Raw genomic sequence first — 219146 nt, 5'->3', positions numbered from 1 at the left:
CCCCCAGCCCCCCAATTGCCCCCCCAGAGGCCCCCAATCCCCCCCAATTCTGACCCAGACCCCCCCCCAATTCATCCCTGGGCCCCCCCCCAGTGCCCCCCCAGTGCCCCCCAGCCCCTATTACCCCCCATTTACCCCCAGACCCCCCCATTTCCCCCCCATTTCCCCCCCATTTCCCCCCAGACCCCCCCCATTTCCCCCCCCATTTCCCCCCCATTTCCCCCATTCCCCCCCCCCCCATTTCCCCCCTATTGCCCCCCCACACACCCCCCTCCCCTCTCCTCCCGCCCCCTCCCTCCCATTGGCCGACCTCCCGTTCCCCCTCACCCCCATTGGCCACCCCCTTCCCTCCCTCCCTCCCTCCCCTCTCCCCATTGGCTCTCCCAGCCGCCCATCTCCCCCCAACCACCGCGGGGGCTGCTGGGACTTGTAGTCCTTTCCCGTACTCCGCCAGCCCCGGCTATTGGGGGGGGGGGGGAACGGAACCGGGGGGGGGGGCGGAACCGGAGGGGGGGGGCGGGGCGGGGGGGGGCGTTGCCAAGGTTACAAAGGCCGTGGCGGCGGGGGGGGGGGCCCCTACGGTGGCCGGGAGGCGGCGGGGGCCCGGCCATGGGCGAGCGCGGAGCGGCGGCGGCGGGGGGGGGGGGGGGGGAAGGAGGAGGAAAGGGGGGGGCGGGGGGGGTGGGGGGGGGGGCGGCGACCACCAAGGGACCCCCCCCACAAAGCCATGGAGACCCCCCCGCGGCGGCGACGACGGGGGGGGGGAGGAGGAGGAGGAGGAGGAGGAGACGGGGGGGGCCATGAGCACAGCGGGGACTTCAGGTAACGGGGGGGGGGCACCGGGTATGGGGGGGGCACGGGGGGGGCACCGGGGGGGCACGGGGGGGGGGCACCGGGCACCGGGGGGGGGGTCCGGGGACCGGGGGGGGGCACCGAGTATGGGGGGGGGTCACCGGGTACCGGAGGGGGGGGGTAACGGGCACGGGGGGGGGCACTGGGCATGGGGGGGGGGGGCACCGGGTATTGGGGGGGGCACCGGGTATGGGGGAGGGCACGGGGCACCGTGGGGGGGGGCACTGGGCATGGGGGGGGGGTAATGGGTGTGTGGGGGGGGGGCACCGTGTCCGGGAGGGGGGGTCCTGGGACCGGGGGGGGGCACCGGGCACGGGGGGGGGGCACGGGCATGGGGGGGGGCACTGGGCATGGGGGGCGGGGGCACCGGGGGGGGCACTGGGCATGGGGGGGGGGGTAAAGGGTATGGGGGGGGGGCACCGTGTCCGGGAGGGGGGGTCCTGGGACTGGGGGGGGGGGGGGGCATCGGGCACCGGAGGGGGGGGGTAAAGGGTACGGGGGGGGGGGGGGTAAAGGGCATGGGGGGGGGCTCCGGGCACCGCGGGGGGGCACCGGGAACTGACAGCCCCAGGACCCCCTCCAAAGCCCCTTGAGTCCCCCTTGGGACCCCCCCAGACCCGTTGGGACCCCCCCCGGGACCCCTTCCCGACCCCCCCGGGACCCCCCCGTGCCCATTCTGTGGGTGCTGAGCCTGACCCCTGCCCCCCCCAAAAAAAAAATCTGCCCCCCCCCCCCCCCCCAAATCTCCCAGCGGTTTGGGTCCTATCCTGTCCTGGGGGGTTCCGGGGGGGGTCCCTGGTAGTCCATGGGGGGGGGGTCCCGGTGTTCTGGGGGGGTCTCCTGTTTTTTTTTGGGGGGGGGGGTCCCGGTGTTTTGGGGGTGGTCCTGGTGTTCCAGGGGGTTTCCTGTTTTTTTTGGGGGGGGGTCCCGGTGTTTTGGGGGGGGGTTGGTCCCGGTGTGTGTGTGGGGGGGGGGGGGGGGTACATCTGACCCCCCCCCCCGCTCGTGTGCCCCCCCCCAGGTGCCACCGGCTGCAGGAGTCCCTGCTCAGCTCCGCCAGCGGCTACAGCAACTACCGGGGGGTCCTCAACTGGTGCGTGGTGATGCTGGTGAGTGGCCCTAATTAGCGCCCCCCCCCCCAATTAACACCCCAACCCGCTAATTAGCGCCCCGTAATGAGCCCTCGGTGCCCCCCCGGCTGCCCGCTGCTGGGACAGAGACTGGTGACCCCCCCAGTTGGGGACCCCAGTGGGCCCCAGTTTGGGGTCCCCGGTGACCCCCCCCAGTTGGGGTCCCCAGTTGGGGTCCCCACTGGTCCCAGTTGGGGACTGGTGACCCCCCCAGTTGGGGTCCCCAGTGGCCCCAGTTTGGGGTCCCCATTGGGCCTCGGTTGGGCACCCCGGTGACCCCCCCCGGTTGGGGGTCCCCAGTTGGGGTCCCCACTGGTCCCAGTTTGGGACCTGGTGGCCCCAGTTGGGGTCCCCAGGGACACTCTTGGGGTCCCAGTTGGCCCCAGTTGGGGTCCCCAGTGGCCCCAGTTGGGGACTTGGTGCTCCCAGTTGGGGTCCTCAATGCCCCACCCAGTTGGGGACCTGGTGGCCCCAGTTTGGGTCCCCAGTGGGGACCTGGTGGCCCCAGTTTGGGTCCCCAGTGGCCCCAGTTGGGGACCTGGTGGCCCTGCTTGGGGTCCCCAGGGACGTTCTTGGGGTCCCAGTGTCCCCAGTTGGGGTCCCCAGGGATATGCTCTGGGTCCCCAGTGCCCCCAGTCAGGATCCCAGTGGCCCCAGTTGGGGACCTGGTGTCCCCAGTCGGGGTCCCTGTTGTCCCCAGTGGGGTCCGCAGGGATATGCTCGGGGTCCCCAGTGCCCCCAGTTGGGGTCCCCAGTGTCCTCCAGTGTCCCCCAGTGCTCCCAGTTGGGTCCCCAGTGCCCCCCAGTGCTCCCAGTTGGGTCCCAAGTGTCCTCCAGTACCCCCCAGTGCCCCCAGTTGGGGTCCCCAGTGTCCTCCAGTGGTCCCCAGTGTCCCCCAGTGCTCCCAGTTGGTGTCCCCAGTGCCCCCCAGTGCTCCCAGTTGGGTCCCAGTGCCCCCAGTTGGGCCCTTCCCCGTGCCACCCGCCTGAACCCTGGCCCAGAGGCGCGGCCGCGTGGCACGGGTGGCTCCGCGGGGGGGCAAGGGGCAGGCTCCCCGTCACCCCCCCACCATGTGAACCCCAAAGCGGGGGGTCACGACTTTGGGGCAACCCCGGGGGGGGGATTTGGGCCAGGCCTGAGGCTGTGGGGGGGTTTTGGGGGGGGAATTTGGGGGGGTTTTTTGGGGTCCCCCCCCCTCTCCGTGCGCAACGCCCGCCTCGCTCTTGCAGGTATTGAGCAACGCGCGGCTCTTCCTGGAAAACCTCATCAAGTAAGCGGGGGGGGGGGGACACGGACAGACAGACGGCGACCTCTGACCCCCTCCCTGAGGTTGTGCCCCCCCCCCACCCCACAATTTTTTTTTTTTTTGGGGGGGACACCCAAAATATTTAGGGTCCCCCCCCTCCCCGGCGCAGGTACGGCATCCTGGTGGACCCCATCCAGGTGGTGTCCCTGTTCCTCAAAGACCCCTACAGCTGGCCCTCGCTCTGCCTCATCATCGGTGGGTGTTTTCGGGGTGGGGGGGGGTCGTGCTGCGTGCCCCCCCCCCTCGCTGACTTCCTCCTCCTCTTCCTCCTCTTCTTCCTCCCCCCCCCCCAAAAAAAACCAGTGGCCAACGTCTTCGCCCTGGCGGCGCTCGCCTTGGAGAGGCGGCTGGCGGCGGTGAGCGAAATAGGGTGGGGGGCTCCTTGGGTTGGGTGGGGGGGCTCTGTACGTGAGGGGGGGGCTCGGTGGGTTGTGGGGGGGGCATCCTTTTGGGGAGAAAAACCCCGTTTTCCTCCCCAAAACCCCCCCAGGGCTCGCTGTCGGAGCGGGTGGGGGCCGCGCTGCACGGTGCCAACCTGCTGGCCATCCTCTGCTTCCCCGCCGCCGTGGTGCTCGCCGTGCCCTCCATCACACCCGGTGAGGACCCCAAATTTTTTTTTGGGGGGGGGTTGGGGGTTCTGGACCCCCCCCACACCCTGAGACCCCCCCCCCAAAACCTCCTGACCCCCCCCCGTGTCTCTGCCCGCAGTGGGGGCCGTGCTCACCCTGGCCATTTACACCGTCCTCTTCCTCAAGCTCTTCTCCTTCAGGGACCTCAACAAGTGGTGCCGCGAGGCCAAGGCGGCCCCCCCAGGTATGTTTTGTTTTTTTTTTTGGGGGGGGGGGGCGTTGGGACCCCCCCCCGGGCTGGCCCAGACCCCCTCACCCCCCCCATCTCATTAAACCCCCCCCCAGGAGCCGCCAAAGCCAACGGGGATGTGGGCAAGAGCGGGGTCGCCTACCCCGATAACCTCACCTACAGCAGTAAGTACACCCCAAAAAAAAGGGGGGGTGTAATATTTTTTTTTTGGGGGGGGTCTTGAGGTGCCCCCCCCTCACGGTTATCATCCCATAGACCTCTATTATTTCCTGCTGGCCCCCACCCTGTGCTACGAGCTCAACTTCCCCCGCTCCCCCCGCATCCGCAAGCGCTTCCTGCTGCGGCGCCTCTTCGAGATGGTAAATTTTGGGGGGGGGGGGGGGCTTTAAATTGGGGGGGGGAAGGGGGGCTTAAAAAATGCCCCCCCCCCACTCTGGGGGTGTCCCCCCTGAGGTCACCCCCCCTCCGTCCCCTTTGCAGCTCTTCTTCATCCAGCTGATGGTGGGGCTGATCCAGCAGGTATTTTGGGGGGGGGGGAATTTGGGGGGGTCCTGGCTGTGCGTCCCCCCCCCCCAAAAATGGGGGGGTGTTTTTTTTTTTGGGGGGGGGGGGGGGGGCTCATTCAGCAGCTTCTCCCTTGCAGTGGATGGTGCCCACGATCCAGAACTCCATGAAGCCGTTCCGGGTGAGTGAGGGGGGGGCTTTTTTTTTGCCTCCCCCCCCCCCCAAAAAATATTTTATTTTTTTTTTGGGGGGGGGCTGGGGCTGACGGCGCTTTGTGCCTCCCCCCCGTAGGACATGGATTACTCCCGCATCATCGAGCGGCTCCTCAAGCTGGCCGTGAGTCCCCCGCACCCCTCACCCCCCAAAACACCCCAAAAATTATTATGGGGGGGGGGCAGGACCCCCCTGTGACCCCCCCCCCCAAAATGTGCCCCCCCCCCCCAGGTCCCCAACCACCTCATCTGGCTCATTTTCTTCTATTGGTTCTTCCACTCCTGCCTCAACGCCGTGGCCGAGCTGCTGCAATTTGGGGACCGGGAATTTTACCGGGACTGGTGGTGAGTTGGGGGGGTCCAGGGGGGGGGGCACAAAATCCCCTTTTTCCCAAAAAAAAAACCAATTTGTGCCCCCCCCCCCCCATAGGAACTCAGAATCGGTGACCTACTTCTGGCAGAACTGGAACATCCCCGTGCACAAGTGGTGCCTCAGGTTTTTTTGGGGGGGGGTTTAAGAGGGTCCCGCGTCCCCCCCCCCCTTTTATTTTGTCCCCCCCCCACCCCAATTTTTTCACCCCCCCCCCCCCAGACATTTCTACAAGCCATGCTGAAGCGGGGGGTCAGCAAGTGGACGGCGCAGACGGCCGTCTTCCTCGCCTCCGCCTTCTTCCACGAGGTCGGTGCCCCCCCCGGGACCCCCCCCGAGGGTCTGCACCCCCCCCTTTTTTTTATGTGACCCCCCCCATGTTCCCTGTGCCCCCCCCCAGTACCTGGTGAGCGTCCCCTGAAGATGTTTCGCCTCTGGGCTTTCATGGGGATGGCGGCGCAGGTAAGAGGGGGGACCTGGAGAGGTGGGGGGGGGGGACACCCCAAAACCCTGTGCCCCCCCCATTCTGAGAGGGGGGGGGTCTGAGTTTTTTTTTGCCCCCCCCCCCAGATCCCTTTGGCCTGGTTCGTGTCCAAATTCCTGCGGGGAATTACGGGAACGCGGCCGTGTGGATGTCGCTGATCATCGGCAGCCCATCGCCGTGCTCATGTACCGTGCACGACTACTACGTGCTCAACTACGAGGGGGGGGCGCGCTGAGGACCCCCCCCACACACAACCTCCATTACCGTGGGGGTCTTGGGAGGCCCCCCCATGTTCGTACGGGGGCCCCCCCCCTCCTCGTCCAGAAGTGAATGTCGGATCGCTGCAATAGCCCCCCTATGGGGGGGGGGGGGCACCTGCTCGGACCCCCCTCCCCAGCCCCCCCCCCCCCAAAATGCCACGGTGGGGGGGGGGCACGGAGCTGGGACCCCCCCCCCCCCCCAGCCTCTTCTGTGAACTTTTTGAGCCCTCTCGGGCCGCCGAGGGATTAAAGGCTCCGGTTTTCCAACGCCCTGCGCCCTCCTTGTGTCTCTGCACCCCCCCCTTGGGACCCCCCCTCGGACCCCAGGAACTGCCGTGTCCCCCCCCATGGCAACGGGGGGCTGGTTGTGGGGCTCGGCATTGCCCATGGGGTCGCTTGTGGGGTTTGACCTTGACCCTGGGGTCACTTGTGGGGCTCAGCTTTGCCCTTGGGGTCACTTGTGGGGTTTGACCTTGACCCTGGGGTCACTTGTGGGGCTGGCTGTGGGGCTTGGCCTTGCCCCCAAGGCTGGTTGTGGGGCTGAGCTCTGACCATGGGGTCACTTGTGGGGCTTGGCCTTGATCCTGGGGTCACTTGTGGGGCTGAGCTTTGCCCATGGGGCTGCTTCTGGGGTTTGACCTTGACACTGGGGCCACTTGTGGGGCTGCTTGTGGGATTGGGCTTTGCCCCAGGGCCGCTTGTGGGGCTGCTTATGGGGCTCAGCCATGTCCCCAGGGCCACTTGTGGGGCTCACCTTTGCTCCTGGGGTCACTTGTGGGGTTTGACCTTGATACTGGGGCTACTTGTGGGGCTTGGCCTTGCCCCCAAGGCTGGTTGTGGGGCTAAGCTCTGCCCATGGGGTCGCTCGTGGGGTTTGGTTGTGTCCCCAGGGCCACTTGTGGGGCTCAGCTTTGCCCTTGGGGTCACTCGTGGGGTTTGACCTTGACCCTGGGGTCACTTGTGGGGCTGGCTGTGGGGCTTGGCATTGCCCCTGGGGTCACTTGTGGGGCTTGGCCTTGCCCCCAGGGCTGCTTGTGGGGCTCAATTTTGCCCCTGGGGTCACTTGTGGGGTTTGACCTTGACACTGGGGCCGCTTGTGGGGCTGGGCCTTGACCCCAGGGCTGCTTGTGGGGCTGGTTGTGGGGTTGGGCTTTGCCCCAGGGCCACTTGTGGGGCTCCTCCTTACCCCCCAGGCCTGGTTGTGGGGCTGGGCCTTGCCCCAGGGCCATGTGTGGGGTTTGGCCTTGACCCTAGAGCCACTTGTGGGGCTCAACCTTGCCCCCCAGGCCTGGTTGTGGGGCTGGGCCTTGCCCCAGGGCCATGTGTGGGGCTGGGCCTTGACCCTAGAGCCACTTGTGGGGCTGGGCCTTGCCCCAGGGCCACTTGTGGGGCTCGACTTTACCCCCTGGGCCTGTCCTTGGGGCATTTTCTGTCCTGGATTCCTCCCTGGGGGGAGCTCCAGACCTCATTGAGGACCCCCCCGGGGGCCCTCCCCACCTTCCCCCTCTCTGGGCACAAGCTGTCGCTTTTTTGGGGGGGGGGTCACAGCCCCCAAACTGGGGACACCGGGATATGGGGGCACCACCTCGTGCCCCCCCCTCAAGAACCCGCTGCCCTCGGTTTAGGGCCATAGAAAATAAAATTTATTCTCCATTTTCGGTTCCTCCACCGCAGCCGTGTCCTCCTCACCCCGGGGGGGTGGGGTGGGGGGGGGCGGAAAAAGGACCCCTCCGGCTTTGCTCTTCTGCGCTTCGCACCCGACAGAAAGAAAAATAAAAATTCCAGAGCGCCCCCACCACCACCCCAAACCACCCCACTCCACCCCCAACCCATTTCGGATGGTTTGGGGGGGGCGGCACGAGGTCAGGGCTGGGCGCCCGCTGCAGTGGGCACCGGTGACCCCAAAGCGTTTTGGGGGGGGGCGATGCCGGGCGAGGCGGCCAGGCTGCCCAGGGGCTGCGCCACCGACATCGAGGTGATGCCTGCGGTGGGGAGAAAATGTGGGGGGGGGGGCATCAGGAGGCCAAGAGCCCCCCCGGTGCGCCCCCCCCGTGCCGGCACCCACCTGCCAACATGCTGGAGGAGCTGACGGGCGTGGTGCTGGCCGCGGGGCCGATCCTCGCCGGGTCTTTCGCTATGGGGTCTGTGGGGCACAGGGGATGGTGTCAGGGGGTGGTGGACCCCCCCCCTCTGAGACCCCCCCCCCCCAGGACGTACAGAAATAGGGGTGCTCCATGGCATCGCGCGCCGTCAGCCGCGCCTGGTGGTCGTAGCGCAGGAGCTTGTCCAGGAAATCCAGCGCCTCGCTGCTCACCAGGTGCTGGTTCTCGCTGTGCACGAAGCGCTCCCACCGCTTCCGAGAGTGTCTGCGGGGGGCAAAAGGGTGAGGAAGAGGAGGAGGAGGGTGGCGGGGGGCTGGGGGGGGCACCCACCTGCCCAGGATGTCGTTGAAGCGGGGGTCCAGCTCGATGTTGTATTTGTCGATGTAGTCGTACAAATCCTCCGTCCCCAGCACCTTGGCGATGCGCACCAGCTGGCACGGGGGGGGGAACGTGGTGGGGTTATGGTGGGGGTGGTGACCACAGGGACCAGTTCCCTGCCTGGCTGGTCCCAGTTCTGGACACTGCCACCCTCGTTTTCCCGCTGGGATTGGGACAATTTGGGGGGGAAATGACAAAAATCAGCCACAGTGGTGTGGGTAGGGGGGGCCCTACAGCTTGCCGGGCTGGCACCACGTATGGGGCTGATACGGCCGGGGTCTCCTGCCGGACCCCCCCAAATCCGTGCCCCACAGCTGGTGCCAGCACCAGGGATGTGGGGTGCGTTATGGGGTGCCCCATAGCAGCCCCAGTTGTGCCTCCCAGTATAACCAGTGCCTTGCGCCCTGCCCTGGAGCTGGACGTAGCCACCACCATCCGGGGGGACGCAGCGAGAGGAGACCCCCCCATGGGGAGGGGACCCCAATATGGGGAGGGGACCCCAGCATGGGGAGGAGGGGACCCCAGGAGTCGGGGGGGTGGCACAGGGGGGGTGGCAGGGGGGGGTTAGTGCCGGGGGGGGGGGTCGGGGGGGCTCACTTGGTCGTAGTTGTCGTGGCCGTGGAAGAAGGGCTCTTTGCGGAAGATCATGCTGGCCAGCATGCAGCCCAAACTCCACATGTCCAGGCTGTAGTCGTACATCTGGGAAGGACACGGGATGGGGGTGGGAGCTGTGGGCCCCCCCCCCGGGCGTGCCCCCCCCCGGAGGAGCCGTACCTGGTAATCCACCAGCAGCTCCGGGCCCTTGAAGTAGCGCGAGGCCACCCGCACGTTGTACTCCTGCCCGGGGTGGTAGAACTCCGCCAGCCCCCAGTCGATCAGGCGCAGCTGGGGGGGGTAGAAAAAGGGAGAAAAGGGAGAAAAAAGGAGAAAAAAAGGGGGGGCGCTGGCACCGACCCCCCCAAACCCCCCCGGGGGCTCCCAGCACCAGCACCGGTGCGCGCGGTGCCGAGCCCCGCGGTGGGCGCAGCGGGAGGAGCGCAGCACAGCGGTGCCCTGATGACCACAGCCACCTCGTCACCCCCCCCCCTAAAAATTTTCAGATTAATTAGGATCACCCCCCCGGCCCCACTAATTAGGGCAGCAGCTGAGGGAGGCCCCGGTCCATCAGGCAGGTCGTTAACGCCGCGCAGCGCCCGGCTGCGCCCCGCGCTCCCTGACCACGGCCCTCCGGCTCCTATAGGAAACCCCCCCCCCGCCTCCCCAAACCCCAAACCCTTATTAACTTTGGGACCTCTGCTGCCCATAACGAGCCTCCCAGCCCCCCCCCCATTTTGGGGTTGGCACGAATTTAGGGGAAAGGACGGCCGGGCTCGGCGCAGGGCGCGGGCTGGGTGCGCCGGGTGCGCCGGGTGCCGGGTGCCAGGCCACCGCGGCAGCGGTGACGGGGCAGTTTCAAAGGGCAGCGTGCCCACGGGGCGCACGGGGCCGGCCCCGTTGCACCCCGATAAGGGGGTGATTACCACCTGCCCCCCCCCCCCAAAACGCCGTTTGAAGTCCGATTTATGCGGGGAGCGCAGGTGGCCGGGCGCCGCCGTGCGCCGGAAGGGATCTGCGGGCAGGTTTACAAGCCCGAGCTGCCGCCAAGCAGCTGGCACATAAAGCGGGTTTACGGGGCGCAGCTGCGGGGTTTTATGGCCCCCCCTTTTTGCCAAACCAGCAGCTGCGAGGCCAGCCCCCCCCGCGAGGTCTCAAGAGCGAGGATGGGCAGCACCAGAACCGCACCGCACCGGGGACGTTTCGGTGCCGGGGCTGAGCGCACGGCGCTGGGAGAGGAACCGGAGCCGTGCCGGACAGCCACGGCCACCCAAGGGACCTGGGGGGGGGGCACGGGGGGGGCACAGGGGGGTACCTTTCTGTGCTCGTGGTCAATCATAACGTTGTGTGGTTTGACGTCGCGGTGCATCACGCCCATGCTGTGGCAGTAATCCAGCGCCTGCGGACGCAACGGCGGCGTCACCGGGGGGGTTCGGGGCGGGGGGGGCACCACCAAGGACAGACCCCAAGGCTGCAGCACGGTGACGCCAGGCTCGGGGCCCCGGGGGGGGCTCCGGGCCCTGTCCCGGTGACGGTGATGGATGGGGCAGGCACACGGCGCCCTGGGGACCCCGGGGGGGACGCAGGTGGCAGCGGGGGGCTGCCCAAGGGCGCGGTGCCGCCGCCGGGATTCGGGGCCAAGCGGAGCTCCCCCGGGGGGTGTTGGTGGTGGCTTTCAGCTTGGGGGGGGGGGGTTCCTGGGGGCTCACCTTTAGGATCTCGTACATGTAGAACCGAATGTCGAAGTCGGACAGCGTCTGGTAGAGTTGCTGCGGGAACAGGGAGAGGCGGTGAGCGCGGCGCAGCCCCCGAGGGACCCCCGAGCAGCTCCGGGGCAGCTCAGGACCCCCCCAAAAAAACCTCCCCAAATTTCACAGCAGCACACCCCAGGGAGAAGCAGGGTGGCCCACACCCGGCCCAGTCCCAACGGGGGCAACCAGGGAGCTCCCAACCCGTGCAGCGGGGTGGGGGGCTCAGCTCCCACCGGGGTGGGGGGGTGAGGGTGGAATTTGTGCGCCCTCGGGAGCTGCAGCAGCCCCAAAGCCAAACCCCGGGGACGGGAGCCAGGGAGGCGAAAGGGCAGCAGCGGCGCTGCCAACGCGCTTGTGACTCGTGGAGCAGCCCCAGCCCGGGCAGCAGCTTCGCCAAAATCGCCACCTCCCACCTAAATTCACCTCCCAGCTCCCCAAAATCCACCCCGCAGCCCCCTCATGCCCCCAGGGGCTGTGATTTTGGGGCAGTGCCCGGTGGCACCGCCGGGATCGGATGGCACAAGCGCCGGCACCGGCTCGGTGCCACGGCTCAGCCCCACGTCTGTGACACCACGGGGGGGCTGGGGGGCGCTGCTGGCTCTGCAGGGGGGGTTCGGGACCCCCCCAGTTTCCCCCAGTCCCCCCCAGGTCTCCGAGGCAGCGTGCGCTCACCTTGAAGTCCGTGTTGTTGACATGCTCGAAGACCAGGGCGGGCGTCCGGGACTGCAGGGGAGAAAACAGGGAAAAGAGGGAAAAAAGGGGAAAAAGAGGGAAAAAAGGGGAAAAAGAGGGAAAAAAAGGGGAAAAAGAAGGAAAAAAAGGGGAAAAAAGAGGGAAAAAAAGGGGAAAAAGAAGGAAAAAGGGGGAAAAAGAGGGAAAAAAGGGGAAAAAAGAGGGAAAAAAGAGGGAAAAAAAGGGGAAAAAGAGGGAAAAAAAGGGGAAAAAAGAGGGAAAAAAGGGGAAAAAAGAGGTTTGGGGGGGGCCAGGCAGGCACCGTGCCCAACCCCGCTGCTGCCTCCCCATCCCCACCCTCTCGGGGCCGCCGTGGGTGGCTGCCCCCCTGCCCCCCCTGTCCCCCCTCACCACGGGGTCCTTCACGATGTCCAGCAGGCTGATGATATTGGGGCCCCCCCGCAGGTTCTCCAGGATCTTGATCTCGCGCTTGATCTTCTTCTTCTTCACGGGCTGGCGAGCACAAAGCGGGCTGCGCTCAGAGCCCCGCGCACCGCGGCGAGGGGGCGCGTCCCCCCCCCAGGACAGCAGCCCCCCACCACTTTAGGAACCCCGTGCCCTGCTTTGGGGGGGCCTCGGGGAATTTTTTCCCTAGGAAAAGCAGCCCAGGAGCGAGCTTGGGCTCTCCAAACCCACGCCCCGTAACTCATGCGTCCTACAAACCATCACTGCGCCTGGTCAGCCCCACCATGGAAATGATCTCACCCCCCCAGAGAGCCAAACGTGGCCCCAAATGTCACCAGGGGCAGCGCACGGAGCCCCCCCCCAGGGCCGAGGAGCCCTGGCGCGCGCCCACCTTGAGGATTTTCACCACCACCTTCTCGTTGTTGGTGATGTTGATGGCTTCGAAGACCTCGCTGTATTTGCCGCGGCCGAGCTTCCGCACGAGCTGGTAATCGTCCTGGTTGCTGCCGGGGGGGGGACAGAGGAAGAGGTGATGAGGGGGGGGCAACCGAGCCGTGGGTGGGAAGGGTGGGAAGGGTCTCGGCCACCCGAGGGGGTGCAGGAAAAAATGCTCCGTGCGGGGGGCCAGGAGAAACCGTGCCAACGGCCACGGGGAGGACGCACGGAGGGGGTCACCCGAGGGGGGGGGGGGGCTGAAGGGGAGCGTACCCCCCACTCCACCACGTGCGACTCGTAGTCCCAGTACTCGCGGGGTCTCTGCGTGTTGACGTCCGCGTAGACCCTGGCCCGGCTGGGCACCGGCCCCGCCATGCTCCCAGGGGGCAGCGCCTCGCGCACCCTAAAACCACAAAAAGGCGGCATTTGGGGTGAGAACCCGGCAGAAATTGGAGGCTGGGGGGCGCCGGGTGGGTGCGAGGGGCTCCGTGACCCCCCCCCTGGCCACCCCGGCACCACTGGAGGAACCGGGCTGGGACATGGGGACGGGGACAAGGACAGGGAGCGGGCACCAGCTCGGTGCCCCCAGGCGGACGCGGCACCAGCGGGGCTGGGGGGCAGGAGGTGACCCCGGGGCGCAGCCGCAGAGCCAGGACCCCCCCCCCCCCGAAAACGGCCCCGAAACGCGCAGCGCTCGGTGCTCAGCCAAGAGCCACCACGGGTCAGGGAGACGCGGAGCCAAGGGCGGCCGCGGGACGCGGTGTCCCCGCAGCAGCCGGCACCGGGGGGGGGCCATGGCACGGGGGGGGCCATCGCCAAGGCCGCGGCTGCACCGCTCGCACCGGGGGACGGAGCGGGAGCAGCACCAGCCCTGCCGTGGGCACCGGGCACCGCGTGGCTGTGCCACAGGCTGAGCCCCGGCACCACCAGGATTTGGGGGATGCGGCCCCCGGTCAGGTCCTGGCTGGGTCCCAGCTCCAGGTCTGGTTTGGCACCGCCAGGACCCGGGACAGTTTGGGGAGGTGGCACCACGGGGGTGCCCCCAGGCTGCTGGGAGCTGGCTCCGGAAAAGCCATGAAATTGCCCCAAACCAGGTGGCACAGGGTGGGACTGCATGGCACGGTGTGGCGTGGCGTGGCGTGGCGCTGCGTGGCACAGCGTGGTGCTACATGGCACGGCATGGTACGGCACGGTACCACATGGCACAGCGTGGCACAACACGGTACTGCGTGGCACAGCATGGCACAGCATGGCACAGCACGGCATGGCATGGTACTGCATGGCACGGTGTGGTACGTGTGGCACAGCACAGCACAACACGGTACCACGTGGCACAGCACGGCATGGCACGGTAGTGCATGGCACGGTGTGGTACCGCATGGCACAACACAGCACAACGTGGTACCACGTGGCACAGCATGGCATGGCGTGGTACTGCATGGCACAGCACAGTACCGCGTGGCACAGTGCGGTACCCCATGGCACTGCGTGGCACAGCATGGCACAGCACAGCATGGCACCATACAGGATGGCACAGTGTGGTGCTGCGTGGCACGGTGCGGTACCCCATGGCACAGCGTGGCACAGCATGGCACAGCATGGCACCACACAGCATGGCACAGTGCAGTGCCGCATGGGACGGCACACCATGGCACGGCACGGTACCGCATGGCACACCATGGTACACCATGGCACAGCATGGCACAGCACGGCATGGCACACCATGGCACGGTACCGCATGGCACGGCATGGCACAGCATGGCACAGCATGGCACGGCGCAGTACCACACGGTACCACATGGCACACCATGGCACACCATGGCACGGCACGGTACCACATGGAACGGCACAGCACGGCTGGCACAGCATGGCACGGCACGGTACCGCATGGCACAGCGTGGCACACCATGGCACGGTACTGCCTGGCACAGCACAGCATGGCACCGCAGCCCCCGCACCCCCAGAGCCCCCACCCCACGGCCATGCCCACACTGACCCCACCACTCCCACTCCCACCCCCGCTCCCACCCCCGCACCCACTGGCACCCCCCCATGTTAAGCCCTACGCCCACCCCCACTGCCCCTCCCTGGCACCCTCCCCTGCCACTCCCCCCCCCCCCCCCACTCACACCCACTCCCACTCCCACTCCCACCTCCCACCTCCCACTCCCACCCCCTCCTAATCCCACCCCCCACCCCCTCTCCCCCCCCACACCCACTCGTGCCCACTCCCACTCCCAGTCCCAATCCCACCCCCCCTCCCACCCCCTCCTAATCCCAATCCCAATCCCACCCCCCCTCCCACCCACCCACTCCCACTCCCAATCCCACCCCCTCCCACCCCCTCCCCCCCTCCCCACCCCCTCCCCACCCCCCCTCCCCACCCCCCACCCCCACCCCTCCCCCTCCCCTCCCTCCCCTCCCCCCAGACCTTTGCTGCTGGCTGCAGGGGGGGGGGGGGAGCTCGGGGGGGGGGGGAGCTCCCCGGGGCCGGGGGGGGCGCCGCAAACTGCTGCGGGCGGCGGCTCCGGGGGGGGCTCCGGGGGCTCCCGGCGCCTCCCGGCGGCTCCCGGCGGCTCCCGGCGGCGCCCTCGGCCGGGCCCAGCCCCCGCCGGGCCGCGGGGGGGCGCCCCCGAACCGGAGCCGACGCCGGGGACGGCGCCGCCCCCACCCCCCCCCCCCCCCAACCCCCCCCCCCCTCCTCCTCCACCGTCACCGCCACCCCCCCCCCCCTGCGGCTGCGCGGAGGAAGCGGGGGGGGCACGGGAAGGGGCACGGGGGGGCAGCGGGGGGGGCAGCAGTGACTCGGTACCAGTGCTCCCAGTGCTCCCGTCCCAGTGCTCCCAGTTTCCCCAGGGCCTCTGTCCAGTGCCCCCAGTGCTCCCAGTGCCACGAGTGCCTCTATTCCAGTGCCACAGTGCTCACAGTACTCCCATCCCCGTGCCCCCAGTGCTCCCAGTGCTCCCAGTGCCCCCAGTGGCACCAGTGCCTCTGTCCCAGTGCTCCCAGTGCTCCCATCCCAGTGCTCCCAGTGCTCCCAGTTTCCCCAGTGTCTCTATCCCAGTGGTCTCAGTGTCACCAGTGCTCCCAGTGCTCCATCTCAGTGCTCCCAGTGCTCCCAGTACCTCTATCCAATGCCCCAGTGCTCACAGTGCTCCTAGTGCTCCCATCCCAGTACTCCCAGTGCTCCCAGTGCCTCTATCCCAGTGTTCCCAGTGCTCCCATCCCAGTGCTCCCAGTGCCTCTGTTCCAGTGCTCACAGTGCTACCATCCCAGTGCTCCGAGTGCCACCAGTACTCACAGTTCCTCTATCCCAGTGCCCCCAGTGCTCCATCCCAGAGCTCCCAGTGCTCCCAGTGCCACCAGTGCCTCTATCCAGTGGTCTCGGTGTCAGCAGTGCTCCTAGTGCTCCCCTCCCAGTGCCCCCAGTGTTCCCAGTGCTCCTGTCCCAGTGCTCCCAGTGCTCCCAATGCCCCCAGTTTTCCCCAGTGCCTCTATCCCAGGGCTCCCAGTGCTCCCAGTTTCCCAGTGCTTCTATCCCAGTGCTCCCAGTGACACCAGTGCTCCCATCTCAGTGCTCCCAGTTTCCCCAGTGCCTCGATCCCAGTGCTCCCAGTGCCTCTGTCCCAGGGCTCCCAGTGCTCCCAGTGCCTCTATCCCAGTGCTCCCAGTGCCTCTATCCCAGTACTCACAGTGCCCACAGTGCCTCTATCTCAGAGCTCCCATCCCAGTGCTACCAGTGCTCCAGTCCCAGTGCTCCCAGTGTTCCCAGTGTCACCAGTGCCTCTATCCCAGTGCGCCCAGTGCTCACAGTGCTCCCATCCCAGTGCTCCTAGTGTTCCCAGGGCTCCCAGTGCCCCCATCCCACTGCTCTCAGTGCCACCAGTGCTCCCAGTGCCTCTGTCCCAGTGCCCCCAGTGCTCCTAGTGCTCCCATCCCAGGCCTTCCAGTGCTCCCAGTATCACCAGTGCCTCTATCCCAGTGCTCCTGGTGACACCAGTGCTCACAGTGCTCCTGTCCCAGTGCTGCCATCCCACAGCTCCCAGTGCTCCCAGTGCCCCCAGTGCCTCTATCCCAGTGCTCTCAGTATCACCAGTGCTCCCAGTGCCCCCATCCCACTGCTCCCAGTGCCCCCCAGGGCTCCTAGTGCTCCCGTCCCAGTGCACCCAGTGCCCCCAGTGCCCCCAGTGTCACCATCCCAGTGCTCCCAGTGCACTCAGTGCCTCTATCTCAGTGCTCCCATCCCAGTGTTCCCATTGCTCCAATCCCAATGCTCCCAGTGCCCCCAGTGCTCCCATTGCTCCAATCCCAGTGCTCCCAGTGCTCCTGTCCCAGTGCCCCCACTGCTCCCAGTGCTCCCATCCTAGTGCTCCCAATGTTCCCAGTGCTCTCAGTGTCCTCATCCCAGTGCCCCCAGTGCTCCCATCCTAGTGCTCCCAATTCTCCCAGTGCCCCCATCCCAGTGTTCCCAGTTCTCCCATCCCAGTGCTCCCAGTGCCCCTGGTGCCCCCCGCATGGTCAGGGCAGTCACCAGTGCTCCCAGTGCTCTCAGTATTCCCAGTACAAGGCACACGCCCCCAGGGCTCCCAGTACCCCCAGTACAGTCTGTCCCAGGACCACTGCCTCCAGTATTGTCTGGGACACCAGCTCCCAGTGCTCCCAGTACTCCCAGTCCTCATCCCCAGTTTCACTTCCTTACTCCCATCCCTGTGGCCCTATAACCCCATAACCCCATAACCCCATAACCCCATGTACTGGGCGTTACTGGGGCGGTGCCGGTAAACGGGGCCACAGTGCTTACTGGGGCTATACTGGTCACCAGGGCCGCACTGGTTACTGGGGCTGTACCAGTCACTGGGGCCGTACCAGTTACTGGGCCCGTGCCAGGCACCGGACCCACACTGGCTTACTGGGGCTTACTGGGGCCATCTCAGCTTAATGGGGCCATGGCAGTGACTGGGACCACAGTGCTTACTGGAACTGTACCAGTTACTGGGGCCATACCAGTTACTGGGGCCATACCAGTTACTGAAGCTGTACTAGTTACTGGGGTCGTACCAGTTACCAGAGCCATACCAGTTACTGGGGCCGTACCAGTCACTGGAGCTCTACCAGTCACTGGGGCTGTACTGATTACTGAGGCCATCCCAGTAATCCCAGATTACTGGGGTCATACCTGTTACTGGAGCTGTACAAGTTACTGGGGTCATACCAGTTACCAGAGCACCAGTCACTGGGGCTGTACCAGTTACCAGAGCCGTACCAGTCACTGGGGCCACACCTGTTACTGGAGCCATACAAGTTACTGGGGTCATACCAGTTACCAGAGCCATACCAGTTACTGGGGCTGTACCAGTCACTGGAGCTGTACCAGTTACTGGGGCTGTACCAGTTACTGGAGCCGCACCAGTTACCAGAGCCATACCAGTCACTGGGGCCGTACCAGTTACCAGAGCCGCACCAGTTACTGGGGCCGTACCAGTTCCCCATCACCTCCCCAGCTCACCATCACCGTGCCATTTCCCTGGTGCTGTGTGGCCCCAATGACCCCCAGTGCCCCCCAGTGCCCCCCAGTGCCCCCCAGTGCCCCCAGTAACCCCCATTGACCCCAGCACCCCCCAGCCCGGCCCTTTCCCACCCCACCCGGTGCCGTCCCCCCCCGGTGCCGGTGCCAGGACCGGGTGACGCCGGACGGGGCCACGAGGCCGGAGGGTGCCGGGGTGGTGACAGCGGCGCCTTGTCCCCACGGGGACAGGGACAGGGACGGGGACGGGGCCACCTGCGGCCACCGCGTGCCCTGGGGGTGCTGACCCCAACCCCGCACCGCCACCGACCCCCCCCCCGGCCCCGCTGCCCCCCCTGCAACTGGAGCCAGGCGTGCGCCCCCCGGCCCCCAGCCCCAGAACCCAGGGGAACAAAGGGGGCTTTGAGCGCTGCCATAAAGGGCCCTTGTTGGGATGTGCGGGGGGAGTGGGGTGGGATTGGGGCCCCGCAGCACCTGGGCGGGGGGGGGAGATTGGGCGGGGGGAGATGGGGTCCCCAACGCCCCCAGCCACAGACTTGGGGGGGGTCTCCAAGTGGTGCTGGGTTTCCTGATGTGGTTTTGGGGTTCCCAAAGTGGTGCTGGGGGTGCCGGTCATGGTTCTGGGGTTTTGGGGACCCCAAAGTGATGCTGGGGGTGTCAGTCATGGTGCTTGGGTTTTGGTGCTGGGGTTCCTGGTCATGATTTGGGGGTTTTGGGGTCCCCAAAGAGGTGCTGGGAGTCCCAGCGGTGATTCAGGGGTTTTTGGGTTCCTGGGTGGTACTGGGTGTCCTGGTCATGGTTTTGGAGTTTTGGGGTCCTCAAAGTGATGCAGGGAGTCCCAGCGGTGGTTCAGGGGTTTTGGGGTCCCCAAAGTGGTGCTGGGGGTCCTGGTCATGCCTCTGGGTTTTGGGATCTCCAAAGCGATGCTGCGGGTGTCAGTCATGGTGCTTGGGTTTTGGGATCCCCAAGGAGGTGCTGGGGGTCCTGTTCATAGTTTTGGCGTTTCGGGGACCCCAAAGTGGTGCTGGGGGTCCTGGTCAGGGGTCCCCAAAGAGGTGCTGGGGATTCTGCTCATGCCTCTGGGTTTTGGGATTTCCAAAGTGATGCTGCGGGCGTCAGTCATGGTGCTTGGGTTTGGGGTCCCCGAGGAGGTGCTGGGGGTCCTGTCCATGATTTTGGAGTCTTGGGGACCCCAAAGTGCTGCTTGTGGGTCCTGGTCATGGTTCTGTGTTTTTGGGGACCCCAAAGTGGTGCTGGGGGTCCTGGTCATGGTTCTGGGGTCCCCAAAGAGGTGCTGGGGGCTCTGGTCATGTCTCTGCATTTTGGGCTCTCCAAAGCGATGCTGTGGGCGTCAGCCGCAGTGCTTGGGTTTGGGGTCCCCAAGGGGGTTCTGGGGGTCCTGGTCATGGCTCTGTGTTTTTGGGGACCCCAAAGTGGTGATGGGGGTTCTGGTCATGTCTCTGCATTTTGGGCTCTCCAAAGCGATGCTGCGGGCATCAGCCGCGGCGCTTGTGTTTTGGGGTCCCCGAGGGGGTTCTGGGGATCCTTCTTCTTGCCTTTTGGGGTCCCCAAGAAGGTGCTGTGTTCCCAGTCACGGTTTGGGGGGGTCCGGGCTGTCTCAGCCCCCCCCCCGGTGCCGGCGGCGGCGCCGCAGTGCCGCGCCGCGCCGTGCCGCACCGAGACGCACCAAGGCGCACCAAGGCGCACCGGGGCGCACCGGGGCGCACCAAGACGCACCAAGGCGCACCAAGGCGCACCAAGGCGCACCAAGGCGCACCGAGGCGCACCGTGCCGAACCGGGCCGTGCCGTGCCGCACCGACCGGAGCCGTGCCGAGCCGTGCGGGATTGGCTGGCCCGCGGCCACCTGGCTCCTCCCCAGCCCCCTGCGGCTATAACGGGCCGGGCGGCGCCGGTCCCGGTCCCGCAGCGCCGCGCCCCGAGCCGCAGGCATGGCCCAGCCCCGAGGGTGAGCCGGGGGGTGCCGGGGGGGGGCTGCGGACGGCGTGGGGGGGGCTGGGGGTAGTGCTATGGGGTCGGGCGGCAGTGCTATGGGGTCTGGGGGCAGCGCTGGGAACATCGCTATGGGGTCTGGGGGCAGCGCTATGGGGTCATCACTGGGGACATCACTGCGGGGTCTGGAAGCATCGCTATGGGGTCTTGGAGCATCGCTGGGGGGACTGGGAACATCGCTATGGGACTGGGGGCAGCGCTATGGGGTCGGGGGCATTACTGGGAGCATCACTACGGGGTCTGGGGACATTGCTATGGGGTCTGGAGGTAGCGCTAAGGGGACTGGGAGCATTGCTGGGGGAACTGGGGGGACTGGGGGCAGCGCTATGGGGTCTGGGGACATCATTACGAGGTCTGGGGACATTGCTATGGGGTCTGGAGGCAGTGCTATGGGGACTGGGAGCATTGCTGCAGCACTGGGGGGACTGGGGGCAGCTCTATGGGGTCTGGGGACATCGCTATGGGGTCTGGGGGCAGCACTGTGGGGACCGGGGGCAGAACTGGGATTCTGGAAGCATCACTGTGGGGTCTGGGTGCACTGCTACGGGTCTGGGGGCATCGGGGCTGGCCTTGACGGGTCTCTGCACAGCACCAGCCCTGCTGCCCCCCCCCCACCCCAGTGCCGCCCCCCGCCCCATTTCCAGGCTCCCCCTGGCTGGTTGTGGGGTGCCCCCTGCGTTATGGGGGTGGCACCAGCCCTGGGATGGGGACTGCAGCCCCTGCTGCGCCCTGGGGGCTGTGCAGCCCCATCCGGGGACCCCCAGTCAGTGGGGTAGGGGTGGGGGGGTACTGGGGGTCTGGGGGGGTTGCGGGGGGGCATCCCCAACCCGTCCCCGCTCCGCAGGGCCCCGGCGCTGGCTGCGGCCGCCGTCCTCCTGCTCCTGACCACCGCCACCGCTGATGGTAAGGGGCTGGGGGCGCGGGGGGGGTGCTGGTGGGGGGCTCGGGTGGTGTTCCCCCCCCGGGGGGGGGGGGGTCCCAGGGCAGCGCAGCCCAGCCGGGGTCTGCCCCGCTGTGTCCCCGCAGAGCCCGCGAGCCCCCTGGATGTGGCCCTGTCTGCGGAAGGACAGACGTCAGGTAGGGCCGGCCCCCCCCCCCCCGGGCCTCAATTTCCCTCCTGGAAAAAAAAAAATAAAATTGGGGGGGGGGGGGTCAGGGTATGGTGCTGACCCCCCCCCCCCCATCCCCGTCTCTTGCAGAGCCCGTCAGCCCCGCCAAGCTGGAGGCCTCCGGAGAGAGTGAGGGACCCGCGAGGGGCGGCGGTGGGGGGGGGACAAATGGGGGTGTGCGCCCCCAACCCCCCCCCACCCTGACGCCCCTCTCCTCCTCCCCGCAGGCGACCTCACCACCTCCGCACAGCGCCTGGGACAAGGTCGGGGGGGGGGTCTCGGGGTTGGGGGGGGGTCACGGGGTTGGGGGGGGGTCACAGGGGGGGTGGGTGTCATGGGGGGGGGTCACGGTGCTGATGATGCTCTCCTCTCTCTCAGGCCTGACCCCCGACAGCTTCGAGGGTGCCGGGGGGGCGCAGGCGGCGGTGGTGGCGCTGGGCAGCGACTCGTCCTCGTCCTCCTCCAGCCTCGACGCCCTCAACAGCGGCTCCTTCAGCGCCGACGCCCTCACCGGGGAGGCTCGGGGCGGTGGGTGCTGGGGGGGTGACATGGGGACCCCCCCCCCCTTACCCGGTGACCCCAGCCCGGCGCTGACCCCCCCCGTGCTCTCTGCCCTCCCGCAGCCCCCGTCGCCGATCTCCCGGCACAGTCCAACGAGTCGGAGGAGGGTGAGGCTGTGTCCGTGCTGGGGGGTCCCCGGCTGGAGGAGGGACCCCCTGATCCCCCATAGCGCCCGAGTGGTCTGGGGGGGCAGGGGGTGGAGGGAGGGGAAGGGGAATGGGGAGGGGAAGGGGAAAGGGGAAAAGAAAAGGGGAAAGGGGAAGGGCAAGGGCAGTGGGGAGGGGAAGGGAGAATGGGAAAGAAAAAAGGGGAAGGGGAAGGGCAGAGGGAAGGGGAAAAAGAAAAGGAAAAATTAATGAAAAATGGGAAAAGGGAGTGGGAAGGGGAAGGGGAAGGGGGAGGGACTGTCCTTGTCCCCTGTGGGTTGGGGCAATCCCTGGGCACCCCTTGAGCTGGGGGTGCCCCCGTTATCCAAGGGTGCCCCCATTATCCAGGGGGGCCCCCATTATCCAGGGGTGCCCCATTAAGCTGGGGGGGGGATGCCCACACAAGCGGGGAGGCAGCGAGGCCGCCCCACTGCCTGGGGTGGGCACAACGCAGCCGGGGGGGGGCTGTGCCGGTGCCTGCCCCCAGCCCCGGCGTCTGCCCCTGCCCGCAGGAATGGACCGAGACCTGGACTCGGAGGAGGCCCTGGCCTCCCAAGGTGACTTTTGGCAGGGGGGGGGCACTGGGGGTGCCACCCACCCTTGGCGGGGGGGGGGGCTGACGCAGCCGCTGCCTCCCCCCAGGGGTCTGAGAAGGCCGAGCCTCGACGGAGCTGCCCCCCCGGGACGCCGTCCTCTGCTGCGCTTCCCCACTGCCTCCCTCCGCGCCCCCCCGGCCTCGCTGCAGCCCCCTCCCCAGCCCCCCCAGCCCACCCCGCTCCCTGCAGGACCCCGGTGTCTCTGGGCACTTGCTGGGGGCGAGGAGCTGGGCCGGGGGTGCCTGGGGAAAAGGGGGTGGGCGGCGGGGTGGGGGCCGTGGAGGTGGCCGGACCCCTCCACGTGCCCTGGGGGGGGGCAGCGCCCGTGCCCCCTCTTCTCATGTGCTGTGCTCCTCTGCCAATAAAGGTCCCTGCAGCAGCCACCGAGCCCTTCTGTCGGCGCCTTCAATGCCCCCCTCCCCGGCAGCCCCCCCTCAATGCGCGCCCCCAGCCCTGCCCCACGCTGCCTCTGATGCCAAGAGTTGGGTGTGGGTTCAGAGCACGGTTTGGGGGGAAATTTGGGAAAAGGAGGTGATGCAGAGCACCAGGGTTTTCCTTGCCCTTGCCCTGGGCCAGACCCGGCTGCACCGGGGCCCCCCCATGGCACAGTGTCCCCACGGTGCCCCCCGCACCGCCACGCTGCCTGGCTCTGCTGCCAGCCCCGGTTCTTTTGGGGGCCAGGAGCAGTTTGCTCCTCCCCAGCTCCCACACCCCAAAAAACCTTTTGCACCCTGGCTCCATCCAGGCTGATTTTCGGTGCCCTTCGTGCTGCGCTCACAGCGCCGGGGCTCGGCGTGGACACGGCAGGGACCCCGATATCGTCGCGGACCCTGGGGGGGGGGCAGGATGGAGGCGGGTGAGGGGCACCCCAGGTGCTTGGTGCTCCCCACGGGGGTCCGCTCCTGTCACCGGGACTGATGTGATTCCCCTGGGGGGCTGCGCACCCCCCGCACCCCCGGGCCCCTCACCACGGTGCCGCTGACCCCACGGGCACAGCGCAGCCCCTCCGCTGTGGATCCAGCAGCGGTGGGCGCGAGGGGACGGGGGCGTCCCCCGGGGTGGGTGATGAATGATGGGGGAAGTTCCCCGTGCTCGGCCCCGCTGGACGTGGCCCTCGTTAGCCGGGATGAGCTCATGGATCCGCCCGCGTCACGCTAAATTAATTCGATCATTACGGAGCGAGGGGCTCCCACAGCCCTCGGACCCCGGCGTGCCCCCGGCCAGCCCCTGCTCCATGCAGTGGGGGCAGCTCCAGCACAGCCCCCTCCTGGGGGGGTTAGGGTTGGGGACAGCGTGGTGGCACCGCTGGGAGCTGCCAGAAGTGGCTGACCCCCAGCAGCACCCCGAGCCTGTGCTCTGCCCTGAGCCTGCCCGTGTGTCCTGGTGAGCTGCGGTGCTGAGCCCCCCCCCCAGCTCCCCACCACGTCTGGAAATGGCCACGGCTTTGTTGGCACGGCCACGGGTGATCCGGCTGCGTGGCACGGCCGAGCCCTGGTCCTGCAGGGAGCAGTCGGTCACCGGATGGCTTTTGGTTCATGAGGCCCTTGGTGCATTCATGCCGCTGGAGACCGAGGGATAACGAGAGTTTGTGGGACGTTCTCACACGGGTCCTGCCGTGAACCCAAAATCCTCTCCTTGTCCCAAAACTCCCGCTTCCCGGCATGCTGCTGGGTTCGGAAGGCGAGCGTGGCTTCGAGTTTGTGGTGGTGCCGAGTTTGGAGGCGTGGGGGTGGGCAGCCCTGGGGACAACAACCAGCAACGCCCTGAATGAAAAGTGAAGGCTTTGTTGTTGTTCTCATAAAAATGAGACCTGAAAGGCGTGCGCAGCACCCAAAACTCCTCCGGCACGTTGGTGTGGGTCCCGCAGCGCCCTCATCCTCCACGGGCTCAGCTACGGAAACGTCCTGGAAAACTCAGCCCGGGCTCAGCGGGATTCAGGCAAGAAGCCACGGCACGGAGTTTGAACACAGGCACGTGCGCTCCCTCCTCTGCTGCCGTGGGACAGGGGCGGTGACACCGGTGACACCGGGCACCGGGAGCTCCCGGCACAGCTCGGCATCTCCGGGCCACGCAGGGGAACTGGGGGGGCTTCATCCCATCTGCTTCCCAGAGAGAGGACAAAAACGAAGCTTCCGACCATAGAAAAGCCACCAGGTGACAGAGCATTTGTTTTATATATATTTGTATGTATATATATAGAGAGATATTTATATATATATAGATAGAAGTGGGTTCTTCTTCTCTCATGTAAAAATTCAAAATACAGTTTTTACTATTAACAATCTGAAGTGTAAATGTACAAATTTTTTTACTGCTAAGCGAAAGGAAAACAAAAACCAAAGAAACAAACAAAAAGAAACACACAGAGCAAGAGGAAATAAAAAGAGAAGGTAAAGCCGGGCCCGGGGGGGGAGCCCGGGGCGCCCGGGGTGTGCGCACGCACGCGGAGACCCTCGGGGACCAGACCGCGAGGCAGAGACCACAAAGGGATCCAACCCACCGGCGCCAGATTGGCAAACTTTTATTTCTCTTTAAAAACCATCGCGTCCGCCTCTCCGGGGCGAGGAGGGAAGGGGGACACGGGGGTGGAGGAGGAATTCCCTGCCCCTGAGAAGCTGACCCCATCCGCACGCCCGGCGAGCGCCGCGCTCCGGGGCGAGGGGCGCCCGCGGCCGTGCCCCCGCGGCTGCCGGACCCTCGGTGCCCGGCGCGGGGCTCGGCTGCCGCCCGCGGTCACCCGGTGGCTGCTGCCGGGGCCGTCCGGGCTCTCCCGCTCGCTCAGCGCCGCGCGGGGGCCGGGCACGGCACCGCCGCCGGGGTCTCTGGCACCGCTCGGCCCCCAACGACTGCCGAACTGGAGGAGCGCTGGGTGGCTAGAATCTAAAGCGGGTTTCAAAACACCTCATTAAGCACACACACAAATGAAATCCTCACAGTGCCGGGGGAAGCAAACATGAACCAGAGGGTGTTGAGAGCTGTCAATGTCTGTGCAAAGCAAGGAGGCTGGCGGCTGGATTTCCCTTTCGTGCGCATCCTTTCTCTTCCTCTCTTTTCGCCCTGCCCTCGGCCTTAGGATACCGCAGGGTCCTTGGGTTTGGCCTGCTCAGTCCCGGACAAGAGCGAGATGGTGGGGTCCTCCGCGTACTCGTCTCCGTCGGTGAAGTACGGCCCTTCTCCCAGCTCGAAGAAGATGGGCAGGTCTCCGCTCCCCATGTCCACGGCGCTCGAGTCCACCAGGAAGAGGGGCTGGGCCGTGTAGTGCACCAGCTGCTTTCCTGCAAAGAGAGAGGGAGTGCTGGGGGGGGGAATTCTGCGGGGAGATGGAGCACTGGGACGAGCTGGGGCACCGCGAGGAGCCGGGGCACTGCGTGGAGCAGGTGCCATGAGCCTGCACCCCCCAAACTCCGTTGTCATTGAGCGAGGAAGAGCTCAACGACGCAGCAGATGCTGCTAGGAAGAGCCTGCCCCCCCTCCCAATTCCTTACATCGCCAGCTTCCCCTTCCAACCCTTCTCCTTCCCAGTCCAAGCACTCCCACCTCTCTCAGCCAAACACGCTTTTGGGAGCCGAAATGGTTTTGCCACAGCCCCAGGTGTTGTGAGCGAGTCACCACAAGCCATAACGAGCGCCCCGTACCTGTGTCTGCTGTGCTGGCCTCTGTCTCGGTGGGTTTCTGCTGTTCCTGGGACGAAAGGAGATCCTGAATCTGCAGGGAGAGAAATTGGGCTGGTCAGCACCCGGCACAGGGTGGGTCCACACCAACAGAGAGCGCGGTGCTCTCGGCACAGCCACACAAGGAAAGCAGTGGGTCACAATCCTGAAACCCCACTAATTCACCCCGACGTGCCCGGCACCCGTCACTGCTACCAGAGCGCACCAGGGTCCCGGTAAGCTGCGGGTGGAGGTCACGTCCCTGCTCCATCTGGTCCCACGGGCACCCCTGGGCTGGGACGGCCGAGGAGGGAGCGCTGGAGGCACAAAAGGGCTGGGAGGGAGCAAAGCTGCCTGCCCCGTACAAAATCCCAGCACCAGGAGCCGACAGGCTGGGACCTGTGCCTGCGCTCCTGCAGTGACGGAGACGTGCTGGGGACAGGGACATCAGAGGGGTGCTGCCCGTGCTCCCCTGTCCCATGCCACCACCACCGCCACCTTCCTGCCCAGGAGCACGCCTGCAGGCCCCCAAAAGAGACCCTAGATTTTGGCTTTCCTGTTTGGAAAACCCTTTGAGATGTTTCCTGTTCTACTCTAAGGAAATAAATATTTTTTTTTTCTTTTTCAAGTTAATAAAAAAGGAAGAGGAGGGGGGCAGGAGCCTCGTGCTCATGGCACCACCTGCACAAGGAGAGCCCTCCTGCATCTGACCTGGAGCAGACTCACTCCCTGCCTCCCTGTGCTCCCGGCAGCACCCAAGCTCCACTTTATTTTGGGTTCCCTCTGGTCATGGAGCTGCTCCACGTCACGGCACTGCCCGGCCACGTCCCAGCCCGCAGCCCTGTGTGGTGCTCGGTGCTGAAGACACCCGAGCAGATAAAACGAGTAACGCAGCACGTGATGGGGCTGGCCTGGAGAAAACCTCCCGAGGATGTCAGGAAGGCAGCAGGAGGGCTGATGGAAACCACATGCGGCTCTCCACGGGCCTCCGCGCACCCCCACGTTCAGGGGGCAGGGCTCGGAGGAGAGGCGGCCGTCTCAGCACCTAATTAACCCAGCGTGAGTGATGAAGTAGCCCCGCTCGCTGTGCAGAGCTGGCCGCAGCACTAATTGAATGATTTCCCCCTGGAGGCCCCCAGCCCCACGCAGGGCTCTGCGCTCCCCCTCCCCGCCTCCCTCCTGCGGGCTGGGGATGGCCCCGATGCTTGGAGCTGTCAGAGCCCCCAGGAGCTATCCAAGCCCCCCAGGAGCTATCTGAGCCCCCCAGGAGCTATCCAAGCCTCCCAGAGGCTGTCAGAGCCCCCCAGGAGCTGTCAGAGCCCCCAGGAGCTGTCCGAGGCCCCCAGGACCTATCCGAGCCCCCCAAGAGCTGTCAGAGCCCCCCAGGAGCTCTCAGAGCCCCCTGGAGCTGTCCAAGCCCCCCAGGAGCTGTCAGAGCCCCCCTGGGTGCGGAGGGGCTGCTGGCACAGCCACACGGGGGGACCTACTCACACTGGCAAGGCTGCTGTCCAGGTCGGGGAGGTTCATGTCTGTAACCGTCATGGAGGGGCTGAAGAGCTGCCAGAGGAAAGAAGGGTGAGGGCAGGGCAGGGGGGCACGGCCGGGAGCCCCCCCGCGCCCCCCGTGCCCCCCACGCACGGTACTCACATCCAGCAGCGCGCTCGTGTCGACGCTGAAGCCGTGCGTGGTCAGCATCGTCTGAAGGTTGTCCAGGTTGGAGTCGATGGTGTCCAGGTGGTCGTTGAGCTCATTCCTGGGCAGGAGAGAGGCGAGCACGGGGGTGGTCAGCGCTGAGGGAGCCCCCCCTGCCCGTGGGGGTGGGCTCGGGGTGGGTGCAGTGCCAGGGAGCAGCACCGCAGCCGTGCCCTCGCCCTCTGCTGTCCCCATGGCTCACCCCAAAACCCTGCATGGAGAGGGCCGAGGGGAGCAACCCAAAGCTCTGGGCAGCACTGGGACGAGCAGCGAGCCCCCCACGCACTCTCCTGCTCCTGGTTTTTATGCTCAGGCTGTTTCAGGGCCGCAGAGCAGCGGGTGGCACCCCCCTCCCGGTGCTACGAGCCCACCAGGCTCCCTGCAGGGATCTGTAACTTTTTCTGCCCTAAAATCCACGAACACTCAGCAAATAAATGCCTTATCCACCTGCGCGCTTTTAAACGATTTCCAAAGTCACTCGAATGACTTCCAAAGTCATTTAAAAGCACCCGAGATGTTTTGGCTGCCCCCCCCAGCCCCATCCCCAGCCGCTGGCTGCCCCCAGGAGCCCGTGGGCAGTGCCCAGCGCTGCAGGCAGAGCACTGCAGAGGCACAGAGCTGCTTTTGTTCCCCCCCGCGCTGCTTTTCCTCCCAAACGTCCCCGTTTCTGACGGCGCGGCCTTGCACCGATTATCTCATTTCTGCAGGAAAAAAAAAAGCAATTCCGGCCCCTGAGCTCTGCCCAGGTCACACGCCGCCTTGTGATGTGTCTGCACCTGGGAGATGGGCCCGGGGGGAGCACAGCAGGGCCCCCGCGGGCAAATAACGACCGGAGGGCGACAGCTCCAGCAGGGACCCCCCCCGGCAGCCCGCAGGGAGGCAGGACACGTGCTCGGGAACGCTTTGTAGCTGGAGCCAGCTTACGTTTCCCCTTTGAATCGCTCTCCACCTTAACTGGAAGCAGTCACGGGCAATACTTCAGACAATTTCTCCGAGGTTTCTGCTCGCAGCCACCGTGGGAGGCAGGAGCGGGGCTGGATGGAGGTGCCCTGCTGCTGGCTGCTCCGGGCAGCCCTCCCCGGGACAGCGCCAGCCAGGTTTAACCGTGGGAAGTTTCCTCGTTCTGGCCTTATCACAAAACCAGAGGAGGCCCCAGGAAAATCATTTAAACCCTGGGCTCGCCCCAGCTCTGAAGGTGGGAGCAGTTTTTGGGTAGCGCCCCGTGCTTGGAGCAGCCCGGTCTGTGCTGCCCCACGGCCGTGCTGCTGCACTGCTTTCAAAGCAGGCAGAATTAACAAAAAAATGGGGCAGAATGGGGATTAACAACAAAAACATGAAACCGAACCGCCCTGCAAAAGCCCGTGGAGACAGCTCGGTCCCACCCAGGCTCCGTGAGACGTCTCCCCAAATATCTCCAATATGGACCCAGCCCCACGACCTGGCGCACGGCAGCACGGCTCGTGGGGTGCAGCCCCGGTGCCGTGGGGTGTCCGTGCTGTGAGCACACAGAGGGATTTGGCCCCCGAAATGCAGCGGGGGGAGTGGAGGACAACGCCTGGGCTGTGCCACCGAGCACTGAGAGGCAAATCCCTTCCCTGCACAGCCTGAGCCTCGGCGCTGTCACCTGCAGCGCCGCTGGTCACGGGGAGGTGACCGGGCGCGGATGAAATTCCCCCGAACAAAGGGTGTCTTGTGGCTGAAATAACAGCCTGTGGGGCGCACAAAGAGGCTCTGCACGCCGTGACCTGCGGCCTCACGGGCGGCTCCTCTCCAAGGAATTTGGGAACAAGAGGAACAGGCTGGATGTGATGAAAGGCAGGTATTGCTGAGCCGTCCTGGCAGGCTGTCAGTGCACGGGTCACGGCACGGCGCTCGGGCACCGCTGTCATCCCGCAGAGTCCCCGCCATCAGGGAACACTTCCCTTATTGCCTGCGTCCCAAAGCAGTGAGCAAACTCCTCGGAATTTAAGCGCTGCTGCCCCGCCAGGGCGCCGTGCTGCTGCCTCACCCCGGGGCGTGGGGCTGCTCCAGAAAAATGGGGAAGGGGCTGAGGGCACGGCAGTGCCACCCTCCTCCCGATGCTGCCACCACCGTGGTGCCACCACCCCGAGGATCAAAGCTGCAGGCAGGGTGCTGAGGCACCAGGATGACAAAAAGCACACAGAGGGGAGCAGTGTGGTGCTGCTGGCACGGTGCTGGGGTAGGAGAGCACCCCAAAAAGGGGAAGAGCACCCAAAGAAGGGGAAGCACAGCCCCTTTCTTTTAACCAGCCCTCGGAAGCTCTCCAGGACGAAGCGTGGAGCTCGCTCTCTGCAGGAGCAAGGGGCAAACGCCTTCTGTGTCCTTTGCCCGCCTCTGCGTAGTCTGCAGGAGTCCTCAATAATTCAGGACCACTCGGCAGCACTTTTATTTCATTTTTATTACCCTTTAAACGGCGAGTTTCGGCTTCTGAAGCTGCATAATAAAGCCTGCCTCTTTTTAAGGACAGTTGGTATTGCCGAGACGGATCGCCGTGCCCTCGGTGGCTCTATAAATAGGAGAAGCTATAGACAAAAAAACCTCCCACGAGGCTGGGAGGAAGGAGCGAGCGGGCGTTTCCTGACTCCGAGGTGTGATGCAGCAAACGCAGCTCCCTGCGTGCTGCCAGCAGGCTCCAGGCAGCCCCCAGCTGCCTTCTAGGTCCCCCAAACTACCTGCGCCTTCCCCAGGCTGCTTTTATGCCTTCGGGATGGACAGTCTGCCCCGGCGTGCAGAGGGAAAACCTTAATTCCAGCTCTCCTTTTCCCCCAGCACAGCGGCTGAGTGGGAAGGGGCTGAGATCTGAGCAGCAGCAAGATCCCAGCGTGGTGTTGGACGGGGATCCTGGTGGTCTGACAGCTCCCAGCTCTCCACCCCGATGCTTGCAGCTCCCACGAGAGCGCTGTGTGGTAATGAAGATGTCAGACCACGAGCTGACCCCTAGGACAAAGCCCCCACCGCCCCCCAGCCCAGCCAGGCTCTGCTGCAAGCTGTGAGCAGAGCCCAGGTGGGAGGATGCGACTAGGGCTGGGTGGCTGCAGGTCGGGGCAAAGCTTCCCCTACTGGCCCTGGGGGCAGCGGGGCTGGGGGTTCTGAGCCTCCCCTGCAGAAAAAGCCCCGGGGAGAAGCTTCCAAAAAGCGTTGGGGGAAGGCGCCTGTGTCTGCGTGCCCGTCAGCTGCCTTGGGGCTGCGAGCACAAAGCTTCCACGCCGGGAGGGTGTGCGGGGCCCGAGACAAAACACAGCTGATCCCACAGTGACTCATTTCTGCGCCGCAGGAGCGGAGTTTGAACGAGCCCATATTTAGCACAGGCATTTTTATCCATTCTTATTTTGGCAGCCACGTGGCTGGCCCCTTGCAGCAGCGGCGGGTCCCTGCGTTGGGGGTGTAAAGCCCTGCACGGGGTCAGGAGGTGGGCTACGCTCACTGCCCCCAACACCACGGGGAGAGAACAAAATATCTGCCCTGCACAAACGCCCACGTCTGCCCCCAGAGCTGCGGGCTGCTGGCATCTTTGAAGCCCAGCAGCCCAGAGCAGTGGGATTGGAGGTGAAACGGGAGTGTTTCAGGAGTGAAACGGGCTTACTTGTCGAGGCAGGCAACGCTGAGGCACTTTTCCTGGGGCTGAGGCTGTGTGGTGCTGTTGCCAGCGGCAGCGGTCGTGGTGCTGGGTTCGTTCTCCTGCAGGATGGAGTCGATGAACGTGGAGGGAGACAGAGGAGTTTCGACAGCAGGAGGGTTCCCTGGGCTGGCCTCCTCTATCTTGGGGCTGCGGGAGGGACTGGGGGGCTCTTCTTTGATCCGGACCACGGGGCTACTCCTGGGGGGAGGAAAGAGAGAGGGTGAGGATCCGGTGCTAACGCAGGCTCGGTTCCTGAGATCTGCTCCCACACAACAGGACACAAATCTCACGCCTGCTGCTGCCTTCCCCACGTACAAAGCCTCCGGAGCCAGCTACAAAGATGAGGTTGGGAGAGCACCCAAATATTTCGTCTCTACTTGTGACCCTCATGAGCTCCCCTGATGGGAGCCTCGCGCCCTGACCTGGGCGCACTCCTCGCGGGCAGCTCTGGGAGGAGGCCGTGGCTCTTTTCATTTTGACACTGTGGTTAAAACAAGACAGCTTTTGACAAGGAGCTGCTCTGAACAATGCCTGTGCCCTTCCTTAAGTCCTGCTGAGACACCCAGGACGCTGTCACCACCGCCCCAGAGCCTTCTGATGGCAGTGACCCCTTTGTGCCAGCCCAGCCTTAGCAAAAGCACCCGGGGGGCGTTTGCAGAGGTTGTATTTTTGTGGGAAGGGAAGGTGGCTGCTTTGGTCAGCCCTAATCTTGCAGATGGGAGCCCTTCCCCACCCCAGCTCGCTGATTTGGGGCGGAAGAGGCTCAATTAGCCCTCCTGGAAAGGACAGCAGCCACAAAAGAACGGAGAAAGGGCCCATTAAGCCAACATATGGTCTATATTTAAGAGCGAGCGCTCCTGGCAGAGGGTGTTCAGGCAATAAATGGCATTTGTGGGTGATTCAGCACCTCAGGGGAAGCGCCGATGCCAGGAATAACCTATTAAAGAGGAAGCAAAAAGGCGACCACAAGGTGCTGAAGAAAGATGGGCCCGGGGGGGCTCAGATCAAGAGCCTCCGAGCGGGGCGTGAGGGCTGAACAGACCTCGGGGGGCTTCCAGCGGCGGTGACAGAGGCACACGAGGCTGACTGTGAGCCACGGGACCTGCAGCACTCCCCTCCCAGGGCTTGTGGACCTGAAGCAGGTGAAGGGCACAAGGAGAAGGGCTGCCGACTGCTGGCTGCCCTCTACGTGCTGCAGATCCTCAGCTGCTGCACCTGAGCTGCTGGGGATGGAGCTGGCATCGTTACTCCCAATTATTTTTTGTTCTCTGCGTCTCCTCCTCTGCGCAGCAGTCTGTAAGGGCAGGGCAAAGCCACGCCAGCTCCCAGGAGGCTGGTAATTCCACCTGACGGGGCTGACGCACCACTGAAGGGCTGTTCCTTGGGGACTGGGACCCCTCCGGGGCTTGCTGACGCTGGGCAGGGAGGCAAAGGAGCAAACGTTGGCTGAGTGCAGGATTAGAGCTGATCTGAAGAAATAAAATCTGCTGAGCCAGCAGTGTCCCGAAGCAGGCTGTGCTGCGGGGACAGGTCAGCTTGCTGTGCCCAGGGCTGCAGCAGTGAGCTCAGGCACCGCAGCGTGCCCTGCCCCAAGGGCTGCTCCGTTTCTGGCTGTCACCCCCGGGGGATTGCAGCCTCTGCCACGAGATATCAGCTGTGCTGATATCCTACAGCTCAGCCCACCAGGTAATGCTCCCCAAAAAGCCAACTCGAGGCTGCAGGAGAGCAGCAGCAGCGTTACCTTTCGTCAAGGCTGCCGCTGGGAGATGCTGAAGGGCTGGACTGGGCGAGCTCCGTCACGTCGGAGATGATGGGGCCAGAGTTGGCTGAAGAATCCGGGGAATAGAGGTTGGAGCCGCTATACGCTGGGGAAGAAGCCTGAAAGGACAAACACAGAGTTTGTGGGGTGGAGCACGAGGCACAAAGCAGACAGAGACCCACGGGGGCAGACGCGCCGGATCGCTCCCACCCCGACCCACCCGTGGAGGAATAAGAGTTTAGTTTAAGAGGGGGCTCAACACAAAACGCATCGCCCACCCCACGCACTGCTAAAGGCACACATCGGGCCTCTGTCCCCTAAACTCCATCTTCTTGGAACGGTGAAATTTCCAAAGTAACAATATTGGATGCTTTTCCTGGATGATTCAACACTTGGACGCGGAGCAGCTCCGCGTCTCACCCTTCCCCTCCCACTCTGAGCCTTTCTTTTATGCTCAAAGGAAAGCCGAAGTTCTCAGGACCCAGAGATGAACGAAATTCAAGGTGTGAGGAACACAAGGTTCCCCGCTGGCCGGGGACCCGGGGTCGGGTCCCACAAGTGGCACAGCACCAGGCCACCCACGCCAGCTGTCTTGGTGCAAAACCACCCTGCAATTTCCAGCCAAATCGGGGCCGTGGCATGTTCAGCATCCAGTGCTCGTGCTGGCAGACGGCTCTGACAAACCGCCCAGCGATCGCTCCTCGCCCCGGAGCTGGAAGCTGGGAACACTTGGGGCTGCGAGGAGCCGGCCACCTGGGTTTCTCATAACGAGCAGAGCCCTGCGATACCTGGAGGAGCTCCCAGAGGCTCTGCGCAACGCTCGGCACGCAGGGGGATGAAGGCGCTTCTAAAGCTGAGCTCACAGCGCTGGACGGGAGCTGGAAGGGGAACAGAGCCCTCGCACGGGGTGGTCTGGCAGCAGGAGAGCTCTTTAACGGGGCTGAGATATTTTGGGTTTCGGCTAAAAAGCTGATCAGATCAGCGGGGCACAGCAGGGCGCTGCGTGTCGGGAGCTGGTGGCCTCAGTGCACGGCCCCGCAGCAGCACTGCCACTGCCAGCAGGGACAGCCTTTATTTTGCTGCAAGCAGCCCATGAGGGCACCCGGCTGCTCTCCCAGCTGTAAAACCTCGCTCCTGAACCGCAGCCCTGCCAGAAATTCGGTGTGAAGAACCTCGGTGCACCGCCTTGGCCAAGGAACGGCAGCTGCTTCCCATGCGGGGGGCAGATGGGGAGAGAGCCCCGAATCTGGGTGGCGCTAGGAGATGAGCAACGTGAAAACACCCACGTTGAGACGGGATGGAAGGGACCAGCACAGGCCAGAGGTGCTGAAAAGCAAACAGTGAGCAAACACCAGCAAGAGGCAGGGCAGCTCCTGCATCCGTGGCACGGTGTGGCATCAAAGCAGGGTGCACACCGTGTCGTGGCAGCGCTCCTGGGGCAGTGCAGCGGGGGCTGTGGGGTGCCGGGGTCTGTAAGGTGTCACGGCAGGGTCTGTGGGGTGCCAGGGTTTGTGCAGTGACACGGCGGGTTTTGTGCAGTGTCATAGCAGGGTTTGTGCGGTGCCAGGCTTTGTGCAGTGTCACAGCAGGGTTTGTGCGGTGCCAGGGTTTGTGCAGTGACACAGCAGGGTTTGTGTAATGTCACGGCAGGTTTTGTGCAGTGTCAGGGTTTGTGCAGCATCATGGCAGGGTTTGTGCAGTGTCATAGCAGGGTCTGTGTGGTGCCAGGGTCTGCACAGCATCACGGCAGGGTTTGTGCAGTGTCACGGCAGGGTTTGTGCAGTGTCACGGCAGGGTTTGTGCAGTGTCACGGCAAGGTTTGTGCAGTGTCACAGCAAGGTTTGTGCAGTGTCACAGCAAGGTTTGTGCAGTGTCAGGCTTTGTGCAGCGTCACGGCAGGGTTTGCTGCAGGCACACTGCAGCTGCCAGCTCCGAGGGAAACGCCAGCCCCGTTGACCCACCTCCCTCCAGCACAGGAGCCAGAAGCCCGCAGCTCGTCCCAGCTCGGAGGGGTGTGGGAGAGGCTCCCGGCGATCTCCAGCCACTGAACAATCACGGGGAGCAGCACCCCGAAAGGTGCACGGGTGATGGGAGAGCAAAGACAACACCTCGGGGCTCAGCGGGATCCAGCAGCGGTTTGTAGGGCAGCGCAGAGCACGCACAGACCCCTCCTGCCTGGCTCCCACCCGCAGCGCCCTCCCTGTCTGGCAGCAGGCTGCTTGCAGGGAGTATTGCTTAATTGCACACAGCCACGTTAATTAGCCAAGAGCAGCAATTGCTCAGCAAGGGCCGGCTGACATCGGGTGCATTTTGTGACAAAGCAAAGCTCGAGCCAGCAGACGTCAGCTGAGCGACGCTGCCCTGAAACCCCCCCCTCGGCTGCTGGTCGAATTCAGACAACCCTCGCTGGGTCTGCGATCGAACGCGTGGCCCCTCACGAGGGGCAGCAGGTTCTGAGCACGGGGATTGATGCCCCGTGCCCCTTGGCATTTGGGTAAAACCCTTACCAAAATGCTCCAACCCCTGCTGAGCCCTGAGGGGTCAGGCAGTGGGACTGGCAGATCTGGGGGGGGCTTCCCAACCGAGCTGGCAGCTCGCTCCCTGCTAGCTGGGGCAGATCAGAGCCCCGTGGAGGTGCCGTGCTGCAGATGTGGGGCACGGGTGAGACCTCCCCGGGAAGCCGTGGCCCCAAATCCCCGTCCCGGGCGCGCGGTGCACTTACTGCGTACGGGGACGAGCCGTGGACGTGCTCCAGGGAGTACTGGCGACTGTATTTCGGCATGGAATGTGCTGAACTGCTGTCGTTCAACATCAGGGGGCTGCAAAAGAATCCCAAACACCACAGGGGTCACCGCGCTGCCAGCCCCAGCCTCCAGCACCACCCAACCCCAGCCCACCCCCAGCCTCACGATGTGCGCAGCCCGCGGGGCCAGGGCACCCTGGGGTGGCCACGTCTGGGCAGGAGGCCCCCACGTGCAGCCCCTCGGCTGGCTTTGCAAGCCCGTGGAGCAGAAATGCAAAGCCCCAGGCCTCGGAGAGCCCCCATAAAGCCCTCGGTCCCCTCCTCTGCGGGGCTGCACTGCCCCACGCACGGGTTTCTGGTGCTCAGCTGCGGCACGAGCACCGCTGCGGCCCCGTTCTGTACCCGAGCGCTGCGGGGAGATGCTCCCCGTACGGGATAAATCATTGGGGCATGTCTCGGACAGGATGGCAGAACGAGGAGCTACCTTCATTAATAACAATCGAGCCTGCTGTGGCGGTGCCTGCCATATGGCGCGGCTGGGCACCGCTCGCACACAAAGGGGCAGCCCCGCAGCCAGCCGGGCAGCTCAGGGCCAGGGGCAGGGGCAGCACGGGGGGCTTGCCCCTTCCTATGGGACACCAGGTGGGTGAGGAGGTGGGTGAGGAGCCCGTCCACACAGGACGGGACCAAACGGGGCTGTTGTGGCGGTGTCGGAGGAGAGCCAACGGGAGAAGCATCTCTACAAGCTCTTAGGACGAAGCTGTGCTGCTGGGGTGAAATTTGTGATCCTGGGACAAAACCAGTAGCGACTGCCTGGCCCAGAGCAACCAACCCAGCAATGTTCCCAACCTCTTAAGTGCTGGACAGGCCTCCAGTGCAACTAGCGAGGGGCAGAATAACCCACGGCACGTCCGAGGACGGGCTTGGTTAGTTTGTGGAGCTGTCAGCAGCCTCTGACAGCAGGAGGCTGGCCCGAATTTTCCCTGTGGGGTAAGGACCAGAACGCCGTGGCAGTGCCAAGGCACCGCTGTGCGTGCTGCCCTTTGACAGAGCGCAGGGGTTGGGGACAAAGTGTGTTCTGCATGGGCTGATGTGGCCTGGCAAACCCTTCCTGGCGTCAGTCGCACGGCAGTGTTAGCTGGTTCTGGCCGGAGCAAGAACTTGAGGCTCACATGATGCCAATGACCGCTGTCCAGTCCTACCCCACTGGCAAGGCTGCTACAGAAGGCAGAGATCTGGGGGACCCACTCTGCTGATCCTCTCTTTATTCTCAGACAGGGAATCTTTATCTGGAGGTAGAAATGCAGACTTACATCTTCCTCTTCACCCCAAGAATACGGTTGGATTGCACCAATGAAATCAAAAACTGGATAAGCTGGGAGGAGAAAAAAAGGAAAAAACCCGTTAGGGTGCGTGCTGGGAGATGGATGAACCCACGGACGGCAGCGGCTCCCGGGACCCCTCGGCTCAGAGCACGGAGGGGAAAGAAGGCTGGGGGGGCACAGGACGTGGCCGCCAGTGGCCTTCCAGAATCTCAGCAGCCAAAATTGTCCTGAAGCAGAACGAACGCCGCTGCCCTGCAGCGAGCCGTGAGCTGGGGCTTACCTTATTGACAACTTTCTGCTGCTGCGCGTGCTTCTGCCTCAAGCTGGCCACCTCCCTCCACAGCGCCTCGTTCTCGCTGCAAGAGAAGAAAAAAAAAAGGCCAGCTGAGAACAAACGCGGCCTCGCAGGCAGAGCGAAGAAAGCCCCGGGGTGAGTCGGGAACCTGCAGCAGGGGATTTGCTGCCGCCTCCAGCCGCGGGGCTCAGCCGCGATCCCAGCCCGGGAGCAGCCTCGCACACACGGGCAGGGACGTGGGGGCCCTGCGGGGAGGGCTGGGGGGCAGCTCCGCGCCCCGATGTGGCCCAGGGGTGTGGGGTGGGCACGATTTGGATCCAGCTCCTCCAGAGGTGCAAAGGGGAAGGCACCGAGGCCCCGGACAGCACCGGGGTGCCCGGCGGAGCTGCGCCCCTCCGGATCCCACCACCAATCCCCAGCTCCAAATGGTTTTTTTGAGCTTTCTAGGCAGGGAAATGAGGACAGCGAGGACTGGTTTTGTGTATGATGTGAGCACAAAAAGTAGTGCAGAACTCAGCAATAAACCTGCGTTATTTCCTCGTGTTCCTGAAGCTCCTCCCAACCCACAGAGCCGGGCACCAGCACAGGGTGGCACCGGCACAAACCCACCTGGGAACGGGTCAGGCCCCATTTGCCCAACAACGGGGTGGGCAAAACTCAGAATGGGGAAACTCTTCCGAGGTCAGGGGTGGCCACAAAGATGCCCAGGGCTGGAGCAGCTCCGCCGTGGGGCCGGCTGGGGGCTGGGGGTGCTGGGCATGGGCTGGAGAAGGCTCCGGGGGCACCTCCCGGTGGGCTGCGAGTGCCCAAGGGGGCTGCAGGAGAGCCGGGGGGGGGCATTTTGTGGGGCTATGGGGACAGGACGGGGGGATGACAAACTCACAGGGGGAAGGGGGAGGTGAGAAATAAGGCAGAAATTCTGCTCCCAGGGGCGGTGATGCCCAGAGGGGCGCCTGGGCCAGGGCCTCGGCCCCTTTTGGGGTGCTCAGAGCTTTTGGGGCACTTGGTGCTTTTGGGGTGCTTGGTGCTTTTGGGGCACTTGGTGCTCTTGGGGTGCTTGGTGCTCTTGGGGTGCTTGGTGCTTTTGGGGCACTTGGTGCTCTTGGGGCGCTTGGTGCTCTTGGGGCACTCGGTGCTCTTGGGGTGCTCGGGGCAGCACGGTGACAGCCTGGGTGCGCGCGGGGGCCGCGGGCCGGGGAGCAGCCGCCGTGCCGAGGGCGCAGCTGCCGCTCAGCTCAGCTGCAGCCCCACTCCCCGTGCGCCGGCCGCCAATTACGGCCGGGGAGGAAGGGCTGCTGCTCCGTGCCCCGCGGGGCCTCGCGCCGTAAATTAGCCCGGCTCGCCCCGGCGCAGGCCACCTGAACACCCCGAGCCGCCTGGGGACTTAGGGGGGCACCCAGCGGGGAGGAGATGCGGCCCCGCGGAGAGAGCAGGCGGCAGGAAGGGTTAAGCAGCAGCGAAGGCTTTAATACTTTCTTTAGCACGCTGTTTTACGAGGCAATTAAAGGCCGGGCGAGGAGTTTACAAGGGCCGGTTTCAAACGTTTCATTTTGGGAGTTATTAAAGCCCCGCGCAGCGCCGGGTCTCTGCAATATTTCACGGCCCCGCTCCGCACCTGCCGCTCTTAAACCGCTGCTCCCAGGGGACACACAGCCCCCCTAAAACCCCCCAAAACCTCCCAGCTCCCCCAAGGGACCCTCGGCCAGCCCCGGCGGCCGGGCTGCAGCCGGAGCAGCGCCGTTATCGCGGCATCGCAGGAGGGTGCGGGCGGGGGGCACCTCGTGCATCAGCTGCTCGCGGCCCCCCCCGTGCCGCCCCCGTTATCTCCCCCGGCCAGGAGAGCCGCTCGTTTATCACCACACCGAGCAGGGCCCTCAGGAGCAGCCTTCAGAGCAGCGTTAATTAGCAGGCTGAGGAGCGGGGCTGTCAGCCGCCCTCCAGATAAAATACACCCCGGTGGAGCCGCGCCGGCGTGCCCAGCGAGGCCGCCTGAAATAAAGGATGGTTTGCTACCTGCTGGTTTGTGATTTCAAGGCGATGCCGTCCTGCAGCTTCCCACGTGCTGCTCTACCTGGCCTTTCTCTCAAAAGCCAGCTCCTGGGAGCAGGTCATTACAGAGGAATTCATCCGCCCTCCTCTGCCCCAGGGCGAGCTCCAGCGCCCGGCTCCAGCGTGGCCACCAGTGCACTCACCGACAGCGGGCATGGAAAAAACTTTGTTCCAGTTCGTACCTCTCCTGTTTGGGAGGTCTGAACCCAAGGAACTCACCCTAACACACAGCTTTCAACCTCAGCACGTGCCCGTGACCGCACATGAACACACTCGGTGGGCACGGAGCTCGTAGTGGAGCTGTTCCCAGTTTCCATCTCACGCCACGGGGTTTAGAGCAGTGCGTCCCCGTTCCAGCGTTTCAGACAGCGGTGCACAGAAAACAGCTGGACGGGGACTGAGCAAAAAGCAGGATCTGAAGGGCCCGGTGATGCCGGGAGCATGCGACAGGTCCAGAGCAAAGATCAGGGTCACGGGTGCCACGGCCTCACCCAAATTTCAGATTTTGCCAACCCAAACATACCCCGACGCCCTCTCACAGACAGACACAACCCTCCTTTTCTCCTCCCTCCTCCAGCAGCACGGTGCCAGCCCCACATCCTCGCGGTCCCACACGCTGTTGAGCCCTGCCCCGGGGCTGCTACAGCTCCCGTGTGGGGATGGATGGAGGGCAGCAAGCCCAGAACTCGCGGTGGGGCTGGAGCAGGGGGGTTGCAGCGGTCCCTGCCAACCCCAGCCCCAATTTTGGGCTAGCTGTGGTGGTGGAAACGAGGGAGAGCAAAGCCTTGCACCGAGAGGGCAGCCCCGAGCTGCTGGTGCCGCAGCGAAGCCAACACACAAAGCAAAGAGGCAGCGACTGCTCCTCTCCCTGCTGCCTCCAGGCTGGGGCTATCAGCTGAAGTCAGCAGCTGGCAGATTCAGCGCGAACAAAAGGCCGCGGCTCTCCCCAGGCACCCTGTAATTGAGATGCAGAACTCCACCGCCGCCTGGATCCCGGGGGTCGCGGGACAAAGTCACACAAGAAAAATAAATCCAGCGGGGAGCCTTACGGGGGCAGCGCTGCCACCTCGGGCTGCCCCGAACCCCCTTCCTTGCTCCTCTCCGCTCCTGCCCTGTGCCCGCAGCCTCAGCAGGAGCAGGCAGCATTTTAGTTCCACACCCGGCTGATTTTGAGTCCTTGCTCCATCCCCAGAAAACTTCTGCTTGCAGCTGAGTCCCAGCTCGAGCCCTTCCCATCTTGGCACCCTCTTTGCCCAAACCAATGCACTGGGACCAACACGTGAGCCACCAGTCCCCGCCGTTCATGGCACAGCAGTCCCGATGCCTCACGGTGCTGTAGCACACGGGGAAGGGGCTCTGGGGCTTGGGGCAGGGGCTCGGGGCAGGGTCAGCATCGCACCAGGGACCCGGCTGCGCGGGGAGGAGGCGCTGAGCGGAGCCGCGGTGCTCCCGGTGCCAGCTGTCCGGGGGCAGGAAGCAGCTGGTTCTCAGCTCACACTAAATCAGCTACGGGGCTAAAAAGCTATTTCCAGCCCCGGCCGTGGTACGATCAATCTTCGTCTCCAGCAGGTACCACCTCTGCGCCTGCAAATGGCTCGCGCGCCCGTCTGGAAGCAGCTGAGAGAGGCGCGCTGTTAATGACCGCCCCGACCAGCGGAGATCATCTGCATTCTGCTGACTAAACAAGGATGCAAAGCGCACGCATCTATCAAAAGCCTCTCAGCACCGCTGCTCCTGCTGCTCCTGCCCTTTTATCATCGCAGCCAGCTTCCAGGAGCAGGCAGCACTTTGCCTCCGCAGGCTGCGGGCGCCGACGGAGCGCAGCAGACGCAGGCAGCGCCAGCAGCCCCGGTGTGCCCAAGCCCACGGTACCCAGGCAGCGAGGAGAGGTGATAGCAGTGCCCAAAAAACATCCAGCTTCTGGGCTGCAGAAAGCACCGTGCCCAAGATGCAGGAGTGGGCTCTGAGATGTGGCCGGTTCCCAGCCCCGAGCACCGCGAGGTCCTGGCTGAGGTCAGCGCCCTGGCACCAAGCACAAAGCAGATTTTTGTCATTTCTCAGCATAAGGAGAGAGCGTGACCCAAAGAAAGGCAGCCTGACCTGCCCCAAAAACCAATATCACTGGTTTTGATCCTTACTTGTTCGCCCTCTCTCACTCTGCTGATACCCACAGCGCCTGCAGCAAGCCACGATGCCCTGGGCTGCACCACCAGGGGGGTGACAGTGGGGCAGGGAGGGGATCGTCCCCCTCTGCTCTGCCCTCCCTGTGTCCAGGTTTGGGGTCCCAGCACAAGGATGTGGGGCTGTTAGAGCAGGTCCAGAGGGTCACAGAGATGATCAGAGGCTGGAGCAGCTCTCTAGGAAGAAAGGCTGAGAGAGCTGGGGGTGGTCAGCCTGGAGAAGGCTCCGTGGAGACTTCCTTGAGACCTTTCGGTACTTAAAGGGGGCTTCTAAAAAGGATGGAGAAGGACTCTTTACTCACGTAGACACTGATAGGAAAAGGGGAATGGATTTGAGCTAAAAGAGAGATTTAGATTAGATGTTAGGAGCAAATTCTTCACTGTAAGGTAGTGAGGGATGGGCACAGGATGCCCAGAGGAGCTGTGGATGCCCCAATCCTGGAGGTGTTCGAGGCCAGGCTGGATGGGGCTTTGGGCAGTCTGATGCACGAGGCAGGAATTCTCCTTGGTGCTAACGCCTTCCCTCTGCGTCTGTTGCTGTCAAAGTCCCAGCAGCTGAATACCAGCAGGCAGATCTCTTTTCTCCTACCTACTTCACACTCAGAATTCATTCATCCATGCTGTAGAGCCACCAGAACAGGCAGCCCTGGTTTCAGCCAGGACAGAGTTAATTCTCCTCCTAGGAGCTGGTAGGGTGCTGGGTTTGGGATTTAGGATGAGCAGAGTGCTGAGAACACGCTGATATTTACTCGTTGCAGAGCAGTGCTCACACCAAGCCAAGGACGTCTCAGCTTCACCCTGTCCTGCCAGCGGGCAGGCTGGGGGTGCAGCAGGAGCTGGGGGGGGACAGACCCAGGGCAGGTGACCCAAAGTGCCCAAAGGGGTATTCCATAACTTATGGGGTCATCCTGAGCAATTATAGGGGTGGCTGCTCAGGGTTAGAGCACAGAGGAGGCACACCAAATCCGTGAGGTCCTGGAGAACTCCAGCAGAAAGCTCCGACGCCTCCAGCCGCAGAACAAGGCTCTTCATCACCATCCAGCGAGGATTTCATCTCAGTTTTCAAGGAAAATGTCTCGAAAGGACTCTGGGGCATGCTGCAAACTGTTTGGGGGAAGCTCTGAACTGCAAGGTGCCCTCCTCCTCCTCCTCCTCCTGGCCTCCTGGCACGGCCAGAAGCACCACAAGTCTCCAAACAGCCCCATGGGCGCTCCAGAAAAGCAAACCGGTGAGGACGAGGCATGGAGGATGGGACAAGCAGCAAGAAGGACACGGAGGACGCCGGGTCTCCGCGGCCAGGAGGTGCCTGCAGGTGCCGAGCAGGCACCGGAGCCCACGGCGAGGAGGCTGCGCACCAGGACCTGCCTGAGGCTGCCTGCACCACAGGCAGGGTTAGGAGATGCTTGGGCCGTGTTATTTCACCATCAGCATCCCAGCCCGTGCTGGTAATTAATTTCAGATTTAGATCACCGTGCTGAAAAACGAGTCCTCCACAGGTCTTTAAGCCGCGGTTTGGAATGACCAATAAAATTGACTTCAGATGAGCTCAAGCAGTGACTAAGCTCGTAAAAAGCAGCAGCGTAGATAAAACACACAGATCCCACGTTGTGCTCGGCATTACGGGCCATCAAAGCAGCTTTCAGATCAAGCTGATGGTTGACTCGGAGCCAGCGCAGGTCCCCCGGGAGCAGCAGCTGCAGCCTGAGCCACCGCTGCACGGGGAGCCCATAAAGCACCCCGCTCCCTGTCCCATTTAGAGGTCATAAAAGCACGGCCACAGCCCCGCACAGGGCTGGGAGAGCCAACAAAATCCACGCTGTTAGGCAAAAAAAGGAGAAAAGCACGCTTGCAATTAGCGCAGGGGAAAGCTGCCGCAGGATCCAGCCCCTTTTCCCTGCAGCGAAGGTGGGAAGTGGCCAGGTCCGTGCACACAGGTCCCCTTTTTGGCTCTGGGGAAAATCTGATTTATGCCCACGCAGCTCTCCTTCCCTAAAATGGGGCTGAGGGGTAACTCAGTTCCAGGGACTTGTTTCACTGCTGCTACAAAAGCTCCAGCCCCTCCGTTTTGAACGCTTCGAGCCCAAGCATCCCCCAGTGCCAGCTCCTTCAGCACGGGGAGCCCCTGCGGCACAAAATGCCCCAAACCCAGGCAGCGCCAGGCTTCCAGGGTCCCCGCAGCTCTTCCAGGAGCCGGCGCCTTGACAGTGACGTCTCACTTCCAAACCTGAACCAGGAGGGTGCCATGACTCGACTCCGTGCTGCATCCTCACGGATTTTTAAAAGGGAATTCAGCAGCAAAGTAAAATTGTGAATTGTTATTTCGGGACGGGTACCACTGGGCTGAGAAGTGGAGCCCCCACGAAGCTGCCCCATGCAGATGCTCAGTCAGAGCGCTGCAACCATCCTAAAACCACTTCTCCCCAAAAAAGAAAAGAGGAGAGCAAAGCTCCTTCCTCCCCCAGGGACAAGGAGCTCCTTTATCCCCTCCTGACCCCAGATGCAGCACGGACACCCCAGCTCCCCTCGCACCGACCGCGCGCGGCGCACGAGGTCTTGTGGGGGTGTAAAACACCGAAAATATCTGGCTAGTGATTTCACAAAAGATCTCCTTACGGGTTTCACGTCCTCGCCGTGCAGCCTGGGCCCCACGTTTTCCGCGCCAGTTGCAGCAGAGAGGCGGAACAACGCCGCCGCGCTCCCGGAGCTGCCGAGGGGAGGTGAAGAGAGAAGAGGGGGCTGCAAGGCCGGGGCCCGAGCGCCACGCACTTACTCATCTCCCAGACGATTTCCAAGCAGCTTTTAACCGGAGCGCCTCGGTCCCCGAAGGTGGGAGGGCTCCCATTAATGAGGCACGGTGACTAAACTTGGCTATCACCTCGTTGGCTTCGTTATGTCCTAGCTCAGCTTTTCTCTCACCTAGCACCGATGGATTCAATCTTTTCAACAAATGTTCTAATGCAAACTCTATCCCCTCAGGTCAGTGTCAGACGATAATATATATGTTGCTTTTGGAACCCTGAAACCATCAAGAAAGTTACACGGGTCAAAATTATTTGCGATGATTTACGGGGCGCTTGCATACGGTAAACTAATTCTGCCGAAGAGGAATTACACCGCGAAAGGCCAAGTCCTTGTGTCTGTTCAGATTTATTTTCACCCAGAGAAATTTCAACTTTTAAATTCTGTTAGCGACTGGGGCCTTGTAAAAGCGGCGGGGCCTTGTAAGCAGAGCCCGGCCGGGAGGAAGTGCGCTCAGCGTCCCGCGGCACCGCTCCGCGCGCCGAGCCAACGCCAACGCCGTCCCGGAGGGAGCCGTGGAGAGAAGCGATAAAAACAGGTGCAGACACCACGGCTCGCTCGCTGCTCTCAATAATCTGGTTAAGATTAAACTCACGGATACGCTCCGGCTCCCCCGGGACTCGAGCAGAGCCGAGGAACCCACAGGAAGGGGCGCGCTGCCCTGCCCGCCTCGCCGTCCTGCCCGCCAGGGGTGGGTGCTGCGCCCCGCAGGGCTCTGCTCCTTCCTCCCATCAAAGCAGAGTCTGGGAATGGGAATTTTGGGGGACGGTGACATTGTCCCTGCTCGGGACGCTGCCTTGGCCTCGCCACCCTCCCCGTGCAGTGCGCCATCAGGCTCGCTTCGCTCTGCATCACCGCTGGCGATCGCTGCGGCACTTCAGGGCAGCACCGCGGTGGCACCGCTCACCCTAGAGCAGCCACACACCTATAAAATGATGCCCGAGGGTCTTTCCACGCTGGAAACCCCCAGCAGAGCTGCAGGAGATGAGGAGCTCCGGCAGGAGCTGGGCACAGCACGTTGCTGCACGCCGCTCAGAGCCTGGCAGCGCGCGTGGCACGGCGAGAGCCACCCCCAGCTGCAGCCGTCAGTACGGAACCTCCACGGCTCTGCCTTTAAAAGCCCAGAAGGAAACATTTGGCTTCCACGAGTCGCAGCTTCAGAAGCTAAGAAAGCAGAACAGAAGCCAAAAGCAACTGCAGAAATTCCAGGTCAGTAACCTGCTCAAATTGGAGGGTAATTAATAACCACCGCTCGCCTGCCGACGCCTCGGGACGACAACTGCCTCCCCGACCAAGGGCAGAGCTCGAGCGGACGCCTTCCCCCGCGCCTCCGGGCATTTCTCCCGAGCTGGCCCCCCACGGCTCTCCAAACTTTGAAATGCTGAAAGGTAAAAGCACTGAGAAACAGGAAAAGACGCCGAGAGTAACGCTTTCCCCATCAGAAATTCTCACGTGAGAAAAAGCTGCTGGTAAACGAAGCGTGAGAGCTAACGCAGCGCCGCTTCGCAGCGGGACCGTTCACCGGAGGCAGCCCGCTCACAACCACCCCGGCCAAGCTGTGCCACTGCTACGGGACTGCCAGGGGTGCTGCAAAGGGAAACCAGCCCTGCCTGAGGCACGAATAGCTCAGGGAAGATGTTAAGGAACCCGGTACCAGGAAATCCTCGTGCTGGCCCGAGGTGTCCCTGTGATGTCGCGTGGCAGCAGCGCCAGGCTGCGCGGTGGCACCTTGGAAAAATCCCTCCTGTGCCACGCTTGCATGAGACGCCAGGATTTAGGGAGCAGGGAAATGGAGAGGATGTTTGAGAACAAACAAAAAGGATGTTTTACAACAAGCTGCGTGACGGAGACCTCACCGTGCCTTATTCCATGCACCCAGAAATGCCCGGAGGGGACGTCTTCATACGCTCCAATAAATTTCACTTCGTAACACACGGGAGAAAGGCATCAGGAAAGCAGCATTCAGATGGCTGACCCTCTGAAAAATGGTTAACCCTCTGGAAGAGCCGGGGAGGACAGCAGAGGAGCGTGACCACACCATGTTCCTGCAGCCCTGACCCCGACTCCACGCTCGCTGAGCGCAGGGGACAGAGGCGCAGCACGGGGCAGCGCAGTGGCATGAAAAATCCTAAACCCTTCCCCAAAGCTCACAGCCACCTCAGACATTTGTGTCACCTGTAGCTTGCCTTTCTCGTACGTTTTGCACAGCTCTGTGGTTGTTGTTTTAAATCTCCGGAGGCCCATAAAAGACCTGGAAGAAGACAAAGGACTTGCATCCACCAGGACAGAGCCAAAAAAACCACCACATCGCCCCCAAACCCATTTCCAACCAAGGGCACGGAACCAGGTGAGACCCCAGGGAAGTGATATCCTGGCTGGAAAACCCTCAGCTGCCCGGGAGCACAACCCAGTCCTGCTTACACACAAAAAAAACAGTCTCACTGCCCAAGTTCAGCTTATCTACTTTCCATCTCTTGCTGCCAGCGCTAGAGACTCACCCAAATTATTCGTGTTTGACAGCAGAGATGTGCTCAGCCTCTCAGGCAGCCTTTGTGAGCTAAGCCCGTCAACGTGGGAAGATTTGGGAAGGTCTGTTCACAGCCGGGCAATAAAACGGCCTTCTCCGTGAGTACTGGATCGGGTGTGCCAAGGACGATATCCAATTTAAACCAAAGCCCCTCAAAACAGCTTTCCCTTTGCTAGCCCCAGCCCATGTGCGTTTTCAATATGCTGCAAAGATCTTAACTTGGACAAGCTGCGATCGTAAACTTTCCTTCTGCCGACAAAGCAGCTTGATATAAAGGACACCTGGTGCTCGCTGGAGCAGACCCCCCACTCAAAACGTGCCCTTAGATAGGAAAAAAGAAAGAGATTAGGAACGGGGTGGCTCAGGCACTACGCACAGCTTGATGCTCGAGGTATCCTCAGCCCTCTGGGGACCGCTGGGGCTGCCTGGGATAACACAAAGCAGTTGCAGCTCCTCTGTGCCACGGAGAGGAGCTGCAACTCTCGGGCTGCGGAGAGGCAACACGATGTGAACCATCAGACCCTCGAGAACACTTAAAAAAATCAAGAAAATAAGCAGCAGCCATGAGCTGACAAGAAGCAGCTGATGCTCCGAAGCACGCTGCAGATCCAAAAGGGGTGACCCGAAATGAAGGGGGTGGATTATTGCCCAGGAAGCAAATTTTTAATCACAAACTCCTGAGGAAATGGGAGCAGCATCACGCCGGCGTGCTGGGTATCAGCCCAGGGACCAACAATTCACAGGTTCCCCCCTTCTGATCATCCTGCAGGAGCCCAGCCACCTGAGAAGCTTTCGAACAAGCACAAAATATTTCTAGGACCTGGTGGGTGAGCACCCCCCTGCCAGGAGCGGGGAAGCCGCGCTGCTCAGAGAGGGGCTGGCAGCTCCCTGCGAGCAGCAGAGCTCCAAGCCCTGCTGTGTGCACTCCACCTAGCGGTTTGCAGGCCGTTTGTAATTAATAATGTTAATGTTTGCTCTGCCCTGAGCCAGCAGAGCAGCTGGAACGCAGCCTGGAGACCTACAGCGCGTTAGGAAGGCGCTCATCCTCACACAGGGTTACAGGCACCATCCCAAAACGTGCTGAATGTCCTGGTTTCAGCCAGGACAGAGTTAATTCTCCTCCTAGGAGCTGGTAGGGTGCTGCGTTTGGGATTTAGGATGAGCAGAGTGCTGAGAACACCCCAATGTTTTAATTATTGCAGAGCAGTGCTTACACCAAGCCAAGGACGTCTCAGCTTCACCCTGTCCTGCCAGCGGGCAGGCTGGAGGTGCAGCAGGAGCTGGGGGGGGACAGACCCAGGGCAGGTGACCCAAAGTGCCCAAAGGGGTATTCCATAGCTTATGGGGTCATGCTGAGCAATTATAGGGGGGGCTGGCTGCGGTTACTATTATTTTCCTGTCTTTATCTTGACTCACAGGCTTCACTTTCCCGTTTCTCTCCCCATCCCAGAGAGGCAGGGGGAGGCTGAGCGAAGGGCTGTGCGGTGCTGAGCTGCCGGCCGGGTTGCAGCACAGCCCTGACAACCCTTCTGACAGAAGCTGTAGGGCTGCTGGGTGGCTAACGAAGATTTACTTGTTGTTTTTAGGAAAGGAGCGCAGCTACAAGCCCGCTGAGTTTGCTCTATGAAGGTGGAGTTTTGGTTATCCGGGGTTGGCTGCGTACGGGATTTTCACTCAACGCCATGCTAGGAAAGGCTGGATCTCCTTGCTCGAGAAACATTTACAACAATTAACAAGGCATTTGTGTCTAACAAGACATTTTCCCTTTCATTTGAAAAGGAAAATGGAAGCAGCCACCTCTGCTGTCCGTAGACCCCCAAAACTGCAGTATCAACAATGGTGCACAAATGTTTTACCTGCTGCTATTTGGGAACACGTTCGGAGGACAAGCTACTTTTCTCTCTGCCCTTGCAGAGAGCCTGAAGAGAAGCCCAGCCTAGAGGTACGGCTGGGTGCTCGTACCTGGGGCAAACAGAAGATGAAAGGAATCATCTAGAACGACCCCGGAGACGAAGCAGGTTCCATCCCCTCCCGTGAACACCAGAGGTGCCAGGGAAGTGATCTGCAAGCACAAGGTACGGTAATCAAATCCAGCCAAAGGGAGGCTTTGGAACACGGCGTGTTCCAAAAACCACAGTCCATGCTTTTTGCAGTGAAACCGTCCCTCTGAAATCCCCACCGTGCCCTCCTGCTTCACCCAGCACAGGATTCCTCGGAAACAACGGCAGGGATGGAGCAGCTGGGCATAAACCAAACTCACTGATGAATGATTCACTTTGTAGACAGGCAAATTATAAAAAAAAAAAAAAGCTTGAAACCAGGATTTAAGGGTACACGAGGGAGTCGGACACCCACATCCCCGTGCTCGTTAGCTTCACCGAGTGCCTAAACCTGAAGTCTCAGCGCGAGCCCCCCGCCTGGGGGATCACAGCCAGAGCCTGCTCCAGGAGGGCAGGCAGCTCCTGGGGGGCACCTGGGAGATTTTGGGGAGACGACAAAGCTCAGGGAGGTAACGAAACCGCTGCAGCACCACAGGAACAGCCACAGCACTGCCCCGACACCACCTGCTGTGCCCCCAGCCCGACAGCAAGCACCGGGGAGCCGCATCCAGCCCCAAATGAATGGGGTGGGGGCAGAGCTCAAGAGCCTGGAGGAGGAATGGGACACGAGACATCACCCCAAAGGACTCCAGCACCACGGTGCAGCAGAAGGTAAGGCAGAAAACCAGAGCACGAGGGAACAATCCAGCACTGAGCACTGCCTGAAATTCCCCTGGCAGGGACGGATGCTCTGGGGTCTCCACGGCCGTTCCCGCTGACAGCTCAGAGCAGAGCAGGACAGCACGGAATGTTTCTTTACACTGCGTTTGGGATCACAGGTCTGCAATCCCTAACGGGTTCTGGTGTCCAAAAAATCCTTCCCATCCACCCCACATCCTGCTGCTTCCTAAGCAGGAAGCCTTTTAACGCCCAGGCTGCACCCCAGACAACCAAGGCTAGGAACAGAGCACAAGCAGTGGCAGCGAGCCTGCCAGCAGATGAGGGATTAAAAATAACGTGTTCAGGGCAGAAATCACCGAGAGAATTCCCCTGCATCTCCTGCCATCCCCTCCCCACATACATACTGCTTCATGGCTATCAGCTTGGAGTCCATGCTCTCCTGCTTCCCCTTCATCACCTGGATGTCGGTCAGCAGCTTGGTTACATTGTCCTGCCGAACCTTTATGTCCTCGTTCTTTATGCTGGATACCTGGGGATGGAAAGGAAGACGTCAGTGGGGTTTTCTTCCTGCAAAACGGTTGTTTAAGCATCCAGGTTGGTCCTGATCCCATCTCCCCACCCATTAAACACCTCCCCTCGCCAGAGCTATGGCTGGCATACATTGTGGTGAGGGATGAGAAGTGGTCATCTGCAGTGAAAACTTTCTGCACACAAATCGTTATTTGCAAAATCAAATTCTGTTGCAGCCTAAAAACATCACCCTTTTGGATCAGACAAGCCATGCTCAGGTAAAACCGAAGGCTTTTGAGGAGGAGCTGTTTGCTCAGAACAAACCTTCGGAGAGCTGATGGACCAAGACTTATCTACAACAAAACCTTAAAAGATGGGTGTGTTTGCGCTGCAGACGGGCAGTGGACATCCTTCTCGCACACTTCCAGAAGTCTGCTGTGTGCAGTGAGCTGAACGCTGCCCTCAGCAATTAAGGAAGTCATTAGCTGGCTTGTGAAAGCAAAGCAGGAGCAGAAGGCAGAGGAGCTGGCTGCAGCAGGGGCCTGCAGGCAGAGCGGCGAGCCTCCTCCCGCGGCCGGTCGCTCGCCATCCTCATCATTTCCACTACAAGCACTAAAGCAGCCGAGGAGATTCCAAGCAGACGGTTTTCTTGTTGATAAAACACTCCCGAGGCGTGACACCCGGGTGTGTTTCACGAGAGCTGCGCCCCGTGAGAGGCTGGTGAATCTGCCAGCCCTTCCTGCGGCTAACACAGCTCCCCTGCTCACCAGCAGCTCCCCTGCACCCCGCTCACCAGCAGGTCATTTATCTCCAAATCTCCTCACGTCCTCCCAAACGTGCTTGCCCGCTGTGCCAACGTCTAGAGGAGCCGAAAAGGCTCAGCGTGAACGGCATCCAGTTATTTGGGAGCACCCCGGGAGAGGCAGGCAGCGAGCTGCTCTCCAGGCGCTGCTGTGATTAAGACTTGGCTAAGAGTGACTAAACCACGTCTCCCAGCCCGTGCTCAGGACCAGCAGGTTACCCTGGGGCATCCCCAAGCATTTTTGGAACCCCAGTACCACCCATCACCACCCCGTGCCTCCAGCAGCTTGAATTTCAAGAACTGGGGGATTTGTAAAACACGTCTGTGAGTTTAAAGGGAGAAGGCAGAGGTCTGGGCTTGGGAGACACCAGAGGTTAGCACATTTTTCGTAGCTCAGGCACCTTGCCTTTCCTTTTCCTCCCTCCACTACCACATCTAACACTTCTCCACGTGTCTGGGCGTTACACTGCACGGACACGTTTTACATTCCCTGGAGCATTTCAGCAGGGATTGCAGCTTAACTAGCAATCAGTCTCCCTCTTCCTGAAAGCTGCAATTGTTCTTCCATCCCTCCAGGGGACACAGCAAACCTGCCTCTGCCCAGCCAAACCCAAGCAGATGCTACTTGTCCATAAAAAAAAGGGAAAATAAGGCAATATTTGTTCTGACTCCAGAGACAGGCTGGTTTGTAAGGCCCGAAAGCTGCCCCCAGAGCACCCCGATGCTGTCCCAACCAAGGCTTTGTTTTCAAACAGTTTGTCAAAACCTTTCCCGAAAGATGCGTTGTGGAAACTTACGCTGGTTACTTTCCTCTTGATGTTTTCCAGGAGATGCTCCTGGCCTCGGATGAAGTACGGGTGCTGGAATTCGGTGTCGTCTTTCTCCGGCTTCACCAATCCTCCCTGCTCGATGTGCACCACCTTTCGGAAGCCATCTGAAAATTAAACAGTAAATGGTTGGAGAAAAACTCGACGGGCTAAATATGAACGTCAGAGAGCAGAAACAAGCACGAGCTCCCCTTGGTTGCCTAAGCCCTCGGTCACTGTGCCATTCCCAACACATCTCCCCCTAAAAATGCTTCGTGGAACGAGGAACTCCTTAACCTGATGGAGGTTACGCCAGGCCTCCTCGACAAGTGGCACGAGTCCTCCACTGCCCCTGGTCCTCTCCAGGAGGGCAGAGCCACGCAGCCGCTGCCCTGAACCATGGAGCAGAGCAAGATCTGAGCAGGATCCACTTCTACGTCCCAGAACCCTTCTGAAAAACACCTTTTGCTGCTCTCACAAAGCCAACGTTTGTTTATTTGGCACGAGGCAGCAAGAAGAAAGGCTGAAATTATAGGAATTGAAGCAAAAGTCTCCAATTAACCTTCCTATTTCCCGATTCCAGTCCCTCAGCCCCAGGACGCTGTGGTTACATGAGCACACAGCATCTCTCCTCGCCTCCTCAGCGCAGATGGAGGCAAGAGAAGATGCATTGCCACAGAGCTTCTTTTCAGGAGCACCACCAAAAGCAGACTGCAACACTTAGCACAGGCTCCGTGCAATCCCAGAGGTCTTATATTTCATTTATTTGGGGAATAAAGTGGCTTCTGAAAGCAGCTGGCCACATGCCACAAATAATAATAAAATTATTTGAACTTTGGAGATAAACCTGTGCGAGTGTTACCGGTGTGCAAGGGGGGGTGACCACTGTGGCATCTGACTGAAGTAAGAAAAATAACAAACTGCGCTGGAATTCACCCTACTCTCACTCATGTTCCTATCAATTTACTCAAAACAGCACTCGGAAATCTGATTTATATTTCCTGGAAGGAGACAGAAGCTCGGTTTTGGTTACACACTGAGGATCACTCCAGAATAGTGACCAGCCTTTGGGGCAACGTGCTGACCCCAGCGCTCGCTCCAACTCCCAGAGCAGCTCCGGGTTTCGTGCCGCACACTGCGGCCATCCCATAGCTGCTCGTGTGGGTTCCTCATCACAGCTGCTGCCCCCAAAACTTGGGATCAAAGAATTGTAAGGCTGGAAAAGGGCGATACGATCACCGATTTAGTGAAATCACCCGATGTTGTGGTGCCAGGAGCCAGCTTCCAGCCACTGGGGGGATCCCTGGAAGGCCAGGACGTGGCCCACTGCTCCTCCGAGCCGGGCTGAGGGGCAATGAAAACCCCGGTGTGCGTGTGGCCGAGGGGGTGCCACAAAAAGCCCTGGGCCCCCACATGCCCCTTCTGGAGGATTTCTGAGCCCTGGCTCTGGTTTTGCATAGAGCAGGGTAAGCAGAATCAGCCCGAGCACCAGCCCGGAGGCTGCCCCATGGAAATCCAGCTAAATTCTGCTGCGAGCAGGCATCAGAAGGGCAGAGCTCGGCACGAAGCAGTGATAACCACACAGCTGGGGGGGAGCAGAACAAGCAAACCCCAATAAACCACGCACAGAAACTCAGGATCTGTTCCAGGCATTCCCCTTTGGTAGAATCCCTTTTATAACGCACGCAAATCAAGAGGTGTGGGCGTGGGGATGGGGTTTGGCGGTGGATTTGTGTTAGGTGCTGGCTGACCCTGGTGATCTTTTGGGTTTTTTCCAGCCTGGTGATTCCATCCCTGCTTCAAAGAGGAATAAATCGCTCCGTAATGCCCCCGGCAGGGAGGGGCTGAACGGCAGAAGGAGGGTTTGGGTTAGGCATCCAGCAGCCAGCCCCACTGCTCCACCATCCCCACACTAAAAGCATTTCCCAAAGTAGCATCCTGGCTGTTGGAGGCTCGTGAAACCACTCCCAAAGCCACCGGGATGAGACAGAGGGAGCTGAGCCTGCCTCCAAGCAGAGGATCGGGCTTGATGATGGCGAGAGCTCTGCCGTGGCTCTAGGGGGAAAAAAAAAATAACTGCTGCTGAGACGAGCAAGTTCAGTCAGCGCCTGCTTTCCGTGACTCCGGCGGCAACATCCCCTGGAGAAAGCGGTTAGAAAATTACCGAGCTGTCACTCGTGGCTTCTCTGTCCAGCTGGAGGCCTTCCAGGAGCTCCTGCTTCATTAGGAGGTGGCAAGGAGCGCAGCAAGGAGCACAGCAAGGAGTGCCACCGCCAGCACTAACGACGGGCGAGCTCCCGGGCTCACACCCAGGGAAGGGCAAGATAAAAAGCCGAGAGCTCGAGGTTCTTCACCTCGAGGGTTGTTGGCGTTAGCAGTGGCTTTGCCTGGCAGCACAGCCAACCTTAAACCTCCCCCTGGGTCCCCCCGGATCACTGCAAGGGCAGAAAACGCCCCTAGGTCAAACACAACGCCCCCCAGAGCGGGCTGGGACGGCGGCAAGGAGCCCCCCCGGGGGGATACTCACACATATTGAGCTGCCGCACGAAGCTGGCCATGTTGTTGTGCTTGAAGTACTTCGGGAGCACCTCCTTGGCAAACTGTCCTTGGTCAAACACATGGAAGCTGTTTCCACTCTGCCAAAAAAATAAAAAAACCAAGACAAAACGAGACGTTATCGGCCACCATCACCCCGCTCCACCAGGCAGGTTACGCACAAAGCCCCAGCCCCATTTTGCAGATGTGTTAATTGCCCACCCCGTGCCAATTAGCTTGATTTCGTACCGACAGTGTGGCGAGCCCGCCTCGAAATGTCAACATCTGGCAGCAAATTAACCCAATTCCACCTCCTGCCAGTCTCGGCGCGCCCGGGGCCGCGCAGGTGGGCGAGGACCCCCGGGATGCGGCACCCGGGGGGGGCCGTGAGGATTTTAAGCAGCGGGGGGTGGTGAGAGGTGAAGGGTGCGCCACGAGCACATCACCCACCCCAACAAACAGCCCCGTTTCAGCCCCATTTCAGCCGTGCCTCGTCTCTGTTATCCCCCTCCCACGGTTGCCTGTTTCCCCCCCCCCCCAGCATCCCAAATCCTGCTCTTCCCCGCCCCAGCATCCCAAATCCTGCTCTCCCCGCCCCCCAGCATCCCAAATCCTGCTTTCAGCAGCTCCCTGAGGTTCTTTTTCCCCCATCACCTCCTGCACCAAAGCCGTTTCCAAGACCCGACCCCGGCACAGCGCTGCAGGGACCCCGGGGCTCTTCCCAGCCCCCCAGTTCTTATTGAGCCCCCCCACCCTCCCCTTGCACGCACGATTTTCCACGGGGCAGAGCCCCGAATGCTTCGCAGAGCCCTGCCCCGATTCCTTCACCCCAAAAGGACTGCGTGTGGAGGAGAGGTGAGGAAGCCCAGGCAGTTTTACTCCGTGCCATTTCTCACGTCGGTCACAGCTGCAGGATCCCTTCCAAACCCTCCAAAATCGAGGTGAGAGCACCACCGACACCCCTCTCCCCAACAAAAACCTTCTGGGTGCCCCGGGGGCACCAGATTCCCCTGAACCAGCCCCTGGTGCCACCAAAAGCTGTGGCTGAGAGGCCAAAAACTGCTCAGCTGGGAGCCCAGCTCCCATCCGGGGCGCTACGGAGCTGGCCCCAAACACCCCCAGCCCGACACAGCGCTGCGATGGGGGGGGGCTCACACCCCCAATTTTGCCCTGCAGCTCCTGCTCCTTCCCTCTGAGCGCCCCGTGCTGTCCCTCTGCCTCCTCCAGCTCCAGGGATAATCAGCGAGGAGAAAATTTAGGAGCGGGATCCTCAGCCCTTACACGTGTTTGGGTTCTCAGTCTGTGAAATAAGCAGGGAAATCCCGGAAAATATTGACTTCAGAGCAATAAAAAAAAACAGTTTGATGCCCAAAATGGGAAGGGCGATCCCGGCAGGGTCACGGCACCCTGAGGTGCCCCGGGTGGGAGGGACAGCAGAAAAGCCAGGATTTACCCCAAAAAGCCAAGCGATGTTCCTACAACACGGCACCGGAGTGGCCCCCCCCTGGAAGGGGGGATTCAGCAATGGGTGGAAAAACCTGAGGGGTGGGGGCAAAGGGGTTTGGCCAACCTCTTCTCGGGGTTTTTTGGGGACAGGACAAGGGGCAACGGGCACAAAATTGAGCCCGGGAAGCTCTGAACCAATATGGGAACGAAATTCTTCCCGGTGAGGGTGGCGGAGCACTGAACAGGGAGGCTGGGGGGGCTCCTTCTCTGGGGATATTCAAGCCCCCCCTGGGCAGCCTGCTGTAGGGAAATGCTTTGGGAGGGGGTTGGTGATCCCAGGGGGTCCCTTCCAGCCCCTACGGGTCTGTGAGCCTGTGGGTTTTATTCACAAAACCCCTCAACAGCCAGAGAAACCACGGGGCAAACGGGGAGAGCCCAGCCCGAGGAGGAGCTGCTGCGAGCAGAGGGGTTCAGGGCAGCTCCTGCACCCCAAAACCAGAGGGGAAAGCTCACAGAGCTGCCCCCAAATCCTCCCGGGCTGGGCCCGCCGTTATCTCTGCCTCCCAGTCAAACCAGCAGCTCCCAGCTGGTTCTGATAGCGGGCTCGGGGCCTCCCGTAGCCTCCCAGTAAAGGCACTGGGCAGGAGGTGGAGCGAGGGGTGCGGGGACGGATCCAGCAGGGTCTCCTTGGGGACCCCAAACCTTTGGCTGTGGGGTTTTTTGCTTGGTTTTAAAGCCCCCCAGGTCTCTGAGCCCCCATCCCACAGCCGAGGACCCCCAGCCCTCCACCAGCTCCATCCTCAGGGCCTGGAGCCCGGCCCCACCGACCCCAAAAGCTGCAGGGACAAGGGGGGGACATCCGAGGGGTGCACTTTCACCTCCTCCACTGCTTCTTTTCCCGTTTTCTTCACAGATTTCCCCTCTCACACACAAAATTTGTGCCTTTTCTTGCAGAAAGCACCTCGGGACCACGCTCCTGAGCCCCCGAAGCCCAACCAGGAGCTCACCCACCCCCGCCCCGTGCAGTTTTACCCCCCCTCACACTCATTTCCCTGCTTTTTTCACCAATTTCCCCTCACACCCCCCCAATTTGTGCCTTTCCCTGTGGAAATCCCTTCAAGACTCGCACTCCTGAGCCCCAAAACCCAACTTTAAATTCACACCCTGTGCAGTTTTACCCCCTCTAACACTCAATTCCCTGTTTTTTTCACCAATTCCCCCTCACACACCCCATATTTATGCCTTTCCCTATGGAAATCCCCTCAGGACCCACACCCCCAACCCCCCAAACCCCAAATATAACCCCACAAACACACACCCTGTGCAATTTTACCCCCTCTGACACTTATTTCCCTGCAATTTTCATTAATTTCATTAACTCCATTAACCAATTTCATTAATTTCTCATTAAATCGCCCCCCACCCCCAATTTCTGCCTTTTCTCCCTGAAACCCCTTCACACCCCCAAGCCCCCCAAACCCACCTCTACCTCCACCCACCCCCACCCCGTGCAGTTCCCCCCCTTTTTCACCCATTTTTACTTTTTTACCCCCTTTTTCACACGTTTTTACTTTTTTTACCCCCATTTTCACCCCCCCTTTTTCCCTCTTTTACTTTTTCACCCCCTTTTCCACCCATTTTTACCCCTTTTCACCCCCTTTTCCACCCATTTTTACCCCTTTTCAACCCCTTTTCCACCCATTTTTACCCCTTTTCACCCCCTTTTTCACCCATTTTACTTTTTACCTCCCTTTTTCCCCCCCTTTTTCCTCACTTTTCCCCCTTTTCTCCCCCTTTTTCCCTCACTTTTCCCCCTTTTCCCCCCTTTTTCCCTCACTTTTCCCCCTTTTCCCCCCTTTTTCCCTCACTTTTCCCCCTTTCCACCCCCTTTTCCCCTCATTTTTCCCCTTTCCACCCCCTTTTCCCCTCACTTTTCCCCCTTTCCACCCCCTTTTCCCCTCATTTTTCCCCCTTTCCACCCCCTTTTCCCCTCATTTTTCCCCCTTTCCACCCCCTTTTCCCCTCATTTTTCCCCCTTTCCACCCCCTTTTCCCCTCATTTTTCCCCCCTTTTCACCCCTTTTTCCCCCATTTTTACCCCTTTTCACCCCCTTTTTCCCCCATTTTTACCCCTTTTCACCCCCTTTTTCTCCCATTTTTACCCCTTTTCACCCCCTTTTTCTCCCATTTTTACCCCTTTTCACCCCATTTTTCCCCCTTTTCACCCCATTTTTACCCCTTTTCCCCCCCTTTTTCCCTCATTTTTCCCCCTTTTCCCCCCCTTTTTCCCTCATTTTTCCCCCTTTCCACCCCCTTTTCCCCTCATTTTTCCCCCTTTTCACCCCCTTTTTCCCTCATTTTTCCCCCTTTCCACCCCCTTTTCCCCTCATTTTTCCCCCTTTTCACCCCCTTTTTCCCTCATTTTTACCCCTTTTCACCCCCCTTTTCCACTCATTTTTCCCCCTTTTCACCCCCTTTTTCCCCCCTTTTCACCCCCTTTTCCCCTCATTTCTACCCCTTTTCACCCCATTTTCCCCCTCTTTATACTTTTTTCACCCCCTTTCCCCCCTATTTCCCCCTTCTCCTCACCACCTCCCCCTCACACCCTCATTCCCCCCTCTCCCCCCTCAAACCCCCGTCAGGCCCCCCTGACACCAAAAAACCATGAAAACGACCCAAAAAAGTCGTATTTTTTCGCATTAAAACGCCAGGGCCTCGGCCGCGGGGTCGGGTCCCGGCAGCGGGCGTTCGCCCGCTGCCGGGACCCGAGCCCCGCGGCCTCGGCCTGGCCCCCTCCGGTGCTCACCGGGCTCCAGCAGATGAGGGGGTCGGTGTCGGGGTCCTCCACCAGCGTCCAGAGCTTGGTGAGGAAGGCCGGCACGTTACTACCGGGCCCGGTGCCCACCGCCGCCGCCGCAGCAGCACCAGCGGGGCCCTCCATAGCCGTTAAAGGCCTCAGGGCCGGGGGTTCCGTGGAGCTTCAGCGCCGCCGCCGCCCGCCCCCGCCTCGGGGCCCGGCCGCCGCCTGCGCAGCGCCGCCCGCGGGGCCCTGCATGGCCGCCGCCATCTTGGGACGAGCCCCCCTGCGCGCGGGGGGCCCGTGCGCATGCGCGGCACCGCCCCCCCTCACCCCCAAACCACGCCCCCTCCCCAAAACCACGCCCCCTCCCTCCCAAACCACGCCCCCTCCTCCTTCGCCACGCCCCCTCCCCTTAAGCCACGCCCCCACCACCGAAACCACGCCCCCTCCTCGGAGAGAGGCGGCGGGACCGCTGGGTTCTGCGCATGCGCACTCGCCCCTCGCTCGCTTCCCCCCCCTCCCTCCTCAGTTGGGCGGGTGGCGGCGGCGCATGCGCACGGGGCCTCGCGCCCTCTGCCCTCTGACCCCTCCGTTATTCCCCCCCCCCCCCTCCTCCGTTATTTTTGTCCCCCCCTCCCTTCCGGGGGTGGAGACGGACCCGGAAGGCGGAAGGAGGCGGCAGGGGGCGGGGCCGTGACCTCTGACCCCGGCGCACGAGGAGCGCGGCGGCGCACGCGGCACCGGCATGGCGGAGGTGGGGAGGGGGGGGGACCGGGAGGGGGTTACCATGGTTACCGGGGGGTTACCGGGGGTTATCAGGGGGTTACCATGGTTACCGGGGGTTACCGTGGTTATTTGGGGGGTTACCGGGGGGGCACTGTGGTTACCGGGGGGTTTCCGGGGGGGTTACCATGGTAACCGGGGGGTTACCGGGGCGTTACCATGGTTACCGGGGGTTATCAGGGGGTTACCATGGTTACCGGGGGTTACCGCGGTTATTTGGGGGGGTTACCGGGGGGGCACCGTGGTTACCGGGGGGTTTCCGGGGGGGGTTACCATGGTTACCGGGGGGCTACCGGGGCGTTACCATGGTTACCGGGGGGCTACCGTGGTTACCGGGGGGTATCAGAGGGTTACCATGGTTACCGGGGGGCTACCGGGGGGCCTTCGTGGTTACCGGGGGGGTTACCGGGGGTTGCCGTGGTTACCGGGGGGTTACCGGGAGGTTACCATGGTTACTGGGGGTTGCTATGGTTACCGGGGGGGTTATCATAGGGTTACCATGGTTACCGGGGGGTTACCGGGGGGGTCACCGTGGTTACCTGGGGGTTCCAGGTTGCCCCGGTCCCGGTGCCCGGCCCTGACCCCCTCCCGTTTTTTCCTTCCCCCCCCCCAGGAGGCGCCGAGCCCCGGAGCCGAGGAGCCGGAGCCCAGCGGGGGCTGGGGGCTGGGGGGCAGCGACAGCGAGAGCTGGGGGGGCAGCGAGGAGGAGGAGGAGGAGGAGAGCGGAGAGGAAGACGAGGAGGAGGAGGAGGAGGAGGAAGACGACGAGGATGAAGATGAGGAGGATGAGGATGAGGAGGAAGAGCCCGGCAGCACCACAGCCCCCCCCAGCACGGGTGAGGAATGGGGCTGGGATGGGGCTTTTTGGGGTGGGATGGGGCTTTTTGGGGTGGGGGGGCTGCGAGCCCCATGCCCTGTGCCCCATTATTTGGGGGCAGCCCCACAGGTGCTCACCTGGGGGCAGGAGGGGCCCCCCCCTGCCCGTTTGTTCCTGGAGCCCGCGTTCCTGGCACTTCCCTCGTGGGCACCTTCCTTGGTTTTCATTATTTTTACTATTTTTAATTATTTTTACTATTTTTAATTATTTTTACTATTTTTAATTATTTTAGGGGTGTCCAGGCCACCTGGGCACAAAGGTTGGTAAAAAATTCACGCTGGAGCTCGCCCTAATGCGCAGCTCCTGCCGTGCCCCCGCTCAGCACCGGTCCCCCTCGGGGTGTCCCCGTCCCCCTCGGGGTGTCCCCAACCCCCTCGGGGTGTCCCCGTCCCCCTCGGGGTGTCCCCGTCCCCCTCGGGGTGTCCCCAACCCCCTCGGGGTGTCCCCGTCCCCGTGCCCCCTCCAGCAGCCGCTGGGGACCCCCAGCTCGGCTCCTCAGAGCACCCAATTCCCTCCACCACGCGAGTTTCCTGGCTCCTGATGCTCATTTTTTTTGGCGCTGGCTCCCAGCCCAGGATTTTGGGGGCTGGGTGCAGAGCGGGGTCGGGCATTTTTTGGGACCCAGAGCAGAGGTGAGTTTGTAGGGAAAAACCCCCCAGAAACAGGATTTTTGGCCCAGAAACCGGCACCCAACTGCAGCGCTGGTTCCTCTGCCTTTGCTAAATTCCTTCTCAAAACTCAGATTATTTTTTTAGCCCCGTTTGGAGGCTTAAAACCCGTTGGGGGCGACACAAACCCCCTGTGGCATGGCGTCGCACTGGGGGCTGGGGGCAGTGCCCCGAGCACCAGAACTCGGTGCCGCTTCACCAAAAAAGGGCTCGTGGAGTCATTTGGGATGGAGAAGACCTCACCAAAAAAGGGCTCGTGGAGTCATTTGGGATGGAGAAGACCTCACCAAAAAAGGGCTCGTGGAGTCATTTGGGATGGCCAAGACCTCACCAAAAAAGGGCTCGTGGAGTCATTTGGGATGGCCAAGACCTCACCAAAAAAGGGCTCGTGGAGTCATTTGGGATGGCCAAGACCTCACCAAAAAAGGGCTCGTGGAGTCATTTGGGATGGAGAAGACCTCACCAAAAAAGGGCTCGTGGAGTCATTTGGGATGGCCAAGACCTCACCAAAAAAGGGCTCGTGGAGTCGTTTGGGATGGAGAAGACCTCACCAAAAAAGGGCTCGTGGAGTCGTTTGGGATGGCCAAGACCTCACCAAAAAAGGGCTCGTGGAGTCATTTGGGATGGAGAAGACCTCACCAAAAAAGGGCTCGTGGAGTCATTTGGGATGGAGAAGACCTCACCAAAAAAGGGCTCGTGGAGTCATTTGGGATGGAGACCTCACCAAAAAAGGGCTCGTGGAGTCATTTGGGATGGCCAAGACCTCACCAAAAAAGGGCTCGTGGAGTCATTTGGGATGGCCAAGACCTCACCAAAAAAGGGCTCGTGGAGTCATTTGGGATGGCGAAGGCCTCACCAAAAAAGGGCTCGTGGAGTCATTTGGGATGGCCAAGACCTCACCAAAAAAGGGCTCGTGGAGTCATTTGGGATGGAGACCTCACCAAAAAGGGGCTCGTGGAGTCATTTGGGATGGCCAAGACCTCACCAAAAAAGGGCTCGTGGAGTCATTTGGGATGGCGAAGGCCTCACCAAAAAAGGGCTCGTGGAGTCATTTGGGATGGCCAAGACCTCACCAAAAAAGGGCTCGTGGAGTCATTTGGGATGGCCAAGACCTCACCAAAAAAGGGCTCGTGGAGTCATTTGGGATGGCGAAGGCCTCACCAAAAAAGGGCTCGTGGAGTCATTTGGGATGGCCAAGACCTCACCAAAAAAGGGCTCGTGGAGTCATTTGGGATGGCCAAGACCTCACCAAAAAAGGGCTCGTGGAGTCGTTTGGGATGGCCAAGACCTCACCAAAAAAGGGCTCGTGGAGTCATTTGGGATGGAGAAGACCTCACCAAAAAAGGGCTCGTGGAGTCATTTGGGATGGCCAAGACCTCCAAGGGCACCGGGTCCGGCTGGAAGCAGGCAGCAGGAAGGCGCTGCCAGCCCCAGCCGTGGACAGACACAGATTTTGGGGACGGCTCCTCAGTTTTCCCAAATCTTCCTCCCAGCATGAGGGACCCCCGCTGGTGCCGAATTCACCGGCTCTGGCTCCAGGGATCCTCGGGTCCAGGATTGCTGCTGTGCACATATGGGTGTGCTCCTGCAGGAGGATGCTTTTAGGGAGCTGTGATGCCACAAATCTCATTAATTCCACTCATCTCATTAATTCCACTCATCTCATTAATTCCACACCTCTCATCAGTGCAGGGGGCTTTAAAACCCCTCAGGGTACCGGGGGCAGCCTGGTGGGGACGGAGCAGAGCCGCGCACGGAGCCGCGTGCCGGCACGGCGCCCATCCGCCTCCTGCGGGGTCCCGGAGCACTCGGGGCCGCTGCCTGCCCGCCCTGGCTCGCGGGGGCTGTGTAAATTTTGGGCTGTCCTTGTCGGTTTGGATTTCATCCTGATGTCTTCAAGCACCGTGACAGTTCGGCCTCTTTTCCTCGGTAGCCCCGGCGCCCTGGGGAGGGGTCCTGGGGCTGAGGTGGTGCCTTGCGACCCCAGGAAACCCCCCCTGCACTGCTTCCCTACCCCTTTGTCACTGCCCCTGCTCTCCCCAGGTACAAATCTCCCCAAATTTGTGCTCGTAGAGGCTGTGCCGGCTCAAAGCAGGCTTCATCTGTCCATGGTTTTAGCGGTGAAATGGAACAAACGGATGTTTGCCCTCGGGGTGAAAAACTTCATGAAATCCCCCAAGGCACGAACCCCGTCCTTGCTCTTCTCCTGGAAGCGCCCATTTGGATCCTCCGACGTCTGAGCTCCAAGCGGAGGCGTCCCCATGTTCACCTGCAGGCTCTGCGACCGTTTGGGACCCCCTTTGTCCCCCGCAAGAGGTTGTTGGAGGATGGAAACCCCCGAAAACAAAACAGCAGCGAGGGAAACACAAGTTTGGGGCTGCCGCAGCTCCCGAACCCGCCTGGCACCCCTCTTTTGGGCACTCGCCACCATCCTCGTCCCCCTGCCGCGGTGCCGGGGGGGCTCCCCCCCCACGGCTGCCGGGACCTCTCCCCTCCCGCTGGAGGATCTCAGGCCAGGAGCTGCTGATCTCTTCTCCAGAACCTGGGGGGAACTGCGTGGGAGCGCGCCGAGGGCTGTGCGGGGGGAGGCGGGCAGGTTCTGCGCGGGGGGAGCGGAGCCAGCGCGGCTCCTGCTGCTTTCAGCCCCCTTCCAGCCCTTTTCTTCCACCTCTTGGCAGCTGGGAGCGGGGTGAGCTCGTTGTGGGGTTTGTTCCCCCTGTTTTGGGTGGCTGCGATCTGCCCCGAGCGGTGCCGTGGGGCTCCGGGGGCAGCCGGGGCGCGTGCCCCCTGCTCCGCCTGCATCCAGCTGCCCTAAAGCTCAGCTTTGATGGCGTGGGGGTGCCATGGGCAGCACCCCCCCCTCTCCTTGCCCCTCTGCGTGTGGTTCAGCGCAGGGGGGGCAACTTTTGGGAATCCCACTTTTGGGTTTCTCCAAGCTCTTCTTGAGCTCATCTGGGGCAGCACGCACGGGGAGCGCTCGGGCAGGAGGAGGCCGCGGGTCTCGGTGTGCAGCCCCTGCCCCTGAGCCCTGGCCGTGGTGTGGGGTGCCAGGGGAGCGTTTTGGGGGGATTTTGCTGGATTTTGGCAGCCTGTCCGGCACGGCTTGCCGCCCTCTGGTGGAACGAGCCCGCTGCAGGGCTGGGGAGAGGAGCGGTCGCTGCGCTCCCGTGCCCAAAACGCGGCCCCCTCGGTGCTGAGCTGCAGCGCGGGGCAGAGCAGAGCAGAGGGGTGCTGGGGGGGTGCTGGGCACGCCTGCAGGAGGAGCTGGATGGCAGATCCTGGTGCCTGAACCCCCCCTTTTAGGAATCCTGCCTGGTTTGGGGTAAAATACCCTTTTTGGAGGGCTCGGTGCGTCCCAGGCTGGGTGTGTGAGCGGTGTCCTCGCTGGGCTCTTCCCTGCTCTCCTGGCGAAGCTTTTCTGAAAGGTTTCCTGGGGGGGGGTTTTTTTGGCCTGCCCGTGGATGCCCTCAATGCACAGACACGGCCTCGGGGGGGCTTTGCTGGCTGGGGGGAGCCCCCCGTGGGGGTCCTGGCTCCTCGGTGCCCCAGGGCCCTGCAGCGCTCGTCGCGGTGGCGGGAGAGGGGGAGACGAGAGGGAGAGCTGGAAACTCAAGTCCAGAGCCCTCGTAGCGCCAAAAGCCTGGAAAAAAACTTATCTCCAATCTCCCTTTTTTAAAAATTTTTTAATAAAGCCCTTTGTTTTTGCAGTAATCTCATCCTCTTGCCGGCCCAGGATTTTCCAGGCTCTCTCCCACCCCGCTCCCTGCGGCTCGGGGGAGCTGCGCGGGGCCGCGCGTCCAGCAGAAGGTGATCACACACTGCGCGGGCTTTACTGCTCCCGGGGGGGACGTTTTTCTGGGGCTGTTTTTCCGATTATTTCTCCGAATCCTCCCGTAAACCCGATCTAGCCAGGGTCCCCCCTTCTCCCCCTACCCCCACCCCGAGTGGCGAAGCGAATCTGTTTTGCAGGGCAGGATCTGCCGCTCGCTCGGCACCCACACGGCTCGGCGAGTGGGCGAAGCCTGGCAGCCGGCGCTGTCTGACCGCGGCTGCGGGGGGCAGCGGCTCTGCCACGTGGCCCCGTGGTGTCCGAGCCCCCGTCCTGGCACAGGGCAGGCGTGGGGATCCCCCGGGGACCGAGGCTGCTCGTGGTGCCCCATGGATGGAGGTGCCTGGCCCGGCGTGCCACACGTGGCCATCTCCATCCCGCTGGCATTGCCACCCCTGGCCTCTCTGCCAAAGGAATTTGGGTTTCAGAGTGGCTCCAACGGCACTCATGACTTTTAAACCTGTTGGTAACTTCAGGTGGTGCTGCTGGGGTCGTGGGTGCTTCCCCCCACCTCGCACGCTGCGTCCAGCAGCTCCGCAGTCCTGAGCGCAAACGTGGTGGAGCCCAGCTGGGGGAACGGAGCCCTGCGTGGGGCACACCACGGAGCCCTCAAAGTGCCGGGGGTCTGCCAGCAGAGACCTCCACGGGCTGCAGGAGGGGGCTGGCGGGCACCTTGTGGGGTTCAGGGACCCTAAATCCTGTGCCGGGCTCAGAATGACCCCGGGTGGGCAGGGGCTGTGCGCACAGGGAGCACGCGGGAGAAGCGGAGCTGGGGCTCTGCGGGTGGCACTGCCCACACCGACCCCACCTGGGGCTGGTGGCGAGGACGGGGCCACCACCGCCTGGTGCTCCTGAGACCTGTCCCTGCTCTGGGTCTGCTCTGGGGGTCCCCGTTTGGAAGGGGGCTGGGGTGTGGAGGCCGTGGAGTGGAGAGGTTTGGAGCCCAGGGAGCGGGGATGAGATTTTGCACATTAATAGCTGTCGGAGCTGCTCCGGCAACCTGTCCTCAGGAGGAGGTGATGACTTTGTCCCTGCAGTCCCCAACGAGCAGAATTGCCCGTTGCTTAACGAGCCTTTTCCTTCCTCCCTTCCTTCCTCCCTTCCTTCCTCCCTTCCTTCCTCCCTTCCTTCCTTGTGTCCCCAAGGAGCTGGGAGCGGCACCGAGCGCTCGTGGTGGCCTCGGACCCGGCACCCGCCGGGCACTGGGGGCAGCTCCCGGCCTCGTGGCCCAGCCGAGGCTGCTGCAGGGAGCACAGCAGCTCAGGGCTTCATTTGGAGGGATTTACTGAGCTTTTTGTTTCCCCTTCAGGTCAAAGGGGCTCCCAGGAAGCTGGAGGCCGGGCCCTTCCTGACCGAAGAGGAGCGTCGGCTTGCCCAGGATGAATACGTGGAGGACAGCTCGGATGAGGAGGTAGGACCCCCCCACAAAGCTTTTTGTCGTGCTGGTGGTGGTTTTAATACGGATGTGAGATGGCAGGATGGATTTCTCTCTCCTCGTTGGCTTTGGTGCAAACTCAGGGGAGGGAGCGTGGTCAAACCCCCAGCCTCTGCGCAGGGATTGCCCTGAGCTGCTCTTTTTGCTGCTCATTTTGGTGGTTTGGTGCTCGGGGCACCCAAAGGGGGTGTCGGGTCTGCCTCCCATGAGGGCAGAGCCCCCGTTTGCCCTGCCCGAGGGTCGCAGCCCCTTTGCCCACCCAGGGCTGTGGCTTTTTTTTCGGGAAGGTTTGGAGGCTGCCCGTGCGGACGGCAGCGGGATCTCGGTGAGAAAACGCTCCCTGGGTCTGGTTGTCCCCGACAGCTCACCGCCTCTCTTAATCGTCTGCTAAACCAATTAATGAAACTGGCGCCCATCGGCTGTTCCAGCAGGGCCCCGGGGTCGGCACGGATCCGAGCACCAAGGGCTGCGGGGGCGTTCGGATCCGGCCCTTGTTTTCGGGCCGGGGGCTCACCTGAAAGGTGCCGGGGCAGCCCCAGAGCTTACCGGGACGGGGCCAAAACCAGGAGCTTGCTCGCGCCGGGAGCAGCCGCGGGGACGGGGACGGGGATTTGTGGGGCGCAGACATGAGCGGGGCTCCTGGCCGAGCACCCAGCCCCAGGATGGTGCCCCTCGGGCATTTGGGGTGGGTAAAGGGACTCGGCTTGTGCTCGTCAGAGCCCTGAGGGATGCGCCAGCCCCAGGGGACAGGCGGGGAGGAGCGGGAGCCAGCCCCTGCGGGCTGGGTGTTGGAGATGTTGGAGGCCCACCTGGGCTGGCGCTGGAGCCGCCGGCAGCCCCTGCCCCCGGGTCTGGAATAGAGATTTAGAGAGAGGGGAAATATATGACTATAGAAAACATACACTTGTGTAATGTCTCCAGCATAACCCAGGAAAAAAAAAAACCCTTTCATGCAGGAATTCGAGGTCTCTCTCTCCCCAGCTGGTCCTGTTTCAGGGCCCCCGTGGGGGGAGCGCTGATTCAGAACCTGTTGACATCAGAGCAGCTTCCAGTGGCTTTGTTCCTTGTTCCCCGCTCCCAGCCCCCTGCCCTCTCTGTGATTGTAGTTATCTCTCCTGCAGAAGATCCCTGATGCTTCTGCTTCCTGCGGCCGCCACGCGCACACTGGGGGCTTTGTGCTCGCGCGGGATGGGGGGCACGGGGAGCAGGAGGGCTGCGAGGGGAGCTGCGGGTTTTATTTTCCTCTTATTATTTTTTTTTGTTGAGAGCTGGCTCGCGTCGTACCTTTGTCCTCATTAATTTGTGGCCTCCTAATTAAAGGCTCGCTGAGCCACGCTGCTCTCCAGGGCACCCAGGACGCGTGCGTCCGCCCTCGAGCCCTCGGTGCGCAGCCTGTCCCCGGTGTGCCTTTGAGATGTGCCCAGGGGCTGGGGCTGGAGCTCATCCCGAGCTCATCCCGAGCACATCCCGCACCTGCAGTCGCTGCTGCTGGGGGGCTCGGGACCACCCCTCTGCAAACAGCCCTGGGGTTTGCGGTGGGCTCTGAGCTGCGTCTCGCGGCACCCAGGGCTGGTGTGACCGTGGTGTGACCGTGGTGTGACCGTGGTGTCTTGGGGGTGGCATTTTGGGGTATCCTGTGGAGCTGTGGGAGTGGGTTATCCCCGTGGGTTATCCCCGTGGGTTATCCCCGTGGGTTATTCCCTGCTGCTGAGGCTGCCCAGGAGCCCCTGCTGTGTGCCTGCCCCCGGGCGCTATTTCCCTGCGGAGCAGGTGGGTGCCGGGGGTGCCGTAGGGGTCCCCCAGCTCCGTGCCACCCCCCTGCTCCTCTCCACTCTTCACCAACCTCCGACCATGTTCCCGTGGCCCCGGCCGACCTCCCAGCCAGCCCCAGCTCCCAGCGCCCGCAGGACGGCTCCCGAAAGCAGCAGCAGTTGGGAAAACATCCGGTGGCACCGCCGTGCCCCGGGGCGCACCGCTGCCGCTGCGCCGGCTGTCACTCAGCGCTCCCGCTCCCCTCTCTGCCTGTGCGTGGGCTCGGGAGCTCTTTAATAAAGAATAATGGCTCAGACCTGCTATGCCCCTGTGTTTAGCGCAGACTAAATTTCTTCTAGCTGTGCTCCTGCTCACTTGGCAGCTGCCGGAGCTCAGCCTGGCCGGGAGCCCGGCCGGTCTCTGCCGTGCGCTCCGAGAAGAGACACAACAAAATAAATCGGTTTCCTGGCCGGGCCGGGCGGGTGGGGAGCCCCATGTCGCACACGGAGCCTCCCCGTGCCCGCTGCTGGAGCCCCGGGGTCCGTGCCCGCCGGGGAGGTGCTGCCGGGGCCGTCCCCACCGCCCGGCCCCCGGCGCTCCCCCGGCGTCGCCGCGCTCGGGCGCGCGGAGATGAATGGCCGCGAGCTGCAGAGGCTGTCAGGGCCTCGCTGGGAGGAAGCAGTTTTGGGGCTTTTGTTTGGTTCTGTTTCCTCCCACAATGACTATTCCATATGTCAGTGGATAATGAATGAAGGCGCGTTGAGTGCTCCTCGGTGAGCCGGCGGCTGTTCCAAGCCCACTTCCCTCCTCCGCAGCGCAGCTGAGCCGGGCGGGGGGCGCAGCGCTGGCCGGGCTGAGGGAGCTCTTCTTTCAGTAGCTGATTAGCCAAGAGAGGGAAAAAAAAAAAACCCTGCAGAATGTGCTGCTGGCAGACAGCTCCTTAAACTCATCGCTCCGTGTGTGTGTGCGCGGCCGTGCGTGCGCTTCCTGACCTGCCTGGCTCCAGCAGATGCTCCGGGCTCCCCGCTCCCCCCCGCGAGCGTGCCTGGCCGGGCGGCCGCGCGTGCTCGGCCCCGCCGAGGTGCGAGAGGAGGTGGCGAGGAGGATGGGGCACGGGGGTTAGGGAGGGCCTGGCACCCCCGGGCTGCGGCCACCCTGGGGGAGCTGCTTCCCAAAGTGCCCCCGCTGCCCTGTGTGGAGTGGTTCTGCTGTGGGGGTCCACGATTTTTTTAAGTCCCTTCCCCTTTTTGCAGAGGGAAGGTGCGTCCTAGCGCTGCTGTTCGCCCTGCAGGACGTGCCTGCGCCCGTCCCTGCGCCCTGGGCTGGTTGTGGGTGCAGGGCAGGGAGCTTTGGAGGAGAGCTCGCGCTCAGCCCCGTTACCTGCCCTAAAGGAGGTGGCTCCGGGGGTGGTGGGGGCTCCTTCGTGCCTCCCAAACAGCCTCTCGCTCACAGGAACCGAGTTCTTGGAAAGTGCTCGCCGAAAGTGTCTGCTGCTCGGCACCGGGAAGGGGTTGGGAACGGGCTGCGGGGAGGCGAGCGCTGAGAGCGCCGTTCCAGCCCGGCCGTGAGGTCCTCCAGCTGCAGTGCCATGCCCCATTTCCATTATTCCGTTTGGAGAAGACGGAGGGAAGAGAGAAAAAAAAAAAAGAGCTCCAGAGATGGATAGCGGGGCTAATTGGAGGCCTGGGGGGAATCGGGAGCTGAAGAGATGCGAAAAGACAAGATTTGTGTGGTTTGGAGCCCGCGCGGAGCCCGGGAGGACGCGGGAACAGGATGCAGGAGGTAGCACGGGCGAGATGAAAAGGCGTCGGGTTTAACGCCGCAGCGGCAGGAGGGGAGCTGTGAGATTCCCTTACACAGCCCCGGCCGCGTGGTGCCAGGGGTTTTGAGGCACCGAGGTGTGCAGGTACCGGCAGGAGGAACGAGGACAGCTGGAGCCGGGGCATCTCCAAAAAAACCCGGTGCTCTCGGGACCCTACAGACCGAGGGGCTCCGCTCCGTACCGGGGCGATGGGGCTCAGGGACCCCCCTCATCCCTTTTGGTCCGGGGTCTGGGGGGTTCTGGCGTCTTCCCTCCCCCTTCATCCACGCGGTGGCCACCCGAGGTGCTCATCCCACAGCCCCGTGGCTTTCCCGGTGACATCCAGCGCAGGGGCTCCCGTCGGGGCCTCAGCTGCTGCACGTCCGTGCGCTACGTGCAGGGTGGGCAGAGCCCGAGGGGCCCGAGCCTCGCTCCGTGCCCCGTGCCCCTGCTCCTGCTCTGGAGGAAGAGGAGGGAGGGATTCGGGGGGGCCGGCTCCGCGCCTGCTGGGACGCTCGGGGCCCCCGCAGGAAGGCAGGGCTGGACCTGGGGGGGGGGGGGAAGCTCGGGCACTCGCTCGGGTTTCTGGCGCACGCAGCCAGGACGGAAAATTTCCGTGAGGAGCCCGGGGATTGGGGCTGGAGCTGCCAGGCCCGGGGCAGCCCCTTCCCCACGCTGCTGCCAGCGGGGGCTCGGCACCGCCGCGCGTCCCCGTGCCGTGGGGAAGGGGCCGGTGGCACGGGAACCCCCGGTGCTGGGGGTCTCAGGGGGGGGGATGAGGAGGGCTCGAGGTCCCGGCAGGGCTGGTGCAGCACCGAGGGAAAGGCAGCGATGAAGCGGTGCTGATCCAGGCATGAAAAAACGAGGTGAATTGCTCTGTCTTTTGGCTGCCCCAGGCTTGATATTTAAAGCGTTTGTAAAGCGGCTCAGTTGGGGCAGGAAAGGCTTTTTCCTTCTGGAAGGAATGACATCACCGAATGCATTTAAACGATCAGGTCCCTGACCCAAGGAGAGCGAGAAACCCACAACAACTTTCGGCTGATGAGTGGAAACTTTTTCTTTCTTTTCTTTTTTTCTTTCTTTTTCTTTTTTTTTTTTTTTTTCCATTTACTTTCCCCCTCTGCGTGCTGGGTCCACGCCGCTCGGCTGCGTCTCAGCTTACGGCCCCGTCCTTCTGCGGGGGCTGCTCCCAGCTCCAACATCCCGCTGCCTCTGCCCCCCGGGCACCCAAAGGCTGCTGCCCCCTCGGTGGGGTGACCACAGGAGGCTCTGTCCGTGGCACCGGTGCCACCGAGCCCCCCCACCAGCTCCAGGAGGCAGTGCTCAGCCTGCAGGTGCAGGACAGGTGATGCCAAGCACCAAATTCCCCCAGTTCTCAGCTCGGGCACGGTCCCACAGCAGCTGAGGGTGCTGCTGGCACCCCCTGCCCCCTTCACCCCGGCACCCAGCTCTGTGCCCGCTCCCCTTCCCGGCGAGGCTCAGCCTGCTCTCACCGCCCCCACCGCTGGAGCTGCTCCCCCCTCTCCGCTGCCGGAGCTGGCAGCGCCTCCCCTGCCGGGAGCCAGGGCTCCTGTTAGCATCCAGCCTTCATCTCACCTCCTGGCACCGCTCCAGCCACGCTGGCACTGCCACGGCACAGCCACCGGCACCGCGCGGGCAGGTGCTGCCTGGCGCAGGCGTTGGGCTGGGGCATGGGGACCCCCAAGCATCCCCCCCCCAGCACTGAATGGCTGGCCGCTGTTCCAATGTCCCACCTCATTAGGCTCGGCTCCTCTCCGGGTACGGAGGACGTGCGGAGGAAGCAGGAGGCTGCTCGGGGACCGGAGGAGGGGGTTGGCGGGCGAGCCCCGGGGCTGACGCTGCGCCACCACCACCACCGGTGCCCCCCATGCGTTCGCTGCCCCCCGGGAGCTGCCCCTGCTGATGGCTGCCACCAGGCACCCCGCACCTCTCCGGGCTCTGCAAAGCTCTTAAAAGCTTTTTTCTGCTCCTGGTGGATGCCTCCAGTGCTCCTCGCCCCGTGCCCGTGCGCGACCGTGCGCCTCCTGCCCACCCGGTGCTCACCGCTGGCTGAACCGTGCCGGAGGAGGCGGTGTGGATGGGCAGCTGTGAGCTCGGTGGCATTTTTCTCACCCTGACTGTGCCAGTGGTGACAGGGGGACATTTGGGAGGATTCTTGAAGCGAAGGGCAGCACCAGCACCCTGCCGTCCCCGAGGCACGCTGCTGAGCGCGGACAGGCAGCCAGGGGTGAGCAGGGCACGGAAACTGCAATTTGGGCTCTGCCTTCAGCGAGTTGTGCGTTCAGGAGGCTTTGAGTGACTTAAAAAAAAAAAAAAGGCACGGTGAACTCCCAAGCAGAAAGCAGCCGGCCCCAAACAGCCAGAAATTCGGAGGAAGGCAGGGAAACCAAACCAAACTGAAACCCAGGCGCTGCGCAGCCTTGCGCCCTGGCGGGGATTCCTTCCTCGAGCTGCCTGAAGGGGCTGTGGGGGCACCGGGGGCAGCACCTGAGCGAAATTTGGCCAGGATGATTTTGTGGGGTCAGGGATTTGGCCACAAGGCTGGCAGGGGGCAGGGTGTGAAGTCACCCGGGGCACTGCTCAGGGCACTGTGGCTGCAGCAGATCCACGGGCACCGCGCACCCAGCCACGGCGAGGGCAATTTGGGGGTCCCCGTTGAGTTAAAATCCCCCCCTTCCAGAACAGCCAAGACAATTTGGAAATTCCTAACCCCTCCTGGGGGCAGGCAGGAGATGCTCTGGCTCGGCTGCCTGGAAGCGAGCCCCAGGGGCTGTGGATGGATCGGCCGTGCCCTGTGCCAGCCCAAAACGCTGGCCCCTCGCCCCCCTCCCGTGGCTCCCGGCTCTCTCGCAGGCTGGCCCCGCTGGTAGATTTTATTTTTTTTCATCCCTCCCTATCCAGTAGCGCAGCTCGTCCAAAACAACACCGCTCGGCTTCGCTGCAATTCCTGGAAAAACTCTGGAACAAAATAATCAGCCCCTTCCCAAAAGCCCTGGAAGATAGCGGCCGGGCTGCTGCCTGCCAGCGGCGCCGGGGCTGGCGAAGCAAATCGAGCTTCCTCCCGTGGCACAGAGCAGAGGGGGCCCGGTGGCCGGCTCCACGCTCATCCTGCACCTGCAGCCCGGCTCCTTCCCGACCCACGTGGCAGGTGGAGGCGTGATAATTTAATTAAATTCAATTAAATGGTGCCTTGGTAATTGGGTAGGGGGCACGGATGCGGTGCCACCTAAGGTGGTTTGCTGCCCGGGGGGACACGGGCTGGAGGTGAGAGAAAACCTCCAAGGAGGCTCCTCTGCCTCTGCTCCGCTCACCCCACAGCTGGAAGGGGGCTCCTGTGCCCCTTTTGGAGCAGCCTGGATTTTGGGGAGCCTTCAGGGGAAATCTGGGGGCAGCCACAGCCCTGGGGACGCAGGGGGACGCCCAGGCGAGGCAGGTGCCTGATTTTGGCGGTGCCGGCTCCACGCACGGTGCAGGAGCTGCCTGGGGAGCGAGCTCGGGGTCTCCACCCCCCTCGGGGACCCCCTTCCCGTGGCGCAGACGCGGATCCCGGTGGGCTCGGGTCCCCCCTGCCCCTCTCAGGAGCTGCGCCACGGGGCCGGGGAGCGATCGGAAGCCGCGGCCGGTGCCGGCGCTCGCCCCCGGGGCCGGGCTGTAACCGGAGAGCGCCGGAGCCGCCGCCGAGCGCCTGGTGGTGCGGCCGGGAACCACGCGGCGCTTTGCTCCGCGGCCAAGCGCCGCTGACGGCTTCTGCTGGCTACCGAAGAGCCGGCTGCCAAAAGGCTTGGCCGCAGCCCCCGCTCCCCTCCACGTCCCACCCCAGCTGCACGCCGCGCTCTGGCAAGGGGGGGGGCTCGTGCTCGCGAGCCCCTCTTTATCCACAAAAGCACCTCGCCCCGCTCCGGTCCTATCCCAAAACCCCACGGCGTCCTCCTGGTTTGGGCTCAGCCCCCCAGAAGTGGCCTCGTGAAGGTCGGGATGCTGCAAAGAGCTGGAGATGCCCCCCCGGGGGGCAGGGAGCTGGGTAAAGGTGGGGGGAGCAGGGTGCAGGAGGCTGTGGGGCTCGTGCTGAGAGGCAGCCAGGCACGAGGCCACCCCGGCTCCGTGCTCAGGACCTGTGGGGTTTGGTTCTTCACCAAAAGGGAATCGCCAAGGGAAAGCCTCCACTCAGCAGCCAGAGGTGGGGTGGGCAGTTTTGGGGGGGCATCAGGGCAGAGCTGCCACCTCCTGCAGCGAGGAGAGCAGGAAAAAGGCATCTTGTGCCCCCTGGGGTGCTTCACCTGTGTTAATGCAGCCCCCAGGGCGGATTTTCTGGGTTTGTGCCACCAAGAAGGAGCCGGAGCCGGTGCCGGAGCTGGTGCCGGTGCCGGAGCCGTGTCTCCGTGCAGAGCACCCCTCGAGGTGCAGAGCTCCCCGGCAGGGCTCGCCCGGGGCACCCGAGCAGGAAATCTGCCTTTAATGGGCTCTCGAGGGGAAGGGGCCGTGTTTTCCTTAGCAGGAGGAATGCTGACAGGGACGGCTCTGCTTTTCCTTCCATCAGGTCGCGGGGAGCAGCGGGGCCGCAGCGCGTGCCCTAATCCTTCCCTGGGCAAGGGGGGGGCCGGGGGGGTGCAGGTGCCAGACCCCCCGCCCGGCACATGGGCAGGGCTGGTGCAGATTTCCCTTTTTCCCTTTTATCCAGGCCGAGCTCTGCTCCCAGATGGCCGGGAAAGGAGGTCCCGGGGGGGTCCCGGGCACGATGAGAAGCAGCTGGGGGACGGAGCCCACGAGCGCCTGGCTCCTTCCCAGCACTGTAAGGGGTGGGGGGACCCCTCAGCTCACCAGGGAGGGGGGATCCATCGATCCCAGTGGGAAATGCACACTGTGCAGGTGGGGAGCACTGGGAGGGGGCCGCACATCCCAGGGGGCCGCTGCCTGGACCCCGTCCCCCCCCCTCGCCACCTCCCCCTTCGCCCTGCTTGGGAAGGCGCCGAGGCAGGGGGCCGGTGCTCTGCCTTTACATCTCGTAATCTTTAACGAGCTGGGCCTGCTCTGCACAGAAGCGAGAGCTGGGCGGCTCCTTCACAAGGCAGACCCTGGCCGTGGGGAGGGGGGGGCCGGCCAGCGCCAGAATTTGGCACCCACCGGGGGGCCGAGGTGGCCCCTCCAGGACACCGGCCCCAATTGGGCACCTCCATGGCCACAGCCCCTGGCCCTGTGCCTTCAGCCGGTGCCGGACACGTTCACGGGGCAGCTCCTGAGCCCCCGTAACCACGGCCCCCCCCTGCAGCAGGTTTCCCCTCCCTGGCACTGCTGCAGGATCTCCGTGGACCCACGGCGCGGGGACCCCCCCGGCAGCGTCCCCGCGGGCACCACGCCGGGCACCGGTGGCTCCGGGGGTCCCCTGGCTGTGCAGGGTCAGCCCCGTGTCCCCCCGGTCTGCAGAGTGCCCATGGAGAGGGGGGGAATGCCTGTGTGCCCCCCCACCCCCCCCCCACCCCGGAGCAGCCCCCAAGGTGTTGAGAATGGAAAAGTCCAAGCGTGGTCAGAGCGCGGAGCGGGGGCTTGCCAAAATTAACAGTTGATTCGGGTTTGCGGGAGCAGGAGCCAAAACGCAAGGAATCTTGGATGCGGAGAGGGAAACTTTTTCTGTGGGCAGTAAATCAGCACGGAAAGATCGGAGGTGGGGAGTTTTGGGGGGGGGTGGGGGGAGAGAGCCCGGCCCCCGCACGGCCGCTGGCAGAGGCGTGAGCGCGGCCGGACCCGGGGCTGCCCCGGGGTGTTGACTCTGAAGCCTAATGCTCACCCTCTGCGCTGCTTTTGGCAACTCAGAGCCAAAATTTTTGGTGCTCAGGGGGTGTCTGGGGGGGCTGTGGGTCCGTACTGACCACGCTGACCCCCGGGGGGGGGGATCGGGGCTGGCAGGGGGCACACACTCCCCGCGTCCCGTTGGGTTCTGAACCTCTCCAGCCATGGAGACCCCGCGACCTCCCTGAGCAACCCGCACCAGGATGGGGTCACCCCCGCAGTGAGAAAGCGTTCCCAGGTTTTGGGGTGGAATTCACCTCTTTTCGGCCTCCCTCATCCTTCCCCTTTGTGCCTGCTCCTCCCCACGTCCCCTCTGCCTCCCCTCCCTAACTGCACCCTGGTTCCTGTGCGCAATGTGGGGATTCCCATCCCCGCGCCCCCCAACCCCGCCGTGCCCCTCGCCATGGGGAGGGGGCTGCCTCGGCCCCGTGTTGCACAGGGGGGGGGTCCTGCTGGCCCCATCCTCCGCTCCGTGCCTCCTCCCTCGCTCCTTCACCATCCTCTGTCCTGGGGAGGCCGGGGCTGGGCGCTGCTGGTTCCCCCCCAGCACCAGCAGCGCCCCAAGGCACGGGCACGTGCCCGGTGGCCGGATGGGTCCCCAGGCTGGGGGGGGGGGGCTCAGCACCTCTGCGTCCTGGGGAAGGACACCACGGGGGTCTTGGTGCCACTGCCTTTGGGGGCAGGAGGTGCTAGGAGCAGAGACTCGGGTCTGTCTGTCCCATCAAGGAGCTCTGTCAGTCCGTACATCCCATTTCTGGCCCGGTGCTGGGCAGGACCAAAATTTGGCACAAAGCCGACCGTGTGCGCTAACGGGGAAACTGAGGCAGGGGCTGGTGGCTCGCATGGGGGGTCCCAGCTGCTTCAGGTGGCCTCCGAGCCCAGCGCCCAGCTCCGGGACACCTCCTCGGGGCACTGGAAGCGACTGGGATTTGGCCGATGGAGCCGGGCACCCCCAGGTCTCCGCCATCCGGCACTGCTGGCGCGAGCTGTGCCGGCCCTGCCCCGGCCGGGGGCTCCCTCCCGGAGCTGCTCCCAGGGCCCCGTCCCCGTCCCGCTCGCCCCAATTGGAGCTGACGTGCTCTATTTGTCAGAGATAAAAAATAGCGGAGGAGGAATGGAAAGACAGGAGGCACAGGAAAGCAGTTTGGTAGTTAGAGACAGAGGAACAGAATTAACGTGCAGTGGGGGATTTGGAGCGAACACTGCACGCATTGTAATCCGATAGGGGCAGGGGAAAAAAGAGAGACCGAGAGAGAGCGGCTGACCCTGAATCCCCGGGGGAGACGCGGGGAGAGCAGCAACGAGGAGAGAGTGAAGGATTCCAGAGGTGGACTGGCTTCCTCTTTCACCAGACAGACACAGGGGAGACGGGCAGGGCGCCAGCGCCGTACCTGCACTTCCAATCTGAGCCATTGACAGCTGGAGCTGCCTGGGGAGGGGGCGGGGGGCGGCCGAGGGGGCTCGAGCCGGGGACGCACGGGGGCCAGCGGCCGACCCCACTCGGGGCGCACGGCTGCGCCCGAGCCCCCCAACAAGGGAAACCGGGGGGTCCCCAGGGTGCCGGCACCGGAGGGGTCCCTGCCCGCCACCAGGCTATGGGGGGGGGGCTCGGGCGGCACCTGCCCTGCTGGGGGAGCGGGGATCCCAGCTGGCAAGCATCGGGAGCGAGGGGGAGGGCGGCTCGCAGCTCGCAGCAACTAAATCAGAGGAAGAAAGGGGGCTGCCGAGCCCGCCCGCCGGGGTCACACGTGTTTCCTGGCAGCCGCGCAGGTGCTAAGCAGGGCTGCAGGCGGGGAGCACCTTGTGATGGATCATGTGGGGGGCGCAGCAGCTCATTGCCCCCCCCCCCCCCGGGGACAGGTAGTTGAGAGCAGGGGGCTCGCCCGGGGCTGGATTTCAGCCGTGGTGGCCGCGGGACCCTCGTGGGGCGGGCAGCGTGGTGCCCAGCTCCGTGCCCCCCAGGGCCGTCCCCATGTCCCCAGCCGGACACGCGGCTCTCCCAGCAGGGCACGGTGACCAGGGACGCAGTGCCGGGGTTGTGGCACCGTCCCCAAATCCTAGGGCACCCCCGTGACACCAAGCACGTCCCGCAGCGAGGTGGTCGCACCGAGCGCTCCTGGTGTGCTGCGCCCCCCTCCTTCATCCCCGTTCCACCTCCAAAAGGCTTCGTCCAGGTCCTGGGGCACCCGTGGGGGGTTTGGGAAGGGGCTCCGGAGGCGCAGCCCCCCTCACTCGTGCCAGGGGACCCCAGCACGGTGACACTGACTGGCAGAGGTGTGCCGGTGAGCGCAGAGCTTGGGTCAGGGCAGGCGCACGGTGCTGTGCCCCCTCCCCGTGCCTTCTCCTCCCCGGGTCCTGGGGGTGTGTGGGGGGCACCAGGGGGTGTGGGGGGCACGAGCACGGCGGCAGCGCGGCCCCCTTCCCCCCCGCCATCTGCGGGTTGCTGCAGGATTAAGAGGAGGAAATCTGGAATTGGGTTACTCCCGATATTGAACCTGCCCTGACGATGGTTTTTATTTTGCTCCGTTCCGATCGAATTGGATGCAGCCCCCTCCTTAGCCCTTAATGGCTTGGCTTTGAGAATTTCCTTCGAAATTACGCCGCTGGCTTCCTGTTCGCAGAGCTCCCCGGAGCCCCGCAGCCGTGCGGAGGGGCCGGGGAAAGCGAACCCCCCCCCCCCCGGAGCCGGAGCCGAGCTGGGACGTGCGCGTCCTGCCGTGTCCGGGGGTGACCGCGGCATCTCTGGGCTCCCTTCGCTGCCTTTCCTGCCCCCCCTGTGGCCAGGGCTGAGCCTGGTGAGCACTCAGTGCCGTGGCTGTGTGAGGAGATATCCCTGCGGTGGAGCTCTCCCATCCCACTGGGGTGTGGAGGAACTGGGACGCACTGGGATGGGTGGGCAGCCTGTAAATCCACGCGTGCCAACGGGCTGCGGTCCCACCTGGCACCCCAAATCCCCAATCCCTGCTCCCCTGTGGGTGCCCAGGATGGGTCTGGGCGCAGCGTGCAGCATCCCCCTGATTTCCCAGAGCCGTTTTTCTGGTGGGTGCAGGAGACAAATGGGTGGGAGCTGGAGCCAAACTGGCCTGGGGGCGTGCGGGGATGGCGAGGTTTTGGTTTCTCCCCACAGGGCGGGTTTCTGGGGGTGCCCGAGCCCCCTGCAGCTGGGCAGCCCGGCTGCTCGGGGGGTGCCGCCCGCTTCCCCGGGGAGGTGTGTTTAAAGACCCCTTCCCTTTCTTCTCCGGGACCTCTTTCAGGCTTTACTAGCTAACCTATAATTTTCACCTGCGTTATTTTAATGGCCCGCCAGCTGCACGCCTCGCCGCGGGGCGGGGGCCAGGGGGGGTGGATGGAAGCGATTGGGGGCAGCAGCCACGTGCAGGCTCCCATCCCGGGCACAGCAGCGTGCGGGGGCACCGGGGGCCGTGCGTCCTGCCTCGGGGACCCCAAAAACCCCGAGGTTTTTGCTGGTGTTTGGTGTCCCCGGGCCCCCTCCGGAGCAGACACGCAGGGGCGATGCAGCGTGCGGCACCAGGAGGGGTCTGGGGGCTGTTGTACCCCCGTCTGCACCCCCCCAGGAGAAGCTCGCCTCGCCGGGACCGTGTTGGAGGCAGCGTTTGCTGCCGGGTGCCCGAGGCAGAGCGGCCGTGGATTGAATTTGTGCTGGGGTGCAGAGCGCTGCGGGGTCTGCGGGCTGGCAGCGGGCACAGGTAGCGCGGAGCCGCCTTCAGCAGAGCTTCGTTTGTGCTAAATTAAACACAAACGCGTTTAAATCCTCGTGCCTCGTTAGCTCCTGTCTCCGGCAGGGTGTCGATGAGCATTTCTGCCTCGAGGTGAGGAGGGTGCCGGGCTCTGGGTGCTCCCAGCCTCCGCTCGGGCGCTCTCAGAGCTCAGGCCAGCACCACCATGGGATGCCCACGAGGATGAGGATGAGGATGAAATGTGCTCCTGTGTCGAGCCCACAGCCTCTGGGCATTACAAACAGAGCTCTGAGGGTCCCTTCGCCTCCTTGCACCTCGTCCTTTCATTTCCTTTCCCCCAGCTCTGCCTCCAGGCTGGTGGCCGTGCCCGTGGCCATGGGTTGGTCTCACACCGGGCTTTTCTCTCCAAAAAAAGCCGGTGCCAGGGCTGAAGGCAGGGGCTGGGCTGCAGCAGGGACGGGGAGTGGAGCCACAGGGATAGCTCCAGGAGGAGCTGCTCCCTGTAACCGTGTCCCCCGAGCCAGCAGGCGTGCACATCCCGCAGCTACCTGTGACTTCACGGAGCAAAAATGCGCTGGAAAATTGCTCGGCACCCGGGCAGGGCCCATCGCACAGCTGAGAGCCATCGCCCCACGGCTCTGCGTGGAAATCCGCCCGTCCCCTGGCTCCAGCCAGGGAGCACAAACATTCCCCAGAGCCGTGAGGGCTCCTGCTGACCCCGGGAGGTTTCCCCATCACGGGGGGTGCGTGCGTCGGAGCCGGGCAGGGAGCTGAGCGGCCGCACCGGGGGGCACCCGGCACCATCCTGCCAGGCGCACACCCTGCTGTGCCCGGGGTTGGGGTGCTCGGGGACCCTGTCCCCGTGCCACCGCCGCAGCCTCGGTGTGTGTGGGGACAGGTTGGCCGCGTCCCCTGCGATCGGTGAAGCTTCATCTCCGTGCTGAGCGCCGCGACCCCAGCGGCAGGGCTCGAAAGGGCCCCCCCGCAGCTCTCCTCCCTCCCCAGCGCCTCCGGAGTGCGCTCTCGAAGTGTCCGTCAGTGCTCCTGCTGAGAGGCAGGGCGGCTTTCCAAACCCCTTTCTCCAGCTCTCAGACCACTAACACCGAAATTAAAAACACAAAACTTGCCTCTGCGCAGAGCAGAGCGCTCCCAAATCCTCACTCCGAGCCCCCTCACGGCCCGGGCTGCGTTTCCTTTAGGATTCGCTCCACACATGAAAGGAGGACCCCGGTGACGGCCGTGCTCTTTCTGCTGGGTATCCAGCACCCCCAAATCCCTGGGGCTCCTCCACGCACCCCCTCCTCCGTCCCCCAACATCCCCATCCCAGTCTCAGGGCTTCGCCCTCGCCTCCGGCGTTGCTCCGCGCCTCGTCCCGCGGGTCCCCGCGCCCCAGCCCCGCAGGCACCGGGCTCAGCCCCCAGCAGGGGCTCAGCCTGGCTCCATCCCGCACGCTTTATAGCCTCGAGCCGCCGTTTTGGTGAGGTTAGGAGGGAAATTCAGGGCATTTCATTGCCCTGCAGCCAGGGGCCCAGCAAATCTCCGAGCAAGCCCTGCCTGGGGGAGCGCAGCCCGGCGCTGAGCTCGCTGCGCCGCCTGTAATTTATTTCCCCAGGAAGCCCGGCTCAGCTGCAGCATCTGGTTTGCAGAGCCCCTGCCTTTTACCTGCTCCTCCAGCTGGGCTCCGGCGTGGCACAGGGGGTCGGTGCTCGCCCCGGGCCCCCCTGCGGGAATCGGGGGGACGGAGCTCGAGCGCGGCTCCGTCGCTTGCAGCGGGCGAGCGCGGTGAGGGCGAAATTGGGGTCTGGAAGGAAGGAGGCTGCTGCCCGCGGGCTGAACCGTACTCACTTTTAATTATACGAGCTGCTCAGGCTTTATATTATCATATCAATGACATGAAACACCAGCATGTATTGATTAAACTCAACAAACGCAGCCCCCCAGCACTCAGAGTTCAGGGGATGGCGTGGCTCAAAGCTGGAGGGGACGAGGGGAGCGGGACGGGCCCGGCGGCGCCTTCCCCCGGCGCTGCTCCGTCCGAGCGGGGGGGGCACGTCCAGGCACCGGCTCCCCCGGGCACCCGCGGGGGGCTGGGGCCGGGACCCCCCGGTCCAGGGAGCGCCAGGGGGGTCCCCGCGGCTGGCGCTGCTCCGAGTCCTGCCGCGTCCTGGCCACCTCCCGTCGGTGGCCCCCCCTCCGGCAGCGTGCGCTCGGGGCGAGGTCCCTTGGGTGACCCCCGGCAGCAGGGCGAAGGCGGGAGTAGTGTCCGTGGCTCCGTGGCTGTGGTTTGGTGTGTGTGGCTTTTCCATCCTTCCTCCTTCTGCTCCTCCGTGTCGTCCTTCCTGAAGAGGTTTTGGGGGGGCGGGGGGGGGATCATCTAGCTCCGAATCGCCGTCTTCCTGTCTCGGTCTTTACTCTGCAGAGAGAGGGGGGGCGAAGGCCGAGTTAAGAAAACACACCTGGGGCCGGGAGCTTTGCCAGCGCTGGCGGCGGCCGGGAGCCTCTCGCTCCCCCCCCCCCGTGCCGGTGCCTGGCAGCAGCTCCGCACCGGCTCTTCCGAATTTTTGCCCCCCACGTGTCCCAGGAGCCGGGGGGGGTCCTGTTCCCGCAGGTGCCCCCACTGCTGCTGGCACCCCGGGGACACCGGGCTGTGCCACCCTGCTCCTGCTCTCCCCTGAAGCCCCCCCAGGACAGAAGCCCCCACCCTCACCAAGGGCTCCGGTCCCAATCCCTGCACCCGGGACCAGGAGCGGCGCTGCCGAGGTGCCAAAAGCACCGACCTGTCCCTGTCCCCATCCCCGTGTCACCGTCCACAGCCCGCAGCAAATTTGCTGTTAGCAGCAGCCCCCCCGGGCAGCCCCGCGGTGGTGGCCGGGCCGTGAGCCTCCCCAGCACCAGAGCAGCCCCACACCACCACCAGTTCCACCAGTACAACCACTGGTACCAGTACCACCGGTACCACCAGCATCATCACTGCCACCACAGCACAAACCAGCACCACCTGTACCACCACCACCAGCACCACCACCAGTATCACCACTTCCACCACCAGCACCACCACCACCAGCACCACCACTATCACCACCACCACCACCACCAGTATCACCACCACCAGCACCACCAGTATCACCACTGCCACCACCAGCACCACCACCACCAGCACCACCACCACCAGCACCACCACTATCACCACCACCAGCACCACCACTATCACCACTGCCACCACCAGCACCACCAACCACACCACAAACCAGCACCAGCACCACCAGTATCACCACCACCAGTACCACCAGCACCACCAACCCCACCACAAACCGCCCCCAGCACCACCACTGCCCCCACGCACAGTGCCACCGGCACCCCCCGGGCAGGTGGGCGCAGGCAGGGCTGGTGCTTCCCGTCCCCAGTTTGCCGGGACTCGTGGCCACCGGGGTCTGGGGGCCCGGGAGCTGTGGCCGTGCCCCTCTCGGTGCCGTGGGTGTCTCGGTGCCGCGGCGTGTCGGCGGTGCAGCCTCCCCCCCCCCCTGGCTGCACGTGCGGCCCCTGCTCTGACTCTTCCTTTGTTACCGGGGGTGGGGAGGGGAGGGGAAGGGGAGTTCAGCTCAGAAATGGTAAAATTAAATTTCCCAGATGTTCAGGCCCCAGGAGTTCTTGTGCTGTCTGGAGAGGAAATGGGGATTCGGAAAATCCCGCCTCATATTTTTTCCCCTATCACCTTGCCTTTCCGCTGCCATTAAGTGCAGCAGGAACAGTAAATTACAGGGCTGCGGAGCCGGCACATCTCGGAGATACCGCGGGGGGAGCAGGGCACGGGGCTGGGCTCTGCCCCAGGCTCTGGAAGCGCTGCCCTGAGTGTTTTGGGTGCTGGGTACGGCACAGCCGGGTTGGTGTCCCGGTGGCACCCGGTGCGTCTTGGCTCTGTCCATCCTCACTGCCCCAAATCCTCGCTCAGCACAGAGCAGGGAGCTGCAGGAGGGGTTTTACTGCAGCAGCGATGTCAGGCGGGGGCTGTGGGGTCAGCAGGCTCTGCCCAGAGCCATCGCCTCGCTCCTTCCATCCCCATCCCAGCCCTGACTCAGGCTGCGGATCCCTCACCGGGAGCTGAGTCACGAACCCGTGGCTCAGGGGCCGGAGCGGTGCAGCCCCCGGTGACCTGGGTCTCAGCATTTTGGCAGCTCACCCACGCTCTGCTTAGCAACCCCCCTGGGATGTGTCCTGGTCCCCTGGTGTCCTCGCCCCCCCTGGTGCCGCCGAGCTCCTGCGCTGCCTCCCCGGGGCTTGGCCTCCGGCCTCTGCTGGCCTCAGCTGTGCCGCTGGGCACGGTGACACCAGCCACGCTGGCAGGGCCCCCCGCCAGTCCCCAGGGTCCCCGCAGGCAGCCCCCCAACCTCGTGCTTCCCAAGGTCCCATCCTGGGACAGAGGAAGACCCCCGGTCCTCCCGTTCCCGGTGCTCCGGACACCCCCGGCGCAGGGCGGCCGTCCTGGGGACGAGGGACAGCCCTGCAGGCTGGCAGGGCAGTGCCACCAGCACCACCATGTCCCCACCCCAGCGGGATCGGGGAGGCTCAGCTGTCCTGGGTCAGGCTCATCCTGAGCCCCGTGGCCCCTTTGGAGTGCTTGGGGCCAGTCCCAGTCACTGCTCTCAGTGCCCCCTCCCCAATTTGCTCCCTTGCCAGCACGTGCTCCCTCTCCAGGAGTCAGCGTGGCCGATGCTGGGGACGTGTCCCTTGTTCCTTTACCAGCCTGCGGTGCTGGCACTGAGCTGGGGGAGCCGTGCAGCTCTGCCCCGTGCCCCCTCCCCACATTTTCCTGCCCCTCGGTCCCCGCGGTGACAGCTCCGCGCCACGCAGGCAGCGGCGCCGTGCGCTTGCGAGGGCTGCGGGCATGCAGAGCACCACGAGGGGCCTCGTCCCTCAACTTTTTTGAGCAGGAGGCCGTGCTTGGACGTGGGTTTTTTGTGCTGGACTGGCTCCGGTCCTCCCCCCAGCCCGGGCTGCCCCACACCGTGGCTGTGTCCAGCAGCCCCTCCACCCGAGGCGCTCCCTGGAGGAGACGCAGCCACGGTTCCCCCCCAGCGCCGCGTGTCCCGGAGGGGACAGCACCCCCAGAAGAACCCCGGGGGAAGCCCAGGGGCTGGGTGGTGAGGAGCCAGCTCTCACGCAGCACCCCGTCCTCCTGAGGGGAGCCAGGACCCCCTGCTCGCAGGGTCACAGGTCCCTGGCGATGAGGGACCGTCCCCTCACGTCCCTGCCACCTGCCTGCAGCACCACGCACACGTGGCAGACGCGCTGCCCCTACCCAAATGGCTTCGCCTCTCTCCTGCTCACACCCTGACCTTCACAGCCCCAACCCCACACAGTTTTTGGCCTTTTGGTTAGGGCCGGGACTGGCCCAAAACCCAGCAGCCGCCCTCCTGGGCAGCCCCTCAGCAGAGCCCGGCCATTCTCCGGCCAGCAGTGGAGCCCTGTGTATTTTTGGGGAGGCTCTCTCCAGGGAGATGGCGGTGGTTTCGGCCAGGCAGGGAAAAATCCCTGAGGGAAGGCGTCAGGATGGCAGGGCAGGAGGCTGGGCTGAGTCACGCAGCGTCAATCCAGGCGAGCCCCGTGCCCGCCGTGGCGCCGCGCTGCCGGCAAGACTGGGACGAGGCAAAGACCCAGCGCAGAGGAGCCTGCAGAAAGCGTCCTGCCACGGAAAGCGTCCTGTCCCCATGTCCCTTGGGGTGCCCCAACAGCCCACCCGAGCCCCTGTCCTGGCACCCCTCACCACGGGGCTCCTGCAGGCTCGGGATGGGGATGGCACAGGGCAGCGGGGAGGGCTGGGAGCCGGGCAGGCGCGGGGCCTTTTGGGGAGGAGGACGCGGTGGTGAGTCAGATGCAGGAGCACAATGCGTGCCAAGGTGTCTGCCACTGCTGGCTGGCTTGGGGAGGGCAGCATGGCACGGCATGGCACGGCATGGCACGGCACGGCACGGCACGGCACGGCACGGCACGGTGGTCTCCAAGCATTTCGGGACAACTGGTGGCAGAGGGGCTCCACAGGGTGGTATCATGGCAGGACTTGTTTTGGAGCCCCATGAAGGGGCCCTAAAAATGAAGGTTGCCCTAAAAAGCCCTTTCTGTGGCAAACTGGAGAGCCAGAGCCAGGCAGGCTCCGTGGCGTGCGGTCGCGCTGGTTGAGGCGGCACCCGGACACGTAAGCACAAGGGAGGGTGGAAAAGGGAGCGCTGCTGGGGGGGGACGGACAGGGAGCTCGGACCTGGGCACCCGGCCCCAAACGGGCAGGGGGCTCGGAGCTGCGGGTGCCGGAGCCCCCTCGCACCAAGGTGCGGGTGCTGGATGAAAGGCTGGAGCTGGCACCCATGGGTGCTGGCACGGTTTTGGGTGCGAGTGGTGCCACGGGGGGCCAGCGGCTGCCGAGAGCCGGGGCGAGGGGCTGGGAGGTGCGGCTGCGCCGTGTTCGCAGCTCCAGAGGAGATGGCTTTCATTTCCTCGCCGCTTGTCAGAATGCCTTCCTGATAACAGGCGGTTTGGTTTTATTCCTTTAGCACGCAATAAAACCCACCGGGTCGTTACCTGCCTGCAACACCTCAAGCGCAGGCTGAATGCGTAGGCAGGGCCCGTGCAGACCCCAAACCTGCCCGATTCGTACCCAAACCCAAGGATCTCATCCCCTGGGTGCCTGCTCTCGGGGAGGGTTACCCAGAAGGGAGGCGGCCGCCTGGGCCTGGGGCTCCTGCACCGTTTTGTCCTTCCCCTGCACCTTGGCACGGAGCAGCCCCGGGGTTTGCCCCCGTGCAGGAGCCTGTGCCAGGAGCGGGTGCAGAAGCGGCAGCTTTGGGGATTTACCGGAGCTGGTGCCAAAGTGGCAACGGCAGCGAGAGAAACGGAGGGCGCTCGGTCTTTGGAGCTGGTACCGGAGGTTTCCGAGCAGGATTGGAGCTGGCGGTGGGGAATTTTGGCATTTTGGCCCTGCAGGAGCTTCCCCACCTGCAGCTCCTGCTGCTCATCGAGGGCACCGCGCAGCCCGCGGGTTGCGTCCTCCCCATGGGAAGAGGTGGATGCTCGGGAAAACCAAGGGCAGGGGAAGCGCGAGGTGCCCGCGGCCCAAGAGGGAAGAGCTCATCTGCTCCTCTGGGATGGCCCAGGGGTTGTCGGTGTAAATCCTGGCAGAGATCAGGGCTCCTCGTGGCCTTCCTCCTGCCTGCGGGTCCCGGGTCAATCTCCCGCGCGGGTGAGTTGGAAAGGACGCGCGAGGAGGATTAACGGGGTTTGGGGTTTTCCTGCTCTGAAACACTCGAGCTGCTGGAGCCTGCTCGTGGCTGGTTCCGCCGCCACTGCTTCGCGCTTAATGAGCCTTGAATCCTCCGCAAAGACGGCTCCCTGCTCGGGACGTTACTCACCGGGGTTAAGCGGGTTCAGACGGGAGCGTGCACGCACGGCTCGGGCCGCCGGGCCCCCGCCTCTGCCTCGGCTCCCCCCGCTCACCTCTGCCCTGCCAGAGACCGTCTGCGACGTGCTGGGTGCTGAGAGGTTTTTAAATCCCAGCAGCGAGGGCTCAGCGCAGGCTCTGCCCCCTCCCCTGCTTCCCGAGACCCTCTCCCCGTGGGCTTTGTGAGCTCGGAGAGCCCCGAGCTGAGCAGGGCTGCGCCCACCCCTCGCTCCCTGCCCACCGCAGCCCCCGTGGCCACGCTGGTGCCAGGCTGGCAGCCTGTGCTTGGGGTCGGTCCTGGCACGAGGCCGCGCTGCCCGCAGGGGCACCGGGGGCACAATGCGCCCCTAGGGCCACGGGGAAGTGGAGGAGCCCCTGGGGAACGGGGCTGGCCGGGGCCCTACGGCTCCCACTCACCCGGAGACACCCCCCGGTGCCCGTGGCGAGCTGGTTCCGGAGTGCTCGTCCCTCTGGGGTGCTCGGTGGGGCTCCCCACATCCCTGCGGCCCCCCTGGGCACCCGGCACAGCCCCCAGGACCCAGGCCCTGCTCTGGCAGTGGACGCAGGGCTCTGGCCACCGGCACCGAGGGGCCGAGAGCCGTGGCCAGCCCCACCACCACCTCGCTTCGCCTCTGCGCCTGCTGCCTGCGCTCTGCTGGAGCAGAGGTGCCGAGAGGGAAAGGGGTGCCTTTCCCTGTGCCTCTGATTTCCAGCTCCTAAAATCTCACCTGCAGAGGCTTTCCCCATCTCCTGTCCCTTCACCTTTTGGCACGCAGCATTTGGAGGCAGCTGCTGGTGCTCGGGTGCCAACCTGGAGGTGCCAGAGGGAGGCACCGTGTTTGCCGTGCCTGGCTTTTGGGCTCCGGCGCGCTCTCCGACGCAGCTCCCGGAGCCGTCCCGTCCCCCTCTCCCTCACGGCTCCCCCGGCGTTCCCCAAAACCCCCCCTCCGGCCAAACGCCACTCACCAGCTTCCTCTGGTTGCTGAGGCAGAAAGTGCAGATCTGTTTGGGCTGGGAGTTCTCGGTGTCGCGCGCGGGGGGGCTGCCGCCGCCGTGGTGGTAGAAGGCCGGGGTGGTGTGGCACGGCTGCCCGTCCCCGCACGCCTCCCCCACCAGCAGCACGTTGCCCAGGTGGGAGATGTAGCTGGAGGCCAGTCTCAAGGTCTCGATCTTGGAGAGCTTCCTGTCGGCCGGCTCGGTGGGGATGAGCGTGCGGAGGGCGGTGAAGGCGGTGTTGACGCTGTTGGTGCGGTCACGCTCCCGCGCGTTGGCCGTGTGCCGCTGCCGGGGCTCCCTGCTGAGCCGCCCGGGCTTCTTGCCGCTCCTCCGCTTGCCGGCCTTCAGCCCGTAGCCGTCGGCGTCCAGGTGGTGGTAGGGCTTCTCGTCCGAGCCCGAGCTCTCGCTGCCGTTCTCCTCGTCCTCCGACAGCATGCTGATCTCGGGGTACAGGTAGCGGCTGGGGGCCGAGCGCAGCATGGCAAAGGACATGGTGCGCCGCGCGCGCCGCGAGGGGCACCGGGGAGCCTCCTGGGGACCGCCGCCGACCTCCTCCTGCTGCGGGCGGCCTCAGCTCCGCTGGCGCATGCTGCGGCCCCGGCTCTCGGCTCGGGGGGCCCCGGGAGGGCTCGGGCTGGGAGGCGCCGCGGCAAAGAAAGGGGGGGGGGGGGCCCCGAATCCCGGCTCCCCGCCAGCGCTCGCCGTGCGCCACGGGGCTGGGGGCTGCTCAGAGGCAGCGCTGCCGCTCCCCCCGCCGACACATGTGCATCTTAAGGCGCCGAGCGTGGCAGGAGCGGGGAGTTTTATAGCAGCAGCAGTGGTCAGCCAGGCCCCTCCTCCGTGCAGCAGCCCCGCTCGCTCCCAGCCGCAGGCTCACGCCTACCTGAGCTCACCCCCAGCCCATCTCGACCCGTCCCGGGGGGGGGGCTCAACCTTTCCGGGCTCCATGGGGTCCTGCCCGCAGATGGGGGTGGCTGCAGCCCCCCCCGGCAGCCGGCTCGAAGCACTTGTTGCCGTTCACCTGCTGGCCCAGCACGGGGGGGCTGTGGGTGGGCACGGTGCTGCTGGGTGCGGGTCCCCCCCCGGGGGGTCCTGGGGACCCTGCCCGCTGCGGTGCGTGGGGGGTGCTGAGCCCCACATCGGTGGGGTGCAGGAGCTGCCGTGCCCGGGAGGTGGCCGGATTTGGGGGGCTGCGGGTCAGGATCAGTCCCTGCAGGTAGAGCCCACCCCAGGGCTCGCCCCCCCCCCGTTCCCCACAGCCTGGCTAAATCCATCCTACCGCTGCTAATGGGGCTGGGGGGGGGGGATTAACCCTGCAGGGGCTGCCAGCACCGCCCCGGCCGGGGCAGCAGCTCCCTCCTGGCACAGCCGGGGGCTCTCATTGCCCCCCCAGCCATCTCCAGCCCCCTATGGGCTGGGCAGACACATCCAGGCGTGGTGCCCGGTCCTGTCCCCGTAACCTCACGGGCCCTGCTGATCCTATAACACCAGCACCTGCTTCCCCTGGACCTTGCACCCTGCCCCTGCTCCCCTCCTGCACTCGTCCCGTACACACCAACAGCTCCACCAGCCCCTGGGGGCACGCAGCGGGGCATCGAGCAGGGCCAGGCATCGCCTGCCACCCCCGTGGGGCAGCCCGGGCTCCCCAAACCGTGACCAAAGGAACCCAGGGCTCTGCGGTGCGTAACGGTGAGCGTGGGGGCTTGGGGGACCCCCAGCCTCCGGTTTGTGCTCCGCGGGGCTCTTGGCTCAGTGATGGTTTTGGGCAGGTTTGGTGCAGCCCCGGAGCCGCCTGATTTTATGGCACAGATCGCGGGTTTGGAGACACGGAGGTGCCCCAAGGCTGCTGGGATCCCACACCCAGGGTCCTGGGGGCTGGGGCAGGCAGTGCTGTGCCCGTGGGTTGGCAGGGGGCTCCGTAACCTCGTAAAATGGACTGGGAGAGTGGGGGGCACGGTGTTTGTGGCTGGCAGACCTCCCTGTCCCCATGTGGCACCGCTGTCCCCGCATGGCACCGCTGTCCCCATGTGGCACCGCTGTCCTGGTCCCGTGTGGGGCCGTGCCGGGCAGCCTGGAGCTGCGCTGCTCGGCCCCGGCCCCTTTCAGGTGCTGCCAGGGACCCGTGGTCACAGCAGGGACCTGGGGACAGCTCCGCCACCCATCCCTGCTGGGGGGGGGACACAGGGGGACTGCAGCAGGACGGGTGCCCCTGGGCGCTGTCACCTTGCGGCGCTGCGCAGCGGGGACACCTGCGGTGAGCGAGGAGGGGACGGGAAATCCCAAACAGCTCCACAGACCCCGGGGACAGCAGGGACGGGGGGAGACCCTGCAGTGCTCAGCCCCCAGCACACCTCGTGTGCGAGCCCCCAGCACACCTCGTGTGCGAGCCCCCAGCACCCCTCGTGTGTGAGCTGTGCTGCTGCTAAAAGCGGCTCCGAGCCGCCTGCTGTGGAGTCCCCTCCGTGGCGGCGGTGGGCAGCGCGCCCCCCACCCGGGGGTGCTCCCCAGCAGCAGCCCCCCACGGGGTCTCGTCTCTCCGAGCAATTTTGCACCTTTGCAGCTCATCAGCGGCCCCAGCAGCTCCTGGAATCCCAGCCACTGTCATCCCCTTCCACGGCGCCGCGCGCTCCCCGTGTGTGTGCTTTGGAAGCCCGGGCTCCTGGAGGCATCTGCTTTCGTTTAGCTCCGCTAACGAGCCCGTTTTTCTCCAGCACCTTCCATCCAAGCGCGGTCCCCCGGCTCTCTCCCTGCGCTGTCCTTCCTGGTGAGAAGCACGTCCGGATCCCCGCGGCCCAGCTCCGGGCAGGAGGAGGGGAAGGAGGAGGAGGAAGGAGGGGAGGAGAAGAAGGGGGAGGAGAGGCTGCAGCCCTCCAGCCCACGCAGGGCAGGGCGGCAGCAGCCCTGGCTGCAGGTGACGCTCGGTGCTGGGCTGTGGCCAGGGCACCAGCCCCGAGGCTGGCCCAAGGTCCCGGCTTTAAATATTCGGAGGTTTTTGGTGCTGTTGCCTCCTGGCTTCCCGCAGCTCCCATCACGTCCCGCTTTGGGCACCGTGTCCCCGCGCTGGCCGGGGGGCAGAGCGAGGTGCAGGCGCCTTCTCCCAGGGAATCCGCGGCTGCACGGCACAGCCAAGGGGCCTGAACCCCCCCCCCCGCTGCCCCCCAGCCCCTGCCACAATTTGGTCACCGGGGAGTTTGGCTCATCCACCCCATGACGCCCCCAGCACCCGCAGCCTCCCCTCTGCTCCCCGGACCCTGGCGCTGGGCTGGGGGCAGCCGGGTTTTTTCTAAGCCCTCCCCAGTCTGCCAGCCCCCAGGACGCTGCCCAGCTCCCCTGAGCAGCCCCACAGCCCGTACAGGAGGGGGTCCTTGGGGTGCCCCTGTCCTGCAGCCCCCTGAGCCTGCAGAGGGGCCCTGTGCCCGTGCTGGACCCCCGAGGACCCCGTGGGCAGCCTGTTTGGGTGCAGAGCGGCCTCCAGCCCCTCTGGGTGCTGCATCATGGCCACCTGTGGGTCACGGGGGCTCCTCCTGTGCCCCCCACAGCCCCCAGCCCACCAGCACCTGCCCACCACTGCAGGGCACGGAGGGCGCACCGGGGCTGATGGCTGCGCTTGCCCCGTCCCCTTTCTCCTCCACGTGGACCGGATATTTTCAAGAAAAGAATCTTTCCTACGCCGCTCTCCAGCTGCCAGGAATGTGCGTCTAGGAATGCCCAGGGCCCATCCAAGAACAACTTCCAGACGTGAGGCTGAGTGACGGCAGTCCCTCGCGCCGGGGCTCCAGACTCCCCCGCGCTCGCTCGCGGGACGCGGCTCGCCGGAGGCGATGTGTTAACGACACGGGGGGCAGCGGGTGGGTGGGAGGGGAGCGAGGGGGAGGGACGGGGCCGCGGCTACCGGGCTGCTCCGCACCGCTGGAAGCTCTGGCTGCGAGGAATTTTCGCCTTCCTCCCCGCCGCAGGGCTGGGGGGACGTGGAGCAAGCTGCCCCGTGGGGCAGCCCGGGCGCTGTGCGTCCCTGCGGGGTTTTGTGGCACCGTCAGCACTCGGGGTCTGCTCCTCTCGGGGGTTTTGTGGGATTTGGGGGTCCTGCTGGAGGACAGCCAGAGCTGGGGGCACCGCGCTGGGCCTCCCCACGGTCCTTGGGGTGTCTGTGCCAGGCACATAGCTCGGGGTGAGCCCGTGGGGTGTCCTGGAGGTGCTGAGCCCCTCCTGTCCCAGCCGTGCCGGAGGCGCAGCCCGGGGCAGTGCCAGGTTGGGCACCGCGCGCCCTGGCAGCCGTCGGGGCCAGCTCTGCCTGCGCACACACGGGACCCTGGGGCTCGTGTTGGAGGGGAAAATGTTCCAGGCCTGATGTGATCCTGTTTGTCCTCCTGGCAAGAGCTTCGCCCAGGGATTCCTGCGTCAAGTCCGCAGCTCCTGGCGGAGCTGGAGCTGGCCTTCGGGAAGAGACGCCCAGTCTGGGCTTCCAGGCTCCAGGCACGGCAGCAGCCCGGCTAAAAACCCACCCCTGCCCCTACGCCCACTGCGTGGCTGCAGCTGCTCCCCTGCACGGCGTTCCCGGGGCAGGTGGAGCTGGAGAGGGTGTGCGTGGAGGAGAGGAGGAGCCCGCGGGGGGATTCTGCATCCCTGCCCCTGCACCCGGCTACCTGTTGGTGCTTGTGGGGCGCAGATCCTTTAGTGCCCCCCCTCACTCTGCTGCCAAATGCACCTCGAGCTGCGCAGCCCCAGCAGAGCCCCCACGGCTCCGGGATCAGTGACTGCAGGCGGCATCACCGGGGCTGCTGCGTCCCCTGCCCAGTTTGTCCCGTCCTGGGGAGCCCCTGCCCGGCTCAGTGCCACGTGTGTGGCGCTGCGGGAACGTCCCCAACCTTCCTGCTGCCAGTTTGGGACTTCTGCACCCAACTGAGCCGTGACTGAGCGTGGGGACACCCACGGGCAGGTGGCTGCAGAGCCTGGAGCACCCTGAGGACTCTTGGAGAGCACCTTTCCTTAAACTGACCGTGCCTTGAGGCTCCCAGAGGTGTCCCAGTGTCCGTGTGTCCGCACCAGCAGCGAGCGGTGCCCCAGGGGAGCCCAGACACCGGGGGTCTGTGGGGTTGGTCCGGGAAGCCCCACGGTCCCAGCCGTGTCCCCGATGTGGATGGGGAAGTTCCTGGCCTGTTCCCCACGGGGGCTGTGCACATCCTGCGCTGACGTGAGCTCGGAGAGTGATGGATGGGTCCCGCTGTGGCCCGGGGGGCTCCCCCCGGCTCTGCCTTCTCGGGGCTCCTGGCGCCTTTCCGTGGAGGCTCCGTGCAGCTTTGCAAGTGTTTATGGGGACCAGATGGTGCCGCGGGGTGAGGGTGACCCCTGACTGCGGGGTGTGGGGGGGCACAGGTCACGTTCACACCTCCTCCCTGTGTGTCTGTAATTGGGGACGGGGTCTCTGCGTTTTGTAACGCGAGGGCTGCCGGGGAGAGGCCGGGGGACCTCGCTCCGCGCCCGACCCCACGAGCCCCGAAGGGGAGGACGTGGCTGGGGCAGGTGAGGAGCGGGTCTGGTGCCGGGGGGGCCTCATCCTGCCCTCGTATGGCTGCACGGAGCCCTCCCAGGGTCTGCTGTGGGTGCTCGGTGCCAGCTCATCCTTGTGGCCATGTCCCCATGGGGGCTGGCGATGGGGACCGGTGCAGCTCATCCCTGCCAGCTCTGGGGACAGATGCGGGGCTCAGCGGCCCCCCAAAACGTGCCCACGGTTCCAGATTATCCACGGGGCTCCGGGGGCTGCTCCTGCCCCAGAGCTGGGACCCACGGCCACGTGCGGACCCCGGAGGCCGGAGAGGGGCCGGGAGGAGCGAAGCCCCCGGTGCGCGGGGGGCAGCCTCCTGCTCCCGCTGCAGGCAGCCAGGAACGGCAGCGGCCGGGTGCGTGCGTGTGCAGGGGGAGCCGGCCTGGCCCCGGCCGTCGGAAAATGTGAGGCGTGAGGCGTGCTGCTGTCTGCGGGATCGGACGCAGGAATGCGCTCAGCCGCGCCGCTGACCGCCCGCAGCCCCTGCCCCGCGCGCCCGGCAGCCTGAGGCCGGGCTGCAGCCCCCGCAGCACCCCGAGGCAGCTTTTTAAACCCCGCTGCAGTAAACGAGCACGGGAGGTGCTGGTCTCGACGCCTGCATCCCTCATCCCAAGTGCTGCACATCCCATAACCAGGCGCAGCTCCGGGCACGGCACCGGGGTCTCTCCGGCTGGTGCCCCTCGTCCCGCTGCAGTTTTGGGGCTCGGTCACTGCCCTCCCGGCCTCCCCCAGCCCTGGTTCCCAGTTCCTTCTACCCCCAGCCCCGCTCCCGTGCTGCTGTGGTCACCAGCAGCGTGTGGGGACATGGTGCGAGGTGGGGTTTTCCTTGGGATGGAGGAAGGAAGCCCAAGCTCCATCCTGGCACAGCTCTGGGCACTGCTTGGGTGGGAGATGCTCGGGGGGGGTGTTTGGGAGCAGAGCACTCACCCGACCCCCACTGCTGCTCGTCGGTGCCCTCACACGGACCGGGAGGCCGAGGGGGAGGCAAGGAGCTCATCCTGCCCTCCCTCATTGCCCCCCCTGGCACACCTTGAGGCCGTGCCCCCTGCCCTGCCCTCACGCTGCCTCCGTGCCCCCCTCCCCAGGACATCCGCAACACGGTGGGCAACATCCCCATGGAGTGGTACGAGGACTTCCCGCACATCGGCTACGACCTGGAGGGCAGGAAGATCTACAAGCCCATCCGCAACAAGGACGAGCTGGACAAGTTCCTGGAGAAGATGGAGAACCCCGACTACTGGTGAGCGGGCACGGGGTGCTCGGGCTCGTAGCCCCCCCGGGGGACGGGCGCTGTCACCCTGTCCCTTTCCCCGCAGGCGCACGGTGCAGGACAAGATGACGGGCGCAGACATCAAGCTGACGGACGAGCAGGTGGAGCTGGTGCAGCGGCTGCAGAAGGGGCAGTTTGGGGACGTCCACTTCGACCCCTACGAGGTGAGGTGGCCGCGCGCGCTCCGTGCTCGTGGTGCCCGGCGCGGGGCCCGTCCCGCACGCTGCAGCCACGCGTCCCCGTGTGTCCCCAGCCGGCCGTCGATTTCTTCAGCCACGAGGTGATGATCCACCCGGTGACCAACCGCCCGGCGGACAAGAGGAGCTTCATCCCCTCCCTCATCGAGAAGGAGAAGGTGAGAGGTCTGGCGGCTCCGTGGCCGAGCTCTGCGTGCTCTGAGCAGCGCTGGGGGTGGTGGCTGCGGCCACTCTCCTGTCCCAGACGTGTCCTGTCCCCACCGTATCCACCCACACCGTATCCTCCCACACCATATCCACCCCTGCCAAGTGCTCGGGGGCACTGGTTCCCATTCCACACCCCCTTCCTGAAGCATGCGGGGTCCCGGGGCTCCTGGAGCTGACCCCATGCCCGCCCCACAGGTCTCCAAGCTGGTCCACGCCATCAAAATGGGCTGGATCAAGCCCCGCAAGCCCAAGGAGGACACACCTACGTACTACGACCTCTGGGCGCACGAGGATCCCAACTCCATCCTGGGCCGGCACAAGATGCACGTGCCAGCCCCCAAGATGAAGCTGCCGGGGCACGAGGAGTCCTACAACCCCCCGCCCGAGTACCTGCTCAGCGAGGAGGAGGTAAGGGGGGGCCGGGAGCTGTGGAGGAAGGGGCTGGGGGCACATGGGGATGCGTTGGGACCCCACAGGGATGTGCTGAGGGAGGGCAGCCGGGAGTGCTGGGGCACCGGGATGAAAATTGGGCATGGTCAGGCCAGAGGGGGACGCTGGGGGTCCCGGTGCAGGGTGCGTCCTGGCACACGCTCAGCCCAGAAAAAAAAAACAGGAAAACCAGGCAGCAAAACCCAACTGGGAACAGGGGGGGCTCTGCTGGAGATGGAAAGAGAGGTGCTGGGGCGGCGGGGAGCGTCGTGGTGTCTCACGGGGCACCAGCCAGGGGACGCTTGGTGCTCGGCTGGGGACGGGATAGCGCCGGGGCTGGGGCAGCATCGGGGGCCGTGGAGCGCCCGTCACCGCGCTGCTGACCCGGCCTCGCCTCCCCCCTGGCAGAAACTGGCCTGGGAGCAGCAGGAGCCGGCCGAGAGGAAGCTGAACTTCGTGCCGCAGCAGTACCGCTGCCTGCGGGCAGTGCCTGCCTACCCACGCTTCATCCAGGAGCGCTTCGAGCGCTGCCTCGACCTCTACCTCTGCCCGCGCCAGAGGAAAATGCGGGTGAGAGCCTCTCAGACCCCTGCACCCCCTCCCCAAGGTGTCCCAGAGTGGCCTCGGCACACTCCTGTGCCTGTCCCATTGCCACCCAGCCAGGAGCAGGAGCTGCAGTGCTGTGGGGCTGCCCCTAAAGCCCCTCACCTACCCACAGCAGGCGCTGCAGGAGCAGAGCCGGGTCACAGCAGGGCTTGTAGGGTGCTGGGCTGATCCCCTGCTGGCCCCAAGCCCTCAGCCTGTGCTTCCCGGCCTCCTCCTGCCCCTCAGCAGCCCCCGTGTGCTGTCCCCGGTGCCGTGGGGCCGTGTCTCACGGGGTGCCTCTCCCTCAGGTCAACGTGGACCCGGAGGACCTGATCCCCAAGCTGCCGAAGCCACGGGACCTGCAGCCCTTCCCCACCACCCAGGCGCTGGTAAATCAGTCTGCAGCTGGGGAGGGGTCTCCTGGGTGCCCGGGAGGTCCCTCAGAGGTGCCGTGTGGCTGCGTGGGACCCTCACCCACCTCCTGTCTCCCTCCCCAGGTCTACCGTGGGCACACCAGCCTGGTGCGCTGCCTCAGCATCTCTCCCAGCGGGCAGTGGCTGGCATCAGGTGAGGATTCCCTGCCCGGGCTGGGGCATCCCACACAAACCAGGCACCGGTACCCAGCCCCGGTGCAGGAGCAGGTCCCAGCTTTGCCCCATAACAGTGCAGGGCTTGGGGTATGCAAAGGCTGGGGCTCCCCAGAGCTGCCAGCCACAGGGAGCCAGCCCACCCCTCTCTGCTGGTGCTGGATTGGGGTGGGGACCCTGGGCACGAGGCCGGAGCATCCCTGAGCTTCCCGGGCCAGCAGCGCGCGTCCCGAAGGCTCCGTGGGTTTTTCCAGCCGCTCTCGGGGACCCCACCCTGGAGCCCGCGTCCCTCCCGCTCCGCAGTGGAGAAAGTGAGGCTGGAGGGAGAGGAGTGAACGGCGGAGCCCTGCGCGGCCGGCCGGAGGCTGGAGATTGAGAGCAGATGGCAGTTTAACAGCCCACAAAGGCACATGTGCTTTTTATAGCGCTGGAGTTTCCAGGCTGCCAGCTCCCGGTGGCCGCGGTGTCGGTCGGTTGCACAACGTGGAATTCCTGGCCCCGGGCTGGGAAAGTGGCTGAGATCAGGCGTTAAAAATAACCCGACCTGCGGGGACACGGCACGGCACGGCACGGCACGGCACGCTGCTACCTGCTCCTGCCACGGCTGCCCACGGAACAGCCTGCCCGGGGGCTGCGCCGCGCCGTGCCGAGCCGTGCCGAGCCGTGCCGAGCCCAGCCAGGCGTGCTGCCAGCACAGCAGCTGCGCCGGGAGCTGCGCGCGTCAGGAGGGGACCACGGGCAGAGCCGCGGTGCTGGGGGAGCGGGGAGGGGGCCTGTTCTCTCCGCAGCAGCCCCCGGTCACGTCCTGCCTTCGTGGTGCTGGAGCTGCCGGGGAATCGCGGGGGCACTGCAGCCTCCCTCCTGCCGCTGCCAGCGCTCCTCCCCGAAGGAGCTCGATGGTTTGGGGATGTGTCCCGGCCCCCCGAGCCAAGCCGTGGCACTGTGGGGTCCCCTGGGGGAGCCGTGCCTGACCCAGCCCCCCCTCCCCGTGGTGTCCCGCAGGCTCCGATGACGGCACGGTGCGGTTCTGGGAGGTGTGCACGGCTCGCTGCATGAAGACCCTCCCCGTGGGCGGCGTGGTGAAGAGCATCGCCTGGAACCCCAACCCCACCGTCTGCCTGGTGGCCGTCTGCGTGTGAGTGCCCCAGCTGGAGCCGGGGGGGGGTTGGGGTCCTGTCCCGGAGCTCCTTGCTGCCCTGCAGCAGGGTCTGGGGGCTTACAGCCTCCTCCACCACCCTCCCCACGGCCCTGACCCTGTGCCGGGGCCGTGCCGTGACCGTGCAGGGCTTGCAGAGGGTTTTCCTCCCCTCGGCAGTGCCCTGACCCCTCCTGCCCTCTTCCCACCCCACAGGGAGCAGTCGGTGCTGCTGGTGAACCCCTGCCTCGGGGACAAGCTGCTCTACGGGGCCACCGACCAGGTGCTGGAGTCCTACACGCCCCCCGAGGAGGAGCGGGTGCAGCCCGTGCAGTGGCGCACGGCCACCGTCGAGGAGCACAGCAAAGGCATCCGGCTGGCCATGCAGCACAGCAAGGCAGGGCCGGGGGGGTTTGGGGGGGTGGGCAGGGGCTGTGGGGAGGTGGGCAGCAGCCCACATGAGCCTGATCCGTGAGCATCTCCCACCCTGCTCCCCGCAGGCCCTCAAGCAGGTGACGTGGCACGGCAAGGGCGACTACTTCGCCACCGTGGTGTCCGACAACAGCAGCATGCAGGTGCTGATCCACCAGACCAGCAAACGTTGGAGCCAAAACCCCTTCCGCAAGAGCAAGGGGCTGGTGCAGTGCGTGCTCTTCCACCCCATCCGGCCCTACTTCTTCGTGGCCACGCAGCGCTACGTCCGCGTCTACAACCTGCTCAAGCAGGAGCTCACCAAGAAGCTGATGGCCAACTGCAAGTGGGTGTCCAGCATGGCCATCCACCCCGGAGGTACGGGGGAGTGGGGTGGGATGGAGCACCCCCAGGCTGATCGGGGTGCGGGGCAGGGCTCTGGGTGCTGGTGGGGCTCGCTGGTGACCCCCACAATGTCCCCTCTCTCTCTCACAGGTGACAACATCATCTGCGGCAGCTATGACAGCAAACTGGCCTGGTTCGACCTGGACCTCTCCACCAGGCCCTACCAGCTGCTGCGGTGAGCCCCAGCCCCGCGGGGGGCTGCCCACGGGGGGGGGGGGGTCTGTGAAGCTTGGCCATGCACAGGGCTGCAGCCCGCACCCCCCCCTCGCCCTGACAGCACCCCCCCCCTCTCTGCAGGCACCACAAGAAAGCGCTGAGGAGCGTGGCCTTCCACAAGCACTACCCGCTCTTCGCCTCGGGCTCGGACGACGGGACGGTCATCGTGTGCCACGGCATGGTCTACAAGTACGTGGGGGGGTCCCGGGGCTTTGGGGTCTGCTTTGGGGTCCCCTGTCCTCCCACAGCCCCGGGGCAGCGCAGGGCTGCGGGGCAGGGGGTGCTGGGCTGTCCCACACCTCGGGTTTGGGGACGGGGAGGGGGCGTGCAGCATTTGTGGGGTGACTCCGGGGGGTACCCCGGGGTGGGGTGGCGGGGGGGAGGCAGAGCCCCGCGCTGACCCCGCTCCCCCCACAGCGACCTGCTGCAGAACCCGCTGCTGGTGCCTGTCAAGGTGCTGAAGGGCCACGCGCTGACCTTGGACCTGGGCGTCCTGGATGTGCTCTTCCACCCCACCCAGCCTTGGGTCTTCTCCTCCGGCGCCGACGGCACCGTCCGGCTTTACACGTAGCTGCTGGGTGCTGCCAGCGTGCCCCCACCCCGTGCCCCCCACCCCGTGCCCCCCACCCCGTGCCCCAACACCCCGTGGCTGTGGACACTGCGCTCTGCTGGGAACGGCAGCCCTGCTCCTGCACACAGACTCCTGGGGGGTGGGGGGAGCTTTATTATTAAACATTTTTGGGTACAGACCCGTGTCACGTTGTCCTGCGTCCCTGCCCGTCCTGGCACTGCCCCCAGGGACCCAAAAGCACCAGGGCCGCGTGCACCAGCGGTGCCACCGTGCCCCCAACCCTTCACCCCCCAGCGTAGCCCCAGACCCCCAGCACAGGGACACGGCGAGCAGCCAGCCCCCGTGGGGTCCCCCCACACCTCACCCCATCCTGGGGGCTGCCCCCCCCCCCCCCAGCAGTCCCGGCGGAGGAGCCCCCACGTGCTGCCCTCTGCACCCTGCGGTCCCGCAGCCACCGTGAGCTCATCCCCAGCATGAGCTCAGCGCTGGGACCGTGCCAGGACGGCCACGTGCGGGGCCGGGGAAACCGGACGGGAACCTCCATGGCCCACGCTGATGGGGGGGGGGGCTGCCTGCACGGCCCCCGGGACCCCCCCCCGCAGCAGGGACCCACAGCACCAGGGATTGTCCCAGAGAGGGGCCCTGGGCTGGAGCTGAGCCTGATGCAAGGATCCCAATTTGGGGATGTCACCGTGTCCCAGCCCGGGGGCTGCAGCCACCACCCACCCGTGTCTGGGGGGAGGGCAGAGCCCCACAGCCCCTGCAGGGGGATACCCCCCCTCCCCAATTTCTCTCCTGCCACAGCCAGAGCCAGGCAAGGGAGGGCTGGGACTGGAGCAGGAACAAGTGGAAAAAGGTCAAATCCCTGTTCTGTCCCCAAAAAAGGCTGGCACAGCCCCTCCATGCACACAAAGCCCAAGAGGAAGAGGAGGAGAAAAGGGGACGGGGGGGGGGAAGGCCAGGGAAATGTGCAATTACACACACACAGCAAGCACCTGAGCCCCAAAGTGCAGAGTAAGGAAGGGCCCCCCCAAACAAGCCCCCCCAAACAAGAGGACAGGGCTCGAGCACACCCCACAAGGCATTACCACGGGGCTCCTACCCCTCGGATCTCATTAATGTCCCCAATTAACGAGCCAGGCAGCAGTGTGTGTGTGGGGGGGGGGCAGCCGGACCACCCTTCACCCCGCAATGACTCCCAGAGCACCGGGCCTTGAGGAGCGAGGAGCTTTATTTAAAAATAAGTTTATGTACACGAGTGGTGAGGGGACAGTGACATTCATCGAATGGGGCCCTGGGGGGGGGGCAGGGCCCTGCCTACAGCATCGGGGGGGGGGCAGCAGGGAGGGACGGGGAGGGGGGGGAGGCAGCGGAGGGCTCGGGCTCCATCCTGGCTGCGCAGAAAAGGGGAGCTGCCCCCCAGGACCCCCTCCCCGGAGCCTCGTCCCGTCCCTGGTGTCCTTTGGGTGCTGGGGGGGCCACGGCTGAGCCAGGCCCTGAGGGGGAGCAGTGGAGGCACTGGGCCAGGGGGGCTCCCGTGGGCTGCGGGGAGCGGAGGAAGACGATGGAGCTGCCGCGGAGGAGGGCGAGGGGGGCCCCGGGGGGGGGTGCCCGATGGGGGAAGACGTGGGGGCAGTGCCCACCCCCCAAAATATTGCTGCGGTGGAGCCGGGGCTCACAGGATCCTGACGAGGCGGCCCAGGGTCTCTGCCACCTTCATGCGGACGGCGGGGACGGGGTCCTTCAGGAGCAGGTTGAGGGCTGCGAGGAGCAGAGCAGGGACATGTGGGGGGGCTGGGGGGGCACGGCCGCTCCCCCCGGCCCCAGGCTGGGACCGTGCCCGGGGTGAAGCCACAGCCTGGCTTTCCTCCAGGGCACAAAGGTGAAATCCCTTTGCCCCCCCTGGGGCTCCCCACCAGCCCCTTCCCCAGCTCGCACATCCCCGGGGAGGCAGCGGCACCCTAAATCCTCTTGGGACCCCCCCCAGGAGCTGAGACCTGGCCCTGCCCCGGGGCTCGGGGTCAGGGCTCGACCCGGGGGGCCCCTCCTGCAGCCCCCCCCGGGGAGGGGAAGGGCCCCAGCACGGGGGTCTGGGGCTGGAGCCAGGTGCCGAGCCTCCGCGGGTCCGCGCGCGGCTGTGCAGCCGCCGGCCGGGCCAAGCCTCCCCCTATCAGCACCATTTCCTAATGCCTGGAACAGCTCCCGGTAGTAAGAAAACAATCCAGGTAGTTTTTCCTAGCAGTAAAAGTACAATAATATTTTTCCAGTAGCTTGTTTACCCGGCGCAGGAGAAGCCCTCGCCTCCCTCCAAATCCCCCCCCCAGCTCCCGCGGCTCCCCTGATTTATGTGCCAGCTCCCTTCCTGCTCGCGGCATCCTCCTGCCTCGGCCGCGGGGGTGCCCCGGGGCGGGGGCTGTAAATCTGAGAGCCCGAAGCCCCCCCCCGGACCCCCGCTCGCTTAATCCACTCAATACGGGAAGCTCGCGCAGCCCCAGCCAGGCCTGCTCCCTCCAGCTATTACTCACACACACGCAGATTATCTTTCACTTGTTTCAAACAGACAGGCCTCTTTCTTCTGGAAGGGCTCGGGGAGCCAACGGAAAGATAGTTTTTCCTTTTTTAGTGTTTTTTAAGCTCCCTTGGAACGATCCAAAAGTTTCCATGCATTACTATATACTATGAGGTCACTAGTGACAGGGAAAAAATCCCTGAAATCCAGGAAAATTACTTAACTCTGCTCCAAAATGCCACCAGCTTCAATTTGACTTTTTATTAGCCCTTCGTAACGAGCCTCAGCTCTGCCTTTTAACAGTTAACACATTGCAAACAAACGCTGCAAGTCCCCTCCTGCTTACGCTAAGCCGCTGCAAACGCCACGCGAGCCGCAGGCGGTGCCCAGGGCGGGTGCCCCCGGCCAGCACCGGGGCCGTGCCGCGGGGTCGGGGCTCGGGGGCTGCAGCCTCGGCTCCCCGGGACCCCCTCACCCCGCTGCAGCATCCCCGTGCCAACAGCTTGGTTCGTGGCTGTGCCTTCACCTGCCAGCCCCGGTCCCCTGTGCCTGCAGGTGCTGGGCTCATCCTGGCCCCGTTACCCGAGAGCGGAGCAGGAGCCCGGGGAGCCCAAAATCACGGGGCTGGGCTCCGGCTCCAACCCCCAGCCCCTGCTCCCCGGCAGCGCGAGCTGTGGGCACCGACTCACCCGAGATAAGCTGGTCCAGGTCCACTTGCTGGCAGTGGTCTTCGTCCACGTGCAGCACGAGGAAGCCTGAGGAAGGAGCTCAGCGTCAGGGTTTTTTTTCCACTGGGACCCCCCAAATCTGACAGAGAAGGTCACAGAGGCTCGCAGGGTGCCGGGTCTCTCCTCCCTGCTGTCCACGTGTTGTGTGCAGTCACGCAGAGCCAGCAACAAGGGCGCACAGGGGACCCAAATATGTGATGTATACACGCTGCCCTGGCTAACGTGTGCCCTAAGGAGGCTCCCACCAGCACCTCTGCCTCCAGCAGCTCGCTTAAATCATTTCTGGGCACTCCACTGAAAGCAGCACAACCTCACGCCACGTGCAGAATTACATGGGTAAGAGCAAGGCTGGCTGCTACCCCCATCCCCAAAAAGGAGCTGGGAGCTCCAAAGAGAGATGTGAAGCCTCGGGAGCAGCCCAGGCGTCCCTTGGTGCATCCGCAGCTCCCACTTTACCAGGGGCAGCCACAGCAGGGGTTGGGGAGCAGCGCTGCTGGATGACTCCTGCTCGAATCCCCTGCCCCGTTACACGGCTCAGCCACAACCTCAGAGCTGCTCCGAGCTGACAGCACGGGGCTGAGGCAGCACCTCTGGCTGATAAAGCAGTGACACGCGCTGCTCCCCGCACCGTAACCGCATCCGCGCGCTGCAAGCTGAGGCTGGAAACCTTTACAGCGATGGGACGAGCTGGGCTGGGTCCAGCAAAGGTCTGTGCAGCCCTCAGGAAGGCTGCTGGAACTGCTGCAGGACGGGGTCTGTGCAGGAGCTGCCTCTGGTGGGTGCCCCCCAGACCCACGGTGTGCCCTGGCCATGGGCTGTCACAGCAGACGCTGCACCCCCTGCGGAGCGGGCACCAAACGCCTCCCCGGGACACCCCCAACATCCAGCCTTTAGGAAGAGACCCACGCTGCACCCACGAGGCTTGGGAGCAGGACTTACCAATGAACATCGGCGCAGCCGCCCTGATGTCCACCCAGTTGCTCTTGAAGTAGAAGAGGTTGGTTGAAATCAGGCGATTCAGCATCTCCGGGTAGCTCTGCATCTGGGGGAGAGGCGGCAGGAGAGGAGTCAGGCAGGGCACTGCCACCATCTCCTGGAAGCCCAGAGGTGCTGGGCAGGCTGAGCATCCCCCAGGACACTGGGCTGGGAGGGGGAACGTCCCCATAAGGACACAGGGGCACTGGGCAGGACCCCGAGGATCCCATTTGGCAGCCCCAGCGCCGGCACCGCGTGCTCTGGCTGCGCTCACCAGGTGCTTGCAGACGTTGTTCATGAACTCCCCGTAGTGCAGGCTCCTGTCCTCCCGCAGGTGGTTCAGGAACATGTCGCAGAGCCCCTCGCAGCCCATGTTGGGGCCACACATGCGCAGAGCAAACTTGCAGGCCTGTGGCACAGAGAGGGGGAGGCTGCGGCGTGTGCCAGGGGGCTCAGCGCCTCGTGGCCACCCCAGGCCGGTACCCCAAGCTGGGGGGGGCTCCCTGGTGCCCGTGGTGGGCAGCGGGGTACTCACCTTGACCACCTCAGGCTTGGGGTCCTGGAGGTGCAGCAGCAGCGTTACCAGCCCGTTCAGGATCTGCTCGAAGAAAGCCTCGCAGTCTTCCTCGCTGAACTTGGTCAGGTTGCCAAAGAGCACGATGGATGACTGGCGGAGGTCGGGCTGCTCCTGCAGGCGGGGGGCGAGCAGGATTTGGGGTGAATTCAGCCCTTCCCCTGGTGACTCCCCAGCAGCACAACATCCTGCCTCTACATCCCCAATTCCAGCCACTGCCTGCACCAGAGTCCCAAAGAAAGGAGACCCAGGGGGCACTGAGGGCTCAGGGATGGGGGTCTCCGTGCCAGGTCCAGCTCTGCCTGCCTGGGGGGTGCACGGCTGGGACAGGGGCTGGGTAACACCTGGCTGTGGTTTGGTTCAGGCTGGGGAGAGCCACGGGAGCCCCCACAGACAGCACGGTGCTGCAGGGGCTGGGGTGCTCCCCGCAGGTGGCACCGGAGCAGCTGGGGGCAGGATCCTGCGCTCGGATCGCTCCGTGCACTGGTGGAACTGGAGGTGATGCTGGAGGGGTTTGGGGAATGCACAGACCACTGAGGGCAGCGAAATATTGCGGGGCAGAGCCATGCAGAGACCTGGACCCCTCCTGTCCCCCAGCACCCACGGAGCACAGCCTGGACCCTGCTGCCCTCCCCAGAGACACCCATCTGCCACGCGTGCCCTGGCTCATCGGACGAGCCGCTTTAGACAGGACCAAGGCACAAGCTCTGTCCCCAGGCTCCCTTACGCTGTCGAAGAAGGGTCGGATCCTGATGGCGATGTGGAGGAGCATGGACTGGATGTCTCTCTCCTCCAAGTGATCCAGGAGCTTGGAGAGACTGGACATGGCCTCGAGCGCAACCAGGTTGTGGGGGTCGTCTTTGTCGTCCATGCCATTGACCATGGATGCCAGCAGCTTGGCCCCGTGCTTCCGTACCTGCAAGGGCAGCAGGAGAGGAGCGCTGCTGTGGGGCAGCCTGGCAGGGACACGGCCCTGCTCGGCCACCCCCAGGGGTCAGGACGGGCTCTGTTGTGCCCACGTTGTGGCACGGCACCAGCACCAGGCGGGGGACCCGGCCCGCTAACCCAGGGTGATTCCTTAAAGCAGGACGAGCCAAGTGCAGCATTCCCAAAGTCAGTGACCTGATCACCGAGCAGTGCCCTGCAGCGAGCTCCTGCCTCAACCTCGCTTCCAGCGAGGAGGAGCTGGAATTAAATTAAATTACAGCTGCCGAGCGCAGTGCGTCGTCGGCACAGGCACGTGGCAACTGCTCACCGCAGGCACCACGTCCCCTCCCGGCGCAGCATTTCGCTGAGCAATTAGAGCTGCACACGCAGCAAAGGGGGAAATTAAGTTTGCCTAAGCCACACCGAGTCTGCCATCGCTTAATTCTGAGCACTCAGCTTTGTAAATCAGGCTGTGCTGCCCGGTGCAGCTCATGGAGCACGGCTGGGGACGAACAACGCGTCACGACCCTGCGCCACGGGGACGTGCAGGAAGGGACTGCCCTGAGCCTGCCCAGCTGCACCGGTCTGCATTGCTCCAGGATGCAGCAGGGAAGGCAGCAACAGATCATCACTGCTCCTGCCTGCGTTGTAGGAGGCTCACCGCAGCCCTCCTCATCCTCCTGCTCACCTCCTGCTTCCCAACCGCTGCCCACAGCAGCGCTGCGGCTCCCGCAGACCGGAGCATCAGGCGCTATCAGCAGCTCTGCCCAGGCTGCAGCAGCAGGACGGTATTTTTAGCAGCTGCTTTTATTTTCGTGGCAGCTCACAGTGGGGTATTTGCCTGCCCGTGACCCCTTCCCAGGGTTTGGCACAGCACGGAGCAGACGCCCGCCAAGCCCCACGCTGCTGCTCCTGGGGACCAGGTAGGCAGAGCGCAGGCAGCCCGGTGCAGGATGCACTGCAGCAATCCCACACCTGATGGGCAGGAACGGGGCCGAGCAGCCACGTCCCAGCCACAGCTGAGCCTGGAACCTCATGGGATGGAGCTGTGACTGCAGGTCCCCAGCAAAAAGCAGTGGACACGGAGCATCCCGTCCCTGCACCCCAGCGGACGCGCCTCCGGAGTGAGCTGCCCCGACCACAGCACTTTGGAGATCTGGAAAACTAATTCTGGGCTGCCTGAATCCCACCGTCGGGACAGGAGATAACTGCATTTAAGGATCCATTCATCAGCTGGTAAAGACACCGGAGCAGCAGGAAGCAGAAAGGGCAGCGGGCCGACACGGCTCCCGCAGGCGCGCTGCTGCTGCTGCTGCTGGGGGTGGCCCCACAGCTCGACCCCTGCTTGGGCCAGCAGACCCCCGACGGCTGCCACACTCTCCTCCAAACCAGGTTTTTTTTTTTTACAGACACATCCCAGAGCAGCTGGGGGTCTGCACCAGTCCCACCGTGCCTGCCTACGACAGCGACAGGACAGGGAGGTGCACAGCGCGGTCCCCTCCTTGGTTTTGGAGGTGCCACCAGCAGGGCAAGGACAGGGCTGAAAAATCCAAAATCCCTGATGGTATCAGAGGGGGCTGCGCACCCCCTTCTCCCCCCGCATCGCACCCCAGCCCCAAAAGGGCTCAGGCAGCGTGCCACGGGGTTTGCTCTCACCTTTTCTGGTGACCCCGAGGAGATGTTGCCCAGCCCCCGGAGAGCCAGCATGCGCACCAGCAGGCAGGGGTCCTTCTGCCTCCCCGTCATGTTGTCCATCACGGTCTCCAGCAGCATCAGGTCATTCACCACGTTGCTATTAAGGAGCTGAAGCAGGAGAGAACATCAGCGGTGACAGGACACTAACCCCGCAAACCACAAGGGAGCTGATGCCTCTGATTCAGGTGCTCTTATCCCATTACACCGGGAAAGAGCCCAGGGCAGCCTTGGTTTGTCCCCAGTTCTCTCAGACCCCAAACTCCACGCTCAGGTCATCCAGACGTGATGAGGGACAGCCCTCATACCCCACAGGGTGCTCAGATCTGGGGATCCTGCCGTGATTTGTAACACGTGAGCCAAGGACCCCCAGGGATGGATGACGCAGCACAGCCAGGAGGGACCCAAATGCGCCCCTCCGGAGCAGGACCGAGGTGCGAGACCACCTCTGGGGTGAGCTGAGGGCAGTGAGGAAGAGCTCGGGCTCCCTGCAGGGCTGAAGCACATCCCTCCAGGCTGTGTGGTGGCCGAGCAGCACGGCACTGGGAGCATCCTCAGCGCCAGAGCTCCTGGAGAGCCGTGCTGAGCCCTGGGGGCGCTCGGAGGCACTGAGCTGGGGGGGTGATTCGGGACCCCCGGCTGGATGGAGCCGATGGGGCTCCTCTCCTCCTGACCCCATCACTGGGGATGAGGGGAGAGCCACGCGTGGACGTGGACAGGATCCAGGGAGCAGCACGGGGCTCGTCCCCAGCGAGCTGGGGGGGCCGTTAACTGGGGAGGCCATTAATTGGGGAGGCCGTTAATTGCCTGCAGCGGCAGGGTCGGCGCCAGCCCCGCGCAGGAGGGGCACGCTGGGGTTAACGACCTGCGAGGGCCACACTGGGGCTCCCCGGGGCTGCTCCAGGCTCCTGGATGCTGGGACCCCCGGGGACCCCCCGGCACCAGGCACAGCACCCACAGCCCGACGTGGGGGAGCTGCTGGCTGCAAGCGAGGGGCTGCCAGCACCCCCCAGAGCTGCCCTCGGGGCTGGCACCGAGCCCCTTATCCAGCCCCTTAACCCGGGGCATCCCAGGGCAGCGCTCAGCGCCTCTGCCCAGCGCCTGCGGAGCTGGTGAGGAGGCTGAAGGCACAGAGGATGAAGGCACGGAGGCTGCAGCACCCAGACCCTGCCTGGTGCCGCAGGTCCCCGCTGCCACAGCCCCGTGGCCGTTCCCCTCCTGGCTTCCACTCTGTCATCTCCGTCACTGGCACGGCTGCGAGAAAAGGGACTGAGCTCTCACCTCATCAGTTTTGAGAGAGGGAGACACAGGCATTTGCTTCCTTCCCCTCCAGCTCCATGGTGAGGCAAAACTGCTATTTTAAACCCTTTAAGGATTCAGAGAGCCAACCACACTCCAAAACTAAAGCAGATTCTGGGACGGGATCCAAGAGCAGGGCCGTCAGCTCCCCCAGCCAAACAGAAAATAAAAACAGTGCCTTAATCCCAGGCTGCTTAAGCAGCTGAGAATTTAAAAGGTGGTTTATAAGCGGGGATATAGCCCTGCATTGTTGGCATGAGGTGCTCCTTTATGTAACAAACACTCCTCGAGTGGCCCAGGGCTGTAAGGTGGTATGTGCGCGCAGCTAGGGTTACCGTCTGCTTGGCCGCGCTGCCCCGCGCCGGAGGAAAGGACTTGAGTCACCTCATTCCTTAAGGTGCTACGTAAGGAGGGAGTTATGGCTTGCTGGCTCACTGCGGGGATGCGTTCAGAGTTGGCCTCCTGCACGCGCTTCTCTGCCATCCCCTCTGCCAGAGAGGGTCGGGAAGCCGGGGAGGACAGCTCGCGGCTGCGCCGTGCCGCGTGCGCCGTGCCGCGTGCGGAGGCACGGACAGACAGACAGGCAGACAGACGGACGGACAGGCAGACGGGAGCAGCCACCTCCCCTGCTCACCTCGGCGAAGAAGGCCGTGGTGGTGATCCTCTGGCTGTCGAACACGCTGCTCAGCGTCGGGACGAGGTTCTTGACGATCAGGGGCAGCCTGGGCCCGGCGTGGCGTGCCATGGCGCTGCGGGCAGAAGGGGCCGCGTCACCCACACTGGGACGGGCTTGGCACCCACAGACAGGGCAAAATTCGGCAGCAAGAGGAAGGGAACCCAGCACTGGGAACAAACCAGCTCCCAGACCTACAGCACTGGGGTCACTGGTGGCCAGGAACCACGGGACTCCTGCTCGCGGGTCCCTGGGGCTGCGGGCACAGAGCGCGGTGAGGCGCTGGCACCGAGCCCCGCACCATGGGGGTGTCAGCGGGTGGGTGCCCACCGTGTGCCTCTGCCAACAGCTCCTGTGGGGCCAGCAGGACGGGCAGACAAAACACAGGCAGCTCCGAGCCCTGTGGGCAGCTCCCCTCACCCCAGCAGTGCCACACAGGCACTGGGGGCCCTGGCAGCCCCCACCCTCTGTCTGTATCCCCGTGCCCTGCAGCAGCCGCAGCCTGGACGAACCCCTAACAGTTCCACATCCTCCCAACACACATCCATCCTCGTGTCCATGCCCAGGGGCTGCTGGCAGGGTGACCCACGCTGCCCCGACTCAAACCCGGCCCTGCACCCAACCCCAGCTCCGTCCCGTCCCCATGGGGCTGCTGACGAGGTGACAAACATGGAACCCGTCCTGCACCGTGCAGCGAGGCATCTCCTGCCCGCAGCTTTGCTTGCTTGGATGGGCACAGCACAGCCCCTCACCACCACCTCCCCCCTGCCACCGCCTGGGGACAAGCCATGGGGGGGACCCAGCTCCGAGCCCCCGCCGGGCACCGTGGCCGCAGCGGCCGCTCCAGCAAAGCTTGGCCGGGAGGGCCGGGTTTTGTTTGGGATGAGACACACGAGCGTTCGGGAGGCTCAATAAAGCATTTTTGTGAACGCTGGAAAATCCCAAACCGGTCGTCTCCTCCTCAGCCGTCCAAGAGCTATTAACCACGCTGGGTGGAGGGACAGCGGAGTCCCGAGCTGAACCAGGGACCGGGGCCGGGGCCGTCCCTGCGGGTGCTGCAGCGCCAGCACGGCCCCAGCGCCCTCGGCACGCGCAGCAGCACCAAAAAAAAGAAAATCCATCCCAAACCGTTCAGTATCCCTCACACCTTCGTTTGCAGCCTCCACAAGCTCAGCCAAGCAGCTGAGACCCGCAGAGGTTTTACTGATGAGCCCCAGCCTCCTGGCGAGCCGTGGCGATGGGCACCAGGCGCGGGGGGTGCTCGGCCCCCCGGGAGCTGAGCCATGGGCTGCATCCAGCCCGACCGCGCTCCCGGCACCGCCGCTCAGCCCTTGGCGCCCGTCCACGCTCCCGCCCCCCCGGCGGTGAGTGCCGGGGTTAATCACAGCACTAACGAGCACTTTCCCCCTGCTCTGACCTCCAGGCGTGGGGCGGGACAGAGCTGACAGTGAGTCACCCCCAGCGCACGGGGCCTGGGCCCGGCCACCCCACCACAGTCCCACCCTGACCCCCGGGAACCCCTGGGGACCCTCCGTGGGCTGCGAAGCGTCGCGGCTGCCCCGGGACGCAGAGCACCCGGTCCCCCCATGGCCACGCCGCCACCGGTGCCGGAGCAGAAGCATCGGGAGCAGCGCGTCTCACCCGGCCAGCACGGCGATGCCGTCGTGGTGCCTCTCCGGACTCGCCATCAGGTCCCAGCCGCCGGCGCTGCCCACGGCCTTGGTGACCGCCTCGCTGCCGCCCCGGGCCAGCATCACCTTCAGCGTCTCCACGGCGCAGCTGGGGAGAGAAACACTGTGCCATCACACCATGGCACGAGCTGCCTGTGGCCCAAGGGGCGAGCCCGGCACGCGGCAGCACCGGGACAGGGGCCGGTGCCGAGGCACCCGAGGACCGAGCGAGCTTCAGCTGGAGCGAGACGAAGCCATAACTCACGGCTACTTCCATTTGCACCGTGACATTTGCCATTAAAGTGATCCAAGACAATAGGCTGAAAAGTAAAGAAGTCCAGAACTGCTTTACGGAGGGTTTTTTTTTGCATTAATATTTTATAGGTGGGGATTATTTTGCTGCGAGCACAGAGCAACATATGGGAGCCATACATTATCCTGTCAAAACAAAACAAATATAAGTAATGGATAAATCTTAGCCTTCAATATGAGCAAGAGGAATGTATTTACCACACACATGAAGAAAACATGATTTAGGAAGGGTGTCTCAGCACAACGGTCTCTCAGCTTATGGCTCGGGCGCCTGCGAGTTTGGCTTCTGGAAGGAGAGGGCTGGGCTGCGGTGACGAGGGACGGGGACGTGTAGGGACAGGGCTCGGGGCACGGGCACCCCAGGGCTCTGCGGCAGGACACCACAGCCCCCCTTAACACAGGACATGCCATCTCTGCTCTCCTGAGTCCAGATTTGAGAATGAGGATGGAAAATAAGCGCTCACCCACCGCATGCATGGAAAACCCCACCACAGCCAGACCTGGAGCGCCTGGTGGCTCTGCACTTGTCAGCACCCCGCACAGCAGCCAGGTCTGGGGGTCCCCAGGGACAAGCGCCTCGAGGATGCATTTGCCAAGCAGAGCATCACCAAGGGCCAAAGCTGAGCATCTGCCCAGGGCAATGCACCAGGAGCAGGGAAGGAGACAAGCACGGAGCACGGAGCAGGGTTGCTTTGCTCCTCGGCACGAGGACCTCTCCATCTGCAGCCACCCAGCACCCGCCACGAGCCCCAGCAGAAGCTGCCCGGTCCCACGCTGCCCTCACAGCCCTGCACGGTGGTGTGGGTGATGCCCAAGCCTGATGTCTGCACCACAAAACCCATCCGGGAGAGCCCACAGACACCCTCGGAGGAACATCCAGCTGGACCCGGCAGTGATGGAAATGGAAAAGCAGCACCAGCACCGCGTGCCGAGCCAGCTCGCTCAGCTCTGTGCAAAGCCTGGGCTGGAGGAGAGCCCCACCACGAGCTCCGAGCATCCCTGCACCACGAAGGCTCCAGGACAACAAGAAATTAGCTGCTAATTAAATAAAACCTGAGGCTGGAGTATCCACCACCCAGAGACCACCACCACCCAGAGACCACCTCCAGCCACGATCGGAGCAGCCGCAGCGACAACCTGTGCTGGTGCCCAGCAGGTCCGTGCCCCTACCTCTGCCCAGCCCCGCGCTCCTGCACTGCAGGAAACCTGCACAAGCCTCAGCGCTTCGTGTGCACGCAGGTGAAGCTGTGGCTTTGCCCAGGAAAGCCTCGGTGGGATTTTTCCAGAGGACAGAGCCCAGCGAGGTCCAGGGACCTTCCCACCAGCTCCGTGGCTACGGATGAGGTCCAAGAGGCGAGGGCACGGCCCCAGCCCACTGCTGGCTCTCGGGGGCCACCACCCAGCCAGGCCCCCGCTCCCCTCGAGCCTCCCCACGAGCTCCTGGCTCGGTGTCACCGCAGCGGGGCCGGGAGCCCGTGGCCAGCGAGCCACCGCGGCGCGGGGCGGCTCCTGCGGCACGGCCCGGCCCCAGCGCTCGCTCGCAGGCTTTGCTTTTTCCACCGTGTCCTATAGACACTTCCTTCCTTTCCAACAAAAGCCTGTGTCTTCCAAACCCCTTTTCCTGCCAAGCTATCATATTCACCTTTACCATCTCTCTTTGGCATTTAAGTATCATGGAGACTCAGAACTCAGAACGCGGACAGGAAATTGCTTTGATATTGTAACCAGCTCCTGGGACGAGGCTGGAATTTCACATCTCGGCGCTTGCTCCGCGCGTTGGACAAAGCCTCTTCCCCCTCCATCCATCAGCGATGACTTCATGGCCCCAGCTACCTGCCTGCACCCACGCAGCCGCCGCGCGGCCCCGAGAGCAGCCTGCTGGCCCCTGCCCCCGGCCCCAGCACCTCCCGAACCCAGAGCCCCGAGGGAGCAGGGGGCAGCCAGGGCAGCACCCAGGACTTGAAAAACAGCACCGAGAAACCCAGCACGGGCACAGCCTGGGGAGCTGCAACGAGGGCAGTTTTCCTTCCTGAGCACAGACACCGCGTCCAGCAGCGGGGTGGCCGGGTGCCGATGGAGCAGGGCGAGCGTCACCAGGACGCCCCCGCTCAGAGGAGCCCTGGTGGTGACAGTGGCCAGGGCACCCCCCCAGCACCGGCCTCCCCGCTTCGCCCAGCAAGCCCTGGACCAAGCCGGGTACCCTGCTGGGCACTGAGATGGAGGAGGAAGAGGAGGAGGAAGGCTGCCTCCCCGCGGGCTGCGGGGACACGATGGGGGCTCTCCCCTTCCTGCACCGCTGCTGCCAGCGACACGGGTACCCAGGAGCTGCTGCCTGCCCCCCGTTTCCTCGCCAGCACATCAGCTTTTCTCACCCCAAAGGCTCTCTCTCGGGATCAGAGGAGTGCACGTGGACAGGAACTGAAGCCACGGCCGGGGGGCACGCGGGCTCGGCCAGCCCAAACGCTGGAGGAGCGGCCACGGCAATAACTCAGCGCGTCCTGGTCTGCGTCCCGAGCACTGCTCGTAGCCCAGACACTGCTGGAGGAAGAGCAGCGGTTCCTGGCTCCGACGCCTCCTTCCCTGGGAGGCAACCAGTTGCTTCAAGTTTCCTTAAGTCCTGCTCGCGGCTCTGGTGCGGGGTCTGGCTGGGATCTGCCCGTGCCTCTCTTCCAGGAGTCGTTAACGGGGAAGAGCGCGACGAGAACAGACAGTTCTGGACGCACAACCCAAAGCCACAGAGGAAGCAGGGGTGTCCGCTCCGGGCCCGGGGCTCTGCGTGAAGACCCCAAAGAAATGCCCCGAGGGGACAGGATGAGCGCCACGGGTGCGGGGAGCTGCCAGCACCACGGGCACAGGCACGGCGGCGGGGCAAGGCGCGCTCCAGCCCTCTCCTCCGACGCATCAGGTTCGTTTAATTCAGTCCTAACATGTGGTCTAAATAAAATGCTAATCAGATAGCAGCCCTGCCATCCAGCACAACAACCTGTTTCCACTCATCACATCTCCGGGCTGGAAAAGTCCCCCTCGGAGCGAGCGGGAGCTTTGCGCGATGGTGCCCAGCAGACGGAGGGGATTGCTCAGCACAGCTCCGCGCCCTTGGGACTTGACGAATGAACTGGCGAGCCACGCCAGAGCCCTTTCAACTCCCCGCCACTGCGTTTGGTGTCCCCGTGCGCTCCTCCAGGCTTTGTTTTTTTTCCCCCAGGGCTAATAATAGCCTGTAAGAAAACCAAGCCTGCAAAGCAGGGCACAGCCTCCTCCCGCAGGGGAGTCTCCAGACACCGAGCCGACCCAGGGCCTGGCGGGCTCGGCCGTGCTGCAGCACCTCCTGCTGCTGCTGCCTCGGACACGGGCTTGACCCTGGCATCTGCATGGATTTAAAGTGCTTTAAAGCAAGCGCGAGCAGTTCTCATCATCCAGACCCTTTGCAGCAGGATGAGGGCACCCAGAGCCACGATGGCAGGGCTGCCGTGGCACACGAGCTGTCGGAGGGATGGGATGAGTGCCGTGCATGGTGCTCGCATCCACGCCAGCTCCATGGGCTGCAGATACGAGCCCTGCTCCTTGTCCTGGCACAGCCCAGAGGTGCAGGAGAGCAGAGCAGCCCCGGCACTGCTCAGAGGGGCAGGAGCACCAGGATTGAGCCGGGCAGGGCGCAGGCAGGGGCTGGCGAGCCGGCACCAAACCCTCTGCCCCAGCAGGATGGGGCTCCCGCTGCCCCCACACCCAGGGGGGCACCCTTTGGCTCTCTGCTGCCCTGTGAGAGCTGCTTGCACAGCCCCTGATGATGAAATGTCAGCACTGGGCATGGTCTGGGCTGGGGGAAACCAAACTGCCCAGGTTTTGCTCAAGCTGGGATCACGCAGAGACCAAGGAGAGAAGCCCAAGCCACGCGGCCCAGCAAGTGCTGACATGAGCCCTGCACAGGAAAGGGAGCTGCACTGCCACCGGGATCCCTGCCACCCTACAGACACATGCGTGCTCCTGGGCTGTAAAGGAGGAGCTCGTTAAAGGCTGCTCCCACTAATTTTACAAAGCCTGAAACCCTGTGCTTCCAGCAGCGCGCAGCAGAGCTCCAGCTGGCCCTGAGCAACGCTGGGGCAGAAGCCCCCGGAGCAGGGGGAACCAGCGGCACCCCAAAACACCCTGCTACCAGGACTCCTCCTCAGCCACTGGGGCCACCGTGGGCTGAAAGCCCCAGCAGAGGACAAGACATCCCTTGGGCTCAGCACGGCTGTGTCTGTGCGGGGAAGGTGGCGTGGCCCTGGAGCGTTTGCTCGAGCAGCCAGTAATTTGGCATGACTAAGCCGTGCCGCAGCCATCGGCTTGACGAAGCCAGAGGCTTTGGTCCTGCCAGCTCCTCTCCTCACCCGAGATGAAATTACCCCCTCTGGCATGCCCAGCCCAGCCCCATGGAGCCACCCCCCCGGGGGGCAGCAGCACAAAGCAGCACAGCAGGGCGCTGGCGCTGGGGTGCAGGAGTGCGTCGGGAACTGGAGCGGCTCGTTGAACGCTGCCCAATTTAGAGGCTCTGCTCCGCGGGAGGAAGCAAAACAAACAGAGCAGACCCAGACCGCAGCTCCGAGGTCAGGCCTCGGTGCCCGACACACCGCGGCCGGCGTGCTGCCTGCCCCCAGGAACGCCGCGAGGGCACCGAGCTCCACGTGCCGGGTCGCGGAGCCGCCCTCGGCCCCGTACCTGCAGGGATGGAGGCTCCGGGGGGCCGGGCTGAGGCTGCTGCTCCTCCTCTCCCGGCTCTGCAGGCTCTTCGGTAGCTGAACACCCACGGTGCAGCTGACTCGCAGCAGGAGAGTCACAAACAGCGGCGCATAGAGTCCCAGCACTGCTGCCCCAGACTCCGGAGCAGACATGATCTCATACAGAGCACATGTGGCCTGGAGAGAGAGCGCGGGAGAGGAGGATTAGGCAGGGATCTCCCACACCACGCCGCGATCTGTTGGTAAATAACCCGGGGAGGCAGCCAGGGGGCTGCTGCTGCTGCTCCCTCCTGCAGCCCCGAGCCCATTGAAGCGGTGACATCGAGCACCCGGGCGTCTCCAGGGGGGCAAGGCGAGGCTTGAAGCCCATACCCGGGGACACGGAGCACATCCCAGGGCTCAGGTTTTACAGGCAGGAAGACAACACGCACCCTGCCTTTGCACAGCCCCATTCCGGCCAATTTAAAAAGCCGTAATTACACGGCACAATATCCAGGGGTGTTAAAACCAGAGCGGGGAGGGGAGGGGAGGAATGTTTGCTTTCAGCGCAGCCGATCCCGTACCATCTGCATTTGGTTCTTCAGAGGAGGAGGAAATTTTCACAGCTGCTTTACTGCTTAGAAAGCTGCCAAGCTGGGTTTATTTTTCTGAAGGGATAAAATGCAAAGTGGTCTCCCTTGAGGATGGACACCTGAGAGGCTTTTTACGAGCCTGTGGATTAGCTCTAATAGGCATTACACAGCGATGCGTTATTTCCAGAGTCCACGCCTGGCACAACCCCCCCGAGCCAAGGAAATGAAAAAAGCATTCCAGGTGTTGGGACCGGCATCCCCGAGGGGTTGGGGACGGGACAGGGGCTGCAGCAGGACACTCACGGCCAGGGGCAGCGGCGTGGCGATGCGCTCGGAGCCGCTCCCCAGCAGGAAGCACTTGCTCTCCTTGTACGGGACGTCCCTGTTCACCTTCTCCAGGAGCTGCTCCAGGATCTGCGAGGTGAGGGTGGGATCGGCGGCCAGGGACCTCCACATGGCACATGTGTGGCTGCAGGGGAGCAGAGAGGGGAAAGCTGTTTTGGTGCCCCGCTCCGAGGGGTAGCGAGCACCAGCCCCCTCCCCACGCCGGCACCACCTTCACCACAGGGCAAAGAGAGCCCAGGAGGCACGAGCCAAGGAGGCAAACCCTGGTGAGAGCCCCATAACGGGTGGCTCACAGCAGCTCCAGGCACCACGAGCCAGGGGAAGCACTGCTGGTGCCTCCTGCACCGTGCTCAGCCCAAACCCTCTGGGCTCTCTTACTTCCAGCACCTAGAGGGGTCCCGCTTCGCCCCGCATGGTTTGCAAGCTGCCTGCCCTGGTAGGAGCAGAGCAGGGCTTAAAAACGAGGCATAGGAGAGGCTCTGCTCAAGGGGAGGTGTCCTGCTCCGTACAGCAGCAGCGAGCACCCAGCCACGCTCAGCTCTCCGGGGCCAGCTCTGCTCGTTCGCGCCGCTCGCGCCTCTAAGCCCAGCGAGCCCTGGGAAAAGCGGCTCCCGCAGCAAGTGGCCGTGCTGATCCTTGAGCGCACAAAGGAAATTCCAGCAGGGTCTGATTACTGGGGTAAGGAGCCAGGAGATTAGCTGCAGCTTAAGCCAAAGCTGCTCCCAAGCCCCGGCGCTGAGAGCACGTGCAGGCGCCGGGGCCACCGCGGCGGAGCCGGGCGGTACCTGTCGAACGGCAGCGCGCTGCCCAGGAGGCTGGACACCACCACGCTCTTGTGCTGGGAGGCCAGGATGTAAACCGTCTGCTGGGCAGCCTTCCTGATGTGCTCCTCGTCCACCTCCTGCAGCTTGCTGTGGATGATGCTCATGATGTCGGGCACCTGAGGGAGGAGGAGATGGTGGTGTCCGGCTGAGGGCCAGGAGGCGCGAGCACCCGGGGTGACCACGGGGCACCCCTGCAGACAGGGGACGTGTCCCCCTCTTCCCCTCCATCGCAGCAGGGCTTCAGCAGACAATGAAGGGGCAGACAGACCACCAGGAGGGCAGCTCATTGAGGAGGCCTCACCGCTCACAGGGCGCATGCAGAACCTCTGTGAGGCCAGGACAAGGATCCCCCGGGGGTGTCCCCGTGCCACGCAGAGCCAGGTGACACCGCCGAGCACCCCAGGACAAGGAAGACCCAACAAGGGTGCGCCCAGCCCCTGCGCTGCAGCCCTCTGGCCCGGTGCTGGTGCTAAACCCCAGCCCCACCGCGGCTGGTTAGAGGAGCTCAGCGAGCAAGTTCCTAGGAGGAACTCAAGCTGAACGCAGGGAGACACCTCGGCACTCGCTGCCGGCTGTAAAACGCACGTTAAGACAAATAGGAAGTTCATGCACAGACCAGGCCTGGCAGCAAATTCCAGAGATTAAGTGCAGAGCAGCAGAGCGCTCCGGCCCCAGCTGCGCGCGGGTCTGCCCCACGGACTCCGGGGCTTAGCATCAGTTCAGGTTTCAGGATCTGGGCTGGACTGGATCTGACCGAAAGGTGAGTCATGTAAGCTGGAGCAATCCCACGTCGGAGAGAGGCTAATAGGTAGTGAACGGGACTTTAGCAGAAGCTCTAGTGCAAAAGCGAGCCTGAGGAGCGGCTGGAGACCCGGTGTTTCCAATTACCGCAGGAGAAAGGGGGAGCTTAGCCCTAAAGGTAGTGGATTAGACAAAAAAGCCTTCTGTGTCCAGCACCTCTAAGCCCTGCAAGCATCCAGACTGGCTTCCCGGCCAGGAACCCCGGGCTCCCCCAGAGCTTGCAGAGGTTTCACAGGGAGCCTGAGCTCTTCTGGTAAAGTGAGCTCCTCTGAACTCCTCAACTCGAGCAGGAGCCAGAACGGAGCCGGCCTCGCCAGCAGCCACCGCCTCCGCACCGCACCGCAGCCCCCCCGGCCCGTGAGGACGCGGGAGGAGAGCGCACACACAACGTGCCCGGGGGAAGCAGCGATGGTCAGGAGCAACAGCCCCCAGGAGCTCTGGACGTGCGCTCCTCTGGCCAGAAATGCAACGGCAACGACCGACAGCAAGTCCCTGGGGACGGGTGTTAAATGCCACCTCCTTGTGCCACCCCTGCCTGTACCAGCACAGCCATCACCCCGCAGCCTGGCTGCAATTGGGGCCACAGTTATAGGGCTGCGTACGTGGTAAGGACACCGGGCACCAAGACCCGGCCAGGGCTGTCCCTCCGGGGCTGCATTCGCCCCCGAGGCCGGGCACAGCTCACCTTCTCCTGCAGGACGCTCCCGCGCTCCTTGAGGAGGGAGTTGATCATGACGGTGGCTGCTCGGGAGCAGTTCTTGTCGGGGTCCGCCAGCCCCTCGAACATGGCCAGCAGGAGGCTCATCAGCTGCTCCGGGGGGACGCGCTTCCCGACCACCTGGAGGAGGGCGAGCGGAGTTAACGCTGGGTTTCTGTGGCTCTTGGAGCAGGTGGCAGCGTGGCTGCTCCGTGGCACGGAGCCCTGAGGGAGCACCAGCCAGGGACAGGACAAGACCCCCGTGGAGGCAAGAGGCTGCCTGGGGCTCCCCTGGGATGGGCTGGGACAACCCAAGCACACCAATAACCCCACTCCAGCCACCACCCTGAGGATGGTCCCCAGGTCTCATCCAGCCCACGGGTGGGACAATCGGCAACAAGGTTGGTGGGAATAAGGACCCCCAGAGCCACAGCATCCAGGGGATGGCAGCTCTGCCAGGACAAGAAGGGATTAGCAGCTCCTCTACAGCTACGAGCCCTCCTGGAGCAGTGCCTGCAGAGATCCGCACAGAAGGGGCCACCAAAGCTCACCCTCACAGGAGCAGGGTGCGCACCCCTCCATCACCACCAGACCCAGATGCTGTCCCCATTGTCCAAATCGCAGTGGTTTGAGCCACATTTGGACCAGTGGCTGCTTTACCAACACCAGCACCACGCTGGGAAGGCACTGGGAACCACCACATACTGGAGCTGGACACAGCAGCGACGGGGACTTGAGGGCTGTGCTGCAGCCAGCAGCTCCCAAAAGGAACACGATGCGCTCCAGTCTCCATCCCGGAGCACCCTGGGGCCCCGTGCAGGTCTTATGGGGCTGAGACAGAATCCCCCCCATCAGCGTGTAGAGGACAAGGACAGAAACCACCTGCACTACCTCAAGGTGAATTTTTGGTGCTAGTGCTGGGAACACTGATGGTTAAAGCTGCACACCAGACCCCTGAATGGATGCACGGAGCTACAGCGCAGCGGGGCACCGTGCCCCCAAAGCACCTGCACGGATGTCCTTGATGGGACCCTCGTGCCCAGAGGGGACCGGCAGCTTCCCCACGGGGCGAGATGCTCTCAGCATCCCCTGGGCTGCCCAGGAGACGCGTGCAGCATGGCAGGAGAAAAGTGCAGTGGTTTGGTTCCTGGGGTGATGCTGGGGCTCCCCAGCAGCCCTCGCCCCACGTGGCTGTTTGGAAGTGGCCAGCACCCCGCGGACACCGGGGCCGTGCTGGCTGTGCCCTGCCTTACCATGGCGATGTTGTGGCAGGTGTGGAAGAGGACGGTGAAGTCGGGCTCCTCCAGGCCTTTCTTCAGAGCCTTCAGCCCCTCCACCATCTCATCCGTGTGATCCCGGGCAAACCCTGCGTTCAGAGGCAGCCTTCAGTTCGCAGCCTTCCTCGGGTTTTACACCCAAAACGCTGCAGAGCGCTGGGTGTTGCTTGCAGCTGGGCCACTTTCCAGGGAGGAGCTGAGGAACCGAGGCTGCTGCCAAGGCGCAGAGGTGCTGCCCTGCAGGGACACGCAGCTCGCAAGCACAGGACCGAGCCAAAGCCCCCCCGGCACCGCACGGGCTCTGCTTCCCCTCCGTGCCTGCGCCTGCAGCATCGCAAGGGGAGGACTGACCTCTCCCGGCAGGAGGAGGAAACCCAGGCTGAATTTGGCTCAGGAACCTGCTCCAGCTGCGCTCCAGCATTTCCAAGGGCTTTCAACACCCAGACAAACGCGAGCCCTTCACCCATGCGCCCCCCACCCCGCTGCCGGCCCCCCTGCAGCGATCGGCACTCGCAGGTCCCCCCCGCTCAGCGGATGGGGTCCGCACCCCCTGCCCACGCGCCCACCTTCGTAGCACAGCTGGATGTAGAGCAGGCAGTAGACGCAGTCCACCGCGTGCTGGCGGACGCTGGCCAGGGAGTCGGAGCAGCGCGGGGAGAAGAGGGCGATCAGCACGCCGAGGTTGTAGAAGGGGACCACGGTCTGTGGGGAGACAACCGCGGCCGTGCTGGCGTTGGGGAGCGCGGGGCCACCACCAGCGGGTGCAGGGAACCCAGCGCCCACCCCAGGGGGGGCACGCGCCCGATCCCAGCGAGGTTGGAGGGCAGCGGGGAGGCGATGCTCGAGCACCGCGGCCACTTACGCTGACGTTCAGTTTGGCCAGGTAGAAGTCCAGCAGGGCAGCGCTGATCTCGACAGCGCGCTGCCGCTCCTGCTCCTTGTTAGACTTGATCCAGGGCCCTAAGTGCTGTGGGGAAACGGGTCAGAAAGGAGAGCAGGAGCTCTGCGCTGCACAGCCACCCGCGGCACGCGGGTGTCCAGGAGGGGACAGGGACTGGAGGACTGGTGTCACACAAGAAGTGAGGACTGCAGGCTGCACCTACCGCAAACATGTCCTGCAGCCCGTGCGGGGTCAGGTTCCTCTGCAGGAGGCTCTTCAGCAGGTCCTTGAGGGCACTGAGGGTGTCACCGTACAGTATCTAGGGAGGAAAGGCTGATCACAGGCTCTGAGCCCTGCACCCCGTCCCGGAGAGCCAGGCTGGGCACGTGAGGAGGGATCTGGGCATCTGGTGCTGGGTGCCAAAATGCAGCCACCTCTGGGCTGGGAGGAAAAGGCAGCAGGGACTGCTGCCCAGTTTGACAAAGCCACCTTAACTGGAAGCACTGGGGCACGCAGGAAGGGTTAGCACCACGTGGCTGCAATCAGCACCATGTGCCAGCACCTCGCCAGAGCGGAGCCCACCAGCACAGATGCTTCAGAGCACGCTTTCCAGAAGGGAATTTGGTCCTAATCCCACCTGGGGATAAATTCCAGCAAGCCCAGGCTGCACGAGCCCTTTGAAGATGCTTATAGTTTCCTTCCGGGACTTATTTTGGGACAAACTCCAAAAAAAATAAAAACTACAAAGCTTCACGGGGGTGGGCGGGGAGGGGGAAAGGATTATTAACGCCAACATTTCGGCCAGGTGCCTGCGCACAGGAGCAGGGGACGGCCAGAGCCCAGCTCCCGCTCCGCAGCTCACCTCGGAGGAGCCGCAGCAGCAGCAGCAGCAGCAGCAGGCGATCCTGCGGGGCAGGGGCTGCTCTGCAGCCACCCGGCAGCTGCAACAACTTCATTAGCAGCGTGTTATTTTCATTCATTAAGCACTCAACCACAACTGAGAAGCAGCTGCAGCCTTTCAAAAGCTGGTTATGTAAAGGCCCCTTCTACCCTGCAGGGTTTCCAGGATCATTTGATTTTTTTCCTCGAGGGACTCCGTGCTCTTATTAGCAGCATTTGGGCTCGCTGATAAGCGCATATTTTCTCACTTGCTATCAGCGCGCAGAAGGGCCAGGCCTTTTCAGGAGATAACTGAGCAGAGGAAATGGTGCAGCTCGCTTCCCCCGAGGTGCCCAGCTGAATTGCAAGCAGCCTTTCCCACGGCCGGGCTGCAGCCAGAGGGGGGGCACGGGGCCGTGAAGGCGGCTGGGGCAGCGCTCGGAGCGAACAAAGCCGCGCCACCCCGCTGTGCCACGCCAGCAGGGCACCCCCTGTGCCCAACCCACACCTCCTTGTGCAGGGCATCGCTGCTGATCCCGTCCCTCTCCGGCCCGGGGTCCGGAGGCAGGGCGAGCACGCTGGCGAGGCAGGTGTCGATCAGCTCCGTGCGGTCGGGGTCACTGAGGTGGGGCTCCAGCGCGCTGCGCCGCGGGTTAAGGAAAGGCACCGAGCGCTGCAGCGGGGGTAAGGCAGCACCGGGGGTTTTAACGTGAATTCCTGCTGCCCCGGCTCCGTGCTCGGTGGCACCAGCTTCGGTCAGAGGCAGGCAGGGCGCTCGCTGTATCTGTGTCAGGGCTGTGACGTGTTCGAGTATTTTTAACCGCGGTGCAGAAGTCAGCTTTGCGCAACGGAGCGCGCGGTGCCCTTGGCTCTGCGCTGCAGAACGGGCGCTGCAGAGCCCAGCAGAACCCAGCCCAAGGGCAGTGCTGAGCTGGCGGCCGCACGAGCCAGGCTGCTGAGCGTGACCGTGCCGGGAGCCTGCGCACAGCTCTGCCACCAGACCCAAACGGGGGCACGGGGTGAGGCTCTGTGGGGGCGCACGGCCCCGGCTTCCCCCAGAGGAAGGATACACCAGGTAAGTGCAGGTGACCATCGCCCGCTGCCGAACCGGTGTCCGCATGGCATCCAGAGGTTCTGCTTTGATGAACTCCTGCAACACAGCAAGGGGACGGTCACATCCACCCCCTGCCTGCCCCGGACACGGGCCAAGCTCCGCAGCGAGCGCTGGCCCCGCACAGGCAGGGGTTGTGCTCACCACCATCTGGGCCACGAGCTCGGCTTTGCGGGAGAAGACGAAGTCCCCGCACTTGCCACCGTTGTGGATGGCTTGGCTGATCATGCAGATGCTCCGGATGAGGCACAGCTTCAAGGTCAGGTCCTGGGCACAGAAGGCAGGGTGAGAAGCCAAGGCCAGAGGTTCCCTGCGCAGCCCCAGCTCACCAGCCCACCCAGCACTGGCGCCTCCCCAAAAAAAACAGTGCCCAGGCTGGGCACGACAGCCTGGTCTGCGCTGCTCCCAGCATGCGGGCTCGGCCCCCGCTGCTCCTCGTCCCCATCCCAGGCTCTGGGTGACCAGGGCAGCAGATGGGCACCCCCCGGTCACAGGCTCACCGGGCACCAGGAGCCTGCGTTCAGGCAGCGTGGGGAAGGGGACGGTGCCCCCAGGTCTATCCCTCCCTGGGGAGGCAGCACCCTGAGCACAAAACCCCAAAAAGGCAACTCCAGGAGGTGAAGCCCTGCACCCCACAGCCCTCCTACACCACTCTTTGTCCCGAAGGAAGCGGTGCCCACCCTGGACATCCAGGCTGTGGGTCCCCCCGGGAAGCCTGGTGGGCTGTGACCCGTGGAGCGGGGGCTCGGTGGTCACGCTGCCTGCCCACCAGCCCGGGCTGTCTGCGGGATTAACGGCCCCGGGAGAGCAGCGGGGCCAGGGGGCGGGCAGCCAGGAAATGGGATAATGGCTATTAAGGCCTCTTTATGCTTCTGGATGTGCGCAAGCTGAGGCAGGGCCCCTCGCCCCAATTAAAAGGCGCTCCCCTCGTTCCAGCCCCCCGCGCCCCTCGCCCAGCTGAGCCCAGCAGGCGGGGGCCGAGCCGCGGCGTCCCCGGCGCGCGGGGGCAGAGAGACAGCAGAGGCTGTTAGTGCCAGCAGGAGCCCAGAAGGAAAAGGCATTAGTGGAGCCCGGAGAAGGAGCCTGCGCCCTGACAGCTTAACTTCAACTTGACAAATGCCATTTTTGTTGTTCAGCCTTTAAAATACAGAAACGCACGTACCAAAATACAGCCCCCCCCCCCCACGACAGCGATCTGCGTTTTAATATCCGATTGATTGATTGAATGATTGTTCCGGGGGGAAGCACGAAAATGAGTTCAGGGAATTTTCCCCGAGCTGCGGGCTGCAGCTGGGTCTCTGGAGTCCCCAGGCGTCCCCGGCACAGTGCCTGCGGGGGGGAGGCGGGGGCTGCCCTCACCGTGGGCAGGGGGCCGCGCACCGCTCCGTGCAGAGCCAGGAGCACCCTGGGCACAGCCCCGCTGCCCACGGCTGCGAGCACAGACCCTGAACCCGGCCCCAAAAGAGCTCCAGGTGCAGGCAGAGATCCTGCACGAGTGTGTCCCTGGGACCTGCAGTGCTCCGGGAAGGGCCGGGGCAGGACGGGCTGCAGGCAGCTGGGGGAGGCTGGAGCAGCCTTTGGGCAGCTCAGCTCCTCACCCCTGCAGTGACACATTTTCACCTACTCCTCCTGTCCTGCCAGAAAGGCGTTTTCGCCTTCCCTCTGCAGTGCGTTTTGGCACTTCCAGGCGATGGCCCCAGCAGCGGGGTCCTGCCCGTGGAGCCCCCGGGTGAGGAGCAGCAGCTCCTGGGGGTGTCCCAGGTCCCCAGGGGCAGGGCACCACTGCTGCGAGCGCAGCCTGGGGCTGCTTCTGAGGGGAGCCCAGAGCAAGAGGCAGGCAGAGACAGCAGGAAAGAGCAGAGAGGAGTTGAGATTTAAGGCCTCACACTGTACCTTGGTTTCTACCTTTATCCCCAGAACCTGCAAAACAAGACATGGGCAATGCCTGAGTGAGCACACGCTGCGGTACGGGACCTCCTCCAGGGCTGGCCGCAGGGCACCCAGAGCAGCCCGCCTGCCCCAGCCCTCTCCGGGGAGCACGGGGGCATCCCGAGGGCTCACCTTGGTGTTAAAGTACTGGAAGATGTTCTTCAGGATGTCTGCTTCGATCCGGGACAGCACCAGCTCCTTGGGCGCGTGGACAGCCACGAAGCCGTAGCACAGGATCAGGGTGCTCTTTATTTTCTCCACCTCGTTGTCGCTGCGGTCCTGTCCCAGCAGATGAGCGAGTTAATTGCTGGGGGGCCCAGGGCCGGCTCCTGGGGGCTCTGCCCGTCAGCTGAAGGCACCCCTGGAAGCCAGGGCCCCCCCTTTCAGTGTTTTTTGCTCCCCACCCTGCTGGTGGTGGCCGTGCCTCCCAGAGCCCCGCTGGAGCATCAGGTGTGCGCACTGCGCTCACAGCACGTCGCCGCCCGAGGCACGAGGCCCCATTTGCCATCCAGCATTAATCACTGCAGCCCTGCAGGGCAGGCACTCGCACCCCATACTGGCCAGGTTATTTTGGCAACCTGCTGTTAAGCTGCCGTGCTAGGAAACCGCACTCACCGCCCCATTAAGCACCGCAGCCGAAAGGCTTCACGCCCCCCGTCCCCACGGAGCCCGCAGCAGCCTCCCTCTGCTCCAGGAGCAGGGCTCTGGCTGCCAGGCTCTGGCCACCTTTCTGCGGAGGGCCAAGGTCTCCTCCGTGCCCACGCAGTGCTAATCCCACCCCTCAAGCACCCAGGCTGAGAGTCTGGGAATTAAAACAGCCTCCGGGACAGAAAGTCGGAGGAAAGGCTCAGTGCTTCCATCGATGCTCCCACCCCTGGGGGAGCGCACGGCTGCAGGAGCCCCGCGGGATCGCTGCCCACCACCAGCAGCCCCACACAGCACCAGGGTACCCTGACGGATTCGGCAGCCAAGCTGCAGCCCACCCGAGCCCACCCAGCGAGCCAGCAGCCTCCCTGCGACCCGAGCCTGCGGGAGCACGGAGCTGAGAGCTCGGAGCCAGAGCCAGGCAGCCCCAGTGCCAAGAGCCCTCTCCGGAGGGGCAGAGGGCTCCAGCCCCGTGCCGAGCACACCAAGGCAGGGAATTAACTCCTCTCCAGAGCACAGCTCCAGCAGGCGCTGCATCTGAAGGAGCCTGCACATCCCCTTCGCTGCAGGCTGTCCTGGGGGGGCCACTTTGGCTCCCTTACCTTGAAGATGCTGAACAGTCCCACAGATTTCTTGAAGACATCAGACCTAACAAAATCCTCCAGCTTGGCCAGGGTTTCCTCCAGGTGATTTATTGCACATATCCCAAAGCAGGAAGCGAGTCCCTGGAGGAAGCGGAGAAAACACATTAGCAGAAAGCTATTAATTCCCCGGCCCCAACTGACACTTGAAAAGAGCCCGATTATTGGTTTAATTCCAAACATCTGAGCCGTGCCCAGCTGAGCGCAGCCCTGGCAGCCAGCGCTCCCCTCTCCCGGGGCAGGGACACCTCTCCGGGGGCCGTGGGGCCGGTGATGCTGGGTGACCCAGCTGGGATGCGGCTCCAGGAGCTTCTGCAGGGGCAGGAGATGGGGCACGCTCCAGCGGCAGCTCCGTGGGATGCAGGAGCCCGGTGAGGAGCTGGGAGCGGGGCTCAGCAGGTCCTGCCTCTCTGCCACGGCCTCCAGGAGGTCTGGCAAGCTGGGCCGAAACTCCATAAACAGTTTATTCAAGAGCAGCCCTCGGCAGAGCTGTGTAACCTGGAGGGAAGCCAGGCACCATTAGCTCGTGTTTGCGCTGCTCTTTGGAGGCAGCTGCGTGGCGGGGCCGCGCTCAGCGCTGCGAGCTCCAGCAGGGCAGCGCCGCGCGGTGGTCCCGGTGGTCCCGGCTGAGCGTGGTGGGACCCCGGCTGGGGAGCACAAGGAGCTGGAAGGAGCATGGGGACGGCCAGCACCACTGGGCTACAGCACCAGGACAGCCACAGAGCCGTGCCCAGAGCATTCAGGCTGAGCTGAGCTGAGGAAATGCTGCAGGTCACGCGCAGGCAGGGGACCGAGCTGGAGCCTGCCCAGGACAGGCAGAGCAGCACCAGCAGTGACAGCAGTGACAGCAGTGACAGCAGCACCAGCAGCACGCCTGCAGTGAGTGTAGGTGCAGGGAGGGACAGGGATGTCACTGGATTGCCCCTCGGTAGCCAAAAGCTGCTGCAGCCTTGGCCACTTGGAGCAGCTCCCAAGGGGGGGAGACCCTGCTGCAGCCCCCGGCTCTTGGGCTGGAGCCCGGAGCAGGCAGAGCTGGGTCCCTCCCCTGCAGAGCGGTGGGGACGGATTGAGAAACAAGGAGCAAGAGCTCCACCAGAGGGGCCCTGCTGGGTTTGCACACCCAGACGGGGCTGTTCTGACTCCTAATTAACCAGCTGCTGTCGGAGAAGGGCGCGCAGCCCCTCTGGCTCCACGCGAGCCAAGCCAGCACCTCCTGGCATCTCCTGGGGTGCAGGTTTAGCTCCCCAAACCAAGGAGGCAGCAGGAGCCAAAAATCCCTTCTGGCAGCAGGCAGCTGCAGGCTGCCTCCCCTCATTTCTCTGCCCATTTCTGCAGGAGCTGCAGCCGTGCCCTGCAGCCACCCCCAGGTGGGGGGACCCGAGAGCTCGGCGCGCACAACCCCTCTCACCTCCCTTTCTGCCTCCTCGTGGTATCTGGCCGTTTCCAGGAGCTCCTGGAGCTGCTTTTGCACCAGGTCCTTGCTCACACACGCCCCGAGCGTCGTCCCGATGCATTTGTAGAGGAAGTTCTGGAGGAGCAAGAGGCAGTTACAGACCACGAAGCCCCTGCAGGGGGACCAAACTCGGTCCCACCACGGCTCCTCCTCGTGCCCTCGGTGCAGGGCAGAGCTCGGCCACACGGAGCTGGGACAGCGGGTGACACCGGGGTGCACCGGGACAGACGTCCCCTCATGGAGCAGTGCCCAGCCCAAGGGAGAACCCCCCCAAATCTGCGCCCAGCCGGGCATCAGAACGAGCCCCCAACAGCACGGGGCACAGAGCTGGAGACAAACTGAGGACAAGGTTTGGTTCCAAGCCCACCCAGCCGCTTGCTGACCTCCCCTTAGGCACCAGCGAGGTGCCACAAAACGATGTTTTGGGGACATCGCGTGCCGGACCAGCCCCGGGGAGGACCGTCCCTGCCAGCCCCTCGAGGCCCTGCGGTCACCTTCTCCAGCGGGAAGCCGTTGTAGCAGTTGAGCTGCCTGCACATCTCCGTGACAAAGTGACAAATCCAGGTGTTGTCCGAAACAGCCGCCAGGGTCTCCTGCAGGAACTGCGGGCGAAGGCGCCGTCAGCCGCAGGCACCGGAGGGGCGAGGGCAGGGCAGCGACACGGGGGGTCTGTGCTGGAGGTGCCCCCACCCCAGAACCGTGCCCTTCTCCCCCCAGCCACATCTCCCCCAAGAGCTGCGCCCAGGTGACGCTGCCGCCCTGCAAGGAGTGGGACGAGCCGTGCCCGGGTTTAATTGCTTCTCCGTGCCCTATTTTTGAGGCTCTCCAATTAAGCGGGGAGACACACCTGGGACCGGTGTTCTCTGACCCACCAGCAAGCCTGAAAGCTCATTTTTAGCTTTCCCTGCAGAACGGCAAGGCACACCCTGCTAACCTGCATCTCTGCTCCTGAAGGGACGGGACCCAACAGCGGGTGCCAGCCCCACCACCACGGGGGCAAACACCCAAACACCCGCCTGCCCCCGGCTGCTGCTGTGCCACGCACACAGCCTGGGCAGGCTCAGGGGACATGGGGCTGGCTCCACGTCACCCTCCCAGCGCCCCCATTGCAGCACAGAAACCCTTACCAGGAGCAGCTTCTCTTCCCACTCCTTCTGGCACAGGCACTTCTCTGTGTTCTCTAGGAGGAAAGCACATTTCTGCCCTCATTTCTCCCCCTCGCTGAGCGCCACACAGCAGGGCACAGGGTTCCCGTGCTGCGGGAACCCCACAGCCACTTCTGTCCTGCCACAACGGGGCTCACAACCCGAAACAGGGACTCGTGGCAGGAATTAGTGGCACCAGGGTGATGAACAACCCTATTAAAATAGGGAGCACTCCTTCAAGGAGCTTCAGTACGCCAAGTCCCATGGCACGGGGGCAGCACCCCGCTCCTCTCCGGGCTGGCAGCAAGCCCCAGCAGAGGCTGCAGCCCCCTCCTACCTTCGATGTGCTCCACCAGGGCAGGGACCCTCTTGCTCCAGAGCTGCTCCAGCGCGGGGTGGACGCTGTGCTGCAGCACGTGCAGCAGGCGCAGGGCAGCCGCCCCCCGGCAGTCTCCTGCGTAGGGCTGGGAGGATACGACCTGGGGGGTTTTGGGGAGAGCAAAGCGTTGGTGCAAATAATGTCAGGGTGTGAGGCAGGTAGCACGAAATAAAACACAGGAATGGGACACTGGAAAGGGATTGAGCTCTACAGCTCAATGAAACCACAGCTTCTGCCTTTTGCTCCAGCTGTCGGTAACTGGAAGGCTGTCAGGGGAGAGCCTCTCTCCAAACCCTGCACCCCTCTGTGGGTGAAGGGAAGAAAACATTTCTCACTCCAGGGGCTGAGGAGTTCTCCAGAGCCCTGTAGGATGTGGGTCCGGACACCTCTCCCCGCAGCATCCGCCTGCCTCTTAAGCTCCTTCCCTTTGCCGTGAGGGTGGGCACCCTCCTGGATGTGCCCCCAAGGAAAGAGGGAAGCTCTGCCTGCAGGCCACTCACCAGCAGCCGTGTCGTCAGAGCATAGGGCGAAGGCAGATTTCCTACAAGAAAAAGGGAAGAAGCATCAGAAGGCATCTCCCACCAAATGCCCGCAGCAGCCTGGCACCTCTCCCGCGTGCAGACGTGCCCCAAGCGTGCAGGGGCAGAGGGGGTGAGGCTGGGCCCCACCGTTCAGGTCGTAGCGGATGAGGTTGGCGTTTTCCCCCTCCTCTTGCTTCTTCATGGCCAGGTACATGAGGCTCTTGCAGAGGGGAGTCAGGGCGTTGGTGAACTGTATGGGGGTCACAAACTCCAGGAGGTACGGCCACAGCACCTGCAGGGGGGAGCACGGCACTGCTGGAGCGGGGCACCCACAGGGAGCCCGGGGTCTGGAGGGAGAGGAACCGGGAACACCGGGGCCAAGCCCCTGGTGCTGGGGGGCAAAACCTGCAGCCCTTTGGGCACTGCTCTCCTCCGGGCAGGGAGAGAGGCGAGTGCTCAGCTCTGGCCCTAGAGGAGCCCATGGGGCACCCCCTCCGAGCACAGCTTTCTGGGGGCAGCCTCCCTGCCCAAATCTCTGCCCCGCATCCAGCGGGGAGGGGACGGTGGCAGCAGCTCCTGCAGCGTTACGGGGCTGTGACAGCCCACCCTGGCAGGCAGAGGGGGCATCCCATACATCATACGGGCTGTGCAGGACACACAGGGCTCTCCAAGGACCACCCCAGTGGCAGCAGACTCACGTTGTTCATCCGGTCCACGGTGGTGCTGAGCAGGAAGAGGGTGTTGACGCTGATGCTCTGCACGCTGTCGCTTGTCAAATCATCAGCATCCAGCGGCTGCTTTTTGGGCTGCTGGGAGGGAGGGGGAAGGCACAGGTCAGCACGGGCACTGCTCAGAGCCACTCAGCAAGCACATCTCTCAGCCCCACAAGATGTTTTGCCAGGCAAACCCAGAATCCTGCTGGTTCCAGCCTGCCCGGCACCCCGCGGGACCCTTACCGCCTCCGAGGGCAGCGCGCACTGGCGCACCAGGTACTCCATCATCGCCTCGCCACCGGGCTGCTCCAGGTAGCCGTGGTGAGCCATGGCACTGATCACCTGCACCACAGCACGCTTCACCTGCAGGGGTACGGGAGGAGAGAGGCTGCAGTGGGGGCTCTGCCTGCTGCAGGGTCCCCATCACAGCCACCCTGCGCTTTCCTCCCATGGCAGCAGGGAACGTGGCCACAGCCCCCGGGCACCACAGTGGGGTCAGAGCCTGCAGCTCACCACGGGGACTGAGCACGAGGAGCCCCATGCCATGCTGTGAGTGGTCCCAAAGCAAAGTTTGGGCTTGGAGCACCCCATGGCCACAGGGGCTGCGTCACCAGCAGCTGGGCGCTGGGTTTGGTTCCCCCAGGTGCTCCGGGGCAGCGCTGTCCCCACCAGGAAGGGAGCCCCGTGGCTCAGATGCGCTCTCGGCACGGGGCAGACAGAAAGCCAGTTGTGACATGCTCCCCGTTTACTGGGAGGGCACACACTGGGCACGCTGTCAGACCTGCTGAAAACCCGGCCAGGGGGTGGGTGAGCAAGAGGAGGCAGCTGGGGATGGCCGGGCAGGGCCCTGGGAACACCTCAGCCCCAAGGCACACGCAGAGCAGATTGCTCACCTTGTCATTGCTGTCCTGCAGGGGGAGTTTCATAGACGAAAGAATAAAGGGCTTTTTAATCTCCATTTGGGAGGCTGCAAAAAGAAAAGAGTCTCTGAGGATGGTGCTGCCGAGAACGCAGCCCCTGGTGCCCAGCATCCATCCCCCTGCCCCTTCCCAGCCGGCTGGGCCACCAGGATGGCATCATCCTCATCATCCTCCTCCTCCTCTTCCTCCCCACCCCTGCAGCCAGGGACAGGCTCATCTGCCTCGTGCTCATCAGTTTGCAGCCAGGGAACAGGGCAGTGGGCAGGAGGAAGGGCCCGGCTCCGCACCCCGCTGCCCCCGCAGCACTCACGGGCGCTGTTGATGATCTGCCTCATGATGAGCAGCGTCCCCACGCGCGTCCTCTCGTTGCTGCTCTCCAGCTTCGGGAGGAGGAAGGCCAGCACGCGGTCAGGGAAGGAGCAGGCTGCAGGACACAGCGGCTGTCACAGGCGTGCTGCACCCCGGGGTGGCACAGCCGGGGGATTTGGGGTGCAGCACCACACCCCGAGGAGCGCCCTGCCCTGCACCCCGATGTGCCATGGGGGCTGCACGCCTGCTGCACCAAGCCCTGTGCTGTTCAGAAAGCACCAGGGCTGCTGTCCCAGCTGGTTGGGGTCCTGGGGAAGCGGCTGTGCCACCCCATAAATGCCCTATAAACGGCCCAGCCTGCTCTTCACCCCCAGACTTTATGCTCTCGGGTGCCTCCGAGGCACAGTGCCTGCGCTCTCTGGCACGCTGCAGGAGTTTAATTTATGCTTCCAACAAGTGCTGCCCCGCCTGTCAAAACATTTTGATCGTTAAAAATAAAACCAGTCTGCAGCTGCCGGAATTGGAGCAACGCTCGTGGGCTTTGGAGCGGCGCGGCTGGGGAAGGAAGGGCTCAGGGACGGGGCAAGCTGCGGGATCTTAGCTCTGGGGACGTTTTGGCGAGCTGGGGGCAGCTCCAGCCACGGAGCTCCGTGCCCAGGAGGGAACAAGCTGTGTTGTGTTGTGCTCTGTGGGATGCTGCTGTCACGAAGGGCAGCACCGAGGAGGACAGAGGAGCATCAGACTGCCTCTACTGCCCCTCGGCTCCGACCCACAGGCATGGCACGCTGGTGGCTGGCTGCTGAAGGGGCCCTGACAGAGCTCAAAAGGTTCTGAAGGAAGGGCATAAACTGAACCAGGCTCTTTGGAAAGGTCCCTGCAAGGGGCTAGGGCAGCAGCGAGCTCCAGAGGGAGCTGAGCTGGCCCCGTGTGCCTCCTCAAAGAGCTCCAGCAAGCCGTGCGCTCTGGACACACGGAGCTTCTGTCCCCTGCAAGCCCGATGCCAGGGGCTGCAGTCAGGACAGGAAACACCACCCCTCTGCCTTCCATCTCCCTGCGTGGCCACGCAGCACCCAGCAACACCCCCAGGCCCTGCCGAGACCAGGGGGAACAACCAAAACCCTTGGAGAGGAGCAGGGCACGGGCAGCACACCCACACCTCCCAGAGGGGCAGCAGGCGCTGGGACGGGCGCGCTGCACCAGCCCTTACCGAGGACAGTGAAGCAGCGGAGAACCTCGGTGTGGTTTTTAACAGTCAGGGGCACAAACGGGTCAGCAGGAGCACAGATCTGTGGGAGAAACAGTCGTGTCAGGGACATCACAGGGTGGGCTGCAGACCCGTGCTGGGCACTGGGATGAGCCCAGGTGGCTGTGGGAACACCCCGCGGCACAGGAGCGCAGCGCGGAGCTTTCTGCACTCGGGTGTGCTCAGAGGGGGCCAAGCCCCCCCCGAGAGGTGCTTGGGAACTCGATGTCCTCTGCTATTTAAAGGTGTCCCCCTGCCCAGCTGGCCGCTGCCTCTGCAGCTCCTCCAGAAGGAGCCGACCAGTCTGGGGGCTATCAAAGCACCGCAGGCACCCGGTGCCGCGAGGCCAGCACACGTCTGCTTGCTCTGGTGTGCCAAAAGGACGCTTCAGGTTGCAACTGAGCCAGAAATGCTTTGCTAAGGCCACCACGTCCAAAAACCCAGAGCCCCCCCCCTGCAGCCACCGAGGAGCAGCTCCTGCAAACGGCACCGGCACCGCACGGGCACCACCCTGCACCACCTCCAACACGCACCTTGCAGGGACAGCCTCTCCCTGCTGGACACTTCCATGGTTCAAAGTCAGTTAAACATTAAAAAAAAATGCTCTGCTTTGCTTCAAGCCCTGGAAGTGATCCTAAAAGCCTGGTGACAGGCTCGGCAGCCTGAGAAGAGGTCCCCGCGTGCTGCCAGCGCCCGGTTTGTTCACCCGCAGCGAGCTGTTTGAAAGGTCAGCCAGTCCCCAGAGATTTGTTTTCCCTCTTCTCGTGACCGCACAGCCAGAGCTGACCCTCAGAGGGACCCCGGCTGTCCATGTCACACCAGTACGGCCAGCACCCGAGCTCACGGGCTGCCAGCAACGCCGGCTGCTGCTCGGAGAGGCAGAGGGAGCAGCACCAGGGCTGGGGGAGCCTCGCACCCCATCACCGAGCTCAGCACCAGCACAACCCCGCTGCAGGGGCTTCCCAATCCCACCCCCCAGCCCCAGGGAACCCCTACCTGGGGGTGCAGGGTGCCCAGCAGCGCGTCCAGCTGCACGTCCAGGCTGCGGCTGCCGATGTTTACGGAAGCTTCCAGGATCTGGCAGAGGCTCTGCACAGCGAGACACCGGGCTGCAGTGAGCGGTGGGGCAGGGGGAGGACGGCAGGGGGTGGGGGGCCACGAGCCGTGCCAGCACACGCAGCCCAAGGGCAGGGAGCGGTGGCGAGAGCGGCGATCCCCAGCCCACCGCGGTGGGCAACGTCGGGCATCTCCCCCGGGGCACGGTGTGGGAGCCCCCCAGGGGCTGCCCCTGCCCTGGTGCTGTTGCAGGGGACCAGGGAGATGCACAACCAGGGTCAGGGCCGGGGCCTGGGCAGCAGCTCCGTGCCCCCCAGCCCCTCACCTTGGATATGTAGAAGGCCTCCGCGTGCTTCTTGTAGAGGGCGAGGATGCCCGGGATGAGCTTGGGGAGCTGCTCCTCCAGCTTCTCGCTGGGCATCAGGTGGCTCATGGGTCCCATGGCCTCCACCACCGCCAGTCTCAGCTGTGGGGGGACACCAAGCGTTAATTAGCGTGGTCTGAATCCCAAATTTCCAGGCTGCCAAGGCACGGCCCCACCACTCTGGGGGACAGCAGAGGAGCAGAGCGGGGGTCCCGCTGTGCCCTCCCCGCCCCACGGCCGTACCTTGGCCTCCCGGTGCTGCAGCCAGCTGTTGAAGAGCACCTCGTAGGCGCTGAAGATCTCGTTGGAGAAGGTGTCCTTCCTCACCGTGGGGTCCGGGGCCTTGTCCAAATTCGCCAAGTACTCCTGGATGCTTTCACTGAAGTGCTGCAGGGCTACAAGGCAGCTCGTGGTTAGGTTTCCCTTGCGCACAGGGTGGTGTTCGGTTTGGCCCCCACAGGAGGCAGATGGCCGGGTGCTGTGGGGCCGAGCAGCCTCTCAAGGGACAGCACGGGGACCCCGGGCAGCCTGCAGGCTTCCCGAGAGGCATCCTGGCTACCAGGGATGCTGGCTACCAGCCACGGGCTGCTTTCTGCTCCCTCCAACCATAGGAGCCTGGACGTGCCGTGCGCGCTGCTCCTGCGTGCCGGTTCCTGAGCAGCCCCAGCACGCCCTGCCTGACTCGTCCCTCCAGCCCCAGAGCGTGTCAGCACAGGTTTTTTTCCTCCTTGCTGATCCAGCAGCACTCACAGTGTGTCCCTGCAAAGCCTCCTGCCTCCAGCCAGGCTCTCCGGATAGAGCCCGCTGACTGAAGGGGACGCCCGCCTTCCATCTCCCCCCGGGGGAAGCTGTTTGAGTCCCCCCCAGCTTTATGGGGCTCCCCAGCAGCTGGGGGATCCCCGGGAGCTGGAAACACCCCAAATGAGTTTCACTCTGGGAATTATCCCGCAGCCAAGCGCTGGGTGCTTTGGAGAAGGATCAGGCCCAGGCTGGAGGCACCTCGGGGGCTCCTTTTGCCCGACCCTGCCCAGCAGGACCCCCAAGGCCACATCCCAAATCTCCTTGTCCCCTCTCCTGCTGGAGGAGGGATCCTGTGGGGGTCCCAAACTCTGCACCGGGGCAGCTCCTGCCCCACGGGACCCCCACGGGACACCCACGGGACCGAGGCTCCCCCAGCCACGGCCTCACCTCCTGCATGTGCTGGGCGAGGAAGCAGCCTCGTGACTCGCGGCCTCGAGGCCTCCTGCGGCGAGATTGCGACAGGGCAGAGGGCTGGGGGGAGCGGGCAGGCGGCCACAAACCCCAGCGGGACCGGGCTGAGGGGCGCAGGGCCCTAAAAGCACAGGAACGGCCACCCCCAGCCCGACCCCAGCCCCCATGGGCGCAGGACCCCGGTGCTCAGCCGAGCCCCGTGCCCGCAGGATGGCAGCGGCCACCCCAGGACGCAGGGGACAGCGCAGCCCCCGGGGGGGACAAATAACTCGTGGGCACATCACACGCTCAGCGTGCCCACGCCAGCCCTCCACGAGGATCCCACGGGAGGAAGAGGAGATGAGGAGGCTCCCGAGAGCAGAACCAGGCCCCTGCCCACACCATGACCGAGCTCCATGCTCATGGGACATGGGGACACACGCAGCCCCCCCCCGGCAGCCCCCAGCCCCCTCTTTGTTGATGTTTTTTCATCCGGAGGCGCTGAGTCACGCCGTGACCTCGTATCGTGACCACAAGGCTTCCTCCAGCGGCCTCCCCACCCTCCCTGCGGCTCGGCCACCCGAGGAACAAACACTGCGGGCAGCGACCCTGCCTGCTGCGAGGGGCCGGCACCTCTCCGGCCTTAACGGGGGCCAGAAGCCCCCCAAAGCCTCCCCACAAGCCAGGAGGATGAGGAGGGCTGGGGGACACCCCCGCGGTGCAGGGTCTGAGGCTGCTGCAGGACTCGGGGTTTGGGCTGCTCCTCGGGCAGGGGACCCAAATTTGCACCCATCCTCACCTGGGAAGGGACCGGGAACATCCCTGGGTCGCCCCCATCACCTCTCTGGAGCAGGGAAAGGAATTTAGCCCCCCCTTTCTACACCCCACTTACACTCGGTCTTATCGCATGTGTCAAAACATCCTCATTTCGGTTAATCTCTCCTAAAGCATCTACAAGATGTTTGCCAGGACAAAACCACGTGTTTCTACCCAAAACCATCACCCCCCCCTGCCCCAGCTGATTCCTGCAGCACAGCACTGGGAGGGTCACCTCCCTGCACCCACCTCTCCGCCCCTGCCATCGGCCCAAATCGGGCTCCAGACCCATCCTTCCCTCTGTGCACCCCTGGCCCCATCCCTCAGCGGTGTTTTGGAGAAATTTGGGTATTTTGGGAGACCAACCGAGGGGTTTTAGTGCTTCCCAGGGGCAAAGCCAGCAGGCCGGGGGGGGCAGCGATGAGGCTGCTGCAGGAGGACCCCCACACGTCTCTGAGGTACCCCAAAAGGACAGGGACCCCAGCACCCCCCGGGCAGCCCGTCCTGGGACTCGGCCACACAAAATTCCTCCTGGGTCCGACCCCCCCCTGCCCCAGCACAACTCGAGGCCGTTGCCTCGCCTCCTATCACTTATCACCTGTGATAAGAGCCCGGCGCCCTCCTCCCTGCAGCCTCCTTTTGGGCGGCTGTGGGGGGCGATGAGGTCTCCCCTCCGGGCCAGGCTCCAGCTCCTGCACCCCAACCCGAAACCCCCCCAAACCACTCGGGTACACCTGGAGCAGTCACCGAGGTGGCCCGGCCTCAATTTGGGCTCCCTGAGCACGCAGGAACAGTTTGGGAGTCGCATTTTCTTGCCTGGATCTAAACAAAGCCGAAGGAGAGCTCTGAAGGTCGAAGCGCCCCGACTTTTTGGGTAGCCTCTAACTCGGGGAACCGGCCCAGACGGAGCTCACCCTGCTCTGAGCACCGCTGTGCGGCCCTCCCCACAGCTCCCAGCCCCACATTTATCCCACAGCACCCAGAAGCACACCGGCATTCCCGGGCTGGGACAGGCGCTATCAGCGAGATAAGCGCCGCGCTCCTGCGTCCCCCGCAGCAGCCGTGGGAGCAGCGCTCCTCCAGGCCCCTTGCATCGCTGCCTGGCCACGGAAAGAAACCTGCGAGTCCCCGGGACCATCCCCCATTCCGATTATAAGGTTATAAGGTTGAGATTTCATTAATTTCATGCCCAGATTCCTGCTGCCAGGGGGCCACGCACCGCCCTGCCCTGGGGACAGCTCAGGCACAAGTGACTCAACCAGGAGCCCCCTGAGAGCCCCCAGCAGCTCCAGGCGGAGTTGGGCCAGCTCTCCAAGGACCAAGGGACAGCCAAAGGGGCTCTTTATCGGCCCTGGATGTCCTGGTGCCTCTGGGTCACACGAGCAGCAGCCCTCGACAAGCCCAGGGCTGGAGGAGGGCTCCAGGAGAGGAGCCCGCGACCCCCCTGCAGCCCACCACAAAGCATCCCCGTCCTCAAGGTGCTTTGGGGAATGACAGGAGTGACCCGAGCAGGAGCTGGACGGGCACATCGGGGTCCCTTCAGCTGGGGGGCTAACACACCCTGCTGCGGGTGGCCGGGGCTGTGGCTCTAACACAAAGGGCAGCTCTGCTCACGGGGTGGTGAAATGGGGACCATGGGGAGCAGAGGAGTGCAGGAGAAGTTCTGCTGGACCCCGGTGACCTGGAGCTGATGGCTCCTGGAGCTGCCCAGAGCCCTGCTCGCCCTTCAGGAACAGCCCACCCCACCCTGCCCAGCTCCCCAGCCCCAGCCCCTCCTTTTCCAGCCAAGGTAAAAAAAGTCTCCCCTGACACACCTAAAATCAAACATGTAGGGGAAGCTTACCGTAGCAGAAGACCGACTTCATGTGGTCCTGTTTTGCCATCCCCAGCATGGGCAGCATGGTCCCGAGGATGGAGTTGAGGAAGGGCACCATCCCGAACACTGCGGGGAGGAGGAAGGGGCCCTGCAGCAGCCACGGCACCGTGCGGGTACCGGGGCTGCGGGGCACGGCCAGCCCCTCGCTGCCAGCCACAGGGCCCCCTCTGGGACGGGATTTCTGCGAGGAGCAGGGACAAAGCCCCAAGTGCCCCCCCTGCTTTCATGCAGCTGGAATTTTAAGGAGATTGGGCTGCAAAACCAGGCTGTGCTGGGCTTCCACGTGCACCGTGCTCCTGCCAGGGCTCCTCCGCTCCGGGCACTGCCAGGACCGTGCCGGGCACCCCGCTGCCAGCTCGGCACTGGGGGGCCCACCAGGAAAAGCAGCCAGAGCAGCGCAGGGCTGCCCAGATCGCCCCCCACCAGCAGCTCCCTAAGGCACTGGGGGTCCTCTTACACCCCACATCTTCAGAAGAGAAGGGGAATAAAGGAGCAGCAAGCAACCCACGTGCACCAGCACCGCTCCTTTCCACGCCGGTACTCGCTGGTTTTTCAGCGAGTTACTTTTTTGGATTTCATCACAAAGTCACTTTATAAAGGAGACAAAGTGATGCTGAGGAACAAGTGAGGAGTTCGCCTCGCTTCCAGGCACGCTGGCTTGCTCAGCACCACATTTGGGACCCAGTTTGGGACCCATTTGGGACCTGGTGTGGGTTACAAAGCCCAAAGCCCCCAACGCCGCCCGCTGCACCGACCCCCGGCTGCTCAGCTCACCGTTGGACACCGAGAGGTTGGCAAAGGTCTGCACGATGAAGTAGTGCGGCAGGATGCCCGGCTGGAACTTGGTGAGCACCTCCTCCATCACCTTGTTGATGAAGCGCTGCCCGACCGCCACCAGCACGCTGCTGGCCGCCTGCTGCCAGTCCCGGATCACCTCCTGCGGGTGGGCACAGTGCGTCAGCCACCGCAGTGTCCCCAAAATGGGGCTTCTGCCTCGCCGAAACCACGCTGCGTGCCCACCCCCAGCGCTGCGGGGAGCCCCGGGGGAGGTTCAGGGCTCAGATGTGATCCTTCCCCACACCAACCTGCAGCCCCCCAGGCGCTGCCTCCTGAACTCCAACCCCTGCGTGCCATCCGGGGATTCTCAGCACCCAACTTTTACCTGGCTTATTTGGCACTTATTATTTGGCACTTATTATTTGGCACTTATTATTTGGCACTTGTGTGCACAGTGCTAGGAAAAAAAACATCAGCCCAAGCACCCCAGCTCTCCCCAAGGACAGGAACGTGGACTTTTCCCTACGCCCCAAAGACCTTTCCCTACACCCCCAGGAAGGAGCCCGGCCAAGCACGATGCCCGGAGGAGCCGCAGCCCCGGTGCCCTACCTTCGACTTGGTCATTTCGTTAGACGCCAGGAAGATGACCACCTTGGCCGTGCTTTTGTCCAAGCTGCCGATGTTGTTCCTCACCACGGTCTCCATCGCCTTCAGGATGATGACGCGGTGCGGGTAGGCGAGCTGCAGGGCACCGAGCTGTCAGCCCCCCACGGGCACCCCACCACCCCCCGAGCCCAGATCCCCCCCTCCACACCCCCAGCCCCAAGGGACCCACCTTGTCGTGCTGCCGCAAGTACTCGTCGCAGGAGTGCAGGATCTCCTCCGGCTCCGACTCGCCCAGGTAGCACAGGGCGTTGTAGATCTGCTCCTGCACCAGCGGCTCCTTGTCCGTCGTGGCATCCATCAGCGTCGTGGCAAGCCCTGGGCGAGACAGGCAAGCTGCAAAGTTTTGGCTTCCACCGAACGTCTCCGGGACACCGGGAGCGGCAGAAGAAGAGCTGCAGCCCCGTGTGTTTTATTCCATCCTCCCGTGAGGCTCCCATTTAGCATCCTACAGCTGCACTGAGCTTCACCAGATTTTTTGCTTTTTACCCCATGAGCAAAACCCTCCCTCGTGGGCTCTCCACCCGAGACAACCCACCTGTAGCTGGCACCTTCCCCTACACCCCGGGGGCTCCTGCACTCATCTCCCAGGCCAGGAACCAAAAAAGAACCAAATTTCCTCGGCAGTAAGGACCCGTGCTGGGATTTATCACCCCGGAGGTTTCAGGACACGGCTGAGCAGCGCCGGGGCTGCCCGGGTGCACCGAGCGCCTTGGGCTGACCCCAGGTGCACCCCACGGCGGCTTTAGGGTCACTTTGTGCCTGCAGAGTGTTCCTTCGTGCTGTGCTCCACGAGGCTAATTGGTATTGTGGAGCAGGGCATTGCTCATTAGAGCCACCGCCATAATAAGGCTAATTAGGAGAGCTGCACAGAGCCCTGCCTGCCCTGGGACCGGGTCCCGCTGGTGGGCACCCGTGTCTGGGGCAGACAGGGGAGCCCCCCCCCCAGCAGGCACCCACCACGGGTGGCCCCAGGAGGTCACCGCTGTCCCCAACACCTCGTGCTGTCACACAGCCCCTGCGCTCACACCCAGCCGTGCCCTAATTCAGGGGGACAGCATGAATCCCCCCGTTTTGGGGGCTGCAGCGCTTGCCCCCAGCCTCGTGGTCACGTTGGAGCCGACGTGCCCCAGCGGTGCTGCTGCTGGGGGTGATCCCGTTCCCAGTCCCCCCCCCCCATGGGCTAATTAAGCCGGGAAGCTCGTTATTGCATCAATAAAAGCGGGATTCATCTCAGAGCAGCCGGGATTAATTTCGGAATTCATTTCGGAAGCCCCCGGGTTTTACACCAAAAACAGCTCCGGCTTCTGCCCCTCCCAGCCCGCAGCAGTTTCTAGGGCAGGGGAGCACCGGGCACGGGGGGGCTCCGTCCCGGCACCCCCGGGGGGACAGCACCGGGTGCTGGGGGGGGGACACAGGAGGGGCTGAGCCCCCCGGGGATGCTCCCGGAGGGTCGGGGGCTGGGGGGGCCGTACTCACGCCTGATGCGGGACTCCATCATGCTGCGTGTCCTCAGCCCGGCCGGTGGCGGCGGGGGGCGGCTCCCGGTGGGCTCCGTGCCCGCGGCCCCTGTGGCTCCCGGCAGCCGCCGGCCCCGGCCCGGGGGGGGCGGGCGGCCCCCGGCCCGGCCTCTGCTTCCCAAACGCGGGCGGGCGGCGCGGCCCCCACGGCCATGGATGGGCCCCGAGGGAGGCCGGGGCTCGGCTCCTCCGCGCCCTGCCAACGGGAGCGGGGAGGGCGTCACGAGGGCGGGGCGGGTATCGCGACATGGGGATGGGTATCGCGACACGGGGACCCCGAGGTACCGGGATGGGCACCGCGGTAGTGGGTCGGGTATCGCGGCACGGGGATGGGCACCCCGAGACACTGGGACGGGTATCGCGACATGGGGACGGGCACCGGGATGGGCATCGCGACAGCGGGGCGGGCATCACGACACGGGGACCCCGCGATACCGGGATGGGCATCGCGGCAGTGGGTCGGGTATCGCGACTGGAACCGGGACACCGGGTCGGGCACCGCGACACCGGGACAGGAATCGCGACACAACGTCGGGCACCCCGCGATACCGGGACAGGCATCGCGACAGTGGGTTGGGTATCGCGACACCGCACCGGGCACCCCGCGAGCCCCCGGGACTCCCCCCCCCCCCGCACCCAGCCACGGCACCGGGCCCGCTGTGAGGTCCCGGGGACCCGAGGGGCACCGGGGCAGGACCGGGACCGGCCCCCCCCTCACCGCCCACCCCCACCGGGTACCGGGCGCTGCCCCCCCCGACCCCCACCCGCCGGGGGAGACCCCCCCGAGGCTGCCCGGTCCCGGTCCCGGTCCCGGTCCCGGTCCCGGTCCCGGTCCCTCCCCCCCCGGTGCCCCCCCCCTCACCGCCGCACCGGGCCCGGGTCGGGACCTGCCCGGGCCGCTCGGCCACCGGCGCCGCTTCCGGGTGCTTGGCCCCGCCCCTCCCTTTGAGGCCCCGCCCCCTCCCGCCCCGCACGTGACGGCCGCGGTCGCGTGGGAGCGGGGCGGGGCCGCGCACCTATCGGGGAGGGCGAAGCGAGCGGCCCCGCCCCCGAGGCGGCCACGTGGGCGGGGGGTGGGGACACGTGCGGGCGGGGCACGTGGCGCGGGGATAGAAGGGACGAGGATCGGGCCTGGGGCCGAGGGAACGGGGGGGGGCACGGCGGGATGGGGCCAGACACCAATTTATTGACCTTTTTGTTATACAGGGGGGGCTGAGCTCAGCCCGCAGCGCCCCAACGCCCCCTCCCCAGCACCATGGGGCTGGGGGCTGCGCTCCTGGGGTGCCCCAGGGGGGCTGCAGTCCTGGGGTGCCCCGGGGGGGCTGCAGTCCTGGGGGGTCCTGTCCGTGGGGGGCTGAGCACAGCGGCCCCGTCACCGCCACGGCTCCTGGTCCTGTTCCCGTGCCTTGTCCTGTTCCCGTGCCTCGTCCTGCTCCTGCTCCTTGTCCTGCTCCTGCTCCTGGCGCTGCTCCTCCCGCTCCCGCTGCCACCGCTCCTCCTCCTCCCGGTCCAGGCGCTGCAGCCGCTGCTCCACCTCCTCAGGGATGCTCACCTCCAGCAGGTTCTCCATCCCTGGGCCGGGCTCATCCCCGATCAGCACCTTTTCCAAAAAAGTCATGGAGGTACCGCAGCCTGCGGGACCCCCACTGCCCTCCCCACGGCACCCCAGGACTGCCCGGCACCCCCACCACCACCCAGGGGTGCTGCAGGTCCCCGTCCCCACCTGAATGAGCTTCTCGCAGGCGGCCAGCACGTCAGGCTCCTGCTCCCAGCGGTGCAGCTCCCGCAGCACCAGGTAGGTGCCCTTCTCCCTGACGGCGTGCCGGCCCGCCTTCGTGGCTGTGAGCTGCCGAGGAACGAGGCCAAGGTGTGGGCAGGGAGCAGGCAGCATGCGGGGGCTCGATGCCCCCACTCCGCCATCCTCAGCCCCACCGCGACGGGCACCCACCAGCATGATGGCTTCCAGCAGCATCTTGCGGATGTCGGGCTCTTCCTCCCGCTGCTTGTCCGGCGGCAGGTACTGCAGGTCCACGGGCAGCTCTGGGGGAGAGGCAGCCTCAGGGGGGTGTGGGGACAGCAGCCCCCCAGCCCCCAGCCCACCTCCCGCTCCGAGCCCCGCTCACTTTCCATCTCATCCTCGGGGAACTCCTCGGGGCCCGCGAGAGGCAGGAGCAGGAAGGGCAGGATGTCCACCTCGTCGCCCAGCAGCCACTCGTGGTGCTCTAGGAACAGGCAGGGGTTATGGGGCCAGCAGCCAGAGCAGGGAACCCAGCCCGGCCCCAGCAGCTCAGCCCCCAGCAGGACAGGGGTAGAATCCGAGGGGGAAAAGAACTCGGGGGCCAAGATACAGCTCAACAGGGAAAGGGAAGTGCGAAAACGAAGCAGCGAAGGCACCCAGCAGCTCGCTGATTCCCACCTGTCCCCAAGGGACAGCTCCCAGCCCATGGGGCTGCCCAAAACCCAACACTGAGCACTGCCAGGGCTGGGGGACCCCAGCTCCTCTGGGCTGCCTGGGCCAGGGCCTCACTGCCCTACGTGGAAGATTTCCTCCTGATGTCTACTCTAACCCCTACTCAGTTTAAAGTGTCCCCTCCCGTCCTGTCACAGTCACAGAATGGCTTGGGTTAGAAGGGACCCTAAAGACCATTTGATTCCACCCCCGTTGTGGGCAGGGTGCTACCCGCTAGTCCACCCACAGCCCCACAAAGGGCCCCCCCGGCTCTCCTGCAGCCCCCTTGGGCACTCGCAGCCCACTGGGAGGCCCCCCCAGACCCTTCTCCTGCCCATGCCCAGCACCCCCAGCCCCCAGCCAGCCCCACAGCGGAGCTGCTCCAGCCCTGGGACCCCGGTGTCCCCCTCCAGACCCCTCTGCGGGCTCCATGTGCTGAGGCTGTGCTTTGTGGCTGCTCCTGAGGCCAGGTCGGTCCCTGCCACCCCCAGCAGCCGGGAGCTGCAGGCAGTGGCAGCACCGTGCCCGTGGCAGCACCGTGCCGGGCGCCCTCACCGTGCTCGAAGCAGCAGTTGCGGAGTGCACCCACGATGCCTCGCCGGTGTCCGACCGAGTCCTGGTACTGCGTGAAGGGCAACAGCCGCTGCAGCGAGCACCTGCGGGGACACAGGGTCAGTAACCAGACCCCACCGGGCCCCACCGGCCCTCACCGGGCCCCCGCTAACCCCCGCCGCACCGGGAGCGGTCCAGGAGCGCCCTGCGCCCCTCGGGCACCTGGCTGAGGTTGCAGAGCAGCGGCCCCAGCTCCGGGGGCGGCCGGGGCTCTCCCAGCGCCCCGAGCAGCGGCTCCAGCCCTCGGCCGCTCTCCTCCAGGCCCCGCAGCACCCGGCGCGCCCCGGGGGGGTCCCGGCACAGGTTGGCGAGCGTCCCGCAGGCCGGGCCGGCCGGCAGCAGCCCCAGCAGCGCCGGCAGCGCCGCCAGCAGCGGGCCCCGGGCCTGGGGCTCGGCCGCCACGTTGAGGAGGCAGCGCCCCGCCGCCGGGCACGGCCTAGGCCCCGCCGCCAGCCCCAGCAGCGCCTCCAGCACCGCGGGGTGAGCCGCCAGCAGCCGCCGGCCCTCGGCGGAGCCCGACAGCGACAGCGCCGCCTCCGCCGCCCCCAACCGCGCCGCCGCCGCCCCCGGGCCCGGGCCCGCCTCAGGGCCCAGCAGCGCCGCCAGCTCCGACAGCGCCTCCGCCATCGCCATCCTCCGCGCAAAATGGCGGCCGGGCGGAGCGGGGAGACGGGCGGGCCGCGCGGCCAATCAGGGAGAGGGGAGAGGGAGCGGCGCGGAGGGAGAGCCAATGGGAGGCGGAGGAGGAGGGGAGGGGGCGGGGTGGAGGAGAGAGGGATGCTGGGAGATGTAGTTCGGGTGCTGTGAGGGGACCGGGGGGGGGCAGGGGACCGGGTCCCGGGGTGTCCGGATCCCGGCGCCCCCCGGCCGCGATCGTGGCCCCCGCGGGCCGGGAGACCCCACGGGGCCCGCCCCTGGCTGCTCCTGCGGGCACAAGGCCACAGCAGCTCCCCCGGCCGGCAGCACCCAGGGGTGCCCCCCCTGCCCACACCGTGCCCCGGGGGCTGCTCCCACCGCCCCCAAATTCCTTCTGCTCCCAGTTCCCCCAGTGCCACCTTACTGGGAGGGGGGCTGCCCGCTGGGTAGGGCTAGGGTCCGTGTAAGTGACCAGAAGGAAACCTCACTTGGAGCCACTGATCCCCCCCCACCCTCCCCAGTCACATTTCTGCTCTCCAGCTTCCAATTTCCCAAAAAAAAACTCAAACACGAGAGAAGACAAAAAAAAAACTGGCACCAGGCTGAGGGGACATGGCCGGGGCTGTTGAGAACCCAGAGCCCCAGCAGCCCCCCGTGGGACCGCAGCCCCCCCATGTCCCCATCCCCTGTGAGGCCTCCCCCACAGCAGGACCCCCCCCGCCCCCCCAGCGTGGAGACCCTGAAAAAAGCTGGTGAAACACAGAAAACCTTTATTGGTGTGATGATACATTGCTATGCTGTAAGGTCACATCTCCCTGATGGGGTGAGGCTGGGAAGGCAGCGGCAGCAGCGGGCGCAGAGGGGGCCAACGATGGAGGGGTGGGGGGGGACAACGGGGGCCAAGTCCTGCGCCCCCGCAGCAGGGGCCGTGCTGGGGGTCCATGGGCGTGCAGGGAGGGGGTCCTGAGGCCGCCCCACAGGCAGCTCCCCCTCCTCTCCTCCTGCCCGTTTTCCATCCTGAGCTGTGGTGGGAAGGGGGGGGCGGCGTGGCCGGCCGTGGATGAAGGCAAACCCACCCCGGGGCCGAGTGCTGGAGGAAGGACCGGGCTCTGGCCCAAAAACCAGCGCCCAAAATCCCAGCGAGGCCCCGCTCAGCACCAGGACGGTGGGGCCGTGCTGCCTCCCCGCTCCCAGCGCCCACCCAGCCCCTTGTGCTCAGCCCCTGGGGCAGGGCGAGGTGGCTTCCCCCTGCCAGACACCACCGGGGGTGGGCTGCGAGGCCCCCAAAACGCTGGGAGCCCCCGCAGGGCCGAGGGGGGCTGGGAGAAAAGGGGGCTGGAGAAGTGGGAGCAGGAGGTGGCGGCGTGCTGCTCCCACCGCGTGCCCCAACTACAAAAATAAACTCTGCCAGCACGGGGCTCTGGCCCCGCTCCAGCTCCGCCGCCTCTAAAAGCCATCAGTGGTGCCAAAAAGAGAGAGCCAAACCCACCAGAGGTGTGGGGTGAGGGGGCCCAGTCCAGTTTTCACTCGTGGGAGCTGGCTGCAGGCCGCAGTCGCTCAGGACCGGGGTGCAGGAAGCTGGAACCTCCCAGCAAGGATTAAAAAAACAAAAAAAATGATAAAACAAAACAGAAAAACACTACGTGAGGGCAAGAGCAAAGCAAACCTCTTTGAAACAAACGGACGCTTCCTTGGGGAGGGAGCTGGGGACAGTTTCACCGAGCTCTGCGGGAGGAGGCTCTGCCCGCTGGGCCGGTGCTGGGGACGGACGGCGCTCGCTGCGGCACAAAATCAGTGAAGAAAAAGTGCTCGAGGAAAAGTCCAGCCCGGCTTCAGAGCCACGAGGAGTTTGCAGGTCAGTGCAGCCAATGAGATCAGCGATAAAGTGCAGCAAAGCTTCTCGGAGCCCCCTCCACGGCTGTCCAAAAGGCCCCCGAGGGGACGTGGGCCGGGGGGAGCCGCGGCCGCGCTCAGTTCCTGGTGCTCCGAGGCTCCGGGGCACTCCAGTGTACGGCGGGCAGGGCGAGGGGCAGGGCGGGGAGGTGGGCGCGGGTGGGATGAGGCAGGGCCAGAGGCACCAGGGAGCAGCTCCGGGCTCTCACATGCAGATCACCTGCAACCTGTGGGCGAGGACACGGCTGTCACCCCCCCGTGGGTGAGCAGGGCGCAGGGCAGGGTGCCGGGAGCGGCGCACGCACCTGTCCTCCTCGATGCTGCCGCTCTCGGCGTCGTGGCCGTCCCTGCTGCCCTCCGTGTCCTCCTCCTCCTCCTCCCCGAGCTCCATATCCAGCTCGTTTCCAGCCTCCGGGCGTGTGTAGGCGTAGCCGCTGGAGAGAGAAGGGCGGCGTGGTGTGAGCGCCCAGCCGGGGTGTCCCCGTGGGAGGGGTCCCTGCTCCAGTCTGCAGCGGGCTCGGGGCCCCGCATCCAGCCCCGGCCCCCAGAGGGCACGGGGGGCTGCCCCCCAGGTGTTGCTGCCCCTGAGCTCGCCCCTCCACAAGCAGCAGCCTGCCAGCAGCTGAGGGGCTGCCCCTTCCCGGGGACCACGGCTCCTGGTCGGTGTCTCCGGCGGGCTCAAGCGGTGGCGTGGCTCTTGGGAGGCCAAGGAGGGGGCTGTGTTTGGCTGCACCGCCTGCTTGGAGTGCCAGGGTGGGCAGGGGGCAGCTCCCGAGCATTTATCTGCTGCGTTGGGCTCGGGGGCCAAAAGTTTCCTCCCCAGCAGGGACGCAAACGGGCAAAGCGACTCGGTTAGGGTGACTTGGCGGATGTCATGGGGCCTGACCTGATGGAACGACAGGTAAAAAAGACAATCCTCTTCAGCCTCTTGTTGTAAAAGAAGTAGTTGAAGGACCAGAGGCTCCCGTCTTCTCCAAAGGGGTCTGAATCCAGGTCGGGGTTGTAGCTGCAACAAGAAGTGGAGGGGGTGAGAAACGCTGCACCGGACCCTGCCCCCAGAGCCGACCCCGTCCCAGCCCCTGGTGAGCGTCTGGGGGGTGGAAACTGGGAAGAGGCAAGCCCAGAGCAGCCCCTGGAAGGGACGGGCAGGGAGTGGGGCGGGTTGGTGTCAGGAGGTCCAGGCTGTGCACACAGAACAGGGGCTGCCTCTGGGCAGTTTTTGGAAGGAAACTGGGGGGCAGCTGGGGGGCAGCTGGGGGGCAGCCGGGCCCATTCCCAAGGCGCAGGATGGGGACGGCAGCAGCAGCTCCCACAGAGCAGGGAGCCAGAGAACAACGGTGCGCCCCGCTCTGGTCCTTACCCACGGGTGGGCACACCCAAACGTCACCTTTTAGTGACAAATAACCACTTCTCTGTGGGGCACAGCGAGCAGGGAGGGGCCACGACCCAAGCAGCAGGGTGAGGGCACCCGTTACCTGTAGATGTCACACTCGGACAGGCAAATCTCCTCATCCACAGCATCCCACAGGTGCGGCTTCAGCGCGTTGAAATCCTCCCGGACCGCAGAGAAGAGGCTGCAGTTGACAGCGTTCACCACCTAGCACGGAGCGGGGCCGTCAGAGCAGCAGTGGAGCCGCTGCCCGCCCTCCCCACGCCCCCGCCGCAGCCCCCCAAAGCTCCGCGCCGCCCCCGCGGCTCTGCCCACGCACCCAGTTGAGGCTGGGCTCCCGGCTGAACTCGTGGCTCTTGGCGGCGCTGAAGTCGTAGTCGGGGCGGAAGGACTCGTTGAGCGTGGCGATCAGGTAGAAGAGGGTCTTGCGGCTGCACTTGTCGCTCAGGGGCCCCTCCTCGTCCCCGCTCTGACTTTTGCTGAGCCTGAGGGGACGCAGGAGTGGGGTCAGGAGCGTCACCGGCACGGCGCACGAACCCCGCCGCGGTCCCACCGTACCTGCTGGGGCTGATCCCCGTGGTCTGCGGGGGCGACAGCGCCTCCAGCACGTGGGGCTGCCCCTCCTGGCAGAACTGCTTGAACATGTGCTTGTCGTCCCCAGCCATCTTGCAGGAGTAGCTCTCGATCCTGTGGGGACACCGCGCCAGGCGTGAGGGGACCCCCGCGGCACCGGGACCGGTGGCAGCAGCAGCTACGGTCCCACAGAGGCCCCGAGGTGAGCGGTGAGCACGGGGACGGGGTGCTTAAATCCCCACAAGTGGCAGGGGCAGCTCCCAGAAGGGAGGCAGAAATCGTGCCCGTCGCTGCGGTGCCTGCCCAAAGCACGGCACCACGAAAAGGGGAGCTGGGGGGAGCCCGAGGAGGGGCCCCGCAGCCAGGACCCCACAGCCAGGACCAGAAATGCCCCTGGCTGGCTGAGATCTGGCTCTGTGGCAGCCTGCCCCCCAAAAGGAGCTCTCGCTGCCCCCTGCCCTGATGCTACTGAGTGGCTGGGGAGCAGAGAAGCCCCAAGGAGCCCTCGAGGGAAGTCAAAAAGTGCTGGTGGGTCCCAGCGCCCAGCTTCAGCCCGAGGACACAAAAAGGGGTCCCCAGCACCCAGCCCACGACACCCCAGCGAGGCCAGGGAAGGCCAGACGGCGTTATCAGCATGAAATGAGAGCTCCAAATGAATTTCTTCCAGACTTTCAAGCCCCTCGGGCTGCCGGGTGACCCCCCCAGAAGCTCCCCACAGCCCTGCACCAGGGGCTGAGCGGAGCCGTGCGGGGTCCCCTCGGGGAAGGGGCAGAAACCTTGGGGTGAGGGCACATTCTGAGGGCCCTGCTGCTGCCGGGGAGCTCTTCTCTACAAAAACACCAAATTGTTCCTCATTCCATAGTACCTGGCCTCACAACGACTGCTGGAGAGCCAGACTTTGAGCTCCAGCTCCCAGCCCTCGCCCCGCCGCACCCAGGCCTGGCGGGGCGCACGCAGCCGCTGTCCCCGCTGTCCCCGAGGGCTGCAGGGTGCTGGGGCGAGGAGCACGGCTCCAGGAGGGCACCCACCTGCCGATGATGTGGGCGTCTCCGGTCTCCACCGTCAGCTGGGAGTTTATTGCTTCGAAACTTGAGTTCTCCAGCAGCTTCATTGTCCCCGCGGCCGGCTCGGCGGCGATTCCCTGTGCAGCGGCGGCAGCGACGTGTGCGTGTCCTGCGGGGGACAGGGACAGCCTCACGTCCTGCCCAAACCCGGGGCACGCAGCGTGGCCGTGCTGTGGCTGCCCGGTATACACCAGCAGGGCACAATCTGGAAGCCAAACAGCTTTTTGGGGCAGGAGGAGCGGGCCGTGGCAGCCCTATGGACCCCGCTCTGCCCCTGCGTGCTGCTATCGCCGCCCTGCGCCCCGCGTGAGCAGAATTTGTGAGATTTTCCCCCGTTTCCACTTCAGCTGAGTGCCCACAGCGGCTGCCCCGTGAGCTGCCAGGCTCCCCTCGCTCCCCTTGTCCCACGTGAAGGTCACCGGCCCTTTCTGGCCGCCCTGCTTGGCCCTCGAAGCGGAGCTGGGACAGGGCGGACGGGCGCGGTGCTCAGCAGGAGGCTCCTGGTGCTGCGGGTGCCGGCACCCCCTGGGGACACCCCCTGGGGACACCCCCTGGGGACAGCACAGCCCGGCTCCCCCAGCACGGGCCCCTCGCGGCGCCGGGCTGTAAGAGGAGAACTTGTAAACAGCCCAGGGGGGGGCGGCTGCCAGCCTCGGGGGCCTCCCCCAACCCGTGCCCCCCGCTGCCCATGGGGCGACCCCACCTGAAGCCACGAGCTCATGGCACAACGGCACCGGCAGAGCTCCCCCAGCGCTGGGAAACCAGCACAGGGCCCCCCCAGGGCACGGCAGGTGGCAGAGAGACCCCCAAAAACCCCCCAGCACCCAAACTGGCTGCTGTAGAGCTCCACAGGGAGCGGGCAGAGGCCAGCCCTGAGGCAGGCAGCAGCGGGGGTTCTGCGGGATGGGATCCGGAGGGGACCCACCCCGAGCCCCTGACACCATTTTTGGAGGAGTTTTTGGGCACGGAGCTCGGCAGCGGGGAACAGAGAGGCAGCAGCACGGGAGGGGCTCTCGAGAGCTCGGTTCAAAGCTTTCGGTTTCGTTCATCTGGGAAGGAAGCCGAGCGCTTTGCCTGGGGTTTGCCCCAAAAACTGCCCCGAACCCGAAAACCACCGGGACGGGACCAGGACCAACACCAAAACCTTGGCACAAAGGCAGCGCTGCCAGGGGGTGCCCAGCAGCAGGAGGGGGCAGTGGGGGGGGGGCTCGGCCACAGCTCGAGGGGAGCAGGAGCTGAGGGCAGGGGGGGGGCCAGGGGCCGGCCCCAGCCCCACATGGGGGGGGGAGGAGGAGGCAGGGGGATGGCCCCCCCCCAGCAGCTGGGCAGAGCTAATTTTAAACGGGGCCGTGATGGAAAGCAGAGCCCCGGCGTCAGGGGTCACGGGGCTCGCGGCGCGTCCCAAAACAGGGCCCCAAAAACCAGTATCCCCCAAAAACCAGTATCCCCCCAAACCAGTGCCCCCAAAACCAGTGCTGGGGAGAGGGACCCGATGGGGGGGGGGGCACCCCAAGCACCGTGCCTGGGAATAACGGAACCACCGGGGCTGGGAGGCCCCCAACACCCCCCCCACACCCCTCCACAGCTCCCAGTTCCCCCCCACACCTCCCAGTTCCTCCCCTACTCCCAGTGCCCCCCCCCGCCCCGGGGCCTGCCCGCAGCCGCCGCGGCCTGCCCCGCGCGGACTACAACTCCCATGATGCCCCGCGCCCCCCGCGTCGCGTCCGGCCGCTGCACGGCGCCGCAAGGCGCGCCGGGAGATGTAGTCCCGAGGGGGTGCCGCTGGGAGCGGACTTACCGGCGCCTCCCGGTCTCGGCGGCGGCGGGGCCTTCTCCAGGCGGCGGCTCCTTCAGGCTCGGGGTGCCCGTAAGGGGAGGCGTCTCCGGGGAAAGCTCGAGGAGGGCCCGCGGGCCTCGGCCGCCGTCCGCCGTCTCGCGCCGGCCCGCCGGGCCCCCGCCCACCTCGACATGTCCCCGAGCAGCTCGGGACGCAGCGAGCGGCTGAGCGACACCTCCCGCGACCCCCGGGCGGCCCAAACGAGCGAGCGAGCGCGCAGCGACCGGCCGACCGCCCGCCTCCCCCGGCACCGGACGACAACAAGCGGCCGGGCCCCGCCCGCCTCCGCCCGCCCCGAGCGCCTCTCCGCTCCTCATTGGACAACACACCTGCCCGTCACCGCGCAGCGCCCCTTCCATTGGCCGAAACCGACGTCACTCAGCACCGCGCTCCCGCCCTCCGAGCGGCCAGCGCCGGGCCCCTCCCTCAGCGGGGCGCTCCGAGCGCTGATTGGCTGATGGGGACAAAGACGGGGGGAGCAGCCAATCAGTGGCGGGGAGGGGCGGGGCGAGCGGCACCGCCCGGGACGGGAGGGGGGGGGCACCGGGAGCGGGGGGGGCGGCACCGGGAGGGGAGGGGAGGGGGGGGGGCACCGGAAGCGGGGGGGGGGCACCGGGGGGGGGAAGGGCACTGGGAAAGGGGGGGGGGCGGCGCCGCCCGGAGCCCGTTGGGGCCTCTCCGGTGCCTCCCGGTGCCCCCCGGTCCCCAACCACCAGGCCCCGAGGACCCCCGGGGAGCCCCGGGCCCCCCCCCCCCGGTGCCTCCTCCCCCCCCCCCCAGCCCAGCCCCGCCCCTCCCCGCCCCCCCCCCGTACCGGAACCGCGCTCCCCGTGAGCGGCGGAAGTGGCGGCGGCGGCGGCGGCGATGGCTCTGCCCGGTGCCCCCTCCCCCGGCCCGGCCGCGGCCCCCCCCCGCGCTGCCGCCGCCGCCCCCCCCCCCCCACGGTGCTGATGTCGGTGCGCGTGGCCCTGGAGCAGCCCCCCCGCCGCCCGCCGCCCCCCGCCGCCCTGCTCCGCCTGCAGCTCAGCCTCCAGCCGCAGCCCCCCCCCGCGCGGCGCCGCTTCCGCCTCGGGCTGAGGACGGCGGAGGAGGCCGGGGGCGCGGTGAGAAACGGGGGGGGCGGGGGGGGAACGGGGGGAGCGGGGGAGTAACGGGGGGTAAGGGGGAGGGGGGGTTGGGAGAGGGACGGGGGTGTCCTCGGTGCCCGGGTCCTGCAGTGCCCGGTGCCCCCGGTGCCCGGTTACCGGTGCCCGGTACCCAAATCCCAGTGCCCGGTGTCCCGGTTCCCCAGTGTCCCCGATCCCTGGTGCCCGGTTCCCGGTGCCCAGTTCCCAATTCCTCATCCGCTGGTGCCCAATTCCTGGTGCCTGGTGCCTGATTCCCACTGCCCGATTCCCAGTGCCCGATTCCCAGTGTCCGGTACCCAATTCCCAGTGCTCGGTGTCCCAGTTCCCCAGTGTCCCCGATCCCTGGTTCCCAGTGCCTGGTTCCCGATTCCTCGTCCCCCGGTGCCCAATTCCTGGTGCCTGGTGCCCAGTTACTAATAACCAGTGCCCGGTGTCCCTGGTTCCCCAGTGCCTGATTCTCAGTGCCTGATCCCCGGTGCCCAATTCCCAGTGCCCGATTCCCGATGCCAGGTACCTGATTCCCAGTGCTCGGTGTCTTGGTGTCCCAGTTCCCCAGTGCCTGATCCCCAGTGCCCAATCACCAGTGCCCGCTGCCCAATTCCCAGTGCTTAGTGTCCCAGTTCCCCAGTGTCCCCAATCCGTGGTGCCCGGTGCCCTGTTCCTTGTCCCCCAGTGCCCAATTCCTGATACCTGGTGCCTGGTTCCCGGTGCCCGGTTCCTTGGTTCCCCAGTGTCCCCAGTGCCTAGTTCCTGATTCCTGGTGCCTGCTTCCCTAGTTCCCAGTTCCCGGTGCCCAGTGGTGGTGCCCGGCCCTTGTGGGGCTGCAGGGAGCCGGCAGCAGCAGAGCCCCCGCTGTGCCCCCCAGGGGTGGTGCGGGGATGGAGCCCCCCGCGCCCCTCATGGGCACCGTGCCCATGCCCAGCCGGTCCCCCGGTGCCCGGTGGTGCGCTCAGGCCCCGTCCCCTGTGGTCCTTGCTGCCCGGTGCAGCACCGAGCACGGCCGCGGGCTTTCGGTGCCTCCTCGGGGCTGCCAAACCCCCCCGGTGACTCCCCCACTCCTCACGGGGAGCAGGTTCGGGGATACCTCCTGCCCCGGGGTGCCGGTGCTGTGGGTGCAGGCGTCGGCCACCAAAACGGGCGTTCGGCTGCTGGAAATGGGAACCAAAAGGGCAGGGGGCAACCCGGACCCTCACATGTCCCGGGGCTGCCCCCGGGTGTGTGCCAGGGAGGGAATCGCCCCCCAGGACCCCCGGTCTGAGGGCAGGGTCTCAGGACACGGGGCTGCTTTGTGAGCCGGGGACAGTGCCTCGTGTGGGGTCAGCATTTGGGGCTCGTCCCCACGTCCCCCGTGCCGCAGGGTTTGTCCCTTCACGGGGCGCATTGCGCACACACAGGGTGCCTTCCTCCTGCCGTGACCCCCCCCCTGCCGCTCTGCTCCCCCCCCCAGAGCATCGCCGAGTACGACCTGAAGGACATCTCCTACACCGTCAGGAGCCCCACGTGCCACGAGCTGGTGGTTGTCGGCGCCCTGGACGAGCCGATGGTCTTCAACTTCGAGGAGGAGCGGGAGGCGCAGAAGTGGTGGACGATCGTCAGCAGCTCCCTGCGGGAGGTGCAGAAAGGTCGGTGCCGGCTCCTGGGGGGGGGGCACGGGGACACGGACAGCTCCCGGGGGGGTTCGTGTGTGCCCAGTGCTCCGTTCCTGGCGCCTGGAGGGGCACAATTTTAATATTTGTTATTTTAATATTGTTCCAAATGATTGGGGTGTGCGCCCCACCAGCTTTGGGGAGGGGTGCCATGCTCCTGGGGGGGGGCTGGAACCCTCTGGGGGGCTCTGGGGGGCTTCACAGGCTCTGGGCACAGAAGCACGCCGTGTTCGGAGCCTGAAGGAACTCAGGACCCGTTTGTGGTGTGGAGCACCCGGGGGGCAAGGGGGGCACACGAGGCAGGGCGCTGGGCTGGGAAGGGGGCAGCCCCGGTGGGGCTGGGGGGCGCAGAGCCTCCCCCCCTGCATCAGGGCAGCCCCGTGCCCTAAGGAGAGCAGCAGGGGACAGGGGGCTGCCCCCGGGATGGGCTTATCCAACCCAAACCTCCCCTGGCACAAATTTAGCCCATTCCCCCTCGTCCTGTCCCCAGGGATGTGGGAGAACAGCCCGCCCCCCCCTCGCTGCAGCCTCCTTTAAGGTACCTGTACCAATGCCCCCCTGCTCTTCCCCCAGCCTCGGACAGCAGCTCGCTGCCCCCCCAGGCCTCGTCCCTGCCCGCGGCAGCCGGGGGCAGCTCCGCAGAGGGGGATCCGGAGGAAGCTTTGTTCTCGGAGCTCTCCAGGAAAGGTATTTGAGAGGTTTTGTGGCTCCTGACACATGCCAGGAGATGAGGGCTCCTCTCCAGGTCCATCCGCTCCCCACTCCGGGCCAACAGTTTTGGGTTCAAAGCCCAAATCCCATGGGATGGAGCTCGCTGTGGGGCGGGGGCTGCGCATCCCGGCTCTCCGGGGGCTCCAGAAACCCCCCGTGGGGCTCCCACCCGTGGTTCTCCGGCCGTGCACCACCGGGCTCTGCCCATGGGCAGCCCCACGAGCACCGTGCATCCGAGGAGCCTCTGCGGAGCTCCTGCTGCTCACCAGGTCCCTGGTGCCGTGTGGGGCTGTGCCGTGGGGCTGTGCCATGGGGCTGTGCCGTGTGGGGCTGTGCCGTGCAGTGCCGGTGGTGGCTGCAGGGCTGTCCCTCCTGTCCCCGCAGAGGACCTGGCGCTGCAGCTGGCTCAGGCCATCGAGGACGGTGACGAGGAGGCGGCCGCGCAGTGCGCCGTGGCCCTGGCTCGCCAGCAGGCCACCCTCAGCATCCTGCTGAAGGACTCCAACTACCCCCCCGACGACATCAGGTGAGCCCCGCTGGCCCTGTGCTCGTGCCCCTCCGCGTCCCCTCCTGGTGACGAGGCCAGGGGTGGGGGTTCTGGGCCAAAAGGGGGCAGATTTGGATGGTTTAAGGCAGAAATTCTGCGTGGTGAGGGGGGCGAGGACCTGGAGCAGGCTGCCCTGGGAAGTGGTGCCCCCATCCTTATCCCATAGCTTAGGGATATGGTTTAGTGGGGGCTGTTAGGGTCAGGTCAGAGGTTGGACTCGATGAGGTCTCTTCCAACCTCGAAATTCTGGGATTCTGGGATTCTGGGATCCTGGGAGGTGTTGGTGGGGGGGAGCTGCTCCAGCTCATGGCCAGGGTCAGGCTGGGTGAGCCAGAGCAGCCTTCTCAGGACGTTGGGTGGAAAGTTTCGGGCTGTGGTGTGAGCGAGGCAGCGGGGAGGTGAGCACTGCAGAGATAAGGAGTGTTTGTTCTCGTGTCCGGGAGCAGATAAGCTGGGAGGCCGAGGGGATTTAGGGAGATTTCAGGCAGGTGGAAGGGAAGATTTTTTCACACCGTGTCTGAGCCCGTTGTGGAAACGGTTGGCACAGCTGTGTGGAGGCTCCAAAAAGAGAGAGATTGACAGAGAGTGAACGAAATTGGGGGAAAACAAATCCCACCGGCGTGCACGTGGCGGGGGGCTCCGGGCTCGGAGCCATCAGGTGTCCCAGCCCCGAGCCGGGGGGGCGTCCTCTAACAGCCCCTGATCTCTGCTCCAGCATGAACGTGGGCGTGGAGGACGCGACGTCGTCTGCCAGCATCGTCCTCAGGGTCCAGCCCCACACTACAATCGCGACGCTCAAGCAGCAGGTACGGAGCCAGCAGGGCGCGGGGCAGGGGCTCGGGGCGCGGAGCCCCAGGAAGGGTCCTGGAGAGCCCCCTGTGCTGGGGGCGCGGTGGGTTTATCTCTGCGCTTCTCCCCCCCCCCCAGGTGTTCCAGGATTACGGCTTCCACCCCCTGGTGCAGCGCTGGATCATCGGGCAGTGCCTGTGCGTGGACGAGCGGACGGTTTCGTCCTACGGCATCCGCAGGGACGGGGACACGGCCTTCCTCTACCTGCTGTCGGCCAAGAGGGCCGAGCTGACGCGGCAGCGCTACGAGGAGGACCAGGCACAGCTCCTGCTCAACTCCATCGCCGCGCTCGGCGACGGTGCCGCGGCCGGGGAGCAGCGCCAGTACAACACCCTGCCCAGCGCGTCCCCCAGGAAAGGTCCGGGTGCTGCGCCCGTCCCCAGGAGGGGCAGCCCGGATCCTGCCCAAATCCTACCCAAATCCTGCCCAAACCCTCCCTAATCCTAAATCCTATCCTAAATCCTCCCTGCCTTCACGCAGCGTGTGGTCTGCTGGTGCCAGACCGTGTGGGAGGGAGGGTTTGGGGCGCTGCTGTCACCTCTGCACGTGCGGCCCCAAATGGGGAATTTGGTGCTCTCCTGGCCCCGGGTCCTCGCTCAGATCTTGCCGTGCCGGTGCTGAGGGGCTGAGCGGCCCCTTTGGTGCTGAGCAGAGCCGGGCTCTGGGTGCAGATCCCTCGGCCTCAGGAGCACACCGCGTGTCCGTGCTCTCTGTGCCGAGCTCATCGGGGGGGCTCTGCCCCTCTCCGTGCCGCGGCCGTGACGCGCCCGTGTCCCCGTCTCTCCTGCAGCGTGGGGGAGCGACCCCGGCAGGAAGATGGACATCGGTGAGATCAGCCAGCACCTGGACACCATGCAGATCGGAGACCTCGTCAGCAACCCCTCGGCGTCCGCTGCCACCTCCCTGCCCTCGCCGGTGCAGGTGGGTGGCCCTGAGCCCCCCGAGCCCTCCGTCCCCTGCACGCTGTTCTGGGGGGTGGCCACCCTCCAGTTTCGTTCCCCTCTCCTTTCCAATGCGCTTTTCCCAGCTCCTCACCTCCTCCTTGTTCTCTGCAGGCGGGCTGGTCGTGCCCCAAGTGCACCTTCATCAACAAGCCCACGCGGCCGGGCTGCGAGATGTGCAGCACAGACCGCCCGGAGGACTACGTGGTGCCCTGCAGCTACAAGCCCGACGAAACGGAGCTCTGGAGGATCCAGCAGGAGCAGGAGGGGATCCTGCAGTACCAACAGGTACCGGGGCCCACGGCCCAGCCCGGGGGGCAGCCGCTCTCCCCCTGTGCCCCTGCCGGGCAGGATTTGTCCCTGGCAGGGCTGGAAGGCGTCTCGTGGGCGAGCGGATCCTGCGCCGTGCTGGGAGTGGGCACAAAACCACGGGTGGCAGCAAAAAGGGGCTGCTGCAGCCCCTAAATCATCCCCTGGTGGGGCAGGCAATGCCTGCTGCTGTGCGCCGTGCCCGGTGCCGTGCCGTGTTGTGAGCGTGGTGTGCTCTGCTGTCTGCTGGGGGTGGTCACTGCTGGCCCCACTGCTGTGCCGCCACCTCACGGGGCTCTGACCAGTGTCACCAGCGCTTGTGGCTACCCAAAAAATGGGTGGCAGCTTCGGGCAGGGCAGGGCAGGGTCCCAGGATGGTGCTGCTGCTTCCTCTTGCCTCCTTGTGCAGCAAGGAGCTGTCGGGCTGCGCTGTCTCTGCTGGGAGTTAATTTCCTGCAGGCGCCGTAGAATCGCGCGTGGGGCTCTGCTGGGAGCCCCCACCCCATCGTGGGGGCGCGCTGCGGGGCGCGGGGGGCACCCGGCTCAGCCACTGACCAAAACCTTCTCTTCTTTCTTTTTTCTCTGGTGCTGGGACCCCGCTAGGAAAAGGGAAGGAGAGAGGATGGCTCAGCTGCGCACTGCGTCTTGGGCTCGGGTTCCTTGGATGACTTCATCCACCTGTCCTCCGAATTCTGCTAGCCGCCCCGTGCCCGGCCGACCCGGATGCCCCCTCCCGCCCCCCCCGGCCAGGGCCCAGTGCCCGCCGTGCCACCCAAGGGTCCGGGCTGCGGCCACGGCACCTCCCCGCCGTGAGAGGCCAGAGCTGGGGAGCGCGGGGTCCTGCCCCACGCAGGGGCTGGGCTCCCCTGGGAGCAGGGAGCACCAGGGGCTGGGGGCCTCGATTGTAGGGCTGAACGCTGCAGGGAGGGGGCACAGCCATGGGGGGGGCTCTGTGGGCTGTGAACCCGGCCCCCGCCAGCCCCCTGGGGCTGTGCCAGGCGAGGGGAGCCTTGGTGTGCCGAGGGGAGCTTTGGTGTGCCAAGGGCAGCCTTGGTGTGCCAAGGGAAACCTTGGTGTGCCATCGGGGCTCTGCTTTGCCCTTGGCCACCCAGTTCTCCCCCCAAACACAGCCCCCCCCCCCACCAGCAGCCCCCTCGGGCTCTCCTGGGGGCTGAGCCCCCTCTGGAGTGGTGCTGGCTGGAGGCGAGCGTGGCCGTGCTGGTGCCACGTCCCCTGCGTGAGGGCTTCAGGGCAGAGGCAGCAGCACCGGGGGAAGCGCTCGGGGCCGCGGGGGCTCGGGGGAGCCGCGTGCCAGGACCCCGAGGAGCCGTGGTGGCCCTGGGGTGGGAGCTGGAGGGGGTCAGGGCAGCAGGGCCAGCCCCCAGCCCTGCAGCGCTCACCGCCCCGTGTTGCACAGGGAATTTGGTGTTTCCAGGTTGTTTTTTGTGTTCAGAAACCTCCCCCAGCCGCGCGGGTCGGGGCTCACCCCGGGGGCTGGGCTCTCAGGGAAGGACGAGCCCCCCCAGCCCCATGCGTGACCGTGCTGCAGGGGCGCAGAGGACCCCTCCCCTCATTAAAGCCTTACCCCCACCAGCGCCGCTGTGCCCTCTGCTTGCGCCGCCGTCACTGATGGGCTGCCCATGGGGGGGGGCTGCTGTTCTGGCGGGGTTTCATGGAATTAAATGTTAGAGGAGGCGGTGGGGGCTTGCTTGGGGGGCTGCACAGGAGCAGGGGCAATGGGGCCATCCTGAGCTGCCTGCACCAGGGCAGGGCTGGGGCTGGGGCAGCCCCCGTGCGCACAGAAATGCTGAGTGAAGGGGTTTGGGGCTGCGGGGCCGGGCACGGTGCGGGGACACGGAGCTGCTGGGGTGGCTGCGGGGGTCCCATGGGGGTCCTGGGGCTGGAGCAGCTCCGCCATGGGGCTGTCTGAGGGCTGGGGGTGCTGGGCATGGGCAGGAGAAGGCTCTGGGGGGGCCTCCTGGTGGGCTGCGAGTGCCCAAGGGGGCTGCAGGAGAGCTGGGGGGGGGTCCCTTTGTGGGACCGTGGGGACAGGGGGTGGCATTAAATGGTCTTTAGGGTCCCTTCTAACCCAAGCCATTCTGTGACAGGACGGGGGGGGTGGTTTTAAGCCAAAAGAGGGGGGATTGGAGTAGGCAGAGGGAAGAAATCCTTCTTGCTGAGAAGGGCCCAGAGGATCTGGGGGGGGGTCCCAGCCCCGGCAGTGTTAACGTCGGGCTGGATGGGGCTGGGGGCAGCCTAATGGGGTGGGGGACATCCCTGCCCGTGGCTGGGGCTGGAGGGGGTGGGCTGTGAGGGCCCCTCGGACCCAAACTGCTCGGTGGGTCTGCATCGTTTGGGTGGGGAGATGGGGGTCCCACGGCCTCCCCATGAGCAGGGGCAAAGCAGGGGCACCCAGTGCTGGCAGAGGGGACCTGGGGGGGGCTCAGGGGGCTCGGTGGGGACCGTGTCCGGGTGGGGGGGCCGCTCTCACCCATCCCCTCCCTGCCCGCAGGCGCTGGAGGCCGAGCGGCTGCGGAACTTCCAGCAGCTGCTGCAGCTGGAGGAGGAGGTGCTGGTGCCCAACCGCGAGGCGCTCGAGTGCCGCATCTGCTACCAGCAGGTGCCCCCCGGGCAGGGCGTGCTGCTGCGAGAGTGCCTGCACAACTTCTGCAGGTAGCGGGGGGCCGAGCGGTGCTTGGGGGGGGTCCAGCAGCCCCCCACCCTGGTGCTGATGGTGTGCCCGTCCCCCCCAGGGACTGCCTGCGCCAGGTCATCAACTACAGCGAGGAGCCCGAGGTTGGCTGCCCCTTCCGCGACGACTCCTACGCCTGCAGCAGCCACCTGCAGGAGCGCGAGATCCGGGCGGTGAGTGGTGCCCGTGGGCAGCACCGGGGTGCCCGTGGGTTTGGGGGGGCTGCGTCCTGACCCTGCCCCATTTCTGCAGCTGGTGACCCCGGAGGAGTACCGGCGCTTCCTGGAGCGGGGGCTGGCGCTGGCGGAGCGGCGCACGCGGAACAGCTTCCACTGCCAGAGCAGCGACTGCCGCGGCTGGTGCATCTACGAGGACTCGGTCAACGAATTCCGCTGCCCCATCTGCCAGGCCCTCAACTGCCTGCTCTGCAAGGTGAGCGGGGGGCGGGCGGCCCGGACCACCCCCCCAATTCGGTGCCATGCACTGGGGAGGGGGCTGAGCGCTGCCCCTTTGCTCCCATCCCACCCCTCCCCAGGCCTGGTGCCGTGCCATGCGCTGGGGAGGGGGCTCCATGCCATGCACTGGGGAGGGGGCTCCGTGCCATGCACCGGGGAGGGGGCTGAGCGCTGCCCCTTTTTTTCCAACCCCCCCCAGGCCATCCACGAGGGGAAGAACTGCCGGCAGTACCAGGACGACCTCCAGCTCCGGGCGCAGAACGACGCGGCCGCCCGGCAGACCAGCGACATGCTGCAGGTGGGAGCACCCCGGGGTGCTGGGGTGGATGGGGAGGGGGTGTGGGGGGCTCGTCCTCACCTCCCTGACTGCATCCTTGCTCCCCCCCCCAGACCCTGGTGCAGCTCGGGGAGGCCATGCACTGCCCCACGTGCCACATCATCGTGCAGAAGAAGGACGGCTGCGACTGGATCCGCTGCACCGTGTGCCAGACCGAGATCTGCTGGGTGACCAAGGGGCCGCGCTGGGGGCCGGGGGTAAGCACGCCCCCCCCCCCCCCTTCCCTGCACACCCCATCCCAGCTCACGGTCCCCATCCCTGGGCACCGCAGGGCCTGGGGGCTCAGGGCTGGGTGCTTTGGGCCCCCCTGTGACCCCCTCTCCTCTCCTCTCCTCCCCACCAGGGTCCCGGGGACACCAGTGGCGGGTGCCGCTGCAACGTCAACGGGCAGAGGTGCCACCCCCGCTGCCAAAACTGCCACTGAGCCCCCGCCTGGCCCAGCCCCTGGGGGTCGGGGGGGGCTCCGAGCAGCCGGGCAGGATCCAAGCTCCTCACCCCGGGGACGGCCCCAGGGGCACCGGAGCTGGCGCACGGCCCCAGCAGGGCCCAGAGACGCTCCTGGTCGCAGGGGTGGCCCCAGGGCCACGTCCCCACGGGGGCTGGGGGCAGCCAGGGATGGACAGGAGGGATTTAGGGCCGGGGGGGAGCAGGGGGGGCCAGGCCCCACAGGGCCTCCCCGCAGCCTCTGCAGGCAGCCGAGCTCCGTGGGGGGGAGTGGCGCGTCCTGGAGGTGCAGGGCATCCTAATAAAGCCGTGTGTGGTGACATCCTAACGGGGCTCTGTGACACCCCAATAAAGCGGTGTGACACCCTAACGAGGCTCTGTGTGACACCCCAATAAAGCTGTGTGTGGTGTGACACCCCAATAAAGCTGTGTGACATCCTAACGGGGCTCTGTGACACCCCAATAAAGCTGTGTGCGGTGTGACACCCTAATGGAGCTCTGTGACACCCCAATAAAGCTGTGTGCGGTGTGACACCCTAACGGGGCTCTGTGTGACACCCCAATAAAGCTGTGTGTGGTGTGACACCCCAATAAAGCTGTGTGACATCCTAACGGGGCTCTGTGACACCCCAATAAAGCTGTGTGCGGTGTGACACCCTAATGGAGCTCTGTGACACCCCAATAAAGCTGTGTGCGGTGTGACACCCTAACGGGGCTCTGTGTGACACCCCAATAAAGCTGTGTGTGGTGTGACACCCCAATAAAGCTGTGTGACATCCTAACGGGGCTCTGTGACACCCCAATAAAGCTGTGTGCGGTGTGACACCCTAATGGAGCTCTGTGACACCCCAATAAAGCTGTGTGCGGTGTGACACCCTAACGGGGCTCTGTGTGACACCCCAATAAAGCTGTGTGTGGTGTGACACCCCAATAAAGCTGTGTGACATCCTAACGGGGCTCTGTGACACCCCAATAAAGCTGTGTGCGGTGTGACACCCTAACGGGGCTCTGTGACACCCCAATAAAGCCCCGTGCCGTGGTGTCCCCCCCTCCAGCCCTCTCCCAGCAGCGGGGACGGGCACGATGCGCACAGCCGCTCACCCCACATCACGCACAGCCCAGACACCTCCCAGCTGGCAATTTAATTTTATTTCCACGTCCCCCAGCCCCCCCGCAGGCACCGTTCCCCCCACCCCAGCCCCGGCCAGCAGTGCCCGCCGTTAAATAACCGAGCTGCCGTGCGCGCGGGGAGCACGCGGTGCCCGCGGCGCCCTCCTCCCCGTGCCCCCGAGGGGCTGCGGGGTGGAGGTGGGGGCACCCCTTTGCCCCCCCCCACTATTTGGGAGGCCGGTAGACCATTTTCCTGCTCTTCAGAACAGACCACTTGTGGCGCTTCAAGTAGTAGGTGAGGGATATCAGCAGGCTGGAGATCATCAGCATCTGGGGGATGGAAAGCGTCGAGCGCTCTGCCCCACGGGGCCCCCGCTGCCCTGCGCGGCTTTTGGGGCAGTGCCCCTCCCCGGGGGGGCTTCCCCCCCCCACCCAGCCCCCAGGCACCCACCTTCAAGCCCATCCGTTTGCGGTGGTCGTGCTCCGGCTCCGCCGCCCACCGCAGGAAGGTGCAGACGTCCTTGGCGATCTGCGACATGGTGGCCGGGGTGCCTGGGGGGGGAGGAGGGGGCTCAGCACCCCCCCTGCGGGCCGGCTCCGCGCCCCCCTCCCCTCCCCTTCTTACCGTCATCGAACTCCAGGATCTCGTTGTAGATGGGGGGGGCCATGCCGATGGCCTGTCCCGGGAAGTAGGGGTTGTAGTGCAGCCCCTCGCGCACCGAGACGCCGGCCGGGGGGTCGCAGTACCCGGTGAGGAGGGAGAAGACGTAATCCTCCCCCCCGTGCCTGCAACGGGAACCCCGGGACATCGGCATCAGGATATGGGGACCCCAGGACCAGGATATGGGGACCTCACGATCAGGATATGGGGACCCCAGGACCAGGATATGGGGACCCCAGGATCAGGATATGGGGACCCCAGAATCGGGATATGGGGACCCCAGAATCGGGATATGGGGACCCCAGAATCGGGATACGGGGACCCCAGGATCAGGATACGGAGACCCCAGGTTCAGGATATGGGGACCCCAGGATCAGGATATGGGGACCCCAGAATCGGGATACGGGGACCCCAGAATCGGGATATGGGGACCCCAGAATCGGGATACGGGGACCCCAGGATCAGGATACGGAGACCCCAGGTTCAGGATATGGGGACCCCGCGTGGGGGCGGCGGTGCCGGGGTCCCCCCTTTGCCTCCAGGGCTCCGTGTGGGTCCGGACCCCCCCGAGCCGAGCCCCCTCGGCCCCTTACCGGGCGTTGACGATGTAGCTGAGGTCGGGGGGCAGCGCCCCGTTGTTGGCGGCTCTGGCGGCCTCGGGGTTGGGGTAAGGTTTGGGGAAATAATCGGAGATTTTGCCGGGGCGCGTGAACATCTCCCCGTTCTCATCTGGGCCGTCCAGCACCTCCACCTGCGGGCAGGGGGGGGGCGCTGAGCCGCGGGGGGGTGGGTGTGGGTAGGGGGGGGGTGTGGGTGGGGGTCCGGGGGGGTCGCTCACCTCCTCGGCCAGCGCCTTGGCCTCCTCCTCGGTGTGTGTGACGCCGATGAGGTTGCGGAAGGCCAGGTACTCCATGCTGTGGCAGGCCGAGCACACCTGCTTGTACACCTGGTAGCCGCGCCGCACGCTGCGGGGGGGGGGGGAGTGCTCAGTGCCACGGCCAAGCCGGGACCCCCCCCCCCCGGAACCCCTCTGGGAGCCCCCCCGGACCTCCCCAGGAGCTCCCAGACCCTTCTTGGCCCCCCCAGTCCCCCTGTGAACCGCTGGAGCCCTCCCCTAGACCCCTCCAGGAGCCCCCCCAGACCCTTCCTGGTCCCCCCAGGACCCCCCCGGACCTCTCTGGGAGCCCCCCCAGACCTCCTCAGCAGCCCCCAGACCCTTCTTGGTCCCCCCGATCCCCTGTGACCCCCCAGAATCCTACCCTAGACCCCCCCAGGAGCCTCCCCTGGACCCCTCCTGGTCCCCCCCAGTTCCCCTGGGACCCCCCTGAGTCCTTCCCTAGACCCCCCCAGACCTCCCAGTGCCCTTTCCCTGAACCCCCAGGTCCCTCCCAGCCCCCCTCACCCCGGGACCCCTCCAGGACCTCTCTGGTCTCCCCCAGGGACCCCTTTGGGCCACCCCCCTCACCCCTCCCGGGTCCCCCCCCAGCTCCCCGTGACCCCTCTGGGTCCCCCGGACCCCTCCTGGTCCCCCTGGGGCCCCCTTGAGTCCTCCCCTAGACCCCTCCAGGACCTCTCTGGTCTCCCTCTGGACCCCCCTGGTACCTCCTGCCCCCCCCCGGGACCCCTCCAGAACCCCTCTGGTCTGTCCCCCTCACCCCTTACAGACCCCTCCCGGGTCCCCCAGGTCCCCCTCCTCATCCCCCCAGTACCCCCCCGTACCCCACCCGGTCCTTCTGGTCCCCTACCCCCCTGCGACCCCTCCTGGATCCCCCCAGCTCCCCCCGTACCCCATCTGGCCCCCCCCAGCCCCCTCCCCATCCCCCTACAACCCCCCCCAGCCCCCCCCCAAGACCTCCCCTTGCTCCCCCCCGGTTCTCCCCGGTGCCCCCCCGCACCTGCCGTGGTCCAGCGCTGCGAGCAGCCCCCCGTGGCTCCAGGGGAAGCTGGGGGGGTGCATCTCCAGCTCCCCGGCGCTCAGCGCCCCGTACAGGGCCAGCGCCGTCCCCCCCCCCGCCACCAGCGCCCCCAGCGCCACCGCCACCGCCCTGCCGCGGGGCCGCCCCCACGAGGAAACGGAGCGAGCCTGGAGGGGGGGGGGGGGGGAACCGTTACCGGGACGGGACTGGGCCGCCCTTGCCCCCCCCCGGTGTCCCCAACCCTCCCCGGTCCCCCCCCGGTGATCCCCCCCGGTGTCCCCCAACCCCCCCCGGTTCCTCCCCCGGTGCCCCCCCGGCCCCCGGTTTTCCTCCCGGTGCCCCCCAACCCTCCCCGGTTCCCCCCCCGGCCCCCTCCCAGTGCCCCCCAACCCTCCCGGTTGCCCCCCCAGCCTCCAGTTCCCCTCCCGGTGCCCCCCCAACCCTCCCGGTCCCCCCTCCCCCGGTCCCCGGTCCCCCTCCCGGTCCCCCCCAACCCCCTCCCGGTTCCCTCCCGGTGCCCCCCCCGTCCCCGGTTCCCCTCCCGGTGCCCCCCAACCCCCTCCCGGTGCCCCCCCCGGTCCCCGGTTCCCCTCCCGGTGTCCCCCAACCCTCCCCGATCCCCCCCCCGGTACCCCCCCCCCCAGTCTCACCCCGACGGGCGCCGCCCGGGGTCTCGGTGCCAGCAGGAGGCGCCCCCCATGCCCGAGGGGGAGGCGCCGCAGCCCCGCCGCCCCCGCCGCAGCCCCAGAGCCCCCCGAGCCCCCACCGCCACCGCCGCCATCTCGGCCCCGCTCCGCCCGCCCCGAGGTCGAGGGGACGCCGCGGGCCCGCCCCGGACGCGACGCGAGCAGGAAGGGGAGGAACGGGGCGGGACGGGGGGGGGGCAGGGCCCCGGGGGGGGGCCGCGTTTATTGGGGACGGGGGCGGGGACAAGAACGGGACCGGACCGGGGGCACCGGGACAAAACCGGGGGGACCGGGACCAGGGGTACCGAGACCGGACCGGGGGGGGGCACCGGCACCGGGGCAGAACCAGAGGGAACTGGCACTGGGGGGCACTGGGACAGGAGCAGAGGGAACTGGTACTGGACTGGGGGAACTGGGAAGGCACCAGGGGCACCAGCATCACGGGGCACCAGGATAAGACCAGGGGGTACTGGGATGGGACTGGGGAAACTGGCACAGGGCAGAACCGGCACCAGACTGGGGGCACTGGGGGGAACCGGCACCAGACTGGGGGCACTGGGGGGAACCAGCACCAAGGGGGACCGAGAGCAGACCAGGGGGTACCAGCACCGGGGGTACAGGGACAGGACTGGGGGGACCAGAGGGTACCAGCACCGGGGAGAACTGGGACAGGACTGGGGGCATGGGGAGTACTGACACTGGAGGGAACTGGGAGGAACTGGGACAGGACTGGGGACATCGGGACTGTGTGAAGCGGGCACCCGCCAGTGCTTCCCAGGGGCTGAGCCTGCTCCAAGACACCCCCACTGCCCCCCCCCTTGTCCGTGTGTCTGCGTCCATCTGTCCGTGTGTCCATCTGTCCGTGTGTCCTCCATCCGTCCGTCTGTCTGTCAGTCTGTCCCAGGGTCCCAGGCTGTCTGTCCGTGTGTCCATCCGTCCGTGTGTCCATCTGTGTGTCCGTCCATCCCCAATGTGCCGGTATCTGTCCATCTGTCCGTGCCCACGTGTCCGTCCATCTGCGTGTCTGTGTCCGTCCGTCCGTCTGTCCGTGTGTCCATCCACGTCCGTCTGTCCGTCCGTCCCCGTCCGTCCGTCCCCGCGCCCTCACTTCCAGCAGAGCACGTTCCAGAGCAGCAGCCAGCAGGGGTATGTGAGCAGCGCGAGGAAGGGGAAGGGGAGGGCCCCGTAGAGGTGGTGCTGCAGCAGCCCCTCGGCCAGCGCCTGCAGGAAGAGCTGCCAGCCCTCCGCCAGCCCCGCCGGCCGCTCCTCCAGCTCGCGGTGCAGGAAGATGCCGAGCAGCAGCGTCACCGCCGGCGTCGACAGCACCAGCAGCGCCGCCAGCACCGGCCTGAAACCGAGAGGAGAGCGCTCAGCGGGGGGCTGGGACCCTCCCCGTCCCACCCCGCGGGACCCCAACTCACCGGGGGCCGGTGGGACGCACGGCGGCGGCGGCCGGGACCATGGTGACGGCCAGGAGGAAGCCCAGGGAGAAGTTGAGGAGCGCGGCGCAGCTCAGCTGGGCGGCCAGGTACAGCAGCGCCAGCAGCTTCAGCGTCATCCAGCCACGGTCGCTTCCCCCCCCCGGCAGCGCCCTGCGGGCAGTGAAAGGGGTTCAGCCCCACGGCGCCCCACAACCACCCCACGGCTCCCCATGGCCACCTCATTACCCCACGGCCACACCATGGCCACCCCATGGCACCCCATCACCCCACTGCACCCCATGGCCACCCCGTGGCCATCCCATGGTGCCCCACGGCCACCCCACGGCACCCCACGACCACCCCACAACCACCCCGTGGCACCCCATGGCCACCCCACGGCCACTCCATCACCCCACAGCCACCCCACGACCACCCACAGCCACCCCACAGCACCCCACGGCCACCCCATGGCACCCCACAGCCACCCCATGGCTACCCCATGGCACCCCACAGCCACCCTACAGCTACCCCACGGCCACCCCATGGCACCCCACAGACACCCCATCACCCCATGGCCACCCCACGGCCATCCCATGGCGCCCCACGGCCACCCTACGCCACCCCATGGCGCCCCACGGCGCCCCACAGCCACCCCACGGCCACCCCATGGCACCCCACGGCCACCCCATCACCCCATGGCACCCCACAGCGCCCCATGGCCACCCCATGACCCCATTGCCACCCCACAGCTACCCCATCACCCCATGGCGCCCCACAGCCACCCCATGGCTCCCCACAGCCACCCTGTGGCACCCCATGGCCATCCCATGACACCCCACAGCCACCCCATCACTCCATGGCGCCCCACGGCCACGCTGTGCCACCCCACGGCCGCCCCACAGCCACCCCGTGACACCCCACAACCACCCACAGCCACCCCGTGGCACCCCACAGCCGCCCCATGACCACCCACAGCCACCCCACGGCGCCCCACGGCCACCCCATCACCCCATGGCACCCCATGGCCACCCCACAACCACCCCACAGCCACCCCGTGGCACCCCACGGCCACCCCCTGACCTGTGCGCGCTGTGGGGCAGCGCCATGCCGGCCACGTAGATGGCGATGAGGGTGAGCACCACGGCCTCGGCCTCGGAGACGGGGAAGTGCTGGGTGGCCACGCGCTGCCCCAGCACCGGCAGCAGGTAGAGGGCGAGCCCGGCGGCGTGGCACACCACCAGCGGCGGCACCAGCGCCAGCAGCCCCGGCCGCGGCTCCTGCGGGACGGGGCAGCCTCAGGGAACCCAGCCACAAAGGGGCTGCTGCGGGGAGGGAAGGGAGGGGGAGAAAAAGAAGGGAAAAGGGGGGGGGGACACGCAACGCAGAAGACCCCTGACCTCCACCATGGCGTGGGCAGCGCCCTGGTCCCCGTCCCACAGCCGCTCGGCCGCGGTCGCCTCACATTTGTTGAGCTGCATCCAAAGGTCCAGGGCCTGGGCACGAAGTCAGGGAAACGAAGGGAGCTGCTCCAGCCCCCAGACCCCCTCCCACAGCCCCCAGACCCCTCCCACAGCCCCCAGACCCCCCTCCCACAGCCCCCAGACCCCCTCCCGCAGCCCCCAGACCCCCTCCCGCAGCCCCCAGACCCCTCCCGCAGCCCCCAGACCCCCTCCCACAGCCCCCAGACCCCTCCCGCAGCCCCCAGACCCCCTCCCGCAGCCCCCAGACCCCTCCCGCAGCCCCCAGACCCCCTCCCGCAGCCCCCAGACCCCCTCCCGCAGCCCCCAGACCCCCTCCCGCAGCCCCCAGACCCCCTCCCGCAGCCCCCAGACCCCTCCCCCAGCCCCCAGACCCCCTCCCCCAGCCCCAGACCCCCTCCCGCAGCCCCCAGACCCCCTCCCACAGCCCCCAGACCCCCTCCCGCAGCCCCCCAAGGACTCATCCTGGGTCCCCCCCCGCCCCCCCCAGCAAGGATATCTTGAGGACGAGGACGAGGATGAGGAGGCCGAAGGCCGGCATGTAGACGCCGATGGAGACGAAGCGGGACAGCGAGGGCAGCAGGTAGAAGAAATAGGACTGGTGCAGGCGCTCCAGCAGGTTGTTGAGCTTCCGGAACATTCCCTCCAGCGTCCTGCAGGGCCTGGCCTCAGCGCGAAGCCCCCAAACCCCCGGCACCCCCCCCCCCAAGCCCCCCGGCCCCCCACTCACTTGCCCACGGTGGTCATGTCGTACTTGTACTGTCGGAAGCTGTTGATGCCGCGCACGGTGATGGCCTCGATGTGGTAGCGGAGGAAGAGGCCGTGGTCGCCCTGGGGCTGCCCCGAGCTCTGCTTCAGCACCATCAGCAGCAGCGTCTGCAGGCTGTGCCCGTAGGCGGACAGCGAGTCCCAGTCCGAGCGCTGCAGCTGCGGGGGGGCCGTGTTGGAAAGGGGGCGTGGGGACCCCCGGCACCGCCACCACCGTGCCACCACCACCACCACCACCGCCACCTCACCTTGCCCTGGATGGTGCAGAGCAGCCCGTTCTTCTGGCAGAAGGCGTGGAAGAGGTTGAGCAGGTCGAGGTTGGGGAGCTGCCCGTTCAGCCCCTCCAGCGCCACGTCGAAGCTGGTGACCACGTCGCTGCTCAGCTCCAGCGCCACGGCCGCCTGGATGGCCCCCGCGCGGCCCAGAGCCCCCGACGAACGCACCTCTGCGGGCACCGGGCGCTCAGTGCTATCATTGGGGGGGGGGGCTCCAGGGGATGCAGCCCCCAGCCCCCCCTCGGCCTCCCCCGGCCTTACCGGTGACGTTGACGTCGTGGTAGGCCTCCAGCCAGGCCTCCATGCCCAGCAGGTCGTGCTCGTTGACCAGGAAGATGATGTCCTTGGCCCAGTAGATCTGGCCTGAGCGCAGGCGTCAGCCACGGGGTGCAGGAGCCCCCCGGGGGGGCTTTGTGCACCCCCCAAAGCACAAGGATGGGCTCACCTCGGAAGTAGGCGGCCAGGGCCAGCATCAGCCCCACGGCCTGGCTGTTTTGGGGGCCGTCGCTGCAGGGCACGCTGAGCACCAGGGACTCGGTGCTGGCCGCCCGCGGCGCCCGCAGGATCCCGTAGACGTTGGTGCCCTTCACCATCTGGGGGGGGGGACACGGGGCCGGGCTGAGCCGAGGGGACCCCAGCCCCAACCCCAGAGCGACCCCCAAACGCTTCAGCACCCCCGGCTCGGGGACGGGACCAAGCCCCTGGGGAGCCCGTCCCCGTCCCCATGCCCTCTGGGTGCAGACCCTCTCCCTGACCCCCCCCCCAAATCCCATCCCCGCAGCCCCACAAAGCCCCCCCCAGCTCTCCTGCAGCCCCCTTGGGCACTCGCAGCCCACCGGGAAGCCCCCCCGGAGCCTTCTCCAGCCCATGCCCAGCACCCCCAGCCCCCAGCCGGCCCCATGGTGGAGCTGCTCCAGCCCCGGGACCCCCTCGCCCCCAGCCCCACTGCTGCTGGTGTTGCAAAGGGGGGGGGGGTCCTGGGCCCCCAGCCCACGGTGCTGCTCATGCCCAAGCCCTGTCCACCCTTGTCCCCAGGTCCCTTTCCTTTTTTTCCTACACCCAGACCCTCCTGGCCGCCCGCCGCACCCCGGCACCCCCCCGTGCAGCCCCCACGGAGCCCCCGCAGCCCCCCCCCCACCCCGTGGGCAGGACCCCCACTCACGTATCGCTCGCGGCTCTCGTCGGGGAAGGGCAGGGTGCGGGCGAAGGGCTGCGCGTACACCTCCAGCCCCAGGCCCCACATCGTCCTCTGCAGCCAGGCCACGGGGATGCCCCTGCGGAGAGCCGGGACGGAGCCGTGGGGACCCCAGACCCTGAGCTGTAGCTTGGGGGGGGGGTTAAGCAGGGTGGGGGTGTCCCTGTTTGTGTCCCCCCCCCCCTCACCCTGCCTTCTTCTTCTGCGCGGCGAAGTCGCGGCCGTAGGCGAGGGCGCGCTCCCCGTGCGGGAACTGCTCCTCTACCATGGTGGAGCCCATGGCGTTCTCCGACATGTAGGTGCGCGGCGCCAGGGGGGGCAGCGCCATGGCCAGGAACCAGCACAGCCCCCCCACGTAGCTCAGCACGCTGCGGGGGGGGGGGGCCATCAGGGCCACGGGACACCCCCCCAATAGGGTTCAGGACCCCCACCCAATAGGGTTCGGGACCCCCCCATGGGTTTGGGACCCCCCCAATAGGGTTCGGGATCCCCCCCCAATAGGGTTTGGGACCCCCCCATGGGTTCGGGACCCCCCCCAATAGGGCTCGGGACCCCTCCCATGGGGTTCAGGACCCCCCCATGGGTTTGGGACCCCTCCCAATAGGATCTGGGGATCCCCCCCATGGGTGTGGGACCCCCCCCCAGGGGTTTGGGACACCCCCCCAATAGGGTTTGGGACCCCCCCCCGCCAATAGGGTTTGGGACCCCCCCCCAATAGGATTTGGGACCCTCCCCCAATAGGGTTTGGGACTCCCCCCCCAATAGGGTTCGGGACCCCCCCCCAATAGGGTTCGGGACCCCCCCCCAGGGCCGGCACTCACCAGAGGGGGGTGTTGAGGCGCACCACGAGGCGGGACAGCGCCCGCCGGCACTGGGGGTCTGACAGCAGCCCCATGGCTGGGGGGGGGGGGGGAGCAACCAAGGGGGTCCTCACAGGCCCCGGGGCTGCCCCCAGAACCCCCCCCCCCCGCCCCGGTGACCCCTGGGCACCCCCAGAGGATTCACGGCCCCGTGCCCAAGCACAGTTTGTGCCCCATGGATGCAGCCGCCCCATAAGCAACCCCCAGCCCCCTGCTCACCCCACAGCCCCCAACCCCAACCCCCAGGGGCCCCATATCTGCCCCCCACGCACCCCACGGCTCCCACACCTACCAAACACCCCCAGCCCCAATACCTGCCCCCATGCACCCCCAGACCCAATACCTGCCCCCCACACCCCCCATGGTGCCCGACCTGCCCCACAAGCACCCCACCACCCCCATACCAGCCCCCATGCGCCCCCAGCCCCCATACCTGAGCCCCCAGCCCCCATACCTGCCCCACATGCACCCCCAGCCCCCATACCTGAGCCCCCCCCCCCCCAGTGCCCATACCTGCCCCCCAAGCACCCCACTGCCCCCATACCTGCCCCCTGTGCACCCCCATACCTGAACCCCCAGCCCCCAAACCTGCCCCCCACACCCCCTCCAGCCCCCACACCTTCCCCCCCCCAGCCCCCATATCTGCCCCACACACACCCCACCACCCCCATACCTGCCCCCTGTGCACCCCCAGCCCCCACACCTTCCCCCCCCCAGCCCCCATATCTGCCCCACACACACCCCACCACCCCCATACCTGCCCCCTGTGCACCCCCAGCCCCCACACCTGCCCCCCACGGCCCCCCCAGCCCCTGTACCCGCCCCCAGCCCCCGAACCTGCCCTAAACCCACCCCCCCCGCCCCCATTACCCCCCCCGTGTGCCCCCCAGCCCCTACACCCGGCCCCACGCCCCCCATGGCTCCCGTTCCTGCCCCCCCCACGTCCCCCCTATGCCCCCCCCCCATGACCCCGGTACCTGCCCCCCCACCCCTATAACCCCCCCCCCCGGTGCTGCCCCCCCGCCCCGCGCCCACCTCCGGGTCCCGCCGCCCGGCGAGCTCCGTGCGCCCCGCCCCGCGCATGCGCCGCTGGGGGGGGGGGGGGGGGGGGAAGCCCCGGGGGGGCGGTGACGAGGGGGGGGCTTGTGAAGGGGCGGGGCCTTAAGGGGGAGGGGCCTTAAGGGGGAGGGGCCGTGCGGGGGGGGGAGGGCAGCGGTTGTGTAACGGGGGTGCGGGGAGGGGCACGGGGCTGGGGGCGGGCAACGGGGGTGCAAGGCGGGGGGGGGGAGCAAGGGGCTGAGCACTGGGGGGGTGTGGGGGGTGTGCAAGGCACTGGGGGTGTGCAATGGGTGTGTAAGGAGCCGTGTGCAAGGGGGGGCACGTGGCTGGGGGTGTGCAATGGGGTTGTGCTATGGGGTGTGCAATGGGTGTGCAAGGTGGGGGCAGTGTGTGTGTGAGCAAGGAGCTGAGCAGCAGGGGTGTATGGGGGGGGTGCAATGAGTGTGCAAAGCAGGGGGGTGTGCAAGGAGCTGTGTGCTGGGGGGGCATGGGGCTGGGGGCGTGCAATGGGGGTGTGCAAGGCGGGGGGCAGTGTGCGTGTGAGCAAGGAGCTGAGCAGCAGGGGTACAGCAAGAGGGGGTGTGCAAGGACCCATGTGCTGGGGGGGCATGGGGCTGGGGGCGTGCAATGGGGCTGTGCTATGGGGTGTGCAACGGGTGTGCAAGGCGGGGGGCAGTGTGTGTGTGAGCAAGGAGCTGGGCACCGGGGTGTGGGGGGTGTGCAAGGAGTGTGCAAAGCAGGGGTGTGTGCAAGGAGCCGTGTGCAAGGGGGGGTATGGGGCTGGGGGTGTGCAATGGGGCTGTGCTATGGGGTGTGCAACAGGGGTGTGCAAGGTGGGGGGCAGTGTGTGTGTGAGCAAGGGGCTGAGCACCGGTGGTACAGGGGGGTGTGCAAGGCAGGGGGGTGTGCAAGGAGCCATGGCACAGGGGGAGCAGGGGGGTGGGTGTGCAATGGGGCTGGGTGTGCAATGGGGCTGGGGGTGCAATGGGGCCGGGCGTGCAATGGGGCTGGGGGTGCAATGTGGCCGTGCAAGGCACCGTGCCCTGCAGGTGGCCGTGCCGGGTGGGGGGGGGGGGGGGGGGGGGGCTCACCAAGGGCCCGGAGCCCTGGCACCAGGAACGGGGTCTGGGGGCTGCTCCGGGGGGGTCCCCAAACCCCTGGGGTGCAGCTGGGCACGGCTGGGGGCTGCCTGGTGGGGTGGGGGGGGGACACAGAGGAGCTCCCAGCCTGGGGACACATCACTGGGGGGGGGACACACATCACTGGGGGGGGGCACACCCCCTCCCTCCCTCCCCCCATCCATTTTCGCCCCTTCCCCATTTTTCAGCACCCGAATCCCGCAGCAGAACGGCTCAGTGGGGGTCACCCCAACAGCTCCATGGGGACACAGGGGGGGGTCCCAATCTCCACAGGGACATGGGGACACGGGGGGGGGTCCCAATCTCCATGGGGACATGGGGGGGGTCCCCATCTCCACGGTGACACAGGGGGGGGTCCCAGTCTCCACAGGGACACAGGGGGGGTCCCAATCTCCATGGGGACACGGGGACGGTCCCAGTCTCCACGGGGACACGGGGACGGTCCCCATCTCCGCGGTGACACGGGGAGGTCCCCATCTCCCACCCACATCCCCTCAGCACCCCGAATCAGGCGACACAGCGTCGAGCTCCGTCACCATCCTTTATTGTCCCCCCCCCGTCCCTCAGGCCCCCAGCAGCGCGGTGACGTCCCGCACGTGCTCGCGCACCACGCGGTCCAGCACGGCGTGCACGGCCCTGCAGGCGCCCGTCCCCATGTCCCCATGTCCCCATCCCGTCCCCAAGTCCCCATCCCCATGTCCCCGTCCTGTCCCCGTCCCCAAGTCCCCATCCCCATGTCCCCATCCCGTCCCTGTGTCCCCATCCCGTCCCCGTGTCCCCATCCCGTCCCTGTGTCCCCGTCCCCATGTCCCCATCCTGTCCCCATGTCCCCATCCCCATGTCCCCATGTCCCCGTCCTGTCCCCATCCCCATGTCCCCATCCTGTCCCCGTCCCCAAGTCCCCATCCCCATGTCCCCATCTCGTCCCCATGTCCCCGTCCCCATGTCCCCATCCCGTCCCCATGTCCCCATCCTGTCCCCATGTCTCCATCCCGTCCCTGTGTCCCCGTCCCCATGTCCCCGTCCCCAAGTCCCCATCCTGTTCCCATCCTGTCCCCGTCCCCATCCCCCCATCCTGTCCCCATGTCCCCATCCATTTTCACCCCTTCCCCATTTTTCAGCACCCAAATCCCGCAGCAGAACGTCTGGGCGGGGGTCACCCCAACAGCTCCACGGGGACACAGGGGGGGTCCCAATCTCCATGGGGACATGGGGGGGGTCCCAGTCTCCACGGGGACACGGGGGGGTCCCAGTCTCTACGGGGGGTCCCAATCTCCATGGGGACACAGGGGGGGTCCCAGTCTCCACAGGGACATGGGGGCGCAGGGGGGGTCCCAGTCTCCACGGGGACACAGGGGGGGTCCCAATCTCCATGGGGACAGTCCCCATCTCCCACCCACATCCCCTCAGCACCCCGAATCAGGCGACACAGCGTCGAGCTCCGTCACCGCCCTTTCTTTATTGTCCCCCCCCGCCCCTCAGGCCCCCAGCAGCGCGGTGACGTCCCGCACGTGCTCGCGCACCACGCGGTCCAGCACGGCGTGCACGGCCCTGCAGGCGCCCATCCCCATGTCCCCATCCCCGTCCCCATGTCCCCATGTCCCTGTCCTGTCCCTGTCCCCATGTCCCCATCCCCATGTCCCCATGTCCCCATGTCCCACACAGCAGGAATGCCCTGTCTGGTCCCTGTCCCCATCCCGTCCCCGTGTCCCCATCCAGTCCCTGTGTCCCCATCCCAACGTCCCATCCCCATGTCCTCATGTCCCCGTCCTGTCCCCATCCCCATGTCCCCATCCTGTCCCCATGTCCCCGTCCCCATGTCCCCATGTCCCACATAGCACGAATGTCCTGCCTGGTTCCTGTCCCCATCCAGTCCCCATGTCCCCATTCCCATGTCCCCATCCCGTCCCCATCCCCCCATCCCGTCCCCATGTCCCCGTCCTGTCCCTGTCCCCAAGTCCCCATCCTGTCCCCATCCTGTTCCCATCCATTTTCACCCCATTTTTCAGCACCCAAATCCCGCAGCAGAACGGCTCGGCGGGGGTCACCCCAACAGCTCCACGGGGACACGGGGGAGTCCCAGTCTCCCCGGTGACACGGGGAGGTCCCCATCTCCCACCCACATCCCCTCGGCACCCGAATTGGGCGACGCTGCGTCAAGCTCCGTCACCATCCTTTATTGTCCCCCCCCCGCCCCTCAGCCCCCCAGCAGCGCGGTGACGTCCCGCACGTGCTCGCGCACCACGCGGTCCAGCACGGCGTGCACGGCCCTGCAGGCGCCCGTCCCCATGTCCCTATGTCCCCGTCCTGTCCCCGTCCCCAAGTCCCCATCCCGTCCCCATGTCCACATCCTGTCCCTGTCCCCATGTCCCCATCCCGTCCCCATTTCCCCGTCCCTAAGTCCCCATCCCCATGTCCCCATCCTGTCCCCATGTCCCCATCCCCATGCCCCCACCCCGTCCCCGTGTCTCCAACCCCATGTCCCCATCCTGTCCCCATGTCCCCATCCCCATGTCCCCATCCTGTCCCCATGTCCCCATCCCCATGTCCCCATCCCGTCCCCATGTCCACATCCATTTTCACCCCTTCCCCATTTTTCAGCACCCGAATCCCGCAGCAAAACGGCTGGGTGGGGGTCACCCCAACAGCTCCACGGGGACATGGGGACGGTCCCCATCTCCCACCCACATCCCCTCGGCACCCCGAATCAGGCGACACAGCGTCGAGCTCCGTCACCATCCTTTATTGTCCCCCCCCGCCCCTCAGCCCCCCAGCAGCGCGGTGACGTCCCGCACGTGCTCGCGCACCACGCGGTCCAGCACGGCGTGCACGGCCCTGCAGGCACCCGTCCCCATGTCCCCATGTCCCCGTCCTGTCCCCATCCCCACGTCCCCATCCCGTCCCCAAGTCCCCATCCCCATGTCCCCGTCCTGTCCCTGTCCCCAGGTCCCCATCCTGTCCCCATCCCGTCCCCAGGTCCCCATCCCGTCCCCATGTCCCCATCCTGTCCGTGTCCCTATCCCCACGTCCCCATCCTGTCCCCAATTCCCCATCCCCATGTCCCCGTCCTGTCCCTGTCCCCAAGTCCCCATCCTGTCCCCATGTCCCCATCCATTTTCACCCCATTTTTCAGCACCCAAATCCCGCAGCAGAACGGCTGTGCGGTGGTCACCCCAACAGCTCCACGGGGACACGGGGGAGTCCCAGTCTCCCCGGTGACACGGGGACGGTCCCCATCTCCCACCCACATCCCCTCGGCACCCCGAATCAGGCGACACAGCGTTGAGCTCCGTCACCATCCTTTATTGTCCCCCCCCGCCCCTCAGCCCCCCAGCAGCGCGGTGACGTCCCGCACGTGCTCGCGCACCACGCGGTCCAGCACGGCGTGCACGGCCCTGCAGGCGCCTGTCCCCATGTCCCCATGTCCCGTCCCCATCCCCATGTCCCCATCCCGTCCCCAAGTCCCCATCCATTTTCGCCCCTTCCCCATTTTTCAGCACCCGAATCCCGCAGCAGAACGGCTGGGCGGGGGTCACCCCAACAGCTCCATGGGGACACGGGGGGGTCCCAATCTCCACGGGGACACAGGGGGGGTCCCAGTCTCCACGGGGGGGTCCCAGTCTCCATGGGGACAGTCCCCATCTCCCACCCACATCCCCTCGGCACCCCGAATCAGGCGACACAGCGTCGAGCTCTGGCACCATCCTTTATTGTCCCCCCCCCCTGCCCCTCAGCCCCCCAGCAGCGCGGTGACGTCCCGCACGTGCTCGCGCACCATGCGGTCCAGCACGGCGTGCACGGCCCTGCAGGCGCCTGTCCCCATGTCCCTATGTCCCTGTCCTGTCCCTGTCCCCATGTCTCCATGTCCCAGTCCCCATGTCCCCGTCCTGTCCCCATGTCCCCATCCCCATGTCCCCATCCCGTCCCCATGTCCCCATCCCCTCCCTGTGTCCCCATCCCCACGTCCCCATCCCGTCCCCAAGTCACCATCCCCATGTCCCCGTCTTGTCCCTGTCCCCAAGTCCCCATCCTGTCCCCATCCCCATGTCCCCATCCCCATGTCCCCATGTCCCCGTCCCCATGTCCCCATCCCGTCCCCATGTCCCCATCCTGTCCCTGTGTCCCCATCCTGTCCCTGTGTCCCCATCCCCAATTCCCCATCCCCATGTCCCCATCCTCATGTCCCCATCCCATCCCCATGTCCCCGTCCTGTCCCCATCCTGTCCCCATGTCCCCATCCATTTTCACCCCATTTTTCAGCACCCGAATCCCGCAGCAGAACGGCTGTGCGGTGGTCACCCCAACAGCTCCATGGGGACACAGGGGGGGTCCCAATCTCCACAGGGACACGGGGAGGTCCCCATCTCCACAGGGACGGTCCCCATCTCCCACCCACATCCCCTCGGCACCCCGAATCAGGCGACGCGGCGTCGAGCTCCGTCACCATCCTTTATTGTCTCCCCCCGCCCCGCTGCCCCTCAGCCCCCCAGCAGTGCGGTGACGTCCCGCACGTGCTCGCGCACCACGCGGTCCAGCACGGCGTGCACGGCCCTGCAGGCGCCGCCGGCCGCCTCCAGCACGGCGCCCAGGCGGTCGTGGTGCAGCCGCGAGTCCAGGCGCAGCAGGGCCATGTGGCCCGAGGTGGGCAGCAGCGCCAGGGCCGCCTGCGGGCCCCCCGCCGCCTCCTCCAGGTAGCTGAGGTCGGCCAGCGCCGTGTCCTCCAGCAGCCCGGCCGAGCTGGCGCAGACGTAGTCCCGCAGGGGGATGCCGGCGTCGATCACGGCCAGCGTGGCGGCGTTCACGCAGGCGCAGTAGTTGCCGCCGTCCGCCTGCAGGATCTGGGGGGGGTGGGGTGGGGGGTGGGGGGTGGGGGGTGAGGGGTTGGGGTCCCCGTGTGGGACCTCGCAGCCCCCCAGGAGGAAGAGGGGATGGGCACAGCTCCAGGGGCTGCCCCCGTCCCGTCCCTTCCCGTCCCATCCCGTCCCATCCCTTCCCTTCCCTCTTTCCTTTCCCTCCCATTTTCCTTTCCCTTTCCCTTCCTTTTTTCCTCCTTTCTTTTCCTTTCCTTCCCTTTTTCCTTTCCTTTCATTCCCTTTCCCTCTCCTTTCCCTTCCCTTCCCGTCCCGTCCCATCCCATCCCATCCCTTCCCCTTTTCTTTCCCTTTCCCTTCCCTTTTTCCTTGTTTTTTTCTTTTCCTTCCCTTTTTCCTTTCATTCCCTTTCTGTCTCCTTTCCATTCCCGTCCCTTCTCTTCCTTTCTTTCCTTCCTTTTCCTTTCCTTTTCCTTCTTTTTCCCTTCCCTTTTTCCTTTCCACTTCCCCTTCCCTTCCTTTCCCTTTCCACTTTTCCTTTCTTTTTCCTTTTCCCCATTTTTTTCCTTGTTTCTTTTCCTTTCCTTCCCTTTTTCCTTTTCTTTCATTCCCTTTCCCTCTCCTTTCCATTCCCGTCCCTTCTCTTCCTTCCTTTTCCTTTCCTTTTCCCTTCCCTTTTTCCTTTCCTTCCCTTTTTCCTTCCCACTTCCCCTTCCCTTCCTTTCCCCTTCCCTTTTTCCTTTCTTTTTCCTTTTCCTTGTTTCTTTTCCTTTTTCCTTTCCTTCTCTTTCCTTTCCCTTCCCGTCTCTTCCCTTCTTTTCCCTTTCCTTCTTTTTCCCTTTTCTTTCCCCTTCCCTTCCCATTTCCTCTTTCCTTTCCCTCCCTTTTTCGTTCCCTTTTCCTTTCCCTTCCTTTCCTTTCTGTTTCCCTTTCCTTTCCCTTCCCTTCCTTCCACTTTCCTTCTTTTGTCCCTTCCCTTTTTCCTTCTCTTTCCCCTTTCCTTTCCTTTTTTCCTTTTGTTTCTTTTCCTTGCCTTGCCCTTCCTGTTTTCCTTTCATTTTCTTTCCCTTCCCTTCCTTTCTTTTCTTCTTTTTCCTTTCCCTTTCCTTCTTTTTCCCTTCCCTTTCTCCTTCCCTTTCCCCTTCCCTTTCCTTCCCTTTTTCCTTTTGTTTCTTTTCCTTGCCTTGCCTTCCCCTTCCTTTTTTCTTTTCTTTCCCCTTTCCTTTCTCCTTTCCCTTCCCTTCCCTTTTTCCTTTCATTTCCCTTCCCTTTCCTTTCCCTTCCCTTCTTTCCTTTTAATTTCCCCTTCCCTTTCCCTTTCCCTTTCTATCCCCTCCCCATCCTCACCTCCCATTGAGGAACTGTCCCCCCCCCCGCATCCCAGCTGCCCACAGTGCCCCCCCCTCCCCGCCCCATGTCCCCATCCCCATGTCCCTGTCCCCATGTCCCCATCCCCGTGTCCCCGTCCCGTCCCCGTGTCCCCGTCCCCGTGTCCCCGTCCCTGTCCCCACCTGCACGTAGATGTCGATCTGGGAGCGTGGGAAGAGCTGCGTGAGGATGGCGGCCTCGAAGGTCTGCTTGAGGTGCAGGGACATCTCGCTGGCCTTGCGGTCGCCGTGGGGCCGGCGCTGGCGCTCGCTGGTGCTGAAGGTGGCCACGCTGTACTGGCAGTTCACCACCGCACGGTCCGGCAGCGCCTTGCTGCGGGGGCCGCGCATCTGCGGGGGGGGACAGGGTCAGCGCTGGGGCGGGGGAGGGGGTCTGGGGAGAGGGTCCAGGGAGAGGGTCAGGGGGTGGGATGGGGGTGGGATGGGGGTGGGATTGGGGAGAGGGTCAGGGGTGGGATAGGGGGAGAGGGATGGGGGAGAGGGTTGTGGGTGGGATAGGGGGAGAGGGTCAGGGGGTGGGGTGGGGGGAGAGGGTCAGGGAGAGAGAGGGTCAGGGGTGGGATGGGGGAAGAGGAATGGGTGGGGGAGAGGGTCAGGGGGAGAGTGTTGGGGGGACAGGGTCGGGGGTGGGATAGGGGGAGAAGGTTAAGGGGTGGAATAGGGGAAAGGGTCAGGGGGTGGGACACGGGGAGAGTGTTGGGGGTGGGATGGGGGAGAGGGATGAGGGGGAGATGGTCAGGGGGAGAGGGTTGGGGGTGGGATAGGGGGAGATGGTCAGGGGGGAGAGGGTCGGGGGGAGAGGGTTGGGGAGTGGGATGGGGAGGAGAGAGATGAGAGGGGGAGAGGGTCAGGAGGGTGGGACAGGGGGGTGGAACAGGGGGGGAGAGGGTCGGGGGAGAGGGTCGGGGGAGAGCTCTGGTCAGGGGGGAGAGGAATGGAGGAGAGAGGGTCAGGGAGGTAGGATGGGGGGGAGAGGGTCAGGGGTGGAATGGGGGAGAGGGTCAGGGAGAGGATCAGGGGGTGAGATGGCGGGAGATGGGGGAGAGGGTCAGGAAGTTGAATAAGGGGTGAGGGGTTGGGGGAGAGAGGGTCGGGGGGGGTGGGAAGGGGGGCGGAGGGTCAGGGGAGAGGGTCAGGGGTGGGATGGGGGGAGAGGGTCGGGGGGAGAGGGTCAGATGAGAGGGATGGAGGGGAGGGGGATGGGGGGAGAGGGTTGGGGGGTGGGATGGGGAGAGGGATGGAGGGGAGAGGGTCAGGGGGCGCCTCCCCCCCCCCCCGTCCCTCCCGCGGCCTCCCCCCCCTCCCCCCCCCGCCCCTGCTCACCTCGTGCGGGCCGTAGACGACGGCGAGCGCCTTGGTGTTTCCCTGCTCGATGTAGGCCGAGCCGTCGGGCTGCGCGAACACCCCCATGCGGGCCCGCAGCTTGCGCAGCTCGGCGGGGCGGCGCCCGTCGGCCCGGAACCCCTCCGCCGACAGCAGCTCCAGCGCCGCCATCACCGCCACAGCCCCGGGACTACAACTCCCAGCCTGCACCGCGCCCCGCCGCGGCTCCCGGCGTGCACCGCGCCGCTGCCTCCCACCCAGCGGGACTACAAGTCCCGGCATGCCCCGCGGCCACGCCCCCCCCCCGAGGCCACGCCCCCTCCCTGGACACGCCCCCCCTGGGGGGCGGGGCCAGGCGCGGCCGGCGCGGGACCGGCACCGGGAGCGGGGAGAGGGGGCGGGGCGGGGGCGGGGCCGAACGGGACCGGGACGGGACGGGGAGAACCGGGAGGGACCGGGAGGGACCGGGAAGCACCGGGCAGCACCGGGAAGCACCGGACCGGACCAGGTAGTACCGGGCAGGACCGGGCAGGACCGAACCGGGCCGTACCGGGCCGTACCGGACAGCACCGGACCGGACCAGACCACACCGGGCCGTACCGGGCGGGACCGGACAGTACCGAGCCGTACCGGACAGCACCGGACCGGGCCAGGTAGTACCGGACTGCACCGGGCATTACCGGATAGCACCGGGTAGTACCGAACCGGGCATTACCGGGCATTACCGGGCAGTACCGGGCCGTACCGGGCAGTACCGGGCAGTACCGGGCAGTACCGGGCATTACCGGGCAGTACCGGGCAGTACCGGGCCGTACCGGGCAGTACCGGGCAGCACCGGACCGGGCAGTACCGGACCGCACTTTACCGGGCCGTACCGGGCAGGGCCCCCCCGCCATGGCGGCTCCGGTCCCCGCCGGGTTCCAGTTCGCCATCGACCGCGGCGGGACCTTCACCGACGTCTTCGCCCGCTGCCCCGGGGGCCGCGTCCGCGTCCTGAAGCTGCTCTCCGAGGACCCGAGCTACGGCGACGCCCCCACCGAGGGCATCCGCCGCGTCCTGCAGGAGGTGCGGCACCGGGACCCCCCCGGGACCCCCCCGGGACCCTCCCCGTGGGATCCCCGCGGGACCTGAGGACTCCCCCCGGGACCCCCCGGGGACCCCCCTTGGGCCCTCCCCCCGGGACCCTCCCTGAGACTCCCCCCGGACCCTCCCAGCTCCCTCCCCGTGCCCCCCCCAGCACCAGACCCCACTCCTTTACTGGTCCCGTGCCCCCCCCAGTAAGGGGGGGCTGCTGGGGGGCGGTGGGGCGATGGGACCCCTGCTCCGTGCCCGGGGGGGTGGTGGGACCCCCGCCCCTTGTCCCCCGTGGGCAGGGGGGCGGTGGGACCCCCACTCCATGCCCCCAGGGGTAGTGGGCTGGTGGGACCCCCTGGGGGCAGCGGGACCCTGCCCTGTGTCCCTGGGGCAGGGGGGGGGTGATGGGACCCCCACCCTGTGACCCCAGGAGTTGTGGGACCCCCTCTCCATGCCCCCAGGAGTGGTGGGGTGGTGGGACCCCTGCCCTGTGACCCCAGGAGTGGTGGGACCCCCTCTCCATGTCCCCAGGGGCAGCGGGGCGGTGGGACCCCTGCTCCACCCCCCATTCCATGCCTGGTGGGGTGGTGGGACCCCCACTACGAGTCCCTGGGGTTGGTGGGACCCCTGCTTAGCACCCCTGGGGGTGGTGGGACCCCCACTTCACACCCCATTCCACACCTGGTGGGGCGGTGGGACCCCCACTACGAGTCCCTGGGGGTGGTGAGACCCCCACCCGCACCCCCCCGGGGCTGATTCGGGGCCGTGCCAGGAGCTGGGGTGGCGGTGCCCGCGGGAGCTGCCGCTGGATGCGTCGCGCATCGAGTGGATCCGCATGGGCACCACGGTGGCCACCAACGCGCTGCTGCAGCGCCGGGGCGAGCGCGTGGCCCTGCTGCTCACCCGCGGCTTCCGCGACCTCCTGCACATCGGCACCCAGGCGCGGCCCGCGCATCTTCGACCTGGTGAGAGGCGGTGCCGCGTGGGGTCGGGGTGGGGTGGCCCCGTCACCTGCACCGGGATCGGGGTGCCCCATAACCTGCACCAGGATTGGGGTGGCATGTCCCTGTCACCTGCACTGGGATTGGGGTGCCCCATAACCTGCACCAGGATCGGGGCTGGAGGTCCCCATTTGCACCGGGATCAGGGTGGGATGTCCCCATAACCTGCACCGGGATCGGGGTGGGGTGTCCCCATTTGCACCGGGATCAGGGTGGGGTGTCCCCATCTGCACTGGGATTGGGGTGCCCCATAACCTGCACCAGGATTGGGGTGGCATGTCCCCATCACCTGCACTGGGATCGGGGTGGCGTGTCCCTGTCACTTGCAGTGGGATTGGGGTGGCGTGTCCCCATCATCTTCAGCAGGATCAGGGTGGCATGTCCCAGTCACCTTCATTGGGATTGGGGTGGCATGTCCGCATCACCTGCACTGGGATTGGGGTGCCCCATAACCTGCACCAGGATTGGGGTGGCACATCCCCATTTGCACTGGGATTGGGGCGGGATGTCCCCATCACCTGCACTGGGATTGGGGTGGCGTGTCCCTGTCACCTTCACTGGGGTCAGGGTGCCGTGTCCCCATCTGCAATGGGATCGGGGTGGCATGTCCCCATCATCTGCAGCAGGATTGGGGTGCCCCATCACCTGCACTGGGATCAGGGTGCCATGTCCCCATCTGTACTGGGATCGGGGTGCCATGTCCCCATTTGCACTGGGATCGGGTGCCATGTCCCCATCTGTACTGGGATCGGGGTGCCATGTCCCCATCTCCTGCACCAACATTGGGGTACCACCTGCACCAGGACTGGGGTGCCGTGGCCCCATTTGCACCGGTTTTGGGGCAGCGAGTCCCTCTCACCTGCACCAGGATCGTGGTGCTGTGTCCCCACAACCCACACTGGGATCGGGGTGCCGTGTCCCCCCCATACCCCACACCGGTGTCGGGGTCCCCGTCCCTTCTCCCCCCTCACCATCCGTGCTGGGGGCAGCGTCCCGCAGCGCCCCACACCCCCGGGGCTCCCGGCACCCCGTCCTGGTGACCCTCAGCACCCGGTTTGGGTGGCACGGCCCCGTCACCCGCACCGCGTCCCCGTGCCCCTCGCTGCCCGCGCTGGCGGTGCCATGTCCCTGTCCCCGTCCCCTGTCCCCGTCCCGGCTGCCCCCTCCCCGCACCGCGTCCTCTGCCCGGCGCAGACGTCCTTGAAGGCCCCGGCTGCGCGTGGCCGCGTCTGGGCCCCAGCGCGGCTCCGTGCCAACCCCGGCCCCGTGCCAGTGCCCGCCCCCCCCTCCCCACGCCGCCGGCGCTCGCGGTCACGGTCACGGTCACGGCCGGCCCGGAGCCGTGCGGGTGTGGGGGCCCCCCCCGTGCCCTCCCCGTGCGCACCCGCAGCGCGGTGTCGCGGCGCAGGAGGCGGCGATGCCGGCGGCGCTGTACGAGGAGGTGATCGAGGTGGACGAGCGCCTCATCCCGCAGCAGCCCGGCTGCCGCCTGCCCGGCTCCGAGGCGCTGCCGCGGCTGGCAGGTGGGTGCGGGTGGGGGGCCGGGACCACCGGGGGGTGTGTGTGAGCCCCCCACCCCGGATGCTCGCCTTGTCCCCAGGCTGCACCGGCGACACCCTCCTGCTGTGGCGACCCCTGGACCTGACGGCGCTGCGGCGGGAGCTGGAGCGGGTGCTGGCGCGCGGCATCCGCAGCCTGGCCGTGCTCCTGCTGCACTCCTACGCGTGAGTGCCCGCGGGGTGGGGGGCACGGGGGGGCTCCGTCCCACCCTGTCCCACCCCGTCCCACCCCGTCACCCCTCTCGCTGGCAGCTGGCCGGGCCACGAGGAGCAGGTGGGGGCGTTGGCGCGGGAGCTGGGCTTCCAGCACGTGTCCCTGTCCTCGGCGGTGACGGCGATGGCGCGGGCGGTGCCGCGGGGGCACACGGCGTGCGCCGACGCCTACCTCACCCCCTGCATCCGCCGCTACCTCGACGGCTTCTGCGCCGGCTTCGCCGAGCGGCTGCGGGTGAGTCGGGGCCGGGTGGGGGGCTCGGGGACGGGGGGGGGTGCCCGGCCCCATAACTCACCGCCCCCAATGCCCGCCCCCCCAGGGTGTCCCGGTGCTGTTCATGCGCTCGGACGGGGGCCTGACGCCCATGGAGCATTTCAGCGGTGCCCGCGCCGTGCTGTCGGGGCCGGCGGGCGGCGTGGTGGGCTACGCCGTCACCACCTACCGGCAGCAGGACGGGCAGCCCGTCATCGGCTTCGACATGGGGGGTGAGCGGGGCTGGGGGCTGGGGGCAGCGGGGGGTGCGTGTGGGGCGCGGGGCCAGGGCTGAGCCGCGCTCCCCAGGCACCTCGACGGACGTGAGCCGCTACGCCGGGGAGTACGAGCACGTCTTCGAGGCCACCACGGCCGGCGTCAGCATCCAGGCACCGCAGCTCGACATCAACACCGTGGCGGCCGGGGGGGGCTCCATGCTGTTCTACAGGTGGGGGTGGGGGGGGGGGGATTGGGATGGGGTGGGGATGGGATGGGGATGGGGATGGGATGGGATGGGATGAGGATGGGTGGAGGATGGAGGTGGGATTGGGGATGTGATTGGGGATGGGAATGGGATGGGATTGGCATGGGTTGGGGATGGAGATCGGATGGTTTTGTGTTGGGGATGGGATTGGGGTTGGGGATGGGATGGGATTGGGATGGGATGGGATTGGGATGGGGTGGGATGGGGAATAGGATGGGATGGGGTAAGGATGGGGATGGGGATAGGAAGGGGATGGGTTTAGGGATGGGATGGGATTGGGATGGGATTAGGGATGGGATGGGATTAGGGATGGGGTGGGATGGGATGGGATTAGGAATATGGGATGGGATAGGGATGGGGATGGGATTGGGTCTAGGATAGGATTGCCATGGGTTGCGGATGGGATGAGGATGGGGATGGGATGGTTTTGGGATGGGATGTGGAGGAGATGGGGATGGGATAGGATGGTTTGGGGATGGGATGGGGATGGGATGGGATAGGGATGGGGATGGGATGGGGATGGGGATGGGATGGGATAGGGATGGGGATGGGATGGGGATGGGGATGGGATGGGATGGGGATTGGGACAGGATGGGGATGCTATGGGGATGGGATTGGGACTGGGATGGGATTGCCATGGGTTTGGGATGCAGGCGGGATGGTTTTGGGATGGGGATGGGATTGGGATGGGGATGGGGACATCCCCTTCCCCACCCCGCTGTCTCCCCCTCCAGGTCTGGGCTCTTTGTGGTCGGCCCCGAATCAGCCGGAGCCCACCCCGGCCCCGCCTGCTACCGGAAGGGTGAGCGGGGGGCACGGGGCAGTGGGGGCCGTGCCGTGGGGTCCCCCTCACCGCCCCCACCCCATCCCCACCCCATCCCCTCACACAGGGGGGCCGCCGACCGTCACCGACGCCAACCTGTGCCTGGGCCGCCTGCTGCCCGAGTTCTTCCCCCGCATTTTCGGGCCGGGGGAGGACCAGCCGCTGTGCCGGGACGCCGCCCTGCGCGCGCTGCGGGGCCTGGCCGAGCGGGTGGGCGCGGGGACCCCCGGCCAGCCCCCGATGTCGGTGGAGGAGGTGGCCATGGGCTTCATCCGCGTGGCCAACGAGGCCATGTGCCGGCCCATCCGCGCCCTGACGCAGGTGGGCGCCGTGCCGCGGGGGTCCCCCCACCCCCCTATCGTCTCCATTCCTACCGGTGCCAAATCACCATTTTCTCCCCCAAAACAGGCGCGAGGCCACGACACCTCCCGCCACGTGCTGGCCTGCTTTGGGGGCGCGGGGGGACAGCACGCCTGCGCCATCGCCCGCGCCCTGGGCATGAAGAAGGTTTTCATCCACAAGTACGCGGGGGGCCAGGACGGGGTCCCCCAGCCGGGTCTGGGGGCGCGGGGCGGGCGCTGAGGCCGGCGCTGGTGCTGGGTGCCCCCCCCCAGGTACAGCGGGGTGCTGTCGGCGTACGGCATGGCGCTGGCAGACGTGGTGCACGAGGCGCAGGTGCCCTGCGCCCTCCGCTACGAGCCGGCCGCCTTCGCCCAGCTGGACGAGCGCATCGCCGCGCTGGAGCAGGAGTGCCGGCAGGCGCTGGCGGCCCAGGGCTTCTCCAGGTGAGGGGTGGTCCCGATGCGCCCCCACTGTGCCGTGTGCCCCCCCCCTCCCAGCCCCCTGACCCCTTCCTGGCCCCGCAGTGAGCAGATCCGCACCGAGGCGTTCCTGCACCTGCGCTACGAGCGCACCGACTGCGCCCTGATGTGCTCGGCCAAGGGGCACCCCCCGACCCCCAGCTCCTGCCGTGCCGGGGACTTCGCCGCCGCCTTCGCCAGCCGGTGCGTCCCTCCCGGCACCCCCGGATCAGGGTGGGGGCTCCCCCACCCGGCCACGCTCACCCCCTCCCCGTGCCACAGGTACAGCACGGAGTTTGGCTTCACCATCCCCGACCGCGCCGTGGTGGTGGATGACGTGCGGGTGCGCGGCACCGGCAGCACCGGCATCAGCTGCGAGAGCCCGCTGGCACCCAGCGGAAAACCGCCGCGCGTGGAGACGGTGAGGGGGGCGCGGGGTCCGGCCCTGACCCTCCCCACGGGGCTCTGGGTGAGGGGGGGGGGTCCTCATGGGACTGGAGCTGCGCCGGCCCCGCAGGTGACGCGGTGCTACTTCGAGGAGGGGTACCTGGAGACGCCGGTGTTCCTGCTGGAGCAGCTCTCCTGCGACCACTCCATCCCCGGCCCCGCCATCATCATCGACAAGAACAGGCAGGAGATGGGGGCTGGGGGGACCCCGGGGGGCTGGGGGGACCCTAGGGGTCTGGCGGGGACCCCGGGGGGCTGGCAGGGACCCTGGGGAGGTGGCAGGGACCCTGGAGAGCTGGGGGGGATCTGAGGAGGATCTGAAGGGGCTGGAGGAATTTGAGGGGTCTGGAGGGACATCAGGATGCTGGCAGGGACCTTGGAGAGCTGGTGGGGGCCCTGGAGAACTGGTGGGGACCCCAGGGTGCTGGAGGAGGGTCCCCAGAGAGTTTGGAGGGCTGGGGGGTCTGGGGAGCTGGTGGGACCCAAGGGTGCTGGTGGGACCCCAGTGTGGGGTTCTGCATGGACCATGGGGACCCGGGCACCGGGGTTCCCTCCCTGTGGGGCCAAGGAGTGGGAGCGAGCCAGCCCCGTCCCCATTTTGGGCACGGCTCCGTGACGCCCCTTGGTGCCAGGGCCGCCCCCCCACGCCACGTCCCCCCCCCCCAACCCCAGCACCATCCTGGTGGAGCCGGGCTGCACCGCCAGCCTGACGGAGCTCGGCGACGTCTGCATCGCCGTGGGCTCGGGGCGGCCGAGCGCCGTGGGCACGCAGCTCGACCCCGTGCAGCTCTCCATCTTCTCCCACCGCTTCATGAGCATCGCAGGTGGGCACAGCCACCGGGCTGGGGGGGGGGGGTTCGTCTGGAGTTGGGGGGGGGAAACCCGGGTGAAATCCGTGGGGCTGGGGGCCTGCGCCCCCGCCCTCAGGGCCCGCCCGGCCCCTCGGTGCCCCCGCAGAGCAGATGGGCCGGATCCTGCAGCGCACGGCCATCTCCACCAACATCAAGGAGCGCCTCGACTTCTCCTGCGCCCTTTTCGGGCCGGACGGGGGGCTGGTGTCCAACGCCCCCCACATCCCCGTGCACCTGGGCGCCATGCAGGAGACCGTCCAGTTCCAGGTGAGGGGGCACCTCGTAGCCCACCCCCCCCAGAGCCCCCTCCATGACCCCCGTGGGGCTGAGCCCCCCCCCCCAAAACCTGCTGCCGTCGCAGATCCGCAGGCTGGGGGATGACCTGCGGGAGGGGGACGTGCTCCTCAGCAACCACCCCTGCGCCGGGGGCAGCCACCTGCCCGACCTCACCGTCATCACCCCCGTGAGTGTGGCACCCGGGGACACGCGGGGCGGGGGCACTGGGGGGCTGCCCGGGGACACCCCACAGACACCATGGAGGTGGCCCCATGGGCGCCCCGTGGACAGACCATGGACACCCTGGGGACACCCTGGGGATGCTTTGGGGACACCCTGGGGACACTGCGGGGGCACCCTGGGGACACTCTGGGGACAGCCCGGACACCGCAGGGACACCCTGGGGACACCCTATGGCCACCCTGGGAACCCCCTGGAAATCCCCTGGGGACACCGTGGAACACCTTGAGGACACTCTGGGGACACCCTGGGGACACTGCAGGGGCACCCTGGGGACACCCTGGGGACACCGCAGGGACCCCCTGGGGAATACCCCCTGGGGACACACCGGGGACACCCTGGGGACACCACAGGGACATTTTGGGGACACCCTGGAGACCCCCTGGAGACCCCTTGGGGACCCCCTGGGGACACACCAGGGACACTGCAGGGACTCCCTTGGGACACCCTGGGGGCACTGTGGGGACACTTTGGGGACCCCCTGGGGACCCCCTGGGGACACCCCTGGGACATCCTGAGGGCACTGTGGGGACACTTTGGGGACCCCCTGGGGATACCCTGGGGACCTCCTGAGGACACCCCTGGGACACCCTGGGGTCACCGTGCGAGGACACTTTGGGGACCCCCTGGGAACCCTCTGGAGACACCCTGGGGACACCCCGGGGACCTCACACCAGCCCCTCCGCAGGTCTTCTGGCCCGGCGTCCCCAAGCCCGTCTTCTTCGTGGCCAGCCGCGGGCACCACGCGGACATCGGGGGCATCACGCCCGGCTCCATGCCCCCCCACTCCAAGGCGCTGCACGAGGAGGGGGCCGTCTTCGTCTCCTTCAAGCTGGTGAAGGACGGCGTCTTCCAGGAGGAGGGTGGGTGCGCGGCGGGGACGGGGACAGGGATGGGGACAGGGACGGGGACGGGCGCCACCGCCACCGCCCCCCCGCCGCTCACCCGTCCCCGCAGCGGTGACCGAGGCCCTGATGGCGCCGGGCCGGGTGGCGGGCTGCAGCGGGACCCGCAACCTGCAGGACAACCTCTCGGACCTGCGGGCGCAGGTGGCCGCCAACCAGAAGGGCATCCAGCTGGTGGCCGAGCTCATCGGCCTCTACGGGCTCGGCGTGGTGCAGGCCTACATGGGGCACATCCAGGTAGCGCCCGCGCCCCCTCCCCGTGATGCCACCCCCGTCCCCGGCCCCTGATGCTGTCCCCGTCCCCAGGCCAACGCGGAGCTGGCCGTGCGCGAGATGCTGAGGGGCTTCGCCGCCCGCTGGGGCGCAGCGGTGGAGGCTGAGGACCACATGGATGACGGGTCCCCAATCCGGCTGCGGGTGCAGGTGGACCCCCAGGAGGTGGGCATGGGGTGGTGGGGCCAGGAGGCAGCGTCCCCCCTGCGCCCCACTGCGCCCTGCCACGTCCCCGTGTCCCCACCCCGTGTCCCCGCAGGGCAGCGCCGTGTTTGATTTCTCGGGCTCCGGGCACGAGGTGTACGGGAACTGCAACGCCCCCCGCGCCATCACGCTCTCGGCCCTCATCTACTGCCTGCGCTGCATGGTGGGGCAGGACATCCCCCTCAACCAGGTGGGCACCGGGACCCCCAGCGTGGGGGCACCCAGTCATGTAGGGACCCCCGAGCACAGGGACCCCCGGCATGGGGGCACCCGGTCATGTAAGGACCCCCGAGCATCAGGACCCCTGGTGTGGGGACACCCAGTCACGTAGGGATTCCTGAGCACTGGGACCCCCAGCGTGGGGGCACCCGGTCATGTAGGGACCCCTGAGCACTGGAACCCCCAGCATGGGGGTACCCGGTCACATAGGGACCCCCAAGCACCGGGACCCCCGGCATGGGGGCACCCGGTTACATAGGGACCCCCCGAGCACTGGGACCCCCAGTGTTGGGGCACCTGGTCACATAGGGACCCCCAAGCACCAGGACCCCCGGCGTGGGGATACCTGGTCACATAGGGACCCCCAGTGTGGGGGCACCCAGTCATGTAGGGACCCCCGAGCACCAGGACCCCTGGTGTGGGGGTACCTGGTCACATAGGGACCCCCGAGCACCAGGACCCCCAGCATTGGGGACCCCTGGTCACATAGGGACCCCCGAGCACACAGGGACCCCTGAGCACCAGGACCCCTGGGCTGGCCACAGGAGCGGGGCAGAGCATTGGGGGATGAGGGACGTTGGGGTAGGGGGTCCTGGGACCTTGTTTCTTGTGTCAGGAGCTTTTTGGGGTTCTGCTCCGTGGGTCTGGGTGTTCACCCCCAGCCGCGTCCCTGCCCCCCCAGGGCTGCCTGGCCCCCGTGCGCGTCATCATCCCCAAGGGCTCCATCCTGGACCCCTCGCCCGAGGCCGCGGTGGTGGGGGGCAACGTGCTGACCTCGCAGCGGGTGGTGGACGTCATCTTCAAGGCTTTCGGGGTCTGCGCTGCCTCCCAGGTAGGGCGGGGGCCGGGGAGGGTGGGGGGGGGACACACGGGGCCGGACCCGGCGGCTGGGGGTTGGGGGGGGGGGGGCCGTGCCCCTTCCCGCGGCACCTCTCCCCAGGGCTGCATGAACAACGTCACCTTCGGGAACGAGCGCGTGGGCTACTACGAGACGGTGGCGGGGGGCGCGGGGGCCGGTCCCCGCTGGCACGGCCGCAGCGGGGTGCACACGCACATGACCAACACGCGCATCACCGACCCCGAGGTCCTGGAGCAGCGGTGGGTGCAGGGCCGGGGGGGGCCGCGCTGGGTCCCGCGCCGCCTGACCGCGCGCCCCCCAGGTACCCCGTGGTCCTGCAGCGCTTCGAGCTGCGCCGCGGCTCGGGGGGCGCCGGGCGCTACCGGGGGGGCGATGGCGTGTGCCGGGAGCTGCTGTTCCGCCAGGACATGGTGCTGTCGGTGCTGAGCGAGCGCCGCGCCATCCAGCCCTACGGCCTGCAAGGTGAGCCCTGCGCCCCACAGCGTGCCCCACGGCGTGCCCCATGGCACACCCCATGGCACACCCCACGGCGTGCCCCACGGCACCCCACTCACCCCCGTGTCCCGGCAGGAGGCAGCCCCGGCGCCCTGGGGCTCAACCTGCTGCTGCGCCGCGATGGGCCAACCATCAACCTGGGCGCCAAGACATCGGTGCCGGTGCAGCCGGGGGTGAGATGCGTGTGCCCCCCCCGGCCCTGTGCCCCTCGTCCGTCCCCTCCCCGTGACCGCCTCCCTCCTCGCCCCTCCGCAGGACGTCTTCTGCCTGCAGACCCCCGGCGGGGGCGGCTTTGGGCCCCCCGGGGATGCCGGGGAGGCCGAGGATGGCGCGGAGCCGGCGGCGCCCCGGAGCTTTGCGGAGCGCGGGAGCCTCTTCGAGTACCGGCGGGCGCAGGAGGCCGTGTGAGGGCCCCGGGCCCCAAGCTGGGGGCTATGGGGCAGCCCCCAGCCCAGCTACGCGTGCCCCACGGGGCAGCCCCCACCCTAGGTAGGCAGACCCCGTGGGGCAGCCCCCAGCCCCACACACGCACACCCCGGGGGGCAGCCCCCCAGGACCAGGTACGCACAGCCCCAGGGGGGTCCCGTGTCCCCACGTACGCACAGCCCGGGGGGCAGCCCCCCATCCCTATACGCACACTCCTTGGGGCAGCCCCCCCAGCCCCAGCTCCGCACACTCCCAGGGGCGTCCCCTGGCCTCTGCCCCCCACTCCAAGGCAGGGGGGGCCGAGGGTCCCCCCACTGTGGGGCAGGGCTCAGGGTCCCGCCGTGGGGCACCCTCTCCCCCCGTGCCCCTCCACACCACCCCCATGCCCCCACGCTTGTGCCTCACCGCCCCCAGCCCCCACGCAGCCCCAGGACCCCTGCCCGCGCCCCCCGGGGCTCAGCCCCCCAGCACCAGCTCCCCCCCGCTCCCCCCCAGCTCAGTGCCTTCCAATAAACCAGCCTTTGGGCCACCCCGACGTGGCAGCGTGTGGTGGGGGTCCCTGCGGAGCCGTCCCCATGGAGCAGACCCCCGGGAACCGAGGGTCCCCCCACCCGGCGAGCCCCCCAAGGGGTCGTTCATTGTGGCCTTGGGGCTGGGGACAATGCAGTGGGGGGGGGCGCACAATGGGGCGGTTGGGCAGTGGTGGGGGGCACAATGTGCGCGTGGCCCCGCAGCCCCTCTGCGCCCCCTCCCCAACCGTCCGCATCCCCTCTGCGCACAGCCCTGCTGATCACATCCCTTTTATTCCTCTGCAAATAATAAAAAAATACACGGTGTGAGGGGTGGGGTGGCTGCCCCCCCCCCCCGGCCCAGGCTCACACACGTGGGGCTGCGCTGCCCCCCAGCAGCCCCCAGCCCCACGGATGTGTCCCTGGAGCCCTGTCAGTGCCAGCACCCCCCTTGTGCGTGGTGAGCCCCCTGGCCGCACTCCAGCTGCGGGGAGAGGGGCATGGCTCCGGCTGCCCCCCCCCGGGGCTGTGTGCCCCCCCCCGGGGCTATGTGCCCCCCCCGGGGCTGCGTGCCCCCTCCCCAGTGCTCAGGGGGCCGTGGGGCTCACGGCGAGGCGCAGCGCCACGGGGAGGTGGTCGGAGCGCGAGGCCATCTGGGTGATGAAGGAGAAGCTCTCCACCTCCTGCGGGGAGAGCAGCGGACATTGTGGGGGGGGGTCCGGTGGGACCCCCCAGCCGTGCCCCCCCGGCACTCACCTCCCGCAGCGGCTGGTTGTCGCGGCGTGGCCGGTACAGCACGTAGTCTATGCGCCGCCCCTGCCAGGCGTCACCGGCCTCGGGGTCGAGCTGCCCGCTGGACAGGATGGGGCCCGCCAGGAACTGCCGCCGGCCCCCGGGCTGAGACAGCGTCCTGGGGGGGCGCGGGGGTCAGGGGAGACCCCAGGGTCCCGCACCGGGGGGGTTGGGTGGGTGGGACAGGGGGTGGGCACAGGGGGTGGGCACGGGGGGCCTGGGGTCCTGCAATGGGGCGGGGGGCACAGACACACATGGGGGGGGACGGGCACCACAGCACCACCGGAGCCTGCAGCCTGTCCAGCAAGACATGGGGACGCGGTGGCACCGGGACGAGGTGGCACTAGGACGTGGTGGCACTGGGATGTGGTGGCACCAGGACATGGTGGCACCGGGATGTGGTGGCACTGGGATGCGGTGAACCAGGCGCACATGGCACGGACACGGTGATGCGGGGACGCCCTCACACGAGGATGTGGTGGCGCAGGGACGCGGTCACACGAGGATGTGGCGGCACGGGGACTCAGTGACAGGGACACGGCGGCATGGGGATGTGGTGACGGGGGACATGGGGGTGCAGTGACACGGGGGGAGCCCTGTGGCTGGGATCGAGCCCCCTCCCCTGGCCAGGGCAGTTTGGGCAGGGGCGTCCCTCTTCCCTCTTCCCTCTTCCTCCACCCCATTGCCCCACCTGGGGACACCGGTGGCCTTCTGGGGACCCGCAGTGCCCGGGGCCATCCCCCCTCCCTCTCCCCGTGTCCCCAGCTGTCACCTCTTCATGTTCTCGGGGGTGGCCACGGGCTCCTCGTAGATCTTCAGGTAGTCGAGCAGGGTGCCTGCGGGATGGGGACGGGGACGGGCAGGGCCATCAGCGGGGGCTGCGCTGCCCCGTGCCACGTCCCCCGCCAGCCTGGGGGGCAGCAGGACAGGACGGGGAGCGGGGACGCGTCCCCATGGCCCTGCCCAAGGGGACAGCGCTGGCACACGGGGACAAAGCCGGCAGCTGGGTCACAGTCGGGTCCTACCCATGGCCCACGGCTCGTCCTGCTTGGGCCCCACGCGGCAGGGGTCCCGGTACAGCTTGAAGATCTCGTGGCTCTGGTTGAGCGCGTCACCTGTGGGGAGCAGGGGACACGTCACCGCCACCCCACCAGCCCCGCAGCCCCCCCCCCCAGCCCGTGCCCCCATCCCCACCTCGGGAGCAGTTGTCGAAGTTGAGGTCCCCGCAGAAGACGTCGAAGGCCACGATGTCCCCGCGCTGCTCGTGGGCGTCCTGGAAGAGCTGCACCCAGTGCAGCCCCAGCGTCAGCTGCTTGCTGCGGATGGCGGCGTCGGCTGCGCGGGGACACCACGGCGTCACCGGCTGTCCCAGCCCCCCCACGCCCCCCCTGAACTCCCCCCCCCCAAGTCCCCCACTCACATGCGGGTGCCTGCAGGTGGGTGCAGCTGAGGTACCCCACGACGCGCTGCCCCTGCGCGCAGCCCAGCAGCACCTGGGGGGATGCGGAGCCGTCAGCGCGTGGCCGGGCAGGGGGCACGGCGCCCACCCCCGCTCCCCTCCTGGCAGGGGGGGGGGAGTAACAAGGGGAGGGGGGTGCCGGGGCCGGGGGCTGCGGTCACCTGGACGGAGAGCAGCCCCTTGGCGGACAGGGCGTCCTCGCGGGCGCCGTTGGGGTAGCAGTGGTACTGCACGGCTAGCAGCGGGTAGCGGCTGGCCAGGAAGAGCCCGCTGCCAAAAAGCTTCAGCCCGCAGCCCTGCAGCCCCCGGGCCCCCACATCATAGACGATGTACGGGAAGGATTTGGCCAGCCGCTGGCGCAGGCGGGCGGCGGCACCGGCGTCGAAAACCTCCTGCAGGCAGAGGAAATCCGCGTGCGCCGGGAAGCGCTCGGAGAGCTCCACCGGGAAGCGCTGGGACGCGTCCGCCGGGAGCAGCTTGGCCACGGCGCACTCCCCCACGGCCCCCTCCACGTCCACCGCCACGCTGCCGTAGCGCCAAGAGCCGGCCTCGCCGCGGGGCCGCGGGATGAGGCTGTCGTGGGCACCGGGGGGCTCGGGCACGAGCTGCTGGGCGGCGAAGGCGGCGCGCTCCAGCGTCTGGCCCAGGTTGCTGAATTTGGCCAGCCCGCTGGGCAGCAGGCACAGGTTGGCGCTCACGAAGGTGAAGCCGCGGCGCTGCCGCAGGTCCCAGGACGCCGGTGCCGTGGTGGTGGCGGCGTTGTGGTGGTGGTGGTAGGCGAAGGGCCGGCGAGCCGCCTGCACCGGCAGCCACAGCAGCAGCCCCAGCACCGTCAGGGGCAGCGAGAGCAGCAGCAGCGCCGCGCACGCCAACCCCCACAGCGCCCGCCCGGTGCAGCCGCGGCCTCGTGCCCGCGGTGCCGTCGTCGGCTGCAGGTCCAGGAGCCGGTTGAGGGCCCAGAAGCCGGGGCACAGCAGCCCCTGCGCCAGCAGATCCAGGGCAGCCAGCGGCCGGTTGGGGAAGGGGGACTCCCGCAGCACCATGGCAGGGGGCACCAGGGGGGTCTCGGGGCAGGCGGCTGCGTCCTGCTGCTCTGTCGGGGGGGGGCCGGGTCCGGCGCCGCCAGCAGGGCCTGGGGGGGGGAGAGAGCGGGGTCAGGGCTGTGGGGGTCGGGGGGAAACAGCAGCACCGGGCAGCCAGGACCGGGACCCCCCCAGGACCGGGACCCCCCCAGGACCAGGAGCCCCCCAGGACCGGGACCCCCCCCCCAGGACAGGGACCCCCCCACCCTAGGGACCCCCCCACCCTCCGATGCACCGGCCACACACCGAGCCCCCCCCACGACGCACCGCTATGGAACAAGACCCCCCCACGCCGGGGCACCCCCCCCGTAACGGGCACGTACCAGGACCCCCCCCCCTACCCCCACCGCCCCGGGTACGGACCAGGACCCCTCTCCGGCTGCACCGGGCACGGCCGGGTCCGGGACCCCCCCGCACCGCCCCGGCCCCGGCCCCGGCCACGCCGCCACCGTGGGAACTTCCCGGGGGGGGCGGCCCCGCCCCGCCCCGCCCCGCCCCCAGCCCGCCCCCCCCGCTCCGTGCCCGCCCCGTCCCGTCCCGCGGGACCCCCCCCGCGTCCCCGCGTGCCCCCGGCTCCGGGGGGGCGCGAGGGGGGCATGGCCGGGGGCGCCTGCAGGGGAACGCGGGGATGGGGGCGCACGGGGACGGTGGCACGGGGGGTGGCATGCGTGGGGTGACATGGGGGGGGGGCACGGGGAGGTCGCCGGGGGGGGCAGAGGGGACAATGGCACGCAGGGTGGCTCCGGGGCTGGTGGCACACGGGACGCCACGCAGGGCAGCAGGCACACGGCACGCGTGGCCCCCCCTTCATGGCCAGGGGACCCCAGCCCCAAGCCCCCCACCCTCGCAGCCCCCCCGCTGGGCTCCCCCCAGCCGTGGCGCGGTGTCCCCTGTCCCCTGCAGTGCCAGCAGTTCTGTGCCCACAGTGTCACAGCGCAGCTCCTGGCTCTGTCCCACCCGGCCGCGGTGACCCCGGACCCCCTGGGCACAGCGCGTCCCCACCGTCACCCTGCCCGTGCCCCTCGAGGCTGCTCCGTGCCCCTCCTGCCCCTCACCTGCCCACCAGGCCCTCACCGACCCCTCACTGCCAACCCCGGGCACCCAGAGCTGAGCGGGGTGCTGGGAGCAAGGCCAGGACCGGGACTGGGACCAGTACTGGGACTGGGACCGGCCGGCCTGGCCCGACCAGTTCCCCGGCACCGCCGTGCCCCGCGGCCGTGCTCCCGGACGGGAAGCGGCCCCAGTCCCGTGCCCGCATCCTCCTGCCCGCCTCGCCTGGGGACGGTGACTCCTGCCTGACTCCACAGCCCCACGCTGTGAGACAGCCCCTCCATCCGTCCGTCCGTCCGTCCGTCTGTCCTGCCCTCTACCCTGGGAGCGCACGGGGCACTCGGGGACACTGCTCCATCCCCGTCCCATCCCACAGGCAGAGCACACGGAGCCACCAGGACCACGCCGGGCAGCAGCGTCCCCAACCTGGGGACACCTCGGTGCCTCCAGCCTTGCCAAAACCCCCGTGGGGCACGCGGCCACCCTGCCTCCCATCACCCTGCCCCGCCGTGTGGGGCTGGAGCGGCCCCATCCCGTGCCGTGCCCTGCGGTGTGGGGGGTGCTGCGTTGTGACCCCTGCCCCACCGGCCCTGCCCGGTGCCGTGGGCGTGAGGACGGGCAGAGGCACGGGCAGGGGCTGACTCAGCCCAGGTCCTGCCTGTCCCGGCGCTTCCCGGACACGGCGGGCTCGGGGCAGCCCTGACTCCCACAGGGAAGTTAATTTGCGGTAACGAGCACGTGAGCGTGAGCAGGACACGGCCCCTGCCCTGCTGTGCAGGACGCGGCGTTGCCCCCCTGCTGAGCACCGGGACCACGGTGGGGGTCCCTGGGCCATGGACACGGCCCCGTGAGCAGTGACCCCTGCGCCACCTCCATCCCCGGCCACGGGTCACATCCCTCGGGGACACCGTGGCTCAGCCACGCTCAGCTGCTCATGGCCAGGGCCTGCCCGGCGCTCCCTGCCCGCGGCGGGCTCGGGGCCAGCAGCGCTGCCGGGGTGGCCCCACGGTGCCGGCAGCTCTGCCCCGTCCACCCCCCGTTTGCCCCCAGGACCCCCTCGCGGCGCTGCCTCTGCCCCTGCGCCCGGGTCACTCCAGGCGGTGTTGGCGGTGCCGTGCCCTGGTGCCTGCGGCACGGCTCGGTGCCAAGCCGCCTCCCTGGCTCCCTGCCCGTGCTCCCCCCCGGGGGCCACGCCACGGCCCGCGTCCCCGCGCTCACCTCCGGAGCCGGGGGCCATCGCCATCGCCGCCGCCACCTGCCCGCGCGTGCCGCGGCGCGCCGGGAGCTCAGCAGCTCGCAAACATCCGCTCGGCACCGGCCGCCCCGCCGGTTAATGACCCCCGGCCTCGGCCCTGACCCGCTGCCGCCCGCCCCGGCCGGCCGGGCGCATTCCTGCCGGGATGCGTGGCCCGGGACGCCCGGCACCGCGGCCCCTACCCGGCACCGCGGCTCCTGCCTCCGTGCGCCGGGGCTGGCGAGGCCGAGGTGGTGGCGGTGGCAGTGGCAGTGGCGGTGGCGGTGGCGGTGGCGCGGCCCCAGCTCTGCACCTTGCCCGGTGCCAACGCCCGCGGCGGTAACCCCTGGAGTCCCGGGCTGGTGGCACTGCCGGGAGCGATGGCGCCCGGCACTGATAAGAAGGAGAGATAAGGCTTGGGGAGGGCGAGGGGGCCGTTTCCGTCTTGGGGACCGTGAGCGGTTCTGTCCCCATGGGCAGGGGAAGCTCCCCCCACCCCCAGTTTGTCCCCTGGGGGCAGATGCAAGGTGCAGAGCAGGGCCCTGAGACCCCCCCAAATCCCCCTCACCCCCCCAGCAGGCAGCATTGCCTCTTCCTCTGCATGGGGAGGGGGTAGATCCCACCCATCTGTGCCCCCCCTCCCCCATATCCTGGCTTCCTATCGCCCTCCTGCTGCCCCCGGGACTGGGGGGGCCACAGGTGTCCCCCCACCCCCAGCGGCCACGGAGCCACCGCACAAGGGGGGGGGGCAGCGAGACACAGGGCCGGGTCCCACCAATGTAGGGGAACGGCCGATTGCTGGGGGGCAGCGCTGCCCCCATGGCTGGGAACCCCCCACCCTGCCCCCCCCACCCTGCCCCCCCATCCCTGACCCTGTCCCGGGCCCCCCATCATGGCCAACGGGGTGGGCACCGGGGTGAGCGCCCACTGGGGCTGCGGCGCCTTTTGGCACGGTGCCGGGGGCTCCAGCCTGAACCCGAGGGACCCCACGGCCTCGCCCTGCGCCCCCATCCTGTCCCTGTCCCCATCCCCATCCTGTCCCCATCCCGCTCCCTGTCCCCATCCCAATCCCCAACCCCATCCCCGTCCCCTCCCCGTCCCCTCGCGGCGCCCCCCACCTCTCCGCAGGCCGTTCAGCCTCCAACCCCCCTTCAGGTGCCGCGCTTTGGGCGGTTTTACCCCAAGCTGCTGCTTCCTGCGCTGCTTCCTCTTCTCGCTGTGGTCACCGGCTCCCACGGTGACAGCGGCGCCCCCGGCCGGGCTGGGGGCACGGCGAGGGCAGGGGTCGTGGGGAGGGCCGGGGGGCATGGGAAGGGCAGGGGGCACAGTGAGGGCAGGGGGCACGGCGAGGGTGGGGGGCACGGCGCGTTCTGCCCCCAGCCCCCAGGTCACCACCAGCCATGGCTCCGTGTGCAGCCCCTGTCCCCTGGCACGGCTGTGGGGGGGGCTGGGGGGCTCCAGGGGGGCTGTGGGGACTCCTGGGGGGCTCTGCACACGCTGTGCACCCCCACATGTGCACAGGGCCCCCAGCGCCCCCGGCACTGCTTTGCACGCCCAATGTCAACGTCACCGTCACCAGAGCCCCAGGGGACCCGCGGGGCTGGGGTGAGGCCCCAGGCGAGGGGGACAGAGAACGTTTTGGGGTGGGGGGGGGCACCTTGTCCCCTCTCCCCCCCCCGTGCCATTGTGCCACAGGTGTCCCAGGCGCCTGTTCCCACGAGTGACAGTGGCCGTCCCATGTCACATCCCAGGGGCACCGCGCCCTACAGAAGTGAAAGTGAAAGGACAGCGGATTCCGGGAAGGGGCTGCTCCCCCCCCCCCGGCACGGCCACAGTCCCGCTGCTGACACCCCACACTGTGCCCCCCAGCCCCCAGCCGCCTGCCTGTGCCGTGGCACCACTGCAGGAGCCATCCAGCCCCCCCCGAGTCACGCACATCACGGGGGGGGCACCCACGTCCCCAGAGCCGGCTGCTCCGTGCGCCAGCAGTGCCCGGCCACGAGTGTGCCCAGGGCCCCGCATGCGGCCTCGCACGCCTCGCACACCCCCTGCTGCGTGTGCACAAAGCTGGGGGGCATTGCACCACTGTGCCCCCCCAGGGGTGTCCAGGAGCTGAGTGCCCCCAGCCTGTGGTGGCCCCCACCAGTGGCACCAGCGGCGGGTGAGCGCACCGGCGCGGCGTTACCAATGGATCGCTGCCACAGCCGGTGCCCAGCATTTTGGGGGGGGTCTTTACTGGCTGCGGGGGGGGGCTCAGCTGAGGAAGAGCGGCTTCCCGTCCTCGCGCGCCAGCTCCTGCAGGCACTCCAGCAGCACCAGCGCGTCCTCACGCAGCGCCGGCGGCACCGTCTCGGACACCACGCGCCGCAGGTGGCCGGGGCTGGGGGCGGCGCGGGCGTCGGAGCCGTCGCCCTCGGGCAGCTCCCGCAGGATGCCGAAGGTGTTGACCAGGGACTCGGCCAGCGCCGGGTGCACCTCGGGGTTGTAGCCCAGCGCCCGCAGGCGCGTCATGAGGGTGAGGTAACGGCGCGCCATGGCCGCGCACTGCTGCTCGTCAAACGCAACCGGCGGGCTGCCGAAAATGGACTGCGGGGGGAGAGATGGGGAGGGGTCAGCGCGTGTGGGGATGGGACACTGAGAGCCCAGGGGCTGCATGGAGAACATCCCATCCCCGTCCCCATCCCCATCCCCGTCCCCAATCCCCGTCCCCAATCCCCATCCCACCCGCATCCCCATCCCATCCCCATCCCATCCCCATCCCATCCCCATCCCCATCCCATCCCCATCCCATCCCATCCCCATCCCCATCCCCATCCCATCCCCATCCCCATCCCATCCCCATCCCCATCCCATCCCCATCCCATCCCATCCCATCCCCATCCCATCCCATCCCCATCCCAATCCCAATCCCATCCCATCCCATGCCAATCCCAATCCCAGTCCCAATCCCATCCGATCCCATCCCCATTCCCATCCCCATACCCATCCCTTCCCCTCCCCATCCCCATCCCATCCCATCCCATCCCATCCCCATCCCATCCCCATCCCATCCCATCCCCATCCCAATCCCAATCCCATCCCATCCCATGCCAATCCCAATCCCAGTCCCAATCCCATCCGATCCCATCCCCATTCCCATCCCCATACCCATCCCTTCCCCTCCCCATCCCCATCCCATCCCATCCCATCCCATCCCCATCCCATCCCCATCCCATCCCATCCCCATCCCAATCCCAATCCCATCCCATCCCATGCCAATCCCAATCCCAGTCCCAATCCCATCCGATCCCATCCCCATTCCCATCCCCATACCCATCCCTTCCCCTCCCCATCCCCATCCCATCCATCCCATCCCCATCCCCATCCCATCCCCATCCCCATCCCATCCCATCCCATCCCATCCCATCCCATCCCATCCCATCCCATCCCATCCCCATCCCCATCCCATCCCATCCCATCCCATCCCATCCCATCCCATCCCATCCCCATCCCCATCCCATCCCCATCCCATCCCATCCCCATCCCCATCCCATCCCATCCCCATCCCCATCCCCATCCCATCCCCATCCCATCCCATCCCATCCCATCCCCATCCCATCCCATCCCCATCCCCATCCCCATCCCATCCCCATCCCATCCCATCCCCATCCCATCCCCATCCCATCCCATCCCATCCCATCCCATCCCATCCCATCCCATCCCATCCCATATCCCCATCCCCATCCCCATCCCAATCCCAATCCCATCCCATCCCATCCCATCCCATCCCCATCCCCATCCCCATCCCCATCCCATCCCATCCCCATCCCCATCCCCATCCCCATCCCCATCCCATCCCCATCCCATCCCAATCCTGTTCCCATCCCCATCCCGTCCCCATCCCTGTTCCCATCCCCATCCCCATCCCCATCCCCATCCCCATCCCATCCCATCCCCATCCCATCCCCATCCCATCCCCATCCCCATCCCATCCCATCCCCATCCCATTCCACCCCCCCCCACCCCCCTACCCCAGACCCCCCACCCCCATGATCTTCTCGGGGATGTTGGTGACGGTGAAGCCGTAGAGCCGGGGCCGGTCGGGGAAGATGTTGGCGAGGATGCGGCGGTCCAGCTGGAAGGCGATCTCCCCCACCAGGCGCTCCGCGTGCCGGGCATCTGCGGGGGGGGGGGGCACATGCTCACCGCCGCCCCCGGCTGTCCTCCCCCACAGCCCCTCACCCCAGGACCCCCTTCCCTGCTCCTGGGGGCTTGGGGCTGCCCACAGGCGGGATTTCCCCATGGAGAGGGGAATGAGGGCACTTGTAGGGTGTGATACGTTGGGTAGGAGGGGGAGCCCCCACCCACTGATCCCACCCAGCGGTGATCCCACCCGCACAGCCAAACCAGTTCAGTACTGGGAGCACTGGGGCGGGCAGGAGCCAGGGCAGTGGGGATCCTGGAGGGGGTTGCAGCGTGCTCTGACCCCCGTCCCCCGTCCGTACCTCGGTGGCTGGCACTCTGTGGGGTCTGCGGGGTGGCGGGTGGGCGCTCGGCGGCTCTGGGAATCTTCCTCGAGGGGTCTTTGCGCCGCACGTCGGGGAGCCGCAGGTCCAGCGGCTGCTGCTGCTGCTCCGGGGACAGCGGCTCTGGCGGCATCGGGGCCACCGGGGTCACCGGGATCGGGGTCACCGGGATCGGGGTCGCCGGGACTGGGGTCGCCGGGATTGGAGTCGCTGGGACTGGGGTTGCTGGGATTGGGGTCACCGGGACTGGGGTCGCCGGGATTGGGGTCACTGGGACCGGGGTCACCGGCATCGGGGTCACCGGCATCGGGGTCGTCGGCATCGGGGTCGCCGTGGGGCCGGGGCTCTGCAGGTTCTGTGCGCTGGGGCTCCTCTGCTCTGACGTCCGTGGGTCTGGGGGCTGCTCGGGGGGCTGCTGGCGCTCCGGGGACAGGGTGAAGCTGCTCTGCAGTTCGACGGGGCAGGAGTACTGCAGGAAGGGGTCCCCAATGAAGGGGTTGGCGTACATGTTCACGGGTATGGCTGCGGAGACAGACACGGCGCTCGCGGTCCCTGCGGCCCCCAGCCCTGTGCCCCGTGCCCCCAGCACCTCCCGTCCCCATCCTGCAAGCGGGGGCACACCCTGAGGGGTGAGGGGACAGGGACGGGGACCCCGGGAGGTGCTGCCTCCACCTGGGGGCTGCGGGGCTGCGGGTGCTGCGGGACGCCCCCACGGGTGGGCACAGCGCGGGGGCTGCGGGGTGGGGGTGGCGCAGGGAGCCCTGTCTGGGGGTGCCCACGGGGAAGGGTCCGACCGGGGGTCCCACACGCGCCCCAGGCCCCGCGGTTACACTTGTTCCTGGTGGCGACGGGGAAGAACGCGGGGCCGATCTCCGTGCCGCCGAGGGACGGCTCAGGCGTGATGTTCTGCGGCTGCAGGTTGAACCACATGGGCGACAGCGGCACGCTTTGGTTCTGTGCCGGCTCCCTGTCCCGCGGTGCGCTCGCTGCGGGAGGGGGGCAGGTTTTAAGCCCCAGTCCCCCCTCCCCAGCAGCCGGCTCGCCGCGGTGCCGGCAGCCCCTGACCTGCGGTGCCGCCGGTGAGGTCTGCGGGGCCGTCGCGGGGCGTGGAGGTGAGCAGGGGCTGGAGGCCGGGGTGGCCGCGCAGGACGTGCCGCAGCTGCTGGTGCTCCCTGATGAGGTTGACCACGCGAGCCAGCTCCTCGTTCTCCGCCAGCAGCGCCTGGATCTCGTGCCGCAGCTGGTCGTAGCAGGCGAAGACGGAGAGCCCGGCGCGCGAGGGGCGGGTGGCGAGCAGCGGCTGCATGGCCCCCTGCCCCGGCCCCCCGATGGGTGAGGGGGCCGGGGGGCTGCTCCCGCCGGGCATGGGGAGCCCCTCGAGGTGGTGGTCAGGCAGGGGAGGATGGTGCCAGCCGCTGCCGGGGCGTCTCCATCCCGGGGCACGCGCGGTTCCGAGGGGGATGTCACAGAGGACCCCCCCCGGAGCGCACCCACCCCCCCAGCACCATGGTGCTGGGTCCCGGCAGGCGCCCGAACAGCCCCTGCGAGGACGGTACGGGCAGCACCCGCGGGGCACGGGGGTGCTGGGGGCTGGTGGAGGGGTGTGGGGAGGGTGGGGGGGGTCGTGGCTGTGGTTTTATGGCTGTGGTTTTATGGCTGTGGTTGTGGCTGTGGTTATGGCTATGGCTGTGGTTGTGGTTGTGGTTGTGGTTGTGGTTGTGGTTAGGGCTATGGCTATGGTTGTGGTGGTTATGGTTATGTTTTTTTTGGCTATGGTTCTGGTTGTTGTCATGTTTATGGCTTTATGGATATGGTTTTGGCTGTGGCTGTGGTTATGGCTGTGGTTATGGCTGCGGTTATGGCTGTGGTTATGGCTGTGGTTATGGCTGTGGCTGTGGTTAGGGGTGTGGTTGTGGTTACGGCTCTAGCTATGGTTGTGGTGGTTATGGTTATGTTTTTTTTGGCTATGGTTCTGGTTGTTGTCATGTTTATGGCTTTATGGCTATGGTTATGGCTGTGGTTATGGCTGTGGTTATGGCTGCGGTTATGGCTGTGGTTATGGCTGCGGTTATGGCTGTGGTTATGGCTGTGGTTATGGCTGTGGTTACGGTTATGGTTGTGGTTATGGCTATGGCTGGGGGGAGCTACACCCACTGCCCCGCAGCCCCTTTGTGCCACACGGGGTGCGCAGTGTGTGGCACGGTGCGGTGCCCGCGGGTGCCACATCGCAGCCGCGCTCAAGGCCGGTGCAGAGAGGCCGAGACCCCTCCATCTCCTTCCCCCCACCCCACAGGAGGACCCCCCCATTGCCAGCCCACCATGAAGTGCTGCAGCCACTGCCCGGGCAGCGGCGTGCCGGACCCCGATGCGCGGCCGCCCACCTCCTGTGGGAGCCCCTCCTGCTGCCTCGACCCCCGGGGGGGCTGCACCGGCAGCCCCCTGCCCTGCCCCGGCCCCGCCAAGCACCCCGGCAGCCCCAGCGCATCCGCACGCTCTGCCGAGAGCCTGGGGGGCTCCGTGGGCTCTGCCGACGCCGCCTCGTCCGCCGGCAGCGCCAGCCTGAAGCCGGGCGTGGAGGAGGCGCTGGGCACCATGCTGGCCGCCTCCTGCACGCTCAGCCCGAAGCCGGCGTCGGCGCTGGGCCCCGCCATCGACCGCTCCTTCATCACCACCAGCCTGGCCGCCCAGATGCTGGAGGAGTTCCTGACGAAGCAGGTGCCGGCGGCGGCCACCGAGGTGTCCCCGGACGTCCCCGAGGAGAGCAACCGGCAGGGCCCCGTGGCCCCCACCGCCTCCCTGGAGAGGTTGCGCCGGCACAACCGCCGCTTCCAGCGGGCCAAGGCGCGCTTCCAGGGCCACGGCGAGATCCCGGTCCAGGCGCTGCTGCCCGGGTTGGATGGGGGCGGCGGGACAGCCCCCCGCCACGGCACCCGGCCCGAGCCGCGCCACGGCCCCCCCTGGGACAGCCACGGGTGCCGCGGGCAGGGCGGCGAGGTGCTGTGCCGCGGCACCACCTGGCACGCCATGCACGGCTGCTGCGGCACCGTGGAGGTGCTGAGCGGAGCCTGCCCCTGGGAGCGGGACGGCGGAGCCGCGGCGTGCCGGGAGTGCGGGTGCAGCTGGGGGCTGCCCGGGCCCCCGGTGCCCCCCGTGGCCCCCGTGCCGTGGCTGTGCAGGCAGAGCGAGCTGCCCGGTGCCCCGGAGCGGTGCTACGGCAGTGCCGGGAGGCAGCGGGATGTGCACGGCTGGGCCACGCACACCACCACCGCCTGCACCACGCTGGGCCACGAGTCCCGGAGCTGCCAAGGAGCTGCCACCGCCATGCTCAGGGCGGGGAGGGTCCCGCACTGCGAGCCCCCCGCCGACAACCAGGTAGGCATCGTGGTGCACGGTGGGCTGCGGCCGGGCAGGATGCTCGGCACGCGGCAGCACCAGCAGCTCTGTGCCTGCAGGGCCCCCCCGGGATGCCGAGCTGCAGCCACGCAGAGCCGGGCACCAGCGCCCTGCGTGGCTGCGGCTGCCCCCCCCGCTGCAGCCGGGGCAGGAGCGTGGAGGAGCCGCGCCGGGAGCCGGACGGGGAGCGGAGCCGCCTCCGGCGCCGAGAGCCAGCGGGGACCCTGGCGCGGGGCAGGGACCCCGGGGGGGAGCCGGAGGGCCCGGTGGCCTGGGCGCCCCCCCAGCAGCGCCTGGGTGCCATGAACACGGTGCAGCTCATCGCCAAGACCTTCGAGCTGCGGGCGCAGCGCGACGCCGCGCAGGCTGAGCGCGACCGGCAGCCCCCGTTCTGTCGCAGGGGGGGGACGCTGGAAACCTGCCCCCCGGAGCCACGGGGACCCTGCTCCCCGGGGTGCTGCAGGGGGCTCCCCCGGGCCAGGGGCTCGCTGCCCCCCGAGTGCAGCCGGGCTCGGGGGGCGGCGCAGCCCTGCTGCGGCTGCAAGGCCCGGGGGGGGCCGGAGGGCGCCGGCTGCATCGAGGGCGAGCGGAGCGGACGGAGCCAGCGCTGAATAAAGCGGCCGAGGAGGCTGAGCCCGATGGACGTGTGCTGTGGGGGACGTGGTGTGGGCGAGGGGGGGGCGCCGGTACCCTGCCCGCCAGGTGGGGACACCCCGAGACCCCCGCCCCAAACACGGCTGCGCCCACACTCACCCCCAGGCCGGGGGCTAAGGGTGAGGAGGGGGCTCCTCTGCCCACCTCGGGGGGGCTCGGCCTCACCCTCTGGCTCCAGGGGTCTCCACCACGGTGACATCCGGAGCCCACGTGGGGCTGGGGGCCTGGAGACCCCCCCAGGGCTGGGCGAGCCCCCAGCAATTGTGGGGAGGGGGCAGCAGCGTGGGGAGGGGGCAGCGGTGTGGGGAGGGAGGAGCTGGGGGCCGGGGCTGCACCCCGGGGTGCAGGTGGGGCCGGGGGGGTCAGGAAAGGACCACCCAGAGCGGAGAGGTGAACTAAACAGATTTATTAACGGCAGAACCGGAGCCACACAACGGGGCGAGGACGGAGCCTCTGGCCGCGCGGGGAAGGGGCTGGGGGTGCCGGGGGGGTGGGGGCCCCACAGGGACCCTGCTCGCAGCCCTGCCTGAGCCGGGGGTGCAGGAGCCCCCCCCTCAGGCCTGCGTGGCCGTGGGGAGGGGCAGGGGGGCGAGGGCAGAGCACGCGTGCGGGGAGGGAGGACGGAGGGGGCGAGCTCCACCGCGGGCTGGGGGAGAAAAGTGCTTCCAATTTCCATTCAACGCGAGGGGGGGGCGCCTTATTCACAGCAGGGGGGGGGAAGCGGGGGCTGAACGGGGGGCGGCGCGCCCGGCACAGGGCCCAGGCTGCCACCCATGGGTGCCGGGCACCCTGCGCCCCCCCGGCAGCCCCCGGCCGAGGGCAGGGAGGTGGGGAGGGGGCAGAGAAACTCTAACGGGGGGGCGATGAGGGGGTGATGAGGACACCGAACGGAACGTGCTGGGTTTTTGGGGGGCGCCGCGGGGCACGGCTACTTGCTGTGGGGGGGTTTGGGGGGGGGGCCGCTACTCCTTGGCCCTGCCGATGATGGCCAGGATGTAGAGGAAGATGTTGATGATGTCGGTGTAGAGGTTGAGCGCGGCGAAGACGTACTCCTCGGGGCTCAGCGCCAGCTGCTTGTTGCCCAGGATCATCTGCGTGTCCACCGCCAGGAACTGCGCGACACGGGGGGGGCGCGGCGCCCCAAAAGGGGGTCACCCCCTGGTTGTGCCCCCCCCCCACCCCCCCACCTCCCCCAGACCCCCGGTACTTACGCAGGTGAAGAGCAGGGCCCCCAGGGAGGCGTAGATGATGTCCATGATGCGGTTGCGGATGAAGATGCAGAGGATGGAGAAGAGGATGAGCACCACCAGGCAGATGATCAGCACGCCCCGGCACGAGGTGAAGTCGTACTTGGTCTGCGGGGTGGCGCGGGGTCAGCACGGGGGGACCCCGAGTGTCCCCTGCCCCGAGCCCCCCCCCGGCACAGCCCCAGCCCCACGGGGAGCCGGGGGCTGCCCACCCACCCCCCCGCGCCCACCTGCAGGGAGAAGATGACGACGGTGAAGCAGACGACGACCGTGATGCCCACGGCCATGATGACGGCGTCGGTGTTGTAGAAGCTGGCGATCATCCCCACCATGTAGGACAGGCTGACGGTCAGGATGGACTGAGGGGGGGGCACAGGCAACGCGTCAGCCGGGCCCTGACAGCCCCCCCTGTTGCTCACCCCCCCGGGAAGGTGCTGTGTGGGACCCTGGGCCCTGCTGACCCCACAGACCCCGCGCTGCCCAGACCATGCTGGTTGAGCCCCCCCCCAGGTCGGTCCCGTCCCGCAGCGGGCAGGCTGCAGGGCCCCGCAGCTTCCTGGGGTGATGGGGAAAGCTCGAGGCACCAGTGAGCAGCTCCCTGCCCCACAGGCTGCTCCCTGCCCCACAAGCTGCTCCGGGTCCCATGGGCTGCTTCCTGCCCCATGAGCTCCTCTCAGCCCCACAAGCTGCTCTCTCAGTCCCATAAGATGCTCTCAGCCCCATAAGTTGATCTCTCGGCCCCATAAGATGCTCTCACAGCCCCATAAGTTGCTCTCTCAGCCCCATAAGTTGCTCTCTCAGCCCCATAAGCTGCTCTCAGCCCCACAGGCTGCTCTCAGCCCCATAAGCTGCTCTCAGCCCTATAAAGTTGCTCTCTCAGCCCCATGAGCTGCTCTCAGCTCCACAGGCTCCTCTCAGCCCCATGAGCTCCTCTTTCTCAGCCCCATAAGCTGCTCTTGCAGCCCCATAAGCTGCTCTCAGCCCCATAAGTTGATCTCTCAGCCCCATAAGTTGCTCTTAGCCCCATAAGATGCTCTCTCAGCCCCATAAGCTGCTCTCAGCCCCATAAGTTGATCTCTCAGCCCCATAAGATGCTCTCTTAGCCCCATAAGATGCTCTCTTAGCCCCACAAGCTGCTCTCTCATCCCCATAAGATGCTCTCAGCCCCATAAGTTGTTCTCTCAGCCCCATGAGCTGCTCTTGCAGCCCCACGAGCTGCTCTCTCAGCCCCACAAGCTGCTCTCCGCCCCACACTTCCCGAGCCGTGGGGCCGGGCAAGGCTCTCACCAGCGCCACCAGGTTCCAGGGGTGCTTGCGGCGGAAATCCCCGCAGCAGCTGAGGACGATGAGCGAGATGAAGAAGACGGCGTAGGAGATGTAGTAGGTCCAGACATTGCGCTGCACGAAGCCCCTCACGCCCTTGACGAAGGTGAAGACGGCCACGAAGGCGAAGGTGACGCTGAGCTGCAGGCTGAGCACCAGGAACACCTGCGGGGACAGCACGGCTCGGCACGGGGCCCCCCCCAGCCCCCCGCGCCCCCCACCAGCCCCCCAGACCCCCACCTTGCGGATGAAGGCCTGCCGGATGCTTTTATCGTCCCAGTGCGCCGAGGGGAAGTCCTGGTTGTCGTAGTAGGAGGGGGGCCCGTCCTCGTGGTAGGTGCTGTGCAGAGGGGCTGCGGGGAGGGGGGTGGGCGCTGAGCCTGGGGGGGGGGCACGGGGCGCGCGGTGCCGCCAGCCCCCCCGGGGCGGCCGCTCACCCACTCGGACGCCCGGTGCCCACGGTCCCCACGGTCCCCACGGTCCCCACGGGGCGCGGTGCGGCCACGCCGTGCCTGGCGGTGGTGGGGGGGAGAGCAGAGGGGTGGGGGGCCGGGGGGGCTGAGCTCTGCTCCCACCATGGCCAGGCAAAGGGGGGGCCCTCCTGTCCTTGGGGTGCCCCCCAAACTGCTGTGCCCCCCTCCCATGGGCAACCAAAGGGGGTCCCTCCTCTGCTGGGGCACTGGGGGGTCCCAGCCCTGCTGTGCCCCCCTCCCACAGCCTGGGGGGCCCAATCTCTGCTCCCCCCATGGCCGGCCTCAGGGGGGTCTCTCCTCTCCTTGGGGTGCCCCCAAACTGCTGTGCCCCCCTCCCACAGCCTGGGGGGCCCCAAGTTCCTCTCCCCCCACAGCCAGCCACAGGGGGGTCCCTCCTTGCTCTGGGGTGCTGGGGGTGCCCCCCAAACTGCTGTGCCCCCCCCCCCACAGCCTGGGGGGGCTGAGCTCTGCTCCCCCCATGTCCAACCGAAGCGGGGTCCCTCCTCTCCTGGGGCACTGGGGGGTCCCAGCCCTACCGCGCCCCCTCCCACAGCCCGGGTGCCACCATCCCGTGCCCACCCCCTCCCCGGGGGTGTCTCCGCGCCCCCCTCCCCGTGCCCCCCACTCACAGTCCTGGTCCCCGGGCACCATGGGCTGCGGCTGGGCGTAGGGCGGCTGCGCGTAGGGGCCCTGCGGGTAGGGCCCGGCGGGGGGATAGGGCCCGGCGGGGTACGGGGCGGGGGGGTAGGGCCCGGCGGGGGGGTACGGCCCCGAGGGGGGGTACGGCCCCGGCCCCGGAGCAAAGCCGGGCTGCCCGTAGGGCGCGGGGGCGAAGGGGGGCTGCGGGTAGGGCCCGGCGGGGTACGGGGGCTGCCCGTAGGGAGCGGGGGCCGGGGGCTGCGGGCCCGGGAAGCCGTCGGCCGTCACCAGGAAGCTCTTCTCGTGAGACATCTTCGCCCGGGGGGGGCTCGGGGCCGCCGTGCTGCTGGGGGGGACAAGGACAAGAGGGGGGGGGGGCACGGCCCCGCTCAGCAACGGCCCCGCCGCACAAGATGGCGGCCCGGTGGCGGGGACGTTGCCATGGCGACGAGCCCCCCCCCCCACACACACACCGGGCCTGGGCCCGGTTCTGGGCCCGGGGAGGCCGCGGCCGCCACCAGGCCCCCCCCCGGCACGGGCACGGCTCGGCCCAGGCCTGGCCCCCACCCGCGCCTGCGCCACCCCCGCAGGGCCCGGGATGGCCGCGGCTGAGGCCTGCGGGGGGGTCTGCACGGCCCCACAGAGACCAGTACGGCCCCACAGAGACCAGTACGGCCCCATAGAGACCAGCACGGCCCCATAGTGCCCAGTACGGCCCCACAGAGACCAGCACGGCCCCATAGAGACCAGTACGGCCCCATAGAGCCCCACACGGCCCCATAGCACCCAGCACGGCCCCATAGAGCTCCACACACAACCCCATAGTGCCAAAAAGCCTCCCACACAGCCCCCCACACAGCCCCATAGTGACCCACACAGCCCCACAGAGCCCCACACGGCCCCATGGTGCCCAGCACGGCCCCATAGACCCCTCACAGTCCCATAGCACTCCACAGCCCCACACACAGTCCCCCCCACAGCCCCATAGCACCCAACACAGCCCCATAGCGCCCAGCACGGCCCCATAGAGCCCCACACAGTCCCATAGCACTCCACAGCCCCCCTACAGCCCCATAGACCCCAACATGGCCCCGTAGTGCCCCACACACAGACCCCCACACAGCCCCATAGTGGCCCCCCATGGCCCCATTAATGCCCCACAGCCCCCCACATGGCCCCATAGCACCCTACACGACCCCACACAGCCCCACAGCCATGCCCCATCAGCACCCCACATCGCACCCTACAGAGCCCCACAGCACAGCCCCACACCACCCCATATGGAGGCCATAATAGCACCCAACATCACACCCCACACAGCCCCAGGGCACAGCTCTGCCCCACAGGGCAAAGACCGAGCCCCACAGCAGGGCCGGGATGGGGAAAACCCCGCGGGGCACCGGGCAGGGGACGTGTCCCCGCTGTCCCCCCCCCATGGGGCCAGATCTCTGCACCCGGGCAGGCTGCCCACAGGGGACGCGTCCCCACTGTCCCCACTGTCCCCACTGTCCCCACTGCCCCCCCCCCCCGGGGCTGCGTCCCCGCACCCTGGCAGCCTGCCCACGCTGCTGCGGGGACGAGGAACAGAAAGTGCAAGGAGGGGGGGACGGGGATGGTGCGGGGGTGTCACGTCACGGGGGTGGCGTGTCACGGGGGTGGCATGTTATGGGTGCCGTGTCATGGGGGGGACATGTCACGGGGGGGTGGCATGTCATGGGGGTGGCATGTTATGGGGGGGGGGGCATGTTATGGGGGGTAACATGTCCCGGGGGGGGTGGCATGTCACGGGGCAGACATGTCACGGGATGAACATGTCCCCGGGGGGGGTGGCATGTCCCGGGGGGGGCCACATGTCGCGGGGGGGGCCATGTCACGGGGGTGTCCCGCAGCCCGGCCATAAGCCGCTTTGCCCTAACGCCCGTAATTCCCCCCCGCGGCCTATTTACGGCCCGGCCGCCGCTAATCCCGGGGGCTGCGGCCGGGACCCTTGGGACCGGGGGGGTCCCCTTGGAGCCGGGGGGGGCAGCCCTCGGGGCCGGTGCCGCAGCGCCGTGGGGGGGCCGCTCCGCCGCAGCGCCGCCGCAGCGGGGCCGTGCGGGGCCGGGCCGGGCTCTGCGCCCCCCGCCCGGAGCCGCGGACACGCGTGGGGGGCCCCCCCCGAACCCCCCGCCCGCAGCCCCGGGCTGCGCGCCCCCGCTTTCCCGCGCGCGCCCCCGCCTTTCCCGCGCGCGCCCCCGCTCTCCCGCGCGCGCCCCCGCTCACCGCGCCGTGCAGGCAGCGCCGCTCCGCTCCGCGCCGGGGGGGCGGGGCCTGGGGGAGGGGGCGGGGCCTCGAGGAGGGGGCGTGGCCATGGGCGGGGCTCCGGGCTCAGCCCCGCCCACCCCCCCCTGTCCGGTTTCGGTTTCGGTTCCGTGCCCGGAGCGGTGCGGGGGGGGACGGGCAGCGGGGGGGGCGCGGGGGGTGTAAGGGGGGTTCGGGGGGTGCAGGGGAGTGCACAGGGGTCCCAGGGGGCTGCGGGGGGGGCTCTGGGTTGGGGTCCCTCGGGGCTGTGCTGCCGTGGGGTGGGGGCGTTGGGGTCCCCAATCTGAGCGCCCCCCCCAGGGAGGGTGGTGCGAGATGGCCGAGGGGGTGCTGGAGGTGGGGGGCGCCCCCCCCGACGCCGACGAGGATCTCCTCGTCCTCTACTTCGAGAGCCGGCGGCGCTCGGGGGGGGGCCCCGTGCGGAGCTGCCAGCGCCTGGGGCCGCTCTTCATCCTCACCTTCGAGAGCCCCCAAGGTGAGAGGGGGGCGGCCGCGCTGCTGCTGGGGGCGCTGGTCCAAACTGGGAGCGCTGGGGAGGGGTCTGAAGGGGTCCAGGTCCAAACTGGGAGTGCTGAGGTGTGGTGTGAAGGGGCCCCGATGCAAACTGGGAGCACTGGTCTGAGACACGAGGAAGTCCTGGTCCAAACTGGGAACACTGGGGTGGGGTGTGAAGGAGCCCCGGTGCAAACTGGGAGCACTGGGGGCAGAGTGCGGTGGGCATCTGGTCCAAACTAGGAGCACTGGGGGCAGAGCGGGGTGGGGGGCTGGTCCAAACTGGGAGCACTGGGCTGGACACTGAGGGCCTTGTTCCAAACTGGGAGCACTGGGGGCAGAGCGGGGTTGGGGGGCTGGTCCAAACTGGGAGCATTGGTTTGTGGTGCAGAGGGCCTTGTTCCAAACTGGGAGCTCTGGGCTGGGCAATGAGGGCCCAGTTCCAAACTGGGAGCACTGGTGAGCCGCACCAGCAGCCCGCGGTCGGGGCTGTGCAGGGTGTGGGGCACGGGCGCTGCCCCCAGCCCCCAGCCCCCAGCCCCCGGTGTCTCTCTCCCTCCCCAGACGCCCAGAGCGTCCTGGCCCGGGCCCCCCACCGGCTGCAGGGCGCGGAGCTGCGGGTGCGCCCGGCCCCCCCCTGGGACCCTGCAGGGCTCCTGCTGGGGGGCGTCAGCCCCCAGACCCCCCCCGAGCTGCTGGAGCTCTACGTGGAGCACGTGCTGGAGCGGCCCCCCAGCGCCTACAGCCTGCGCCGTGCCGGGGACTGGGCGCTGCTGCGGCTGCACGAGCCGCTCGACGACGCCGGTGAGGGCACCGGGACGGCACCGCGGTGCCGGGGGTGCCGGGGGTGCTGGGGGTGCCGCAGCCCCCGCTCCCAGCGGCGGGTGACTGGGAGCACTGGTGGGCGCTGGGAGGGCTGGGCGGGGAGGTGCCGGGTGCCCCCGCGGCCCCGGCGTCACCGCCGCCTCCCCGGCAGCGCTGGCGGCGGTGGAGGAGCGGGTGCGGTGCCGCCAGCTGGAGGGGGCCCCGGTGGCCGTGCAGCGGCTGCCGCAGACCGACAGCGTGCGGGTGCGGGCACCGGGGCTGCACCGGGACCTGCTGGAGCTCTACTTCGAGAACCGCCGCAGCGGGGGCGGCCGCGTGCGCGCCGTGCGGGTGCTGCCGGGGGGCCGAGCGGCCATCGTCTCCTTCCAGGAGCCCGCAGGTGAGCGGCCGTGTGCTGGCATGGCACGGGGGGGCCCCGCTTTGTGCTTTGCTCCCTGGGGGTCCCATCCCTGTGCCCGCAGCGGGGGCGCGCACAGCCCTGGCTGCACCACGTCTCTCTCCCGGCAGTGGCGGCGCGGGTGCTGCGGCAGCCCCACCAGCTGCAGGACAGCGAGCTGGCCGTCTCGCCCTACTACGAGTTCCTGGAGCCGGCGGAGGAGCCGGGCCCTGGGGACGCCGAGCCGGCTGCTCCCGGCCACCAGGAGAGCAGCCCGGAGCCGGCGGAGCTGCCGCGGGAGCCGAGCCTGGCACCGCCGGCAGCAGAGCCCGAGCCACGGCTGCAGGCGGTGACGGAGGCGATGGCGCAGGAGCGCCTGGCACTGCCGGCCCCGACGCTGCTCTTCCTGCGCCGCGAGGACGTCCGCGCACACCTGGGGCAGCTCCTGGCTGACGGTGCCACGCCAGCCACCTACGCCGTGGCGGAGGACGAGGTGGTGGTGACGGCGCAGAGCCCCGCGGCCGCCCGCGCTGCCGCCCGCCTGCTGCAGGACGCCCTCAGCTCCTTCACCATGGAGCTGTCGGCGCGCGAGGCGCTGGCGCTGTGCTCGCCGCGCTGGCACCAGCTCCGCGAGCGGCTGCGGTGCTGCGAGATGCAGCTGGCCCCCGGCAGCGGGCGGCTGCAGGTGCTGGCGCTGCGCGGCACGGAGCAGGAGAACCAGCGGCAGCTGCGGGATTTCCTGCGGGACGCGGCGCCCGACGAGACGTTGGTGGCGATGGAGCGGGGCGCGCTGCGCTACCTGCAGCGGCACTACCAGGACCTGCTGGCCAGCATCCCCGAGGTCTCCATGCTGCCGATGGAAGGCGACGACGTCGCCGGCTTCAGGGTGAGCGCGGGGCTGGCGGGGGGCTGCGGGGGCACTGCCGCGGGCAGGGCTGACCCCGCGGTGCTGTGCTGCAGGTGAGCGGCGAGGCCGGGCGGTGCCAGGCGGCCGCCGAATTCCTGCAGAGCCTCCTGGAAACCATCAGCTCGCAGACGGTGACGCTGAGCTACCCCGGTGTCGCCCGCTTCCTGCTGGATGAGGGCGGGCAGAGCATCCTGCGCCAGCTGGAGAGCCGCTTCCAGTGCGTCCTCGAGCTGGGCAATGTCCAATGGAGCCCCCCGGACCCCCAGGTACGGCCGGCACTGGCCCTGCTGCTGCTGGGGGAGGCCAGGAGGAGGGTGCCAGCGGCACCGGCTCCGTGCTGCCTGCGTGTGCAGCGCCTCCCGTCCGTCCCCACAGCTGGAGCTGGCGGAGCTGCTCCCCCCGAGCTGCCGGCAGCAGCCGCAGCCCCCCACGCTCGGCTCCAAGCACCCGGAGCTGCCTGACGGTGCTGCAGGAGACAGCCTGCCCCCTGACATCGGTGAGTGGGGTGCAGGGGGGTGCTGGGGGCACGGCGACCCCCGGGTCAGGTCTGGCTGACGCCGGCTTCTCCTCGCAGATGAGATCAAGGCGCTGCTGACGGCACTGCGCACCGACGGCACCCGTGAGGATGAGGAGGGCAGAGCCTCCCCCCCGCCCGCCCTGCACGAGGCAGCTCTGCAGCAGCTCGAGGGCGGCTTCGGCAAAGAGTGGGACCCCGACGGTGTGCTCGAGCCCCCTGGTGCGGATCAGGAGCCCTGGGAGAAGTCTGAGAGCTACGGCCCCAGGGACGTGCTCCTGGACGAGCTGGAGAGCGGGGAGGAGGACGAGGAGGCGCAGATGCTGCTGGCCATCCAGCGCTCCATGGACAGCACGCAGCACGAGGACGAGGAGCTGAAGCGCGCCACCGCGCTGTCCCTGCACTCCTACCGGGAGGAGCAGCGGGCTGGCCCCCGCCCCGAGGGGGACGAGGAGGACGCCGGCCTCCTGGCCGCGCTGGAGGCCTCGCTGGAGGAGGCGCTGCCGGCAGCCGACACGGCGCGGGTGACGCTGTACGCCTCCTTCGAGCGGGACGTGAGCGCGCTGCCCCGGCAGCTGGAGCAGGCTCTGGAGGCTCGGCTGCGCACAGAGCAGGTGGAGAGCGCGGGGCTGCGGGCGCTGCCGGCCGGGTGCCGCCGCTGCCTGGCCCTGCTGCAGCGCCGGCACGCCGTGCGCCTCTCCGTGAGCGACTCCACGGCCACGCTGCACGGCTTCGCCGGCTACACCGCCGCCGCCGCCCGCGACCTCGCCGTCCTGCTGCAGCGGCTGAGGCCGGCGGAGCGCGGCGCCCCCGGGGTGGTGGCGGTGGCGGCGCGCTGGGTGCGCTGGGACCCCACGGGCACGGCCGTGCCCTACGAGCCCACCGTCGCCGCGCTGCTGGAGGCGGCGTGGCAGCGCGGCGAGAGGCAGCTGGACGTGCTGCTGGACGGGCGCCCCGTCATCGTCGACCTGGAGCAGATGGAGGAGTACGACATCAGCACTGCCTCTGCGCTGCCCATCTCGCGCAGCGAGCCCCCCAGCGAGAGCGCCTGGAACCTGCTCGGTGCGTGCCACGAGGGGCCGGGGGTCCCGCACCACCACGGGCTGCCCCCCCCCTCCCCTCACCGGTGCCCCCCTCCCGATCTCTTCTGCAGGACCGGAGGCGTCGGGGCTGGACGAGGAGGTGAGGCTGATGCCGCTGGCCGAGGACTCGGAGGAGTTCGGGGACACCGTGCAGCTCTTCTACGCCACCCTGGAGGAGCTCTACAACAAGATCCAGATCGTGAAGGTGGCACGGGGCTGGGGTCCTGGTGGGGGGTCCCGGGGGGGGGGTTGGAACCACGGGGCCTGACCGCTGCGCGCTGCCGGCAGGTGGAGAAGCTGATCCACCCGCTGCTCTACAAGCAGTACCAGCTGAAGAAGGCCAGCATGGAGAAGGCGTGCCGCAGCCGCGCCGTGGAGCGCGTCCTGTTCCACGGCACCACGGAGCAGTCCAGCCGCGAGATCTGCCTGCACGGCTTCAACCGCAGCTTCTGCGGCAAGAACGGTGAGCGCGGGCCGGGGGGAGCACCGCGGGCGGCACCCCCGTGCGCCGGTGTGGGGTGCCAGCCCCGCGGTGCCGGCTGACCCCTCTGCCCCAGCTGCTCTCTACGGGCTCGGCGTCTACTTCGCGGCCAAGGCGGCGGTGTCGGCGCAGGAGCAGTACTCGCCCTGCGGCACGGACGGCAACAAGTACATCTTCGTGGCCAAGGCGCTGACGGGGGACTTCACCCTGGGCAGCCGGGACATGCGGGCACCCCCGCTGCGGGAGGCGGCGGGCGCCCCGCGGCGCTACGACAGCGTGGTGGACAACCTGTCCGAGCCCAGCATCTTCGTCATCTTCAACGACACCCAGGCCTACCCCCAGTACCTCCTCACCTGCCGCCGCTCCAAGCTGCTGGCCTGAGCCTGGTGACCCCCCAGGGGTTGGGGTCCCAGGGAGGGGGGGGTTGGGGATGTGGGGACGGCCCCAGTCTGGCCTCAGGGGGGCAGAGACGGGTGCAGGGTGCAGGGGGCGCGGGTGCAACGGGTGCAGGGTTTGGAATAAAGGCTGGATGGCTCCTTGTGCGCTGGAGGAGAGTGGGGGGCTGAGGGGGGTGGGGGGCTCACCCGGCCCCTCGGGGCTGGCAGGAACCTGGGGGGGCCCTGCTGGGGATGACCAGGGGGTCCCCCACTCATCCGTCTGCATCTGTGGGTTGGAGGGGGTGGGAGGTGCCCCCACAGGGTGGGCTCCGTGGGGGGGTCGGGGGGGTCCTGAGCACGGGGGGATGGAGTGGGGAAGCGCAGGGCGCTGGTGCCGCCCGTGGTCCTGGTGCCACCCATGGTGCTGGTGTCACCCGTGGTGCCGCTGTCACCCGTGGTCCTGGTGCCACCCGTGGTGCCGGTGTCACGCGTGGCCGCACGGTGGCAGCAGCCGCGAGGGGACGGCCACGGGGCCGGGCGGGGACACGGGAGGGGGGCCGGGGGGGGGGGGGGCCGTGTCCGGGCGGTGCCGCTCGGCGTTTCGCAACCCCGGGGGTTT

At 66.4% G+C, this 219146-nt stretch overlaps 18 protein-coding genes and 1 long non-coding RNA gene across 35 annotated transcripts; 6 read left to right on the top strand and 13 right to left on the bottom strand.

The window, feature by feature from the left end:
* The first annotated feature begins 650 nt into the window (after nt 1-650).
* Nucleotides 651-6205, top strand: DGAT1 (diacylglycerol O-acyltransferase 1). The gene is given in 20 exon segments (XM_068668194.1): nt 651-822; nt 1874-1961; nt 3212-3252; nt 3398-3483; nt 3592-3644; nt 3779-3884; nt 3997-4101; nt 4203-4271; nt 4363-4466; nt 4588-4626; nt 4751-4792; nt 4903-4947; nt 5056-5168; nt 5254-5319; nt 5416-5429; nt 5432-5502; nt 5594-5603; nt 5606-5655; nt 5764-5794; nt 5797-6205. Coding segments are annotated over 20 exon segments (1344 nt in total). The 5' UTR covers nt 651-727; the 3' UTR covers nt 5913-6205.
* Nucleotides 6206-7557: 1352 nt separating this feature from the next.
* Nucleotides 7558-12750, bottom strand: LOC137848761 (casein kinase II subunit alpha-like). Its single transcript, XM_068668193.1, has 12 exons — nt 12610-12750; nt 12291-12403; nt 11846-11947; nt 11435-11485; nt 10721-10780; nt 10327-10410; nt 9192-9302; nt 9015-9116; nt 8370-8470; nt 8155-8303; nt 8003-8080; nt 7558-7919 (listed from the first exon to the last, which is right to left on the bottom strand). The coding sequence occupies exons 1-12, from the start codon at nt 12707-12709 to the stop codon at nt 7801-7803; spliced, it is 1170 nt and encodes a 389-aa protein (XP_068524294.1). The 5' UTR covers nt 12710-12750; the 3' UTR covers nt 7558-7800.
* An 11686-nt stretch (nt 12751-24436) lies between these two features.
* On the bottom strand, nt 24437-58863 carry HSF1 (heat shock transcription factor 1). Its single transcript, XM_068668117.1, has 13 exons — nt 58565-58863; nt 54306-54414; nt 51770-51906; nt 50065-50189; nt 37371-37446; nt 37079-37140; nt 35745-35841; nt 33005-33141; nt 31228-31461; nt 27579-27684; nt 27423-27488; nt 25917-25986; nt 24437-25556 (listed from the first exon to the last, which is right to left on the bottom strand). Exons 1-13 carry the CDS (start codon nt 58697-58699, stop codon nt 25351-25353), a joined length of 1560 nt encoding a protein of 519 aa, XP_068524218.1. The 5' UTR covers nt 58700-58863; the 3' UTR covers nt 24437-25350.
* Nucleotides 58864-59119: 256 nt separating this feature from the next.
* BOP1 (BOP1 ribosomal biogenesis factor) lies at nt 59120-98167 on the top strand. Its single transcript, XM_068668200.1, has 12 exons — nt 59120-59312; nt 59955-60177; nt 66025-66126; nt 94257-94411; nt 94488-94605; nt 94695-94796; nt 95041-95253; nt 95683-95844; nt 96168-96248; nt 96357-96426; nt 97449-97581; nt 97798-98167. The coding sequence occupies exons 2-12, from the start codon at nt 60112-60114 to the stop codon at nt 98054-98056; spliced, it is 1461 nt and encodes a 486-aa protein (XP_068524301.1). The 5' UTR covers nt 59120-59312; nt 59955-60111; the 3' UTR covers nt 98057-98167.
* On the bottom strand, nt 81448-90427 carry SCX (scleraxis bHLH transcription factor). Its single transcript, XM_068668202.1, has 2 exons — nt 87600-90427; nt 81448-81620 (listed from the first exon to the last, which is right to left on the bottom strand). The coding sequence occupies exons 1-2, from the start codon at nt 88119-88121 to the stop codon at nt 81582-81584; spliced, it is 561 nt and encodes a 186-aa protein (XP_068524303.1). The 5' UTR covers nt 88122-90427; the 3' UTR covers nt 81448-81581.
* A 2230-nt stretch (nt 98168-100397) lies between the features above and the next one.
* MROH1 (maestro heat like repeat family member 1) lies at nt 100398-141823 on the bottom strand. 4 transcript variants are annotated; one of them, XM_068668195.1, is made up of 43 exons: nt 141671-141823; nt 140768-141004; nt 139461-139606; nt 139235-139366; nt 138623-138785; nt 137816-137914; nt 134209-134360; nt 133927-134067; nt 133542-133634; nt 132510-132588; nt 131304-131417; nt 130967-131040; nt 130317-130436; nt 130059-130169; nt 129508-129652; nt 129340-129380; nt 128798-128939; nt 128443-128495; nt 127810-127917; nt 127271-127390; nt 125824-125946; nt 124709-124855; nt 124541-124567; nt 122792-122914; nt 122607-122686; nt 122045-122177; nt 120881-120976; nt 120640-120744; nt 120344-120479; nt 119754-119866; nt 118489-118641; nt 116964-117118; nt 116137-116302; nt 115242-115438; nt 110203-110340; nt 108523-108637; nt 106554-106700; nt 104698-104886; nt 103932-104084; nt 103671-103805; nt 103361-103463; nt 102383-102448; nt 100398-100945 (listed from the first exon to the last, which is right to left on the bottom strand). In XM_068668195.1, the coding sequence occupies exons 2-43, from the start codon at nt 140787-140789 to the stop codon at nt 100860-100862; spliced, it is 4941 nt and encodes a 1646-aa protein (XP_068524296.1). In that variant the 5' UTR covers nt 140790-141004; nt 141671-141823; the 3' UTR covers nt 100398-100859. The 4 variants fall into 4 exon arrangements, with proteins under 4 accessions (XP_068524296.1, XP_068524297.1, XP_068524298.1 ...); XM_068668196.1 differs by having other exon boundaries at nt 130059-130166; XM_068668197.1 differs by lacking the exon at nt 124541-124567.
* A 149-nt stretch (nt 141824-141972) lies between these two features.
* On the bottom strand, nt 141973-144528 carry HGH1 (HGH1 homolog). The gene is made up of 6 exons (XM_068668201.1): nt 143994-144528; nt 143813-143913; nt 142932-143030; nt 142757-142848; nt 142532-142654; nt 141973-142408 (listed from the first exon to the last, which is right to left on the bottom strand). Exons 1-6 carry the CDS (start codon nt 144500-144502, stop codon nt 142181-142183), a joined length of 1152 nt encoding a protein of 383 aa, XP_068524302.1. The 5' UTR covers nt 144503-144528; the 3' UTR covers nt 141973-142180.
* A 730-nt stretch (nt 144529-145258) lies between these two features.
* MAF1 (MAF1 homolog, negative regulator of RNA polymerase III) lies at nt 145259-151546 on the bottom strand. Its single transcript, XM_068668096.1, has 8 exons — nt 151224-151546; nt 149390-149534; nt 148347-148475; nt 148108-148273; nt 147874-147995; nt 147285-147404; nt 146704-146832; nt 145259-146625 (listed from the first exon to the last, which is right to left on the bottom strand). The coding sequence occupies exons 2-8, from the start codon at nt 149470-149472 to the stop codon at nt 146604-146606; spliced, it is 771 nt and encodes a 256-aa protein (XP_068524197.1). The 5' UTR covers nt 149473-149534; nt 151224-151546; the 3' UTR covers nt 145259-146603.
* Nucleotides 151547-151880: 334 nt separating this feature from the next.
* SHARPIN (SHANK associated RH domain interactor) lies at nt 151881-162276 on the top strand. 3 transcript variants are annotated; one of them, XR_011091499.1, is made up of 15 exons: nt 151881-152365; nt 153837-154011; nt 154609-154722; nt 155131-155272; nt 156009-156099; nt 156221-156500; nt 156933-157063; nt 157198-157371; nt 159905-160065; nt 160146-160257; nt 160337-160516; nt 160739-160837; nt 160930-161073; nt 161220-161606; nt 161817-162276. XR_011091499.1 is itself a non-coding variant. In XM_068668094.1 (14 exons), exons 1-14 carry the CDS (start codon nt 152213-152215, stop codon nt 161298-161300), a joined length of 2037 nt encoding a protein of 678 aa, XP_068524195.1. In that variant the 5' UTR covers nt 151881-152212; the 3' UTR covers nt 161301-161766. The 3 variants fall into 3 exon arrangements, 1 of the variants encoding a protein (XP_068524195.1); XR_011091498.1 differs by having other exon boundaries at nt 161220-161748; nt 161817-161879; XM_068668094.1 differs by lacking the exon at nt 161817-162276 and having other exon boundaries at nt 161220-161766.
* Nucleotides 162277-162449: 173 nt separating this feature from the next.
* CYC1 (cytochrome c1) lies at nt 162450-165791 on the bottom strand. The gene is made up of 7 exons (XM_068668097.1): nt 165658-165791; nt 164987-165174; nt 163930-164056; nt 163685-163842; nt 163056-163216; nt 162882-162982; nt 162450-162760 (listed from the first exon to the last, which is right to left on the bottom strand). The coding sequence occupies exons 2-7, from the start codon at nt 165046-165048 to the stop codon at nt 162656-162658; spliced, it is 714 nt and encodes a 237-aa protein (XP_068524198.1). The 5' UTR covers nt 165049-165174; nt 165658-165791; the 3' UTR covers nt 162450-162655.
* Nucleotides 165792-165883: 92 nt separating this feature from the next.
* Nucleotides 165884-172788, bottom strand: GPAA1 (glycosylphosphatidylinositol anchor attachment 1). Its single transcript, XM_068668095.1, has 13 exons — nt 172726-172788; nt 171652-171727; nt 171019-171198; nt 170798-170909; nt 170081-170228; nt 169897-169998; nt 169609-169805; nt 169323-169519; nt 169094-169245; nt 168512-168609; nt 168195-168391; nt 167115-167285; nt 165884-167041 (listed from the first exon to the last, which is right to left on the bottom strand). The coding sequence occupies exons 2-13, from the start codon at nt 171723-171725 to the stop codon at nt 166798-166800; spliced, it is 1872 nt and encodes a 623-aa protein (XP_068524196.1). The 5' UTR covers nt 171726-171727; nt 172726-172788; the 3' UTR covers nt 165884-166797.
* Nucleotides 172789-178318: 5530 nt separating this feature from the next.
* Nucleotides 178319-181622, bottom strand: EXOSC4 (exosome component 4). Its single transcript, XM_068668115.1, has 3 exons — nt 181411-181622; nt 180211-180417; nt 178319-178726 (listed from the first exon to the last, which is right to left on the bottom strand). Exons 1-3 carry the CDS (start codon nt 181579-181581, stop codon nt 178367-178369), a joined length of 738 nt encoding a protein of 245 aa, XP_068524216.1. The 5' UTR covers nt 181582-181622; the 3' UTR covers nt 178319-178366.
* Nucleotides 181623-181824: 202 nt separating this feature from the next.
* OPLAH (5-oxoprolinase, ATP-hydrolysing) lies at nt 181825-192934 on the top strand. The gene is given in 28 exon segments (XM_068668098.1): nt 181825-181918; nt 182293-182475; nt 183257-183430; nt 183432-183449; nt 184894-185008; nt 185086-185209; nt 185297-185492; nt 185578-185743; nt 185820-185958; nt 186729-186796; nt 186885-187138; nt 187226-187338; nt 187432-187602; nt 187684-187821; nt 187900-188038; nt 188135-188247; nt 188737-188888; nt 189022-189182; nt 189277-189378; nt 190120-190294; nt 190389-190573; nt 190643-190774; nt 190869-191003; nt 191715-191864; nt 191973-192130; nt 192193-192353; nt 192462-192559; nt 192642-192934. Coding segments are annotated over 27 exon segments (3861 nt in total). The 5' UTR covers nt 181825-181918; nt 182293-182304; the 3' UTR covers nt 192795-192934.
* Nucleotides 183426-184100, bottom strand: LOC137848747 (uncharacterized). Its single transcript, XR_011091501.1, has 3 exons — nt 184044-184100; nt 183809-184008; nt 183426-183712 (listed from the first exon to the last, which is right to left on the bottom strand). It is a non-coding gene; the product is annotated as an uncharacterized lncRNA (long non-coding RNA).
* A 662-nt stretch (nt 192935-193596) lies between the features above and the next one.
* LOC137848743 (sphingomyelin phosphodiesterase 5-like) lies at nt 193597-200641 on the bottom strand. 4 transcript variants are annotated; one of them, XM_068668106.1, is made up of 8 exons: nt 200057-200641; nt 195734-196704; nt 195534-195606; nt 195308-195448; nt 195139-195228; nt 194886-194949; nt 194078-194231; nt 193597-194004 (listed from the first exon to the last, which is right to left on the bottom strand). In XM_068668106.1, exons 1-8 carry the CDS (start codon nt 200244-200246, stop codon nt 193909-193911), a joined length of 1779 nt encoding a protein of 592 aa, XP_068524207.1. In that variant the 5' UTR covers nt 200247-200641; the 3' UTR covers nt 193597-193908. The 4 variants fall into 4 exon arrangements, with proteins under 4 accessions (XP_068524207.1, XP_068524210.1, XP_068524208.1 ...); XM_068668109.1 differs by having other exon boundaries at nt 200118-200242; XM_068668107.1 differs by lacking the exon at nt 200057-200641 and adding an exon at nt 198923-199228.
* Nucleotides 200642-201110: 469 nt separating this feature from the next.
* Nucleotides 201111-203951, bottom strand: SPATC1 (spermatogenesis and centriole associated 1). Its single transcript, XM_068668116.1, has 3 exons — nt 203423-203951; nt 202963-203135; nt 201111-201524 (listed from the first exon to the last, which is right to left on the bottom strand). The coding sequence occupies exons 1-3, from the start codon at nt 203949-203951 to the stop codon at nt 201192-201194; spliced, it is 1035 nt and encodes a 344-aa protein (XP_068524217.1). The 3' UTR covers nt 201111-201191.
* LOC137848741 (collagen alpha-2(I) chain-like) lies at nt 202990-207622 on the top strand. Of its 5 annotated transcripts, none has more exons than XM_068668102.1 (5): nt 202991-204555; nt 204663-204995; nt 205737-206607; nt 206671-206815; nt 206896-207622. In XM_068668102.1, the coding sequence occupies exons 1-5, from the start codon at nt 204345-204347 to the stop codon at nt 207445-207447; spliced, it is 2112 nt and encodes a 703-aa protein (XP_068524203.1). In that variant the 5' UTR covers nt 202991-204344; the 3' UTR covers nt 207448-207622. The 5 variants fall into 5 exon arrangements, with proteins under 5 accessions (XP_068524201.1, XP_068524205.1, XP_068524203.1 ...); XM_068668101.1 differs by having other exon boundaries at nt 202993-204555; nt 206662-206815; XM_068668100.1 differs by having other exon boundaries at nt 202990-204555; nt 205737-206815.
* Nucleotides 207623-207881: 259 nt separating this feature from the next.
* GRINA (glutamate ionotropic receptor NMDA type subunit associated protein 1) lies at nt 207882-214058 on the bottom strand. 5 transcript variants are annotated; one of them, XM_068668111.1, is made up of 8 exons: nt 213932-214058; nt 211163-211515; nt 210498-210572; nt 210301-210413; nt 210025-210225; nt 208968-209096; nt 208702-208845; nt 207882-208602 (listed from the first exon to the last, which is right to left on the bottom strand). In XM_068668111.1, exons 2-8 carry the CDS (start codon nt 211482-211484, stop codon nt 208453-208455), a joined length of 1134 nt encoding a protein of 377 aa, XP_068524212.1. In that variant the 5' UTR covers nt 211485-211515; nt 213932-214058; the 3' UTR covers nt 207882-208452. The 5 variants fall into 5 exon arrangements, with proteins under 5 accessions (XP_068524212.1, XP_068524211.1, XP_068524215.1 ...); XM_068668110.1 differs by having other exon boundaries at nt 211163-211518; nt 213932-214056; XM_068668114.1 differs by lacking the exon at nt 213932-214058 and adding an exon at nt 213435-213540.
* PARP10 (poly(ADP-ribose) polymerase family member 10) lies at nt 213607-218686 on the top strand. Its single transcript, XM_068668099.1, has 10 exons — nt 213607-213948; nt 214530-214769; nt 214942-215169; nt 215298-216052; nt 216127-216339; nt 216449-216569; nt 216648-217649; nt 217741-217874; nt 217958-218132; nt 218227-218686. Exons 1-10 carry the CDS (start codon nt 213789-213791, stop codon nt 218529-218531), a joined length of 3333 nt encoding a protein of 1110 aa, XP_068524200.1. The 5' UTR covers nt 213607-213788; the 3' UTR covers nt 218532-218686.
* Nucleotides 218687-219146: the final 460 nt, after the last annotated feature.

The sequence above is a fragment of the Anas acuta genome (genome assembly GCF_963932015.1).
Source record: "Anas acuta chromosome 2 unlocalized genomic scaffold, bAnaAcu1.1 SUPER_2_unloc_1, whole genome shotgun sequence".
In the NCBI taxonomy this organism is placed as follows: Eukaryota; Metazoa; Chordata; class Aves; order Anseriformes; family Anatidae; genus Anas; species Anas acuta.
This window is presented reverse-complemented; position numbering and strand designations above follow the sequence as displayed.

Excerpts from the sequence above, each read along its gene's own strand:
- LOC137848761 (XM_068668193.1), bottom strand. The coding sequence starts at position 12,709 with ATGGCGGGGCCGGTGCCCAGCCGGGCCAGGGTCTACGCGGACGTCAAC. Across the intron at positions 11,948-12,290 it reads TGGTGGTGAAAATCCTCAAG|CCCGTGAAGAAGAAGAAGAT; the intron begins GTGGGCGCGCGC and ends TGTGCTCGCCAG. Across the intron at positions 11,486-11,845 it reads ACATCGTGAAGGACCCCGTG|TCCCGGACGCCCGCCCTGGT; the intron begins GTGAGGGGGGAC and ends TCTCCCCTGCAG.
- HSF1 (XM_068668117.1), bottom strand. The coding sequence starts at position 58,699 with ATGGAGGGCCCCGCTGGTGCTGCTGCGGCGGCGGCGGTGGGCACCGGG. Across the intron at positions 37,141-37,370 it reads AGCAGAAAGTTGTCAATAAG|CTTATCCAGTTTTTGATTTC; the intron begins GTAAGCCCCAGC and ends TTCTCCTCCCAG. Across the intron at positions 35,842-37,078 it reads CTTGGGGTGAAGAGGAAGAT|CCCCCTGATGTTGAACGACA; the intron begins GTAAGTCTGCAT and ends ATTCTTTTGCAG.
- BOP1 (XM_068668200.1), top strand. The coding sequence starts at position 60,112 with ATGAAGATGAGGAGGATGAGGATGAGGAGGAAGAGCCCGGCAGCACCA. Across the intron at positions 60,178-66,024 it reads CACAGCCCCCCCCAGCACGG|GTCAAAGGGGCTCCCAGGAA; the intron begins GTGAGGAATGGG and ends TTTCCCCTTCAG. Across the intron at positions 96,427-97,448 it reads CGGGCAGTGGCTGGCATCAG|GCTCCGATGACGGCACGGTG; the intron begins GTGAGGATTCCC and ends GGTGTCCCGCAG.
- SCX (XM_068668202.1), bottom strand. The coding sequence starts at position 88,121 with ATGTCCTTTGCCATGCTGCGCTCGGCCCCCAGCCGCTACCTGTACCCC. Across the intron at positions 81,621-87,599 it reads TCAGCAACCAGAGGAAGCTG|AGTAAAGACCGAGACAGGAA; the intron begins GTGAGTGGCGTT and ends CTCTCTCTGCAG.
- MROH1 (XM_068668195.1), bottom strand. The coding sequence starts at position 140,789 with ATGATGGAGTCCCGCATCAGGC. Across the intron at positions 124,856-125,823 it reads GACTGTTCAGCATCTTCAAG|GACCGCAGCGACAACGAGGT; the intron begins GTAAGGGAGCCA and ends CTGCTGGGACAG. Across the intron at positions 108,638-110,202 it reads GGCATCGCCGTGCTGGCCGG|CGCCATGGCACGCCACGCCG; the intron begins GTGAGACGCGCT and ends TTCTGCCCGCAG.
- HGH1 (XM_068668201.1), bottom strand. The coding sequence starts at position 144,502 with ATGGCGATGGCGGAGGCGCTGTCGGAGCTGGCGGCGCTGCTGGGCCCT. Across the intron at positions 143,914-143,993 it reads GCGCTCCTGGACCGCTCCCG|GTGCTCGCTGCAGCGGCTGT; the intron begins GTGCGGCGGGGG and ends GTGTCCCCGCAG. Across the intron at positions 142,655-142,756 it reads TGCTGGAAGCCATCATGCTG|CTCACAGCCACGAAGGCGGG; the intron begins GTGGGTGCCCGT and ends GTTCCTCGGCAG.
- MAF1 (XM_068668096.1), bottom strand. The coding sequence starts at position 149,472 with ATGAAGCTGCTGGAGAACTCAAGTTTCGAAGCAATAAACTCCCAGCTG. Across the intron at positions 148,476-149,389 it reads GACGCCCACATCATCGGCAG|GATCGAGAGCTACTCCTGCA; the intron begins GTGGGTGCCCTC and ends GTGTCCCCACAG. Across the intron at positions 146,833-147,284 it reads TTTACCTGTCGTTCCATCAG|CGGCTACGCCTACACACGCC; the intron begins GTCAGGCCCCAT and ends TTCTCTCTCCAG.
- SHARPIN (XM_068668094.1), top strand. The coding sequence starts at position 152,213 with ATGTCGGTGCGCGTGGCCCTGGAGCAGCCCCCCCGCCGCCCGCCGCCC. Across the intron at positions 154,012-154,608 it reads CCTGCGGGAGGTGCAGAAAG|CCTCGGACAGCAGCTCGCTG; the intron begins GTCGGTGCCGGC and ends CTCTTCCCCCAG. Across the intron at positions 161,074-161,219 it reads GGCCGCGCTGGGGGCCGGGG|GGTCCCGGGGACACCAGTGG; the intron begins GTAAGCACGCCC and ends CCTCCCCACCAG.
- CYC1 (XM_068668097.1), bottom strand. The coding sequence starts at position 165,048 with ATGCACCCCCCCAGCTTCCCCTGGAGCCACGGGGGGCTGCTCGCAGCG. Across the intron at positions 164,057-164,986 it reads GCAGCGCTGGACCACGGCAG|CGTGCGGCGCGGCTACCAGG; the intron begins GTGCGGGGGGGC and ends CCCCCCCCGCAG. Across the intron at positions 163,843-163,929 it reads CCAAGGCGCTGGCCGAGGAG|GTGGAGGTGCTGGACGGCCC; the intron begins GTGAGCGACCCC and ends CCCTGCCCGCAG.
- GPAA1 (XM_068668095.1), bottom strand. The coding sequence starts at position 171,725 with ATGGGGCTGCTGTCAGACCCCCAGTGCCGGCGGGCGCTGTCCCGCCTC. Across the intron at positions 168,610-169,093 it reads CATCCTCGTCCTCGTCCTCA|AGGCCCTGGACCTTTGGATG; the intron begins AGATATCCTTGC and ends GACTTCGTGCCC. Across the intron at positions 167,042-167,114 it reads GTGCGTCCCACCGGCCCCCG|GCCGGTGCTGGCGGCGCTGC; the intron begins GTGAGTTGGGGT and ends TCTCGGTTTCAG.
- EXOSC4 (XM_068668115.1), bottom strand. The coding sequence starts at position 181,581 with ATGGCGGCGCTGGAGCTGCTGTCGGCGGAGGGGTTCCGGGCCGACGGG. Across the intron at positions 180,418-181,410 it reads TCGTCTACGGCCCGCACGAG|ATGCGCGGCCCCCGCAGCAA; the intron begins GTGAGCAGGGGC and ends CCCCCCCCGCAG. Across the intron at positions 178,727-180,210 it reads AGATCGACATCTACGTGCAG|ATCCTGCAGGCGGACGGCGG; the intron begins GTGGGGACAGGG and ends CACCCCCCCCAG.
- LOC137848743 (XM_068668106.1), bottom strand. The coding sequence starts at position 200,246 with ATGCCCCCCGGCCCTCCCCACGACCCCTGCCCTCGCCGTGCCCCCAGC. Across the intron at positions 195,229-195,307 it reads CTTCGACAACTGCTCCCGAG|GTGACGCGCTCAACCAGAGC; the intron begins GTGGGGATGGGG and ends TGCTCCCCACAG. Across the intron at positions 194,950-195,138 it reads GGACGAGCCGTGGGCCATGG|GCACCCTGCTCGACTACCTG; the intron begins GTAGGACCCGAC and ends CCCATCCCGCAG.
- SPATC1 (XM_068668116.1), bottom strand. The coding sequence starts at position 203,951 with ATGTACGCCAACCCCTTCATTGGGGACCCCTTCCTGCAGTACTCCTGC. Across the intron at positions 203,136-203,422 it reads ACAGAGTGCCAGCCACCGAG|CCGGGGGCGGCGGTGAGCAT; the intron begins GTACGGACGGGG and ends GGGGGAGGACAG. Across the intron at positions 201,525-202,962 it reads TCCCCGAGAAGATCATGGGG|TCCATTTTCGGCAGCCCGCC; the intron begins GTGGGGGGTCTG and ends CTCCCCCCGCAG.
- LOC137848741 (XM_068668100.1), top strand. The coding sequence starts at position 204,345 with ATGTTCTGCGGCTGCAGGTTGAACCACATGGGCGACAGCGGCACGCTT. Across the intron at positions 204,556-204,662 it reads GGCCGTCGCGGGGCGTGGAG|CGCCTGGATCTCGTGCCGCA; the intron begins GTGAGCAGGGGC and ends CTCCGCCAGCAG. Across the intron at positions 204,996-205,736 it reads GAACAGCCCCTGCGAGGACG|GAGGACCCCCCCATTGCCAG; the intron begins GTACGGGCAGCA and ends CCCACCCCACAG.
- GRINA (XM_068668114.1), bottom strand. The coding sequence starts at position 213,523 with ATGGCCACGCCCCCTCCTCGAGGCCCCGCCCCCTCCCCCAGGCCCCGC. Across the intron at positions 210,573-211,162 it reads GGTGCCCGGGGACCAGGACT|GCACGGCGTGGCCGCACCGC; the intron begins GTGAGTGGGGGG and ends CACCACCGCCAG. Across the intron at positions 209,097-210,024 it reads CCTGGAACCTGGTGGCGCTG|TCCATCCTGACCGTCAGCCT; the intron begins GTGAGAGCCTTG and ends CCCCCCCCTCAG.
- PARP10 (XM_068668099.1), top strand. The coding sequence starts at position 213,789 with ATGGCCGAGGGGGTGCTGGAGGTGGGGGGCGCCCCCCCCGACGCCGAC. Across the intron at positions 214,770-214,941 it reads CGAGCCGCTCGACGACGCCG|CGCTGGCGGCGGTGGAGGAG; the intron begins GTGAGGGCACCG and ends CCTCCCCGGCAG. Across the intron at positions 216,570-216,647 it reads CAGCCTGCCCCCTGACATCG|ATGAGATCAAGGCGCTGCTG; the intron begins GTGAGTGGGGTG and ends TTCTCCTCGCAG.